This window comes from Homo sapiens, chromosome 3 (assembly GCF_000001405.40).
Source record: "Homo sapiens chromosome 3, GRCh38.p14 Primary Assembly".
Lineage (NCBI taxonomy): Eukaryota > Metazoa > Chordata > Mammalia > Primates > Hominidae > Homo > Homo sapiens.
Window position 1 is genome coordinate 167,435,306 of NC_000003.12, and position 247,590 is coordinate 167,682,895.

General features: G+C 36.4%; 2 protein-coding genes and 1 long non-coding RNA gene across 9 annotated transcripts, besides 3 other annotated features; 1 reads left to right on the top strand and 2 right to left on the bottom strand.

Annotated features, from left to right (window-relative positions):
• Nucleotides 1–6,627: 6,627 nt before the first annotated feature.
• SERPINI2 (serpin family I member 2) lies at nucleotides 6,628–41,658 on the bottom strand. 3 transcript variants are annotated; one of them, NM_001394327.1, is made up of 10 exons: nucleotides 41,526–41,658; nucleotides 38,698–38,827; nucleotides 36,283–36,539; nucleotides 31,750–31,980; nucleotides 30,174–30,368; nucleotides 29,901–30,093; nucleotides 17,631–17,728; nucleotides 14,011–14,097; nucleotides 11,087–11,176; nucleotides 6,628–6,880 (listed from the first exon to the last, which is right to left on the bottom strand). In NM_001394327.1, exons 3-10 carry the CDS (start codon nucleotides 36,527–36,529, stop codon nucleotides 6,804–6,806), a joined length of 1,218 nt encoding a protein of 405 aa, NP_001381256.1. In that variant the 5' UTR covers nucleotides 36,530–36,539; nucleotides 38,698–38,827; nucleotides 41,526–41,658; the 3' UTR covers nucleotides 6,628–6,803. The 3 variants fall into 3 exon arrangements, with proteins under 3 accessions (NP_001381256.1, NP_001012303.2, NP_006208.1); NM_001012303.3 differs by lacking the exon at nucleotides 41,526–41,658 and adding an exon at nucleotides 38,432–38,522 and having other exon boundaries at nucleotides 38,698–38,737; NM_006217.6 differs by lacking the exon at nucleotides 41,526–41,658 and having other exon boundaries at nucleotides 38,698–38,737.
• Nucleotides 34,266–39,155, top strand: LOC105374197 (uncharacterized). 2 transcript variants are annotated; one of them, XR_924683.3, is made up of 3 exons: nucleotides 34,266–34,335; nucleotides 35,760–35,816; nucleotides 39,067–39,155. It is a non-coding gene; the product is annotated as an uncharacterized LOC105374197 (long non-coding RNA). The 2 variants fall into 2 exon arrangements; XR_001741012.2 differs by having other exon boundaries at nucleotides 34,310–34,381.
• On the bottom strand, nucleotides 43,379–222,618 carry WDR49 (WD repeat domain 49). Of its 4 annotated transcripts, none has more exons than NM_001348951.2 (19): nucleotides 222,395–222,618; nucleotides 217,956–218,194; nucleotides 191,547–191,987; nucleotides 186,162–186,338; nucleotides 185,124–185,298; nucleotides 168,996–169,163; nucleotides 166,822–166,970; nucleotides 140,613–140,846; nucleotides 124,759–124,923; nucleotides 119,378–119,493; nucleotides 101,565–101,695; nucleotides 97,574–97,672; nucleotides 95,810–95,974; nucleotides 93,747–93,934; nucleotides 92,515–92,712; nucleotides 87,010–87,179; nucleotides 70,002–70,111; nucleotides 64,848–64,994; nucleotides 43,379–43,691 (listed from the first exon to the last, which is right to left on the bottom strand). In NM_001348951.2, exons 2-19 carry the CDS (start codon nucleotides 218,118–218,120, stop codon nucleotides 43,573–43,575), a joined length of 3,117 nt encoding a protein of 1,038 aa, NP_001335880.1. In that variant the 5' UTR covers nucleotides 218,121–218,194; nucleotides 222,395–222,618; the 3' UTR covers nucleotides 43,379–43,572. The 4 variants fall into 4 exon arrangements, with proteins under 4 accessions (NP_001335880.1, NP_001335881.1, NP_001353086.1 ...); NM_001348952.2 differs by lacking the exon at nucleotides 222,395–222,618 and adding an exon at nucleotides 218,529–218,637; NM_001366157.1 differs by lacking the exon at nucleotides 222,395–222,618 and adding an exon at nucleotides 218,529–218,637 and having other exon boundaries at nucleotides 119,345–119,493.
• Nucleotides 158,424–158,593: an enhancer, noted in NCBI's record as "experimental_66573 CRE fragment used in MPRA reporter constructs". NCBI's record gives its function as "activates a minimal promoter by MPRAs in K562 erythroleukemia cells, with activity observed for both the introgressed and non-introgressed 3:167311602 variant alleles {active_cell/tissue: K562}" and the evidence as "EXISTENCE:reporter gene assay evidence [ECO:0000049][PMID:34662402]".
• Nucleotides 217,851–218,374: an enhancer, noted in NCBI's record as "NANOG hESC enhancer chr3:167370944-167371467 (GRCh37/hg19 assembly coordinates)". NCBI's record gives its function as "activates a minimal SCP1, AML or CMV promoter by ChIP-STARR-seq in naive H9 embryonic stem cells {active_cell/tissue: H9 hESC(naive)}" and the evidence as "EXISTENCE:reporter gene assay evidence [ECO:0000049][PMID:30033119]".
• Nucleotides 218,375–218,897: an enhancer, noted in NCBI's record as "OCT4-NANOG hESC enhancer chr3:167371468-167371990 (GRCh37/hg19 assembly coordinates)". NCBI's record gives its function as "activates a minimal SCP1, AML or CMV promoter by ChIP-STARR-seq in naive H9 embryonic stem cells {active_cell/tissue: H9 hESC(naive)}" and the evidence as "EXISTENCE:reporter gene assay evidence [ECO:0000049][PMID:30033119]".

A 247,590-nucleotide genomic window follows, 5' to 3' on the forward strand; every position in this document is an offset into this window, starting at 1 on the left:
ACCACACCTGACCCTCATGACTGCATCTCTCTGATCCACCTGACGTTCAGCCCATTTCCCCACATTTCCTTCTTCCCTGTTTCTCAGCCTGATCACACTTGGTTTACTGATGGCAGTTCCACCAGGCCTAATCGCCACACACCAGCAAAGGCAGGCTATGCTATAGTACAAGCCACTAGCCCGCCTCTTAGAACCTCTCATTTCCTTTCCATCATGGAAATCTATCCTCAAGGAAATAACTTCTCAGTGTTCCATTTGCTATTCTACTACTTCTCAGGGATTATTCAGGCCCCCTCCCTTCCCTACACATCAAGCTCAGGGATTTGCCCCCACCCAGGACTGGCAAATTAGCTTTACTCAACATGCCCCGAGTCAGGAAACTGAAATACCTCTTGGTCTAGGTAGACACTTTCACTGGATAGGTAGAGGCCTTTCCCACAGGGTCTAAGAAGGCCACCACGGTCATTTCTTCCCTTCTGTCAGACACAGTTACTCAGTTTGGCCTTCCTACCTCTATGCAGTCCGATAGTAGACCAGTCTTTATTAGTCAAATCAGCCAAGCAGTTTTTCAGGCTCTTGGTATTCAGTGAAACCTTTATATCCCTTACAGTCCTCAGTCTTCAGGAAAGGTAGAACGGACTAATGGTCTTTTAAAAACACACCTCACCAAGCTCAGCCACCAATTTAAAAAGGACTGGACAATACTTTTACCTCTTTCTTTTCTCATAATTCAGGCCTGTCCTTGGAATGCTACAGGGTACAGCCCATTTGAGCTCCTGTATGGACGCTCCTTTTTATTAAGCCCCAGTCTCATTCCAGACACCAGACCAACTTAGACTGTGCCCCAAAAAACTTGTCATCCCTACTATCTTCCATCTAGTCATACTCCTATTCACCATTCTCAACTACTCATAAATGCCCTGCTCTTGTTTACACTGCCAGTTTACACTGTTTCTCCAAGCCATCACAGCTGATATCTCCTGCTGCTATCCCCAAACCGCCACTCTTAACTCTTGAAATAAATAAATAATTTTTGCTGGCAGGACTATGCTGAATCTCCTTAGGCACTCTCTAATTAGATGTCCTGGGTCCTCCCAATTCTTAGACCTTTAATACCAGTTTTTCTCCTTCTCTTATTCCATTTAGTTTTTCAATTCTTACAAAACCGTATCCAGGCCATCACCAATAATTCTAAATGACAAATGTTTCTTCTAACAGTCCCACAATGTCACCCCTTACCACAGAATCTTCCTTCAGCTTAATCTCTCCCACTCTAGGTTCCCACACCACCCCTAATCCCACTCAAAGCAGCCCTGAGAAACATCGCCCATTATCTCTCCATACCATCCCCCAAAATTTTTGCCGCCCCAACCTTTTACCACTATTTCATTTTATTTTTCTTATTAATATAAGAAGACAGGAATGTCAGGCCTCTGAGGCCAAGCTAAGCCATCATATCCCCTGTGACCTGCACGTCCACATACAGATGGCCGGTTCCTGCCTTAACTGATGACATTCCACCACAAAAGAAATGAAAATGGCCTGTTTCTGCCTTAACTGATAGCATTACCTTGTGAAATTCCTTCTCCTGGCTCATCCTGGCTCAAAAGCTCCCCTACTGAGCACCTTGTGACCCCTACTCCTGCCTGCCAGAGAACAACCCCCTCTTTTCCTTTACCTACCCAAATCCTATAAAACGGCCCCACCCCTATCTACCTTCACTGACTCTCTTTTCGGACTCAGCCCACCTGCACCCAGGTGAAATAAACAGCTTTATTGCTCACACAAATCCTGTTTAGTGGTCTCTTCACACAGACACGAGTGAAAGAATGTACTTTTGTTTTTTGTAAAATAACTGCTTATAGACAATAAAAACTCAAAAGACATTATTTCAAAGATGTGTCTTTGAGGAGAAGCCCAAGGTTTGCCAAGATAGAACTTTGGAATAAAGACTTGAAATAGGATTAGTCCAACCAATCCTTCATTTTATAGGTGAGGGCATTGAAGCTCCAGAGAATTGATGTGACAAGCCAAAAATTATAATGTTGGACAGTGAAAAATATGTCATCTTTTAATTCCTTTACATCATCAGGGTGGTCACTTGAGGAATCAAAAGGAGAAAGAAACTAGATTATTGACATTTAGAATTTTAGGCTTCAGATTTAGAGATTATCATATGAGGAACCATGACAATAAGGGGAGGAAGGAATCACAAAATTAAGTGCTCTTGCAAGCAAACAAATTAAGTAGGTCCACACTTCTACCATATGCTTGTAATCAGACTCAGGCCAATCCATGGCTCAGGGGGTTGGTCCTTCATAGAGTATGCTTCAATGGTATAAGGCTACAAAATGAGGAAGTATCTTATTTCCAGAGGTCCAAGGCACAGACTTTTAATGAAACCTGCCTAAAGTTTTCTCTGTACCTTTGAAGGTTTCCATGTCATCATTACCCAATTCAGGAGATTTTATAAGCCTCTCCAAAGAAAGAAATTATTCCTTTTCTCAGGTCTTTGGCTTTTCAGTTGTACTGCGTGATGTGGCAGACTCTGAGATGAAGCAGGGATCCCTCCTACGGGCCTGCCACCCCCAAGGCATGGAAATAAAGGAAAATTTTGAGTTCCTTCCAGGGAAATTCCAGGCACCAACCTAGCCCTGAGAAGTAAATGAGCAACCTGATAAGCAAGAATGCTGTAATAGCTGAAAACAATAGCCAAGGAAGCTAGAGCCACAGAGTTTGCTTCTCTATAGAAATTAAAGGTAAAGTCTTCACATATGTCCCTGAGTTGTTTTTCAGAGACCTGGACCCCTCACCACATGGAAAAGCCATCTGCTGGCACATAGATCTCAGATAGGGTGGAACAGAGGACTAAATTCTGTCATTCTTTGTTCTAAATTTCTTCCTGAGGGTCCTGAAGGAAATTATGCTCACAGGCCAGAGCTCAACTCTCCTTTCAGCTGACCCACACTTTTAGACAAAGCCAAACCAATCACAAATCAGAAAATATTTGCATCCACCTGTGATCTGTGGGCCATGCCACCCTCCCCACTCACCTGATTTGAGATGTCCCACCTTTTTAGGCCAAACCAACGTATAGCCTCCATGTACTGATTTATAGCTTTGCCTGTAACCTCTGCCTCCCTGCCTTTAAAAACTCTTACAGTTAAGCCACTGGGTATTTCAGATCTTAAGCATGAGCTGCCTGATTTTCCTTGCTTGCCACCCTGCGATAAATGCCTCACTTTTTCTTCTTGCAAATCCCAATGTCATTGTTTGGCCTTGCTGTGCCAGGCAGGCAGACCCAAGTTCAGTCTGGTAACAACTCCTCTAGAATACGCCATGAATTATAGCTATGTGAAGTCAATAAAACCCAAAGTTTCCAAAAGAAATACTACTATTTTAATAATTATTTTGCCTCCATGAGGAATACAAATATTTCCTATATATGATGTACTGGACTTTTACAAGGGGTATTGACAGTAATTTTATCCCATATTGATTATGGACTGTTGTGAATCCTACAGATTTCATACAGTTTAGCAAAGAAAATTATTTCATACTTATTTTCCTTCATAAATAGATGTATGTTTTGTAAATGTATTCCATATACTTGTAACCTTTATGATGCAAACTTGTAATAACTACTGAGTTACTTACAACTGAAGGAAAAAATTAAATGTTTTAATTTTGGAAGTAGTTCGGCAAATGTATTTCCAGAACATGGTAGAAAATGGGGTTTTTATCTTGAATCCACACAATGAGCTTATGGAAGACACTCCCATTTTTAAGCCAAATGGAAGAAGAACATGAAATCAGAAAAATAAATTACCCAACTTCTGTATAATGCTTTCAGGATCCTCAGTCGGGAACTCGTGGCAGACTTTTAGCAAATCTTATTAAGGAAAACAAATACATTAGGAACACACTGTAAGAATATGTACTTAAAGTGAAACTTGGGTAGTGATCTTATTACATCATCTCAATTATTGAACCCCTCTTATTTTCTTCTTCTGCTTTATTAATGTCATCAGTTATTACCATTTGAAATTACCTTGTTTTTGTATTTGTTCACTGGTTTACTGCTACCAGTAAAATGTCAGCTCCAGGAAGACAAGGACCTTGTCAGATTTGCTCACTAATACATCCCTTGTGCTTAGAAAACTACCTGGAACATAGTGGAAGCTCAATTAAAATTTGTAGAATGAATGAATGAATCCCCAGAGCATGACATTTAATGCATGAAAGAGGATCAGAAGAATTCAGCCAACCCAAGAGAAACAGGAATCTGGACCACAGCTGAATAAAACTACTATCCTCTTAACTCATTATTCTCTCCTTCCTGAAACAAAGACTTATATTTTTAAAACAGATATGTTGTGAGGAATTTATGCCACAAATGCATATTACTAACATATAGATTAGTATTTACTGTGTTATATCTAAGTATGCTCAAATTGAAAGTAGAGTAATGAACATTGCTTTCAATTATGTTATGATTTTTAAGCAATCACAATTCATTCTAAAGTTGGCTTCATAATGTCTTGAGTATTGCTGTAGGTTTTGCTGTAGATGGATACCTAGATTTTGAAAATTAAAATAGAAGGTGGAGGGCAGCAGAATATGCCACCCCAAAAGATGCCACTTTAGCATAAGGGTTATTTTGAGCTAAAGGCAACTGAGAAGAAGTAGATACAGGAAAAGTTATTTGCCTTGCCTAAACAATTTGCCTAAAAACAGAATACAAATTCACAAAGTTATCCCTCCTCCTCTCTCTACCAAGTAGGACAGAATTTGATCACTGAAGATGACTTAAGACCCTTATCATCCTGGAGATATCACCACAGGAATCTACATAACAAATTTTACAAAATAGCCTTTATCTACCATATATTTGCCTTCCTACAATTTACTGCCCTTATAAATCCAAGGTCCTTTTCCTTTGTCATTTCTTCAACCATGTATTGTTCTTTGTCGAAGATGCTATGTAAGCCAGAGTTCTAAGCCACTTCTTTGAGATTTACTCATTTTTTCCTGGGTGTCTTCTATGTGTACATGTGGTATACATGTTAACAAATGTCTGTTTTTCTCTTGTGAATCTTTTGTTTTTTGAGACGAGGACTCACTCTGTTGTCCAGACTACAGTACAGTAGCATAATCATAGTTTACTGCAGCCTCAACCTCCTGGACTCACGTGATCCTCATGCCTTATCCTCTCGAGTAGCTGGGACCACAGGCATGCGCCACCACACCTGGCTATTATTTTTAATTTTTATGTAGACCGGATATCACTATGTTGCCCAGGCTGGTCTTGAACCCCTGGCCTCAAGCGATCCTCCCACCTAAGCCTCTCAAAGTGCTGAGATTACAGATGTGAGCCACCACACCTGGCTATCCTGTATTTTATTACAAGGGATACTAGCTCAAAGCTATGAGAAGTAGAGAGAAAATTACTTTTTCCTTCCCTGCAAAGGGAATATAACTCAGTAATTAAGGTCACAGACTTCTAGCTTGAGTAGTTCTGAGTTCAAATCTACCCACCATATTTATCAGTTGTGTGTCTTTGACTAATTTTATAACATTTTTCAATGTCACTCTCCAGTAGTTCTGAGTTCAAATCTACCCACCATATTTATCAGTTATGCATCTTTGACTAATTTTATAACATTTTTGAATGTCAGTCTCGAGTAGTTCTGAGTTCAAATCTACCCACCATATTTATCAGTTATGTGTCTTTGACTAATTTTATAACATTTTTGAATCTCAGTTTCTTTATCAGGAAGTTAGGTAATGCTGTTTCATAAAAATTTTAGTACATTTAACATAAGGTAAAAAGTGCTTACTTCAGTGAGCCCAACACAAAATTAGGGCTCATTGAGGTGCAGCTATTATCATTAAGCTCTCTGCCAAAATTGCCAAGACAAACAAACAAAAAGGAATTTTACATCATTAGCTTGAAAATGGAAAAACTGTGAAACATGCTATATGAAGTAATATTGGAATGTAGTTTTAGCTTTTGATATTTAGATGTGATGTTTCAGAGTATTCAAGGGAAGGGATCTGCATTTAATCTTTATAGTGCACAATCTTGACTCTAACACTTCCTTGGCTCAGTATTGTAAAATTGTGGAAGTTCAGCTTCCTGAGTCACGCTAATTATGCTGCCACTTTCACCTATAAAAAGAGGAATGCTTTACAGAAGCGCTCAGCATTTCTATGTTGTGTACATTTTAAAACCATAAATCAGTAGAAAAAAAACTGGTATGTTTCAAAAGGTACTGAAACAACATAAATATTAAATGTAACATGTCAAATAACAAGTTAAGATTAGTGAAATACCCAAAGCTCCTCTATTGCAAGGAATACTGGATCTCTGTGTCTTGAGTGACACCCCAGAGAGGCATGTACCATGGCCATTGTCTCTTTATCTTATTTCCCCATGGCTAGAAAATGGTACTATGCCTGAATCTAATAGTCTAGTATTTTAGGGAATAATAAATTTGCTATCTAAGACAAGAATTTGGTATTTAAGATATTATAGACAGGATTGTTCTAACATATGAATGGTAATATTTTACGTACGCTCAAGGTTTTAGATGCATATAGATTTTCTAAAACATACAGAAGGAATGGAAACAAATGCATACCTAATTTTACTTATTCATCAAGACAGATATCTATTACTACAGGCACAGTTTAAAACAGAAAAGACATAAGATATAGAGCAAATATTGTCAAGATGACGATATTTTGCCAATCAGCTATTTTTGAGAAATCATCTTTTATTCTGAGGCTGTGCTTTTCATTCACAGTGAATCTAAATCTCTTCCTTTTATCTCCTGGGTGTCAGGATTTGTCACTCTTCCCATAAACAGAATTGATTCTAGGGAAAAAAAAACAAAAAAATATACTTTAGGAATTTCAGGAGAAAACAACTGACAATAATTAGTTTTTCTTAATATTTAACATGTCATTTGGTCTTTTTTCTCTGTAAGATAAATAGGCAGTGTCTAATAGCAAAGCCTTCTCCTTTGTCTCAAATTCATAATTATATCATTATTAATCATTTTCTGGTAATTTATGAGGTAAATTAACACCCACTACAGCTTGTCATGGAAAAAGCATTAATCCTGTTTTTCATAGAGGGAAACAAAAATAAAGTGACAGAGAGGTGTTCTTCTAAATATAGAGACCCAGTCCGGAGAACATAGCATAATAAAACGGTGATGAGCGTGGTAGAGTTTTAAATTTAAGGCATTAGCAATCATCATTTTATGCATGTAATGTAAGTCTTAAGGGCTAAAAGTGCAACTTCCCAGTTCTCCTTTTTCAGCTCTGAATCAAAGCTTACTTTACCTCCAATGACAATATTTTTATATCTCTAGTATTTTCAAATACTGACCAAAGTGATATAGTATACAGCATAAATGCAAATACCTGTTTTCAACCATTCTGTGTTTGCAAGTGAAAAGGAACTAAGAACTAAAGGACAAAACAGAAAGAATGATGTACCAAAATCTATTCACCTTTCTTTTAAACTGGGTTAAGAGAAGTGGCCTAAATCAATCAGTGTCAAATGTTGCCTTAAGTTCCTTATGCTCGGATGTCATAAAGGTTAATTTCAAAGGCGACAAATTTTGCATAATTTTAAAGCTAATAAAATGATATTTAAATGCATTTGAAATAATAGTGGGACGGCCCTTTTTTATTAACTCTACTATTCAGTCCAAAGACACACTCTTTGAAGAACAAATAACATGGAAATAGACATAAACTCCAGCAGATTTTATTTTATTTTTTTGTTTTGTTTTGTTTTGTTTTCTGAGACGGAGTCTCGCTCTGTCACCCAGGCTGGAGTGCAGTGGCGGGATCTCCGCTCATTGCAAGCTCCGCCTCCCGGGTTCACGCCATTCTCCTGCCTCAGCCTCCCGAGTAGCTGGGACTATAGGTGCCCGCCACCACGCCTGGCTAATTTTTTGTATTTTTAGTAGAGACAGGGCTTCACCGTATTAGCTGGGATGGTCTCGATCTCCTGACCTCGTGATCCTCCCGCCTCAGCCTCCCAAAGTGCTGGGATTACAGGCGTGAGCCACCGCGCCTGGCCCAGATTTTACTTTTTATTATGAATAATTATAGTCAACAATGTTTTGTTTCAAAATATTAAAATAATTCTGGAAAAAAGAAAACAAATACCCCAATATTTCAGATAGATAAAGATACATAAATACATCTCCTAGAATAGATATTACATTTAGTCACAACAGGAATAAGCAGCGACTCCTATATCTTCATAATATTAATGCCATAATGCTATGGCATTAAAATGCTCATCAGAGTAGTTTGTCTGGAAAAATTTTAAAGTAACTTCTATAAACACTAAGTTATAATTGAGGACAATATCTTAAAATTTTAAATACCTAGAAGGGTAGAATGTTACATAAAACCCATTAGTCCCAGCCTTTTCAATCTGTCTCTTTCTCCAGGAAGAATCACATTTTGAATTGAATCTTCATGCCATCATCAATCTACTTACTACTAAATTGGGCAGATTAATAAAATCTCCCTTGACATAATAGTGAAGAATTTAGAGGCAGACTGAAGCAAAAATGATTATTTTTTATCTTCATGCTTCCTTCCTAAATAGGTACCCCCATATTTAATCAATATATTTATACAACATCTTCATCAGATGGAAGCAACTTTTACCTCCTAATATTACAATACAATAGCATTACCAAGCTAATGGCGAGAAAAAAAATTCTTAATGGATATTCTGCAATCTGCTTCTCCCCTCAACACACAACCCAAAAGAGTTCTAAACACAATAACTTTCATTATGTCTGGAGTCCTGTCAATTTCAAAATCATAATTCACTATTTTTTCAGGAATGGTACCTTTCATGAGTATCCTTCACAATTTTCTTCTCAAAGCCTATAAAGTTGGCCTACATCCCCAACCTTAAAAAGGTGCTTTATTGTCCTAGAAATTTAGCTTAGTAAGGGCTTTAGAGGAATATACTGCAATATAAAATTCATCTGATAGGAAAATCCAAATAATGGCTAGATTTTGCACAAAAGGACTGTTTGGATCAAAGAAAATTTCCAGGCTATGTAAAAATTGATTGTACTAAACCTAAAATCATTCATCCTCATACTTCAGAAATCATCAACAGAATACACTTTATGTATACCATGAAGCCATTTAATAGTTCACTATGGTGATGCTAAATCACTATCTTCATTAATCTCAATGATTTCTTGAGTTCATTTGTGAGAGAAAAATTGATAAATCACTAAATATGTATTGTCTTAAGATAACGGCCCTTTCTACATTTTATATGGCAACAACGGACAGTCCCTGATAAATGAGCGGCCATTTATTTTAAACAATACTTTAAAGGAGTAACCCTAGTTTAGAAAGTCTCACTACAATAAAGAACATAAAACAGTTCAAACTGTCATTAAGACCTGCTAGTTAAGCATTATCACAAATAAACAGATAAGTGGGTTATTTTGGGTTTTGAACTTTTGCTGCTGTTTTACTGATAGCTGTTACTTGGCCTTTGCATATAACAAGTCATCAACCTGGAAAATAGAGTAAAACATAATTATTCTAAATGCCATTATTTACTTGTGCATTGATGCCCAATGTAGCTTTTTTTCTTTCTGTCTCCATACTACATAATTATATATTAATTGTAAAAAATTAGAATTATCTAAAGGTTAGACAGACACATAGATCAAATGACATACTTAGAATACATTTGAACACTGACACAGCCATTACTAGAATTGAAGTTGTGTTAATGCAATCTCATCAATTCTAAAACTGTTTCATTGTTTTTAAGATATGACTTTCAGAAGGGTCTCTCAGCATTAGTTTCATGGAGCCAAAAAAGAGTGAAGTATCCCTTACTGGGCCAATAATATCAGTATCGCTAGTTCATCTAATAGATTCAGATTCTGCAATTAACTATGTCTCTTCTCCCTGTAAATGACTTTAAACTTTTTCACTTGCCTTTCTTCTTTTATTCACTCCCTCATTCATATTTATTAATTTATTCATAATGAACACTTAGTATGTGCCAGGCACAGTGTTACAGGCTTCAAAAATTCTTTTATTTAACTCTATGAGATGAGCACTACTATTATGTTCAAATAAGATATAGGGAAAATGTGGCTTAGAAAGGACAAGCAACTTGTTTCACAACTGTTAGTGAATTCAGCTGGAAATTGAGCCCAACCCAATTTCACACCCTCTGTCTATAGGGAAACTGATACTATGTGCAAGGCATTTTGCCAAATATTGGCCTGAATACAGAGATGAGTAAAATATAATTTCTACTATCCTGTGGTATGTAACTCTCACATGAGCATTATGACTGCTGAAGGATCCTAAACATAAACTTGACAATTTTCCCACTGTATTCACATTTCTGGCTTCTCTTACTCACAAGAGAAAGTGCTGAAGCATCCATCCAGACAATCTGAATTTCCCTGTGTTGACACTGTGCCCAGTGCTAATCCAATCCACTACTTCTACACTCCCTTTACCTAACTGCATCATCTTTCACCAGTTGCCCAAGTTGAAGATTTGAAATTACCTTTGACTCCTTCCTATCCCTCAGAACCTACATTAGTCACTTACTGTTTTGGTATCCACCTCTGAATTCTTTCACAACTCCACACCTCTCAATTTCCATCCCCAATGTGGCATCATACACAGACAGTTGACCTTTATTCCCACTCTGACACTTTCTAGCTACGTAACCTGAGACAAACCATACAATCTTTCTCTGAGCTTTTGTTCTTTACTAGTCAAATATCTAATCTTCTGGAGTGGTTTTAGCTTTACTGATGGTTATATGAAATGGCTACCGCATATAGTAGCCATGATGGCAGCCATTATTACCACTGCCCTATTTTAGGCCTCGGTCATCTCTTAAAATACAATTCCTGGTATATAAAATGCACTTAACAAATATCCACTGAAAGAACAAATGACTTCAGATATGTACATTGCAATTAGAAACTGGAACTAGTTCTGCTTAACATAATCAGTTCCCCCAAATAATTCTCAAAAAAGGTACCTGTTGGATTATGCTTCATAATAAACAGAAATGGATGATTTGCTATAAATTGGCTTTGAGCCAGACTCATGATCACAGGGATGTGTATGCCTATAAAATAGAGACAACAGTTATTTAGATACTTGCATTAAAAGATCAGTAAAGAAAGTATATTCATAATACATTTTGTAGACAGGAAAAGTCATTTTGTGTAAGGAGTTAACATGTGGAAAAATAACCATTTTCTAAATACAGAGGAATTTGCAATAAATTTAAAAACCAAAGTACTGAAGAATAAATATTAGGTCACTCACAGAATAATTCTAACTTTATATGTATGCTCAATGAAGAAGCAAGCCAGATACCAGATTCAATTTAGTGAAAGCAGTTGAAAAAATTTATCTTTTAAACAGTAATTTTCTGTTCACTTTTTATTTGCATTATATGATTTATTTCTACAATGTTTGTAATTCCTAATTCCTATTTAGGTATATTTGCACTTCGGGTTTGTGGTAATCACATCTGAGCTCAAATTAATTTTTTTTTTTACTTACTCTTTCAAAATTATTCTGTGAGCTCAGAGCTTTTAGGATTTGTGCAGTGAATGTGTGTGAGATTTTTATTATGAGATTTGAAGCAGAAATTTGCTGCCTTAAAAATTACTTTCTATGATTATTTATATTATGTTGCTCCATTACAGTATTTGTCAATATTTAGAATAGGAAAATATAAAAAGTTAGATATTTTTCCTATCTAGATTAAATGTTTTATGCTTAATTCAGATACTGTATTTCCCAATAATTGAATTATTTTGTACTGTTATTTTCAGACCCCAGGAAAAATAAAATCACTATGTATCATTAGAATTATAAAACAGTCAAATATAATCTTAGTATGATAACATGATTGGCACTCTCCTATCCAGAATATCAAGGGTATACCTAAATAACCAGTGAATATAGGCTCATGTCTGAATTACTACGATAAATCCAAAAGCAAGATCAGTTTTACTCCCATTCCCATTTACAGTGAATACTTGGACTTTTTTTGCTTTTGAGCAGTCCGTGAGTGGATTTCTGAAAGTCAAAATACCCAGACTGACTATTCTGAGGAGTTTTACTTTGATTCATCTACCTTCTCTTAATGATTGTTACAGAATCCTAGAAAATTTTAGACTTAAAATGAGAGACAGTGGGCAATAACATAAAGAGCTCTGAACTTAAAGTCAGGGAACATGAGTTGCGTTCAAATTCTGCTGTCAATCAATAATATGGCCTCAGGTAAGCCACTTTACATTGCTGGGCCTGTTTCTTCACCAATATAATGAGATCAAACAATAATCTATAAGGACTCTCTCAGTACTGTTTGAAAGCAGCTGGAAAATTTGTCTACATGATCCAGCAATTTCATCCAAATATAACCTTTTGACTTCTTCAAAGATTAATATAGTTCATCCCCTACAATCCAAGTTCCTTGAGCACAGCAATGCAAGATCCTTCAGGAGATGACAAAATTGTAAGGGAGTCCAGTGTGTTTCATCCAGATGTCAAAATCCATTGGCCCAATGCAGCATTGCAAATTAATCAAGAAATTAATAAATGAATATCAATTTTTATATATTTATCAGTAAGACATTGAAATGATAAATAGCTTTTAAATATTGATTAAAATCCAAATAGTATGGGGAATTAAAATAGACTTACAAGGAATTCATTAAAGTTGCTTGTCCATTTATAATTATTTTAGGGCTTTTTTCTAATTATTTTTCAAGCATTATTTATATGCAGCACAGATGCTATTTAAAATGTCATTTGTTCAAGGAAATATGGCCTAGAAGAGTGGTTCTCTAACTAGAATGTACATACAAATTTCCTAGTGATCTTGCAAAATACAGATTCTGATTCAGTCGGTCTAGGGTTTGGATCTGAGATTTTGCATTTCTAACGAGTTCCCAAGTGGTGCTGTTGTTGGTCTATGCACTACATTTGTAATAAAAAAGGCAAGCTGCAAAGCACTATGGAGCACTGGTTCTTCCATGCACATTGATATCACTTAGGAAAACCTATGAAAATTTTGGAGTCTGGATTTCACTTCCAGAAATACTGATATAATTATTTTGGGGTGTGGACTGGGCATAGGAGTTTTGTTTTGTTTTGTTTTGCTTTGTTTTGAGATGGAGTCTCGCTCTGTTGCCCAGGCTGGAGTGCAGTTGCGCGATCTAGGCTCACTACAAGCTCTGCCTCCTGGGTTCACGCCATTCTCCTGCCTCAGCCTCCCGAGTAGCTGGGACTACAGGCATCCGCCACCACGCCCGGCTAATTTTTTGTATTTTTAGTAGAGACGGGGTTTCACCGTGTTATCCAGGATGGTCTCAATCTCCTGACCTCGTGATCCACCCGCCTCGGCCTCCCAAAGTGCTGGGATTACAGGCGTGAGCCACCGCGCCCGGTTGACTGGGCATAGGAGTTTTTAAAGCTTCCCAGGTGATTTTTATGTGCAGGTTAAGTTTGAGAGCCACTGCCACAGAGATAATAACAAGAATCAAATTAGCAAAGTGGTGACTAACTTGGTGTAATGAAAGAATGAAATAAAATACAATTACGTAAGGGTGAGCATTCCTAAAAAATAATGATTTTATATTTGAGCCCTAAAGTTTTATCCACAAGTCCTATCTGCTAATTCACAGGTAATCCAATTCGCAAGTAAGCAAATATCAGTAGATAGGTCTCAACTCCTAATCAAACCCCTTCCCTTCCTTTTTGTATCATGCTGTGACTGAAGAGAAATATGAACAGCGTATACAACCATTTCCTTTTTTTCCTCCTGAAGTGTATTAGACAGCAGAAGAGAAAAAGAAGAGTACAATACTTCAAAAGGGTCAGCACCATAATGTTCATCCTCTCCCCATGTTTCCTTCTAGCTTGGCCAGAAATCATTCACCCTACCAGTTGATGTTGCAGCTTCACTACCATCTTCATTTATCTCAAAGAAAACTTTTTGCGTCACTTGGGAAACATACACTTCAGATGAATCTGGTTAAAAAAAAATACACAAAAGTGTATTTAAGAGTTAAAATCAAAAGCCGTTACCTATTAGATCTCAATTAATTACATTTATTTATTTATTTATTTATTTATTTTTTGAGATGGAGTCTTGCTCTGTCACCCAGGCTGAAGTACACTGGCACGATCTCAGCTCACTGCAACCTCTGCCTCCCAGATTCAAACGATTCTACCATTCAGCCTCCCAAGTAGTTGGGATTATAGGCTCCTGCCACCACACCTGGCTAATTTTTGTATTTTTAGTAGAGGTGGGGTTTCGGCATGTTGGCCAGGTGGTCCCGAACTCCTGACCTCAGGTGATCCACCCGCCTTGGCCTCCCAAAGTTCTGGGATTACAGGTGTGAGCCACCACGCCCAGCATCATTAGATTTTCAAATGATCAAAGACAAGGAAACAAATAAATGAACTTTTTCCTATTTAGTCAATTTGCAACAGATAAAGGTGATTTATAGGTTTAGCTCTTCCAGAGATGACATATATACAGAGAGAGATCAAGTTTTTCTGTGATATAAAAGGTAAATGATGTAAGCCTCAAATCAGGTATCCAACTAAGTGAAATATTTGAAGGGACAGAGAGCTTTTCCTCCCTTAGCCATTGTCTATAGACAGAATGAAAGAGGCTTTCCAGATCTGAATTAATCCCACCCTGTATATTTAACCTCAAAGCCAAAGTGCCTTTTATATTCTGTATTTGGTTTTGATCGTAGTTTAAAATAAAATGTACTTGCCTTCAAATCTGGGGAAGCTATGAAATTCTAAGGAACTTCTGTGTCACCTGTTACAAAATCACTTCAGAGATACACTTTAAAACCTGTTAAAATTTTCAGCATAAGATCGTGCTTTACAACGTTTTGTTCTGGTGTGGATATGAGCTGAGAGTGAATGCTCCTTTTTCTCCCCTTGGTGGAACTGATGTATATGTGAAGCGTTTCTGGTAGAGTGAATTGCAAGTATAGTCTCCTCAAGAAGGAAGAAGTGAAACCCGGAGCCCAGAAGCCATGTCAAGCTGGCCTTGCAAGACAAGATAGATCTGACAATGTTCCTCAGAGGACAAAGGAAGCATGCTCTAGAAAACTGCCTGGCTCATAATTGGCTCGCAATAAATATTTGTAATATATAAGTCAATAATAAATAGGTCAATGCATCTGAGTATGTCTAGTGATAGAAACCTGTAAAGTGGAGAGAGATGGGCATCCACACTATTAGTGTGAATTAACTGAAATGCGAGAGAATTTCTCTCAAGGTCCGGCAAATAAGCACCTTCTTCTCCCAGGACTGCCTGGAAGAAGACAAATAAACACAGAGGGAATGACCTAGTGGCCCACACCAAGAGGAAAGACCAAAAAGCAGGTTAGGAAGGAGTGAAGAATTTCACCCAGTTTAGCAATGGCACCAGCCCAAATGACTCCCTGGCTATTAGACTAATCCACTTAGTCTCCTTTGTTCCATCTCACTGCAGAGAAAGCCCAGTCTTAGGAAAAGAACAGGCCCTGAAATATGATAGGTTAGAAGTAAGAATGTGGACTCTACAAACTCATTCATTATACCTTCATAGTCATTATTTCTCTTAATTTTTAAATGAAAATTCTAAGTACATTGTTATTAAATTAAGAGAACAAGAAAACAATACGTTTGCTAGATGTGCAAGTAATATTAATGTGATACTTTTCCCACTTGCTGTTTTATATTTAACTATGTGCCAAATGTTAAACTAGATGATTTACATACATTCTTTTATTTATTTCCCCAGTCACTATATTATCTCACTTAACAGATTAGAATGCTTACACTCAGAAAGGTTAAATATTTTACTACAGGTTACACAAGGAGTAGTAACTGAGTGAGAAGTCAAATATTTTTCTAACAGTTTCCAAAATAACTCTATAAAAACATTTCATTCAAAACTTGTGAACTATATAAATATAAGGTAGTGTCCCTTTCACACAGATGTCCCATAAGACTAGTGTTGGGCTGCTTCATAGTAGCCTTTAGTGAATGTTTATTGTACAAATGATAAGTAGAGATAGCAGAGAATTTACTGTGCTCCTAGCTACCAGCAGGGGTATCAGCATTGGCTATGACTATTCTATTCTAGGCAATAAGACGGAACCAAAATGGTTAAAACAGCTCAAATAGGTAACTCAAGAGGGAAAGAACAGAAGATGCTGGACATTTATTCTTTTCTGCACTGGGTCATTTTCTTGAATAAAGTCTTTTATGAAACATTTTGGAAGTATTTTCTTTAAAAATCTGCCTGTAACAGGAGATTTTTTAGAAGTCACAAATTGCTGGGAATTTGCAGAACAAGTGGCTGTTTGAAGTGTCTGAGGCATATTGAGTGATCTCCCTATGGCCAGAAAGAAGTTTAAGAAAAGGAAGTGCATGAAAAATAGTTTGGATTATTGAAGGTTGAAGAGGTGGTTGTGTCTCAGGGCACACTTACAGAGCATCCTGTTGCAGTATTTAATGTTGACCATCTCATACCTAGTGCGGACAAAATTGTCAGAGAAGTCAGATCTATCTGTCAGTGTGAGAACGAGTAGCTACACCGTGTGTGAAGGTGATAATGAACATTTTGATATTTGTGACCTCATTCACCTCCTCCACCAGGAAAGTTTTTCATTCTGTTCATTTGCCCATATAATTGATGGGTGATGACTAAATTAACAACACGTTTCCAAAGCCCAGATACCTATATAGAAATAAATACATAAAACATTTCTGCACTATTTCATGTTATGATTTACAACCCCATCAGACAGACAAGCTTAGGCCCATTTTTATAGAACAGAAGACTGAATTTAAAAGAGGGTAAGTAACTTGGGACAAACTGGCTCTCTTCATCCATTTTTTTAGCGAGTTATTTTTGAACTAGTGTGTACCACTGAGACTCGAAGAATTCAAAGACTATCTTGGCTTTGTTGTACAAGTGAACGTGTTAACCATGCAGGATTCCCCTGATGCGAGTTAGCATAAGAGCTCCATCTTATCTTCTCAGATATGTTGTCAGCCCAAAAGACTCTGTTGCTAAATCTGCAAGCTGTAGCGTTACAATTTCTTGATTGTGTTCATCATCCAGCAGCTTATGGATGACTATTTCATGTGTTCTCATATTAGTGAATTAACATTTGCAAATTGGTTTATAAGAGTTGTATTAGCTCTGCTTAGATGAGAGACTCAAAGTTGTAATTCCCATTATTCAGATGAGGAGATCCAAACAGGGCAGAAATAAAAACCCATATAATACTTTTACTTATGTAGTTTTATTAGAAGTATAGCCAGAGTGCTTATCTAACATTCTAAAATGCTTTTTGACTTTCATTAAGAAAAACTACTTAAACATAAAGTGCTTGTTTACAGACAGCTCAACATGACTATGACATTTATTCACTGTGCGTATATTTATCAGAGCTGAATGCTCTTTCAGTTTTAAGCTCAGCTAGTTAATGTAGTCCTAACAAAACAAATTAACATCATAATATAAGAATTATTTATCATACTACCTGTTATTCCAGAAAGGTCGCAGCCACCACTAAATATCTCGGTTATGTTCAAAGAATACAAAACGTCTTTGAAGTCTACTTTTTGTTCTACTTTAAATCTGTTATTAAAAAAAAAAGAAAAAGAAAAGTCTTGAAACACTGCACATTTTTGCTACCAATTTTTTAATGGATGACTTAGAGGATAATATATTGTAAAATCTTTTGTTTTTATTATCTCAATTACATTTTCTCACATTTCACACCATTTTCCCCGGCTCCAACAATCAGCTCTGGGTTGCCAATAACTTGCTTCCCAGATAAATGGTTGGAGGAAAGAGGGAACAGAAATTGCATTTTTTTTTGAAGTAACAATTACCCAACAAAACTCGGTGAGAATTCTAAGTTCTATCTAAGGTCTCAATTGCTTGGCTTCTTTCTAACAAGTCTAAAATTTCCCTCTTATGTATTCAAGATTTTTACACCATCAAAGATGGTTCCTGGCAGATGCCCATGACATGATGAGCAGGGAACAGGAGTCCACAGTCCTTGGAGAAGATTGTTAGCTATTAAGGAAGAGAGAAATATTTATAACCCATCATTCATCTCGCCCATTGTCACAGTCAATGAGATGTTCTTTAGTGTATGGACAGGCCTAATATCTTTTAAATAGGCCCTATAAAAGGATAAAGGAAGGGGAACCAGATTTCTTTCAAAGGAAATAAAAGACAAAAATTACAGGAGTGGGGGGGGGTGGGCAAAAAAAAAAGGAGGTAGCCACTGCTTCCAACACTGAGCCGTAAGTTAGGAGACTAGTGTCTGGCTCACCTGTCTGTGCCTTAATTTGCCTCACCTGTGAAAAGGGAACTTAACCAGATAATCCCAAAAGATTTTCTCAGCCACTGATCTTCCACGATTCCAAGTCAAAAGCAATCACTGAACCTCACTTTCCCATTTAAATAAAAGTGGGGGTGGGGGGAAGCTAGTACTTATTGACTTCATAGATGCTTAAAGCATTAATTTGCATTTTAAATACAGATCAGAAACTTTGTTTATGAAAGAAAAGACACATGTAATAATCTTAAACAGGGAGCTATATATATTTCCTACATCAGCAAAATTCCAGGCAATTCCCAATGAGGGGCTTTGTCTATGCCCTCTGGGCATTGACCCCTGTGCTCCCCAGTTAGAATGCATACGCTAGTGCTCAAGGATCCTTGTTCATTCAGCAGGTAGGCCCACATCTGGAGCTAGAAATTAGGTGGGGCAATCAGTCTAATTAGATCATTGTTTTAATTGGAAATACTGAATGAGCTTCTTAATTATAATTCTCCAAAGCAATGAACATGCTGTGGCAGAACTCTACTGGGACTAAATTATTTCTTGGTAAAACAATATGTTTTTTTGGAAGATGGTAACTCATTCAGAACCCTATCTACCTGGGAATGGACACAACATGCACATTAAAATCAGCTGATAAAGAAAATAGCTCATTCTATGCCAACTGCTTTCACCCTCTTCCTTGTAACTTCCTACTAAGAAAGATAATATGCAGCATGATGGTTTGGGAGGTTGGCTTTTTTCCTGTTTTTATTACCACAGTCTTTAAACTGAATGGAGTATGGGCTTTTAAAGGGTGGAGAATATATGTTCTAATCTACCTATAAATGGGCTATAATAGTCCAATAATTTTAGGATAATGACAAAAATACTGCAAGACTTATTACAACTTCTAATAATGCCTAATTATCACTGGAGAGTCATTTAAGTAACAGTCCTGCTCATAATATAGTCCAATGAAACCTACAGCAATAAAAACACATTCAGCCATCTAATGAATGTATAATCTACAGCCAATTCCTAATTATCCATAATTATTGGAGCCATGAATAGCCAGGTGTGAAGAAGCACTGCCATGTGTTAGGTACTTAAGATAAATTATAGTTTTTAATCTTTAGAAAAATCTAAGGAAGTCGGCATTATTTCCATTAACGTATAAGAAAATAGAAGCCTGAGGAGGTTAATTTTCAGGCTTAAGGTTAAGGTAGGTTCCAGAGGTATGATTTAAACTCAGGTCTATTTGAAGTCAAAGCTAATGTGCTAACTGCCACTACTTTCTAATCAAAATGTAATTCAACACCACCATATTGGTCAATATATATAATGTCCCTCTTCCAAAGTTTATGAGTCTTCATATTTCTCCCAGTTGTGGTTCATTTTCCCTTTTCCTTAATCCTCCTCTAAAATTGTCAAAAGAACAGCAGGCAAAAGTAGAAGAATGAGCAGCAAAATGCTAGATAAACAATTAGCAACTAAATCATGAATGGAATTTTTAGCATATGCAAATAATATCTATTTGTTTAAAAGAGAGTAATTCACTCCCAAATGTAACCATTGTGCTGAAACAGATCTCACAAAGGGAAAAGCTGCAGAAAAATGAAAAACAATCCCAATTTTTGTTTTAAGAATGACCTACTTCTGGCCTCCAGGCCCTGTTGGGGAATGGTATTGGCCCTTCCTTTCCCCTTATCCCCAGAGTTCTTGTTTAATGAAAAAAAGTCTTGGATCAATTTCCCTCTGGGTTTGTGTTATCATCTGAAATCCCAGCTTTGGTACAGTGGGCTTGAATCATTCTTGGTGTATTAGGCTATTCTCACACTGCTATAAAGAAATACGAGTCTCAAAAAAAAAAAAAGAAAAGAAAAGAAAAGAAAAGAAAAAAGAAATACCTGAGACTGGGTAATTTATAAAGAAAAGAAGTTTAATTGGTTCACAGTTCCAAAGGCTGTACAGGGAGCATGATGCTGGCATTTGTTGGTTACCAGGGAGGTATCAGGAAACTTACAATCATGGCTGAAGGCAAAGAGGAATGGGCACATCTTACATGGCTGGAATAGGAGGAAGAGAAACAGGGGGCAGGGGCTACACACTTTTGAACAACCAAATCTCGTGAGAACTCTACGATGAGCACAGCACTGAAGGGGGAAATTTGCCCCCATGATCCCATCACTTTCCACCAGGCCCCATCTCCAACACTGGGGATTGCAATTTGACATGAGATTTGGGTGGGGACATAAATCCAAACCATATCACTTGTACTGTTCAGAGCTGGAACCAACCAAACCAAATCTTAGGGTTGCTCATGAGGAGAAAAATACAACACAATCTTTGACAATGGTGGCCCTAGATGGTTATGTGAGTACACAGTAAATTCTGGTCACTTTCCAATCAATTACCTCTGTGTGTGTGTGTGTGTGTGTGTGTGTGTGTGTGTGTGTAAAATAATTAAAATACTCTATTAACGTCACAGGCTGAATTTAAAATACTTTCACATATGAAACATCTGGATAATGTTTAATGTATGCCTAGTATTCCCATTTTTATCCATGTCCAATAGGTCAAAGTAAACGAACATTTTGTAATCACTACTGCAGCTGGTCACAACGTATCTATTCTCATATCCAGTCTCATTTTCCTTGCCTTCCTGCCACCCACACACAATTTACATTCACCCACTTATAGATCCAAGGCTGGCCAAGCCTAGAATTAATTTCTAGCCAGCAAAAAGATGATCATTTATGTCCTGTGGTAAGTGTTACATCTTTTGAAAAGTCTCCTTGGTACGGCTACTCCAGATCTCTCATCCTACTGCTCACCCTATCACTGACTGTTTGTTCTGTTCTGTGCTCCCTCTCTTGCTTGCCCTACAGTCACCTGTTTTCAGACGTCTGGCTGACCTCTTCTAGTATTGGCTCAGCCATTAATTAGCTGTGTGACCATAGGCAAGGTATTTACCTGTCTCCATCTTGTCTGTAACCTTAATGTAAAACTAGACCTTCATCAAATTGATTGAGGAATTTAATGCGATATGATGGGGGGCCACCTATTACAATGTTGGCATTATAATATATGGCCACTGTTAGAATTAAATGAGTAATAATACAAATAATATTTAGCTAATATTGAGCACTAAAAATTGTATACACATTATCTCATGGAATCCTCACAACACTAAGAGGCATGTGTTATCATTACTGCATTTAACAGTATAAGAAAAATCTTAGAAAAGTAATTTGCTTAAAGTTATATAGTAAGAAAGTGGCAGGGCTCTGGGTCTTCAATATTATTTTCAGTAATCTGGTTTCAACAATTGACAAAAGGTACTGTGAGGTGCCACATCAGTCAATATTTTTAAAGAATGATATCTCTCACAAAGACTATGGCTATTATTAAGATAATACTATACTTTTGAATAGAACTGTAGTGCTTAACAAGTTTAAAGGCCGAGATTTCCAAAAATTCAGTGAGAACTATAAAGCCTCTCCCAAGGAAAATACATGCATAACCTTACATGCATAAACTTGCAAATAATTTCAGGGCTTCAAGGACCCTTGGAAGTATATCCTAGACCTCTCTAGAAGTCCATGGTGCCCAGGTAAGGACTACTACAAAACAGCAAGAATTCACAGCCCTCTTGTTTTCTAGTAAGTTGAGCCTGGAACCCCCAAACAACCTATTTCTTCTTAACCCATATCTAGTTAGTCACACATTTCAATAATTTCACCAGTTCCTTACTATTCCCAGTGAGGCTGCTCCCTTTAAACACTCTTTACTTAATGTCCGAGTTGTTGCAGTGGTTTTTTAACTGATCTTTTAGGCTTTAGTCTTTCCCTCTTTAACAAATCCAGGTTATTACCACTACTCAGTTTAAAGCAACAAATCCTCATTGAATAGCTACTATTTTTTATATACATGCTTTTTGCTGCAGTCACAGAGAGGAAACATGCCTAGCTCTTCACCTCAAGTAGCTTATGGGTCAGAGGGGAAGATAAACAATTCATTTTAATATAACTGCTATGCAGAAATAAACACAAGGTACTAGAACTTTCCCAATGGGGAGAAGGGAAGATGCTTGTATGATATTGCATGGAGAGATCAGAAAGGCTTTCTAAAACCCAAACTTAATTTTAAGGACAAATAGAAGTTTTATAGAAAAATAGGAACCGTTGGCAGGGGTGGGGGATAAATGAGGAAGAGGGAAATTTTTCAGACAAGTTATCCAGGGTGAACAATTCTGACTACTACATAGATCTTTCTAAAACACTGACTTAATCATTTCATTGTCTTACTTGGACATATTCAACAATTCTTCATTGCATATAGGATTTATTCTTCAACTCTTTTAAAACCCAACTCAAGTCCTTCTTTCATGAAGCCTTTGTTTACAATTCATTTCCTGTGCACTCTCCGTTTTTGTGAACCTTCTAATGCTTACTTATACGATTCTTTTAGTACTTACTGTACATTGCTGTGTAGTCTTAGTGAATTTCTTTCTTTTTTTTTTTTTTTTTTTTTTTGAGACGGAGTCTCACTCTGTCGCCCAGGCTGGAGTGCAGTGGCATGATCTGGGCTCTCTGCAAGCTCCGCCTCCCAGGTTCACGCCATTTTCCTGCCTCAGCCTCCCGAGTAGCTGGGACTACAGGCGCCTGCCACCACGCCTGGCTAATTGTTTGTATTTTTTTTTTTTTTTTTAGTAGAGACGGGGTTTAACGGTGTGAGCCAGGATGGTCTCGATCTCCTGACCTCGTGATCTGCCCACCTCGGCCTCCTAAAGTGCCGGGTCTACAGGCGTGAGCCACCGCTCCCGGCTGTCTTAGTGAATTTCTTGCACAAATCTTGTACTATTCCATTTTATCAATAGGTGGTAACCATCTTATCAATAAGGAACCTATTGCTTTACATCTGTCCCAGCCTCTTGCCCACAGTAGAATCCCAATCAATGTTTTTGAACAGGAAATACACTTTCTAATAAGTATCAAACTAATAAGGCTGTGACCCAATAGACACGAGAGCTGATCCTTCTCTGTCAATACTCATTGAATGGCAATCAATTTATCTTCTCAGTGCCTCAGTTTTCTTATCTGTGAAATGGGAGAATAACTAAGTCAGATGATAAAATCACAACATTTGCTATTAAAATATAAATGCTAACACTTCACAAAGTTAAAAGTTACTTGTTTATTTACCTTATGTGTATTAAATTATCATTTTTGCCCATACACACAGTTTTTATACTATATTTTCAGAATGATTCTTCTACAGAGAAGAATCTGGCGGCGTATAGCAATTATGTTTTAGATTCTTCAACCAAAGGAAGTTTTTTTTTGTTTTTTTTTTTTTTGAGACGGAGTCTCGCTCTGTCGCCCAGGCTGGAGTGCAGTGGCGGGATCTCGGCTCACTGCAAGCTCCGCCTCCCGGGTTCACGCCATTCTCCTGCCTCAGCCTCCCGAGTAGCTGGGACTACAGGCGCCCGCCACTATGCCCGGCTAATTTTTTGTATTTTTAGTAGAGACGGGGTTTCACCGTTTTAGCCGGGATGGTCTCGATCTCCTGACCTCGTGATCCGCCCGCCTCAGCCTCCCAAAGTGCTGGGACTACAGGCGTGAGCCACCGCGCCCGGCCCCAAAGGAAGTTTTATTACTAAAATATTTAAAGGATCTCATACTACATTTAGACAAAGTAATATGATTATTTTAGCTAACATTCAACTGCAGGATGATGTCCAAAATTATATATCTAGTATATTACAGATAATAAATAATGGGAAGCACTCGAGTATTTTGAGATGATATCTTATTGGCCTCAATTCTAAACTAGATATACACAAAAGAGGGAAAGGAGAAGTATTTCTTAAGCAGTAACTATAATCTAAATAGTCACTCACATGCTCCTTTCTACTGTAGCTTAAATATAAACATTCTTATGGGTGGTTTTTTTTTTTTTTTGGCATATACTAACTTTGCTACCAAAGAGATATTTTACAACAATATAGAATTTATTACAGTTGGTGTTATGGGTTGAATTGTGCATACCCCCTTTCCCAAATTCATGTGTTGAAGCCCTAACCCCCAGTATCTTTTAATGTCACCTTACTTGGAAATAGGAATGGGCCTTAATCCAATATGATCGGTGTCCTTATAAGATATGAGAACACCACACGAAGACAGATGGCTACATGACAACAGAAGAAATAATTGGAGTGATTTATCTATAAGGAGAGGAAGACCAAGGACTTCCAGCCACTATCGGAAGGTAGGAAGAGGCAAGGAAGGATTCTCCTAACGGTCTCAGTGAGAGCATGTTGTGCTGACACCTTGATTTTGACATTTAGCCTCCAGACTGTGAGAGAATCAATTTCTGTTGTTCTAAGTCACCTACTCTGTTGTGTTGTGCTGTTATAGCAGCTCTAGGAAATTAATGAAGTTGATTAAGCTGTTCCAATTTTATCAAAATACTTAGTTATCAGTTTGAAAACCATTTCACATTTATTCAGATGTAAAAGAACCACCGCATTCAGTAATAAAATATAAATCTGCCAGTCTACCCCAAACATTTATTGAGCCTACGTTGTTTTCTCTCTTCTCTACCAAACACATATTTTAAACGGGTATTTTTCTGTTGTGAAGAAATTGTTCCTTTTGGGAGAAATGTATTTCAGAACTTTTAATCCATGATTTTGGTGCTCAGGAAACTTAATTCATAAACAGGTTCTGATAAGTTAAAATTGTTAATGAACTAAATACATAAGCAAATTGTTCCTTTAACAAATCAGAAGACATTAATTTAGTAAAAAAGTGAATGCATTTTACATGTAATGCTGTATTAGTGTGATTAAACAATAACAAATTTCTGTCCTCTGAATTTAGAAAGAAAAAAATCTCACTTTTCCTTCTCTAGAGAGAAGTTTTGAAGTAAATGGCTAATGTCCTATTTTTCATGATGCTATATGTATGGAAAGGTGGGAAAGCTTCATCAGGGTCCTCAAAGAGAATAAATTAGAGTGACCGGAAAGTTGAATTCTGGTTTTTAAGATATTTAAAATTAAATAAAGAGAAATAATATAGAATTTCTTTCCTTGAAAATATTTGTGTAATTTAATTCAATAATACTCATTTAGCACATACTATATACCATGAAGCATGCTAGGAACAACAGAAACTAAAATGAGCAAGACCTAACCCGCTGTCCCAGAAATCACATTTTAATAGGACAGACAGGAATGTGAGCAAGAAATAAAAGTGCAATGTAATAAGTGCTATGATGTGAATTTTCCTGAAGTGTTCTAGAAATATAGATAAGGATTGGTTCACTCTAACTAGGTATGTTTGAGTGCAATAACTTCAAGGGAAACCATGGAGGATTAATGGGAACTTATTGGTCAGACACCACAGAGAAGGGCCTGCCACACAGAAGAGAAAGGAGTGGAGTCTGAGAATTCAGAGAAGACAATGTTTCTAGTTTGGTATTGACTGGGCAGTGATCTTTTTAACAAAAAAAAATAAAATAAAGCCGTCATTTATTTAGCACCTTTTAGTTGCCAGACTTTGTGCTATGAATAGAAGTATGTAATGAGATACTGTAACTGAAACTGCCAAGTTTTTAAATATCATTGGTGGCTGGAATTTGTATGGAAATGGGGAATACAACTGCCAACTATTGTTTTTGTTTCTATAAAAACGAAGATTCAAATTCAGCTTTTAAGGCAAATTGTTCTTTTGTTTAGGGAAAGCAATACAATGGGCTTTTTCATTTTGCAAGTAGAACCAGTGGGATGGAGATGGGGAAGTTTGAGATGACGAGGGCGTAAGCTATTTTATATGATATGAAAACATTGTTTTCACTGAAGTCTCCTGCTATAGATGCTTTTTTTTTTTTTGGAGATAGGGTCTCGCTTTGCTGCCCAGGCTGGAGTGCAGTGGCAGGATCACAGCTCACTGAAGCCTTGAACACATGGGCTCAAGTGATCCTCCTGCCTTATCCTCCACGGTAGCTGGGACTACAGGCACACACCACCGTGTCCAACTAATGTTTTTTTATTTTTTTTATTTTCTAAAGACAGGGTCTTTCTTTGTTGCTCCTGCTGGTCTTGAACTCCTGGGCTCAGGAGATCCTCCTGCCTTGGCCCCCCAAAGTGCTGGGATTACAGGCATAAGCCACATCTGGCAACTATAGATTCTTGTCACAACTGGGAAGCTGGCCTTAGAGAGCATGGAAGAAAATCTGGGTCACCTTCTCTTTATACTGGGAAATGTTGGAGGACTCTGAATGCTGAATAGGAGGGAGGTGTAAAGATAACTCTTTTAGGTGAAGGTGGGTGCTAGCACTGTTGCAATGGTAGGCTAAGTATAACAACGGACAGAAGGAGACTATTTGGTACAAGAAATAGTCTACACTCAAGGAACTATCATAATTGGTACCTGGTTTTAAATTACTTGCTATGTTGTAAGTCCCTTTCACTATCACCAAGATTTCAGTAAAATTTGCTTAAACATTGAAGTTGTTCTTGTATTAGTTTGCTAGGGCTGCCATAACAAAGTACTACAAACTGGGTATCTTAAATAACAAATAGATTGTCTCACAGTTGCAGAGGCTAGAGGTCTTAAATCAAGATGTCAGCAGTGCTGGATTCTTCAGAAGGCCGTGAGGGAAAAATTTGTTCTATGCCTCTCTTGTTGATTTGTAGATGGCCATTTTTTTCCCTGTGTCTCTTCACATCATCTTCCCTCCATGCATATCTCTGTCTAAATTTTCCTTTTTAGATGACAACAGTCATGTTGGATTAGAGCCCGGCCTAATGACCTAACTTTCATTACTCTGTAAAAATCTTGTCTCCAAATAAGGCAACATTCTGAGTTACTGGTTAGAACTTCACCATATGAATTTGGGTGGGGGGATGCAATTCAACCCATAACAGTTGTGCTTGGAAGAATTAAGAGAGAAGTCTGTGTCTACACTGTGGGGGTAGTATGGGAAGTGTGGAGTGTGGCCCTGGAGTGGAGATGCTGATAACAAGGCCAAACGTTCAAAGTTGTCTACACTGTGGGAATAGTTGTATGGGAAGTGTGGCCCTAGAGTGGAGATGCTGAGAATAAGGCCAAACAGTTCAAAGTTGTCTACACTGTGACAGCTTGGACAGATTTTTGGACTGTGAAACATTCCTCTAAGGATTCCTAAAAATGCTGTCAAAGGAAATTCTGGTGAAAGCCTGTATTTCTTCCTGTCAATTGAGGTTGGGGCTTATGCATTATTATTTAGACTGAAAAATCTAGCAATAAGTATCATTATCCACATTTTATATTGATAAAACCACAACTCAAAATGGTCAAGTGACTCTCCTGAGACCCCACTGGTGGTACATGTCACAGACAGTTTTCAAACTCAGTAATTTTTTTTTTTTGTCTCCAAGAAAGTGATCATTTCAAAGCTAGGAGAAGTAAATTTGAAAATAAACAATTTAATTTCAAAAAATATTATTTCATTATTAGAAGGTAAACCATCTGTCATACACACCATTATACCCCAGTGTTTGGCATAGTAGGTGCTAAAAAAAATATTCTTTGAAAAAAAGAATAATATCAAGTAGAGATATTCAAATGGCTGGGAAATGAAAGAGAAGTTGGGGTTAGAGACTCAGATTTTAAAAACCAGAATAACAGGGATATTTCTGAGAGAGAGTAAGAGGAGGAAAATTCTGAAGATGAAACTCTGATAAACATTTTTGCTTGGGAACAGAAACAAAATAGAAGTAAGTCAAGGAGCAGGAAAAATTTCCAGAAAGAGAGAAAGAAATAAGTCAGTAGTGTCCTGGGGACTAAAGGAAGAAAGCTTTTCCAGAAAAAAAGGGATGGTTAATAATACTTTGATCAAGATCCCAGAGTTAGGATGAGAGAAGTAGAGGATACTTCTTTCTCCACAATATCAAAGAAGGTAAAGAAAGAGAAGATTAATAAAGATTTACATAAATTTTGAGGTGATTTCTATAAATAGAGAGGAGAAAGTTTACCTGATGATAGGTTTTCTTTACGATATAGAAGACTGGCACACTTGTTGGAAGTAAGAGAAATCAACCTAGAGTAGTAAGTGAAGGAGAGAAGTAATGTCCTGGTATGGTGTGGGTAGGAGTAAAGAAGGTTCTCTAGAGTAAGGAAGGAGTGCTGAGCTCTAGTCTCGGTAAAGCCAGAGGTGACTCCTTTCCAGGTTTTTGCTCCAACAAAATCAACAGTTGCAGTAGTTGCAGTAGTTGAAGAACAGGAGTGGCTTTTTTTTTTTTTTTTTTTTTGGATACTGGGTCTCACCCTGTTGCCAGGCTGGAGTGCAGTGGCGCAGTCTCAGCTCACTGCAAACCTCTACCTCCCAGGTTCAACTGATTCTCTTGCCTCAGCCTCCCAAGTAGCTGGGATTACAGGCACCTGCCACCATGCCCAGCTAATTTTGGTGTTTTTAGTAAAGACAGAATTTCACCACATTAGCCAGTCTGGACTCGAACTCCTGACCTCAGATGATCTGCCCGCCTCAGCCTCCCAAAGTGCTGTGATTACAGTCATGAGCCACCATGCCTGGCCAGGAGTGGCTTGTTGAGTGGACTCAGAATTGAGGATAGTTGAGAAGAGAATTAGGAAAGGGATAAAGGAGACAAAAACATTAAAAATGTTAATGAGACTATGACTGAAATAACTAATGACTAGATCCTGGCTGAGTGGAAAAGGAAGTAAAAACCAAGAGGTTTAAGAGACCAATGGCCAGAAACAGGGGAGCACAAAACAGTTGGGGCTTGATGAGTTTGAAAGGAAATTTAGAAATAAAACGACAGTATATAATCTATTACACATAAATCTCTTTTTATAAGTTTGGGTAGAGTGTGAATTGAGTCATTTGGGCACACCTTTCTTTTTGAAGTTTCTTCTGTCCCTTAGGAGCATGATGTTAAAAATTTAGTTCATAATTATTGCTTCCTGAGATAACCCTTTCAATTTCCATTTTGTACTAACTACCTAAAATTGACTATAGGATTCTGTTTATAATTCAATGATTGTTAGAGCACTGTCCGTCAAAGTGATATAACATATCTTTCAATTGTGTAAAACATACCATTATAATTATTTTTTTCTTAATAAGAGATAAATATTAAAAATTCCAGTCAGGAAAAAAGTGGAGAAAATTAGCATAATAAAAAGACAATAATTCCTTCTAATCCCAACATTCTAATTTTAAGACATATACTTATCTTTTACAGAGAAAACTAAGCACTTAAATTCAGTTCTTCTCATGGTAAAGCAATGCTAGCACAGGTAAGCCCTGCTTTAGTATCCAAAAGTAGAGTAAAATTTCCAAATACATTTGTATTTTCATTTGTGTCAATAGACTTTTCAAGTATTTGTTACCTTTCAGCTGACTGCTCAAATTCCTATGTGAGTGGAAACGTAAGAACTCGTATAATAAAATAACATCACCAACCTAGGGAGGCTTATTTCTACTTCCTCTTCTTGCATCTCAGAGAGCCATTTTAGGATTTGTTGAGCAGTAATTAGTTTTTCCACTTCTTCTATATCCATACCTTCTGCAGGAAGTATGATAATTAAGCTAAATTCATCACCTTTGTAAGACAATTCTAAAACTTGGTAGTTCAGGGAAGATTCAGAAAAATAACCTGGAATAGACAAAATAAAATATCAAATATACTTGGCAATTCTCAAGACTATGCTTAGGAACTGTGGTTTCTCACATTACCATATTTTGTTCTCAGAAGAGCCTTCATCATTGGAATTTTGACAGTTGAACCATTTTTCTTAGTAAAATTTATCAGCTGTGTGTCCTCTTTTCTGAATTTCTGTTTCCAATCTCCTTTGAAATAAATAGCATTCACCAGGACAAGCCGAGTCAGAGGGCCAAATTCTTCCCCTGAAAACATGTCTTTAATTTTTCCTAGGAAGTGGGTGGAGGAGGAGGTAAGAAGAAATGTGCAATAGTGATTCAGTGGAATTGCTTTGAATAGAATTAAAGCAAAAGTGTCTTTTGCAGATCAGTTTTGGATAGGGCATGTTATCATCTAAATATGGTAATTTTGAGAATAGACGGGATTGCTGTTAAATATTTCATGAAGAAACAGGTGCAAATGGAATTTCACTACGAAATTAGAAATATGAGACTGTTTTAGGCAAACTCAGATATACCTAGACTCTCCAATAAGATCATTTGTAACCATTGTATGTCAGACATAAAGAATAAAAATATTACTTCTTCCATATTTACTGGTATTATTCCATCTATTTCAAGGTCTTCTAAAATGTCAGTCATCATAAGTAAGTTAATGGTACACCCAAACTTGCCATTCTGACAGCTGTGTCCACTGACCATTGGAAAGGGAAAAGAATGGAGGATACTAGTATGATCCTTTTCCTCCAAATAACTGGTCTCCTATTTCTATGTCCAGTGAGTTTTTCCAAGTTATGAGAAATAGGCATGACTGGGTGCCATGGAGCTGTCTAGTGATGTCCTCATTTCCTACAGCTGTGAACATGGCTCACCACGCTTATCTCACACTTTCAACTTATGCTTCCCCATATAAGGCTTCCTATAAGGCATATGTCTTATAACATCACATTTTTCATAGCTGATTAAATAAAGAAACAAAGTACTATTAATTGAGGGCTTGGTATATGCTTGTCACTTCACATACATTATTATTAAAACTCCAAAGAATTCTGAAATGTTTTAATAATATCCTCATTTTAAATGGAGCATAGCTTATAACTTTCTAAGATTTCAACTCAGATTTATATGAATTTGAATTTACTATATCCCTCTGTAGTCAACTATGAAATTTTTTGCTAGCTTGCATTTAAAGTGTAGACTACCATGTTTATGATAGAAATATTAACATTTATTATTAAATATTAACACATTCAACTAAAATATGATAATCATTTTCAGCATCTGTGGGAAAGAAGGCATTTGGGATTGACAGATTTAACTTCTACCTGGCCAAAGAGATTATTTCTGCTTTTATGCCTGAAAAATCTATGTTTTAACAAAAATTATTATTAAAATTATTTCATTAAAAATTCTATAAGCAGGTATCTCTCAAAAGAAAATAAAAGAATCAGTATTCTTTTCAAAGCAGCTTATAATTTCTTTCCAGTTTTACAATTTAATATTAATTTAAATAACTATGAAATGAAATAGGATATTTGATTCCTCTGATCCATACTGCAGTAGGAAAATATTCAGCCATTCTTTACTTTAGGATATTAAAAACCATGAATACAATGGCAAATAATAATTTTATGAAAATGGGAAACTTTACCATCTGTTTTTCTTTCTACCCAGGTACTTATCATCTCTGCACAAGCCTTTGCATCTTGAAAATCCACCAGTTTTATAGCACTCTGAAAAAATTCCTTGTTGCCATGGAGATACTGTTCTTTCACAGTGAATCCTTCTTGAAGGTAGAGGGCATTGGCAAGATTAAATGTAAATTCTTGTTTTTTCTCTGAGATGGCAGAGAAAAATGACTTCAGTACAAAAAATTCTTCCCCTAGAAAATAATTTTAATGTATATTGGCATATTGAACAACATAAAAACAACAGCTTTTCAGCTTTGCTATCTAAGTACTCTGATTCATATCACCGTTTTTTGCACCCTTAGGTATAACTAACAATCCCTTCAAAGTTAGTATAAATATTTTAAGGATGTATCTCCTGTAGAATATGCATTTTGTAGAGAAATCATCTTTTATATAGAAAAAAGAATGTCCATGCAAATTTGAAATTTGTCAAAAAAAAGAATATGCATTTATAGAAGCTGAAGGAAAGTCCCTCTTGATAGTCACATTTAGCGCATTTTTAGTTATTGAAATTTATGTTTAGAATCTTATTTGCATAACGTGAGCATGTGATACCTATGAAAAGGGAATGCTAATGAATGCTGATGGGGGCATGACAGTGATGAGCAATCCTTTTCAATATTACTTTTATTTCAGCTGAAGAAAAAATTGTTCTCTTATAAGCAACTGCACCTGTACAGGTTTTAAATTTTACAAGGCAACCTCTGTAATCATCTCTAGAGATGCGTAAGAATCAGAATTGCCTATTTCTACAAGTTCATGAATTTATATACTTTGGCTGTCGACATCAACAATAAAAATCTTTAACCATTTTAACTCTAACCACTAGCCAAAATAAGTCAGTCAGGGTCAACTAAAAGAATCACTTTCGGCCTATTATTTATTTTTGGACTGTTCTGACTGTAGTGTTGTCTGGAAGCTATATATGCGTATGAGAGAACTCTACCCTGATATTAGGTTCAATAGCTTCCTGTTCATTGCAAAAGTGTACCAACAGTTTTCATTTCCTTCTGGCTTAATCTTAGAACTCAATCATTAAGTCTTGTAACTCTATTTCAAATAGGTTCTTTCTGGGCCTTCATTATATTTTCAGTTAAATACTGCAAATGCCACTTTCATAACCTAAAATTGATATATTCAATTAATCTTTATTCAAGAAAACCGGGTATTACTAAGAGGGACTTACTACTAGATTTCTACTGGAAATAAGGAGGATGTGTGTGTGTGTGTACCTAAGCTTGTGTAAATACATTTTTTTTTTTAAATCAGAAAGCTAGCAGCCCATAGGTCATCTTTGTGCAAATAAAAATAGTTCCCTCTCTGGGGGCTGGGCAGCTCCATGGCCTCTCATCTTGTCCAGCTGGGTTACAGAGGCTACATTTCAGTCCCTACTTGCCTTTTTGGCCTGGCGTTCTCACAGCCTCACAGGAGGCTCTATGAAGTATACTGCATTATATTTCAAACTCCAGGATTCTCTGTTCACTGGTATATAGATACAGGTATAAACAATTTCAGATATAAAAAAAACTTACTTCCATATGATTAGATCTGAAGAATTTCAGTAATTCTTTATAACCCTGAAATTCCTTACATAAGGAAGGGAAGAAAGTTAAGCCATTTTACTTATTTGTACAATGATTTCAGATGTAACCATTTATTGCTATCTGAAGCCTGAAACAAATATCTCAATAGCTGGGAGGCTACAGAAAAGGCTTTCTGAGTAAAGACACGAGAGCTTTTCCAAAAGAATTAATTAAGGTCAGAAATGAAGTGACAGAATCTGAAACTAATTTTCAGAAATCTGAAATACATGAACATCTTTAAAGGAATAAAAAAAGAGAGAAAGGGAGAAAAAGTAGTTCCAAATCATTTGTCAAAGCAAATAGATTTATGTCATGTACTTAAGGTCTAAGTCTATGTGACAAACAGCTGCCCTTTGATAAACTGTTGAACTCAGAAGTCAATGAAAAAAATGTCACTAAGTAGTACAAGTTTGGAGAAGAATATAACATTATCTGCCCTATAAATTTTATTTCGTTTCTAGATTAATGACATTTTTAGCACAGATCAAAAATTATATATCTCCTAATAAGTAATGACAACAAGTTTATTTCATTTTCTAAAATAGAGCCATGGATAACCCACAGGTCATGGGTGAATGTGGCTCTTGATTTGATTGTACCAGACCTCCAGAAAATGTTCTAAAATTCAGTGCATGTTCTCTTCTGCTAGTAAAAGTCTAAAAGCCAATTTTGTGTGCATATGGGAGATCCAAAGATGAAAACAAACGTAGTCGTAGAATTATAGATTATTTCAGCCAAAAGGTCCAAATAAATTACCTAACCTCAACTTTTCTTTTTACAGTGAGGAATCTGAGGCCCAGAGAGATTAAGAAGCTTCACAAGTGACATGACTTGTGCCAAATCACAAGGTCATTTAGTTGCAGAACTGGGACAGGAATTCATGCCCAGTTCTCTTTTCAAAACCCTGTGGAAAAAAGAAGCACATTGAATTTAGCCTTTGATTCGTCATCAGCATTATCAGAGGTAAAGCAAAAGGGAGTATTAACAGATGTTCAGCAAAATGGAGGAGGTAAATTCAGAGCAGATGTTTTGACAATGAAGTAAAGAAGGAGAACTGAGGACACTGAGAGCCTTACATAATATATGAGAATTAATATTCTTATTAATATATTAGTGAGAATATATTGCTCTTATATTCTTAATCCTCACTGAATTATTTTAGGAATTAGCACTGAGCAAATTATTTAACCTTTCTTTGCCTCAGTTTTCTCAGGTTTATTACAAGGTTGTTTACTTAACAAAGTAATTATAAATATTAAATGAGAGAATATATATTAAGCACATGAAACAGTGGCTGATATCCTTTCTATATTTTTGATAGTGCGTTATTACTATTACTTTATCATGTTCACAATTCACACCTGTTAAAACTTCTGTGTTTCTCTATATCATGTATCCATTTAAAGTAATTTAAGTTTTCAGAGACTCTAATTTATGTATCTTCACAAATATTGTATTACTTTTTCAAAGCTATAGCATGTGGTTTAAACGTTTCTGGGAGTGGTATATTGGGATTTGCTGAAATTAATCAAGACTAAATCTGGAATACATTGGCTTCAGTGTGCACTATTTGCAAAGAAAAATTCTTACAATTAACTTCACTTCACTATTACCAACGTCTTTTCTGTATAAAATTGTCTTTATTTAAAATGAAGCAAATAAAATCTTGTAAATAGTATTTTCAGGAAAGCAAATTTCTAAATACTGCTACTCTGTGATAAGAAAAATACACTGAAATTATAGTTGTAGCAACTAAATTCCCAAATCAAAAATCTGTATTTAGAACACAGTATCTCAGAGTAATCCAAAAGCTGAAAATTAAAACAACTATAGAAACTGAGAGCATGAGATAGCTGAGGAGATGAGCAACAACTTTTTTTTTTTTTTTTTTTTTTTTTTTTTGGAGAAGGAGTCTGTTCTTTTGCCCTGGCTGGAGTGCAGTGGCACGATCTCAGCTCACTGCAACCTCTGCCTCTTGGGTTCAAGCACTTCTCCTGCCTTAGCCTCTCAAGTAGCTGAGACTATAGGCACATGCCACCATGCCTTGCAAATTTTTGTATTTTTCCAGCCTGGTCTCGAACTCCTGACCTCAAGTGATCCACCTGCCTCAGCCTCCCAAAGTGCTGAGATTACATGTGTGAGCCACCACACCAGCCAAGCAACAATTCTTTCAAATGGGATGCCAGCACAAAAGCACAGTATCCCAGTAAGAGGGATAGACACTATCCCAGACAGTCCATGAGGAGACTCCAACAAAACAATCATCATTCACAAGCACAAAGGCCTCTGATTATTTAAATCCTTTTTTTTCCATTTTCCTTTTAAAACTAGTAACAAATAAGCTTTTAAAATGAACAAATTAATGTTTTTTCTTGGTCTCGTTACAGATGAGGTGCATTTTTTTTAAGAGAAATGTTGGAAACAACCTACTGAAGAAAGGCTAAGTAAGTAATGGTACTTCTATAAGAGGCAATAAGATACAGTAATTAAAAATCATATTTTGAATCAGTTCCATGACATGGGAAAATGATCACAACATAGTGATAGTGGAAGAATATGTATGTGTATAGATGTATATTTTATGAGTATGTACATACACACACACACATGCACGCCCAGTATAATCTCAAGTAATTAAAACTGGCTAAAACAAACTAAAAGAAAATGTACAAATATTTACTTAATTTTACATTTATATAGATGTCAATTTCTTAATAATTTTTGTAACCTTTTAAAGGAATTAATTATAAATGAATGAAAATTACATTTACAATTCTCCATTTTATTACAATTTTGTACTTTTCATTACATTTTCACTTATTAAAATTTCTTTATCCTGAACTTCTAATATTAAAAAATGAATGCGTCCATATCTTATCCAGTATAAGTAAGGAGATGTAAGAGTCTCACCAGCTGAGGTTTCCTGTTGTTTTAAAGTTTGTCTTATCTGCTGCTGTGCTTTTCCTTTGGCTCCCAGTTGTACCATCTCAAGAACCAAAGTTATTCCAAGGGGTGAAAATATAATGTTGTCCTTATGAGATAAGGAAACCTCTTGATAAAGATCCACTGCAAATTCGGTATTTTTTTGAGCTGAGCATCTTGAGGCTTGACTTCCAAAAAACAGCAATAGAAGACTCCACAAGAAGATTGTGTCCATTTTGACTTCTCTGTATTGTTTAAATCAAAATATATTCATTTTCAAAATAGAGTTTTCCACAGAGAGCTCAACAGAAAACTTTCTACCTGTTGTAGCTTTCTATCTTAATAGAACTTACTACCACAAGTGAACTCTATCCAATTAGATTTCTAAGTATCATCTATTCAGAAAAATAGTTCATGTGTTAATGGTATTTCTTACATATCTTCAAGAACCAGTAGAAAATATACTTGTAGTTTTGTAGCAAAAATCAAAAAAGACACTACAATGTTGGAATGTTATCAATGGCAATGGTATCTCCAAATAGTTATACAATAGTTTTTTTCTATCTTTTCTCATGGTTAAGTGGGATAACTGTAACTCTGACATCAGGTAAACCTTCTGTGCTGTCTACTCTACAGTAATTTATAGATCAAGAGGAAGAAATGGAATAAAAACAGACTTACTCCAGTGTGGTTTTAGACCTATAATATTAGAAAATTAATGTATTCTAAAGCAACTGAGTAATCTGGCTAACTTTTTACAATTTTCCTCACGCTTTATTTCTTAGGACAAAATAACCCAAAGCCCTCTTCCTGCTTTTCCAAAAGAAGACAAATACAATGCAGAAAACCTGCAAAGTTTGAAACAAAATGGCAATCAAATATAAATGATACAATAAAGTACTATGCTCACTACCTGGGTGATGAGATCATTTATACCCCAAACCTTAGTGTCAGGCCATATACCCATGTAGCAAACCTGCACATGTACATTAATCTGTAATAAAACTTGAAATTATAAAAGAAAAAATATAAATAAAATGAAATATAATATCAAAGAATTGACAGAAATACTAACAAATGTAAGAGTAGCAGCAATTAAAAACCATAAACAATTCACAAGACTAATAATACCCTATTAAAGTGCTCTCCACTAAAATTGCAGGAAATTCAACCATTTGATTATATCTCAAGCAGAATTAGTTTTGCAATATTACCACATATTTGGTAGAATGTTGACTCCAAGGCCTCATAAATTTTAGTAACAATAATTTTACCTTATAAATAATACATGTTAGTAATCCTTAAAAACTTATCCATCAGTAAGTTACTAGGAAGTAACCCTTAATTAGGGGTAAAGATGAAAGCCTTTAGAATAGTCTGTTGTCAGCCTTAAGTAGAGACTTACATTTCTAGAGTGTTTTGCAGATCATTAAGGGTACCATAAATGGTAGGAGTCCCTAAGAACAACTATATTTATATATAAAGATTACTAATAGTCAAATATTGTTCCAAATTAAACTATGGAGTCATTATTTATCCTTCAATGTATTTTGTTAAACTGTATTTGTTTAGATATATATTTGCAAAAGACAAAAGCCTCAAAAAACAATCCAAAGCAATTGTTAGAAAATGTGTTGGTAAACTTTAGATATAGACCTATATGCTATTAATATCAAGCAAATGTTTCATTAGGGATTAATTTAGCATATGAGCTTATAAATGAGAGTGCAACAATAGTTAAAAACCAGTGAGTAAGAGAAGTTTTACATGCAAAATAAATGTCTGTGTATCATTATCTTCTAATATATTCAATTTCTCAGAAGACTTCTGACCAAAATATGTGTTTGTAGATACGTAGTCAAAATGTTATTAGTACCTTTAAGTTATCAACTGGAAATACATTAGATATAGCTTTATGTATTTGGTTTATATTGGAATAATGAACAGTATTATTAAAAATGTAATTTTTTTCTTTGTGGTAGAATCTCAGTATTAGAGTTTCCTTCTCATTATTATTAATAATCTTAATAATTAAATTTATATTATTTGAGCATCCACATCCATTTTTTCTAGAAAATTTCTAAGCACTTAATAAATTATAACCTCAGACAAATATTGGTTTTAAAAACTCACTTACCTCATCAGGTTTTGGATCATATCTTATCAGAAAGCACAAAGTAATGCTGAACTAAACAACCTGATGAATAGTCCTATAAGAACTGGATCTTCTGATTTGTGGTGAAATCATTTAAGGAGAATAAAAGCGATATGTTAATTAAATAAATTCAAATGATTTTTACACCAAAGTAAATTGAAATGCCATTCCATACTCTACTAAACATTCATAGGCAATGTTATTGCATACATACTTATTCAAAAGCTATTTATTTCTAAGGTACTTACCCCAAACTGACTTCTGATTATTCACTGGAATGTTACAACTAAAATACGCTTGCTGGAAAACTCTTGTACATAAACACCTGAGCGATCAAGGCCAACTCCATTTATCTTGACCATTGCTTGATTAATTCCTCTAGAACAAAAGCAGGTGTTCACTACATTTGTATTAAGAACTAACACAATCGGGTTAATGATCAACTGATGAAATGTGCAAGAATTGAGAAAAAAACAATTATAGAATTTTTTAAAAGTATTAAATTTATATTATTATTTTATCCATTATTTTGCTTCTTTTAAAAGTTGCACAGAATTTGAAAGGATGCGCTACTGGTTGTAAATTTGCTAGTAATTAGTTCTTTTTGTTTCTCACAGGACTCCTACATCAGATTACCAATGCACTTTGTCATAAATATTTCAGAATGCCTATGAGAAAAAGAATAAAGCTAAATCAAGTCCAGAATACAGAGACAAATCACTGCTGCATTGACAGAGTTCTCAACATTCATCAAATTATACAATAGTCAGAGGAGTTTCCTGTGGATATAAGGTCCATTTGAATCCTTAAGAAAAAGAGTGGATATTGAAGAAATATGTTCTTTATTCTGAGCAGAAAGGCCAGCAAAAAAGATAATGGATTTGCCAAAATATATCAGGACAATACTATTAGCCATAGGTAATTGGATGATAAAAATTGCTGTTACCTTTATGTGCTTTTGAAACTCTACATGATTTTCTTTGCAAAAAGGTCATTAATAAAAAATTGCATAATTTAATGGGTTTCATCTCATTTTTGTAGTTCAAATCAATCACCTCAATGGCAATCAGATATTAAGCACATTGTATTATTTATCTATAGCCTTTGAGAAGAGAAAAAAAATTTAGTTCACTTTTAATTAAATATCTGTTGATCCCCAAATTTAATACTATTTCTGATAAACTCATGTAAAAGAAATAAAGTGAATATAGATAGCTTTAAATGGAATTCATTTTTAAAAACTTGTCAGAGGACCCTGTTAACATCTTTCCATGTCCTAACATGGCTATAACTTAAAAATAGGCCTGAGAATAGATCATTATAGGCCATAATCTACTAATTAACTAAAATTTTTTGATTTCCCATATAGGCATCTCCAAATGTTTTCTAGATCTTGAGTTTTATTCTAATATTACCTACTCTATCATAAGCACACTCTAGTGTAGCTTTAACTTAACACAGAGATAATTTTCCAAAAAGAGTTGTGCAATACAAGAATACTATCATTCTACTTGCTTCACACTGCAATACATAAATATTAAGTCTGAATGTCAAGACTATCATTCAATCAATGCTTTTCTACCCATTTACTGACACCAGCAAACATATATCACCAGTACCCTTGGCTACCACATCATTATGTCTGTACACTGCTCAGATCACAATGTGATTTATCCAGAAATAGTCCATTACTTTTCCTACCAATGGCAGAGACCGTCACTCTGTCCTACTAAGACCATTTAATGAAATTGTTCTGTAAGGACCTTATATTAGAGCAGTTCAGGCAGAATGTTCATTTTCCTGTCTCTTGAGGAGTAAAAAGCAATAGCCATAAATTTATTCTCCCTGGTTTAACCTCTTTTAATAGACAATGACGACAATACAATTGTCCATAAAATATTACCACAAATTTTTAAAATATTTTCCCAAACCGCTTTTTTCTACAATTCTATTTTGCTCCTAGAAAATCGGGGTGGGGGGAGAATTATTCATTAATGAGAGCCAACGTGTCTTGGTAGAAGGTTGATCGCCATTACTGTCCGACTGTAAAGTATAAGCCTAGGAATATATATAAAAACCACAGCAAAGGGTTACAGTTATCATCTCATCAATTTTCTTATCCTTTTATAGTTTTTTCAAGTAAAAGTGCACTTAATTCCAAACTTTAAAAATGTATAAGCAAATGCCCTCATCAGTAAAGAACTTAAAAGTTAATTCTTCCATTTAAGCATGGACTCATTTCAGGCAATTTTTTTTGGTAAGATTGTTCCTAAATTTTGAGTGATAATAGGAAAATGTTCTGACAAAAGAAAATGTTAAATTATATTTAGTGTAAATATAAGTAATACAAACAAGGTAGCCTATTGAAAATTATGACATATCCTATTTTAATGTGACCAATTCCTTTTACCACAGAAAAATGGATCATAAGTAATTGAATCTGAATGTTAATTTCAGAAACAGTTTATAATGCCTTCAGTTCTGTTAAGAGTTGACAGGTGAGATCCTGCTACCTGCCTAGAAAATTAGATGCTGTGAGTTACAAAAGAAGAGTAAGACACAGAAAAAAAGACATTGTCTTTTTTCTTCTTTTTGTGTTTTTTCTCCAAATTATTAGAAACAGTTACCTTGAAAGTCTCATACCTTTAAAAGTTCTCTTCTCATTGAATATATTTATGAGACAGCTCTTCTTAATTCCTTTTACAGAAGAAGCCCTGATGTTAATTAAGGATGGAATTAGAGTTACAGCATAATACCATGCACATGTAGTAGGCTATAGAGAGAAGGTCTGTCTGTATGAACCAGACTATCTCAGGCTATCACATCAAACAAAGTTATCTTCAAGGGTAAACAGTAAAGTATATCTAGCAAAAGAATTCCCAAATTAGACTGGAAAAAATATGCCAGATTATGAATTTCCAACTTATGCCAGTGGGCTCATTTAGTATTGGCTTAATAAACCACTACATTTTATATAGCTTCACTTCAGAACGCTGAGGGTAGAAAAGGTGCATTCTATTTATATGTGAATACCCGGAACCTAAAATAATCTCTTATACATGCCTTCAATACTTACATGAGGGATGGACGGATCAGTGGGGAAAAGAGCCTTTGCAAATTATTTGGTACCCGCATTCTACTTTTATAACATCTTAACATTCCATTAAATTTCTGGGCATGTGGCTCAGATTTCACTCCATTGTACTATCACCAACCTATGATTCATAAATCATGTGCTCTGAGTTTGAAATGATGGATTACCCAGTCAAACCTCCTACCCAGTGCAAGAAGTCTTTGCAATATCCCCGTGAGACAGTTACCCAGTGTCTGCTTGAACATCTCAAATAATCTTTTTGTTCAAAAGCAACTTTTTATATTTTAAAAAAATTTACCTTGAAATACTTTCAAATTTACATAAAAGTTGCAGATATAGTTCAAAGAACTGCTATCTCCACCTCCTCCTCTTTCCCCAATTGTTAGCATCTACCGCATGTGTGTGTTTCATCTATGTATCTATCCTCCCAATAAGCAAACAGATGTAAATATAGATATGTATATGTGTTACCTGTGTGTGCATATATATACATTTTATATATACATATAATTAGTATTTTCTGAATCATTTTATAGCAAGCTAAAAACATAATTTCTATCATACTTAAACATTCTATTATTATATTTTTCTAAAACAAGGACACTTCTTGTACATCATCACACCACCCAACAGACAAACACACACGCACACACACACAGAGACAAATATACTTTTCTCCTACAATCTTTCCTGCATGTAATTTTCATTCCATGAGGAGGAAAGGCGATATGAATAGAAGTCATAATGCCTAACTCAGAATACACTTAAATGTAGTTAGAATAGGCAGCTGTCTTCTGAAAGTCCTTCCATCACCGCCTTCTCCACCAAACCAAAATATTTGCTCCACTGGTGCTGGAAAGTCTAGTGTTAGAATTCATTCCATTGGCTTTATACTAATAAGAAGCAAGTGTACAGAATGATGAATGGCAAATACCATGGTTTGGGAGTAAAACAGACCTGGGTTCCAATCTCAACTCTGCCATTGATAATTGAGCACTCTCCTAATAGATTCGCATCTCATATTTTAGCTCTAAGCTAATATATTCATATGATTATTGTGTGGTTTAAACACAATGGACATTTGCAGTTGCTATACCAAGTGGTCCCCTACCTATTGCAAATTATTTTCCTTTACTACATGTGTTATTGAAAAATTCTTCTTAAACTTTAGCTGGTTTTGAAAGCACTCTTTAAAATATAAATATACAGTAAGTCATTATAGTTATGTAAATGAATTTACCAATTCTTTCTATAGGACACAATAAATAAAGCAGAATAATAATATTGCCTGGAAGATGATTATATTTGTAAATAAAAATGGGTCAACAAACAGAGGCAGTAAGTTAAAGAACCAAATATTTCCCACTTGACTTTCCACATAGAGTGGGTCCTTTATATAGCCCCAGGCCCTTTGATTTTTTTTCAAGACTATTACATCTTCAATGTGCTATGGCATTCAATTTTAAAGTACAGTATAACAAACTATTGAAGTAGATCATATGCAGTAATTTTCCAATAAGTTTATAGAATGAATAAAAGCCAATAAGAATTAACAGGAAGTGGTGCTATTGACAAAGTCTAATCACCATTATGAGAATCATTTAAAAACTACTAGAAAGTGTAAAAAAGTGGAAACAGTTTTCTTATTCACATTTGTAGATATTTACTCCGTCAGTACTTTTCATATATTTCAATGCAGGTTTTACAATGAAAACTGATCAAAAGTGTTTGTCTATAGGAACAACCAGAAGGGCAACTGGTTAGAACTTTGTTCTGGAATCATAAAGTTTTTATATAAAAATCCTTGAGAATAAATACCAAGATGTTGCTCCCACTTTAGTTCAATATTTATTTTATTAAGAATACAGAGAAATTGACAGATGATAGATAAAAGCAGTACTAAATTATCCCATGAAGAGAAAACTTCCTGAAGTTTAAATATAAAATAAAATAAAAGGCAGAATTCTTGATGCTTTTTCTGCATTTTATATCTGTACCTTATGTAACAGTGAAGGTTTTTCTGTTGTAATTACTTCTTATTTTTCTTCACTTCACAACTTTTTTCTTGGCATAATTGCTTGGCTTTTCGTTCATGATGCAGAATTTCCTTGGGAAACAGGTTTTTCTCATCAAATACAGCTTTCAAAGCTACAAAATGATGAGGAAAATCACAAGTGAATTATATTTGTTAAGAGACCTATTTAAATGAAATAGTGGGGAGAAAATTCTCAAATTTTGCTTTTTCTAAAAATCTTTGTTTCTAAAACACAGAGTGTATTTGGAAAAATTTTCTCTAAGCTTCTGCTATTCTGTTTACTGCAATTTACATCTAAAAGTTAAATTTTGGTAGAGTTTGTTCTTTTAATGCATATATCTTAATAGAAATCCACCATTCTAAGGGTAGAGGATTATAGAAGTTCCTGTTTTCCATTTTTGTTTTTTAATCTACTTAACAGCTATCAAGACATAAAGAGCCAAGAAAAAATTATTCTGTATTGAAATAAGGCAATTAAAATAGTCAAAACACAGTTTGACTGTCTGCATGAATAAACAAGCGCATCTATAATCACGTCCATAGGGGTTTGCAGTTTTAGGAAAAAAAAGAACCAAATTATTTCCATGAGTGGTTATATTGCGCATCAGTGAGAAGTAGGAGGAAATTGTGCCATACATTCTAGAAAATAATTTTGGCATTTTGCATAATTTTATTATTTAAACAAATGCTTATTGAATGTCTATTATACACAATGTTCTGTGTTGAGGCATAAATGAGGCACAAATATGACTAAGTCACAACCTTTCTTCCAATTGGTGGAAACTAGAAGCAGTACCCAAATAACCAAAACATCATATACAATAAGATATCATTCCAAGAGAATATAAGCAATGCAAACTGTGTATAAACATGTAAAAGATATTATAACAATATATAAAGATTTTTTAAAAAGCTTTAAGAATTAGGTACTTATTTGAGGTAGGTCTTGAATTCCAGATAGGACTTTAATTGAGAATAAGAAACATGGAGGTGGGGAAGAATTGGCAAGGGTTGGATAGGAAGTGTCAACTGGAGGAAACAAGGTGAATAAAGCATGGAAAAAAAGGCCGGGCACGGTGGCTCACGCCTATAATCCCAGCAATTTGGGAGGCCGAGGCAGGTGAATTGCCTGAGGTCAGGAGTTCGAGACTAGCCTGGCCAATTTAGTGAAACCCCGTCTCTACCAAAAATACAAAAAAATAAGCCAGGCATGGTGGCAGGCGCCTGTAATCTCAGCTACTCGGGAGGCCAGCTACTCGGGAGGCTGAGGTAGGAGAATTGCTTGAACCCAGGAGGCAGAGTTTGCAGTGAGCCGAGATCAAGCCATCGCACTCCAGCCCAAGCAACAGAGAGAGACTCTGTCTAAAAAAAAAAAAAAAAAAAAAAAAGGAAAAATAATAACTACTATTAGAATAACTCTGAATAATTCAGTACAATTTAAAAGAAGCATAAAATATGTGAAAGAAAGTAAAGTGGAATAAATTTGGAGCTGGACCTAGGAACACTTTAAACACCAACCAAAGCATATGAAATTAAAAAGTAAACATTGAATGACTTTACAGTATAGTGGCATCTTTATATATTTGGATTAAACACAAAACGAAACAAAAACTTTCCACTTCCAGTGTAAACTATACTGTAGAGAGGAAGTTATATAGACCTTGGCTACAAAAGTCAAGATCTTTCCTCTTCTTCTCATGGAAATTATATGAAAGCAACCAGGAAAATTACAGATAATAACTTTGCAAATAAATTCTACTTTAAGCAAAACTCAAAGAGAGATGTAATCTGCAGCTTACAAAATATAAAGAAGCAAAACAGCTGAGATAGGACAAAAGTTGCCCAAGAAAAAGTGAAAAGTATAGAGAGTATACGAAGGCCAGCAGCAGCATCTTAGAATGTGCTGGGAAAAAAATAGTCACTGTGAGTTACAGGCTCACCATGAAGTACAAATGCTTTATCCCTTATATACATGGATGCTAAAAAGAGGTGAACATGGTTGGAAGCAGAAGCTCTCTGGGACCTGGTTTGGATCGGTGAAATAGATGAGTCAGGGCTACCTGTATCACACACATGAGTCATTTTTTGCTAAAGCAGTCTGTCCCCATGGGTTGTAAAACTTGAAGGATACCCTGATCTCACATCCCAGCCTCTTACTCAAGGATTTACCACATATTTCAAGCAAAAAAAAAAAAAATCACCTCATTAAAGCTAATTAATTAAAAGAGGAAAGTTTTAAAATGAACACAGCATGAACACAAACTTATATAAGCAAAAACTAAAACCAATCAAATTGAAGAAAGAGCAGCAAAACTAATCAATACATGAGCCACCACCAAAAAATATTGCCATTGCACAAACATTGTTACCAAGCATTTTGACAAAAATTAAATTTTAAAAATTAAAACAGCAGTTGCCTCTATGAAGGAAGATCACAGAGCAGAAGTGAAAAAACTAAGGGAGGAGATGAAGACACAAGAGGAAGTGATGAAATATGAGGTAGCAAAACTCAGAAAAAGAGGGAAAAAATCACAAGGGAGAACAGAGTTCCTGGAACATAGTAGGAAACCTAGAATATAGAAATGAGAAAAAATATATAATAAAATGAAAATTATAAACAGAATGAATTAGAAAAATAATAAATGTTGAAGACAGACAAAAAATAGATCAACAAACATATAATTAGAGTAGGTACTTGTATTAATTCGCTTTCACACTGCTGATAAAGACACACCCGAAACTGGGGATAAAAAAGCTTTAATTGGACTTAATAGTTTCACATGGCCGGGGAGGTCTCAGAATCATGGCAGAAGGCAAAAAGCACTTCTTACATGGCAGCAGCAAGAGAGAAATGAGGAAGAAACAAATGTGGAAACCCTTGATAAACCCATCAGATCTCATGAAAGTTATTCACTATCACGAGAATAGCACGAGAAAGACTGGCCCGCATGATTCAATTACCTCCCCCTAGGTCCCTCCCACAGCACATGGGAATTCTGGGAGATACAATTCAAATTGAGATTTGAATGGGAATACAGCCAAACCATATCAGTACTTAAGAAAGAAAACCAAAGTATAACAAATATTTAAAGGCATCATTTAATAAAGGTCCTCAAATAAAAGTCAACCTGACATATGTTGAAAGGACACATTGTGTACTAGGAATAATTGACTTAGAATACTCAAAACCAAGTGATATCCCAGTAATGTTATTAGACTTTAGAGATAAAGAGGAAATCTTCTGGCAACCACACAAAATAATCAAGTCACCTAAAAAGGAGAAAAGTATCTTGCATTAGATATTTTATAGAAATGACCAACACCAGAAAAGAGTAGAGCAATGCCTACAAGATAATCAGGGAAAGAATATGTAAGCTAAGAATATTACATACATTCAAGTTGTCCTTCAAATCCAAAAACTATAAATGGTGTCAATATGCAAGAAATTTAGGGATTATTGTTCCCAAGAGTCCTCTTTGAGGAAATTTCAAAAAGCTAAACTGAGGCCAGGAGTGGTGACTCACGCCTGTAATCCCAACACTTTGGGAGGCCGAGGCGGGCGGATCATGAGGTCAGGAGATCCAGACCATCCTGGCTAACATGGTGAAACCCCGTCTCTACTAAAAAAAAAAAAAAATACAAAAAATTAGTCGGGCCTGGTGGTGGGCGCCTGTGGTCCCAGCTACTCGGGAGGCTGAGGCAGGAGAATGGCGTGAACCCGGGAGGCAGAGCTTGCAGTGAGTTGAGATCGTGCCATTGCACTCCAGCCTGGGCGACAGAACGAGACTCTGTCTCAAAAAAAAAAAAAAAGCTAAACTGAGAAATGACAGAGAAAATTTTGAAAAAAATAACTTGCTGGTGATCACTGAATGTATTTAAGTGCAGAAGTAAAATGGAAACAATGTGGAGTTAAGGCTGACAAAAATAGAAGGTAAAGTCCATGTGCCTGACAATGTATAAATGATACAATTGACAAAAATTGTGAGCATAAAGGAGAAAGAAACCTTGTTTATGATAAATCAGAGACAAAGAATAACACTGAAAACTGACAAATCAACTAATAGCAGTATAAGCAAATTTAACAAAATAAAAGTAAGCATAAAGAAAATCATGTTATGGAATAAAATTGTGTGGTAGAAGGGGGGTAGGAGAAGGAGAAAACAAGTTCATTCTATCATTACTGAGCATACATCTAATAGTGTCTTAGAGAAATGAAGAACTAGAGCAATAAGATGAAAATGAATAAATCTGCAACTGGCATTAAGCAGAGATAAAATGAAAGATAGTATTTTCCATTTGCCTAATACCAGCAGTATGAGATAATGTGGATAACTGTACATCAGCAGCTGATCCTGTCCCATATGACTGCAGATTAGCACTTTAGAATCACAAGCAATTCAGAATGCCTTTGAGCCCTTCTGAAATATATTGTAAAAGCCAGAATGTTACTTCCGAAATTCTGTTTTATTGAGATTTGTCTCTCAACTAGACGACAAATTTTCATTGTAATTGACTGGGTTTCAAGGCCATTAACCCAATAGCTAACTGATAAGTCTGTAAGATATTAAGAGAGACGAACTCACTTGGATGACTCATTTTTAATTTTTTTTCTTTTTAGTTAACAAACAGATTATAAAAAGTACATATGCAGGGGTGGATCCCTGTTTCTTGGGCCTGAAAGTTACAATTTTGGTAGCTCTCTTTAGAAAAACAGAATATAAAATTACAAATATAAATTTATTTATAAAAGTGGCTATTTAAGATAAAATAAATTTCAACAAATTACTAGTAATTTTTAGAGTTAGGTCCTTTTCTCCTGAGATCTCTTTTTAAAAAGATACCTGAAATGCTTACCTGGAAATGATTGTTGCTTGTAACCTTGCTTCTGCTCTTCACCTAGAACACTCTCAAACTCCTAGCAATTTCTAATACTCAAAGGGTCTTTATAGATGAGGCCCAGAAAACCTAACCTTCATTAGCTTCATTTGTAAATCTATATGTGGCAAAAATGATGTCATTAACTTAACATCTTTTAAATGCGTAATGGTAATCAATTCTTCTCACTATTCATAGTAACATCTGCTAAGTTAATGGCATAATGATTTTTTATGATACTCAACAGAGTATGCAGTAGATCATAATACATGTAAGAAATAATCATTTATTGAACTTGCTTACAATTATTTTTAAAATGTCCTTAACCTTGCTGTGATGACTTTCTTGATGTATTAAGTTGCCTAGGGTAAAGTCCACAGTTATGAAGTCAAATATTAATATAAGTGTTGCTTTGAAGGGATTTTGCAAATGTAGTTCAAGTCCCTAATCAATGAACTTTAGATAAGGGAGATTATCCCGGATTATCTGGTGAGCCAGACTTAATCAGATAAAAGGCCTTAACACTGGGGCCTGTTGTGGGGTGAGGGGACAGGGGAGGGATAGCATTAAGAGATATACCTAATGTAAATGATGAGTTAATGGGTGCAGCACACCAACATGGCACATGTATTCATATGTAACAAACCTGCAGGTTGTACACATGTACCCTAGAACTTAAAGTATAATAAAATATATATATATGTATAAGTGAAGAAATTCTACCAATGAAAGTTTCTGCCTGTGCCGAGCCTGCCATGATCTTTTCTTCTTGAGTTAGTGCTACATATTTTGAACTTGCTCACTCAGCCCAACAAACCCATAAGTCAACTTCTTGTAATAAATCTCAATATGAAGTCCTGCTGATTTTACTTCCCTGGTTCCCCTCTGATTGATACACTTTCCATGAAGTACACTATCACAGGATGATGGCAAAAAAAAAAAAAAAAAGTGATGTGTTCTTTTTATAACAAACAGGCTGATTTGTCAAATTTCCTGTGGTTTGTGGCTGGAGATGGTGGAATACCACGGGTAAAAAAAAAAAATTATGAACCAGAAATACCATTTGACTCAGCAATCCCATTACTGGGGTACATAAAGGACTATAAATCATTCTACTATAAAGACATATGCACACGTATGTTTATTGCTGCACTGTTCACAATAGCAAAGACTTGGAACCAACCCAAATGCCCATCAATGATAGACTGGATAAAGAAAATGTGGCACATTTACACCATGGAATACTAGGCAGCCATAAAAAAGAATGAGTTCATGTCCTTTGCAGGGACATGGATGAAGCTGGAGGCCATCATTCTCAGCAAACTAACACAGGAACAGAAAACCAAACACCACATGTTCTCACTCATAAGTCGGAGTTGAACAATGAGAACACATGGACACAGGGTGGAGAACATCACACACCAGGGTCTATTGGGTGGTTGGGGGGAAGGGGAGGGATAGCATTAGGACAAATACCTAATGCATGTGGGGCTTAAAACATAGATGATAGGTTGACAGGTGCAGCAAACCACCATGGCACATGGATACCTATGTAAAAAACCTTCACGTTCTATACATGTATCCTAGAACTCAAAGTAAATAAAAATAAAAATAAATAAATAAAAATAAAAGTTGAAAAAAAAGAAAATGTATGTATACTTGAATACACAACTTAGACATAGAATTCAGCATCTGGATGGCAAGGAAGCACAACAAGATTTAGGACAAAGCTGAAACCCAATGCAAGGAACCCAAGGAATCCAATAAAATGATCCAAGAGCTGAAATATTAAATAGCTATTTTAAGAACCCAAATGAACTTCTAGAACTTAAAAATTTACTACAAGGATTTTATAATACAATTAGAAGTTTTAACAGCTGAATAGACCAAGCTGAGGAAAAACCTCAGCACTCAAAGACTGGTTCTTCAAATCAACTCAGTCAGACAAAAATAGAATTTTTATAAAAGGAACAAAACCTCTGAAAACTATGAGATTATATAAAGAGACCAAATCTAGGACTCACTGATAATCCTGAGAGGAGAGAAAATAAGCAACTTGGAAAATATATTTGAGGATATAGTCCACAAATATTTCCCCAATGTTGCTAGAGTGGTTGACACACAAATCCAAGAAATACAAAGAACCCTGGAAAGATACTATAAAAGAGGGCCATCCCCAAGGCACATAGTTAGCAGATTCACCAAGGTCAATGCAAAAGAAAAAAAAAAGGCAGTTAGAAAGAATGGTCAAGTCACATACAGAGAGACCACATCAGGCTAGCAGTAGACTTCTCAGAAGAATCCTTACAAGCCAAAAGAGATTGGAGACCTATTTTCAACATACTTAAAGAAGAAAAATTCCATCCAATAATTTCATATCCCTCCACACCAAGATTCATAAGTGAAAGATAAATAAAATCTTTCTCAGACAAGCAAATGTTGAGGGAATTTATTTCAATGTGATCAGCCGTAATTACAAGAGTCTCTTAAAGGCATCCTAAATATAGAACCAAAAGAGCAACACCTACTACCACAAAAACACACTTAAGTGCATAGCCCACAGTTCACTATAAAGCAACTATACAATCAAGTCTACATAACAACCAGCTAAGAACATAATGACAGGATCAAAATCTCACATACAAGTACTAACCCTGAATGTAAATGGGCTAAACACCTTACTTAAAAGACATAAGGCGGCATGCTGGTTACAAAAAAAAGACCCAACCATCTGCTGTCTTCAAGAGACCCATCTCACATGTAACAATGCCTACAGCCTCACAGTAAAGAAATAGACAAAGTTGTCCCATTGAAACAGAAAACAAAAAAGAGCAGGGGTCCCTATTCTTAAATCAGATAAAACAGATTTTAAACAAATAAAAATTAAGAAGGGCATATGCATATAATCCAACAAGAAGATTTAACTATCCTAAATAGACACATACCAATCATTGGAGCATCGAGATTCATAAAACAAGTTCTTGGCCTATGAAAAAAATTTAGACAACCACACAATAATACTGACAGACTTCAATACCCCACTGACAACATTAAACAGATCTTCAAGGCAGAAAACTAACAAAGAAACTCTAGGCTTAAACTCTACACTTGATCAATTGGACCTAATTGACAACTATAGAACACCCCATGGAACAACCAACAGAATATATATTCTTCTCATCTTCACACAGAACATATTCTAAGATCAACCACATGCTTTCTCACAAAACAATAAATGTCATTCATTTCAGAATTAGGAAAAACTATTCTAAAATTCACATTGGACCAAAAATAAAGAGCCCAAATAGCTGAAGGAATCCTAAGCAAAAAGAACAAAGCTAGAGGCATCACATTACCTGACTTCAAACTATACTATAAGGCCACAGTAACCAAAACAGCATGGTACTGACACAAAAACAAACACATACACCAATGGAAAAGAATAAAAATCTCAAAAATAAAGCTGTGTACCTACAACCATCTGATCTTCAATAAGGCCTACAAAAACAACCAATGGAAAAAGGACTCTGTGTTCAATAAATGGTGCTGAGATAACTGGCTAACCATATGCAGACAATTGAAACTGGACCCTTATCTTTCAACATATACAAAAATTAACTAAGGTTGAATTAAAGATTTAAATATAAGACCCCAAACTGGAAAAATTCTGGAAGAAAATCTAGGATATACCCTTCCTGACATCAGCCTTGGCAAAGAATTTTTGGCTAAGCCCCCAAAAGCAACGGTAACAAGAACAAAAGTTGATAAATGGAACCTAATTAAATAAAAAAGCTTCATCACAGCAAAACAAACCATCAACAGAGTAAACAGACAACGTACAGAACGGGAGAAAATATTCACAAACTATTCATCTGACAAAGATTTGACATCCAGCATCTATTAAAAGAAAAACTTAAATCAGCAAGCATAAAACAACACTATCAAAAAATGGGCAAAGAACATGAATGGACACGTCCCAAAAGAAGACATACAAGTGGCCAAGAAACATATGAAAATTACTCATCATCACTAATCATCAGAGAAAAGCAAATCAAAACCACAATAAAATACCTTCTCACACCAGTCAAAATGGCTATTATTAAGTCAAAAAACAACAGATTCTTGCAAGGCTGTGCAGAAAAGGGAAGGCTTATACACCATTGGTAGGAAGGTAAATTAGTTCAGCCACTGTGGAAAGCTGTTTGGAGATTTCTTAAATAACTTAAAACAGAGCTACCACTTGACCCAGAAATCTCACTACTGGAAATACACCAAAAGGAAAATGCATTCATGTGTTATCACCATGCTATTCACAATAGCAAAGACATGTAATCAACTTAGGTACTCATCAATGATGGATTGGATAAAGAAAATGTGATACACTCAAACACACACACACACACACACACACACACACACACACACACACACACACCATGGAATACTATGCAACCATAAAAAATATGAAATCATGTCTTTTGCAGCAATACTGATGAAGCTGTAGGATAAAATCCTAAGCAAATTAATGCAGGAACAGAAAGCCAAATACCACATGTTCTCACTTATAATTAAGGGTTAAACACTGAGCACACATGGATGTAAATATGATAAAAACAGTCACTATGGACTACTAGAACAGGGATGGAGTGAGGGGCATGGTTTGCAAAACTACCTATTGGGTACTACACTCATTACCTGGGTGCAATATACCCATTTACCAAACCTGCACATGTGTTCCCTGTATCTAAAATAAAAGCTGAAATTTTTAAAAAGTAAAAAATAAAGTAAATAAATAAATACAAAGCTTATCTTAAAGCACCCTCAAGTTCCCATATGATCACAAGCTTAGGAACCTCAAGCCTCCAACTTCTTGCCTCCCTGGCCACATAACTTATTTAGAATCCTGGACAGTAGTTTGCTCAGATTAGTGAGAAACAGCCAGTGTCTAGATGAATCAGGTCACATTCCTCTTTAAATCCTCTGAAGGCTTCCCTTTATACTTAAACCAAATTTTTTGCCCAGGCAACATGGTCCCACATGACATGACCCCTGAGCCCCCTCTAATCTCATCTGATACCAGTCTCCTCACTCCATTCTAGCAATGGTGACCTCTTTTCTGTCCCTGGAACATGTCAATTTTGTTCCCAGTGGTTTTATACTTGTTTCCTGTGCTTGGGACATTCTGCCCCAACATCTTTGTAGAACTTTCTACCTTAGGATTTAGCTTAAATGTCAGAGAGACCTTCACTGATGTTCTTCCTAATGTCACCTTATTATATTATCTTGTTGTATTTTCTTCTTAGCTCTTATCAATATCATTCTCCAAACTTATCATCTTTAACTATTTATCTACTTATTATTACCTATCTCTCTTCCTAGACAATAAATTCAGCAGCAGTAGACTTTGTTTGCCTTTGTATACCATATATCCCTAGCACCCAGCATTGTATCTGGCTCATGGAAAAGGGACTCAAAATGTATATTTGTTGAATATATGAGCACATGAATGAAGGAACTTTCAGGCATGCAAAGGGGTTGGCTCACTCCTCACCCTTTGGAATCCCTGCATTCCAGAGACCTGGGGACCCTATAATATTCATAAAAGGGTGATTCTCCATGTCACATATATACATATACATCCATTTAACCACAACCAAGTTCTTAAAAATTAACATCTAGTGTTATCAGTAACCACTTACATTCACTATTCCCTACCTGGGAAAATATGACATTTATACACTCATCACTTCACTTTATAGTTGGCTGCCTGACAAGGTTTATTATAATGATAGCCAAAAGCTGTTTTCACAGTGATGAAAAGGAAAGATGTGGTGGTCAGGAAAGTATCCAAAACATTTTTTCTATAATAAAATGATTCAAGGATCTTAACATAGAAGAATTGGTTTATATATTGTCTTCTGGTCTTTCCCTTGCCTGCTAATTGGCAACTAACTATATCAGCTGAACAACAGTGGCAAAACTCACAAAGATACCCTGGCAACAAAGGACTTGGCAGCTATGTAATGTACTATGCAATGACTACCTGTCTATGAGTGTACAGCATTCTGAAAACTCCTTTCTAATTCACATTCTTCCTCCTATTCTGTGTCCTATTTTGCGTCTTCTAGACAAATTCTTATTTATCAAACTTATATGTGCATAAGAATCACCTGGAGTTCTCATTAAAATACAAATTCCCATGCAACAGATCTGGGGTGGGTCCTGAGATGCTGCATTTCTAAGGAGCTCCCTGGTGATGCCCATGCTGCTATCCACTGCCCACATCTTGAGGTCAAGCTTCTGATTTCTAAATCTAAGCTCTAGGTGAGTATTGTCAAATGTCCTTTTATTTCAGCCACCATCCAGTAACAAACAGGCAACAAAGCAACGGGTTGGTGAGAAAGAGTGGTGATGATTAATCAAAATACTTTAATAGTTTTCATATGACTCTCAAATAATGGTTGCTTGGGACCTGTTGAACCTTTTAAATATGTTGTTCACATATTAATGACTTCTGTTTTATAGACCCAAAATTTTGGTCTGTGTGTGTTGTATTTGTGAATTTTGAGATAATTTAGTGTTATGTAAATAAAAATGTAGAGCAATAGGAAGGATTTCTACTTTTTAAAATGCCCCTGAGTTTTCTGTTCATTCTGGATGTTTAGTATCCAAAAGGTCCTGAGGTGAGCCATGTGTAGCAATCTCTCATTTATCATATAGTCAATGCATGTATCTACAAATGCTTTCTTCCTACATTTTAATTATTTGTTCAAGTAAGAACTTTTATATGATATCAAAGATTATTTTTCTTTACCGGTGCTAGATTTAAAATTATACTCTAAAACAAAGATTTTAATAAAAGCTTATGTGTATATTTTTGACCTGTAGCTTAAGGGCTAATGTGAAACATTGTGTGTTTCAATAAAACACTATGTATTGTCTCCAGCACACCCTTCTGGGTTGTTAGATTCTAGTTGAGTTCACTGTTTTTGAACTATTTTTGCCCCTCTTTTCAATTGCAAGCCACTGACGGATATGCAAACTTTGTTTTATCTGCTAGAGATTTGACTTCCTCTTCTCCTTGGAAACACCACTTTCGGGATCTACTTGCAAATTGGACTGGTCTGCTACCTTGCACAAATTGTCAACTCTCCAAACTTTTCAATCTTATGTGTTTTTTTTCAACATTTAACTACAACTTTCCAAATTAACATTTTCAGTTTTTCTCCCTCCCACCTAAGGACATTACCAAGAATTAAAACCTGACATCCCAGATCCCTATACAGACTTTTGGTTGCCTTGCAGCTGTCCCTTTCTCCCAGGATCGTTGGGACTTCAAAACAGCTGACCTTTGCCACCACCTGGCAATATAAATTCAAGTGGTTTTGTAGGAGCAACATCAACAAGAACCCCTGAGAGACTATTTCTGAGACTCTGCTTTGCCCCACCCGGGAGCTTTAGAATCACTTTTAGGTTGTTCAGCAATGAGTGATATTCATTTTTCTTAAACACAAGGGGGATGAGACTGGCGATGCTGAACTTTACCTCAGTCCAGTGCTCCTGGAAAGTGAAGACATTTAAGAAATCTCTCTACATTTTCATGTTCTAGAAACAGCTAACCACAAAGGACTCCTCTCCTCTCATATATTCCAGGACCCTCTCTTTCCTTCCTCTTGAGTCCTATAAGAATCACAGATGACTTCCTCATCTACCTACCTCTACAAAAGCTCAGACCTCTTTTCTTTTCTTTGAGATGTTCCTGTTTAATGAACTTTCTCCGTATTGCAGTAGGCTGAATAAAACCATCTCTTTAATTGTTTCGTACATTTTGTCTTTCACAGAGCAACAGCTACAACAAAACAAGTCACCTGAGGTATCATTAATAGAGCATTTTCTCCACACTGTTTCAAGTTTTAAAGATTTTACAGATACAATGTGAATGGGTTCTGGGGAATTTATTGGCAAAACCTGACTCAGAGGCAGTTCTAAGTAGCTTCCAGGATTTTGAATAAGGCATATCAAAGAGGGGTTTCAAGCTGTTTAAGAACCAACTGGGAGCAACTTGAAAGCTAAAGGGAAAGTGTGAAGAAAGATGTTTCAAGTTGAAAGGGAAAGAAACAGAATACAAAAGGACATAAAAAACCCAGCAGGTATGGCTAAAACATCACCTGGGGATTTTAAAGTGTTTGAAAACTGTCCCAAGTTCCAAAGTGAGAGTTTAGGACATTGAAAGTGAGACTAGCAAAATGCCTCTCATTGTACAACTGCCAAAAACCTATGCACGAGGTAATTACGGAGATTGCAGCAAAGTGGAAAAAATGCAGTGCAAAGACGTAAGGTAGCCTCTGCAATGATAGTGTGCAGGAGAAATATATTGGTAATTGAAGTTTTTTTTTTTTTTAAGTGTTATTTTATAATAACAATTTTTAAATTCATCAGTATCCTTCTGAAAAGGAGAGGAACAATTTTAAATGAAAATAATAAAAATAGGTAATACAGTAAAATGACTGGTTTTAGAAATAAGAGCAAGAATAAGCTACCAGGGAATTTGATTTGAATACTATTTGAACAGGGGAGGCTGAATTTTGAAATATTAATAGCATAAACACCTGAGTCAGTTTTTCAGCATTCCCATCTAGGCTCTACCTTTACTATCTATGTGAACTTAGGTCAATTATTTAAATTCTTTATGCCACAAATTCTTTATATAGAAAATGTGGGGAATAGTAAGTCCCACATTGTAGAACTCTTTAGTGGAATAATAATACAGGGCATTACCAATAAATAAAATGTATCAAAGTCTTACTGGGTATCAGGCACTGTGCTTAGGGCTTCACATGGGTTATATCATTTAATGTTCACAGAAACATTATGATGATAACTAAGATGAAGCCTATTTTCAGTTGAGGAAACTAAGGCACAGAATGTTTACTCGAATTGCTTAAGTTTACAAAGCTAGCAAGTAGTAGAACCTTGTTTTGAAACCAGTCTTATGCTTAAAATTTCATCTTTATACATTTATCGTTTCCATGGCTTATTCTCTTTATAAATTGTAATTCCCACCCCCACCCCAAAAGACATCCATTATCACCTCATAACTTATCGGGTATAAAACTGTAATTTTGAAGGTCCCAACATGACGTAGAAGGACCAGGAGTGGAGAACAAGCATGGAGAGGCGGATAAGATGAGACTATGTCCGTTATCAATGTATTGCCCAAGCTTTTTGATGCCTGCTCTGTGCTGACAGAATCAAGCCTACAATATGTCTCCTTTGCTAGCTGTCATGATGTTGAGCTCTGTCACTAAAGAGTAATGGAGAGACACTGGAGGAGAAATGGATTTCTTTTCCAAGTTCCAGGTTCTCTGTGCTCCTCTCCCAAGAATCCTGCCCTGCAGTTTCTCCAGCACTAGGCTCTTATAGCATGACTTCTCCAGTACCAAGCTCTCGCAGTGATTTTTCCAACACCAGACTCCTGCAATGCAGGTAAGGCTTCTCCAGAACCCAGAGCTAGCAGTTTCCCCTGTCAGCAGTATGCCACCTATCTGATACCACTCCATGAACGGTTTTCCATAATATCCTTGGCAAGCAAGAGGCCAACTGTGTGACTCTTCCCTGTGAACAGCCTTCCCTGTACCCTCTTATTGGTTCTGCAGTGAGTTCTGAGAAACAGCACCTCCCTGTGGATAGTTTCTCCTGGAACCCTGGTGGTGGTTTCTGGTAACTTCCACGTACAGCATCTCCGTGGGTTTGCCATTCAGTGAGGCATGGAAAACACTGCTCAGCCCTGGGATGGGTGGGACTCTTCCTTGGTCAATATATCTCAGGCATGAGAAGTAGTGGCTGCTCTTTCATTTTCCTATTCCTATATTCCTTAGAGTTCTGTTTACTTCTTACTAGTCAATTTTCTATAATACGCATGTATCAAATATAAAATCAGAACAAAAATATTGAACCTAATTTTTAAACATGTCTATCAACTATAGTTTCTTTTCAGTTATCACTTATTCTTTTTCCTTTCTATGATGGCTAGTTTCTCAGAAAGGTGTCAGCTTTCTTTAGTAGGTGTCCCATAGGCACCTCCATCTCAACATATCTTAGAAACTAATGTCATTTTCTAACTCTATCCCATCTTCGTCTGTATTTCCTCTCTAAATGATAGTCTTTTTACCTCAACATAGATATCCAAACTAGAAGACTGATCGGCATACATGTATTCATCTCTTATTGGGCACATAATCCTTTAAATTCAAACTCCTTAATATCTCTCAAATTAGTTATTTCCTTTCTAGGTTTTCCTTATCTTCAAAATCATAATAGACATCATCTAGTGAATGGTTAGTGTGCTAGCTATTGTGCTATAATTAACCCACATAACTCCAAGAGGCAGGCATCATTATCCCAATTTTACAGATGAAAAATAAACTGAGACTGAATAGGGTGAATAATTTATTCAGATATAAACAAATAGTAGAAGGCGAAGTGATGATTCAAAAGCAGAGAGCTGACTGCACACAGCAAGTTCCCATTACTATAATATTGCTGCCTTCAGTCTAGCCCCATTATAAGGCATCTACCGCAGTTTTCAGAACGCTTTCTAAAATGCAAATCTGGTCATGACACTTTCTTGTTTTAAACATTTCAACAGGAATTTTCTTTCTGGATAGGATTTAATAGGTAGTTGCAGGTTATCATTCTCACTGCACCAGATAGGAAAAAAAAAAACAGATAAATTACAAATGATATGTTTAAAGCCATCAGAAGGCCGTGGAAGCAGTGATGACCAAAATAACTAAATTCCAGAGATGGTAGGGCCCTTCCTAGATGAGCTAAAATTGCCAAGTATTTTCTTCTTTCTGGGGATTTATTATGTTTTGGCATTGCTAAGAAACAGACCTGCATTCGACTGAGAGACTCTCTCATGGGAAAGTAAATTTGGAAGTGTTTTGATGGCTATGTGGGTTGGTGTGATGTATTGGAATCTAGAGAAATGTCACAGCTTTGGCCAGTCTTTCCCATAGGACATTCTCTGAGCCCTGGGGTGGTGTGGGAGACTGTGGATTGGACTGAAAATGCAGAGTAATGTTTTCTGCAGTTTTGCAGTACGTGGGAGACAATACCCCACTAAAAGGAGAAGCCTAAAGCAGACATTTGAAATCAGAAGTGGACTAAGCCTAACTAAATCTGTACCTCAGCACTGACCCGGCTCAAGTACTAATTAGATTAAGGTCATCAGTGTCTCATTCTCTCTGCCGAATTAAGGAAAAGAGTGAACCATTGCTGACAGAAAAGAATATTAATTTCAGTGTCTATAGATCTTTTAAATTTTCTGTCATACAATAAAAAATTATAGGACTTGCAGAGAAGCAGGAAAAATGAGACTAAAAACCAAGAGGAAAAATATATATATTAGAAGCAGACCCAGGGATTATCCAGATTTTGGAGTTAGTCAACCAAGACTTTAAAAATTACCATTATAAACATGTTTCAAAAACAGAGGGAAAAGATGAACAAAATGGATGAGAAAAATTTAACTGAGAACTAGAATCTGTATAAAAGAGATTCAAGTGGCATTCTAAAACTGAAAGTATATAAATATGTGTGTATATATATAATTTCAGATATACATACATATATAATCTGAAACTGGGAACTGATTAGATGGGCTTAAAAGCAGACTGGTCAATATAAAATATACAAACTGAAGCCAACCTAAGGAAATAAAATGTTTTTCCATTTTATTTATTCCATTATTTAATTCCACTTATTAAAAGAGCATCAAAAACATTTGTGATATAATTAAACAGTCTAACATATGTGTAATTGCTATTCCATAACAGAAGAGAGCAGGAATGAGAATAAAACATAATTTGAAAAAAGATAATGGCTGAGAAGTATTCAAAATTGAAAAAAGATGCATTTGATAAATTTCTATGAACTCCAAGTAGCATAAATACACACACAAAAAAAACAGTACTTAGACTCATCACAGTAAAACATCTGAAAACCAAGGCTAAAGAGAAGTATTTTAAAAGCAGCCAGAATAAGATGCATCAATAACATTAAGAGCAGGATTTTAAACAGGAACTATGGATGCAGGGAAATAAGTTAACTTTAAAAATTTGAAAAAAAAAAAAAAAAAAAAAAAGCAACAAAACAACCCTGACATCTAGAGCTTCAAATCCAATGAAAAATCCTTTCAGAGTCAAAATGAAATAAATGCATTTTTCAGACATGTAAAAGCTGGGAAAATTATTCACAAGCAGGCCCATATTTTAAGAAATTCTGTAGAAAATTCTTCAGACTGAAGGAAAATGGTCTCAGATGAAAGTCTAGTGCCATAAGAAGGAATAAAGAGCACAAGAAAGAGCATTGTAACTTCTAGAACAATCACTTTAAGAATAATACAAATAAATATGAACATTGAAGAGGTAATATAGGATATAAAATTATATAATTCAGAATGATTGATTAAAATATTTCAATAGCTCCCTATTTCTGATTAAATAAATGCCGAGTCCTTAGCATAGTTTACTAGATGGTCTGTGGTCTGGCCCCCACCTACCTGTCTAGCCTCATTTTCTTCATGCTCCTTCTAGAACCCAGCCAGTGGGAACTACATGTAGCTTTCTTAGCACACCATATTATTCATACCACCTTAGAGCTGCTTATACCACTCCTCTACCAGAGTATCATCCCCCGCTATTTTTTTTTTTTAACCTGGCTCATAGCAACTTAACTTTTAACATCTAGCTCGGGTATACTCTGGTTTCCCTGAAAAGTCATCTCTGAATTTTCATGTGTTCCCATAGGATGCAGTACTTATCTCTACCATAGCCCTCGTTGTAGAATATAATTATTTGTCTACTTATCTATTTCCCCACTTCAATGTCAAGATCTCTGAAGGCTAGGTATCTACATATTATCTCTGCGTCTTTAGCATCCAGCACAAATGCTACTATATGTAATATCTATCCTAGGAAAAGCTAAATACAAAAATGAACAAACATTATTTCAGTATCTGCTTGTCAAAGACTCTATGATATCACAGAGTGTATATACAATCTGCTTCAGTCCTCCAGAACTTTATTTGTAAATGGTGCATCAGTACCCCAAACTTAACACATTCCAAACACATTTGACTTTACCTCTACTAACGAGAGGTAAATGTAAAACTCAGTTAATGTCTCAATATCTGAAGTCATTCATTGTAGCCAACTTGGGTTCATTTTGACTTCTGCTCCTTCCTCAACCTTGATATGTCCTTCCTCACTATTTCCTTGTTTTCTCCCTCACCTTTGACCTCCTACTCATCCTTTAAGTCCCAGCTCAAATGTGACTGAATTCTTTCCTATGCTCCAGCCAGAATGAATCGAACTTTTTTCCTGGCATTTTCATGGAACCTCATTGGTGGTGTCATATGTCATCAATAATTTGCATCATTTTCTCTCGCAAGTAGTCATCAATAATTTGCATCTTTTTCTCTCACAAGTTGGTGAAGCTTTTAAAAGAAAATTATTTTCACTTGCAGAAAGGGCAAGTAAGAGGAAATATTTTCAAAACAGGGAAGTAAAGGAAGAAAAATTGAAGAAAGAAAATAAAAAACCAAAAGAAAGAAAACATCTTTTAAAAACTTTGGGGAAGTTACAGGAAATTTTAATAAGAAATCCAGGGGAAAAAATTCTCTTTGAGAATTTATTAGAGTCTTTTAGGTATTTTGGTTATTTCTGCCCAGCCATTAACCCCACCTCTTTGCCCACACTTTTTCCCTGCCCATATGAAGAATTCATCTGTGGCTTCCTTCTGCCACAGATTATATAAAAGATTCTTCATAGAAGCAGGAACTCTCACCACTGAAGAGAGGTGTTTGCTGCTCTCATTATTTACCTGTCTCTTTTGCTTCTTTCCTCTCCAGCTTTTGCATATTCTCTGTCTCCTCTTCATCTTGCCTCAATTCTGAATCCATTTTCTGTCTTGGTTTCCTCCTGAATGCCTACCCTGTATCTGGACTATCTTTACAACTTTGTCCTATGTCTGGATCTTTTTTTACTGGTCATTCCTGTTTCATGTCTGTTTGTGGCTCACAAAGACAAGATAAGTACTTCCCATATTCATTCTTTTTTTTTTTTTTTTTCAACAGGCTAGTGCAGTGGCACAATTTCGGCCTCCACCTTCCGAGTTCAAGAGATTCCCCTGCCTCAGCCTCCTGTGTAGCTGGGAAAACAGGCACGTGCTACCATGCCTGGCTAATTTTTTGTATTTTAGTAGAAACAGAGTTTCACCATGTTGGCCAGGATGGCCTCAATCTCCTGACCTCTTGATCCACCTGCCTCGGTCTCCCAATGTGCTGGGATTACGGGCATGAGCCACCGCGCCCAGCCCCCATTTCATTCTTAAAGGTGAATCATCCTGGTGAAAAGTGATGGGATGACAGACTGAAATCCTTATCAGACACACTAAGAGTTATTTAGAGCTGTAGAGAAGTTTAAACCTTCCCTCTGGAGGTTGGGCAATTGAGCTTATTGAAGTAAATTGAAAATATGAAGATTAACAGGGAATAATATACAAATGTATTAATGTACACATATGTATGAAAACCCCACAAAATATGAGACTCAAAGAAGGGCCTGAGGGTTGGAGCTTAAATACCCTATTCACAGAGAAGAGGGAAATGGCAAATGGCAGGGTGGAGGGGGGAGGGTGAGAGGGGTAGCCAATTTTAGAGGAAGAGTAAATACTTTCTAAAGGAAATGAATGAGTCCAAGGAACAGAAAATAGCCTGGGACAAAGTTTCTCTGTGCTCTGGGGGAGGTGATGACAAGTTTTAAAAGGTGAGGGGTAGAACTGCACTGTGAACAAAGGTTGTCTTATTATGCAGGTAGTCTCTTAGGTTAAAAAAGAGTTATTTTAGAGCACCCTCCAGAGAAATAGGCAATAGCCTGTTTAGGTGTGGTAATGACTTTTAATTTCTCCTCTGATAAATAACATTTCCTGGTTGTTTGATGAGATTCCTAGAGAGGGGGTTCAATACAGTTGCATTTCTTTAGGAAGAACCCTCCTCAGTCAGATAAGGGAATTTCAGAGAGAGCCCTCCCTGAACTTTGAAAGGAAAAGTGGGGTAGACAGCAGGAGAAGGTAAGAGAGAGACTGGTTCCGAGGCCTTTCAATCCACTTTGTTCAAAGCACTCAACATGCCAAAGTGGCATATTTTGGAGTATCATTTTCTGAGCCCCCAAAAGAGCCCTAAAGTTATGGCTTCGTTTTTAAGAGAAATGAGTAGAAACCATAGATTGCCCTCACAAGAGCAAGCAAAGAGAAATTCTAAGAAAATGTTTTTTAAAATAAAAAAAACAAAACCTGATAATAATTAGACTGTAAACTATGGTAATGAAGTATGACAGCTGTACCTTGCCTATAAGTAGAATTTCAACAACAACAAAAATGTTGACCAGCTGTTCTCCCTTTCCATAAGAGACAAAGCAAAGAGGAGACTCTTAAACTCCCCTAACTGTGGACATAAGGAAACATCTTTCTACTGCAAACATTATTATTTCTCAAGGATGATGTTGAACCCCAGCTCAGAGGATTTTAGAAGTTTTGAAACCACAGATCTCAGATAGCTTCATTTAATTCTGATTTTTTCTGATTGTTACAAGTTGAAAACTTAAACTTTTTATTAATTATTTTAAATGAGCTTCCCCTGCAGTGTCCATGTGCTTTCTGAGTGCTTCACTGAGAATCAGGTTGTGTTACCTGTTCTTTCACAGGACCCCTCTTTGCTGGAAGAATTTTTCTACAGAATTATTCCTCAAACTTTTAAGAACTCTGAAGACTATAATAGTCTGAAAAATAAAGAATTATTTTGTACATCTTGTTTCTATATCTTTAGGGATCATTCACTTATAGTTTCTAACTTAAGCTTTCTTGTCTTCTCACCACACCAGCCTACCACTGCAGCTGGAAGACTTTAAGACAATACATTTTAAGTCGTCTCTATTTAGAGTGTTTCACATGAAAATAAAACAAGATTGCCAGACACTGTGTTCTAAAGTGGTCTTATGATGGCTTCCTCCAGCATCAGTTTTGAAAATTAAGGTTATTTGGGGAGAGAGATTCTCATCCACGGAAGATTCATAGATACATGTTCATGGCATTCTAACTTCAGAAAAGGAACAAAATAAAAATATTCATTTCATATATCCCAGCCTGTTGGCTCTCCTATCTGAGAGCACACTTCAGCAGCTGAACTATAAATCTTAACAGTCAAACCACACTTTGTTTCACTGCAAACTACAAGACAAACACTTGTTATTTTCATGCTCTTCTACTCTATTTTTAAATGACTAAGTTTCCTGAAGAGGGATAATAGAGGTGTATGATGGCTGAGAACTTACTTTTAAAAAGTGACGGGGCCTCCAGAATTTGGGGACGCTCTTCCTCTGGTTCTTTCCTAAAGTATTTCTCAGGGTCTAGAAGGAAAGCAGGTTTATTCACTTCAGGCAGCTCTTCCAGGGCTCCAATGTTTAATGACCTAAATGTACCTTCACAACAGCAGGTTTTAGAGGAAGACAGGGAGAAAAAGGGTACAATATCATTAACTCCTTGGAAAGAGCCAGCACATTTCCAAGTTAACTTTTATAAATTTAACCTTCCTGTTACTCAGCTGGTACAGCTGCAGTGATCTGCAAACCCTACAAACACAGCTGTTCAAAATAAATCCATAGTGCTTTTTATTCAAAGGAACCAAGAGGAACTCAAGGCTTCCCATTCATTTTTTTTTATTTTGTATTTTTCTGCTATTTTCCCTTGAAAATGAATATTCTGCAGTTTTGGAAAAGCTCCAGTTTTTCTTTTATCTACAAGAAAATTGTATCTTTTGTGAAATGGAATCTATTTTTTTCAGTGTTTAGTTTAACAACACATCTAAAATTTTGAATTGGCAGGTACTTTTTAAATAATGTCATCAAGTAAACCAGAGCTGCGTTATTGTATTTATTATGCACACAATGAGATGATAGGAATCTATTTTAATCATGCTCTTAAAGGCAAAGTCTTGAACAAAGTAAAAGATATTTCTCTTTGCTTCATGTAGTAATTGGATAATAGAATGGAAATCTATTTGGGATAAAATTTTATGTTTCTTTGTTAGTTCTGTGAAGGTAGGAACTGGGTTTTTGTCACGATGGTGACTCAGTACCTAAGAAAAGGAAACTAATCCGTATTCAGCACCTGCTATGGAACAAGTCAGGTTCTATGTCAGTGGATTTCAAACTACAACAGGCATCAGAATCATCTGGAGGGCTTACTAAAACATAGACTGCTATGTGACCCCCTTGGCTTCTGACTAATGGAGGAAAGCAGGGATGAGGGTCTCATAATTTACATTTCTAATAAGTTCTAGTTGATGCTTACGGTGCTAGGCCAGGGACCACTCTTTGAAAACTAATGTGCTATGTCAAATTAGAGAAGAAATCTTCACAACATGTAAGGTATCGTGCCATTAAGACAGATGAGGAAACTGAGGCTTAGGATGCGTTAGTAATTTGTGTCTCAGTTCATATAACTGTTAAATAGCAGATCATGGACTTAAGTTGAAATATGTTTAATCCCAAAGGTTATGCTCCAAGGTATAACAATAACAACATTACTAATAAGATTGTATTGGTTGCTATAATATGCCAGGCAGTAGTCAAAGTGCTTTACATATCTATCTCGTGTAATCCTAACAAAAACTCCGTGGAGTAGATTAGTTGATAAATGGGCATTGAATGTTAACAAATAATTATGCACCATTTTTACAGCAAAATTTCATCAGAAATTTAAAAATCAACATATCTGCTCTATGAAAGTGTGACATTCCCTTGGACATAAGTTGAAAAGATATTTGTAGTAAGTAACATATTTTCATTATAAAATAAAGCTTCAGGAAGGATTCTTATCTGTTTCTAAGCAATATACCTTAGTATAATAATGACTCCTTTGTTTTAGGTTACTGGTCTTTAATTGTTTTCTGGTCCGTCAACAACTAGACTAATGCATTGTTCTGTGTGGCTTCAGGATTTCTGACGAGCAAAAATAGTTTTTATTCATCTTCATTTCTTAAATACTTAAGGGAAAGAATAAAAATTCTGGTGCCATCTCTTTTTTTAGAACTGTATCAGGTACTTCACACATATTTTCTGACTAATATAGTAAGGATATTTGTCCCCTCTGAATCTCATGTGGAATTGTAATCCCCAGCATTGGAGATGGGGCCTGGTAGAAGATGACTGGATTATGGGCACATATTTTTCATGAATTGTTTGGTGCCATTCCCTTGGTGCTGTTTTTGCAATAGTGAGTGGGTTCTCACAAGATCTGATGGTTTAAACGTGTGTGGCACCACCCCCAGCTTGCTCCTACTCTCACCATGTGATGTTGCCTGCTTCCCCTTCACCTTCCACCACCACTGTAAGGTTTCTGAGGCCCTCACCAGAAGGTGGGCAAATGTTGGTGCCATACCTGAACAGCCTGCAGAACCGTGATCCAATTAAACCCCTTTTCTTTATAAATTACCCAATATCAGACATTTCTTTACGGCAATGCAAAAATGGCCTGACACAGAAAATTGGTAACAAGAGTGGGGCATTGCTATAAAGATACCTGAAAACGTGCAAGTGGCTTTGGAACTGGCTAATGGGCAGACGTTGGAAGAGTTTGGAGGACTCAGAAGACAGGAAGATGAGGGGAATTTTGGAAATTCTTAGAGACTGGTTAAATGGTAGTAGCCAAAGTCCTGATAGTGATGTGGACAGTGAAGTACAGGCTGACAAAGTCTCAGATGGAAATGAGGAACTTACTGGGAACTGGAGCAAAGGTCACCCATATTATGCCTTACCAAAGACCTTAGCTGCATTGTGTTCATGCTCTAGGCATCTGTGGAAGTTTGAACTTAACAGTGATAATTTAGGGTATCTAGCAGAAGAAATTTCTACACAGCAGAGCACTCAAGATGTTCCCTGGCTGCTTCTAATAGCCTAGCTTAGATATGGGAGCAAGAAATAAAGGTGGAAATTATATTTAAAGAAAAAGCAGAGTATAAATGTTTAGGAAATTTGCAGCCCAGTCATGTGGCAAACAAACAAATTTAAAAAAAGCATTATCAAGAGAGAAATTCAAGCAGGCTGTGGAGCAACCACTTGCTAAAGAGATCTGTATAACTAAAAGAGAGCCAAGAGCTAATATCCAAGACAACAGAAAAAAGGCCTTGAAGGCCTTCTAGACAGCCCCTCCCATCACAGGCCCACAGGCATAGAAGGAATACACCACTGTTCTCCATATCCGTGCAGCTCCAGCTCCAGCTGTGGCTCAAAGGGCCCCAGATACAACTCAGGCAGCCACTCCAGAGTGTGTAAGCCATAGCTTTGGTGGCTTCCACGTGGTGTTAAGCCTGCAGGTACACAGAGTGCAAGAGTGAAGGAGGCTTGACAATCTCACCTCGATTTCAGAGGATGCAAGAGAAATCCTGGGTGCCCAGCAAGAAACCTGCAGCAGGGCATAGCCCTCACAGAGAATATCTGCTACCACAGTGCTAGTGTTACTGGGGTGTCCTTGCTCCCAGAGCTCCCAAGATGGTGGCGGGCTGCTTCCAAAATGGCGGTGGGCCACTTCCAAGATGGTGGTAAGCCTCTTGTTGTCTGACCTGGGGTTCTTGGCCTCACGGATTCCAAGGAATGGGCCATGCGGTGAGTGTTATAGCTCTATTAGAAGCCGTGGGTCATGGAAGAGAACCATGGAACCCAGTGACTAGTGTTCAGCTCAATTAGGACGAACCAGGGCACTTAGCCGTGCAGGAACAATGGCAAGCCTTTAGCCCGATCGGGAGCAGCAATGAGTGCCTTGCTGGATCAGGAGCACAGCAGACACCCTGCCAGATCCAGAGGGATGGAAGTCAGCGGTGGGTCTGTGAAGGTGGCCAGCAGCAGTGGTGGAGGGCGACTGAAAGCTCAGCCCGAGCCATAACAAACATGGACCAGAAGAGTGCAGTTGCAAGATTTAATAGAGTGAAAGCAGAGCTCCCATACAAAGGGAGGGGACCCAAAGGTGGTTGCCGTTGCCGGCTCGAATGCCTGGGTTTATATCCCGATGCTTGTCCCTCCCGCTGTGCTCTCAGGCAATAGATGATTGGCTATTTCTTTACCTCCTGTTTTTGCCTAATTAGCATTTTAGTGAGCTCTCTGATTGGTCAGGTGTGAGCTAAGTTGCAAGCCCCATGTTTAAAGGTGGAAGCGGTCACCTTCCCAGCTAGGCTTAGGGATTGTTAGTCGGCCTAGGAAATCCAGCTAGTCCTGTCTCTCACTAGTAGAGGGGAAATGTGGGGTTGGAGGTCTCATGCAGAGTCCCCACTGGGGCACTGCCTAGTGGAGCTCTGTAAAGAGGGCCACTGTTCTCCATACTTGAGAATGGTAGATTCACTGGCAGCTTGCATCCTGTGCCTGAAGAAGCTACAGGCACTCAACTCTAACCCATGAGAACAACCACAAGGGCTGTACCCTGCAGAGACACAGGGGCAAATCTGTGCAAGACCTTGGCAGCCCACCCCTGGTGCCACTGTGCCCTGGATGTGCGCATGGAATCAAAGGAGATTATTTTGGAGCTTTAAGACGTAATGACTGCCTTGCTGAATTTCAGACTTGCCTGGAGCCTAGAGCCCCTTTCTTTTGGCCAGTTTCTCCTTTTAGAATGAAAATGTTTATCCAATGCCTATGCCCCCATTTTATCTTGAAAGTAAATGACTTTTTTATTTTACAGGCTTATAGGTGGAAGCAGCTTACCTTGTTTCAGATGAGAACTTTGAACTTTGTACTTTTAAGTTAATGCTGGAATGAGTTAAGACTTTGGAGGACTATTGGGAGGAATGGTTTTATTTTTCAATGGGAGAAGGACATGAGATTTGGAGGTGCCAGGGATGGAATGATATAGCCTGGATATTTGTCCCTACCCAAATCTCATGTTGAAATGTAATCCCCAGTGTTGGAGACGGGGCCTGGTGAGAGGTGTTCAGGTCATGAGGGTGGATCCCTCACGGCTTGGTGCTCTCCTCATGGTAGCAAGTCCACAGAGATCTGGCTGTTGAAAGTGTGTAGCACCTCCCCCACTCCCTCTTGCTCCTGCTGTCACCCTGTGATGTGCTTGCTATTGCTTCACCTTCCACCAAGCAGATACCAACATTATGGTTCCTGTACAGCCTGCAGAACTGTGAGCCAATTAAACCTTTTTCTTTTTAAATAAATTATACAGTTTCTGGCATTTTTTTATAGCAATGCAAGAGTGGTCCAATACACTGACTAAGACCTTACACTTTTTCCGCTAGTATTCTGTGGAGCCTTGGACAGGTGACTTAATGTCCTGTACCTCACTTTTCTCCTTTGTTAAATGGGGTTCACAGAACATTACATTCATGTTTATTAAGGAATAGGAACATTCCTGACACACAGAGTAGACATTTGTATTCACACTAATCTGTTAAATAATATTATAAAAATACATTAACAACAGTGACTACTTACTGAATGATTTTTTTATAACTTCACCATAATAAGGTTTTTGTGTTTCTTTCATGCAGGTACTTCTTTCCTTATATTTTATATCTAAATTTATATCTTCTGATGGTCTGACACTGGAAGAAAATATTTCATGATGAAATACATTATTAACCACAGGGATGGAGAAACTCTTTCTGGCTATGTGTATCTTTGACCAAAAAAAACAAAAACAAAAACAAAAAATCTATTCCTGTGAACCGAAGTAGTGATATTTGTTTATACTAATCAAGCCCTATCTTTTAACAAAATGCCTGCTAGCCAGGTGATAATAGAAAAGAGTGAGAGCCAGAGTGTCCAAGAGTCTAATTAAGCAAAGCCCTGTCCCCATAGCAACAAGGTTAGAGAAAAAATTATTTAGAAGAAAATTTTACAGAAACACGTACATTATCCTTGCCTTATTAATAAATTATATAATGAGAAGTAAGCATCAATCCTTTGTGTCAAAGCTTATTTATTCAGTGTTAGGCGTGTATCTTTATGGTTATGGCATCCAAAATGCAAAGAAGTTCAGTATTTCTGAGGCTTTCTCATATGAATCTATAAGAAAATTTTAGCGTAACTTGAATTCACAGAAAGGATTTTTATCAATAAAACATGGGAAATAAAATCATTACATAGCTGTATATAATCTTGTGAGAAAATAGAAAATGATCTCAAATCTATTTAAAATTCACTGTCATAGACTTCAACCTTAACAGCTACAAGTTATGTTTCCAAAAATTGTTATTAGTATCTTCAGAGCACCAAGCCAGAAAACACATCCATCGTCTCAAAATCGTGGAGAGTCCTGGGGATCTTGACTCACCCTCTTCCTTCTGCCTCCCTTCCCTGCATCCCTCAGCCCTTTATAGTTAACCATTCTTCCACTCCCTAACTTTTATTCTTATATCTTCTATGGATTTTGTAGCTATAAGACTCTGAGTTGTTTCCCATACTTTCAGCCTCAATTTTCCCCTCAATGTAATGGGACTCTTGCTGTGGATTTAAAGGAGATAAGATGGATGAAAGTTCAGAAATGTGCCTAATAAATAATAGCATTCAAGTAATGTTCATTTCCAGCTTTCTTTTTCCTCCACTCTATTTTTACCGTATCTTCCAATTTTAAAAGATTTTAAAATATCAATACAAGTAAAAAGTCTGTGTATCTCTCTTAAACTTAATATCAAATGCTATTTGCATGGCTTTAAGTAGTAATGTATTAATTTCTTTCTCATATATAAACTTTTCCTTTTAGAGGTTTTAGATTTGCAGAAAAGTTAGTAGAGCTCCAGTATATCCCTCAGCCAATTTTCCCTATTATAACATCTTACACTACCATTTGTCACAATAAAGAAATCAATATTGGTACAGTACTATTAACTGAATTCCATATTTTATTAGAGTTTTACTAGTTTTTTCTTAATGTGATTTTTCTGTAACGTCAACATTATATTTTGTTGTCTAACTCCTTAGCCTCTGGCCTGTGACGATTTTTCTTGTTTATTATGATCTTGATAGTTTTAAGAAATACTTGTTGGATTTTTTTGGTAGAATATCCCTCAGTTTGGGTTTGTCTGATATTCTTCTCATGGTGAGACTGGGGTTATGAGTTGTTGAGAGGAAAGCAACAGAGGTGAACTGCTGCTCTTATTGCATCAAACCAAGGGTGCATGCTATCAAACTGACTTCCATGGTTGATGTTAACCTCAATTACCTGGCCACAGTTGTATGTGCCAAGTTTTTAGTAATGTTTACAATAGCTACTGTACAGTTACTTTTTCCCTTTTTCCATATGTTACTCTTTGGAAGCAAGTTTTCAAGCACAATGCACATTTAAGAGGGGATGGGGGGGTAGTTAATCATGATTTCCTTGAATCAGGAGAGTATTAACATAAATTACTTGGAATTACAGATTTTTTTTTCTTTTAGGAGAGCTTTGTCATTGGATAGGTGGGCAGTTTTTCCCCAATTGCACTGGAATGACATCCCTCTCCATAAGCCATCTCATGTGAGTAAGAATTAGTATTTAGCCACTATTTAGGCTTTCAAGACAAGAAATAATGATATCCTTAGAGAGGTATTTTAAGATAGTAAGGGGATCTACAAAAATAAGAAGTTGGTGTTGGATACTGAAAGCATGGAGTGTGGTACAGTTAGGCCTTGCAGTTATTGGATTAAGAATACACCTTTTTCTAGAAAAGAATTATTCATGTAAACATGTGCAAAAGATTGAGGGGGCAGGGGCCACGGTAAAGAGGTTTCCCTTTAGAGTAGTTAACAATATATCTTGATTTTTTTTTCCAAAACACTCTAAACTCTTCCCTGTTTTCAGACCATATGCTTTCTGACTATCTCATCCTGTGGAATCTAAATCAAGTAGCTTTTATATAAAGCAAAACATTTTGCCCATTTCCACTAAAGAGTTTTATCCACAGAGGGAGAAAAGTAGTCAGACGGTAGGAGAGAATCTCTTGGAAATCACAACAAATTAAGTCAACAATCTATTGCTTCCTTTTCACAGACAGACATCTGACATTTGCAGGAGTGGTTACTCTGAAAATGCACAGGGAACTGGAAAAAGGCAAATATTCTCAAGAGGAGAAGTGATGGATGAAGACAAAGAAGCAGAATAATGTAATACCAGGCTTAAATAGAGTTTTAAAACATTTTGCAAAAATGCCTTAGTAGGTGATGCAGGAAGGCGATCTACTATGGGATCCACCAGCTTTGGCATCAATCCTATGAGGAGGAAAGGCTCTAACTAATCTCACTTCTCTTGGCTCTGGCTGTGGAAGGGAGGTATAATGACTGTGACAATTACTCAAGTACCCTCCTAGGCATCAAAAAGGAAGTGAAAAATGCTTAGAGTAGTGGCTTATACATAGCAGGTACTTGATAAAATATTTGATGGCTTGACTCAGAAACCAATAATTTGTCAATATTTTCACATGATGCTTGTTGGACAGGCAACACAGAACACTGATAAAGTACTAACTCTGGAGGCTGAATGCCTGCATTTGTATCCCTAGTTCACCTCTTGGTTGGTTGACCTTGTGCAAATCTGTTAACTTCTCCGCCTCTGTTTTTCAAGTTGTGAAATGGGGATGACAATAGTAGCTATCTTCTAGGATTACAGTGAGAATTAAATGAGGTAAACACATAAAGACCTTAGAACAGGCCCTGAAATATAATCAGGGCTCAGTTGGTATTGGCTACTATCACTTTAAGCAAAAGCAAGACAATATTTTTCACTCAAAGCAGGGAGTTCTAACACCCCCCTACAGCAAGCTCCAATATTCTTCAGAACTATCAGAATGATCAGACAAAAAATAAAAAGATGTGGCACTCCCCCAAATAACAATTTGCTGTTCTAGTATTTTTAAAGTTCAAATTTCAAAAATTGAATAGAGTATCATATGCTTTCATTTGTCATACATGGACATAGGATAGTTATTGCCAGATTGTTGGTGAAAGTAGACTGCCAATTCGTCAAGTATTTACATCACATAAAGCCTAATTTAAAATGGGATTTTAATATTTTGTGTATTTTTTCTTATAGCTATTTATCTATTTTCTAATTTAATTTCTCACATGAAATCTACTGACAGAATAATTAGGTAATCAATAGCATTTAAATAATATTAAATATCAGTTCCCTCCTAACAATAACATGGAATTTAAAACATCATAATTATTTTCCATGTTTAAGAAACATTAATTTGAGGTGTGCCCTCTGCCTTGTATAAACTTACTGGGAAACTAGTAGAATTTTTGTTTCATTTCTCATCTGAGTCTTTATACTTGTTTCTAATAATGAATCCCTTCCAGATAAGCAATTTTTTAAATGGTAACCAAAGGAAAATGTGTCAGATAATAAAAAATGGAGTAGTTTATGCTCTTTGTTGCTCTAGAATAAGAATGAAGATCAGTAAGTGAGAGTTCTACAGATGGATTTTACTTAACATTAGAGACATTAAGAATAGTTCAATAATAGAGAAGGGTATCTGTGAGATGTGAGTGTGTCATATAGGAACTATTCAAAAAGGCTGGGATGTGTTTCTCTTAAAGATGCCATAGGAGTTAGTCTAGTAGACTTTGAATACCCCTTTAAAATTTATTATTGAATTATCAAAGGTTAATAAACCTGAAAAATGTTTACTTTCACAAATAATCAAAAACTTTAGTTTAAAGCAATAAGATATCATAGCGACAGTTTTAAGACAGCAATAACAACCATTTTTGGTTCGAAGGCAGGAAAGCAACCATTTGTATTGCTGCTGGAGGGAGAGCTGATATGTCCAGACAGCAAGATGACCTTTAGCAAGATGACCCAAAGGCCTTTATGCCTTTTGACTCAGCAATTCCTCTCAAAGAATGTATTCTAATTATGAATTCAATAAGATATTCTAATATGTGCACATGAAGGTATTTAAAGAACTGTTTTCCCAGTTAAAATTTGTAAACAGTCTACATATTTGAAATAAAGAAAATGGTTAAAAAGCTACAAGTCATTATAAATGTTGTTGTCCATGGATACTCATATTAACTAATATGAAAATGTGCCTACTGCATATTTTTGAGCGATAAAACAGGTTATAAACTGTGTCTACTAAGTCACAGTTATTTTTATAAAATGTACATTTTTTCATTGTTGTAAGTATGCCTAAAGCAAGGTCTTAAAAGTGAAATGCCTAATGTTAACAATGGCTTTACCACAGATATTTTCACCTTTTGCTTATTTGTACTTCCAAATTTTCCCGTAATAAAAATGTAGTATTTTTGGCCAGGCACAGCGGCTCATGCCTATAATCCCAGCACTTTGGGAGGCCGAGGCGGGCAGATCACGAGGTCAGGAGTTCAAGACCAGCCTGGCCAACATGATGAAACCCCGTCTCTACTAAAAATACAAAAATGAGCTGGGCATGGTGGCATATGCCTGTAATCCCTGTATTAATTTTATAATAAGGAAATATTCTGAAACTGTATTTTCTGAATTATTCATTTTATCTATAATTTTCCTAGGTTAGATAATTTTACATGAGTCCAAAAAACAAATATTCCTATAAACTAGGAAAAATATATGTCCACTGTAGTTTTTTTTACTATTTTATCCCTTCACTTATTTATTTTTTTAGAAGTTTTTTAAAGCTAGTATGAGTTTTGCAGACTCTAGGAAAAGGATAAATCTATTTCTCCATATCAATTGTTAACTTAGAATTAGGCCTTTCTATTAATCTCTTAAATTCTATATTCATCTCCCCAGGACTTAACTTGAAGATAACTCTTTACCATCTACCTACTTCTCACAAATAGTATTATAAAATACTTTCAGCCCTGTGAAAAGCCAGGTATGTTTGTATAAGCCAGAAGATAATATACACCCCAATTTTTTAACCTGGAAAGAGACTCTTAGGTGTTAAAATGAGAAAATAGCTTTAAGACACTTAATTTTTTCTTCATGTTTCTTGTTTCTTCTATTTTCTTTAGACTTTTTCTATTTTCCTTCATCTTTCTTCCTGTGCACCAACCCCCATCTAAACATACCCCCACCTGCATATATACACCAAGTGTACTTTTTCTCCTGTAGTCTAAATTCTTTCACATTTTTATTTTTCTTTCATATTTTTTCATATGGATGAGAGCTAGCATGATTCTTTCCTTGAATTTACCAATCTGACTAGGTAAAGGGGCACATTCTTCGGAAGAATATTTCTTAAAAATAAAATGATTTATAATATTTTCCGTACTAGATGGAAAGCACAAAGGACATTCTACAGCTGACAATTTTATTGTGTTTGTATAATTTCTGCAAAGGATTCCTGATCATATTCCTGGGAGAACTGAAGGATGTACATGATAATCAATTCTGAGGATATGTTTTTAACCCTTTTTTTATTAGTTTAATTCCTAAATGACATTTTTCTATACTATCTCATTATTACAAAGTCTTAAAATTATATCAATCCAGTCTCATCTGAATTAGATTAAGACAGAAATTTTAAAGATCACAAGTACTTTTTGATGCGTTATTTTTTCATTTTACAAAATGCTGTACAGTAGAAATAACTTTGCCTCTCACCCCCAGAAGTCTACCGACGCCTATATAATCTTATAATCAACATGAGAAGATCAGTTTGCTGTACTCCTATTTAATCTGGTAGACAACAAAGCTCCAGTTTTAAGAGAAGTCTGTGAACTATAAAACCTATATATTGGTGAGTGACTGAGCTACCTCCCAGGGAAACCATGTTTTTTTCCACCGATCTGTGAAACCCATGGATCAGATCACCACCAGGGCCTTGGGTTCCAAGCACAGAACTGTGCAGATTCTTGGTGAACGCTTGGGTTGCAGCCAGTGGCAGCATGCTGGAGACTGCCTAAGACAACCAAGTACCCAGAGGGAGGGGCAGTCACCATCACTGTGGCTCCAATCAGCCGTTTTCCCCTGCCGGTGTTGGGGAGACTGGGCAGTTTGGCCTGGGAGGAATTCCCCACAATGCAGCACAGTGGCTGTGGCAGATCGTGGCCAACTGCTTCTTTAGGTGGGACCCGGATCCATCCCTCCTCTTTGGGTGGGGCCTCCCTGTGGTAACTTCAGTGACTCCAGCCAGGGGTTTATAGGCAGAACTCTGATCTCTCTGGAATGGAGCCCCTGGGGGAAACAGTGGCCATGGTCTCTGGTTCAGTAGACTTAGCCTTTCCTTCTGCTGGCTCTGAGGAATCAAGGCAGTCCAGACGAGTGGAATTCCCGCCAGGGCAGCACACCCATTCCACCAAGGGACAGATAGAGTGCTTCGTTAAGAGGGTCCCTGATTCTGTGCCTCCTGAGTAGGTGAGACCTCCAAACAGGGGTCACCAGAAACCTCATACAGGAGAGCTCCCACTGGCATCAGGTCAGTGCACCTCCAGGATGGATCTCCCAGGGGAAGGAGCAGGCAGCCATCTTTGCTCTTCTGCAGCCTCCACTGGTGATACCTCCAGGTGCATGAGGGACCCAGGTAAATAGAGCCTAGAGTGGACCCCCAGCAAACTGCAGAAGAGGAGCTCTACAGAAGAGGGGCCTTACTGTTAAAAGAAAAACAAACAGAAAGCAACAACATCAACAAAAAATACCCCACAAAATCTCATCCAAAGGTCAGGAGCCTCAAAGATTGAAGGTAGATAAACCCACAAAGATGAGAAAAAAATCCACACAAAAACACTGAAAATTCAAAAAGCTGGGGTGCCTCTTCTATTCCAAATGATTGTAACACCTCTCCAGAAACGGCACAGAACTGGGCTGAGGCAGAGATGGATGAATTGACAGAAGTAGGCTTCAGAAGGTGGGTAATAAACTTCACTGAGGTAAAAGAGTATGTTCTAACACAATGCAAAGAAGCTAAGAACCACGATAAAACATTACAGGAGCTGTTAGCCAGAATAACTAGTTTAGAAAGTAACAAAGATGACCTGAAAGAGCTGAAAAACACAAGAGAACTTCACAATGCAATCACAAGTGTCAATAGCTGAATAGTCCACACGGAGGACAGAATCTCAGAGCTTGATGACTATCTTGCTGAAATAAGACAGGCAGACAAGATAAGAGAAAGAAGAATGAAAAAGAACAAATGAAGCCTCTGAGAACTATGAGATTATATAACCAAACCTATGACTGATTGGGGTACCTGCAAGAGACGGAGAGAATGGAAACAAGTTGGAAAACATACTTCAGGATATCATCCAGGAGAACTTTCTCAACCTAGCAAGACAGGCCAACATTCAAATTCAAGAAATCCAGAGAACCCCAGTAAGATACTACATGAAAAGATCAACCCCAAGACACATAATCCTCAGACTTTCCAAGGTTAACATGAAGGAAAAAAATTAAAGGGCAGCCAGAGAGAAAGGCCAAGTCAATTACAAAGGGAAGCCCATCAGACTGACAGCGGACCTCTCAGCAGAAACTCTACAAACCAGAAGAGATTGGGGGGAGGGGGCCAATATTCAACATTCTTAAAGAAAAGAATTTCCAATCCAGAATTCCATATCAAACCAAACTAAGCTTAATAAGCAAAGGAGAAACAAGATTGTTTTCAGACAAGAAAATGCTGCGGGAATTCATCACCACTAGGCCTGCCTTGCAAGAGCTCCTGAAGGAAGCACTGAATATGAAAAGGAAAAACCGTTATCAGTCAATACAAAAACACCCTGAAGTACACAGACCAATGACACCATGAAGAAACTACATTAACAAGTCTGCAAAATAACCAGCCAGCATCATGGAGACAAAATCAAATTCACACATAACAATATCAACCTTAAATATAAATGGGCTAAATACCCCAATTAAAAGACACAGAATGGCAAATGGCATAAAGAGTAAAGACCCATTGGTGTGCTGTCTTCAAAAGATGTGTCTCACATGCCAGACACACATAGGCTCAAAATAAAGGAATGGAGGAAATTTTACCAAGCAAATGGAAAGCAGAAAAAATGCAGGGGTTGCAATCCTAGTTTCTGACAAAACAGACTTTAAACTAACAAAGATCAAAAAAGACAAAAAAAGGCATTACATAATGGTAAAGTGTTCAATTCAACAAGAAGAGCTAACTATGCTAAATATATATGCACCCAATACAGGAGAACCCAGAATCATAAAACAAGTTCTTAGAGACCTGCAAAGAGACTTAGACTCCCACACAATCATAGTGGGAAACTTTAACACCCAACTGTCAATATTAGACAGATATCGAGACAGAAAGTGTAAAAGATATTCAGGGCTTGAACTCAGCTCTAGATCAAGTGGACCTGATAGAGATTTACAGAAATCTCCACCCAAAAACAACAGAATATACTTTCTTCTTGGTGCCACATGGCACTTCCTCTAAAATTGATCACATAATTGGAAGTAAAACACTCCTCAGCAAATGCAAAAGAACTGAAATCATAACAGTCTCTCAGACCACAGCGCAATTTAATTAGAACTCAATATTAAGAAACTCACTAAACACCACACAACTACATAGAAGTTGAACATCCTGCTCTTGAATGACTCCTGGGTAAGTAATGAAATTAAGACAGAAATTAAGAAGTTCCTTGAAACTAATGAGAAGAAAGAGGCCATGTACCAAAATCCCTGGGACACAGCTAATGCAGTGTTAACAGAAAAATTTACAGCACTAAATGCCCACATCAAAAAGCTAGAAAGATCTCAAATCAACATCCTAACATCACAACTAATGAACTAGAGAACCAAGAGCAAACAGACCCCTAAGCTAGCAGAAGACAAGAAATAACCAAGGTCAGAGCAGAACTGAAGGAGATGCAGACACACACACACACACACACACACACACACACACACACACACCCTTCAAAATATCAACAAATCCCTAAACTGGCTTTTTGAAAAAAATTAAGAAAATAGATAGATTGCTAGCTGAATTAATAAAGAAGAAAAGACAGAAGAATCAAATAGACACAATAAAAAAAGATAAAAGGGATATCACCACTGGCCCCACAGAAATACAACCATCAAAGAATACTATAAACACCTCTGTGCAAATAAACTAAGAAATCTAGAAGAAATGGATAAATTCCTGGACACAAACACCCTCTCAAGACTGAACCAGGAAGAAGTTGAATCCCTGAAGAGGCCAGTAATGAGTTTTGAAATTGAGGTAGTAATAAATAGCCTACAAACCAAAAAAGCCAAGGACCAGAGTGATTCACAGCTGAATTCTACCAGAGATACAAAAAGGAGCTGGTACCATTTCTTCTGAAACTATTCCAAAAAATTGAAAAGGAGTGACTCTTCCCTCACTCATTTTATGAGCTCAGTATCATCCTGATACCAAAACCTGGTCAAGACAAAACAAAACAACGAAAAAAGAACTTCAGCCAATATCCCTGATGAACATTGATGCAAAAATCCTCAATAAAATACTTGCAAACCAAATTCTGCAGCACATCAAAAAGCGTATCCACCACAATCAAGTTGGCTTCATCCCCAGGATTCAAGGCTGACTCAACGTAGGTAAATCAATAAACGTAATTCATCACATAAACAAAACTAAGAACAAAAACCACATGATTACCTCAATAGGTACAGAAAATGCCTGCTATACAATTCAACATTTCTTCATGTTAAAAACTCTGAATAAAATATATATTGAAGGAACATATCTCAAAATAATAAGAGTCACTTATGCCAAACTCATAGCCAATATCATACTGAATGGGCAAAAGCTGGAGGCATTCCCCTTGAAAACCGGCACAAGACAAAGATGCCCTTTCTCACCACTCCTATTCAGGGTAGTATTGGAAGTTCTGGCCAGGGCAATCAGGCAAGAGAAAGAAATAAAGCGTATTCAAATAGGAAGAAAGGAAGTCAAACTCTCTCTGTTTGCAGGTGACATGATACTATATCTAGAAAACCATATTGACTCAGCCCAAAAGCTTCTTAAGCTGATAACTTCAGCAAAGACTCAGGATACAAAAACAATGTGCAAAAATCACAAGCACTCCTATACACAAATAACAGCTAAGCAGAGGGCCAAATCATAGATGAATTCCCATTAACAATCGCTACAGAGAATAAAATATCTAGGAATACAGCTATCAAGGAAAGTGAAGAACCCTCTTCAAGGAGAACTACAAACCATTGCTCAAGGAAATCAGAGAGGACACAAACAAGTGGAAAAACATTTCATGATCATGAACAGAAAGAATCAATATCATGAAAATCGCCATACTGCCCAAAGTAATTTATAGATTCAATGCTATTCCCATCAAACTACTCTTGAAATTTTTTTTATTATACTTTAAGTTTTAGGGTACATGTGCACAACGTGCAGGTTAGTTACGTATACAAGTGCCATGTTGTTGTGCTGCACCCAGTAACTCATCATTTAACATTAGGTATATCTCCAAATGCTATCCCTCCACCCTCCCCCCACCCCACAACAGGCCCCAGTGTGTGATGTTCCCCTTCCTGTGTCCATGTGTTCTCATTGTTCAATTCCCACCTATGAGTGAGAACATGTGGTGTTTGGTTTTTTGTCCTTGCAATAGTTTGCTGAGAATGATGGTTTCCAGCTTCATCCATGTCCCTACAAAGGACATGAACGCATCATTTTTTATGGCTGCATAGTATTCCATGGTGTATATATGCCACATTTTCTTAATCAAGTCTATCATTGTTGGACATTTGGGTTGGTTCCAAGTCGTCGTTATTGTGAATAGTGCCACAATAAACATATGTGTGCATGTGTCTTTATAGCAGCATGATATATGATCCTTTGGGTATATACCCAGTAATGGGATGGCTGGGTCAAATGGTATTTCTAGTTCTAGATCCCTGAGGAATCGCCACACTGACTTCCACAATGGTTGAACGAGCCAAAATTGACAAATGGGATCTAATTAAACTAACGACCTTCTGCACAGCAAAAGAAACTACCATCAGAGTGAACAGGCAACCTACAGAATGGGAGAAAATTTTTGCAATCTACTAATCTGACAAAGGGCTAATATCCAGAATCTACAATGAACTCAAACAAATTTACAAGAAAAAAACAAACAACCCCATCAAAAAGTGGGCAAAGGATATGAACAGACACTTCTCAAAAGAAGACATTTATGCAGCCAAAAGACACATGAAAAAATGCTCATCATCACTGGCCATCAGAGAAATGCAAATCAAAACCATAATGAGATACCATCTCACACTAGTTAGAATGGTGAGCATTAAAAAGTCAGGAAACAACAGGTGCTGGAGAGGATGTGGGTAAATAGGAACACTTTTACACTGTTGGTGGGACTGTAAACTAGTACTCTTGACATTCTTGACAGAATTAGAAAAAAACTATTTTAAAATTCATATGGAACCAAAAAAGAGCCTGTATAGCCAAAACAATGCTAACCAAAAAGAACAAAGCTGGAGGCATCAGGCTACCCAACTTCAAACTGTACTACACGGCTACAGTAACCAAAACAGCATAGTACTGGTACAAAAACAGACACAGAGACCCATGGAACAGAATAGAGAACTAAGAAATAAGACCACACATCTACAACCATCTAATCTTCAACAAACCTGATGAAAACAAGCAATGAAGAAAGGATTCCCTATTTAATAAATGGTGCTAGGAGAACTGGCTAGCCATATGCAGGAAATTGAAACCGGTCTCCTTCCTTACATCTTATACAAAAATTAACTCAAAATGGATTAAAGACTTAATTGTAAAACCCAAAGCTATAAAAACCCTAGAAGAAAATCTAGGCAATGTGATTCAGGATATAGGTACAGGCAAAGATTTCAAGATGAAAACATCAAAAGTAATTGCAATGAAACTAAAAATTGACCAATGAGATATTTTTTTTTTCCGTTTTTAACCTTTACTTTTTTTTTCTTTTCTTTTCTTTTCTTTTCTTTTTTTATTATTATTATACTTTAAGTTTTAGGGTACATGTGCACAATGTGCAGGTTAGTTACATATGTATACATGTGCCATGCTGGTGTGCTGCATCCATTAACTCGTCATCTAGCATTAGTTATATCTCCTAATGCTATCCCTCCACCCTCCCCCAACCCCACAACAGTCCCCAGAGTGTGATGTTCCCCTTCCTGTGTCCATGTGTTCTCATTCTTCAATTCCCACCTATGAGTGAGAACATGCAGTGTTTGGTTTTTGTCCTTGCAATAGTTTGCTGAGAATGATGATTTCCAGTTTCATCCATGTCCCTGAAAAGGACATGAACTCATCATTTTTTATGGCTGCATAGTATTCCATGGTGTATATGTGCCACATTTTCTTAATCCAGTCTATCATTGTTGGACATTTGGGTTGGTTCCAAGTCTTTGCTATTGTGAATAATGCCGCAATAAACATACGTGTGCATGTGTCTTTATAGCAGCATGATTTACAGTCCTTTGGGTATATACCCAGTAATGGGATGGCTGGGTCAAATGGTATTTCTAGTTCTAGATCCCTGAGGAATCGCCACACTGACTTCCACAATGGTTGAACTAGTTTACAGTCCCACCAACAGTGTAAAAGTGTTCCTATTTCTCCACATCCTCTCCGGCTCCTGTTGTTTCCTGACTTTTTAATGATTGCCATTCTAACTGGTGTGAGATCATATCTCACTGTGGTTTTGATTTGCATTTCTCTGATGGCCAGTGATGATGAGCATTTTTTCATGTGTCTTTTGGCTGCATAAATGTCTTCTTTTGAGAAGTGTCTGTTCATATCCTTTGCCCACTTTTTGATGGGGTTGTTTGTTTTTTTCTTGTAAATTTGTTTGAGTTCATTGTAGATTCTGGATATTAGCCCTTTGTCAGATGAGTAGGTTGCAAAAATTTTCTCCCATATTGTAGGTTGCCTGTTCACTCTGATGGTAGTTTCTTTTGCTGTGCAGAAGCTCTTTAGTTTAATTAGATCCCATTTGTCAACTTTGGCTTTTGTTGCCAAATGAGATATTAAACTAAAAAGCTTCTGCACAGCAAAAGAAACTGTCATCAGAGTGAACAGACAACTTACAGAATGGGTGAAAATTTTTGCAACTTATCCATCAGACAAAGAGCTAGTATTCAGAGTCCACAGGGAACTTAAACAAATTTACAAGAAAAAAAAAAACAACCCCATTAAAAAGTGGGCAAAGACATAAACTGACACTTCTCAAAAGAAGACATTTATGCAACCAACAAACAAATGAAAAAAGGCTCAACATCACTGATCATTAGAGAAATGCAAATCAAAACCACAGTGAGATACCATCTCATGCCAGTCACAATAGCAATTATTAAAAAGTCAAGAAACAACAGATGCTGGTGAGGCTGCAGAGAGATACGAATGCTTTTGCACTGTTGATGGGAATGTAAATTAGTTCACTCATGGTCTAAGATGGTGTGGTGATTCCTCAAAGACCTAGAACCAGAAATAGTATTTAAACTACCATTTGACCCAGCAATCTCATTACTGGGTATATACCCAAAGGAATATAAATCATTCTGTTATAAAGATACAAGCACACATACGTTCATTACAGCACTATTCACAATAGCCAATAAATGGAATCAACCCAAATGCCCATCAATGATAGACTGGATAAAGAAAATGTTACATATACACCATGGAATACTATACAGCCACAAAAGGAATGAGATAATGTCCTCTGCAGGGACATGGATGGAGCTGGAAGCCATTATCCTCAGCAAACTAACTCAGGAACAGAAAACAAAACATCACATGTTCTCACTCAAAAGTGGGAGCTGAACAATGAGAACACATGGACACAAGGAGGGGAACAACACACACTGGAACCTGTCCAGGGGTGGGGGATGGGGGAGGGGGAGCATCATGAAAAATTGCTACTGCATGCTGGGTTTAATACTTAGGTTATAGGTCAATAGGTGCAGCAAACCTCCATGGCATACATTTACCTATGTAACAAAGCTGTACATCCTACACATGTACCCCAGAAATTAAAATAAATTTTAAAAAACCCTATATATCAGCACTGATTTTCATAATACAAAGTTTCCAGGAACAATAGAAAATAAAATTAACTGAAAATGAAGTCAGGAAAGAAGAGTTCAAACAGCCAATGTTTGAATCTAGGAAAAGATTGGTTTAAAAAAGTGTTTAGGATGGGAGTGATGGCTCACGTCTGTAATCCCAGCACTTTGGGAGGGTGAAGTGGAAGGATCACTTCAACCTAGGAGTTCCAGACCTGCCTGAGCAACATGACAAAACCTCATCTATAAAGAAAAAAATGTGTGTGTGTGTGTGTGTGCAAACTGGGTGTGGTGGCATGCCTGTAGTCCGAGCTACTTGGGAGGCTGAGGTGGGAGGATTGATTGAGCCAGGGAAGTTGATGCTGCAGTGAGCTGTGGTCGCACCACTGCATTTCAGCTGGACAACAAAGCAAGACAGCCTCAAAAAAAAAAAAATGTTTAAAGGATAACTGAGTTTGTCATAAGGAATGGGAAATTAGTATCTTGGCTGAAATACTCTTAAACAGGAATCTGTAATACTTGCCTTCACTCTGCTATGCATGTGATGGAAAGAAAAAAAATGATCTGTCTGTGTTACCCTAAGGTAACTTTATTTCTTCATCTGTAAGATTGAGTAGGGTAGGTGGGTGGGGACATTTTATCCTATGTAAAGTCTTTCCATTCCCAGCATTCTATGATTGTACAGGATTGCTCATGCTAGATTTCTAAACTGAAAATATCCTTCTGCCTAAATGTAAAATGCCACTTGACATTTCTGCAAGCCATAATTCAAGGAAATGGAAGAACAAATACCAAAGTAATTTAGCATAACAGAATGCTAAAGGGGAATTTTTTTCTTCTATCTATGTGTCAGCGGAGGTTCAAAAAGTTTGAAAGCAAAGTAATTTATTGAGATGTTTAATACAAAAGTATTTCTACATGCCAAAATGAGGTGGTTAGACTCTGTGTGAAGAGTCATTTTGCCAAGAAGGTAGCTCCAAAACTGATCTTGTGACACTTAAGCCAACCATCACTTTAAGATATAAACAAAGGATGCGGAAACTATAAGGGATGATTGCATCAGAGAGAGTCTTATGTGTGAATTGAGACCCACTCCATTGGAGGGGAGGAAAGCTTTTCTCTTTTTCATTTCTAGCCTCTATTCACATAGCCCAAATAGCTTAAGGTAGTCCTCTAGGGTAACAATGAGAGGGACACAGCAGACCTGTGTCTCACTAACACCTGAAGAAGTCTACAGGCAAAAAGCTGTACCTGGAGTTGCAGGGAGCAGTGGGGAAACAGTGGAAAAGTTGGTATTGCAAAATGTTTGAGTTTCCTACAGGCCAAGCAGAAGTTAAACCAGGAGTTGTGCAAGAGGGGAGGCTTGGCAATGTGCAGGACTGTAACAGAAAACACTGTGATGTGTATTACAAGGGGCATGAGCTGGAGGAGGTGAGCCATAAGAAACTAGTCAAAGAGTTCATGAGTTTGGAAATGTGCAATGCAGAGATCCCTCAGTGGGGTCATCAAAGAACCCTCAACTATACCCCCAGAAAAAAGAGAATGCTTTGCACATCTGCCAAGCCTCAAGAACAGCAATGCTACCTTTTTCCTTCTTCCCATCCTCAGTGAAAGGAAAACTGTGACTACTGAGTTAAAGGGAAGAAGAAAAGACAGTTCTCTCTGGTGTTTCACCTGTTTAACATAGAATGTTACAGAAGCAATGAATTAAAGCATGGTGGGAGTTTTATAGAATGACTATTTTCTTGTCAGCTCTGAGTAAACCCCATTTCTTTTCTCACATTGAACAAATAATAAATCAAAAGCGCCAAAATATTTTTATTATTCTCCAAGTAATAAGCTCAGATATCTATCTCTACAAGAATAAAATAGCCATTTAGCATGAAAGTTAAGTTATGAGAGCATGGTTTAGCAAAAGTGTAGAAAACAAAAGAACTAAACTCCTTAACATGAGAGCATAAATGAAATGTAAATATGGAATCTAGCAGAGTGATGTGAAGAGAAGAACGTCTGAGCAACATAGAGAGACGAGAAGCCTTAAGGAAGTGATGTCTAACTTCAAAGTTAAGCTCTTTGAACTTTTGTCACATAAACCGCTGTGCACTTTATCAAAACCAGGAGTAAAATCTGATACACATTCTAAGATAGATAGATAGATAGATAGATAGATAGATAGATAGATAGATAGATAGATAGATTGTTTTTGAAGAAAGGGGCAAATTTTCACAATTAGATTGATGATGGAGTAGCAGTAAAAGACTAGATGGCACTTAATACATATCAAGAATCAATGTAGTCAAGAAATAAGAACCAAATATGGCCCCGATAATATAAGTCACTCATTCATACGCACCTACCAATCCCCCAAATTTTGGAGAAATCTTGAGGTAGTCATTGAACATTCCACAGAGGACACAAGGAAATTTGGACCAATCTTATCTATGTCTTATCTAGACTTCAGTTGACATCTGGCTAATGTTCAAAATTACTTACTTGTATGTTGAGTCATCTTTGTTTTTCTTATTAAGTAGAGAATGTTCTGTTGGGTCTAAACAAGATTCCTCCTTAGAAAATAAAGAAATTTCCTTTTGAATCTCACTTTCCACTAAATTAGTATCTCTTTTAGGAAGGAAAAGGCAGTTTTCAATATGCCAGTGCTTTGCCTGAAAAAAACGAAAACATCTGTTTTATTTTTATGAAATTTATTTTCTTCAAACATTTACGTGTGTTTACCATGTGCTGGATTACTAATTAAAGTCCTGGGGTGGGACACACAAGAAGATGAAAAAGATATGACTCCGGTCCACAAGAAGCTTACAGTTTTACATGGGAAATGAAAGAGTTTCATGTAACTTTAATAAAGGTAGAAAATGAGATATGTCATAAGAAACAAAAATTCTCTGAAGAGATAATAATGAACTACAAAAATTTTTTTACCATTCCCATTTTAAAATTCTGAATAGCCAGATGTACATTTACTAAAAACAAAACAAAGCTTTTGTTAAAGAATTGCCACACTTATTTATTCCCTCAACTACTTTATTTGCGTGTTACCTCCTTAAATGTTTTCAAAAGCCAATTCAGTTATTAAATATTGTTTTCTAAAAATTATGTGTGTTATATAATAGTTTTCACAGATTTGGCTACACTTCTTAAAATGCATTCATCTAGCAAAAGTTCCCCATTAACAATCTATTTTATGTTTTAAATACAGAGCCAATTTTCTCATCTTATATCAATACACTTCATGCACACAGAATGTTCCAGAGAATGCAGCCTGTGAGATATGAGGGGAACCGTAGGCATCCTGCAGATATTTGGCTGGTGCGCAAATTGATCAGACTTGTCATAAGTGTTTGCAGAATAAAATGCCTACAGAGCCAGTCAAATAATATCAATGAATGAATTGAACCTAATACAAGAAAATAAATGGGTAATAAATAGTAAATAAAACTCACCCTCAGTTTTTAAGGCAATAAAAAAATTCAGAGACTATACTGAATTAAAGAGAACCCATTTTACATAAAAGCCATAGTTACTCTTAAGGAATGACATACATTCTTTTTTTTTTTTTCCACCTTAAGTTCTGGGATACATGTGCTGAACATTCAGGCTTGTTACATAGGTATACATGTGCCATGGTGGCTTGCTGCACCTATCAACCCATCATCTAAGTTTTAAGCTCCACATGCATTAGGTATTTATCCTAATGCTCTACCTCCCCTTTCCCCCACCCCGCAACAGTCCCCGGTGAGTGATGTTCCTCTCCCTGTGTCCATGTGTTCTAATTGTTCAACTCTCACTTATGAGTGAGAACATGTGGTGTTTGGTTTTCTGTTCCTGTGTTAGTTTGCTGAGGATGATGGTTTCCAGCTTCATCCATGTCCTTGCAAAGACAAGAACTCATCCTGTTTTATGGCTGCGTAGTATTCCATGGTTTATATGTGCCACATTTTCTTTTTCTGGTCTATCATTGATGGGTATTTGGGTTGGTTCCAAGTCTTTGCTATTGTAAATAGTGCTGCAAAAAACATACATGTGCATGTGTATTTAATAGTAGAATGATTTATAATCCACTGAGTATATATTCAGTAATGGGATTCCTGAATCAAATGGTATTTCTTGTTCTAGATCCTTGAGGAGTTGCCACACTGTCTTCCACAGTGGTTGAACTAATTTGCACTCTCACCAACAGTGTAAAAGCATTCCTATTTCTCCACATCCTCACCAGCATCTGTTGTTTCCAGACTTTTTAATGATTGCCATTCTAACTGATGTGGGATGGTATCTCATTATGGTTTTGATATGCATTTCTCTAATGACCAGTGATAATGAGCTTTTTTTCAGTGTTTTTTGGCCACATAAATACCTTCTTTTGAGAAGTGTCTGTTCATATCCTTCACTCACGTTTCGATGAGGTTGTTTGGTTTCTTTCTTGTACATTTGTTTAAGTTCCTCATAGATTCTGGATATTAGACCTTTGTCAGATAGATAGATTGATTGATTGCAAAAATTTTCTCCCATTCTGTAGGTTGCCTGTTCACCCTGATGATATTTTCTTTTGCTGTGCAGAAGCTTTTTAGCTTAATTAGATTGCATTTGTCAACTTCAGCTTTTGCTGCAATTGCTTTTGGTATTTTAGTCATGATGTCTTTGCCCATGCCTATGTCCTGTATGGTTTTGCCTAGGTTTTCTTCTAGGGTTTTTATAGTTTTAGGTTTTACATTTAAGTCTTTAATCCATTTTGAGTTAATTTTTGTATAAGGTATAAGAAAGGGGTCCAATTTCTGTATTCTGCTTATGGCTAGCCAGTTTTCCCAGCACCATTTATTAAATAGGGAATAATTTCCCCATTGTTTGTTTATGTAAGGTTTGTCAAAGATCAGATGGTTGTAGGTGTGTGGTGTTATTTATGAGGCCTCTGTTCTATTCCATTGGTCTCTTTATCTGTTTTGGTACCAGTACCATGCTGTTTTGGTTACTGTAGCCTTGTAGTATAGTTTGATGTCAGGTAGCATGATGTCTCCAGCTTTGTTCTTTTTGCTTAGGATTGTATTGGCAACATGGGCTCTTTTTCAGTTCCATATAAAATTTAAAGTAGTTTTTTCCAGTTCTGTGAAGAAAGCCAATGGTAGCTTGATGGGAATAGCATTGAATCTATAAATTACTTTGGGCAGTATGGCCATTTTCATGATATCGATTCTTCCTGTTCATGAGCATGGAGTGTTTTTCCATTTGTTTGTGTCCTCCCTGATTTCCTTGAGCAACGATTTGTAGTTCTCCTTGAAGAGGTCCTTCATGTCCCTTGTAAGTTGTATTCCTAGGTATTTTATTTTCTTTGTAGCTATTGTGAATGGGAATTCGCTCATGATTGGGCTCTCTGCTTGTCTATTATTGGTGTACAGGAATGCTTGTGATTTTTGCACATTAATTTTGTATCCTGAGACTTTGCTGAAGTTCTTTATCAACTTAAGGAGTTTTTGGGCTGAGACAATGGGGTTTTCTAAATATACAATCACGTTGTATGCAAACAGAGACAATTTGACTTCCTCTCTGCATATTTGAATACCCTTTATTTCTTTCTCTTGCCTGATTGCTCTTTTTTTAAGAGAAATGAGAAACTTGAATCTTTACATGAAATCTATTATTGTTTAAATGTGGGCAACTAAATCAAATTTTAATTATTCACTGGATGAAGAGACACAATCAAAGTCACTGGACATCAAATCAATCAGATGAGGAGAGTTGCCAGTACATAAATTCTGCCTAGCACAACAGTAGTTAGTGCACAAAGTGGGGCACTGAAGAATTTCAAGCATCATTTGAATTTCTTCTTATCCCACAATCACCTGTCAGCTTCGTGGGATAAACATGCATTTATGAATAAATCCTCTTCACTCCTATTTCTCCAACTCTAGAAATAGACATACCATACAACTTACTTTTAAAAATCTAACCTGAAAACCAGCCTAAGGTCAATAGCTATGTTATAAAAGTGATTCTAATTTTTGTTTTTTTGTTAAACAAACAAACAAACAACAAAAAAAAACTTCCCTTTTCTCCTCTCTCTTTCCTTTCCCTCTTTTCCTTTCCCTTTCCCCTCCTTTCTGTTTCTTCTTCCCCACACTCTTTGCTCTACATCTTGGGACTAATGGCACTTATATTCAAGACAGCTTGATAAAAGTCAATCCTTTAAAAAATAAAAATTAAAAAAAAGAAGTAGTGCAAGCAGAAGGAACTAGAAAACCGTTTTCCCCAGATTTGCTAGCCTTCAATTTGTAAAACTGACCCAGCTCTGATGACTCTTCTCCTGTCTTGAACAGAAGGGAAAAAATAAAATTATTCTCATGAGGGCTTTTTGCATCTTCAAAAAAGCAAGACTTCACAGAAACAACAAATAATATCAATAATACAAAAATAAGCAGTTTTACAAGCACACATTTCTGAATTAAAATAAAATTTAGCTACAGATTATGTTTGGTGGGTGAACTTTATATGGCACCTACACCTAGAACGGTGTTATTTCTTGGTTCGACCCCGGATGTCTAAGGAACTTCTTAGGTCACCCACTTGATGACGTTTCGTTTCTTTACCTGTTGTTCAAACCTCCACCTCATCTTGCCACAGCCTCTGTCAGCAATGCTTTGGCTTCTTCAGTGGCCTGAAGCAGGCTTCCACCCTCTTTCCTGTCCAGACTGCCAGCCATGTCCCACCCTGTCTCACTCATCACAAGCCTGTATGAGTTCCCACTTAGCCGCTTTTTTTCCTGACTGAGAAAAGTCTAGTGCTTGTCTTATTTACAAAATACAAGAGATTGCTACAGCTCCGGAGTGTTACATTGAGACTGTCGTCTAGCCAATGTGGGTCCACCTCCCAGATGATTTTCTGATTTACCAACACCCTCTGCATCCTAAAGGGGTGCTTAGAATTCTTTCCACACAGGTTGGCCTCATCAAACTGACTTTACAAATACAGCAACAACAAACCTTGTCTTCCAACACTAAAAGAATTGCCTACTCTCCTGGCATAAGATTGGCACCTGAGGCTCCTAAATAGAACCAAATCAGCTGGCCAAACAGATATTGAGGCTTCACTTAAACTTATACCAGGTTTGAATAGTACTGGTTGAAACCAGTGAAACATATTTTGTCCGCAAAAGCACAAATGGAACAGGAAAAGTTCCCAAGAAAGCAAAAGGAAAAAATAACAGAAAATATGAGACTAAATATTTCCTTTCTTTCATGACTCCCATTTCCATTTCATTTCATAGGCAGGAGCAAGTCAGATCTTGAGAAAGGGGTTAAAAATGTGAGCTCTGAAGTGACCCAACTTGAGTTAAAAACAAAACTCTACCACGATTAGCTTCTGTGAGCTCAGGTGATTTATTCAAACTCTCTGTGCCTCTGTTTCCTTATCTGTAAAATGGGAATTGTGAGAGCTGCTCCCTCCTGAGTTGAGCAATTGTGAAGATTAAATGAGTTAATTCTTGAAAAACATCTTAGAACAGTACCCCACGTACACAAGAAAAACTCAGCAAATGTTAACTATTATTATTTGGCAGCAGTAAACCAGATAATGAATAGGATGATTGGTTTTTTTTTCTAAAATTTTCTGCATTTGATTATTACGTTCTTAGTTAACAGTCATAATCACCTGTCTTTTTAGTTACATGATCATTTTATCCACGTTGAACTTTTACTAAATGTTGAAATTGAAGAAATTTATTCTAGAGGAGAATTTTTTCTCAGAAATCCTAGAATATTTTGAGCTGCACAGAGCCCCCATCTTTCCATGTCTCTGGTGTCTTCCACTTGATGGAACTGTCTTGGTTAATGGAAAACAGGGCAAGAGTCGCCTGGAGCTACTGCTTCGGAAATGTTGTCAGTTCTTTCATGACTAATGAACATTAAACAGCTGATGAGATTCAAATAGAAATCAGCCCAAGTTAATACTAAATGTCAAGTAAATACTAGAATAATAAAGAAGCAATATTTCTACCTGACCAAAGATCCAAACAGGAGCATTGCAGACACCAGTCACACAAATACTGCAGTCTGCAGAGGAGGAGATAATCAGTAACTGACCACCTGGCTCACACATCTCTAAGGAACTTATTCGGTCCTCATGAGGTTGGAATGATCTTATCAGAGTTGGGGCCTTGGTGATTTTGTTCTTACTGGAGTTAAGACAGTACTCCTGAATGAAAAGAAATACCAGAACTCTAAAAAATTCAAATATGAAATGATTACAATGACATAACACTTTTAAAAAAAGGCCGATTTTCAAACTTGGGAACAATAACCTATGATCCAAATGCAAAAGAAAAGTTCATGATAAAAGAGGCTAGAAAACGAAATTACATTAAAAAAAGGTTTCTAACTTATCTGATTACTTGGGAAATAAAAAAAAGGAACTAGTGGGGAAGGAGGAAGGAAAGAAAAATATAAATAGTAAAGCCAATTATTTGATAGAGATGAACTTTACCACATACAGGTGGTCACATATACAACGTTCAAATATTATTAGAAAATTGAGCAGGTAATCAGTGATAAAAAAGAAAAAATCCCAAACTAACTCAGGGTAACAATAATGTTAAATGAAGGAATAGTCCTCTAGTATTTAAATTACATTTACAATCTCATTGCAGATAAGGTGTAGCCTCACCCCAGGCAACCTAGTGAGACCCTGTCTCTACAAAAAGTAAAATAAATAAAATAAAATAAAATAAAATAAAATAAAATAAAATAATTAGCTGGGCATAGTGGAACACTCCTGTAGTCCTAGCTACTCAGGAGGCTGAGGTGGGAGGATGGCTGGAACCAGGAGTTTGAAGTTGCAGAGAGCTATAATCATGCCACTGCACTCCAGTCTAGGTGACAGAGGGAGATCCTGTCTCAAAATAAATAAATAAATACATACATACATTAAAAATAAGGTGTATCCTAATTATTTACATTCAAATAATGCTGCAGTGCTTTACTAACAATATTGCATTTCTAAATTGGATGACTTACTTAACAGAAGGTTGTCAATATTGAGAAAAACATGATTTTCCTCATTAATTATTTAAAAGAAGTCTCTGCATGAAACTTGTAAATGTTTTATTTAAAACACTTAGACTATACATTTTTTCCTTTGTTTAGGAGACAGACAAGGCTTGATTCATAGTTACCTGCAACAAAGGGTCACCAAAAATCTTAAAGGTAATGTGATAATGTTTTTCAATTTACCTCTATATTCCAGATTTTCAACCATCCATCAAGATCTCCTGTGGTAAGGTATCGATTCATCTTATCAGTAGACATAATAATCGATCCAACTCCACTATGAGCCAAAAATTCAGCCAGAAGTTGCTTCTTATATATATCCCAAAATCTGACATAACCAGATCCTCCACATGATACCAGGTTAGCTCCTCCTAACATGTAAGGGAAAAATCTAACTAGAAAACTGAACAACAAATGCCAGAAATAACTTCTTCAGTGGCTTTCCCTGTGGAAAGCATGTGATGTTGAAGAGGTGAGTAGCCCTGAGATCAATTCCCAGCACCACTTTAATTTTCTCAAATATAAAATGGAGGTGACGCTATGATAACCTCACTGGTTTGTGTTGAGTATTAAATGAGATAGGATATTGAAGTGTTCCATTACGTTTAGTTCCCTTTTCTTCATTCATTATTCTGATGTTTTGGGGGTATTTAAAAGTTAGATAGAATTGTTTCTTCAGATAAAACATGAAATATTAATTCCAACATTATGATAATATTCTCATTATATAAAATTAATCTTCCCTAATAACCCACTGGACATATACAATGAAGTAAAAGTCCATATGCACAGATTTGGATGGAATATGTAGTGATAGCAGAATAGCTATTGACTTCTCCGTTTGGCAGCATGCTTAGAATTCTATTTATGAGCTTTCTTTAAATGTTTTCATCAATAATTCATTGTAAACCCTTATAAAACCCCTTTTTGGTGAATGAGCCTAGAACTAACCTTTTCATTTTCCATTTTTATAGGTTTTGTTGAAGCACTTTACCTAAGTTATTCTTTTGTGGCAAGGTTCCTATTATTTGATAAATCTGTAGATGACTTCCAGTTTGCTTCACAAATGTACTGCCAATAAACAATCATATCTATTTAAGGTAGAAATAATAACATGTAGCTGCTTCAGTGAGAACAATCTGGGAATACTGATAACATTAAAATTAGTATTGAGGAAATGAGAGTAATTTCAGGATAATAATTCATATTGTGAGTATAAGCAAGTTCTAGAAAATGGAAAGTTTTAGAATCTAATTGTTTCAAAGTTTATTCTAAACATCCCAGAATGTTTTTAAACTATACCTTTATTGATTCTTAATGATTAAAAATTTTATATGAAAATTATACAGATTTTCATCTGTAAATTAAATATGGGAAACAATAAACATAATTCAGATATGTTCATTTCCTTTTCAAATACATAATACATATATGTCTAGTTCCTAATGTTAAGAAAAATATACCCTGAAGATACGATTGTTATTTTAGATGAAAGGTAAAAAAATATACATTATTCTCCAAGGCAGATTTTCATTTTGGAAAGATGCAGGCTGCATCAACACCATGCTAATATTGCCACTGACAACAAGGAAAAAATTAAGCAAATGGTTATTTCACTTACATAATATCATATAACTACAGTAAATCATAAAATAGCATCAATGTTAGTATACATCTCTGGAGAAGATATAACCAATACTTAAAAAAAAAAACAAAACGATGAGAACAGAGAAGAGAGCAGGCAGCTCTTGTCCTGGGATTAGCAATTCTTTCAAATTCTGTTACTGTTCTTAACATCCATGCTCCTCATTATTCTCTTCCAGCCTATTTTGATTAGGTGCTCATATAGTCAGTCTCAGACTCAACTTTTCTGCTATATGTGGACTTAAGCTTTGACTTCGGCATACATCTTGCTGTGCCCCTACTGTATTAAAACCTCTTTATGACAGGTCTGGGACAACAATTCTGATTGTTGCCCGTATCCAATAATTTGTCAGAATTTTTCCCATCTTGATCTTGACATATACAACACTGGATAAATTAGTAGTGGGATGTAGTCTGGCTCCTGCTCTTGAATCCATCCTCCTCAATTCCAACTTCCTTTGCCATGGTCTGTGACCTCACTTGACACACTACTGACTGGTTAGCTACGTGCAGTCAAATTCTACAAGATCTAGTAGAAATAGATTGGATTTTCTTTATTGCTCCCTTTCCAACTATATGTAAAATGTAAATATATATTTTACCTGTCACTGCAGTGTTTTTTCTTGCTTTAAGAAAGCAAAGTCTCATAACAGCATTTTTGCCCTCAGTGTCAATCTCAAAGTTGCGGACTCCCGTGGTAGAATGGTCTGCCATGGGGTGGGAGGGTTGGCTTCTCCCAGCACTGAGAAGTTTTTGAGGTTTTGTATCTGTGAGGGAGACAAAGCCAAGTATATTAATGAAGAAAAATATCTGCTTTTCAAACTAATGCCTATGAAATAGCAGGCCCACATCTATCACTATATCCATTGACTCCAAGTCTCACAAGAGACTTCCAGTCAACATCTATCAAGCCTTCTGCTATTTCTCAACCCCAACTTGAAGAATTGTTTGACATTATTTTTGTTTTTCATGTTCCATACACACTTGCTCTGTTTTCACTTGATATGAATTAAGTAAGAACTTAATATTGGCATCAATGCTAACATCTTAGGGATCCTAATATGCCCAGGACAAACGTAATTCCAATACTGTGGCATTTTCAACTTATTAATCATTAAAATTAATCTTGGAAATATTATAATGAACATGAGTTCTAAAGACTATTTATGTTTAATTAAATGAGCCTTTTTAACAATACTATTTGTTAGCGAGTTACTCTGGAGAAAACATTTCTAAGCATACTTCAATTATCTAATGACATCATCTCCAGGCCACACTAGTAAACACTGGGGATATTCGTCTCAGAATCTAGGAACAGTCTGCCCATAGTTATGAAAAATCTATACAGACGTATTTTCAAAATTCCAAAATAAGAAATCTATTGCAATGCCTTTCATGTCTTTTAGAAATTTGATATTTATTCACTTTTCTCATTAATTATCTCTCTGTGTATTGTAAAGCCCAGTGTAGAAGAAGAGGCAGAATTCCAACCTCCTCATGGCAAGTTCAGATGAATCTTAAAATGATTAGCTCTTAGTACATAAAGCAGGTCAGAGCTTTGTGTTTGCAACCAAGTATCCCCTAAATCTCTTAAGTTTGTTTTCCTACTCTTAAGAAAATAGCTTCTCAGCTTTTCACCCAAAAAGAAAACTGCATCTGATGATCAGTCCATTCCTAAAGTTCAATTCAGCCTCTATGAGTTTATTCAGTTGAGACAACAGAACCTCACTGGGCCATGAAGAATGACATTTTCATTACCAAAATAAATTAGTCTAAAGAAAAACCTTTAGTATCTAAGGAAACTGAAATAAAATGTGAAAGGCAATTGTCAAGACATTTTACTTAAGTATAAAATATTCATGTGCTCTGCTAAACTCCCATAAAATACAATATACTCCCATCTAATGTTCCTCATGGGCTTCTAAAGCAAGGAATAATTTAAGATTTCCAGGTGGCATAATATTTATTACAAGCTCTAGATTGAGTCTGAACAGCCTATCGAGTGAACATGAATTTCCATTTTTTTACCAAAGGGTATCTAACGTTCACTCTTAGGTAATTTGGCAAGGTTTATTGAAAAAAAATAAACTAAATAAAAATGACAGTCTTGCTCCCTGCTGTCGGTAGTTCAGAAATACCAATGTAGCATAAAGAGAAGAAATGGCATGCCATGGAGAGTGTGCTAAGCCAAGTAAATCTCAAGGTTCTCTTTAGCTACTTTGGCAAGACAATGATATCCTTAATCCTTCAGGCTTATAGCCAATCATCTATAATTTAGGATCAAGTCGCATCAGGCACATGCATGAACAACCAGGCCTACTGTGATTTGACTAGCCATGTTATTTTCGTTTCAAACTCACACTTACCTAATTTTGACTTTAGCAACCTCTGGTAATCAGGGTGAAGAACATGGTGAGCATTCTCTGTGCTATTGTTCCATAGAACAATTTCTCCATCATAACTCCCTACACAAGACAGGATGGAGAATATAAATTGCCAGGAGATTAAGATAGAAAATATGAGCAACAGCAATCAGAAGAAGTTATTAGCAACATATCTTCCACAGAATATGGCACATAGTGGGCACTCTATATTTTTAGAAACATGAATAATAATAATTGGTATTTGTTTTAACTCTAGAGCTTACAATCCCCACAGTATAACCTGAGCATGGGTGTGTAGAAATTACTGTTGTTTCCTTTTATTTTATGGTAATAAAGCATTCAGAACAGATGCTTTGCAAATAAAAAACTGGAGCTTGAGTCTTGGTTCTCCCACTTACTGTGTGACCTTGGGCATGTTATTTAACTCTGCTTGATGCTGCAATTTTCTCATCTATAAAAAAGAGTTAATAATTTTATTTATCTCATAGGGTTATTGTAGAGAATGAAAGTATTTACAATAGCACTGAGCATATTGTAAGTACTGGAAAAAATGTTAATTACCATCCTACTTTTTATTATTGGGTAAAAGCAAGTAAATCAAGTCCTCCTATGTTTCTGTTTCCTACATCCCTTCTTGTGTGTGTATGTGTGTGGGTGGGTGTGTGTGTCTTCTCTTCATACTTTCCCTCCTATATTGAATACTGAATATTGTCTTTATTGAATATTGTCTTCTCCAATCCTGAAGTTTTTCCTACAGAAAGTCCTTCAGTACTGCTCTTCACAGAGAACAGAGAAAAGCCCAAATAGCCCAAAAGCCCAAAGTGAGGTGAAGTCTGAGCAACCATGTCCTGTGGAGGAACAAAGCAGCAACGCCCAGACCATTGTTCTCAGTGGCTCAGTGAGGACAGCTACCCACTGAGCAGAGTGTCTATGGTAAGGAGAGCAGAAGAGTTTGGGTGGGATGTACAAATGGTGACTTTTTTGGGATTAGGGGAGAGGAGAGAGAAATGCACACCAAACTCTGTATTGTCCTAGAAAGAGCAATCTCTTTGGGAGGCCGAGGTGGGCAGATCAGGAGGTCAGGAGTTCGAGACCAGCCTGGCCAACATGGTGAAACCCCGTCTCTACTAAAGATACAAAAAAAAAAACTTAGCTGGGTGTGGTGGCATGTGCCTGTAATCCCAGCTACTAGGGAGGCTGAGGCAGCAGAATCACTTGAACCCTGGAGGCAGAGGTTGCAGTGAGCCGAGATTACACCATTGCACTCCAGCCTGGGCGACAGAGTGAGACTCCACTCCATCCAAAAAAAAAGAAAAAGAAAGCACAATCTCTGAAGCTCACAAATTGAACCAGGGGGATGGAGTTCAGCTGTCCATAGAAATATCCATCTTCTCCTATGCTTTACTAGCAGTGACTGACCAAATATTTCCACATAGGATTGATGGGAGGAGAATGAGTGAAGAGATTGTCTACCCACCAATACAACGGTATTTACTAATACTTTCACAATAACAACCACACCATTTTACACTTCAGTGCCCATCACATTTCAGGATGTGATCCTCCCTGCAGGGGTGGCCTTCCAGTGGCTATAAAGCTAATTTACCTACAGAGTTGGCCTTACTAGAAAGTAATTTCATTAGTCCTGAAAACAGGGGAACTTTAAATATAGATAGATCAGTAAACCTCATATTGTAACACTTCATAGATACCCTGGATCTTTTCCTGTAAGTTTTCATTCCTCTTAATTGATGACATTTTTGGTTCTATAAAAAAAATTCAGCTGTCAAAATATGGACTTGAAAATTTCATGGTGCAATCTGTCTCTATAAATTGCATTCTTTGGCCAGAAATGATACAACAATTTTTCATTCTCTTTAATATGCCACATCAAAGCATGCCTATGAATCATTTTAAGAGCTTGGATTTGTAGACATTTTGTGAGGACAGACTTTTATCAACATTATCTGGGCTAAATTATGCCAAAGAGTTACTATGTTCACATTATGAAACATCTAAGTGCCACCAACGTGTGATTCGTACCTGACAGCCCTAAAGCTGCTCCTGGAAAATGGACAATACAAATAAAAGCTAATATTTATGGATGAGCTTATTGTGTGCTGAGCACTGTGTTAAATGCTTGCACAGATAATCTGAACTATAAACCAAAATATAGATATATTATTATCAGCCAGACAAAATTATGATTTAGAGTTTAAATAACTTGCTCATTATCAAGTTGTGGCAATTGGTAGAGCCGTGAGGGGAAATCAGACAGCCAGGCACAGGAGCTGATGATCAGAACTACCAATATATTTCCCTAGAAATAAGGATAAAGAAGAGCAAGTGCTGCTTCTTCAAAAATCTATTCATGCTCAAAGGAAACCATCAACAAAGCAAAGAGACAACCTACAAAATGGGAGAAGATAGTTGCAAACTTTACATCTGATAGTATAAGGGGTTAATATCCAAAATATATAACAAAATCAAACAACTCTGCAACAAAGAAAACCTGATTTAAAAATGGACAAAAGACCTGAATAAACATTTCTCAAAAGAAGACACACAAATGGCCAACAGACATACGAAAAAATGTTCAACATCACTGATTATCAGGGAAATACAAATCAAAACAACCTAAGTGAGTGAGACATCACTTCATTCCAGTCAGAATGGCTCCTATCAAAAAATCAAAAGATAAAAGTATTGGTGAAGATATGGGGCAGAGGAAACACTTACATATGGCTGGTGGGAATGTAAATTAGTATAGCCTTTATGGAAAATGATATGGAGGAATTGAAAATAGAACTACCATATGATCCAGAAATTCCACTACTGGGTAAGGAAATGAAATCAGCATGTGGAAGAGATATCTGCACCACACCCTTATGTTTTTTGCAGCATTATTCACAAAAGCCAAGATATAAAATCAACTTAAATGTCCATCAATGAATAAATGAATAAAGAAAATGTGGTATATATACACACTGGAATAGTATTCAGCCATAAAAAGAATAAAAGCTTGTCATTTGCAGCAACATGAATGAACCTGGTGGACATTATGTTAGGTGAAATAAGCCAGGCATATAAAGACAAATATCACATCATATCACTTAGTTGTGGAATCTAAAAAGTTATTCTCATAAAAGCAGAGTAGAACAGTGGATACCAGAGGATGGGGAGGGGAGACAGGAGGGGTGAGAGATTGGTCAATGGGTAAAAAGCTAGTTATATGGGAGGAATGAGTTTTGGTGTTCTATTGCATAGTAGGATGACTAGAGTTAACAATAATGTATTGTATACTTCAAAATAGCTAGAAAAAAGATTTTTTAATGTTCTCATCACTAAGATATGATATATGTGTAAGGCTATTAATATGCTAATTACCATGATCTGATCATTGCACAATTTATACATGTATTGAAACATCATGTTGTGCCTCATAAATATGTACAATTATTAATATTATGTGTCAATCATAAATTTAAAAAGAAATATATGGCCGGGCACAGTGGCTCACGCCTGTAATCCCAGCACTTTGGGAGGCTGATGCAGGTGAATTGCTTGAGCTCAGGAGTTTGAGATCAGCCTGGACAACATGGCAAAAACCCATCTCTACTAAAAATACAAAAAACTGGCCAGGCATGGTGGGGCGTGCCTGTGGTCCCAGCTACTCAGGAGGCTGAGGTGGGAGGATCACTTGAACCTGGCAGGTGGAGGTTACAATCAGCTGAGATCTGGCCACTGCACTCTAGCCTGGGCAACAGAGTAAGACCCCATCTCAAAATACATATATATATATATATATACACACACATATATATATATATATATATACACACACACACACATACATATACATATATATATATATAAAACAACTGAGAAAAAGCTTTTCTAAAGGTGAGTGAGCCAAAACAAACCAAAACAAATCAAACTTCACCAATGATTGTCAAGTGAAAGTTCAATTTACCCGTAACAAGAGTTTGTGGAGGTAAAAACGCAGCACACAAGATGTCATCATGGTGCTGTATACCTCCTTTCCATTCTTCAGGCTGGATGAAAAATTGATTGAAGTTTTGGGGTCGAAACACAGTAATAGCCCTAGCAAAAAGGATATAGAATTTAGCTGTGGATCTAAAATTGATGTAGACATTGAGTAGCCACTATCCACTTGAATGATGTGATCCAAGACTTTTAAAAGACTATGCTGCCCAAAATTTATCCCCACTTGACAACCATAATACTGAGTTTCCCACACTAAACATTTTTATTACCTCATTAAATTATCTGGTAAATTATAAATTTTTGACAATAGAAGGTTAATTATCCTTTCATAATCGTTAACAACAAACCATGTAACAATTTATCAGATTAATTATCCATCACCACGACCCTAAAGCAAAGTTTCCCCACATGGGTATTATGAAATCACCGAGTTTTATAGCAATAACAATTAAAAGAGGGGGCAGGCCTATGAACAAATAATGTTTTGTACTTCAAACAAAGTCAATAAGGGTTTTTTTTCATCAATTTTCTCAGGATATTTAGCACTCCTTGTGGCATTTTCAAGACTTACCTGATCACAGAATCCATTCTCTTGGAGTCTACAGCATCTTGAAGAACTACAATTTGTGGAACATACTTGGAAAATGCCACCCCAAAGAAGTAGGACATAGGACAGATACATTTTGAACAGAAAGAACAGTATTAGAGAGGTCAGTATCTTCTGGCACTGCTGATAAATTTGAGGACAGGACAGGATGGGCAAAGAATGAAATGCCTTGTGCCTGGTGGGGAAGGGAGGAGTGTAAAGATTCCATTGTTGGGGCATTAATACCACCCTGTTTTCACTTGATGATCCGAGCTCTGGCCATCAGCCTATACTAAGCCTCTTGTTCCTTCTAGAGCCATCTAGATCTCATGTGAGCATTTGCAACCAAAGTTATGGGGTCTTTCACCATCATTCTCTCTTCACCTTCCTGAAATCTTTTATTCCCACCACTCTAAAGGTCTCTTAGTTGTCCTACCAGTGTTACTCCTCAGCCTCAGAGTTTCCAGTATGTTCTGCTTCTCTTCCTGCCTCCTGATCTTTCTTTCCCCACTCTTTATTTTCTATTCCCTTCTTTCTCTCACCCTTTTTAACATGTGGTATATATACACAATGGAACATTCCTTATCTTCATTCCTCCCTTTCTCTCTATCCACTCAAACTGGCTTAGAGATTTCATATATCACCATGAGTTCCAATGTCACTGCTATACAAATGGCTCTTAAATTCTCTTCATTCATAATCTTTGCTAGAAATAGTTTCCATTTGCCAGTTGACAGTTCTGTATAATGCTTCCATCTGCAAAAGATCTCAACATGTCAAAAATCCAAATTTGACATCTTCCCTCCATACCAGCCCTCTGTCTGCAATTCCCAAATATGGTTAATAGACCAACATTCCAGCCTCTTTGGGTGTCTTTCTCTTCCCCAGTCAAATCAAATACTTAGATTATATCTCTGCAATATGTTACATATTCGTTTCTTACTATTTTACTTCAAACAGTCAATGACAGTTTCCTAGTTCTGTGCTAACTACCTCATGGTTGACTTATTGTAACAGCGTACTGACAAATTTTACTGCTTCTAGTCTACCCATCTCTGGCACATTCTTCATCTGGCTACTAGATTAATTATTCTACTCTGGGGCATTTTCATTTATTCTATAAGAATTTCTTATTTGCCATGTGGAAGTCACTTTGTTCATAGTGATGCAGGGTACAGAGCCGTCAGCATAAAATGACTAAAATTCAAGGTAAAATGTGGTAAGTGCTAAGGCATTACTGATCAACTGCCATGAAAGGCCAGCATAGAAATCAAAGAAGGCTGAGTTGAACACTGATATTTGAACTGGACCATAAAATATGGGTAGGATTTGCAAGATGAAAACACTCTGGATGGAGAAAACAACATGATAAAAGATAAGGCTAATGCCCCATTAGAAAGCCTTTGCTAGTTTTTTCGTTTAGTATATGATAAAATTCAAATGTGGAGCTCTGTTATTTAAGACCCAATAATACATAGATCTAATCTATGTTTTCAGAATTATTTCCCTCTATTCTTCTATCCTTGCTTTTCAGTTATATATGAATATCCAATTAAGTATTTGAGAGAGGCACTGGAAGCCATAGAGTAAATATGGTACACCTTCTTAAGTGTTAATTTTGCTCAAAAAGTTTAAGGAAGAATAATTTTCTATTAAAATAAAGATAGATGAATTAATGCAAGAGAACGCAAAGTTTGCCTGAATTTCAAAAAAAGAATTCAAAGTTTTAAATTTATTTTTTGCTTGCAGTAGCTGTTTTGAATTGTTAGGAGCTAAGTTTCTGAAGTACACCTTCTTGTCCAACCCAAACAATATTCTTAGTCTTCTCTAGGTACCTCTTATATTTCTGTCGGTTTTGTTTTCATTCATGGTATACTTTTTCATGCCTCTATGAATTTCTTTTTACACACAGACCCACATCTACCTATTCACACACCAACTCTCTAAGGCCCATCTTATTCAGGTAGAATTCCTTAATAACTAGGATTAAAAGAAATAGTTCCTCTTCTGACCTCTTAACATCATTCACATTTAACTTGTAACATTTAATGTTATACAGTTTCAGCTCCTTGGCTAAATTATAAATTCTGAAACCATGCATCTTGTCTTAATCTGTAACCGTACAGTAGCAAGCATAGTGACCTATACATATTGAGTGTTCAATAAATATCTGTCACATAAATGAAGAAAAAAATTATCTGCTTAAATGTCACCTACTCAGGCAAGCCTTCCCTGACCACCCTATCTGAAGACTCTCTGAGTCTCTCATCTCTCACTCTATTTCATTTTTTATAACACTTACTACTGTATGACACTGTGATCTATATTTACTTGTTTATGTTCTATCTCTTCTATTATAAAGTAAGTTCTAGAAGAGCAAATACTTTGTTTTTTTCCTTCTACAACAGCAGTGTCTAGAATAATACCTACCACGATAGGCATTTAACAAATATTTGCTGAATCAATGTGTGAATTATTCTATGTTTTAAATAATCAGATCCTTTGAATGGAGCAACAGGTTGCTGCAAATTCCATGAGACAGGTGAAAAACTGGTGCTTTCTCAAAAGCACCACCTCCTGGCTGGAGGCCAACAAACTCAGGACATTACAGCAACTCATGACAGAACAACCCTGCTCCAAGGAAGGAGAAAACAACAGCTAATCCCACTGCCTGTAACATCCTGGCTAACCAGTGGTCCTGAGTCTGTCCATGTGACAACTTCACTGTTAGCATAATGAGCATTCAAGAAAGCCAGCACACTAAATATATCTACAAGGACTCTCACAGAAGCTACTTCACTCTCCTGACACCTCCACCAGAGCAGGTGCTGGTACCTATGGCTGAAACACCTAAAGATGAATCACATCAGAGGACTCTTTGCAGACACTCCCCAGCACCAGCCCAAAGGCTGGTAGTCCCACTGGGTGACTAGACCCAGAAGAGCAGTAACAATCACTCCAGTCTGGCTCGTAGGAAGCCCCATCCCTAGGGGAAGGGGAAGGGACAGTGCACCACAGCAAGGGACCACCCCACCCCATGGGACAAAAGAGTCTGAACAGCAGCCCTTGAATTCCAGATTTTTTCACTGGAATAGTCTACCTGAATGAGAAGGAATCAGAAAAGTAATTCTGGTAATATGACAAATCAAGATTCTATAACACCCGCAAAAGACCACACTGGCTCCCCAGCAATGAATCCAAACCAAGAAGAAACCTCTGAATTGTCAAATAAACAATTCAGAAGGCAGATTATTAAGCTACTCCAGGATATACCAGAGAAAACTGAAAAGCAATGAAAAGAAATTTTTAAAAATACAGGATATGGATGAAAAAATGGTCCAGATAAATAGATATCAAAAAGAAAAAAACAATCACAACTTCTGAAAATGAAAGACACACTTAAAGATATAGAAAATGCACTGGAAAGTTTCAACAATAGAATCAAACAAGTAGAAGAAAGAACTTCAGAGCTCAAAGACAAGGATTTCAAATCAACCCAATCAGAAAAAGAAAAAATAATTTCTAAAAAAAATGAATAAAGACTCCAAGAAATTTGAGATTATATTAAATGGCCAAACCTAAGAATAATTAGTGTTCCTGAGGAAGAAGATAAATCTAAAAGTTTAGAAAATTCCTTAGAAGGAATAATTGAGGAAAACTTCCATGACCTTTCTAGAGATCCAAACATCCAAATACAAGAAGCTCAAAGAACACCTGGGAAATTCATCACAAAAAGATCATCGCCCAGGCACATAATCATCAGGTTATCTAAAGTCAAACAAAGGAAAGAATCTTGAGGGCTAAGAAGCAAAAGCATCAGCTAATCTATAAAGGAAAACCTCTCAGATTAACAGTAGATTTCTCAGCAGAAACCCTACAAGCCAGAAGGGACTGGGGTCCTATCTTTAGCCTCCTCAAACAAAGTAATTGCCAGCCAAGAATTTTGTATCCAGCAAAACTAAGCTTCATAAATGAAGGAGAAAGTCTTTTTCAGTCTTTCTGAGAGTTAACAACTACCAAGCCAGCACTACAATAAAGGCTAGAAGGAGTTCTAAATCTTGAAACAAAACCTCAAAATTCACCAAAGCAGAACCTCCTTAAAGCACAAATCTCACAGAGCCTATGAAACAATAACACAGTGGAAAAACAACAACAACAACAATGTATTCAGGCAAAAACTAGCACAATAAATAAAACAGTACCTCACGTCTCAATACTAACATTGAATGTAAAAGGCCTAAATGCTCTGCTTAAAGGATACAGAATGCCAGAATGGATAAAAATCCACCAGTCAAGTATCTGCTATCTGCAAGAGACTCACCTAACATATAAGGACTCATAAACTTAAGGTAAAGGGGTGGAAAAAGATATTCCATGCAAACAGACATGAAAAGCAAGCAGGAGTAGCTATTCTTATATCAGACAAAACAGACTCTGAGGCAACAACAGTTAAAAAAGACAAACAAGAGCTTGCAGTTAGCCAAGATCACACCACTGCACTCCACCCTGGGCAACAGAGTGTGACCCCATGTCAAAAAAAAAAGACAAACAAGAACATTATATGATGATTTAAAAAATCAGTCCAACAGGAAAATATCACAATCCTAAATACATATGCGCCCAACATGAGAGCTCCCAAATTTATGAAACAATTATTAGTAGACATAAGAAATGAGATAGATGGCAACACAGTAACTGGGGGACTTCAGTACTGCACTGACACGAGTAAACAGGTTGTCAAGACAGAAAGTCAACAAAGAAACAATCGAATTAAACTATACCCTAGAACAAATGGACTTAACAGATATTTACAGAACATCCTACCCAACAACTGCAGAATATACATCCTTTTCATCAGCACATGGAACATTCTCCAAGATACAACATAAAATAGGTGAAAAAACAAGTTTCAATAAATTTTAGAAAATTGAAGTTATATCAAGTACCCTCTCAAACTATAGTGGAATAAAATTGGAAATTAGCTCCAAAAGGAACCCTCAAAACTATACAAATACATGAAAATTAAGTAATCTGCTCCTCAATGATCTTTGGGTCAACAATGAAATCAAGATGGAACTTTAAAAATTCTTTGAACTGAACAATAATAGTGACACAACTTTTCAAAACCTCTGGGATACAGCAAAACTGGTGCTAGGGTAGAAAGTTCATAGCATTAAATACCTATATCAAAAAGTCTGAAAGAGCACAAATAGACAATATAAAGTCATACATCAAGGAACTAGAGAAACAAGAAAAAAACAAACCCAAACCCAGCAGAAGAAAAAATATAACAAGGATCACAGCAAAAATAAATGAAATGGAAACAACAACAAAAAAAATGCAAAAGATAAATGCAACATAAAGCTGGTTCTTTGAAAAGATAAACAAAATTGGTAGACCATTAGTGCAATTAACCAAGAATAGAAGAGAGAAGATCCATATAAGCTAAATTAGAAATGAAATGGGAGATATTACAACTGATACCACAGAAATATGAAAGATCATTCAAGGCAACTATGAACACCTTTATGCATACAAACTGGACAATCCAGAGGATTTGGATGCATTTCTGGAAATACACAATGCCCCTTGATTAAATCGGGAAGAAATAGAAACTCTGAACAGACCAATAACAAGTAGTGAGATTAAGTAATAAAAAAAAAATGCCAACAAAAAAAGTCCAGGACTGGATGGATTCATAGCTGAATTCTATCAGACATTCAAAGAATAATTGGTACCAATCTTACTGAAACTATTCCAAAAGATAGAGAAAGAGGATATCTTCCCTAAATCATTCTATGGAGCCAGTATCACCCTGATACCAAAAACAGGAAAGGACATAATAAAAAAAGAAAACTGCAGACCAATGACCCTGTTGAACATAGATGAGAAAATCCTGAACAAAATACTAGCCAACTAAATCCAACAGCATTTCAAAAAGATAATCCAACATGATCAAGTGGGTTTCATACCAGGGATGCAGAGATGGTTTAACACACACAAGTTAATAAATGTAATACATCACATAAACAGAATTAAAAATAAATATCATATGATTATCTCAATAGATGCAGAAAAGACATTTGACAAAATCCAGCATCACTTTATGATTAAAACCCTCAGCAAAATCAGCATAGAATGAACATACTTCAAAGTAATAAAAGCCATCTATGACAAACCCACAGCCAACATTATGTTGAATGGGGAAAAGTTGAAAGCATTAACCCTGAGAATTGAAACAAGACAAAAATGCCCACTTTCACCACGTCTATTCAACATAGTACTGGAAGTCCTACCAGAGCAATCAGACAAGAGAAAGAAATAAAAGGCATCCAAATCAGTAAAGAGGAAGTCAAACTGTTGCTGTTTCCCAATGATATGATTGTATACCTAGAAAACCCTGACTTCTCTAGAAAACCCTAATGACTCCTTCAAATGCTCCTAGATCAGATAAATGAATTCAGTAAAGCTTCAGAATACAAAATCAATATATAGAAATTGGTAAAACTGCTATACACCAACAACAACCAAGCTGAGAACCAAATCAAGAACTCAACCCCTTTTAAGACAGCTGCAAAAAAAAAAAGTAAATAAAGTATTTAGGAATATACCTGACCAAGGAGGTGAAAGATCTCTACAAGGAAAACTATAAAACACTGCTGAAAGAAATCATACCTGACACAAACAAATGGAAACACATCCCATGCTCATAGATGAATAGAATCAATATTGCAAAAATGATCTTACTTTCAAAAGCAACCACAAATTCAAGCAATTCCCATGAAAATACCATCATCATTCTTCACAGAATTAGAAAAAACAAACCTAAAATTCATATTGAACCTAAAAAGAGCCCACACAGCCAAAGTAATAGTAAGCAAAAAGAACAAATCTGGAAGCATCACATTACTTTATTTCAACCTATACTACAAGGCTATAGTTACCAAAACAGGATGTTACATAGAGCAGTGGGACATAGACCGGTGGGACATAGACATAAAAAGGCAAATAGACCAGAGGGACAAAATAGAGAACCCAGAAATAAAACCAAATACTTAAAGCCAACTAATCTTTGACAAAGCAAACAAAAGCATAAAGTGGGTAAAGGACATGCTATTCAACAAATGGTGCTAGGATAATTGGCAAGCCACATGTAGAATGAAGCTGGATCCTTGCCTCTTAACTTACACAAAAATCAATGCAAGATGGATCAAATACTTAAATCTAAGACCTGAAACCATAAAAATTCTAGAAGAACATGGGAAAAACTCTTGTAGACATTGACTTAGGCAAAGAGTTCATGACCAAGAACCCAAAATCAAATGCAACAAAACAAAAATAAATAAATAGATGGGACCTAATTAAACTAAGCAGCTTCTGCACAGCAAAAGACATTATCAGCAGAGTAAACAGACAATCCATAGAGTGGGAGAAAATCTTCGCAAACCATGCATTCAACAAAGAATTAATTTCCAGAATCTACAAGAACTCAAACAAATCAGCAAGAAAAAAAAATTACAAATAATCCCACCAAATATAGTCAAAGGACATAAATAGAAAATTTTTAAAAGAACATATACAAATGGCCAACAAACATATGAAAAAATGCTCAACATCACTCATTATCAGGGAAATGCAAATCAAAACAGCAATGAGATACCACCTTACTCCTGCAAGAATGGTCATAATCAAAAAGCAAAATATAATACATGTTGGCATGGACGTGGTGAAAAGGCAGCCCTTTTAAACTGCTGGTGGTAATGTAAACTAGAACAATACTATGGAAAACAGTATGGAAACTTCTTAAAGAACTAAAACTAGATATACCATTTGATCCAGCAATCCCACTATGGGGTATCTCCCCAGACAAAAAGAAGTCATTATATGAAAAAGACAGATGCACACGCATGTTTATAGCAGCACAATTCATAACTGCAAAAATATGGAACCAGCCCAAATGCCCGTCAATCAATAAGTGGATAAAGAAAATGTACCATATATATATTATATATTATATATTATATATATATATATGCACCCTGGAATACCACTGAAATAATGACATTCATAGCAACCAGGATGGAGTTAGAGACCATTATTCTAAGTGAAGTAACTCAGGAATGGAAAAATCAAACATTGTATGTTCTCACTTATAAGTGGAAGCTAAGCTATGAGGATACAAAGGCATGAGAATGATATAATGGACTTTGGGTACTTGCGGGGAAGGGTGGAAGGGGAGTGAGGGATAAAAGACTGCACATTGGGAACAGTGAACACTGCTTGTGTGATGGGTACACCAAAATCTCAGAAATCACCACTAAATAACTTTTCCTTGCAACCAAACACCACCTGTACCCCCAAAACTATTGAAATAAAAAATAAAAAGCAAATAAATAAATAATTGTAATATTAATATATTATTTTAATAATATTAAAAAGGCTTCACAAGATAAGGTAAGACAAATAAGGTAATTTGAAGTTCCGAAATTGCAGTTTAATCTCATAGTAACTTTATGTGTATGTATTTTTGATTTTCTCTTTTCCTACTGGTAAGTTTGGTTGAAAGATTACCCTTTGAGGAGGGAGACAGTGAGGTGGCAGTGGGAGAGAGAAGGTCAATCTTACATATTTTGCATTATCTCTCAGCCAAAATTCAACATCTAATGTCTTTTTGCCAAGATACTCATATTAAATTGACATACTAGGTATAGTCAGAGAATTAACACCAAAAGCACAAAATCTTTCTTATAACATGACATAAAAAATAGTCTTTCTGATATTTGACCTTGTGTGTCAAAATGTTGAAAAACTAGTTAGCTACCACTTTCCCCTCAAAACCTAACCTGAAACTTTCATTTGAAATGACAGTTGTCCTTAAAATAATTTGAGAATCTACACTGCAGCTCTTACTTTCTCTATTTCAAAGATAACTGTTTTTAAGTTTATACTTTTGCCAAGTAAAATTAAAGTTCAGAATGAGCCAATTTTAAGGCCATTTTAGGAGTCTGAGAGACTTGTTTTCCTGGCACTGAAGGAGTTTACTAGTTCCATTACACACTCCACATTTGCCACCCTGAGAGTATCACAACTACTGCTACTGAATGATTGTGTCATCTTGTGAAAATGAATCACGTCTCTAATTTAGAATTTAGATATGACAACCAATTATGTGAGAACAAAATTAGTTTACCTGTCAAGTGCAAAAAAAAAAAAAAAGAAAAATATTTAAAACCACCTTTTTTCTAGGATGAATGAGCTAGGCAAATAACTTTTTAACCCAAACTTATCATGTAAAAATTGTCATGGAGAGAACACAAGAATTCAATTAACTACTTGTTCCCTCAGAAGTTAATTGTTGTTAGTCCTATTGTCATGTCTTGTTAATGCCTGTTCTTCAATTCATTGCTTTTTAGGCTTAAAAAGGGTATCTCAAAGGCAGAGAATTAGTTTGATATAATTCAGCTTATTTTTAGTCTTTTTCCTATTTTCCCAAAATTTGTAGAGTCAAATTTTGAATACTAGAATAAATATAAATTGTATGTAAGAATTATTTGTGAATTTCAAAAATACCTGCCCCCTCTTTCCCTCCAATATGGCTATTCTAAAATAAATTGCAACATTGGAATATTCCATTCTGATTCTTATCCTAATAATGGAAACCAATTGAGTCATACAGAGTTATAGTTTCTTAGTAAGGCAATTATTAAGAATGTAATATCTTGTGATATATAAGTTTTATTTTTGAGTAACTTCAAATCTTTAGTCTCATTTCACTTAAAAATACTTTCAAAAATCAAATTATATCAATAGCTATTTATTGAGTTCCTACTTTCTACAGTGCTCTATGAAGGATGCTAATATAAATAAAATTGTCAGAATCATTTAAAATTATATGAAAGATTCTGTTTTTTTATGAATAGAAAAAAATCTTTTATGTGATAAATGGCAGCTACATACAACCCACATCTAACGTCATGTTTAATATTGAAAGATAGAATACTTCTCATTAAGATCATGACCAAGACAAAGATGTTCACTCTCACCAGCCCTATTTAACATTGTGCAAAAATCTTTACAATTTCAAAGAAGCAAGGAAAGGAAACAACAGATACTGAAATTGAAAAGGAAGAAATGAAACTGTCCCTATTCTAGGAGACAAGATTTTCTTTTTTTTTTTTTTTACATTTAAAATATTTATTTGCTTACCAAAAAACCCAAGATATAAAAGGCTAATTATAAAAAATGACACCAGTGAACAGTTTTTACCCAAGCTAACCAAAAACAGAATAATATTAACAGTGCAAAGAAATGAAAAGAAACTTCAGTTTACATTTTGAATTAAGATGTCAATGAAATAAAACAGCAAATTCATCAGCCTTGCTGTTCACTTACATGGCTTTAACATTTGAAGAAAATACAAAAAGCCTTTTCAACTTTGATAATCACTTTTGACTCTTTGGAGTTGACTGAGAAAGGAAACTACATCAAAACTTCCATATGTTAATACAGATTAAATGCATAATTTGAAAATGTGATAATTTTTTAGAGAACACACAAGCCAAGTTGTTACCATTCCATCTGAATACTTTGATAAAACAACTTACAGACTTACTTGTAGGGTCCATTTTCATTTCCAAGCATGGCATAAAATGTTTTAAATGGGACAGTTCTTTTGGTACATTTTACACAAAATTTCTTTCATAGATTTTTAGGCCTAAAATTAAAGAATTATACAGGATGACACTAAGGGGGCAATTTACTGAAATAACTGACATTCTCCACTGACAGCTCAAGACTGGATTCAGATTCCTCGGCACTTGTACAGTTTGATTTCTGTGAGCAATTAGATAATGGCACATAGATTATCATAGTCATGTTAGTTAAAAACATCTCTGCCTACATTTATGGTTTGACTTAAAATGAAGAAATATGAAGATATTTTCTTTTGTCACAAGGGGTAATCACTATATGAGTGGATTGCTGCAACTCTCCTGCAATGGGCAGAGATATTTCATCAATACCACCATCTCAACAGTTTGTCGCTAACTCTTAAGTAGTCTATTTTATTATAATGTATTAATATCAATCATATCTACACACTATAAAAATGTTAATTGAGCTCAGGTATGATACCAGCATCTTATCTTTACAGGCTCACAGGGAAAAGATGTAACTCAAGTTGCAATGATATTTATTTTATTTTATTTTAATTATTATTATACTTTAAGTTCCATGGTACATGTGCACAACGTGCAGGTTTGTTACATATGTATACATGTGCCATGTTGGTGTGCTGCACCCATTAACTCATCATTTACATTAGGTATATCTCCTAATGCTATCCCTCCCCTCTCCCTCCACCCCACAACAGGCCCCAGTGTGTGATGTTCCCCACCCTGTGTCCAAGTGTTCTCATTGTTCAATTCCCACCTATGAGTGAGAACATGCAGTGTTTGGTTTTCCGTCCTTGCAATAGTTTGCTCAGAATGATGGTTTCCAGCTTCATCCATGTACCTACAAAGGACATGAACTCATCCTTTTTTATGGCTGCATAATATTGCATGGTGTATATGTGCCACATTTTCTTAATCCAGTCTATCATTGATGGACATTTGGGTTGGTTCCAAGTCTTTGCTATTGTGAATAGTGCCACAATAAACATACGTGCGCATGTGTCTTTATAGCAGCATGATTTATAATCCACTGGGTATATGCCCAGTAATGGGATGGCTGGGTCAAATGGTATTTCTAGTTCTAGATCCTTGAGGAATCGCCACACTCTCTTCCACAATGGTTGAACTAGTTTACAGTCCCACCAACAGTGTAAAAGTGTTCCTATTTCTCCACATCCTCTCCAGCACCTGTTGTTTCCTGACTTTTTAACGATAGCCATTCTAACTGGTGTGAGATGGTATCTCATTGTGGTTTTGATTTGCATTTATCCGATGGACAGCAATGATGAGCATTTTTTCATGTGTCTGTTGGCTGCATAAATGTCTTCTTTTGAGAAGTGTCTATTCATATCCTTCACCCGCTTTTTCCTGGGGTTATTTGATTTTTTCTTGTAAATTTGTTTAAGTTCTTCGTAGATTCTGGATATTAGCCCTTTGTCAGATGGGTAGATTGTAAAAATTTTCTCCCATTCTGTAGGTTGCCTGTTCACTCTGATGGTAGTTTCTTTTGCTATGCAGAAGCTCTTTAGTTTAATTAGATCCCATTTGTCAATTTTGGCTTTTGTTGCCATTGCTTTTGGTGTTTTAGTCATGAAGTCCTTGCTCATGCCTATGTCCTGAATGGTATTGCCCAGGTTTTCTTCCAGGATGTTTACGGTTTTAGGTCTAACATTTAAGTCTTTAATCCATCTTGAATTAATTTTTGTATAAGGTGTAAGGAAGGGATCCAGTTTCAGCTTTCTACATATGGCTAGCCAGTTTTCCCAGCACCATTTATTAAATAGGAAATCCTTTCCCCATTTCATGTTTTTGTCAGGTTTGACAAAGATCAGATGGTTGTAGATGTGTGGTATTATTTCTGAGGGCTCTATTCTGTCCCATTGGTCTATATCTCTGTTTTGGTACCAGTACCATGCTGCTTTGGTTACTGTAGCCTTGTAGTATAGTTTGAAGTCAGGTAGTGTGATGCCTCCAGCTTTGTTCTTTTGGCTTAGGATTGTCTTGGCAATGCAGGCTCTTTTTTGGTTCCATATGAACTTTAAAGTAGTTTTTTCCAATTCTGTGAAGAAAGTCATTGGTAGCTTGCTGGGGAGGGCATTGAATCTGTAAATTACCTTGGGCAGTATGGCCATTTTCACAATATTGATTCTTCCTATCCATGAGCATGGAATGTTCTTCCATTTGTTTGTGTCCTCTTTTATTTTGTTGAGCAGTGGTTTGTAGTTCTCCTTGAAGAGGTCCTTCACATCCCTTGTAAGTTGGATTCCTAGGTATTTTATTCTCTTTGAAGCAATGGTGAATGGGAGTTCACTCAAAAGATTCTCTTTTTCTTATGTGTGCATGTCTAGACTTTTAAGGAGATAAAACCTTCATAAACAAATTTCTCACAAAAGAAAGCAATAAATATATACGGTGATGGATATGTTAATTAGTTTGATTTAATCATTTCAAGATGTATACAAATATCAAGACATCACCTTGTATACTGTAAATATATACAATTTTTATTTGTCAGTTATTCCTGGATAAAGCTAGAGGGAAAAACACAGAGATTTCTCCTTTATAGAAAAGAGAAAATTAAAATCAGGGGAACTAGGAGGTTTTTTTTTTTTTTTGAGAGAGAGAGAGAGAGAGAGCTTTAAATATATTATAAAATCATAGATTTTGGAGGCAGGATAAAATCTTAAATTCTTAATTTATTTAATTTTACTAGAACTATACATATTATATGCCTACTTTGAACAAATGCAAAGTTAACTGATTATCTAGTCATTTAATTTTAGCAACATAAATATGGCCACAGATTCAACCAGGTATTTGTGAATTGACTCTATGCCAATTCACAACTTAGTTTCTAAGTATATTTTGCTTAAAATAATGAGAAACACATTTCTATACTTCTAAATTTGGGACTTCTTTTTACTGACAGAAAAATTCTCTAGATATGAATGACTGTATTCCCAAATAGCTAACATGTGCTCTCTAGTTCATTTTGCTTAGACCCAAACATTCATATTTACCATATTCTGCCTTTTATGTATTGACCTGCCTGCCATCCATAAACAAGTGGATGCCCTTGAAACAGGAATCATGATTCTTTACATTCAGTATACTGTAGTTTCTAACTCAGGGCTTTCAACCTAGGTGCAATTAAAAAATATATATGGGAAGGAAAGGGGAAAAAAAGAGAGTAAGCTATATATCTGAGTTGTTGTTAAGTTGCTACCACATGTTTTTTTGTGTGTTTCTTCATATGTACTGATTCATTAGCTTCAATTAAAATGACAAAATATTCAATTAATCATTTAGTTTAAAATATATAATTGCTGTCTCATGGTGTGATGACTCCATTTGCAATTAGTCCTACCCAGGAGTGGTAGAAAGAGTATTGACTTTGGCACAGAATTCTAACTCAGCGGCCTACTAACTTTGTCACCTTGGCTGAGCTACCCAACTTCTTCAAGCTTCGGTAGCCTCCCTTGTAAAATAAGGTTGCTAATACTTAGATTTCTGATTCATTGTGAAGAGAGAATATAATAGATTTTCATATCTATGCTGCTTGCCTCTCACTAAGAATGTGACTGTGAGTAATTAATCTCTCTAATCCTTAGTTTCCCTGTCTATTCAACTAACATTTATTAAGTCACTCAACAAATATCACCAAGTATCTAGTAAGCTCCAGGAATGCACACATACACAAATATCCCTATTAAAGAAAATGTAAGAAACTAGAGAGCACAAAGACAAAATGGGGACATTTTGTCTCTATACTGAGAGTTAAGAGAAATGTCCTGGCAGAGAAGATATCTGAACAAGTCTTCAAATAGGAATAAATGTTAGCCAAATGAAAAAATTTTGAGAGGGATTTCTAGATAAGAGGAGAGAATAAAGCCATAAGGGTGTGAAACAGTACGGCTTGTATGTGAACACCCTAAGCAAGCTGCTATTTGATAGAGTTTAGAATATACAGAAAATGGGAGAAAATGAAACTAGAAAATAAAAGAATATGTCCAGGTCAGAGGGAGCTTAGACACTCTGAAAGGTTTTAAGCAAGCACATAACATAGACACTCTGAAAGGTTTTAAGCAAGGACATAACATAGAATTCATTGGAGAAAGAAATCCCTGTAGCTAAAGTGAGCAGAATCTATTTAAGAAGTGAGAGGTGGGCATTAGGAGGACAAAGCACAAGTTAGAAGGCTGTGGCATTCATCCAAGTGGAAATTATGCTCTGAATTATACTAATACTGTTGTACAATTTATAGGAGCAGGTTTAAGAAATGTTTAGGGCATAAAACAGATATGACTTAGTGACTTCTTGTTGTGTGTGAAGAGGGAGAACCAGAGTGGATGACTGGGTCTCTGGCAATTAATTGAAGTTCCAAACAAAAGAGAAAAAGCACGTTTTGGAAAGGAGATAAATAATTATTTCAGTTGAGAACATGTTGAATTTGAGATTGCAGTCAGACACGTACAGCAAGCAAATGGATAACTGAGCTTAGAGAGATAAGACCTGAAGACAGATATTTGAGTTATCTATAAAATATTGCCTACCTTCCGAGATGATGCTAAGGATTAAATTAGATAACGTGTATAAAGTGGCTAATGCTACACAGCACTGTAAATAAAATAAATCAGATGGCATATTTAAGTACTTTACTCAAAAATGTAATTACCATCCCATCCTGCACATAATTATCGAACCAATCTCTGTATTTGGATAAAATCTGAAGTAAAAGTTACAACTTAACCTAATGGACTCTAAAACAAGGTATTGAAGAAAGCTTAGTAAGACGACTGTCAATCTTCCAGTTATTTCTTCTCTAATCACTAAACTATTAAGGAGTTGGCTTAACGGTCCATCCTCCTGTAACTATAACTGAACAGTTTCCTGCCCTCTTGCCTCTTTTGTTAAATGCCTCCTGGTAAAAAGAATCCTGTCTTAGATCCTGTAAAATCTATCTTAACATAAAGCCTCTGATTTAGAATATATAATTTTTAAATCCACCAATATAAAGTGAAATAATATAACAGAATGTATTAATTCAATTTTCAATTTCAGCTAAGGTATCCAAGTCCTGACAACCTTGAGGATAACGGAAAACATGAAGGAAGATGGAAAAAGTGATAATTTTTCCTACTCTCATACCAGTTTTTCCAAAGCTTCTTCCCCAAATTATAGAAAGTACCACCCACCAACATAGATAGAATAATAGATGTTCCTTTAAACCACTTTTAGGTGACTCTACATCTAATCTTTCTAATTTTCCCTTGTAAGCAATCAAAAAAATCTTACAGTTGATGTTAATTCCTAACTATGGATATCTAAAAATAAATTAAGGAAATGGCATTGCCAAGTTTTGACTTGAATTGATTATTTTAAAAAATTCCTTTTTGTTATGTTTAAAACTTAAATTGGATCAGCTGGACACCACACATGGTAGAGAGCTAAACTTATTCATTGCCATTTTCTAAGTATAGCGATCATTAGATCATAGACTGTGGAGTGGTTGTGGGTTGATAATGGATCATGAATCCTTTCAGAGATGTGAAGTCTTGTCCTTCACAGATGAGGATGATTGAATTAGTTCTTAATATCAAGTAGAATAATCTGGCTATACTTACTTTCTTATTGTCAAATTACTCCTAAAAATAGGGCAGTGTGTGGCACTGTTTGCTGGTCTGCATTTGCACATTTGCATTAGAAAAAACTCTTCCCTGTGATTGATAAAAATCCCCAAATATATACTGCTGGTTTTCTAGGTATAAAATCTGATTTAATCCGAGCTTCAAAGCATTAAGGTCATAATTCTATAGTGAATAACGTTGGACGACTACCTATTAGAGCAATATTTTGTAAACTGATGAATTAATGGACAATATATTTTCAAAACATATCACACTTTAATTTTCCTACTGCTTCTACAGTGCCACAGAACTGTTTATGATCCTTAGTTCTGTCAGGAAAAAAAAAGGAAGGAAAAGTAATTTTCCTTCTAATGAAATGGAAGAAATGCTCCTCGAGAAGAGTAAGTGCCTTTCGAAAGACATTTTCTGCACTGATAGAAAGGAGGAGCTATCACAGGACTCAGTTGGCTATTTCCCTCTTGTGTTGCAATTGAAAATAAGTCATGAGAAAAGAAGTAATGAGTTTCCTTTACAGTTGAAGGAATGTAATTTACAAGTTAAGAATTGATTGACTATAAAATTTGGGAAACTTTTGGAACCTAGGAAGTGGTAATACATCCCCATCTGAAATGGTTAAAGAAAGAAAAATTTCCAAAGCCAGAAGAAAACCTAACAATTCTCAAAGCCACTCAAGCTATGCGGTCTTCTAATATTTTATTCACTAAGCATTCAGTCAATTCCAACTAGGGTATCACTCACCTAGGTCACCAGCAAGTTTTAATGACACAGAGTCAACCAAGATTTTTATGTTCTTTTTTCTTTTAGATTTTGATTAAAATAAAAACATTCTCCTTTTTACCTTCCTATAGTTTTCCATGAGGCATAATCATACCTCTCCCAGCCTGTAACCAGTATTTTCTTCTTAAGAATGAGGATTTGTGAAATATCCACAGCTCCATCTTGCCCAACATTTAGTGTATGGTGACAATATCCATTGAAGTCCCATATCTTTAAGAGAAAAATTAAAACCACTTTGAGACAGGAAGGTAAACTTTTTATATTCTGAACCAGGATTAATTCATTTAGGATATGTAATCATTAAAGAAAATCAACTCATCATTGAATTTTGCCACTATATTACTCTTGTAATATTGTGAAATATCTAGTTGGTCTTCATCCCCATTTCTCGGCACAATAACTTTTAAAATCCTCAGACTCTTTCTCTAATGATAAGATAGTATTTAGTATGCTAATGACATGACTCCAGGCTGGGGAGCCCTAAATAGCTTCAGGGTGGAGGCTGTTCTCAAGAAACGCCAAGGCATAATTAGAAGGTGGAAATTTCAGCCCCACCCTGAAACCCCTAGGGAGCAGAGAGAAGTTTAAAGTTGAGTTCATCTCCAGTGGTCAGTGATGGAGTCAATCAACCCTGTGTAATGGAGCCTCCATAAAAACCCAAAAGTATGGGAGTTGAAGAGATTCTAGACAGCTGAACATACGTGGAGGTTGCTGGTGGGTGAAAAGCCCACAATGGAAGGGCTGAGTCCACATGCCTTGCATTATGCATCTCTTCCATCTGTTCATCTGTATCCTTTGTAATATCATTTATAATTAATGAATACATGTAAGTCAAGTGTTTCCCTGAGTTCCGTAAGCCACTCTAGCAAATTAATCAGATCCAAGGAGAGGGTCACAAGAATGCTGATTTACAGCCCGTCAGTCAGAAGCACAAGTTACAACATATGCTTGTGACTGGCATCTAAAGGAAGAAGCAGACTTGTGGGACTGAGCCCTCAACCTAGAGGATCTGACTCTATCTCCAAGTAGACAGTGTCAGAATAGAATTGAATTGGAGGACACCCAACTGGTGTCCTCTGTAAAATCTACCACAGAATTGGTGTGTGGGAAAAATCCCTACACACATTTTGGTGGCCAGAGGTGTGTATTGCATTCAGTGTGATGGTAGGAGAAACTGATTTTTTTCCTATATAAAGTCACCCATCACTTAATAACAGGATACATTCTGAGAAATGCATCACTGGGTGATTTTATCATTGTGCCACTATCATACAGTGTACTTATACAAACCTAAATGATACAGTCTACTACACACCTAGACTATATGGTATAGCCTATTGCTCCTAGGCTACAAAACTGTACAGCATGTTACTGTACTGAATACTGTCAACAACTGTAACACAATGGTAAGTATTTGCGTATCTAAACATAGAAAAGGTACAGTAGAAATATAGCATTATAATCTTAAGGGACCACCATCGTATATGCAGTCTGTTGTTAACTGAAATGTTGCTAGACAGTTTATGACTCTACTTGTAACTCTATCAATCTATTCTAATAATAGTTCTTCAAATACTGTAAGTTAATATGTATACTAAATGGAGAGACAATAAAAAATCATGAAGAAAACGATTTTGGAATCTGTTGACATCCTGAAGTTTTCACTATGTCTAAATTTCTGCTTCCTTATCTGTGATACAGGAACTTTACTCCTCAGGGATGCTTGGAGGATTAAACAGCTGATACAGAACCTGAAACAGTCATCATTTACTAGATTTCTCATCCTCTACCGATAAAACCTCCTGTTGATGGTGGGTGCCAGACCCAGTCCTCAAGAGGGCACAAGCAGTTCTGGTTAACCTACTTAGACAGTGGAGTGAAAACTTAAGCCCAATAGGCATACTTTAAGAGAGAGCATCATTAGATTAGTAGCAGTTAAAACTAAGCCCTACTATGAAACCTTGTTGGCACATCATGCATAGAGGTCACATTGGTGCTATCAAAATTAAAATGCAGGCCAGGCACCGTGGCTCATGCCTGTAATTACAGCTTTTTGGGAGGCTGAGGCAGGCAGATCACTTGAGGTCAGGAGTTTGAGACCAGCCTGGCCAACATGGTGAAACCCTGTCTCCACTAAAATTACAAAAATTAGGCAGGGCCGGATTCAGTGGCTCATGGCTGTAATCCCAACACTTTGGGAGGCTGAGGCGGGCGGATCACAAGGTCAGGAGTTTGAGACCAGCCTGGCCAATATGGTGAAACCCCATCTCTACTAAAAATATAAAAATTAGCCAGGCATGGTGGCATGCACCTGTAGTCCCAGCTACTCGGGAGGCTGAAGCAGGAGAATAGCTTGAACCCAGAAGGTGGAGGTTGCAGTGAGCTGAGATCATGCCACTGCACTCTAGCCTGAGTGACAGAGTGAGACTCCATCTCAAACAAACAAACAAACAAAAAAATTAGCCGAGCATGGTGGTGCACACCTGTAACCACAGCTACTCGGAAGGCTAAGAGCGGAGAATCACTTGAACCTGAGAGGCAGCGGTTGCAGTGAGACAGGATCATCCCACTGCACTCCAGCCTGGGCAACAGAGCAAGACTCTGTCTCAAAAAATAATTATTATTATTAAAAGGCATATACCCTTTAAAAATTTAGCTTCTAGAAAGTCATCTCACAGATGATTAAAAATTGGCTTAAAATTTGGCTTAAAAATTCAGCTTCTAGAAAATCATCCACAGATATATTCATATATGTAAAATGACATATTTTCAAGCATATTCTTGCAGCATTGTTAAAAAGCAAAAGATTTGAATCAATGCAATTGCTCATTAGTAAGTAAGAAATTGAACAATCAGAATAAGGACTATCTATGCAGTAGCATATAATGTAGCCATAAAGAAGAATGAGTCATCTCCATTTTCCTAGACTCTGCCAAAACTCAACTGCCTATGGAAGCTTGAGCAAGTTGCCTTAACTCCTTGGGCTTCAGTTTCCCCTACTAAAAATACAAAAAATTAGCCGGGCGTGGTGGCAGGCGCCTGTAGTCCCAGCTACTCGGGAGGCTGAGGCAGGAGAATGGTGTGAACCTGGGAGGCAGAGCTTGCAGTGAGCTGAGATCGTGCCACTGCACTGCAGCCTGGGCAACAGAGCGAGACTCCGTCTCAAAAAAAAAAAAAAAATCAGGATAAGAGTACCAACCTTATAGATATACATATATGTGTGTGTGAAATGCTCAGAATAGTGCCTGGTTCATAGTGAGCATGGAATAAATGTTAGCTAACATTATTATTATTGTATCCATTTATATGAGTCAATATCCAAGACAGAAAAATGCAAATGCAGAACAGCATGTATAGTAGGCTGCCATCAAGAAACAAATGGCCAGGCACAGTGGCACGTGTTTGTAATCCCAGCTACTCAGGAGGAGGCTGAGGCAGTAGGATCATTTGAACCTAGGAGTTTGAAACCAACCCAGGAACACAGTGAGACCCTGTCTCTAAAAACAAACAAACAAGAATGATTGAACGAAAATAAACAAACAAATGGTGTTTGTGGCTAGAAAGGTGCACAAGAAAACAGTAACAGTGGTAGCCTCAGAGAAGGAGCTGGAAACAGGGATGATATATTTTCACTATATATCCATTTTATATTTCAAAAATTTTATTTTATGCACACATTAATTATTCAAAACATTAATTAATTTAAAAATAGACCGTTCAAAGCCATAATGAATGAGTTAATAATTTTAAGTCTTTGATTATGTAGGTACTGAATTTGGATTCTAAATTTATAAATTAGATTGGAAAATGTCATTCATTCTTGTTTCTTCATAGAATATGGTCAGAGAAACTCAACCCTGATTTATGTATCCTACACAGAAGTTGCCAGACTTCAGAATTCTGTTGTGCTCTTGTGATAAATATAAATGCACCTTCAGAAGCAGTTATTATACTACTAAATTCACATTAACTTCTAAGATGTCAACGCTTCAGTTGAGACTTGAGGTGCACACATACTCTTCATCCATGTCGCTATGTTTTCCTCTAAACATGGCTCTTACCAAGTCCACCTTAAATAATTTCCACAAGTAGGTATTGCAAAGATCTGAATGTCCCCAGGTCCGACTAAGTCCCTTAGCTGGGAATATTTTAGCAGAATCTACAAGGTAAGCCTTACCCTAGATTCTATACCCAGTTACTTTCCAAGATAGAGGTAAATAGAACCTAATCCGTTCACTCCAATGTTCAGTGCATTCTCACACCCCAGGACTGGTAAGCGAGATACTGGCTTTTACTATTTGCCTGAACCACTGTCTAATACTCCAGGTCCAGTTATTTCCCTTTTATTTCACCTCAATTATTGGGATTATGGTTGTCCTGGTACCTTCACACATCTTATCAGCTCTCCTGTAAACTAGATTACTTTACTTAAACCCAAATCTCCAGTCCATACCTTATTCCATTAACCTTCTCATAGGCCAACTTCTACTGATTTCCAGAGATTCCCTTTTCAACCCACAATAGCACCTTCCTCACACTAATGACTGCCAGCCTGTAATCTCCCTGAATACCTAAACTTCTAGGATGTTCTACCTACATATCCAGGTAGCTTTCCATCACTCTCCCCTACAGCTTAACTGAGTGTATCATACACTACACCATGGAAGGTAGTCTAATACCCAGTTATAGCAGGTTTGAGAAACATTCAAAGTTTATTCAGGGAATTACCTTCTATTGCCTCAAAATGGCACAAGCCATTTCCAATCAAAGACTCATTACTCTTGGGGCTGAGGGGGGCAGAGAAGATTCACTGGTGGGCATGACTTCAGATATCAAGTATCTAGTTTTTCATGAAAAGTTGACCATTTTGAAAAGGAAATTAGCACCTTCCTCCCAGAAGAAATATATGATAATTATAGAATAAGAAACTTAGAAATATAAAATCATGTAAGTTTAGAATGGATAAGATTATGATTATTCTTTCTACTGTCTGAATTTCACATAACAAAAATTAAGATTACAAAATAGGTTTACTTTTAAATATTTATTTCTTGAAAAATTTGCATCTATGCCATTTTTTAAAGTTTAGTTAAGTGTTCCTGATTTCTCATTTAATCAACTTTTAAAAAGAAAACTAGAGACATTAGCCAAAGCACATGAAATTATCGAGGCATCGTATTCCCCAAAGTAGTCCCTATTGACTACACTGAAAAGGGGGCTTTCTGAAATGAGTAAGCCAAGTTATATTTTCATTCTAAATAATTTATTCAGAAAAATTATTTATTCATTTTTCCACAGAGGTTTATTTTCCTAGCAGCTTTATTAGATGGTTGGAGTTATTTCACTCTTACCATGTCTCATTTCTCTTCTTGCAATACCAAAAAGGCAAAAAATGAGAATATCTATAGCCATGTCTTCTGGCATAGTATTTTAGTCTCCTCATATCTGGATAGAAAAGCATCATTGTGTTCGCACCTTTACAGTCCCATCTGTGCTGCCAGTCAAAAGCCGAGTCTCATTTGCATCAAGGGCCATAGTGCTGATTTCTGCGTTGCCGTGGCAACCAGTAAACTGTTTGATTTTCTGCCCAGTGTCTATCATCCAGAAGGAAACAGTAGACCCTGTATCAGAGCTGATTACCTAAGAGAAAATAACATTTTAAAGAAATTAAATATAGTCTCAGAATCAACCATTTATATTTCAATAAACATATCCAGCCTGTGCATTTCTAGTCCAAAGATCCCCCAACAGTCAGAGACATTTTTGTAATGGACTTTCTTTCTATTAAGCTGATAACATTTCAATTTTGACTAGACCTGAGGTAATGAAGTCGTGATCCTCTTTATCAGAGAAGATAGTAATCTGCTTTCCTTACTCACCATTCAGCTTTAGTGTCTAGAGGCCATTCCGAAATCAAATTCTGAAAATAAACTTACGAATCTTTCCCATTTAGATGAGAAAGCTGATTTTACTAGTCATGGTGCTCTGACACTATTTACTATATGAAAAGAAACATTTTATAATATAGCAGCTTTCATTTAGCATTCAGAAAAGAAGCTCTACCAGCCATTATGGAAAATGTTAATTTCAACAAATTACTAGAGCTGTGCTTTTAATGCCATTAGTCCTTTGCTTTCTTTTTTCCCAAACTACTGTGTATATTTTTATAGCTAAACACAATTATTGATAGATTACTAAAAAAAAAAAAAAAGAGCACAGGTTAAATATAAATCTACATGCACACTTTGAAAGGAAGGCAACAAGACAAATGCTAGAAGGGAAAGGATTATACACAGCAGTTCAAAAATGAGAAATTTTATAGTGGCAAGTGGACTGCTAATTTCAGCTCAAGATATTTAAGAGATTCATAGGTTAAAACCACCTAGCTAATATGACTTTGGAAACCAAAATAATGAAAGAAAAATAATTACATAAATGCATAGCTAGGAAGTTCTCTAAAGCAATATGTAGATTTTAAGGAAGCTTAAAGCATTTCTTTTTCTGTTTAGGTATTGATTACCATTGTATAAATGTAAATGTATTAACAATATGTTAAATTTAAATGCTGCTTTTCATAATCAAATGGGTTGAAGTTTATCAAATGTATATTCAATACTGGCCATCATGCATACATTCATTCATTCATTCTACAGCCACTTGCATAACATCCAGGCTCCATAACGGCAATGGAACTTCACTGGCAAAATCCTGCTCTCAAGGAGTCTATTGTCTATGGTCTACACCTGTACATTAAAACCACCTGGGGAACTTTAAAAAGCATCACTGCATACCAGATCAGAAACTCTGATTCAATTGGCCAAGGAAATGGATCTTTAAAGAGCATCACAGGTGATTTAAATTTACAGCCTGACCTATGACCTGCTGGTCTAGATGAAGAAACAGACAAGAAACAGATAAATGCTAAAAAATGTTTCAAGTTTAGAGGAATCACCTTTGGGTACTGTGGAAGTACAGAGTGGAAAACCTGAAATCCACTTGCTGGAGTGGGGGATTGGGTTAGGGAGTGGAGGAGCAAGGGGCAAGTCAGGATTCACAAAGGAGGTGATAACTGGTCTGGAATTGAAGATGGAGACATGTATTTATTATGAGGTGTACCCCAAGCCCTTTCACTTGTTATCTCATTTGATCTTTATGAAAACTCTGTGAAATAATGTTACCAACATTATTTTACCAACGACAAAATTGAGTTTGTAATCAGCTAATAATGTCCCCAAACTTACAGGTTTGAATCCTTGACATAGACAGCCACATCATAAGGTCTTCCTCTATTCCTGCACAGCATTCCAGACAACTAACAGTTCACTTAGAAAAGTACTTGGAGAATATTCCAAGAATGAGAAACAATACAAAGTTTAATGAGCCTGAGCGCAGAGTATTTGAAGGGACAAATATGGTGGGATATCAAATGAGTAGGCAAGCTGAAGATGGAATTTTAGAAATCTCTGGTAAGCAGCTCCAAAGAATATTGAGTAATTATAAAGTCAGTTTTACTGGGAGAGGGCCCACAGCTTTCATCAATTATCATTGGGGGCCAATGATTAATCCAAAAGGCTAAAAACATTATTATTGTTCTTAATAAGGAAAAGAGTAATACAGTGTTTTTTGTCAGTTGGCTTGTAAAGATACTTCTTGCAGCAATGTGGAGAACAAACTGGGGTTTTGGGAGGACCATTTGGAGGCTTCAGACTAGTCCAGGTAAGAGATTCTCAACTAACAAAATAGTTCTGGGGGTACAAAGGAGGGGAGCAACTGAAAGACAGGGCCATGATTTAGCAACATGTGTATCTCAACAAAGAACTGATAATGAGCATGTGATCCTTTTAGCCCTTTTTTTCCTGAAATTACAACTTCAATGAGACAATTTCTTAAATGAAGTAAACCTGTATTTATGCTACACATTTTCTCTCAGTGAAATCAAAATTACCTTAAATATTGAATTACCATTGTGAAACTACTGTGTAATTTCTAAGACCAAATGATCTGGATCTTTGAAATAATGTAACAACACATTAATTAGCATTCCATGTCATTAACTGTGTTTCTATTTGATTGTGTTTGTGCACTATACATGGTTGTTAGGAGCACTGGATCTGGAGTCAGGATGCCTAAGTTTGAATGTCAGCTGCCTCACTAACTATTGTTCTACCTCGGACATTAAGGGCAAGCACATTACTTACTTTTATGCTTCAACTTCCTCATCTGTAAACCAGAAATATTCATAGTAACTACTTCAAACCATTGTTACGATGTTTAAACAAACTAATATTTTTAAAGCATTTATCACAGTGCATGGCATAGCCATAAATCATAAAAGTTAGGTAGTGTTACTATTCCATCTAAGCTTCATTTGCCTGACCTCTTACTTAGGCTTGTATCACTGTGCATATCCAAATCAATTTAAGAAAAATAGTATCTTGCTTTCCTCCAACTATGACAGTGAATGTAGACAATTAAATTTTAGAAACCTGATTTTAGGGCCGGGCGCGGTGGCTCACGCCTGTAATTGCAGCACTTTGGAAGGCCGAGGCGGGCAGATCACGAAGTCAGGAGATAGCGACCACGGTGAAACCCCGTCTCTACTAAAAATACAAAAAATTAGCCAGGCGTGGTGGCGGGTGCCTGTAGTCCCAGCTACTCAGGAGGCTGAGGCAGGAGAAGGGCGTGAACCCGGGAGGCGGAGCTTGCAGTGAGCCAAGATAGCGCCACCGCACTCCAGCCTGGGCTACAGAGCGAGATTCTGAATCAAAAAAAAAAAAAAAAAAAAAAAAGAAAGAAACCTGATTTTAGATGCACATTGAAATTTTGAATTATACTTGTGAATTTCTCACAGAAGTGCTTAGGAAGTTGGATTACATTCATTACAGATAAAATCATGAAAGTGTAATTTTCCAAGCTTGTGTGAAAATTTTGATAGTAGTCTTTTAAGAAAAGGTTAAAGATTGTGCAGGATTTTATTATTTCTATTAAAAAACATTTTTGGATTGATTGATTTGTTTGTTTTTATTATTTTAAATTGACGCATAATAACTACATAATTATGGGGTACCGTGTGATATTTCAATACACATACACGATGTATAATGATCAAACAGGGTAATTAGCATATCCATCACCTTAAACATGTATTATTTCTTTATGTTGAAACATTCAAAATCCACTCTTCTAGCTATCTGAAAATACACAAGAAGTTGTTGTTAACTGTAGTCACCATATAGTGCTATAGAACACTAGAACTTATTCTTCTGATCTAGCTGTACTAAAAAGCATTTTCTGAGCAGCTATTATATGTTAGCCATTTCAGTACCAAAAGATGATACTTTTTATTTCCCTAACAGAAATAAAAGAGCCATGTTCAAAGAAAAGACTTGATTACCTGTTCAGGGTGGGCATCACCCACATTACAAAGCATCTAATCATTCACCACTGTTATCTAACGTAGATACTCAATGAGGAATTAGTAATGTTCACTTTTTGCCATTTTGTACTCTTTCCCCTGCCCACCTGACTGAGCCCCAACATACTATTCATCAGTTTTTGTCACCTTTCTCTGCTTATTTAACAATTTCTCGTGAAATCTAAGTCAGTCATGACAACAGCATATAGCTAGTCTGATTTCATTTTATGGCAGTCGGCCTCACGGTGCAGTTTGCAGGAAAACAATGTGTTGAAACTGACTATGTCTCAAACATCCAACCAGTATTAGCCAGAATCTACTCTCACTATGACAATATTGGAATACAAGAATAACAATATAGGGGAAAGGGCGTTCAAAGTTTAGTGAAAGAGGAGTGCATTTAACATTACTTGGCAGATGAAGAAAATGGATTCACTACACGACAATGGAACTATTTTTGGCAAGTTGTTTTCATCAGCAATAAAGCCCAGGAATAAGTCTTGGCGTCACATGTCTATGCCACCTTTTAATGATACCAAATCTCTTTAAGTTTGCAGTTTATTTCTGATTATCTCTTATCAGGCTAGACTTCAGCTGATGAGGACGGGGCCCTGACAGTCTGCAGAGTGAAAATGGTGCTAACAACCACACTCCAGGACACATGGGCCTCCTCAGTAGATCGTTGTTCTGATGAGAACAGTCTCTCTCTCATGTGCTTCAGTTAATAACTGTTTAGGAATATGTGTCTCCTTTTTGTTTCTCTCATCTGAAGCTGTCAGAGCTAATCAGACAATTCTAAGACATGTGAGGCTGTATTCATGTCACCTAATTGTCTTATTGCTATTCCAATAACAGTAGGCACTTTAGTTGTCTTTTATGTGCATTTCAAGTCCTGGGTCTAAGAAAAAAAAAACAGGAATCAAAAATTACAGCAGCAAATGCCACGAGCTAACAGAGGGTTGAGATACTTGATTCCATTGCTGTTTATAATTTTTTTTTGTTAGTGTTGTTTATGGTCCTATAATATAAAATAGGTTACTTCCTTTATTTCCATTTTGTAGAAAATCTCTAGAAGTTACATTTCAGTGAATAGGGAGGTGAAGAGAATGATGATATCTCAGAGTACAAGTACAAATTATTCAAATATTTTAGGGCAGCCATTCTTTAGTTATAAACCTTGCTTAGTGGATTTTTTCTCTTCTTCAATTAATTGGTAATTTGCTCTTTCAAATTCATTATTTGAATGTACTGAATACCTGTAATATGCAAGGCCCTAGATCTAGACACTGGTGATCCAGCAGTGAATAAGTTCTGCTCTTGCATTTTGTCCAGGGAGAGAGGCAACAAGATCAGAAAAAAAAAAAAGCATATCTATCTACACACACACACACACACACACACACACACACTTATATGTAAAATGCATGTGTATATATGTAATATAGTGTGTGTGTGTATATATATATATGATGTTTGGTGGTAACAAAGGTTATGGAGGAAAATATAGCTAAGAAGGAAGCAGAGGGCTTTTGTCATAGGTGCAAAATTGGGGAATCTGGGAAGGTCTCCCTGAGGAATCATTTGTAGAGACATAACTGAGATGAAGAAGTAAGCCAACCAGATACTTGGGTGAAAAGAGCTGCAAACAAAGGAAACAGCAGTGCAAAGGCCCTGAGGCACAGTGTCCTTGGCACATTCAAGGAATAGCAAGGAAGCCAGCAAGGCTTAAGCAGTGTGAGGGAAGGGAGGAGCCATTGCCTGCGGTCAGTGCACAGAGATTCAAAACAATCCAAAACTACCAAACTCCCATAAGAACTAGGGAACAAATTTCAAAAGTAGAAAAAAAAAACTTTCCTCTTTTTCACTAATATTAATTAGCATTTACCCTTGCTTTATTTCATGTATCTTTATATATAAGATCATTTGTTCTTAACAAAAATTCTACAAGGGATGTATTATAATTAGTATTTTATAGATAAGAAAGCTGAAACTTAGAGGAATTGAATCACCCACTCTGTGTAAAGTACTGAGAACTCTGCCTGACTCTGAAACTCTACCAATTCTCTTATTCTAAAAATCTACTTCTAAAAACAGTTGAGACTGTGATGATGAAAGAGGCTGAGGAAATGGTCCTCTCCTACGCTGGTTTAGTGTAGCTTTATGGAGAGCATTTGGCAATATTCGTCAAGATTACAGATGTAAATATTCTCTGCCCCAATAATTCTAACTATAGGAATTTATCCTATAGATATTTTCTCATCAGTGCAGAGTTCTAAGGACAAGGTGAAAAACTGCTACATTATTTGTAACAAAAACTGCTGGAACCAACCTAAATGCTCAAAGTTTGGAATATGCATGCAATGAAATACTATGCATCTGTGAAAATGGACAAGGTTACTCTTTAGGTAATGAGATAAAACTATCTTTAGGATGTATTGTTACGTATAAAAGCAATGTACAAAGCAGTTCGTACATATAAAATGCTCTCATTTTTGTAAAAAAAGCCTATAAAATAATATATATTCTTAAATATTGAGTTATTAAATATTACATATCTATTTCAAAGAATAAGTTTACGCTGCAACAACATGGGGGTTAGAGATGCCTACCTGCCACACAGTTAAAAATTCATGTATAATGTCGATCCCAAAAAAACTTAAGTACTCATATTCTACCGTTGACCAGAAGCCTTACTGATAACATAAACAGTTGATTAACACACATTTTGTATGTAAGAGTTACTACATACTGTATTCTTACAACAAAGTAAGCTAGAGAAAAGAAAATGTTATTAAGAAAATTATAAGAAAGAGAAAATATACTTACTATTTATTGAGTGGAAGTCAATTATCATAAGGGTCTTCATTCGTGTCGTCTTCACATTGAGAAGGCTGAGGAGGAGGAAAAGAAAGGGTTGGACTTACTGTCTCGGGGTGACAGAGACCAAAGAGGTGGAGGAGGTGGAAAGGGAGGCAGGAGGTCAGGAGAGGTGGGCACACTTGGTGTAACTTCACAGAAATATATTGTAATTTCTGTCGGACTTTTTGCTCTTTCTTTTCTCTAAAAATGTTTCCAAACAGTACCAATCCCTCTTCCAATATTTGCTTTAGTTTCAGTGCCCATAGTGTAGAAAGGTCTATGCCATAAAATAAGTCAAAAGCAGTCTTGAATAATCAGAACGCTTCTGCCAGATTGTCTAATGTCCATTATTGTCTAACGTCCCTTTGTTTTCTGGCACTGCTTCTTCTATGTCTTCTTTCTCAGTCACCTGTTTGAAAGCACTCATCTTCATCAAGTCATCTTCTGTTCATTCCTCTGATTTAGTGTTTATCACATCTTGAATTTCCCCAAAATTCATATCTTGAAACCCTTCACCTCTTCCCCATTCCCACCTTTTTTGCCATGTTCACAGTCTCTTTCATGATTTCCTTGATTGGCTCTGTTGTAGATCCTGTGAAGTCATGTGCAACACGTGGACACAGTTTTCTTCAGCAGGAATTTATTGTTTCAGGTTTGAGGGCTCTCATGACTTTTTCTATAACAATGATGGCATCTTCAATGGTGTGAGCCTTCCAGGCTTTCATGACGTTCTCTCTACTCTGATTCTTTTCCATAGCATTGACGGTCCTTTTCATAAAGTACCAGTACCATGTGTAATGAGCCTTAAAGGCCCTCATGACCCCCCTTGTCTAGAGGCTAATTTAAAGATGTCGTGTTTGGGGGCAAGTAGATCACTTTGATGCCTTTAGTCTTGAAATCATAAGATTCTGTGGGGCCAGGGGCATTGTCTAATATCAAAAGAACTTTAAAAAGCAGTCTCTTACTGGTAAGGTGCTTCCTGACTTCAAGGACAAAGTATTGAAGGAACCAGTTCAGAAAAAAACATTCTCATTGTCCAGGCCTTCATGTTGTACAGCCAAAAGAATAGCAGCTGATGTTTGTCTTTTCCATTTCAGGCTCAGAGGTTAGCAGCTTTATAGACAAGTGCTGTCCTGATCATAAACCTGGCTGCATTTGCACAAAATAACAGAGTTGGTCTATCCCTTCCTGCCTTAAATCCTGATGCTTGCTTCTCTTCTTTATTAATAAACATCCTTTGTGGCGTTTTTCTTTTCAGAACAAAGGCATTTTCATCTGCTTAAAAAATTTGTTCAGGCAGCAATCCTTTCTTCTCAATTATTTCCTTAATTGTGTCTGGGAACTCATTTGCAGCTTCTTGATTGGCAGAATCTGCTCCTCCTGTTATTTTGGTATTTTTTGTACCAAATTATTTTCTAAAGTTATCAAACTATCCTTTGCTGGCATTAAATTCCCCAGCTTTAGATATTTCACCTTTCTTTTGCTTTAAATTATTGTATAATAACTGCTCATTCTCTAATCATATTAGTCTATAGGTATGCCTTTCTTATAGCAACCTGCACCCACATAAGACCTGTATTTTCAATACGAGGTAAAAAGGTATTTCACAAAAAAAGTATATGGTTTTTTCACCTGCTGGTGTAACTACGGCAGTGGTTTCATTAATTTCTTTTTCTTTTTTTATGGTGGTCCTAATGCTGGATTCATTTATATTGAAATGGCAAGCAACCACAGCTGCAGACCTCAACCTATGGTACATATCAAGCAAATCAACTTTTTCTTGCAATGCCATGAGTTTTCTCTGCTTCTTGGTAGTACTCACAGCATCCCTAGTGGCACTTCTTATGAGTTCCATGATATTATTCAAAGTTTATGGTACTGCAATAAACAAGATAAGAAATATGCAAGCAGCTCAAGAGATCACATTTTACTGAGATGGGTAATTTAATGTAGAGAGCAACTGCTCATTTGGAGATAAGTATCACATGGCATTTTAAACAAATGCAACACTTGAGCTCACCACAACAGCAACAGGGGGTGGCTATGAAATCATTGCAGCAGTGCAGTATGTACTACAGTTAATTTTTTTTTTTTTTTGAGACAAGAGTCTTGCTCTGTCGCCCAGGTTGGAGTGCGGTGGTGCTATCTTAGCTCACTGTAACCTCTGGCTCCCAGGTTCAAGCAATTCTCTGCCTCCGCCTCCTGAGTAGCTGGGATTACAGGCACCCACCACCACACCTGGCTAATTTTTTCGTATTTTTAGTAGAGATGGGGTTTTACCATGTTGGCCAGGCTGGTCTTGAACTCCTGACCTCGTGATCCGCCCTCCTTGGCCTCCCAAAGTGCTGGGATTACAGGCATGAGCCACTGCACCCAGCCTGTATTACAGTTAATTTTACACAGTTATGATTTAATACTGTATCTTTTTGTTTACATTTCTCTTGACTGCAAGTCTGTGTTTGAATACGTAAGTTTTGATACATTTTAACTTTTTGTAATAGATTTGTGTATATTTTATTGTACTAACTAATAAAATAGGCTAGTACATACGTATCTTTTATGCATTCATTCTATGTATAATATTTTCTTGATTTTTTTATATTTCTGGGCAATGTATCTGTATTTTTTTAAATTGTTGCAAATATCCAAAAAAAGTTCCAATATATTCATTTTTAAAAATCCATGTGGAGCTGGGCACAGTGCCTATGCCTGTAATCCCAGCTACTCAGGAAGCTGAGGCAGGACAGTCACCTGAGGCCAGGAGTTCAAGGCTGCAGCGAGCCATGATCATGCCACTACACTCCAGCCTGGACACAGCAAAAAAAAAAAAAAAAATCAGATACAGTGCCCCCTCGCAGTTCAAACCAGTGATGTTGAAGGATCAACTGTCTATATAAAGAAAAATATATATTCACTTGTTTAAGAGTAGAATAGCCCTTAAACATTGTGGAAGTCGTAAAACTCGTTGTCTACAGGACAGGAAACTGAGTAGGCAGTGGCATGAAGATAAGAGAAAATATATGCCACCTATCTTTTTGTTGTTTTGAATTTTTCAACATGTAAACACGTTATTTCTTCCAAACTAATCACATTAAATAAATGTGTATCTGTTCGTACATGTATGTGTGCATGTACATGTATGTTTTAGTATAACCTCTAAAACTAGTAACTTCTTATGTTTCCATCAAGTGACTACAGCACACAGCCTCAGAACTGACATATAACCAATTACAGCTTTAAGCTAGCCAAAAAAAAAAAAATCACAACTGTATTAACAGAATGGATGTCACTTGGTGCCCAGCAAAGAGGCAGGAAAGGAGAAAATTTTCATTGTGTAAATCTGGTTCTGTTCAAAAAAGAAACTCATGGATTTTGCACTAAATGTAAGCCCTGAAAAGGTAGACTGTCTTGTACGATGGAGATAAATTTCCCTCAAGCCTGTCCTCTTTTCTCCAATTTTACAATTACCAAGGGAACCACCAATTGAATTGTTTGGATTCCCAAATACCCTCAATTTCCAAAAAATTATGTGCAGAAAAGAGGACAAAAGATATGCTATCAAGAGAAAATTATACCTCATCCCTCATTTTTTAAATAATGGAAGGCCACATGTTTATTATAAATTTTGGATATGCATATGTATACATAGAGCTGTTTGGACTGCAATAATCTAAATTAAGATAAGGTAACTATAAATTGTAAATAAGGTTAAGGGTGGAAAAGTTTACTATAAAATTTTGAATATGATGGCATAGATAATAACTTTGTACAGATGCTATACATGTATACATAATGGAATTTTTTAACAGGAAAGTTTTTTAGTGTTTACCTTTGGTATATTTTTATATTGTGTCACAGCAAAGAAACAAAAAGCTGCAATTAAATGATGATAAGGCCGGATGCAGTGGCTCACGCCTGCAATCCCAGCACTTTGGGAAGCCAAGGCAGGTGGATCACGAGGTCAGGAGTTCGAGACCAGCCTGACCAACATGGTGAAACCATGTCTCTACTAAAAACGTGAAAAGTAGCCGGGCATGGTGGCGCACACCTGTAATCCCAGCTACTCAGGAGGTTGAGGTAGGAACCCAGGAGGCGGAGGTTGCGGTGAGCCGAGATAGCACCACTTCACTCTAGCTTGGGCGACAGAGAGAGACTCCATCTCAAAAAAAAAAAAAAAAAGATGGTAAATATTTGCTTGTCAGTGAATGTTGAAGCAACCAAAGGTAAGGGCACCACTCTATGGCTGTGACCTGGACCAGCCCCCATTTTTAATAAATAATTTGGCAGTTTGTAGATAGTATAATAATCAAGCCTCAAGAAACAGCATCACTCCAGATAAAGTGAAGAGGGTCTAGTATTCAAATTTGCAAAGCCAGCATGCTTCTGGATTATGAAAAACCCCACAGAGAATCTCAGGAGATCTCTTGGAATAAGCCAGGTGAGCACTGTCTGACCTATCTCTTCATGTAACCAAGTATGTGATTAATATATTAGAGGTTAGAAGCAGGATAAAAAAGTAAGATTCTAGGGGGCAATTTATTTATCAAATTATCTGATATTGCATATCCTTTAGCCTAGAAACTTACTCCTAAGAATTTACCTTGAAGAGATATAGTCATAAATATAAATGTATTTATCTACAAAAAAGTCATAATAGTGAAGTCTACATCAAGGGAAATGGATCAGTAAATTACGATACATATATAGAATGGGCTACTATGCTGCCTTTTAAAAATGATAAAGTAGTTCTACATTTAGCCTCAAGGAAATATATTCTAACATATTATTGAATAGAAAAGTATGTTACAGAGCCTTGTTTACGTAAAATAGTCTATGCAGAGAAAGATGTTTAGAATATGTTGATATCAGCAATAGTTTTGTATTTGAGCTTTACTGCATTGCTTTAATTTCTTACAATAATCATGTAACATTTTGCATGCAATTACCAAAAAAAGTTATTTTGATAAGAAAAATTGTAAATACCATTTACTCTATTAAAATTTGATGACACCTAAATGTCTACCTTGATTATAAATGTGTCCAAGGTTCCCAACAAACTGAAACATTATCTATTTTACAAAAATACATCAACCTACATCATTAGGATGAGAATCATAGTGATAACACAAGTATATTATCTATTCTAGTTTCTATGTCTAGAAATACATGTTTTAAAGTTTCCTAAATTCATGAGTGTTCTTTTGTTTTCTTGTAAAAAGCTTCATTTAAGAACTAAGTGCAAAGATGGTTCATTAGATCTGCCTCCAGGATATTGGATTGCTTTAATTCTTTCAAAATTGTACATTCCAGGGGACTCCTTCATCCAGTCCCAACTTGCTCTGCTGCTGGCTGTGAGGGCAAACTTTGCCAGGTGAAATAAAGTATATGATTTCCTTTAAAAGGCTTTGCATGGCTTAACATCACTTTCCCAGACTAGGATTCAAGGGTATCAAAAGACAGGAAGATAAATAAAAGTCACGGAAATGTTCCAAGCTGCTTTTATATAGGAATTATATTGGGTCCCCACTGAAGTCCAAATACAAGGAAATAATAAAGTGTAGGCAACATGTTGAAATAACAACACAAGGGAAGGTTTTCATTAAATTCAAGCAAAGGGAAAATGTTCAAGAAAGACACCAAGCCAAATAACCAAAGATCAAGAGACCATGGGCTGAAAAAGCATTGCTTTCTGTTACACTTGGGATGAAAAATGGCAATAATTTATTATGTCTAGTAGTCGAGCATTCATTTTGTGCTCAGAACAGTGTTAGGAGCTGTGGGAAAATACAAAAATGGAACAAAAGGATCTTCCCCTCACACCAAAAACATAGGAAGAGAGAGAAATAAGTTTAGTTAAGTGTTTTACTGGGAAAACAACTAAAAAATGCGACCAATGCTCAGGAAGAGGAGAAGTAAGTGTGGGTTGAGATGGCTCTGGAGACTTCAGGGAGCTGAGGACCAAAGCTGAGTCTTGCCACTAAATGTTTACAAGACGAAACTGCAATGGCGAAGAAGAGAAGGAGGAGGATAAACAACTTTCCCACCTCAAGGGACATTCCTGAGGAGAAGCAGAGGTAGGGAAAAACTGCAGTTCAGGGTACCCTCCCCTTTCTAATTCTTCCTAACATTTGTCATCACATGCCACATTGTTAAAATAAAGATTAAGGAATCTTAAGAAGTTAATAAGAAAAGGAGATGTCATAAAGCAGCAACATTCGCCCTCTTTGGTATGGGGGACTTTAAAGACCCTTACAGGGCTGGCAGCATGGGAGACAAGAGGACACTTCCAAGATTTCAGTCCTAACAAGGCAATGCCAGGGAGGCACGTGCTATTCCCATTACTATTCCTACACCCCCACAGACACACACATTTTAAGAAGCTGGCAAACTAAAGCTCAGACAGGCTAAGCAGTCTGTCCAGTATTTGAATTCACATGTTTCCAACCCAGCAGTTCTGAAAACTTTTGGTCTTGGGATTCCTTTGCATTCTTAAAAAGTATTGAAGAATCCAAATAGCTTTATGTGGAATACACACACACACACACACACACACACACACACACACACAACACAAATAGATAGATCTGTATTTTTATACTTATTTACCATATTAGATATTTATAGGGAGACATTAAAACACAAGAATATAAGAGCACACATTCCCTTAGCCATAAGAACAATGCTGTTATCACACAACACACATCATGCAGCCTCTAGAAAACTCCACTGTACACTTTTGAGAGAGTGAAAGTTTAGAAAGCAAACAATAAATTAATATTATGATGAAAATAATTTTGACCTCCCAGATTCCCTGAGAGAATCTGAGTCTCCCAGAGGTCCAAGATCACACTGTGAAAAACATTGTTTTAATCTCAATTCTATGCTTTATGTTTCCAAGACCAGACAGTGATACATTCAACAAATGGCCGTCAATATGCTCCTAAGATCCCTTTACTGCTTTAACTCCCACGATGTCTGCAAAGTATTCCCAAACTTGCCACACCAAAATAAACCCTCTCTCCAAAAATGCACCGTGAGTGCTCAAGCTTCTTTGCAGGTGCTCACGTTGTATCTTCTGTCTGGAACTACTTCCTCCTCCTTTTAGAGATGTTAGCTTTCAGGGCTCTGCTGAAATGTGACCAACACTGGCCTCAGGCAGAATTGATCACTCTCCATAAAAAGCACTTCGGTTTTTACCTCTACTTCATTTTACTATGTTCTACTGTTTCTTGTTAGTAATATGTCTCCCTTCCCTTCTTTCATTCCACAATCCTGTGATGAGCACCTGTCCAACAATCATCAGCACTATGGTTAGGACCCAGATTTTCCCTTAAAGAGTTGAATCTTCCTGAGCTACTGGGGGCAAGAAACTATAGTTTATTATCTCTAATTCTTCATTCTTGGTACGACACTTGTTCAAAACTGTGTTATTTGCTTTGTCTAATTACTCTAAAATGATAAGTTATCACTGACTGATGGGAATGTGAGTGATATTTTCTTTGTACTTTTCTGCAATACATTTTTATAATTATAAATGTAACACATACAATGTTCATGTTTCTGTAACTCAGCAGCTAATAGGAAATGCTGATGTATGTGATACACAGCTCTATGTGCTTTACATACATATCAATGCTTATCATTATTTATGTTATTCACAGCAAGTAGAGGTGTAAATACTCAACTCAATTGTATAATGATACATCCTACATCATATACCATATGTACATTGTCCTTTGGTTGCCTATAAGTGGCATGCATGTGAGTTACCTTGGCTTTGTCTTTATGCCCCAAATAAATCCAGATCTTCTTTGTGTCTAATTTCCTGAATTTCTCAGGGAATATTGCTCATCTTATGGCCAGGCAACATAGGATTTTAACATCTACACACAAATTTAGCATTTTAACTTTGCAGATCTCAATTAGGAGAATGTTCTCTTGGAAGCAAATACATCTCTCAGTGGCCACCAGGGAGTCAAATTAACTGGTTGCCTTCATAAAGATCAGTAAAACATTTAGCAGGAAATGTTTTCCCGCAGATGGAATTCAAAATGAGTTGTTTTCTAAATGATTTTATCTCCTAGAATAACCAGAAAACAGTGTTTTAAATAGTGACACGACACACTACCCATTACTAACAAAGGGCTTTCCACCCCTTGCGCAAAATCTCCACTAGTCATTTCTATGTGAATGCAGAAGCTTCTGCAGAAGGGAAAAGAAAGAATGGATTGAGTTACTGTTTAATTGGCTGTAAGCTGGAGACTTGCTTCTGCTTGGCTCCTGCTGTGCTGTTACCATCAGGCCTGACGGGATCACTGCAGCAGGCTAACCTCTGATGTTGCTTGCTCCCTTCATGATACCCACAGGCTGCCCCACACTGAGCTCACTGGCTTCACTGCCTGGGCCGCCCTGTCCTCCAAGAAGGGCTGTGGTCTGCGCAGTAACTCTGCTCCAGGGGAGCCCTGCTTCTTCATTGAGATGCAGGTAGTGGTCCCCTAAGCCAAGGCTGCGGAGCGTCATTAAACTGGTGGGGAGACAAACAACACTTGTGCTGCATACCAAGTGGCATCATGTTTAACTGAATCATTTTATTATGAATACATTCTGGGCTGCCACTGTGAACCACTGGTGTAAAATATGCTGGCAAAATGGATCTCTGCTAATTATGTTTCATGCATATTTCAGAACTTTCCACAGGGATACCGGAAGATGGTGTTCATAGAATTTTACAAGCAGGTTCACTTGCATTTGGCTCAAGACTAGCAGATAACAAAGATAAGTTCAATTATATTACAGGTTGTTTTGTTTTAGCTGGAATGCTGTAATTCCTTATAACTCTATCACTGCTCCTGTGGTCACTGGCTGAAAATGAAATCATTCTCCAAGTCCACCTGAATGTATATTATTGCAGAAAAGCACATGGCTATTAAATCATTTCTTCCCATATTTGCCTTTACTATATTTGTCTTTCATTTTACCTTAAACTGAATTAAGTAAATGAGCCTCTGGACTTGGAGATATGTTAGGAGAGTGAAAGAAAAGAAAGCATCATTACCTGCTTCAAGATAGAATTGTAAAGAACACAAGTGACTGCTTTCTCATGGCTTTTCACCCTCTTGCTGGCTTCACTTTTCATTGCCAACAATGCTAGCTGGTTATTAAACGAGATGAAAAGTCGTCCATGGGCTTCATCAAAGTGGAAGAGACATCTGAAGTCCTGACTTTTGGGGAAAGAACAAGCTATCCTCTGGATGGACAGCTGGTGTTGAATATCCCAGAGTCTCAAAACCTGGATGAAAAGTGATAAAATCATTTCAATATGTCAAAGATAATTGTAATCTTTTAGCCAATTTTTTTTCTAGCTCACCCTCAATACCAGGCAGACAGTTGTTTCCTCCACAGTGCTATAATTGGTTCTCAATTCTGCCATAGCACCTATTATTTTGTATTTCAGTCACCTGTTTAAATATCTCCTAAATTGTAAGCTCCTCTAGGAAAGGGGTTGGGTTCTATTTCAGTCCCTGGTATAAGGCTTGGCATTTAGTAAGTGTTTGTTGTAGGCAGAATAGTAGTCCCCCAAAGATGTCCATGTCCTAATTCCCAGAACCTGTGAATATGTTATCTTAGGTGGCAAAAGAGATTCTGCAGATATGACTAAATTAGGGACTTTGAGATGGTGAGATTGTCCTGGATTATTTGGGTGAGTCCAATCATAAGGGTCTTTAAATGTGAAAGAGGGAGGCAGAAAAATGATCAGAGTGGTGCAATATGAGGACTCTTCCTAGTCTTGCTGGCTTTGAAGAGGGCCATGATCCAAGGAAGCTTGAAAAGACAAAGGAATGGTTTCTCCCCCAGAGCCACCAGAAAGGATGAGACTCATGTCAAATTCCAACCTACAGAACACAAAATAAATTTGTGCTGTTTCAAGCTACTAAGTTTGTGCTCATGTATTACACTAGCAATAGAAAACTAATACAGTTCTCTCTCCGTCTGTCTATATATACATGTGTGTATACATATATATGTATATATGTGTGTGTAGATACATGTATCTATATATGTGTGGATAGATATATATGTATACATATGTATGTATGTGTATATATGTATATATGTATTTTTGGTAAAATAAAAGAAGTGGCATTAAATGAGGTCAAGTTCATATAACCACAGATATTAAATTCTTATTCAAACACCTTCAAGACACATAAATGACATGCATTTACCAATGGATAGTAGAGGGCAAACACTAAATCCTTGCTCAAGAAATAGGTTGCTTTAGATTCAATAGACATTAAAAAATTGTTTTTCCTTTTCTTCTATTTTCTCATGGCTCCCTTCATTTCAAAGAGGGTGAGTCACACTAAGTGTCCCAGGAAGAAAACAGAAAGATGAGCTTCACAGGTGTGAGTGTTGGTGCTATCAGTAGTGGTACAGAATTAACAGGCTACTGAGGGAGTGAAAAACCTCTCCAAAAGGGGGTATCAGGCAAGTCATCAAGACCTTGTTTACTTTTAAAAAACATGTAGAATGTATCTGTTGTACAAAATCAAAAATCACCACAGGGCTTTTATCTTAACCCTATCTCTGTAACCTAGGGTCAGATTTCCTGGGTTCTAATCTCAGTTCTGTTCCTTACTAACAGGGGGACCTCCAATAAGTTTTTTTTTTAATCTGAGTTTTTAATGTAGTGTCTACCTCACCTAATGCTATGAGAATTAAATGAGAGTCTATGTCAAGCACTTAACATGATGACCAGCCTGTAATGCGTTCAATGAATGTTCCTTATTATTATGTCTATTTTATTTTTTCATTGTGTAAATATTAGAACCTAAAAGCAGAAAACAATATTTCAAATAAACTAGTCTATCCAACATGAAAATTATTTCTAAATTATCTATAAAAGATAGTTTCTGTTTAGATGAGTCCTTATTGCCCCATAAGGCAGGCAACCTTATAGTTTTTAACCTATTTTAAATCATACACTGCTTTGGGAAAAAAATCTATTGAAAATGATGGTTCTATCCCAACTCATCAAATGCCCACAGCCATATATATGTACAATTTTACATATAATTTATTTGGGTACATAGACACACCTCACAAACATACTAACAGGTCCTAGGAATCTACAAGATAGGAATCCCTACAGTAATTATTAAATATATTCAGCCAAAGAAATCTTCTTCTACCTTTTCATTCTATCCTACCTTCTTCTCACACCTGCATAAGCTTCCTCTTACCCCTTTTCTCCAGGTTAAATGATCCCAATTCTTTCAACCATTTCAATATCAGTTTTCAGATCTCACTACCACCTACCATGGTGGCCTCTTGATTCTCTCAATGTCTTTGTTTCCACTTTCTCTCTAGGGGAGGGTAGTCATCCAGCCCTTGTTTACTTTTAAAAACCATGGTAAGATGCGTCCATTGTATAAAGTCAAATAGCACCAGAGGGCTTTTATCTCAAGCCATATATTCTACCCCTAGTCCCAATCCTTAGAGATGGCCTTCTTTTACTCTTTTACTCTTTCTTGTTTATGATTTTTTTCCACAACACTAAATAATATAATTGTGCACACATGTGTGTGTATATATGTGTGTGGTGTATATATTTTTATACAACTATATCTAGTGACTCAGAAAGAAGAAGAAAAATTACTAATACTCCTTTTCTCCCTTTCTCCTCCCATTTCTCCCAAGTTAGCATGTTAATTTTTTTAGTCCTATTGTTATTATTTTAAATATGTTTATACATTAATTATTGACCCACTAATTTAACACTATCTGTAAGCACCTAAAAATCTTTAAAGATCTGCTTTAAGCAAGTCATCCAGAATGGAGCCAATATTTCCAGTGTGTTCTAATCATTACAGGTGCTATGATTTCTTTAAAGCAGCCTATTTTTGCATTAGCTGATTAAGCCTCTCCATCATGCTTTTCACTTGCCTTGATGTCTTAATTGAGCAAAATTCTATATATTATTCCCAGGAACAAATAACCAAGCCAGATGTCTACTATCCTGTTTCCAAAAATATATTTTTTAATTAAGACTAAAATTTTCCCTATTTTTGATCTAGAGTTTCAAGTGACAATATCATTTTGAATCCTAATTTCCCATGCTGTTCTTGTGATAGTATGTGAGTTTTTACAAGATCTGATGGTTTTGTAAGCATCTGGCTTTTCCCCTACTCGCACTTCTCTCTCCTACCGTCATGTGAAGAAGGCCCTTGATTCCCCTTCACCTTCTGCCATAATTGTATATTCCTGAGGCCTCCTTAGCTGTGTGGAACTGTGAGTCAGTTCCTCACCATGCCTTTATAAATTACCCAGTCTCAGGTAATTCTTTATAGCAGTGTGAAAATGGGCTAATACAGACATAGGTAGTGTTCAATAAATATTTTTTGAATTAAAGATTGTGGCTCACTCTGTCTATACCCAGATCATTGATGAAAAGATCAAACAGGATATGCCCAAGAATACAACACTCCCACAAAAAAGTCTGCCTCACTTCCACATATTTATTTACCCAATTGCAGTTCTCACATAATCCTCAATGAAATTTTATGGGACTTTTTAAAATATCTTACAGAAATAATTATGCTTCTAGCATAGGGTAATGTCTCCATTTACTCTAACTACCAGCCCTTATAACAAGCTTGAACTAACCTAGTCAGTCTCTACTTGGTAAACCACATCACCAAACCCTCTGACCCTAAGAATGTATATTCATAGAGAAAATTGGGTTTTCTTGCCAAAGATTTTTATTAAAGAACTCATTCTGGTTTTTAATCATCACTAAAAAAATTTTAAAAAAATTGTTTAAAACATTCTGGCAGCTCTCCAGGAAATGTTTATCTTAAAAAACATGAATTCTGTTATAAATATAAATAGAATTGATAAGCTTTTATTTTGAATGTTACAGTTATAAAATTAGACACATCTAGATCATTCTCAAATACTCATATTACTAATGATAATCACGTCTTCATCATTCAAAATCCTGTCTTGTTTAGTATGGACCCCTTCTAAGAAATAGAAACTAACTTCATGTCATAATAATAATATAGGGTATAGTTGAATACACATTGACAATAACTCCACAGTACTGATGAACTATAATTTCTCCAGAATCATTTTTCATTGTGTTAAGTAATTTATATTGGATTTGATATTTCACTGACATTTAGTCACATAAATTATATGATAAATTAAAAACAGGTGAGCCATAACCTGTCTAGTCTACAACAGGTTACTTCTTGTTGTTAGCAATTAAAACTAGAAATTTTTTTCAGAATGTGCACATTTGTTAATTTTTTAAATTAATGTTTACTGTTCTTCTTCTTCTAGGCAACCCTAAACTCTCTCAACTAACGATCCCACTAAGTCCACCTTCCATCTTTAATTCTCTAATTTTGCTTTCTGCTGAGAATTAAGCAACAGCATTGAAGTACAGCCATAAAAGCATAAAATGGGTGACGGTATATGACCTCCCTTATGTTCTTAATTTTCCCTGCCAGTGGTTCTTAAACTTGACTTTAGAAACACCTATGATGCTCGAGAAATCTCCTATGCTTTGGCCCTTTCCCAGACCGATTAAATCAGAATCTCTGAGGATGGGGCTCAGACATTAGTTTTTTATTCCCAGGCATTTCCTTTGCATTATACCTAACTTCTCTGTTTTGTTTTAAGGTCAATGATAATCTCCTTGAAAAAGAAATCTTTCCCTCAGCTTAATTAGTAATATCGCATAGCTTAGCTTTAAACCAGGTAATTGTATTCCCCTTCTTTTTTATTCAGTCTATATCCTTCTAATCATAAAAGCCCTCACATTAATTCAGTTTTATTAATCAAGTCCTTTGACAAAAATGTCACTTAAATATCTAGTTATTATCTGAGAATCCTGCGTTCTCACCTTCTTTTATATTCAAGTTGACTTCTGGAATAGAATTAAACCACAGTTCAGAAAGGAATATGTTTAATTTCAATTTTCATTTCAGATATCCTAGAAGGGTTTTCTTTATTTTTAGTAGAGAAAACAGATTCACAAACTTTTAAGCTTAAAAATTACAATGGAATAATTTTTTTAATTTGTATTATCCACAAAGTTTTATTTAAATTGATCTGTATCTATTTGCATCATTATATCTGAGAACTTGTGATATCTGTCTAAACTCAGGCTTACTAAGTCAAGTCCATGAACGGGCATGTTTGGGAGCTCTGTATTTCATCTTCACTTGTAGATTAACAAGAATAAGCACCTAAGTTTATGATTTTATATTAAGGCAAATAAATTTTGCCATAATTAGTAATATCATATAGCTTTTCAAATAATGATAATGACATTTTCTTGCATAATCTTTATCTTCTTTTAACCGTTAACCTTATAGGAATGCAATATTACAAGTGAATACTGTATTACTTATACACAATAGACCTAGAAATCAATGGATTGAGACTCCAGACACCCAATCCTAGTTTTCATCCTAGGCAGTTCAGGTATGTGATTTTTATCTTTCCATTTTCTCATCTTTCTGCTGAAGGGGCCCCTACCAACTCTGGAATTCTGTCAAATTTGTCTACAATGTAGTCAAATTACTCAATCCATTATCTAAATATTCTAAAATAACAATATTTCAAACGAATTAAAAAGGTACATTGTGAGGATTGAATCAAAGAAATGTAGGACATCACCATGTTTTCAGCCTAGCTTTGCTGAAGAATCCCCTACTCCCAGCCAGAGGTGGACAGAATCACTATTATTCACACAGGCATCATAGAACTATAATAAATCAACAAGTAAATAATGAAATAAAGCTTTTCTTCTGTGCTACAAATGTTACATTTATAAGTAGATAACTTCACAGATATAGGTAGGGGTATAAATAGATGTGTGAATGGATAGAAAATCTATTTTCAGTGCACTTTTAAATCCAAATCAGTATTATTTACATACTAGCAACATGTTTAATTCAAAGTAGTCAGAAAATAAAACAATTTGTAATTTCCTCATAAAGGCATAAAAGTGAAGGAGAAGTAGAAAACAGACTCACATGACTCCATTTAAAGGAGACCTGCTTGGCTTTATCAAACATTTACTAACTCCTGTTATCCTGTTAGAGATAGATATAAAATAACAATAAGAAAAAAGGGAGAGTGTGGGCATGCTTCCGTGTGTGTGTGTGTGTGTGTGTGTGTGTGTGTGTGTGTATTGCTAGGGGATTTTTGAGTACAGTAGTGCAGCAGCCCAGCTCACCGGGAGCAATCCACACAAATGGATAGCATACTTGCAGATAATAGGATAACAGGAATGGAGGGCATTGCTTTTCCTGAACACACTTTTATGTACTAACAATCTATTTATTTAGAAGTTAAGCCTCTCAGTAATCCACAAAAGCATAATCAGTAAATGCTTAAAGACAATTTTGTTTGACATGATGTATGCTAGCAGAACTATTCTACTGAATACCTTGGCTAACATTTTTATCTTAAAGTCATATAACATTTCTTCCTTCAGAAAAGATTTTTGCTATTTTTTTCCCCAGGACTAAAATCAAACTTAAAATACTAGTTTGAAATTAAAATCTTCTCTTCTGCCGTTTATCTTTAAATTGCTACTATAACTATTATAATAGTTATACTATTTTTTTTTAGTTCTCTTCAACAGAAATGAGAGAAGACACACAGCTCTAAGACTCGAATTTCCACTATGTGTCTGTTTATTCTTTCATTGACCTTAAAAGAGGCAAAACATTGTCTAACAACTCTGAATTGTTGGGCAGAAATCTCATTGATTTCCCAGTTCTAATTTGCAATAGGCTGGGCACAGTAGCTCACACCAGCACTTTGGGAGGCCGAGGCAGGCAGACCACTTGGGGTCAGGAGTTGACCTGCCTGGCCAACATGGTGAAATCACATCTCTACTAAAACTACAAAAAAGTAGTTGGACATTATAGTGCAGGCCTGTAATTCCAGCTACATGGGAGGCTGAGGCAGGAGAATTGCTTGAGCCTGAGAAGCAGAGGTTGAAGTGAGTCAAGATCACTGCACTCCAGCCTGGGCAATAGAGCAAGACTTTGTCTCAAAACAAACACACACACACACACACATACACACACACACACACACACAGATAGAGAGAGAAAGAGAGAGAGAGAGAAAAACAAATTTGCAATAAATTTAACTAATGCCAACATTTCATTTAAGGTGCTTTCTTTTTTCAGGACAGAAGTTCATTTGGAGAATTTTTAAATCTCAGCTTGATTCTTGCAATTATCATTATTCACATAACATTAAAACCTTAACAGAATTTTTGCCTTTAAAAATGTCGTTTAACTTTCAAAGATCACAGCTCCTCTTTTAATTTACAATGTAAATTAAAACTCTTTAAATTTTAAAATTCTTTTTTTACTCAATATTTATACTAACAACTTTAAAAAAAATCAAAAGCAGCTACAGCATGAGAATTCCGATTAAATTATCATTAAAAACTAGGTTTTTGTAAGGGGTCTTCCTGCTTCAAAGAAATACAGTTCTGAATAAAACATAATTTTTGGCTAGCTGTGGTGGCCACATCTGTAATCTCAGCACTTTGGGAGGCCGAGGTGGGAAAATCATTTGATGCCAGGAGCTTGAGACCAGCCTGGACAACATACAAAGACCCTGTCTCTATAAAAAAAATCCAGAAAAATAAAGCATAATTTCTGTTGCCTTGCTGGGCCTTCAGGGAGTAAGAAGTATTTCCATGGGTCCAAAAAAACAAGGGAAAAAGAAACAAACTTAAAATGGGGACACTGAACAGTAGACATAAAGGAAAGAACAACAACCAGAAGCCTAAGCCTTGGCCCAATAGCAAGGTACAGCCATTGAGGTGAGACTGTTAAACTGGACAACTGAGATGCAGAATGCAGTAGCCTCAAGACAGTAGTTTTGCACATTTCATTATACCCTACAGAAACAAACACAAATCTTCTCTGGAAGAAAGCATCTTCAATTTAGTTCCTCAGAATAACTATATATTAGTAACAGTAAAAAATGAGGGAGTGAGAAAGATAATCAAGCATAAAAGGAAACAAGTCACTATGAGGAAGAATCACCAGAATAGCAAATATCAAGTTTAGAACACAATGAACTCCAGATATTCTCATTACAAGCAAGAATGTAAAATAATTAGGTATAACATTAAAGAGCTACAAGTCAGAATCCCCTAAATGAACAAGCAACAAGAGACTATCCAAAATTACAAGAGAGTTCAAGAAAACCTTTTAGAAAAAAAGTTAGTTGAAATTAAAACCCAGTGTATGAGTAATAGAGAAAGTGGCCTCCTCTCCATTAGAAACAACCTCAAGAAAGTCAAGAATATGATAAGAATGCCTCCTAAAATATGGAGAAAAAAAATCTGAACTTAGAATGGGATGTAAATTAAAGCATGCAATTTTTATGGAAGATAGTGAAGAGTGAATAAACAGAGAAATACTGAGAGCTCTTTCTCAATATCTTAAAGATGTCAAACATTACCAAACTTAATGAAATTTCAATCCAAATACTGATAGGGCTTTTCATGGGAATGGGACATTTGTACTGATCCTAAAATTTACTTGGAAGGATAATATGTTGGAGGATAGTTCAAATGGAAAAAGAAAAACAATAAGTAGGAATTACCCTACCTGGCATCAAAGTACACAAAAAAGAGAATGGTTAAACCATCGTATATTAGCATAGGAAAAGACAAGTAAATTAATGGAAAGAATAAAGCATATACAAACAAATTCATGTATATTTAGTAATTCAGATGATGATAACAATGGCATTTCAAATCAGTAGTAGAGACAGATTATCCAAAAAATAACCTTAGGCAACCATTTGTAGAAAAAATCTACACAAAAATGAACCATAAAGTTAAATGCAAAAATAATCAACAATAGAAAAAGTATTAGCAGAAAATAAAGAATATTTTTATAATAACTTACAAATAGGAGATGTGGAAAATATTTTGTGTCTAAATTTGTGTCTAGGTTAGAGCCATAAAGAAAATCATTCCTTAGACTCATTTTTTTAAGTCTTGACTATCTTTTTCTTGATCGTAATAGCTTAACATTTTTTATTATCTTTTCTTTGTTATATGCATTGCAAATATTTTGCCTCTTTAGAGCACACATTTTTAAATTTTGTTTTTTTCATTCAAAAGTTTTAAATATTTATAATATTGAGTCTAAGAAATGCTTTCCTTAGATAAATGGCATGATCAGATATTGCACAAAAATCAAGAACTATAAATGGCCAATAAATATTTGCAAAAGAAATTCACCCTAGTTTTTGTTCATCAGGTTCACACACAAAAATGAACACATTTTCACTGCTGACAAGAATATGAGAAAACAGACACTTTCATATACCCCTGATGAGCATGCCTATTGGTACAACACTTCTTCACTGTAATAGGCAATATTTATGTAAAGCCTTTGAGATCTAATAGCATAACTTCTAGAAACTTATTACAAAAACATTAACCTAAGAGGTCTTAAAAGGGTGCGTGTGTGTGTGTGTGTGTGTGTGTGTGTGTGTGTGTGTGTGTCATGGCTAACAAAGATAAACAACTTAGAAACAATATCTCCTTTAATCAACAGGTGATTAAGTAGTTAAATTATGGCCATCCATACTAAGAATTGCTGTATAGCCAAAAAATACAGATATATGTATATCTATGTGTCTATCTATAAAGATCTTCAAGAGATACTGTTTAGGAAAAAGCAAATTGTAGAAAAAATATGTGTCATATGATACCATTTACATAAAAACTAATAATAAATACTACCCTGTATTTGTTCACACTCAAAGGATAATATATATAATAACATTAAATAAAGTTGTATTTTGTTATAATGACATATTATTATAATACATTATTATGTATAACATAGTAAGTATATAGCAAAACAATATAAGAAGATACACGTCTAGGGTTGATGATAGTTATTCCTTGGGAAAGAAATGGATTTGAAGGGGAAATGATCATAAGGAATATTTACTTTTTGCACTACATGCTTCCTCATCATTTGCAATTTTTATAGGAGGGCATTAATCCATTTACCGGCGTACTTTAAATGAAAATCCTTTGTTTCTGGATGGATAGATGGAAGTCGGGATGGGGAACAGTGTGGAAAAAAAGAAAAGAAGATAAATGGTAAGACAAAATTCTGATTGTATTGTTCTTACCAACCATAGGTCTACAATATAGAAGCCAGGTTCTGAGAAAAATCAGAACCTCAAACAAAGGATTAAGCCACAAACTGATTTGCTTCTGCTGACCAAATCAGGATTAGTGGCCTCGGGGAGAATAGTTAGGAGTAATGAAAAAGCTGAATTAGGCCCACAGGCTGAATGTCAGTCTCCATCAGAGAGTTTGACATAGGCTTCAAAAATCTTTTTTACTCCCCATGGTGGTTCCTCTCCAAATGACTAAGTTACTTGCCCTCAACAGGGCCTTACCACCAGTGACTGCCATCTCAAGAGAATCAGTTTAGGAGTTCAAAGCAAAATACGATTGAACTCTTTAATCACCACTGGAAAATAGCAATAGAGAAGATTTCCAAAAACGAAATGAAGTTTCAGATCATTTTTGGAGAAAATTTTGTAGATTTAAATTGCTTTGTCTATAGATCTTCTAATTCAGCAATTCATTGACCAAAACATGTTTCAATCAAAAGCTCTTGAAAACATAATGTGTTTTCATTTTTTCTAACTTAACCCCAGTCCTATAAAATATCCAAAAGACTTTGACAGCAATAAAGCAGAGGCTTACCCTGGTGGCAGAATGCATTGTTGTTTGTTGTAAAGACGTAAAGACTGAGATCACGATGCATTTATTAAAGTGAAATAGATTTAGACTAACATGAAAGACAACATGACAAGCTTCATTATAATGTAATGCAAACAAAACAAAAATAGAAAGATAAATTGTTTTTGGAAGAGGCCAGGTAGTCTTAGCATTGATGATAGCTGTACATAATCACCTGTGACTCTAAAGACATTTTTTCACTTGCTTTTACGTTATAAAACCTCTCGGGGAAGTCTTAATGACAAAATATCTGATACTTGTTTCATATTTATATTTGATAAAGATTCTCTTATTTAACTACAATTTATTGGGGACCTGGTATATATATGGTATAATTCCAGAAAGACATTGCCCCTAACCTTATGAATCCTATCATTTAGTTGATAGTTATACTGTTTCATATATTATATTTAACATGTATTTAATACATTAATATTTTCTAGGTCTTGGGAAACACAAAAATAAATTCAACAAATAATCTTTACCTTCAAGCAGTCAGAATCTAATGAAAAATACAATATACATATACAATGCTCCGGTATCCAAATCAGATTGTGTTAAATTCAATAATGGAAATGAAACAAAGTGCTAAAAGATCTCAAAAAGTAGGCCAGCTAAATCTAACTAGGGCATCATAAAAGGTTTCACTCAAGTTTTTTGATACTTTAGACTCAAAGTAATATGTCTTCACTTCAAGCTGTCAACATATAACTATTGAATAAGCACTACAAGGTGCCAAGCACTGTGATAAATACCAAGAATACAAGCTGAAAAGACACTGACCTTTTTTTTCACTTTTTCTTTTTTGAGACAGGGTCCCTCTCTGTCACCCAGGCTGGAGTGCAATGGCATGATCACGCCTCACTGCAGCCTCAGCCTACCAGGCTTAGATGATTGCCCTACCTCAGCCTTTCGGGTAGCTGGGACTACAGGTGTGCGCCACCATGCCCACTAATTTTTGTATTTTTTGTAGAGATGGGTTTTTCCATGTTGCCTAGGCTGATCTTGAACTCCTGGGCTTAAGTGATCCACCCACCTCAGCTTCCCAAAGTGTTGGTATTACAAGCGTGAGGCACCACACGAGCCCTCTTTTTCATTTTTTCTAATTAATTTTTTTATTTTGGTGGGTACAGAGTAGGTGTATATATTTATTGATTACATGAGATATTCTGATACAGATATACATTGCGTAATAATCACATCAGGGTAAATGGAGTAGCTATCACCTCAAGCATTTATCCTGTGTGTTACAAGCAATCCAATTATATTATGTTAGATATTGTAAATGTACAATTAAACTATTTTTTACTATAGTCACTCTGTTGTGCTAGCAAATACTAGGTCCTCTTAATTCTTTCTATTTTTTATACCCATTAACCATACCCACTTCCTCTCCAACCTCCCCCACCACTACCCTTCCCAGCCTCTAATAACCATTCTTCTTCTATCTCCATCAGTTCAATTGTTTTAATTTTTAGCTCCCACAAATAAGTGAGAACACCTAAAGTTTGTCTTTCTCTAACTGGCTTATTTCACTCAGCATAATGACCTCCAGTTCCAACCATGTTATTGCAAGTGACAGGATCTTACTCTTTTTTATGACTGAGTAGTACTCTACTGTTTGTAAATACCACATTTTCTTAATCCATTTATCTTTTGATGGACACTTGGGTTGCTTCCTAATCTTGGCTATTGTTAACAGTGCTGCAACAAACATGGAAGTGCAGATATCTATACGATATACTGATTTCTTTTCTTTGGGGTATATACCTAGTAGTGGGAATGCTGGATCATACGGCAGCTCAATTTTTAGCTCTATTACAGTGGTTTTACCAATTTACATTCCTACCAACAATGCATGAGAATACCCTTTTATCCACATCCTCACCAGCATTTGTTATTGCTTGTCTTTTGGATATAAGCCATTTTTAACTGGGGTAACATTGTAAATTTGATATCTCATTGTAATTTTGATTTGCATTTCTCTGATAATAAATAATATCGAGCACCTTTTCATATGCCTGTTTGCCATTTGTCTTTTTTTGAGAAATGTCTGTTCAGGTATTTAGCCCATTTTTAATCAGATTGTTAGATTTTTTTTCCTAGAATTGTTTGAGCTCCTTGTATATTCTGGTTATTAATCCCTTGTCAGATGGATAGTTTGTAAATATTTTCTCCCGTTCTGTGGGTTGTTTCTTCACTTTATTGATTGTATACTTTGCTGCGCAGAAGCATTTTAACTTAATGTGATCCCACTCATCCATTTTTTCTTCAGTTGCCTGTGCTTGTGGGGTATTGCTCAAGAAATTTTTGCCTAGTCCAATATTCTGGACAGTTTCTCCAATGTTTTTATTTAGCAGATTCATAGTTTGAGGTATTAGATTTAAATCTATAATCAATTTGGATTTAATTTTTGTATATGACAAGATTTAGGTGTCTAATATTATCTTCTGCATATAGATATTCAATTTACCCAGCACCATTTATTGAAGAAACTGTCTTTTCCTCAATATATGTTCTTGGCACCACTGTCTAAAATGAATTCACTGTAGATGTATGGATTTATTTCTGGATTCTCCATTCTATTCCACTGGTCTATGTGTTTGTTTTTATGCCAGTGTCATGACGTTTTGGTTACTGTAGCTCCATAGTATAATTTGAAGTCAGTTAGTGTGATTCCTTCACTTTTATTCTGTTTGCTTAGGATAGCCTTGGCTATTCTGGGTCTTCTGTGATTCCACATAAATTTTAGGATTGTTTTTCCTATTTCTATGAAGAATGTCATTGGTATTTTGATAGGGATTGCATTAAATCTGTATATTGCTTTTGGTAATATGGACATTTTAACAATATTTATTCTTCCAGACCATGAACATGGAATATCTTTCCATTTTTGTAGCTTCTTCAATGTCTTGCATTAATGTTTTATACTTTTCATCATACAAATCCTTCACTCTTTTGGTTAAGTTTATTCCTAGATATTTAATTTTATTTGTAGCTATTCTAAACGGGATTATTTTCTTGATTTTCAGATTGTTGTTGGCATATAGAAATGCAACTGATTATGTTGATTTTGTATCCTGCTACTTTACTGAATTTGCTTACCATTCTAATGTTCTTTGGTGGAGTGGTTTTTCCAAATACAAGATGTTATTATCTGCAAATAAGGATAATGTGCTTTCTTCATTTCCAATTTGGATGCCCTTTTTATATTTCTCTTGTCTGATTATTCTAGCTAGGACTTACAGTACTATATTGAATAACATAGTGGGCATTCTTCAGATCTTAGATGGGAGGCTTTCAACTTTCTCCCATTTCAATACGATATTAGCTGTTGGTCTTTTATATATGGCTTTTATTATATTGAGTTATGTTTCTTCTATATCAAAACTTTTTGAGTTTTTTAAATCATGAAGAGATGTGGAATTTTATCAAATGCTTTTTCAGAATCAATTGGAACGATTATTTAGTTTTTGTCCTTCATTCCATTGACATCATGTATCAAATTGATTGATTTGCATATGTGGAACCATTCTTGCAACCTTGGGATAAATCCCACTTGGTCATAATGAATGATTTTTTAAATGTGTTGTTGAATTTGAATTGGTAGTATTTTGTTGAGGATTTTTGCATCAATGTTTATGAGGGCTATCTGCCTGTGGTTTTCTTTTCTGATGTGTCTGTGTCTGGTTTCGGTATCAGGGTAATAATGGTTTTGTAGAATGAGTTTGGAAGTATTCCTTCCTCCTTTACTTTGTGGAGTAGTTTGAGTAGGATTGGTACCAGTTCTTCTTTTAATGTTTGGTAAAATTCAGCAGCAAAGCCCTTGGGTCCTGGGCTTTTTGTTGTTGAGAGGCTTTTAACTATGGCTTCAGTCTCATTACTTGTTATTAGTCTGTTCAGGTTTTGAAAATTTTTATGGTTCAATCTTGGTAGTTCGTATATGTCTAGGAATTTATCCATTTCTTCCAGATTTGTCAAGTTATTAACATATAGTGGCTCATAGTAGCCATTAATAATCATTTGAATTTCAGTGGTGTCAGTAATAATATATCCTTTTTCATCTGTACTTTTATATTTTATTTGGGTTTTCTCTCTTTTTTTTCTGGCTAGAAAGTTAGTCTGGCTAAGTTAGTCTGGCTAAAGTTTTGTCAATTTTGTTTATCTTTTCCAAAACCAACTTTTCATTTCATTGATCTTTGTATTCTTTCTTCATTTCAACTTCATTTATCTCTGCTCTGATCTTTATTTTTTCTTCTACAGATTTGGGGTTTGGTTTGTTTTTTGAATTCTTTAAGAGGCACCATTAGGTTGTTTATTTGAAGTTTTTTCTCTTTTTTGATGACAGCTGTAAACTTCTCTTTTAGTACTCCTCTTACTGTATCCCATAGGTTTTGGTATGCCATGTTTCCATTGTCATTTGTTTCAAGTAATTTTTCAATTTCCTTCTCAGTTTCTTTATTGACACACTGGTCATTCAGGAGAATATTGTTTAATTTCCATGTATTTGTACAATTTTCAAAATTACTCTTGTTATTGATGTCTAGTTTTAGTACCTTGTGATTAGAGAAGATGCTTGATATTATTTAAATTTTTTGAATGTTTTAAGACTTGTTTCATGACCTAACATATGGTCTATCTCTGAGAATGATTCATGTAGTCAGAAAAAGATTTTGTATTCTTCAGCAGTTGGATGAAATGTTCTATAAATATCTATTAGGTCCATTTCTTCTATAGTGCAAAGTCTGATGTTTCTTTGTTGATTTTCTGTCTGGAAGATCTTCTCAATGCTGAAAAACAGGTGTTGATGTCTCCAGCTATTGTTGTATTGTGGTCTATCTCTCTATTTAAGTCTAATAAAATTTGCTTTATATATCTGGGTGCTCCCGTTTTGGGTACACATATATTTACAATTGTTATATTCTCTTGCTGAACTAATTCATTTATCATTATATAATGATTTCTTTGTCCCTTATAGGTTTGGCCTGAAATCTATTTTGTCTGATATGAATATAGGGACTCCTGTTCTTCCATTCTGGCATGGAATATCATTTTTCCTTCCTTTATTTTCAGTCAGTGTGTGTCTTTATAGGTTAAGTGTCTTTCTTGTAGGCAATAGATAATTGGGTCTTGTTTTTTTTTATCCAATCACTCTGCTATGTCGTTTGATTGGAGAGTTTAGTCCATTAACATTCAATGCTATTATTGACAAGTAAAGACTTACTTCTGCCATTTTGTTATTTGTTTTCTGGTTGTCTTCTGGTCTTCTCTTCCTTCTTTCTTTCCTTCCTGTCTTCCTTATAGTAAAGGTGATTGTCACTGGTCATATGATTTAGTTTCTTGCTTTGTATTTTTTGTTCATTCCTTGTATGTTTTTTAGTTTGAGGTTACCATGAGGCTTGAAAATACTATCTTATAATCCGTTATTTTAAACTGATAGCAACTTAACACTATTCGTATAAACAAACCAACAAGCAAAAAGAAAACTAATAAAGACCCTATACCTTAACTTCATGCTCCTTAACTTTTTAACTTTCTGTTGTTTCTATTTATATCTTATTGTACTGTCTATGTCTTGAAAAGTTATTGTAGTTATTTTTGATTAGTTCATCATTTAATCTTTCTACTTCAGATAACAATAGCTTACACAGCACAGTTACAGGGTTATATTCTGTGGTTTTTTTGTGTACTTACTATTACCACTGAGTTTTGTACCGTTAGATGATTTCTTTTTCTTTTTCTTTTTTTTTTTTTTTTGAGATGGAGTCTCACTCTGTCGCCAAGCTGGAGTGCAATAGCACCATCTCAGCTCACTGAAACCTCTACCTCCTGGGTTCAAGAGATTCTCCTGCCTCAGCTTCCTGAGTAGCTGGGACTACAGGTGCACACCACCACGCCCAGCTAATTTTTGTATTTTTAGTAGAGATGGGGTTTCACCATGTTGGGCAGGACGGTCTCCATCTTTTGCCCTCACGATCCTCCCACGTCAGTCTCCCAAAGTGCTGGGATTACAGGCATGAGCGACTGCTCCTAGCCAGATGATTTCTTATTGCTAATTAACATTCCTTTCTTTCAGATTGAAGAACTCCCTCTAGCACTTCTTGTAGGAAGGTCTGGTATTGATGAAATCCTTCAGCTTTTGTTTGTCTGGTAAGGTCTTTATTTCTCCATGTTTGAAGGATATTTTTGCAAGATATAGTTATTTTCCTTCAGAACTTTAAATATGCTATTCTCTCCTGGCCTGTAAGATTTCCCTGAAAATTTTGCTGCCAGACATATTGAAGCTCTATTTTATGTTATTTGTTTCTTTTCTCTTACTGCCCTTAGGATTCTTTCTTTATCCTTGACCTTTGGGAGTTTGATTATTAAATGTCTCAAGTTAGTATTCTTTGGGTGAAATCAGCTTGGTGTTCTATAGCCTTCTTGTATTTGGACATTGATATGTTTCGCTAGGTTTAGGAAGTTCTCTGTTATTATCCCTTTGAATAAACTTTCTACCTTGTTTCTCTCTCAACTTCCTCTTTAAGTCCAATAACTCTTAGATTTGCCTTGTTGAGACTGTTTTCTAGATCTTGAAGGTGTGCTTCATTCATTTTCATTCTTTTTTCTTTTGCCTCCTCTGACTGCATTTCTAAATATCCTGTCTTCAAGCTCACTAATTCCTTCTTCTGCTTGATTGATTCTGCTATTAAAACACTGACACATTCTTCAGTTTGTCAATTCCATTTTTCAACTTTAGAATTTCTGCTTGATTTTTTTAACAATGTTAATGTCTTTGTTAAATTTATCTGATAGAATTCTGAATTCCTTCTCTGTGTTATCTTGAATATCTTTGAGTTTTCTCAACACAGCTATTTTGAATTCTCCATCTGAATGGTCACATATCTCTGTTTCTCCAGGATGTGTTATTGTGCCTTATTTAGTTCATTTAGTGAGGTCATGTTTTCCTGGATGGTGTTGGTGTTAGTAGCTGTTCTTTGGTGTCTGGGCATTGAAGAGTTAGGTGTTTATTGTAGTCTTCACTGTCTTGGCTTATTGGTAGCTATCTGATATGGTTGGCTCTGTGTTCCCACCCAAATCTCATCTCAAATTGTAATCCCCATGTGCTGAGGGAAGGACCTAGTTGTAGGTGACTGGATCATGGGGGAGGTTCCCCCATGCTGTTCTCATGATAGTGAGGGAATTGTCACAAGATCTGATGGTTTAAAAGTGTGCGGTGGTTCCCCTCTCTCGTTCTGCCTCTCCTGCTACCATGTAAGATGTGCCTTGCTTCCCCTTCACCTTCTTCCATGATTTTAGTTTCCTGAAGTCTCCCCAGCCATGAGCAACTATGAGCCAATGAAACCTCTTTCCTTTATAAGTTACCCAGTCTCAGGTACTTCCTTATAGCCATGTGAGAACAAACTAATACAGAAAATTGGCACTGGGAAAGTGGAGTGCTGCTATAAAGATACCTGGAAATGTGGAAGCAACATTGGAACTGGGTAACGGGCAAAAGTTGGAAAAGTTTGAAGGGCTCATAAGAAGACAGGAGAATGTGGAAACATTTGGGACTTCTTAGAGACTTGTCAAATTGTTTTGACCAAAATGTTCATAGTGATATGGGCAATGAAGTTCATGCTGAGGTGGTCTCAGATGGAGATGAGGACCTTACTGGGAACCGGAGCAAAGGTCAAACTTCCTATTCTTTACCAAAGACACTGGTGGCATTTTGCCCCTGCCCTAGATACCTGTAGAAATTTGAACTTGAGAGAGATGATTTAGGGTATCTGGCAGAAGACATTTCAAAGCAGTAAAGCATTCAAGATGTGACCTGGCTTTTTCTGAAAGCATACAGTCATATTCATTCCAAAGAGATAGTCTGAAGTTGGAAATTATGTTTAAAGGGAAGCAGAACATAAAAGTTTGGAAAATTTGCAACCTAATCATGTGGTAGAAAAGCAAAACCCGGCCTTTGACAAAATTCAACAACCCTTCATGCTAAAAACTCTCAATAAAGTAGGTATTGATGGGACATATCTCAAAATAATAAGAGCTATCTATGACAAACCCACAGCCAATATCATACTGAATGGGCAAAAACTGGAAGCATTCCCTTTGAAAACTGGCACAAGACAGGGATGCCCTCTCTCACCACTCCTATTCAACATAGTGTTGGAAGTTCTGGCCAGGGCAATTAGGCAGGAGAAGGAAATAAAGGGTATTCAATTAGGAAAAGAGGAAGTCAAATTGTCCCTCTTTGCAGACGACATGATTGTATATCTAGAAAACCCCATTGTCTCAGCCCAAAATCTCCTTAAGCTGATAAGCAACTTCAGCAAAGTCTCAGGATACAAAATCAATGTACAAAAATCACAAGCATTCTTATACACCAACAACAGACAAACAGAGAGCCAAATCATGAGTGAACTCCCATTCACAATTGCTTCAAAGAGAATAAAATACTTAGGAATCTAACTTACAAGGGATGTGAAGGACCTCTTCAAGGAGAACTACAAACCACTGCTCAACAAAATAAAAGAGGATACAAACAAATGGAAGAATATTCCACGCTCATGGGTAGGAAGAATCAATATCGTGAAAATGGCCATACTGCCCAAGATAATTTACAGATTCAATGCCATCCCCATCAAGCTACCAATGACTTTCCTCACAGAATTGGAAAAAACTACTTTAAAGTTCATATGGAACCAAAAAAGAGCCCGCATTGCCAAGTCAGTCCTAAGCCAAAAGAACAAATCTGGAGGCATCACACTACCTGACTTCAAACTATACTACAAGGCTACAGTAACCAAAACAACATGGTACTGGTACCAAAACAGAGATATAGATCAATGGAACAGAACAAAGCCCTCAGAAATAACATTGCATATCTACAACTATCTGATCTTTGACAAACCTGAGAAAAACAAGCAATGGGGAAAGGATTCCCTATTTAATAAATGGTGCTGGGGAAATTGGCTAGCCATATGTAGAAAGCTGAAACTGGATCCCTTCCTTACACCTTATACAAAAATCAATTCAAGATGGATTAAAGACTTAAACGTCAGACCTAAAACCATAAAAACCCTAGAAGAAAACCTAGGCATTACCATTCAGGACATAGGCATGGGCAAGGACTTCATGTCTAAAACACCAAAAGCAATGGCAACAAAAGCCAAGATTGACAAATGGGATCTAATTAAACTAAAGAGCTTCTGCACAGCAAAAGAAACTACCATCAGAGTGAACAGGCAACCTACAAAATGGGAGAAAATTTTCGCAACCTACTCATCTGACAAAGGGCTAATATCCAGAATCTACAATGAACTCAAACAAATTTACAAGAAAAAAACAAACAACCCCATCAAAAAGTGGGCGAAGGACATGAACAGACACTTCTCAAAAGAAGACATTTATGCAGCCAAAAAACACATGAAAAAATGCTCACCATCACTGGCCATCAGAGAAATGCAAATCAAAACCACAGTGAGATACCATCTCACACCAGTTAGAATGGCAATCATTAAAATGTCAGGAAACAACAGGTGCTGGAGAGGATGTGGAGAAATAGGAACGCTTTTACACTGTTGGTGGGACTGTAAACTAGTTCAACCATTGTGGAAGTCAGTGTGGCGATTCCTCAGGGATCTAGAACTAGAAATACCATTTGACCCAGCCATCCCATTACTGGGTATATACCCAAAGGACTATAAATCATGCTGCTATAAAGACACATGCACACGTATGTTTACTGTGGCATTATTCACAATAGCAAAGACTTGGAACCAACCCAAATGTCCAACAATGATAGACTGGATTAAGAAAATGTGGCATATATACACCATGGAATACTATGCAGCCATAAAAAATGATGAGTTCATGTCCTTTGTAGGGACATGGATGAAATTGGAAATCATCATTCTCAGTAAACTATCGCAAGAACAAAAAACCAAACACCGCATATTCTCACTCATAGGTGGGAATTGAACAATGAGAACACATGGACACAGGAAGGGGAACATCACACTCTGGGGACTGTTGTGGGGTGGGGGGAGGGGGGAGGGATAGCACTGGGAGATATACCTAATGCTAGATGATGAGCTAGTGGGTGCAGCGCACCAGCATGGCACATATATACATATGTAACTAACCTGCACATTGGGCACATGTACCCTAAAACTTAAAGTATAATAATAAATAAATAAATAAATAAATAAATAAATAAAGATGTTTGCCATACTTTACAATTTTCATAAAATAAACTCAAAATGGAAAAAAAAAAAAAAGAAAAGAAAAACCCATTTTTTAGGGAAAAATTCAAGTTGGCTGCAGAAATTTACATAAGTAACAAGGAGCCAAATGTTAATAGCCAAGACAATGGGGAAAATGTCTCCAGGGCATTTTGGAGATCTTCGTCACAGGCCCAAAGGCCTAGGTGGGAAAAATGGTTTCATGGGCCTGGCCCAGGGTCCTGCTGCCTCTGTGCAGCCTCAGGGAATGGTACCCTGCATCCCAGCTGCTCCAGCTCCAGCCTTAGCTAAAAGGGGCCAAGGTACAGCTAGGGCTGTTACTTCAAAGGGTGCAAGCTCCAAGCATTGGCAGCTTCCACATGGTGTTGAGCCTGTGGGTGCACAGAAGACAAGAGTTGAGTTTTAGGAGCCTCTGCCTAGATTTCAGAGGATGTACAAAAATGCCTGGATGTCCAGGCAGAAGTGGGCTGCAGGGAGCCCTCATGTAAAGCCTCCACTAAGGCAGTTCAGAGGGGAAATGTGGGGTTAGAGCTCCCACAGATAGTCCCCCTGGGGCACTGACTAGTGGAGCTGTGAGAAGAGGGCCACCATTCTCTAGACTCCAGAAGGGTGGATCCACCAACAGCTTGCGTCGTGCACCTGAAAAAGCCACACACACTCAACACCAGCTTGTAAAAGCAGCCACAAGGATGGTACCCTGCAGAGCCACAGGAGCAAATCTCCCTACTCAAGGCCAGGGAGCCCACCCCTTGCTTTAGCATGCCCTGTATGTGAGACATGGAGTAAAAGGAAATTTTGGAACTTTAAGTTTCAGTGAGTGTCTTGCTGGGTTTTGGACTTGCATGAGGCTTGTAGCCCCTTTGTTGTGGCCAATTTCTCCCTTTTGGAATGGTAACATTTACTCAATGCCTGTATCCCCACTGTATCTTGGAAATAACTAAATTGCTTTAGCATTTGCAGGCTCATAGGCAGAAGGGACTTGCCTTGTCTCAGATAAGACTTTGGAATTAGGCTTTTTGGGTTAATATTGGAATGAGTTAAGACTTTGGGGGACCATGATGGGGGCATGATTGTGTTTTGAAATGTGAGAAGGTTGGGCTGGGGACAGTGGCTAATGCCTGTAATCCCAGCACTTTGGGAGGCTGAGGTGGGCAGATCACGAGGACAGGAGATCGAGACCATCTTGGCTAACATGGTGAACCCTGTCTTTACTGAAAACTCAAAGAATTAGCTGGGCATGGTGGCAGGTGCCTGTAGTCTCAGCTACTCTGGAGACTGAGGTAGGAGAATTGCTCGAACCTAGGAGGCAGAGGTTGCAGTGAGCCGAGATCACACCACTGCACTCCAGCGTGGGTGACAGAGCAAGACTCCATCTCAAAAAAAAAAAGAAGAAAAGAAAAAAGAAATGTGAGAAGGACATAAGATTTGGGAGGGGCCAGGGTGTAATGACATGATCTGGCTCTGTGTCCCCACCCAAATCTCATCTCAAATTGTAATCCCCATGTGTCGAGGTAGGGAGGTGATTCGATCATTGGGGCAGTTTCCTCATGCTGTTCTCATGATAGTAAGTGAGTTCTCATGAGATCTTATTGTTTAAAAGTGTATGGTGGTTCCCCCACCCCACTCTCTTTCTCCTGCTGCCATGAAAGATGTGCCTTGCTTCCCCTTCACCTTCCACCATGATTGTAAGCTTCCTGAGGGCTCCCCAGCCATGTGGAAACATGAATCAATTAAACTTCTTTTCTTTATAAATTATCCAGTCTCATAGTTCTTTGTAGCAGTGTGAAAATGGACTAATACATTTTTTGAGAGGCTTTCCAGATATTTGAAAGGAATTGAGTGTTGTGATATAGGTGTATCTTCATTAGGGGGCACCCCAAACCCAGTGATGCTGTAGTTCTTGCAGACTCATAAAGGTCCCAGTTTGGAATCTTGGATAAAATCCAGAAGTGTCCAGATTACTAGACAGGCTCTTATTCTCTCACCTTACTTTCTACCAAACAAATAGAGTCTCTCTGTCTCTATTCTGAACCACTTGGGGCTGATGGTGGAGTGACACAGGCACTTATGTGGCCATCACCACTGAGACTGTGCTGGGTCAGATATGAAGCCAGCACAGCACTGGGTCTTGCCAAAAGCCTGCTGTAACCATTACCTGGCTACCACCTATGTTTTCCCACGGCTCTGGGGCTCTATGGTCAGCATGTGGTTAAGCAGACAACCTTGTGTCCTTCCCTTCAGGGCAGTTAGTTCCCTCAGGTCCCAGGCAGGTCCAGAGATGCTGTCCAGGAACCAGGGCTATAGTCAAAAACCTTAGAAATCTACTCGGTGTTCTATTTTACTATGACTGAACTGGCACTCAAACCACAAAATTCAGTTCTTCCCACTCTTCCCTCCCATTTTCACAGGCAGAGGAGCCTCACCTCATGACCACCACCACCACTGTCCCATGGGGAGAACTGCTACACTACTGCCATTGTTCACTTAAGGATTAAGGCTCTTCAGTCAGCTTGTGGTGAAGTCGGCCAAGCCTGAGACTCACCCTTCAGGGCAGTGGGCTCTCCTATGGCTCAGGGCATGTCAAGAAATGCTGTCCAAGGGCCAACACCTAGAATCATGGACCCGCTTGGTGCTCTATCTCACTATGGTTGATCTGGTACCTAAGGTGCTAGACAAAAATCACCTTTACTTAACTTCTGCTTTTCTCAAATAGAAGTGTCTCACTGTAGCCACCAGAGATAGTAATATTCCATGTCTCACCTGAAGTCAACACATCTCAGTCTCACCCAAGTTCCATGGTGTACTATCTGGCTATCTCTGCTGTTTATTTAGAGCTCAAGGAAGTCACCTTTACTTTACTTCTGCTTTTCTCAAATAGAAGTGTCTCACTGTAGCCACCACAGATAGTAATATTCCATGTCTCACCTGAAGTCAACACATCTCGGTCTCACCCAAGTTCCATGGTGTACTATCTGGCTATCCCTGCTGGTTATTTAGAGCTCAAGGACTCTTTAGTCAACAAGTGATGGGTCCTTCCAGGACTCGGTCCTTTCCTTAAGGTAGCGGGTTCCCTTCTGGCCCAGGATATGTCTAGAAATGTTATCTGGGAGCTAGGGCCTGGAAGGGGGGCACCTCACAATTCTGACCAGGGACCTATCTTATTGTGGCTGTGCTGGTATCCAAGATGCAAGACAAAAGTCCTCTTTACTCATTACTTTCCTCTCCTCAAGCGGAAGGAAGGGGTCTCTTTCGAAGTTGTGAATTGTGCTGCCTGGGGTTGGGGGAGTCGTGGTACAAGCACTCCTTTAGCTGCCCTGGCTGGTGTCTCAGTAAGTCATGTCCCCCCACACTTCCCCCAAGTCTACTGGCTTTTAGCCCATCTCAGGCACTACGACTCACCTAGGAGTTGCAGTCCTTGTGGTCCATGCCACACAGACACTGTGGTGGGAAAAGGGAAGGGGTGGCATTGGTAATTGGAGACTGTATTTCCTACCCTCTTTGGTGATCCTTTCAGTTAAAACCAGGTACTGTGAGTGCTCACCTGATTTTTTTGGTTCTTATGAAGGTGTTTTTGTGTATGTGTAGATAGTTGTTAAATTTGGTGTTCCTATTGGGGGAGACCATTGGTGGGGCTTTCTATCCCATGATCTTGCTCCATCCCTATTTTACATTTTCAATACTGATGCATCTTAAGAAAGCAAACTAACAATATCAGTACAGTATGATACCTGCTGTAATGAGAGACACACAAATGCAACAGGAGCACACAGAAAGAAACACCTACGTCTGCATAAGAGACTTCAAAAAGTCTAAAATGTGGAGGATAAATAGGCATCTGCCAATTAATAGAAGACAGGGAATTGAAGGCAGAAGGAAGAGCATGTTGCAAAGCCATGAAACTGCATGGTGAGAAAAGATAATAATTTGATATGATTGGAGCATTAAATGAATTTGAAGGAGAAAAGCGGGAAGTGAAGTGGGGCTAGTAGATGGGGGGAGCTTTGTATAAAATTTTAAGAATTTGAGAGTTCATATTTAAATAGAGGGCAGAGATGAAAGACTGAAGAATTTTTCTGCAAGCTACTTGCAAATTAGCAGAATGGAGGGCAGAGTAGAGTCAGATCAGTCTGAAAATAGAGAGATATATTAGAAAACCTTTGCAGTATTTTGAGGAAAAGAAGATAAGATTTTGAATTACAGCAGTAGCAACTGAGATGGAGAGGTGAAACTGATAAACATTTTGATGGTAAAATCAACAGAAATTGGCAGCTGATTGTTGAAGTTCAAGAAAAAGTTTACATGCTAGGTAATACAGTAAAATAAGTAAGTTTGGTAGAATTTATGGTGGTTAATTTTGGTAGAATTTATGGGGTGTGGCTAAGGAGTTGAAGATGAATTTCTATGTAATTTATATTTGCATATATTTTAGCATACAACAAAAATTTATATTCACTCAAAGACTATCTTCAATACACTTTATATGCACCCTCCTCTTCATAACCAACTATCTTGAAATCTATCATGTTAACTGGATCTTTAAGTTGGGCATTAGTAAGATTGAAGCTTTACCAAGGAACAAAAGTCAAGACTCTTAGAGATGAAGAAATTTGCCTAAGTGGATATAAGTAATAAATAGTGTTGTCAGGATTCAACCTGGACTCTACGGCTCTAGTGCCATATTTTTTTTTCCACCATATTTAAAATATCCCATCAATATCATAAAACAGAAATGAACTGATACATTTAATTAAAAGGTTCTTAATGTGCTTGATGTTCTTCAGATTAACTTCAATTTCTAATTAACTGAGTCTCTTCAATATCAAAGCAATAATATTTAATTGCCTATGCCTGGACTTTATCTTATCAAAGCAACATTTCATTTTCTGTTTTTTCTATTGAATTTGTGAGAACATTGGAAGCTGTCAAGGTGTGACATATTGAGAGCCCAATAAAGATTAAATCCCTGAGTACATGATTTGAAAAAATTTAATGAAATACTTTGCCCACTTGTCTAGGACTACTGTTAAGTAACCATCAACCAACACCTTTTCCAAATATAGACTTCCAAAAACATAAGTAGCTAGCCAGTATATTTTAAAAACTGACACGATCTCTCAGAGAAATTCAGATCCCAGAGTTGATTTGGGTAGGAATCGGGGAAGCAAAACTAAATTAATTAAAAGCACAATGTTACTTACTTTATCCTTGGAGAAGCTGAAAAGTTGTTTTCTTTCCACAAAGAATTGGACGGCTATTACACTGGCTGAGTGGCCCCAAAGGACACCCACTGGTTTAGAGACAACATAGGGATTCCAAAGGCAAACTTTATTGTTAATGCCAGCAGTTGCTAATCAGAATTAGAAAGAAAAAAAATGTTTTTAATAGCATGAATAGCCCACAGCATTTTCTTTGTGAAATGAGTTTACCATATAACTCTAGCTTGATGAATGTCAACTGTAGGTTGACTAATGCACCTGTTTTGCCATTGTCTAACTAGACCAGGCTAATAGAGCATGAGTTCTGTCAATAGAAATAGTTGAAATGGAGGGATTAGGGAAGAAAAAATTTGTCAAGGGGAAAAGGCTATGTATGAGGTGAAAGAAAACATATAGTCCCATTTAAAAACCAACCAACAGCCTAACCAGGAGGGGACAGAATCCTTCTTCCTAACCCTGATATTTCCCCTCTCCAGCCAGCTTAGCCTACAAATGTAGGCAGTGTTAAAGTTATCCCAGGAGTAAGAAAGAAAGAAAACAATGTTGAAAGTTCATAAATTAATTAAAAACTATAAAAAGACAAATTATCAAGTAATCAAGTACAGTCATGCATTTCATAACATTTCAGCCAACAATATACAGCATATACGAATATGGTCCCATGAGACTATAATATGGTATTTTTACTGTACCTTTTATATGTTTAGATACATAAATACCATTGTGTTACAGTTGCCTATAGTATTTAGTAAGTCTCATGCTATAGAAGTTTGTAGCCTAGGAGCAATAGGCTACAGCATATAGCTTAGGTGTGTAGTAGGCTACACCATCTCTTTGTGTAAGTACACTCTATGATGCTCACACAATGGAAAATCACCTAATGATGCCTTTCTATCCCCATCATTAAGCAATGCACGACTGTATGTGCAAGCAAAAAAGCAGCACAAATATACTTTTGACCTGCTTTATTATGGAATAAGATATTTTTGAACATCAATCAGTTATATTTAGGGAGCTCTTCCAGAGCAGGAAATGTTGTATCTATTCAAAACAACACAATACTCTTTGTTGCTTCCTAGCTTAGGGCCAGTTGTGGAGCTGAACTTAATCATCCTTATTTTTTCCAGCACTATAGGAGGTACAAAGTAATTATTATTATACAGAGATTGAAATGATTAACCAATCAATAAATTAAATAGTTTCTATTTGAGTCCTTGCCAAAATGAGTCACCAACTCCTCTATCCTTCTCTAATAAATCTACAGTACTCCTTGAAGATTTGATGTTGGCATATTCACGAATTCATATTCAAGGTATCTGTTACTGTGATTGTCAGGTATTATTTTGGGAATTTTATGGACACAGCTCCTTAGCTAATATTAATAATCTTCATATGAATGACAACTATTGAATGTGAGTTAATATGACCCATTCCGTAGACCATGTGTATGCTCTGTAACTACCCTATTAATTTTTCAATAATATATCTATACCTCATTTTTATAATGTTTGAACAAATATCATATATCAAATTATCAGCTTTCAGAATGTCTAAATTTTTAATTTAAATAGTTAATGCCTGAGAAAGGTTATATTTCCTCAGTTAAAATAAACTTTTTTTACATCAAAAGAACTCTCCTCTAGTAAACAAACCTCGCATAATCTGAACATTTTCAAAAATCATTAGAGATTGTATTCTGAAAGGTAATTGAAAAACAGTCTACATTTTGCGGTTCTCTTGTGTATGGATGTGTGTGTGTGTGTGCATGCACTGGTAGTGGTAGCTGTAGTAGTAGCAACGAAAAAATGCATTTGTTTGGGTGGAGCATTTGGTGGTGTTAGGAAGATGGCAGAATGGCAGATGCTGCACAAACTGTCTTCCTTCTCTATATCATTTTACACCCTTCACCAATTGTAATTAAAAAAAAAACTCATTAAAGCATTGGGCACTTTCTCATATTTTTACCTCAATGTAGTTCATACACACTGCACATCATAATGCATCATTATCAGACATTCTCAGGCAGTAAAATGTGAGCTTCTCGAGATGGTCTCTATAGCAATACAGCAACAAGGTAGCAAAGGCTCCATGCATACAAATATACATCCCAGACTATTTATGAGGCCCTCATAGTTATCATGATTTATTTTACCTACCAATTAAATTGAGCCGAGAGTGATAATCAAAAGCATGAATGCCCTGGGCAATGTTGAAGGATGTCATATTAAGACGCTTTTTTGATTTCTCTCTCCAAGCCATCACCACACTATTTGTATTGCTGGTTGTACTGGAAATGATAGCGTCTAAAGATGCATTGTAAGTAACTGATAAAAAATTAAAAAGAGAAAAACAATCTTTAGTTGATTCTTCACAAGATATTAGTAAAATGGAGCTGTTTTAATATGGAAAGTTAAAAATTAAACTCAAACTATGATGATACAAACTGATACTTAAAAAACACCTCACAAACCCCTTCTCCCACCTCCCACAAAAGAATTCCATTGAGAAGTTACAGGAAATTCTACATTCTGACTTTTCCCCCAATCTAGGGAAAGATAAGCAGAGATTTTGAAAGGTAATTAGGTCAGGAGAGTAGAACCTTCAAGAATGGTATGAATGCCCTTATAAAGGAGGTCCAAGGAAGCTTGTTTGCTGCTTCCACTATGTGAGGGCACAGGTGGAAGGCACCATCTAGGAAGCAGAAAGTAGGTCCCCACCAGACAGCAAATCTGATGGTGCCTTAATCTTTGACTCCCAGCCTCCAGAACTGTGAGAATAAATTTCTGCTTCACAAAAAGAGCATCCCTCATTAAGGAGTTAAAAACAGTATCTAGTTTTACTATTTTGGTATAATAACTTAATTTGCTTTGTGTGTGTGTGTGTGTGTGTGTGTGTGTGTGTGTACATATACATATGGCGTATATATACACACATATATTTGTAATATGTGTATATATATACACACACACACACACACACACACATACACAGGTATTTATACATTTCCAAACAATTATTAAAGGCAAGAAAGTTCTGAGAAGCAGGAAAATAGCTCAATGCATTCCTTTTCCTCTGATCTATTCAATTGGGCTGTTTCTAAAGGTAACTAGGATTTATTAATTCAAGAGCTCATATTGATATGTAAATAGCTTGATTTAGAAAATTCCATAGCTATCTCCCTAGGAAATAAATGGCATAACACAACCAATTTCTAACTAAATTAATGATGTTGAGACTATTCAGTGTGTCATTTACAGATATCGTCTCTCAAAACATGGCATTCAATCCTCAAAGATTTATTGGGCATCTACTATGTGTTCTGTGCTATGATAAAGATAATAAGAAAAAAAACAGATGCAGTCTGGACTTCAATTATATGGCCCCAAACTTGGGAGAAAAAACGTGTAAATCAAACAATTAGAGACAATTTTAGTACATCATAAAGTGATAAATTGAATGTTACAAAATGTATAATAGAATTTCAAAGAAAAAAGAAATCAGTGTGACTTTCAGGGTTTAAGAGACATTTGTTGAACGTTGACAAAAAGCATTTCAATAGATGAGAGGCCATGACAAATCACCTGTGTGGGAAACAAAAGGTAAATTGAGAGCTGAGAAAGAGCTAATCTACTTCTATATCTCATAGGTAAAGAAATAGGGATTCATCCACACAGTTTCAGTGATTTGCCAAAGTCAGCAAGTAATTGTCAAACTCAGGTCTGAAGTTCTGAGATTAACTCTTAAGTTTGGTGTCATGACATGCAATATTATAAATCGAAGCTTGGGACACTAGTATTTGGTAGAGCCAGAGTACAAATTCAGAATACAGGGCCTGATCTCTTGACTATTGAAACTTGGCTTCTCAAGTTTTAACATTCACACAAATCGCTATGTGAAAATGCAGATTCTCATTCAATGTAAACCTGAGATTCTGCATTTCTCACATTCCTAGGTGTTGCTCCTGATGCTCTCTGAGAACCACACAAAGTAGCAAAGCACTAGAATGCAAGTATTGCCATTATTTTATACTCTAGAGAGTATGTTAATCCATAGTTCTTAAAATTTGGGAGGTCAAACACCCCTTTGGGAATCTGATGAGAACTATAGACCCTCTCCATCAGAAAGGTATGCATGCACACAAAATTGTGTATAAAATATCACGATTTTGAGAACCTTCTCACTATACTCATAAAGTCCAACCATAATAGATCTGAGGAACTTAAGTGATAAACCTCCAGCCACAGGTAATTTTGGAGTGAGAAATTATTCTTCACCTGCTTCCTCAAGTGGTTCTTAAAATTTCTATTGCTAATGATGTACATCCTTTGTGTTAGTCAATACTCATTTTAGGCTTCTGTTTTAAGCTTCTACTTCTTTAATGTAAATGAGTGTAACTGTCCCTTGATACTGGCATATTGCTAATAGCAGAACACAATTTCTAAGAGGAAAATAAGGAGAGAACAGGATACAAAGGAGATGTTCAGAAAGGGGACCAGAGTAGAGCTGGTTCACAGAGCTGGCTCACAGAATAATTCACTGGGAAGTGTGTCATGAAACACAAAAGTGCTGCCAAAGGCCAAAATGGTCTGTTTCTCCACTCTGCCTAGAATTTACCTGGATTGTGTTATAAGGGCAGAGAGGGCAGTGAGTGACCCCTTTCCTCCTCATTATAAGGGTCATGGCCAATACCCCTATAACCAAAGACAGGTTAACAAGAGAAAAGCACAAAAAATTCATCTGATCATAGATTTACATGACACAGGAACCTTCAGAATGAAGATCCAAAGATATACAAGACACTGTCCATTTTTACACTTGGGTTCTATGACGCAGGGACAGCCATGTAAAAATATGATTGGAAAAAAGGAATATGAGCTAATGAAAATAGACTGAGTGGAAAACCCAGCAAGTCTTGTCTGCTCAGATTCTTCTTGACTTCTCTATACGGCATTCCTTTCTCCTGGGTATGGGGTAGGACCACTCTAGAATGAGGGATGTCATTCCATTCCTTTATGGTCAGGAGGTTACACTAATAGTAGGGGAATGTTAGAATAATATTTTTAGACTTTACGGCTACCTTTGGGGAAAAGGAGTTCTAGCTTCTATGACCTGGCTCAGGAAAGAATAAGCAGGAGAGACAGATGGGCAGGAGAAGGTCAGAGAGAAACTTTGCTCCTGAGGCTGCTTCCGAGGTTTTCATTTTGGGGTATCACTTTCTGAGCCCCAACAGTACGTTTCTTGCTTATCCCCCATATGGAATTTCTCTTTGACCTATGACTACTTTAAATAGTTTTTAGGATTATTTATTGAATCCTTCCTATGTACAAGCACCACTCTGGGTGCTCTCACCCTATAATAATCTTTAGTGGGTAAATTATTCCAAGTTTCCTAATGAGAAGATAGCAACCTGAAAGCCAACTTGCTCAAGGGCATGAAGCTAATTGGAGGTGGAGATGAGACTGAACCCAGTCCTGTGTGGCTGTCAACTCTCCTTTCCTGTGCTATTGCCTCCGTCTTTTTTACTAAGCCTCACTACAATGTGTATCACAGGTCCAGATCTGGGGTTCTTCCTATTACCAACTACCTTTCTGTCCCCATACCCTCAATCCCAAACCAAGCCCCTAATTTATCTTGAGTCTTCCCTTTCCTGATCACTTCACTTTTCTATTGCCTCTGATCCCCACGGGAACAGTATTTCTATGTCTTCCTTGCTTTCTCTCATCCTTTTCTCTCTTTTCTTCTTAATAAAAGGAAGGAAGAAAGGGTAAAAGGGAGGGAGGGAGGAAAAAAGGGACGGAGGGAGGAAAAAAGGAAAGAAGGGAGGACGGGAGGAAGTGAAAGAAAGGCAAGGATCTGGGAAGTAATTCGTTCCTATAAAGGAGAATCCTTTAAGTTTTATTAGAGAGCAATTAATTTCAGGAACATAAAGTCCCATGATTACCTGCTGCAATAGTACTACTACTGTACTAGAAGTTCCAATAGTATAAAATCTGATGGCAATGATTCTCATTCAGGAAGCAGCCTCACTGAAAATATTCTCTTTGTTTACAAAAAAGGGTTATTATAACCTGACTCTCAGTAAGGCAATATTATAAGATGTAAACTATACAACATAATACTATAATTATATCTTCAAGTGCATGGAAATCCCATAATATAATTACAATACAATCAAAATAAAATATTCCTACCCAGAAAATTACTTCGTCATGTGTTTCCCCATTATACCCAACTATCATCTTTAGTTTCCAGGTTATAAAGAAAGACATAGAAAGACGTGTATGCTGCTCTGGCATCCGAAGTATTGCTTTAAGATTTAAATCTGCAGGTTACAAAACGACATTTATGGGCCTGCAGTGCTACATATTGGAGGCTCAACAATTCACGCTTAATGTCTAAACCAAGATATAACTTGTTTCTGATTAAACTGTAGAATGCCAGAGTTCCTGAGAGTGCCTGGGTAAAAGGTGAGAGAAAAGCCATTTCCTTAAAATCAAATTATCTGATAAATAAAAATGTTTTTCTCATTTCTTGAATTGAGGTAAGGAAATGATAGGTTATGATGGAAAAGTTTTAAAACTATCAAGCTAAGGAATAGGATGAGCTGGTAAAATAAATGATTTCTTGTTAATATTCTCAGTAAGTTTTGGAATTGGTAGAGGAAAATACTTTTAAATTACTTTTATATAACATTATAGAGAAAAAAAACAACTTGATTATATTTATCCATTAAGATGCTAACTTTCAACTCTTTCATTCTCTTGCCACACAGTCATAAAAAAAGACATTAAGGGACCCTGCCATCGATCTTTGTCCTCATGTGTGCTGTCAAAATGACCCTGTGTAACAGCAATTAGTTAATGTGGGAAAGTGATTTGAAAATGAAAAGTGATACCTAAAAACTAAGTAAGTAATGCTATTAAGTGCACTTAGAGTAAGATAAAATAAGGCACTCTATAACATTTGCCAACTGATAGACATCGTGGCAGGGTAGGAAAGAAGTCTCCACCAATTCTCCCCTCTACCCCTGCAAGGACACCAAGTTAACAATCTACACAGAAAAAAACACTTTTACAAAAAACAAAAATTAGATGAGCCCTCATTGTACCTGGTTTTCACTTCACATCGCTGAAAGAGGCACTGAAGAGATAGAAAAATAAAAAAAAACAGTACTGAATCACCAACGCCCACCCTTCTCCACCCCTACCAGCAACTGCGTGGTGCTGAGAGCTTCTCTGGGAACTGGGGGAGAGAGAGCAGAGCAATTATGTAGTATTGAACTCTGTGCTGTCCTGGCAAAGCAGAAAGGAAACCTGGACCAAACTCAACTGGTGCCCGCCCACAGAGGGAACCTTAGCAGAGGGGAATCGCCCAGCCCAGAGGTCTGAACTTGAGCTCCAGTAAACCTCACCACTGAGGGCTACAGCACTGTTTGTCTCCAAATAAACTTGAAATGCCATAAAGCTCTAGGCCATAAAGACTGCAACTCATAGGTGAGTCCTTGTGTGGAACTAGGCCCAGAGACAATGGACTGAGGGGGCACACGACATACTGAGACACCAGCTGGTGCAGCCAAGGGAGGGCTGGCATCACCCTCCTCTAACCCCAGACTGCACAGCTCACGGCTCCAAAAGAGGTGCCTTCCTTTCACTTGAGGAGAGGAGAGGGAAGAGTGGGGAAGGCTTTGCCTTGCCTCTAGGATACCAGCTCAGCCACAGCAGGAGACAGCATTGGTCAGAGTTGTGAGGCTCCTGTCACAGGCCCTCAATCCTGGATGACACTTCTACACAACCTGGGCCGGAAGGGAACCCACTACCCTGAAGGAAAAGAGCCATTCCTGGCAGCATTCATCACCTGCTAACTGAAGAGCCCTTGTGCCCTGATGCAATATCCAGGTATTATATCAAGGGTCTTGGATGAGCCTCTGAGACTTGCTGGCTTCAGGTGAGACTCGGCACATTACTAGCTGTGGAGGCTATGGGGAAAAACTCCTCCTGCTTGAGAAAAGCAGAGGGAAAAGTAAAGGGGACTTTGTCTTGCACCTTAGGTGCCAGCATGGCCACAGGGGTGTAGAGTACCCAAGGCAGGCTCTTAGGGTCCCCAATTCCAAGACTTGACTCTTGGATGGAATTTCTGACCTGCCCTTGTCCAGAGAGGAGTCCACTGCCCTGAAGGGTAAGTCTCAGGTCAGGCAGCACTGACGACAAGCTGACTTAAGAAACAGTGGGCCATTAGGGAACATCAACAGTAGTCAGGAAGTACTCTTTTTGGCCTGGGGTAGCAGTGGCTACAGGGTGAGGCTTCTCTGCCTTTGGAAAAAGGAGTAAAGAGTGGGAAGAACTGCATCTTGTTGTTTGAGTGCCAGCTCAGCTGCAATAAGAGAACACCAGGTAGACTTCTAAAGTTTTTGACTCTAGTCCCTGACTTGCAGATGGCATTTTGGGACCCACCCAGGGGCTGGGGGACCTTGCTGCCCTAAAGGCAAAGACACAGGCCTGGCTGGATTTGCCACTGGCTGATTGCAGAGCCCCAGGGCCTTGAGTGAACATAGGCAGTAGCCAGGTAGTGATTAAAGCAGGTCTTGAGCGAGACCCAGTGCTGTGCTGGCTTCAGGTCTCACCCAGCACAGTCATAGTAGTAGTGGCCACTGAGGTGCTTGTGTCACTCCACCCCCAGCTTTAGGTGGCTCAGAACAGACAGAGAGACTTTGCATGTTTGGGGGACAGTAAGGGAGAGAACAAGAGTCTCTGTCTGGTAATCCGGAGAATTTTCCCAGATCTGGTCTGAGATCTGAAATGCTAAGAATACTTTAATCAGAAAGAAAAGGACAATGGGCAATGAATAGTCACCTGAAGGTACAAAACTCACTGGTAATGATAAGTGCACAGAAAACCACAGAATATCATAACACTGTAACTGTGCTGTGTAAACTACTCTTATCTGAAATAGAAAGACTAAATGATGAACCAATCAATACTAATAACTACGAATTTTCAAGGCATAATCAGTACAATAAGATATAAATAGAAACAACAAAAAGATAAAAAGCAGAGGGACGAAGTTAAAATGTAGAGTTTTTATTAGTTTGCTTTGTGTTTGTTTATGCAAATAGCGTTGCTCTCAGCTTAAAATAATGGGTTATAAGATAGTATTTGCAAGTCTCATGGTAACCTCAAACCAAAAAACATATGAATATACAAAAAATAAAAAGCAAGAAACTAAATCATATCATCAGAGACAATCACTTTCATTAGAGGAACATAAGGAGGAAAGAGAGAAGGAAGAGAAAACCAAATAACAAATCACAAAATGGCAGGAGTAAGTCTTTACTCACCATTAATAATATTGAATTTAAATGGATTAAACTCTTTAATCAAAGACATAGACTGGCTGAATGGGCAAAAAAACAAGACGCATTGAACTGTTATCTTCAAGAAACACACTTCACCTATAAAGGCACATATAGACTGAAACACAGAAGATAAAAGGGATGAAAAAGATATCCCACGCCAATGAAAACCAAAAAAGAGTAGGAGTCACTATACTTTTATCACACAAAATAGATTTCGAGACAAAAACTATAAAAAGATACAAAGAACATCACCATGTAATGATAAAGGGGTCAATTCAGCAAGAGGATATAAAAAACTTTAAATAAAAATGCAGCTACCATGGGAGCACTTTGATACATAAGGTAAATATTATTAGAACTGAAGAGAGAGATAGGCCTTGATACAATAATACCTGGCGACCTCAACACTTCACTTTCAGCACTGGACAGAACTTCTGGAAAGAAAATCAACAAACGTCAGACTTAATCTACACTATGGACCAAGTGGATCCAATAGATATTTACACAATATTCCATCCAAAAGCTGCAGAATACACATTCTTTTCCTCAGCACATGAATCATTCTCAAGGATATACCATATGTTAGGTATCAAAAAATATCTTAAGACATTCAAAATATTGAAATAATATCAAGTGTTTTCTCTGACCACAATGAATAAAACTAGAAACTACTAACAAGAGTAATTCTGGAAACTATACAAATACATAGAAATTAAACAATAGTCTCTTGAATGACCAGTGAGTCAGTGAAGAAATTAAGAAGGAAATTGAAAAATTACTGGAAACAAATGATAATAGAAAAACTACACACATATGGGATACAGTAAAAGCAGTACTAAGAGGGAAGTTTATAGCTGAAAGTGCCTTCATCAAAAAAAAAAGGAACTACTTCAAATGAACAATCCAATGGTGCATCTTAAAGAACTAGAAAAGCAAGAATAAAACAAACCCAAAATTAGTAGAAGAAAAGAAATAATAAAGATCAGAGCTGAAATAAATAAAATTGAAAAAAATACAGAAGATTAATGAAACAAAAAGTTTATTTTTGGACAAGTTAAAAGGACAAAGCTTTAGCCAGATTAAGAAAAAAAGAGAGTATATCCAAATAAATAAAATCAGAAATGAAAAAGGAGACATTACTACTGATACTGCAGAAATTCAGAAGATTGTTAATGGCTACTATGAGCAACTATATGCCAATAAGTTGGCAAATCAAGAAGAAATGAAAAAATTCCTAGATGCATACAACCCACCAAGACTGAATTGGGAAGAAATCTTGTGTTAAGCAAAATCAGCCAGGCACAAAAAGACAAACATTGCATGTTCTCACTTATTTGTAGGATCTAAGTATCAAAACAATTGAACTCATGAACATAGAGAGTGGAATGATAGTTACCAAAGGCTGGGAATGGTAGTGGGGGCCTAGCAGGGAGGTGAGGATTGTTACAAAAAAATTTACTTAAAAAGAGTAAGACTATTGTTTAATAGCACAACAGGATGACTATAGTCAATAATAATGTAATTGTATATTTTAAAATAACTTATAGAGTGTAATTGGATTGTTTGTAACTCAAAGTGTAAATGCTTGAGGTGATGGATACCCCAGTCCCCAGGTTGTACTTATTTCACATTTTATGCTGATATCAAAACATCTCATGTACCACATAAATATATACACCTACTCTGTATCCACACACACAAGAAAATTTAAATTAAAAAATAAAGTATAACTGTATCTATTCTATCTTTAAAATAAGAATTCAGCACTGCTAAGCATATTTAAAAATAATAATGCAATTAATTCAATTACTTTTCAAAATGCCAGGTAGGCACATGTCCATGATACAAATGAATCTTATTCTTCTACCATGCTACAGAACAAGCTGCAGGAAATAGAGCCCTTTCCTCAAACCAAGGCCACTGCTCACAGCGGATTTCAACTGCTTTAAACATAGTGACAGAACTGGCAGGAAAGGCAGCGTGGTCTAGCTAACTCGACAGTGTCTGGAAGACTGATTTAGATGCAGGGAAGTCGAGCCACACACAAGCAAGATATTAAATCTGGCTTCTCTGCCAACTTAGTCCCTATCAATTATAAAGACTCCCTGAGGAGTCTGTATTCTAAATTTTCTGGCACTTGTTCCACTAATTAGTGCAGCAATTAGCAGCTGGTTGTGGTGGCTCACACCTGTAATCCCAGCAGTTTGGGAGGCTGAGGCAGACGGATCACCTGAGTTCAGGAGTTCGAGACCAGCCTGGCTAACATGGCGAAACCCCGTCTCTACAAGAAATACAAAAATTAGCAGGGCGTGGTAGCTCATGCCTGTAATCCCAGGTACTCGGGAGGCTGAGGCAGGAGAATCGCTTGAACCCAGGAGACAGAAGTTGCAGTGAGCCGAGATCATGCCACTGCAGCCTGGGTGACAGAGCAAGACTCTGTCTCAAAAAAAAAAAAAAAGCAATTAGTGATTTTGTTAACAATTCAAACTGTTTTGTATCTTCTTCTAGCCCTGGTCAAAGGGCAGAAAACATTTTCAACGCAATAAAATATCAATGATTTTTGTTGCTGACAATTTCATGCTCATTCTTTCTTTCTTGTCCCCCCTCCTGCGTCCCGCGATGGAGTCTCGCTCTCTCGCCCAGGTTGGAGTGCTATGGGCAATGGCGCAATCTCGGCTCACTGCAACCCCCACCTCCCAGGTTCAAGCAATTCTCATGCCTCAGCCTCCCAAGTAGCTGGGATTACAAGCGCCCACCACCACACCTGGCTAATTTTATTGTTAGTAGAGACATGGTTTCACCACGTTGGCCAGGCTGGTCTCCAACTCCTGACCTCAGGTGATCCGCCCACCTCGGCTTCCCAAAATGCTGTGATTACAGACATGAGCCACCTGGCCTCATTCTTTCAATATCTGCATTCCCAGACTACAGTTTCCAAGGTTTCTAGTGATACTGTCTATATGAGGAGGAAATTATTAAAAAGGAAAATTCTCTGAAATTCAAGACGTTTATGTCTTAGCACTATTACACAAAACCTCTATAATTACTTTACAAGCATTTCAGAATGTAATTATTTTTCCATTAAAATATGACACAGAACCACTCAGAGAAGATGAAAACATTTACTCCTTCAAAGTTTTAAATAAGAAATCTGAACCTTATCTTAAAGCACTATGTTAATACTCTTCTGTCTGAAACTGAGTTTTTCCTTTGACATTTCATTTTTACAGATATTTTATCCTTAGCTTCAATAAAAATTATTATCATATTTGCTCATGTGTTTCTTTCTTTCCTCAATTGTATATTCCCTCCTCACACTGAGACGAAAATCACCAAAAATATTTCATGAAGAGTTCTAAGAATATTGAATCACGTTACTGGGGTAAAGAGAATACCAAATTAAACAGTCATTGGTTGCTTGCTCCTGATAGAGCAAGTCTTGCAGACAAAGGAACAGAATCCAAAACAACTACAAATCCCATATATTACATTTGAATCCATCCTGCCTTTCCTCCTTCTGCCTTCCTCTTCATTTCAGTCTTCCTGTCTTTTCTCGTATTGAAATCACTGAGCTTCAAACAACAACAGAAAGTCATATTTAAGCTTCTAATCTGTATTGCTAAATCTAAGAAAAGGCATTCTTTCATTGGTTATGACTGAAGTATATTCACCTTTCAGAGGTACTTGAGGAGTATAGTGGTGATCACGGCTCACTGCAGCCTCAATCTCCTGGGCTCAGGTGATCCTCCCACCCTTAGCCTCCTGGGTAGCTAGGGCTACAGGCCCATGCCACCACACTCAGCTAATTCTTGTGTTTTTTATAGAGACAGGGTTTCACCATGTTGCTCAGGCTGGTCTCAAACTCCTAGGCTCAAACAATCTATCCACCTTGGCCTCCTAAAATGCTAGGATTACAGGCGTGGACCACCACTCCCGGCTCTCCATTTAAAAAAAAAAAAAAAAAAAGAAAGAAAGAAATTCTACAACTATTAACCATAATTTCTTTTGATATTTCTCTTTTCTTTTGAAATATTTTTGAATAAAATTCACCCAATAATTTATCTAAGACTTTCCAAGTCAAATTGCAAAATGGCTTTTTTTTGCTCTTCAATCAAAACATAAAATCCCATAGAAGAAACTAATAGGAATTATTAATTAGAGACACAAGTGAAATTCTTTAAAAAAGAAAAAAGGAAGAAGAAAATTAATGTAATGCTTTCGCAGGACTTCAGATAGTTCATTTTGGCATACACTAATATTAAAATACAGCTCAGTTTCTCAGCACCAATAGATAAGCAGCCAGTTCTTTTCTGCCCTTAACCCATCTCAACAAGACACTCACTCCAGCATCCTTTGATAAATAAATTATCCATTGTTCCCTACAATAATTATCACAGAGCTCATAGTGCACAATACCATGTGCAGAAGGATACTTCGTTAAGTGTTACTGACTGCTGCTTAGTTTTGAGTGCTTCAAAGTGAACATGATAATAAACAAACCTTGAAGTGATTATTTAAAAATCTTCTTAGTCGGATGTTAGAAGTTAAGTTTCTTGGGATGGATCTAGATAACAGAATTAAACTGAAATATGCCAGTGCTTACTATGGTGCCTACTACATAGTAATTACCTAGCAAATGTTTTTTGGGTGAATATCACATAGAAGCTCCTATCCTTGCAGCTGGTAAAGGGTTGTTAAGGTGACTGAAAGATCTCAACAAAAGAAAGAGGCTAAATGATCAACAAATATTTATTGTATATTCACTATTTAAAAGGCATTGTGCTGGATTTCTGCTTCCAGCCATGATGGCATAACAAGGACTGATTTTAATCTCCCACCATAAACAACTAGAAAACTGGACAAATATTAGCAACAATATTTCAGATTTTGACAATAGGCAAAGTAGAACTGTGAACCCTGAGAGAAGAGAAACAAATAAAGTGGGCCCTACAATCACTCTGACTTTCTTGGAAGAAATTTCCAAACTATCAGCACACAGAGCAGGAAACCACACAGAGCCTAGCAACCTCCAGAGTTGGAGAAACAAAGATTAGCGTTAGAGGACCATGAGGCAGCTAGAAAATGTGGGACAGAATTCTGGAAAGGCAAATAATTAGAGTCCTATTAAAAAAAAGAGAGAGAGAGAGAAAGAAGAAAGAAAACTTTGAAAAAATAACAATAGAAAAATTTCCAAGTTTAATGAAAACTACAGATCCACAAATCCAAGAATTTTAATGAATTTTAACCAGTATAAAGACATACACACATATACACACACCCCAAGAAAAACTAAGGTACATCATAATCAAATGGCTTAAAATCAGCGATAAAGAGAAAATCTTATAAAACATTGTATTATGTGTTATACTGGATACTAAGGTGAATGAGGAATATAGTGCTTGCCCCAAGAAGGACGTTTTAATTTCCATTTATATGTAAATGTAATTTTCATGTGAGGCATTCAAATTTCCTTCTAGGCTTGGAAAGGTAAGAGGCAGGACCCAGATTCTAATGTGGGTACAGAAATTGGTAGGTTTGGTTCGCAGGGTGGGCAGCATTGCAAAGCAAGATTTTAAAGAAGAATCCAGGAGAAATGCCAAAATTGAGAACCTTGCAAATAATGCAATGAAGAGTCCATCTGAATTAGACAGAGGAAGAGGCAAAATAAAGAGTTTGATGTAAGGTGAAGTGGCAAAAAATAAAGGACGTTTCAGGAAAAACGTTGGCAAGAAAGACTCTTCTGTGGTAGGCCAGACACAGTGGCTCACACCTATAATCCCAGGACTGTGGGAGGCCCAGATGAGTGAATTACTTGAGGTCAGGAGTTTGAGACCAGTCTGGTCAACATGGTGAAACCCTGTCTCTACTAAAAATACAAAAATTAGCCGGGCATGGTGGCACATGCCTGTAATCCCAGCTATTCGGGAGGCTGAGGCACAAGAATCGCTGAACCTGGGAGGTAGATGTTGCAGTGAGCCAAGATCGCACCACTGCACTCCAGCCTGGGCGACAGTCTGAGTGAGAGTCCATCTCAAACAAACAAAGAAACAAACCTTTAAAAACCTTTTTTTTAAAGAAAGACTTGTCTTTAGTTGCAGAATCTGGGGTATCTCAGAATGAACAATCCTCCTCCGGAGGAGAAGATGAACTGGGAAGAGTCTATGCATTGGGCCAGGTGGGGATCTGTAATCTTCAAATAAAAAATTCCCCAGCTGGAAATGGAAAGTTTTATAAGACGTCCTAAGATGGCTTACCATTCCACATTTTTAGACCTCAAATCCTGAAGATGGTTGCTTCAGAGAGCTGCCTGTTTCTGTCCTTTCTTTATCATTTCCATTTTCTAATGATCAAAAACCTTCTAACTAGCCAGTCTGATTGCAGTTTCTTTCTCCTCTAACCCATGCTGAACAAACTACCAAGTAAACTTTTCCTAAATACTGTCTGCATTGGGTCTGTCCAAGTTTCCTCAAAAGCCTTCGACGTTTCACGGCCAATATCTTCCAATGTTATGTCCCCATTTGACCTATTTGTTTCTATTTCCCTAATATTCAGTGTCTGATCTATTCATGTCTACCTCTCCTTCTGTCATCATTGTGCCTGCTTGTCTATTTTGCTCATGTTGCCCACGTTCTCTTTCTCTCTCCCTCATCCATCCTTCAAGTACCACCACTGATCCTTAAAGCTTTTTCTTATGGCTTTTCAGGCTTAAGAACTACTCTAGGAGTCAAAATCTTGTTTATAAGATTTAGTAGTTAATTTTCAGTACCACTGAACAATGTTCTAATAAGGTGACTTGTGTTAGTTTCTATTTCATTCAGATATTAAGTTTTCTGAGGGTTGAGTCTATAATTAATCTTTCTTCTATAGTCTCAAATGCCTAAGACAGTTTTAAGACACATAAAAGATCAATAAATAATTGTTGATTGATTGACACTCAAGTCCATAATTCAAATAAAGTGTTTAAAGTAAATGTGTGTGTGTGTATTCCTGTTGTTGTTCCAAAAATTATCTGCTTGATTATAATGAATTTTTTATTCAAAGAACTGAGAAATATATAATACGAATAAGATAGCAAAGATTTTTAACTATATATGTACATCTATATATATCTAATTTGTATTACATATGTAGTTCCTTATATATACATAAAACTTCTCTGTAGCCAATTCCTACTTTGCAGTGATTTAAGGCCAGACTGTGAAACTGTGAAATCGGATTCCTTAGGTCATAAACATGAATCTCCACTGCTAATACTAAACTAAATTCCCATGTTCTTTTGTCAGTAGAGGAGGGAATCAAAGATCAGAATGATATGATAGACACATGGTAAGTAGCAAATCAACATTGACCTAGAGAACAATCCTTGTCCTATAACTTAAGAGACAAATGCTCACTGATAGGTTACTTCATTGGTATGGTTGATTTTTTGGGACCCTTAAATAAAATTGAGGCAGAGTCTGCAGTGAGAGCTTCCCCATTCTCTTCCTGAACATGAAGAATATATAGATATAATGCATCATCGGAAAAGACAATCACAATTTAAAAGCCTTACTTGTTATCTCTCCAACCCTTTCTAAGACAGCTTTCTATAGGCTTCTCTGTATTTACTCATATTATTTAAAGGTTATGGACTCAAATAATACATTAACTTTCAGAGAACCTACTGTGAGTAAATTTCAAGAACTATCACTTTATTATTATAATCTAGTCTTTGGCATATGTATCTAAAAAACAAATGAATATGAATACAAATAAAAGAATACAATGTTTTTCAGAAGAAGTTGAAATACCTCCATTCTGTATATTTTTAATACTCTGATTCTTATTTTCATGTTATGAAAACTTAACACATAATTTTGTGCCTGTCACACTTAGCAGATGACCAAAAACTGTCATCTTTTGTTTTTCCTACAATTAATATCATGCAGAATTTAAAAATGTATAGAAGGTACTAAAGCCATGGTATGATTTATATCAAAGAAAAAAATGAAGAGCACATAGTTCCTCACATAGGAAATTCTTACTGTGGGCATACATTAAAGAATTAGTTTCAACCTTCTGAAACCCAAAGAGGGTAAAATTACCAAAAAGCCAACAGTTGGGTCCATGTTGACTGTCTCTTCTTCAAACTGTATTAGGAATAGCCCAATAACATTAATCTCATCTAATTTCATTAAAGTCAATGAGATTGTTAATTTTCATTCTTTTCAGTGGGCATTCTTTAGTGTAGCAATTTAGAAGTGAGAAAATTAGCATACTCAGTATCTAAACAAAGAAATATTAGTGCAGATATTGCACATCTGAATCTCGAACCATCAGATAAAATTAAGATATTTTATGAAACTAATTCATTGGTGACTAGGTTTTAAGAAAGTTCTTGTTTTCTGTAGATACTGATTTTATAACATAGTCTTATTACACAAAGAACTGCCACTCAAGTACTCTAGATTAGAGAAATTCAGTCATTACATCAAAAAAAAAAAGAGAAGAAAATTAAGACAATTCAATTCTAAAGGCAGTCAAACTAATATGCTTCCCATGAGAACATAAGGAAAACAAAGGAATGGTTCTGAGGGAACTTGTTAAATTCTTTTATTAAACAGCCCTGAATGTAACTAGATGAGATTAGCTAGGCTCAGAGTTGAGTTGAAGCTAAATGAATTCTATGACAATGTTTTCCTTTCTCTTAAGATTTCTTGAGCACATTGGTCACCTGAATTAATTGTATGAGGCATAAATTCAGAAGGAAAAAAAAAAGAAAGAAAGAATCCCTGCCAGTATTCAAGGGATAGCAGAGTCCAGGCCACAACCTCCAGAGAACCAATTATTGGTTTCTAGACTTAAAGGTTTTGTGTGAAGCATTTTCATCAAAGAATATAAATGTACAAGTCAGAGGTGACCATTTACTTTCATTACTGTTCAAATTCAATACCTTGCCTGACCCAATCTCCTTGATGAAGTTTATGCTCTAATATATGGCAACATTTGTGACATCCAGAGAGCAGCTCTGCCCAGTTAATGGTCATAGTGGCTTCTCCATCTTCACATGCACTAGCAGGCCGTTCAAACAGGGAAATCAAGGCTGCGGTGAAAGCAATTGCTTGAACCTTGACAGAGACATTGAAAGAACAACAATCGTGGACGGGATATTTGTTGCAAGAAGATTCTAGGTTATTTTAGTTTAATAAGGAATAGCTATTAACTTAATAAGAATTTCTTCAATATTATTTAAAGGATGCAGGGTGTTATACTAAAAAACAGAACAATTATTAGTTTGGTGATACAATTACCAAAGGGCAGTCTTTTACTTGTTTTTAAGACACATTTGTCATTAAAATAGTAAGAATGAAAAGCTTTCACAATTACAAAAGGAAATTGTTCCAATTAGCCTACTTCAGAGGTCACAGACATATTCTAGTTTCATTCAGTAAGTAATAATTTTTCATAGTTCGGGTGAAATTTGATAGGAAGACAGAAATAATTGTATCCAATATCTAGGTTTCAGAGCTGCCCTCTCTAATCCTTTTGTTATATGATACAGGCAATGAGCACTCGGTAGGAAATTGGTACTGAGAAACCCAATACTCTATGTAGGAAAATCAGAACAATAAATTTGAAAGCATTTCATGGGATAAATGTAATCATTTAATATTAAACATTTATTCATATTAGGATCTAATAAATTAAGCATCCTATGGTGAAAAAGGTTAGCAAGATCTTTTTTTCTACATGAGAAAAGTGAGCTATACACAGACCAAAAAAACAAACAAACCCCCACACACAATTAAGATTTGTTTTTGTACGCAAGAAGACAAATTGTGACCTAATCCATCTCTTCCATGTCCAATGTGCATGTAATCCATAATGTAATTAAATTTGGAGGTCACACTCATTGCATTTTAATTTCTACTTTAAACTACAGTTTGATGATTAAATCCATAGTATTCAATCTTAATCTACCCTCACTTACCTTTCCAGTTATATCCCCAAAAGAAAGAATTGATTCATTGGCATCAAGAGGATCATACCAATAATCCATGCAAATTGGTGTTCCTTTCAGGCCTTGGAGTTTGTATTGGCAAGCAAATTCTTCTTTGGACAGCAGATCATAGAAACAAACCTCTTTACTTGTAAAAGCCACTGCTATCTAAAGTAGCAGAGTAGAAAATCAGAAAGTAATTCTGATGGATTTAGCAAAATTAATATGCAAAGCAGACACGCCACTCTAATTGCCAAATCAGACTTTGTTCTCTGAGGATCCTTAACAGTATTACAGAAGTTAAGAACAGCGGCACAAATGTACCTTATCCTAACTGTGGAATCTAGCCAAGAAGAAACTTTTCCCATTAGAGGCATTTGAACATGCTTTATTTCCTATCCCTATTCCACACAGTCACCAACATCCCCATCCATGGGAGACTAGACCACTAATCACACAGGAGAGACTAAGGCACAGAGATATAGCATGATACAATCATACCAGAAACTTTACAAACCATGTTTTATGATGCAAGTAGAGACTTTCATGGAAATCATTTGATACAGACTCTATAAGTAGCTTTATCTGAAGTCAGAGAAAACCCTAAAGGCTATTTTACAAAGGGGAAAATATTTAACAACATAAAAATAAGTCAATAGAAAATGTCCCTGTAGAGATTCACACATTGGATTTACTAGAAAAAGACTTCAATTCAACTATTATATATATGTGCAAACAACTAAAGAAAACAAGATCTAAAGAAGCAAAGGAAAGTATGTGGCTGGGTGTGATGGCTCATGTCTGTAATCCCACCACTTTGAGAGGCCAACGCAGGAGGATTACTTGAGGCCAGGAGTTCAAGAACAGCCTGGGCAACATAGTGAGACTCCCATCTTTAAAAAGAAAAAAAGAAAGAAAGAAACAAATGAGAATGATGTCTGATTAAATAGAGAATTTTAAGAAACATGCATAAATTATTAAAATCACCATTCTGCCAATCTTTGCCCTTTAATTGGTTAGTCCATTGATATAATTACTGAAAAGGTAAGATTTACATCTGCCATTTTTCTAACAATACAGCCCCGTAATACAGAAGCAAAAACTAAAATTATTGAAGACAGAGTAGGCATTTCAATAATAACAGTGGGATATTTCAATACTCTACTTTCAATGATGGATACAACAACTGAGCTGAAGATCGGTAAGAAAATGAAGACTTGACAAACACTATAAGCCAACTAGATCTAATGTATGTCTAAAGAACACTCCAGTCCAACGTCAGCAGGATGCACTTCTTCTCAAGTGCACAGGCACATTCTCCAGGGTAGACCATATATTAGGTGATAAAGCAAATCTCAAAAAATTTAAAAGATTTGAAATTATATAAATTATATTCTCCAAACACAATGGAATGAAATTAGAAATTTCATTCAACAAAAGAAAAATTTGGGAAATTCACAGCTACATGGAAATAAAACAACACACTTCTAAGTAACCAATGGGTCAAAGAAGAAACAGACAGAAAATATCAACAGAACTATGACAAATGAAAGATTAAATTAATAGTCAAAAAAAGTGTCACAAAGAAAATCCTCAACTAGATGGCTTCACTGATAAATTCCACCAAACGTTTCAAGGAAAATCATACCAATACTTCTCAAACTCTTCCAAAAAATTACGGCAAAGGTAACACCTCCCAAATCATTTTATCAGGCCAGGATTACTCCAATACTGAAACCAGACAAAGACATCACAAGAAAAGAAAACTGCAGATCTATACATCTTACGAATACAAATGTAAAATGTATACTGAACTAAATACTAGCAAAGAGAATTTAGCAACATACAAAAAAGTTTACACATCATAGCAAAGTAATATTTATCCCAGGAATGCAAGGTTTGTTTAACATACAAAAATCAATCAATGTAATACTTCATATTAATGGAATAAAAGACAAAAGCTATATGGTAATCTTAGTAGATGCAAACAATGCATTTGACAAAATCCAACACATTTTCATGATAAAAACACTCAACAAACCAGGAATAGAAGAGAATTTCTTCAACCTCATAAACAGCATGTACAACAACAACAACAAAAATCCTACAGCTGACATCATACATATCGGTGAAAAAATAAATACATTCCCCATAAAGATCAGAAACAAGACAAGGATGTTCACTCTCACCACTTCTATTTAATATGGTATGGAATTTCTAACCAGATAAATTAAGCAAGAAAATGAAATTTTAAAATATCAATATTAAAAAGGAGGAAGTTAAACTAGCTCTCTATATCTATTTGAAGATAACGTGATATTATATATAGGAAATTTTAGAAATACTCAAAAACACTACAGAACTAACACATGACTTCAGAAAGATGCAGAATATATTATCGTTTTTGAAAAATCTATTGTATTTCTATACAATGAACAGTCTGAAAATGAAATTACCAAAGGCGGTGTTAAGAGAATGTAAAAACTGAGATGCAGTTTTTACAAAGTATCCATCTGATAAATCTATCTACCCAGAATACATATAAAAACTCTCGAAACTCAATAAGATAACAATCCTAATAAAAAATGGGAAAAGATTTGGATAGACATTTTACAAAAGAAGATGTACAGGTAGCAAACCAGCACATGAAACTATGCTTAACATTATTAGCTACTAGGTAAATATGAATTAAAGCCACAATAAGATATAAATGCAGGCCTTTTAAAATGGCTAAAATTAAGAGAAAAAATTACTGATCATACCAAATGTTTGTGAGGCTATATGCACAAAATGGAAGGCTGCAGAGCAATAAAAAAAACTAGTAGTATACCTCAAAACGTGGATAATTCTCAAAATAGTTATGCCATGGTAAAAAAAAAAAGAAAAGAAAAAAAGGAGTACACACAGTATGGTACCAATTATACAAAACTCTAGAAAATCCAAATTAATCTATAGTGACCAAAAGCAGATCAGTGCTTGCTTAACATAAAAAGGGATTGTGGGAGTTACAAAACACTGCTAGGAAATTTTTGAGGGTGATTAATATGTTCATTGTCTTCTTTGTACTTTTGATTTTTCACAGGTCATGTATGTGTTAAAATCTATCAGCTTGGGACACTTTCATATGTGCAGTATATTTTGTATAATTATATTTCAATAAACCTATTTTAAAAAGAAAAAAGCAACATTCTTTAAGATTCTATATTGAGTAAGCACAAAAGAAAGGCTAAGATTTTAGTTCAGTGCTGAAAAGAAGAAACAGTGCAAAACAAATATTATATGAAAATAACAGAATACTGCACATAGATATAAAAAAATCATCTGGACTAGAACTATCTTTTAATTCATACAAGTTAAATATTAGCTCCAGATACTTGGCAAAAAGGAACTGGATCCAATGTCAGCAGCCACTGTGAAGGCAGCAAAGACTGAAGCATAGGCCTGAAGTTGGGCTGCCTCAGTTTACAAATCTTGGCAACCCTGATTACATCCTGGGTGACTGAGGGCAAATTACACAACTTCTCTTTGCTCAGTCTTTCATTTGTAAAGTGGGAATAATATCTACTCCATGGTGATTTTGAGAGGATGAATAGATTAGGGCATAGGAAGCTACTGAGGATGAGAATGATCTATGGTTCCAAACAATAGAGCATACATTTTCCCACTAAAAATAACTTGCCTTTTTGGAGAAATGCTGATTTTAGGTCTGGCATAGGAAATATACAAGATGATTCTGGAACATTTTGTCATACCACGAAACAAAGAAGCTTTCAAGCACTGTCAGGAGTATAAAAAGACTCAGAAGCCGACTTGCATTGTTCCCACTCTCTAAAGAGGGTACAATTTTTGGTATGGGATAACAACTCAGTAGATTAAAACAAATAAAAAATTTTAAACCCATTATTTTTCAATTATACTGATAATAATAATAATAGTACTCATTGTTTATCTTTAGAGAATATTAGAAAACCAGCTCATTATTTTGAAAACTGGCAAACAAAAGTGAAAAATTAGGCATGTATTCTGCCCTTAATTTGTACCACTTGATAACTGAAAAATTAATGGGTTTATTTCTTTCTTATAGAGGTATTCTAGCTTAAAGGAAAAGGAAATTGTGAAATTAGAATATCATCTTCTGACCCCTAAAAAATTCATGGATCTAGGAATAATCAGCAACAACTGCTAACATCTCAGGAAGAGGAAGAACCAGGTATTTAATACCTACTGACTGAAGAAAACATAACCACCTATTCTAAACAAACTAACCACTCTGAAACGATGCAAGGCTTTACACTTGACCACCAATTCACTAGAAAAATCAGGGAATGGCTGGACATATTAAACAACACCATGTAGACACAATCTGTAAAATCCAGAGTGTGGAAAATTCTAAAGGACAAACCTTGGTTTCTTTAACAAAAACATCAACAGCAACAGCCAAAATTTGCAAAAAAAAAAAAAAAATTAGGAACAAAGAAAAGCATGTATATCAAAAGAGACATATTAACCATTCACGATGTTTGGACCTTATTCAGATCTTCGTTGAAACAAACTATTAATAAGACAATCAGGAAAATATGTACATGACTGGATATTTCATGATATTAAGAAAATATTGCTATGGATATTAAGTGTGGTAGAGGTATTTTGGCTATGCTAAAATAGAGACATCTTTTAGAAATACAGAAATATTTACAGATAAAATAATATGATGTTTTTGATCTTAAGGGGGAGGTATAGATGAAACAAGATTAGCCGTGAATTGAAAATGATTGAATACTAGGTACATCAGGTTTCTAATACTATTCTCTCTGCTTGTGGGTGCATTTGAAAATTTTCATAGTAAAATCTACCATCTGCTTCATATAAATTATTACCAATATGGATACTTCAAGCTCCAACCTTCCCCATCAAAATTATTTTACTTACAGTATGTTATCTTTCTGAGAGGTATTGGTATATGAAGATGTTTAGACTGAGTGGGCCCTATCTATTAGAATGAAGACACTGACTAGCACAGTGATCAAAATTAGATAAGCAGTTCCCCTTAAATCCATTGAATCTTGCCATGCACTATAATAGCCTCTCAGCTCCACATACAGATCCACAGTCCTGCTGTAAACTATACAGGAGTAAAGTCCTTATAAGCTAATAATGAAGCATGGCCTCATTGAAGACAGAGCCAGGAATCTGAGTCATCAGCCACAGTGTCATTACAAGGCACCCAAGAAAACAGCTGGCACTACCTGTTCTCCCTCCAGGTCAGGAGAAAGCCACCAAGAGTAATGCAGCTTTCTGTTACTGCTAGCCAGGAGCCCTGCCCCATAAGTTTTCCCTCTTTTACAAGCAGTACATTTTTTTATAAAGAGTCTGTACCTTGTTTACATTTTCCAGAGAAACCAGACTTGTCACCCACAGGTGTTTGAGCTTGGTGGCATCTGAAGTGATGGGGAATGTTTCTTGCAGCTTTAAATGCTCTCCCCAGATTGCCAATAAACCTTCTTTACTAATTGTCAGATAATGACTTGAATTTTTTAAGAAAATTACTTTTTGAATGGTGTCCTTGTGTTTTACTGGGAGGAATTCAAGGTCCTTCCACTGGGGCACCACAGTTGCCTTTGCTCGTTCATCTTGCTCATAAAGCTCTAGCAGTATAAATGAAGTCAGCTTGTCCCAATTAATGAAGCCATCTTGGGCCACATCCACTTTGTCAAAGAGCTCCCCATATTCTTCCTTCGTGCCCCAACCAACAATCTCTGTCATCTTCTGCGTGAAGTCTTCTCTGGACATACAAATGATTTTCCTTGGCTGTGGGGACTAGAAACAGGAATCCAAAAACAATAATGAGACAACAGTGAAATCATCATATGCATGAGAGAACTGTGCTACCCACAAAGGTGAATTTAATCAGCAATTCTGCCAACATGAAAAGAAAAATATTTTTTGCTTCATAACAGTAATATACTCAAGTGAACTTAAACTGGGGAGCAAGTAACTGACAGGACTAGAAACTGACATTCTCAATCACAAAAAGTCAATCACAAAAGTCCTTGTATCGGGAAGAGTAAGGCAGGAGAATATGTGATGATAGAAGCATGGAATGATGTGAGGCTGCGAGCCAAAGAATTCAGGTTACCTCTATTTAAGCTAGAAAAGGCAAGGAAAGGTTCTCCCCTAGAACCTGCAGAAGAAAGACAATCCTGACAACTTGATTTTATCCCTGTAAAACCCATTTGGGGCTTCTGAACTCCAGAACTGTATATTAATATATTTGTGTGTTTTAAGTCATGGTTTTTGGTAATTAGTTACAGCAGCAACAGGAAATTAGTACAGGCATATCTCCTTTTGTTGTATTTTGCTTTATTGTACTTTGCCGATATTGTGATTTTTACAAATTGAAGGTTTGTGGCAACCTTGCAAGTCTATCAGTGCCATTTTTTCAATAGCATCCCTACTTCGTATCCCTGTGTCACATTCTGGTAATTCTTATAATATTTAAAACTTTATTGTTATTATTATTATATCTGTTATGGTGATCTGTGATCAGTAACCAATCTTTGATGTTACTACTGTAATTGTTTTGGGGCACCATGAACCACACCCATACAAGACAGCAAACTTAATTCATGAGTGTTGTGTATGTTCTGATTGCTGCACCAATCAGTCATTCTGCTTTCCCTCTCCCTTTCCTTGGGCCTCCCTATTTTTTGAGACACAAAAATATTGAAATTAAGCCAACTAATAACCCTATAATGGCCTCCAAATGTTTAAGTAAAGTCAGAGTTTCACGTCTCTCACTTTAAATCAAAAGCTAAAAATGATTAGGCTTAATGGGGAATGCATGTCAAAAGCTGAGAGAGGCTGAAAACTAGGCTTCTTGCACAAAACAGCCAAGTTATGAATGTAAAGGAAAAGTTCTTGAAGGAAAAGTGCTATTCCTTTGAACACGTTAATGATATGAAAGTTAGACAGCCTTACTGCTGCTGTGAAGAAAGTTTTAGTGGTCTGGATAGAAGATCAAACCAGGCACAACATTCCTTTAAGCCAAAACCTAATACAGAGCAAGGCCCTAACTTTCCTTAGTTTTTTGAAGGCAGAGAGAGGTAAGGAACTTTCAGATGAAAAGCTGAAAGCTAGCAGAGATTGATTCATGAGGTTTGAAAAAAAGAAGTCATCTCCACAACATAAAAGTGCAACATGAAGCAGAAACTGCTGATGTGGAAGCTGCAGCAAGTTATCTATAATCTCTAGCTAAGATAACTGATGAAGGTGGCTACACTAAACAATACGTTTTCAATGTAAATGAAACAGCCCTATTTGGAAGAAGATGCCATTTAGGACTTTCGTAGCTGAGAGAAAAAGTCATGCCTGGCTTCAAAGCTTCAAATGGCAGACTGACTCTCTTGTTAGGGGCTGATGTAACTGGTGAGTTTAAGCTGAAACCAATGCTCATTTATTATTCCCAAAAATCTCTGAGGCTTTTAGAATTATGCTAAATCTGGCTGGGCACAGTGGCTCATGCCTATAATCCCAGAACTTTGGGAGACTGAAGGGGAGGATTGCTTGAGCCCAGAGTTTGAGAAAAGACTGAGCAACATAGTGAGACTCCATCTCTACAAAAAATAAAAGAAATGAGTTGGGCATCGTGAGCCTGTAGTCTTAGTTACTTGGGAAGCTGAGGTAGGGGTGTCACTTAAGCCTGGGAGATAGAGGCTGCAGTGAGCTATGATTGTGCCACTGCACTCCAGCCTGGGCAACAGAGCAAGATCCTGTTTCTGTGCTCTATAAGTGAAATAACAAAGCCTGAATTACAGCACATCTGTTTACAGCATGGTTTATTGAATATACATGGTTTACTGAATATACAGTGTGGTTTAATGAAGCCCACTGCTAAGACGTACTGCTTTGAAAAAATATTCCTTTTAAAAGGGTACTGCTCCACCATGTCCCTGGTGGCTCAAGAGCTCCAACGGAGATGTACAAGGGGATTAATATTGTTTTTATGCCTGCTAACACAGTGTACATACTGCAGCCCATAGATTAAGAAATAACTTCCAGCCTTCAATTCTGATTATTTAAAAAATATCTTTTATATGGTATAGCTGCCATAGACAATGATTCCTCTGGTGGATGTGAGCAAAGTAAATTAAAAACCTTTTGGAAAGGATTCATTAGAATGGCATCATTTTAGATGCCATTAAGAATATTCATAATTCATGGGAGGAAGTCAAAATGTCAAAATTAACAGGAGTTTGGGAAAAAGTTGATTCCAACCCTCATGGAAGACTTTGAGGGGTTCAAAACTTAGATGAAGAAAGTAACTGCGGATGTGGTAGAAATGACAAGAGAACTCGAATTAGAAGTGGAGCCTGAAGATGTGATTGAATTGCTGCAATCTCATGATCAAACTTAAATGGATGTGGGGTTGCTTCTTATAGATGAGCAAAGAAAGTTGTTTCTTGAGATGGAATCTATTCCCGTTGAAGATGCTATACACATGGTTGAATGACAACAAAGATGTAGACTATTAAATAAACTTAGTTGATAAAGCAGTGGCAAGTTTTGAGAGTATTGACTTCAATTTTGAAAGAAATTCTATTGTGAGTAAAACACTGTGAAATAGATCTCATGCTACAGAGAAATCTTTCATGAAAGGAAGAATCCATCAATGTGGGAAACTTCACTGTTATCTTCTTTAACAAAATTGCCACAGCCGTCTCAATCGTCAGCAACCACCACCCTGATCAGTCAGCAGACATCAACATCAAAGCAAGACCCTTCACTAACAAAAACATTACCTCTCGCCAAAGGCTCAGATGATTGTTAATATTTTTTAGCAATAAAGTATTTTTTAATTAAGATATGTACACTTTTTTAGATATGTGCTATTGGACATTTAATACCCTACAGTATAGCTTAAATATTTATCTTTTATTTGCTCTAGGAAACCAAGAAATGTGTGTGACTCACTTTATCCTGATACCCACTTTACTGCAGTGGTCTGGAACCAAATCCGCAATATCTCCGAGGTATGCCTGTCAAGTGGTTGATGAAAATTGAGTGAATCCCTGAAGAGTGCTTAGTGAAGCCAGTAAAATTACCCCATGGTGAAACTTTAATCAAAGGGCAATAATTTAACTTCTATACATATGCCATAACAAAGAACAGTGAAGCCACATGCAATTGATTCTTGCTGTTCGTGGTAGCTATATTCTGTAAACTCTCTGAGAACACTAAATTAGCAGATACTGAACCATTGTTCCTACGGGAAACACAGGGTTAAGTTTCTGCAAACCTCTGCACAACTGCTCACTGCATAATTTTGTTTTATGTGTGTTTCTGTTGAAAGACATCTTATTTAATATATTGTTAATTAATCACAATTAAATTCATAGTCAACAGCATCACAACTCGTGCCTGAATGAAGCTAACACATGTATCTTCTCAGTAAGACATATCACAGCCTTCTTAGGCTTAGGAACGCTAGCCAGCACTCCACCACCACACTTGGGGGCCATTTTAAACAGCGAAATCCGCAACAATAAGCACAACATGTGAAAAACGTGGCACTAAAGAGATGTTAAAAACAATGAGATCACTTGGACACAGGGTGGGGAACATCACACACCGGGGCCTGTCAGGGGGTGGGGAGCTGGGGGAGGGATAGCGTTAGGAGAAATAACCTAATGTAAATGATGAGTTGATGGGTGCAGCAAACCAACATGGCACATGTATACCTACATATCAAACCCGCACGTTGTGCACGTGTACCCTAGAACTTAAAGTGTAATGAATAAAAAAAGAAAAAAGAAATTGCCATATGGTAAAAAATAAATAAATAATTTAAAAAAGAGATGTCAAAAAGGACGCTTGTTTACAATATGAGAGCTGAAACAAGAAAGCAGAGTGTTGCCTTGTTTGATTCTGCTTGGAATGTACACATTGGGAGACTCAAATTTTTTGCCACTCTGCACATGTCTGAGAAGGACCATTGAAGTGCCACGAGTATTGATTTGGGGATGAATAAATTTTAGGAAGTAGGCAAATTTGCAAGTATAAAACTCACAAATAATGAAGATTAACTGTATTTCAAGCAAATATTTAGCTTCACGTTGATGGGCTGTTTAGTTCAGTGAGATTCATTATGAGAGAATAAACTTTTCCCACCACATCGAAGCGAGAGTCAGGCCTGGAAGAAGCACTAGAGTCAGCATATTGTGGAGCAGGTCAAACCAATGTAGGTTTAAGCCTGGTTCCACCAGAGATCGTGAGAACTACTGGCAAGGTACTTCACTGCTAAGCCATAATTTCACATCTGTAAAGTAGGTAAAGCAGTATCAGTTGCAAGAAAACTGTTATGAAGATTAGCTGAAATAACAGAGGTTAGTTTAATGGAGGTTAGTCCGGGCACTTAACTAATTAAAATAACTTTCTGAAAAATAATTGATATCGAGCCCTTTGAACCAGCCAGGAGTTAATTATTCTTATCTTTGTTCAGTTATTAAATGTTTAGATAGCTGGACATTTTTTAGTGATCCAGATTTTAAGAGTAGAGAAAGAAACCTGGTCCTAAAAGTGCTCCATCTGTGTCAAAACTGCAAACTATTTCTGAAAACTAAGGCAATGTTGATTTTTATTTTAAACTATTACATAATGGCATCAATCAATCTCTTAGATTGTCTCGTCAATAAAACAACATTTAAAAGCAGGATCTCTATATTTTCTTCCTATGAGCTGGTAGTTTATTTTTTATTTCTAAGAACAAGAAACTACTCGGACAAATATCAAAACAACTTCTTTTTTACATTTAAGAATGTAGTATTAGAAACAAATTGTAAATGACAAATTTTCTTTTCCAAAGTGATATAAGCAATGAACTACATACTTTTCTACACATTGATAATACCAATATCCACTGGGGAAAGAGACAAGAAATATGCCTAGGTTATGAAATTTGACCCAAAAAGTACAATTGTATGATATCCCTGGCAGTTCTGTTACCAATTGTTCACCCATTAGCTTGTTAAGTTTGAAAATGAAACTATGTTTTTGCCATACCTCCAGTTAAAATCTAGTAGTTTGTTTTTACTAAAAAATCCTAACTTTTTTCAAGAAGCATGATGTTTTGATTAATACGTTATTAATTCTATCATATGCCAACTTGAATAAATTAGTTAAATGTACAATTAAGGTAATTGATCTTTTATACAAGCTTAAAAGCACAAATGCATTAACTTTTACCACACAATTAATTCTTGCTTTATCAGTGACTCCCACCCTCTGGAACTAGAATTAATTCATTCATCTCATCCTACTATATATATCATACACTGTGGTTGGGAAATTGTGTGGTAGTGAAGAAGGTGGAGCTCTAAGTCTTAGCCCCAATTATGGCACCTCTAAATAGGAATAATAATAACAAATTCCTAGTGCTGTTATGAGGATCTATTCATAATTTAATGTACATATGGCACATGGGATAATTTAATGTGTGGATGGCACATTTATACTCAATAAATGTCAATGCTTTGCTGAAGGGTTTAGAGAATAGAAGAATTATAAATTGAGTCATCATGTCAGCAATGACGGTTTTCTGAGAATTTAGCCAAACTCGTGTGTGTGTGTGTGTGTGTGTGTGTGTGTGTAAGGTTTTGGAGGTGTTCATAATTATTAATATTAGTGATCTCTACCAGGGTGGCTAGTTGCTAACTAGATAGTTCTTAGAGATTTCTTAGGGACCCAGAGAATAGGTGCAGGAGACTGTACCAGCAGAATGGTCTGAAATCCTCTGCTTCTATGACTATTACCATCATAGCAGCAGATGCTAGTTTTTGTCTTAAAAAGAAACAACTATTCAAACTGTTTCAGCTGCTCTTCCTCAAAGGCACAAATAGAAAGCTGTCCTAAGTGAGCCTGGTGAAAGTAAAGTTTACCTGTTCCCAGAACCATGGCTCTTTCACATATACAAGAGCGACATTTCATCCATGTGAGTAATCCCAGCTTCTGTCTTGTCTTTAGCCACTCGTAGTGCTGCTCTGTGAGCCAAATATCCCCATCCTGGACTTGGCAGAAAGTAATTCCACAGAAAGAAAGCAAAGATAACCTTTCAATCTAAAAAATGAACTTGCGTATAGCATCATTTAGTTGCTACAAATTCTTAGTTTTCATTAGATTCAATACTGAATGGCGAAATAATTTACCATTGAGCTATCTTTAGGGATATACATACATATACATACATAGACACACATCTTTAAATTAGTGCTAATTTAGTTAATGTCTGGGTTTTATGCCTGGGTTTGACACATAACATTTGTATTCCCTTAAGCCAGTCATGACCTCTCTCAGGGTTTGCATGAAGTACCAATAAGATTGTCTGTATGAAGGCCATCTTCTTTACATTAGGCAACTCTATTCAAGCATTAATTATTGTTGACACATGTACAACAGTATGAATTCACAAGTATACACTTAATATAGATAGGGAAATACTGGGAATTTCGGAAATTTTACTTCATTATAAAACATAGAGCATAAAATAATTCTCATTTTCATTTCCTTCAATGAAAAGTTTAATTACTATGGCTTTAATAAAACCTTTATTATTCCAGTAAACAATGTGTTCCCATTCAAATGTAGACTTTCAAATAAAAACTGCTTAATAGTGTTTTAAAGATATGTCCTTTGATTCTTATTAATCTATATTATCTATATGGTCTTTTTGAGGTAATAATTAGTACTCATGCCTCTGTTAGAACTCCTCTTCTAATAAAGGTGAAAATTATATGAGCCATTAGAAAACATAATCTCATTCAGCTCTTCCTAGTACAATGTTTTGCTACATTTATTTTGCTACATCTATTTAACTGCTAAGAAAATAACCAGTTATTAAATTGTCTACAATTGTTGTTGCAAGAGCCAGAAAGCTAATATACTCAGTATGTCCAGCTGATTATATCACTAGGCACAACTTTAGACCTTTTGAAAATGTTCCTGTCTTCCTGAATTCTTTTCAAAGAATATTCTGAAAATCATTTCCTTTTGCCTAAAAAGCATGTTTTTCAGTTACAGTCAGTTCTAGTGAGCTGCCTGTCTATTTAGAAAAAGCATAAACTCTAAAATTTCCTTTAGCTCTGAGCTTTGTAAGATTTGGATTTAACCATAACTTATATGAAAACTGAGCTCTAACCCTAAGTGCAAAACTTTAAAAAAAAACCTTGAAACTTGACAGGCATTTTTGTCATTAAGAAGAGATCGTGTGCCATTGGCAACATGTGAGTGTGCCAACATACTTTTACAAATGTTTATTTGTTGCACAAAAGAATCCATGCTTATTATAGAAAATGAAGATAAGTTAAAAATTAAAATCATTTATAATGCCATCAGCCTTTCAGATTTATTTCTAGGCAGAAACAGAAACGACCAGTTATTATTTACAAAATAGTGTCATGATATACATACATATCTTTCTATGTTGCTTTTTCCACTTATATCATACCATAAAGCTATGCCTCTTATATATTGGTCTTTATTACAATTTTTAATGGCTGCACAATATTTTATAGAGAAGACATACAATTATTTATAACCCCATTATTAAAAATTTCAATTATTCCCAAGGCTTTACAGTTTTATATAAACAACCCAGCAACATATATATATTCCTACATACACATCATTGCTAAGCTGTCCAATTATTTCCTAAGGGAAATTCTCTAGAAGCATAATTACTGAATCAAAGAATTTACATGTCCTGAAAATTGTTTTTATATATTTTGCCAAATTCTCTTCTAAAAGGTTAAATAAATTTACATTCCCATCAATAAAGTAGGAGGTTGCCTGTACTCAAGACCCTAATAAAGGTGGGGTATTATTCTTCTTAAGACTTATCGATTGGTTGCTAAAGTATAGTTCTATTAGTAATAAGCCTAAATATTACATACTTTCAGGAGGAAAAATATATTTCTAAAGCAGACATTTTATTTTTCAAAATCTGCCAACCCTTAGAAATGTTGTTTATATTTTTGTGCCCTCTTTCCAATAGCATACTTCATAATGAAATGAGGAAAGAAATACTTTCTTTTCTCCTACTCTGCAAATAAGAACTTGACCAAGACAAGATAAAAGTCCCAGTTTAACACTACTGAGAGAGGACAATCCAACTTGGTCTGGGTATTTTCTCCTCTGTCAAAGGTTGGCAGTGGGTTAGCATTTCACTGACCCGAGGTTTACTGCCCTTAAGTCATTGGTGAGTATTTGTTTCCAGATCCTGAAAATAAATGTCAAATGATGAGTTGTAAGCCACTGGGAGAAATAGGTCCATCCATCCTTCCACCCATTGATCTACTCATTAATAAATACATATTAAAGATGTATACCATATAAAACAGCACCAGTTAGGTATACGTATTTGTTCAGTCAACAAATGTTTATTAAGTGTCTGTTCCATGCCAAACATTATTCTAAGCACTCACCACTAAATTAAAAAAATTTTTTTTTATTTCCATAGGTTTTTTGGAAAGAGGTGGTATTTGGTTACATGAGTAAGTTTTTTAGTGGTGATTTGTGAGATTTTGGTGCACCCATCACCTGAGCAATATACACTGAACCCAATTTATAGTCTTTCATTCCTCAACCCCTTCCCACTATTTTTCCCTGAGTCCCCAAAGTTCATTGTATCATTCTTACGCCTTTGCATCCTCATAACTTAGCTTCCACTTATGAGTGAGAAATACGATGTTTGGTTTTCTATTCCTGAGTTACTTCACTTAGAATAATAGTCTCCAGTTACACTGAGGTTGCTGCAAATATCATTAATTCATTCCTTTTTATGGCTGAGTAGTATTCTGTTGTATATATACGTATATATATGTATATACATGTATATATATATACCACAGTTTCTTTATCCACTTGTTGATTGATGGGCATTTGGGTGACTTCCACATTTTCACAATTTCAAATTGTGATGCTATAAACGTGTGGGCAATATCTTTTTGGTATAATGACTTCTTTTCCTCTGGGTAGATATCCAGTAGTGGGATTGCTGGATCAAATGCTAGTTTTACTTTTAGTTCTTTAAAGAATCTCCACACTGTTTTTCACAGTGGTTGTACTAGTTTGCATTCCCACCAGCAATGTAGAAGGGTCACCTTTTCACTACATCCATGCCAACATGTATTAGTTTTTGATTTTTTGATTATGGTCATTCTGCAGGAGTAAGGTGGTATCACATTGTGGTTTTGATTTGCATTCTCCTGATCATTAGTAATGTTGAGCATTTTTTCATATGATTGTTAGCCATTTGTATATCTTCTTTTGAGAATTTTCTATTCATGTCCTTAGCCCGCTTTTTGATGGGATTGTTTCTTTTTTTCTTGCTAATTTGTTTGAGTTCATTGTAGATTCTGGACATTAGCCCTTTGTCAGGTGTATAAAGTGTGAAGATTTCCTCCTACCCTGTGAGTTGTCTGTTTACTCTGCTGACTGTTCCTTTTGTTATGCAAAAGCTCTTTAGTTTAATTAAGTCCAGCTATTTATCTTTGCTTTTATTGCATTTGCTTTTAGGTTCTTGGTCATGAAATCCTTGCCTAAGCCAACCTCTAGAATGGTTTTTCCAATGTTATGTTCTAGAATTTTTATAGTTTCAGGTCTTAGATTTAAGTCTTTGATCCATCTTCAGTTGATTTTTGTATAAGGTGAGACATGAGAACCCAGTTTCATTCTCCTACATGTGGCTTGCCAATTATCCCAGCACCATTTGTTGAATAGGGTGTTCTTTCCCCACTTTATGTTTTTGTTTGCTTAATTGAAGATCAGTTGGCTGTAAGTATTTGTCTTTATTTCTGGGTTATCTATTCTGTTCTGTTGGTCTATGTGCCTATTTTTATACAAGTACCATGCTGTTTTGGTGACTATGGCCTTAAAGTATAGTTTGAAATCAGGTAATGTGATGCCTCCAGATTTGTTCTTTTTGCTTAGTCTTGCTTTGGCTATGTGGGCTCTTTTTTGGTTCCATATTAATTTTAGGATTGTTTTTCCTAGTTTTGTGAAGAATAGTGGTGGTATTTTGATAGGAATTGCTCTGAATTTGTAGATTGCTTTTGGCAGTATGGTCATTTTCACAATATTACTTCTACCCATCCATGAGCATGGGATGTGTTTCCATTTGTTTGTCATCTATGATTTCTTTCAGCAGTGTTTTGTAGTTTTCCCTGTAGAAGTCTTTCACCTCACCTCCTTGGTTAGGTATGTTCCTAAGTATTTTATTCTTTCTTTTGCAGTTATTGTAAAAGGAGTTAAGTTCTTGATTTGATTCTCTGCTTGGTTGCTTTTGGTGTATAGAAGTGCTACTGATTAATTTTGTATCTGGAAATTTTGCTGAATTCTTTTATCAGTTCCAGGAGCTTTTTGGAGTAGCCTTTAGTGTTTTCTAGGTATAGAGTCATATCATCAGCAAACAGCAACAGTTTGACTTCCTCTTTACCAATTACTTTGAACAAGACAACAAGATCAATGCTCTTTGAATATGTACACTTCAGTGTAGAGACTAGGTGTGCTGGTTACTAATAACACATGTTTTTAGGTTATTGAAAGTAATAAGAAAGTAATAAGCATCACATTAACTTGTTTTTCCTAATTTTAAATGGAATATAGCCTTTAAGCATGCTGAAACATTCCATTAAAAGGTATCTTGTATGGACTAGATAACTTTCCATAATTTTGAAGTTGTCTGATTTTATTTCAGATCATTAGAATCCTGCAATGCTTTTTTCTCTACATGAAAAATTGCTCATAATTGAATCTCAAAATTTTATTTTCTTCATAACCTGCTAGTTTTATCAACCACTTCACCAAAATTGATATTTCTTTTGTCAGACATTTGGCATGATTTTTCTTTAATGTTCCATGACAGCTGAATGAGTATACACTATCAAAATGCAGCCTTTTCCCCTATAACTATAATTAAATTTAAAATTAACATGCTGGTTTCTCATGCTTCATTCTGTTGTACTTGCCTCAATTTCCCTTGGTTACAAAGCATATTGGTTATGAATATGTATTAGGTTTTGCTGTCAAATTCTGTGAACGTCTCCTGGAGCAGAAGATTAGATATGTTATTGCAAAACAGATGCATCAGTTTATATCATCCCCTGCAATTTTTACCTACTAATGAACATTTATGAGAAAGTGAACAACAGAACAGGGGAAATTACTCTGCTAGTCAAGGTCCATAGCGCTCTTTTTTTCTTGCTTCAATAGATTTTAGTAGAATTTAATTTTCATTTATACTATATTATCAATTATTCAAGAGCTCATCAATTTGAATAAAGTTAAAGTTTTGTAACTAACAAAGACACAGACCTTGACTGAATTTAAGGTTTGGAACCAAACTCTCACAAGCCAAAAATTCAACATTTCGATTTCCTATCCAGCTGGTGAATTAGAAGGGAATTGAAGCTGAAGTGGGCAAAAAATCAATAAATCTTTCTCTTTTAAATAAAGATGATCATCACCCCTGAGAAATATAATTGTTCTTATTAATTTTCTCTAAGTCTGTGAAATTCTTCAATATCTGCTATACTTCTAAAGTGATGCTTATCACTATCAGCTTTTGTGCCTAGGCTAGAAACTTGGGGGAATAAGCCTGACCAGTGAAATAGTGCAGCCAACAGAGAACTGAGCTTCATTGATTTTCATTTGGAAATCTCACTGTAGCAATACAAATATATACTTTTTTAAATTGCTGTTCCTTTGTTGGAGACCATGATTATGGCAAAGAAGTTTATGCATCCATAGGATCATAGATTAATACCATGTTGGAGCTAGAAGAAAGTTTAGAGAATCTACACCAAACCCTTCATTTAAAAGGAAGAAACTGATGTTCAGGCTTATTAAGAAAAGACTTCTCTGAGGTCACATAGTTCACTATTAGCAGAAATAGGCCTAGAACCAAAAATTTCCAATTCTTAACCACTTTTACCACAATTCAAATATATTGGCTTCAACAAAATCTGATTTTCTTTAGGATAACATGGTCATCAACAAACCAGAAAAATATGAGATTGGAATGTATACTCCCAAATAATCTCATACTGTTTTGATAAAAGCTATCTATTTAGAAGCCTAAAGCTTTATAATGATATACTTACTTTTCACATATAAACTTTGAATCGATAAGATAAACATAAAAAGTCAGAAAGACTCTAATCCAGGTTCTGAGGGGAAATTTTCACCAAACTGTCAGCTCTTTCTTGCTGTCACATCCTTCTCAAACCAAAGATCCAACTTCAACCAATCTCTGGTAATTATCTTCATTCTTTTGTTCTGCCATCCTTTCATCCCAGATATCTGGCAAAACACAGCATTGGAAAAGCATCCTCTCTGTGCCTATACCTAGGCTGCTGAACACTAATGGACAGGGCAGAATGATGTCACCACAACAAAATACATGATCTCCAACCTCAAATGTCCCTCTATACTACTAGGAATCCTTCCATGTTTTCTTGCTGAACTCTCACTCTGATTCTCTGCTTCTTTCAAACTCCTACTTTATTATTTCCCTTCCCTTCCTAATAAAGAAATTTGACTCCTAACTCACAAGGAAAAGGAACGAAAGAAAGAGAATGAAAAGGGGGAGAAAGAAATGGAGGAATCAATTAGATAGAAATGTCCTCAATGTTTTTGCACCCGCATATATAATGACCTATATCTGCAGCCATCTCCTTCTCCCCTGTGACAGCAGAACTTCTGTGTTCTGGATACAACCTTCTCCCACCACCTCGAGAATCTCTTCTATTGTTATTCTCTCTTGTTCTCTATTGACTCCTTTTCATCAGCATTTAAACATGATCAAGTCATTCGAATTATTAACCATCTTCCGTTGACATTGCCATCTGTTTTTTGCTACTGTCTCATCCTTCTTTCACAGCCAACTTGAAACAATCATGTTCTCACATTGTCTCAATTTCTTCACCTCCAGCTTACTTAACCTGTTGCAATCCAGCAGTTCCACTGAAGCTGCTCGTAACAAGAAGACCAAAAATCCTGTGGCTAAACATTTCAATACATTTTTTTCTGGTTCTCATCTGATAAAAGTGAAAATGTACCAAGTTAATGTTTGGTGCCAAAATATCTTTGTTTGAGAAAATACCTTGAGATTCCCGTTTAGTTGGAAAATGAAATCTGAGTTATGTGCAAGACCCCAATCAAGAAAGAACAGGGATCAAGCTGCTGTAAAAAAGAGGAAAATAATTTGGTATTTGTTTTTATTGATTTTTTTATTCGATTACACAGAGGGAGAGAGAAGGAAATGGTGGTTGAAATGGGAGGTGGAAAGGATGGGAGACTCCAAGATGGCAGAGGGTTGCATGGTAATAAAGTGCCATCGAGAAAACCCCACAGGCAATATGGCTAAAATTATTTTAATAATGGAAGTGTCTGTGTGTTTCTGACATATTTCTCACTCCAACCCATACACCTACTTCCCAAAAACCTTCGGTTGCATCTACTCGACTTGTAAATGCTTACTGAATGGAAAGTCCTGAATAACTACATAAGGAGCTGAGTCTCAGGCATGTGTTAATCTGATAGAGAACAGAGATGGCAGCTGCAATGGAGGGCAGGCAGAGGTGATTTTACATTTGCAGAAATTTGGAAAGGGCTTTGGATTTCCAATATTATGGCATAAGGGTTCGAGCCAATGATTCCATATCTCCAAGTCTGGAAGGCTCCCACCCATGAGTTATGTGTTTTTATGATGTGTCTCTGCAGAATTTGCCTCTGTTGACTCTTCCCTACTTCTAAGAACATTTGCTTTCCTTGGTTTACATTACACTGTGTTTCTCAGCAACACTTCTGATCACTCCTTCTCAGTATCTCTTGTAAGTACCACTTTTTCTGTGGTACTTACAGAAAGATAAGATGAAGATAAGATAAGATGAGATATTGGTATATCTTAGCTTTTGGCCCTCTGACCTGTTCTCTTCTCACATCATATACCCTAGCTGATTTATATGACCCAATTTCTTAGGCTTCAAACATGGTCTAATTGCTGAGAATGCCCAAAGAAATATCTTTATCTAGACCTCTCTTCTGAGCACTAAACCTTTATATCCTATTTCTCTTCTGGATATATTAACTTGGAAGTCCTATGTAGATAGTTCAAATCAACATGTTAAATAACAATTCATTTTCCCTCAAAAATAATCTTTTTTCCTCTTTTCTTTAGATTTAAATATTTTCAGAATTAAACACTGGGGGAAAACACAGCCTACAGGTCCAAGAATATGACAGAGGTTGAATGAACCAAACTACATTTAACAAAAGAGTATAATACAGCTGTTAAACAAATGAAAATACTCTCTATCAACTTATATAGAGATACATTGTTAATCAAATACAATTAAAATGCCACAGAGAATAAACGTATGCTATGTTTATGTGAGAGAGAAAAAAAGGTAAAAAAAATACACATAGACATACATGTATTTAAAAAACAAAACCACAGAATAAAATGTTCAGAAGTTAATGAAAATTGTTATCAAGACAGAATGAGAGGATGGGAAGAAAAGGATAGGGAAGAGAGTAAAATTTTCCTAAGTATGCATTTTTATACTGTTTTGACTTGAGAACTATAAAAATGTTTCATATAGTCAACAAGATAAAATCAAAACAAAGATTTTTTAAACTCTAAAATTTAATATGTATATATACTAACCTAACCATGTAACAAGCTTACACAACCACACAGTAAGAGAAATTAATTTTAATATCTATAAGCCCAGTTCTCTAACCCATGTACCTGTAATGCAATATAATGCAAAAAAACTGCAAATAAGTCTTGAATTTTACTTTCATTTTTAGAGTAGTGTTAATATAATAGTTCCAAAACTATTTCATATACATTACAGAATAAAGCATACAAATAAATATATTAGTGCTGCTAGAACAAAGGTTCAAAATGTGAGAGCATGGAAATACAAATGATACAAATATGGAGTGACGGAGGGGAAGAACCCTGTGGTATTTGAATTGAATTGGAAGTATTAGTATAAGTTCATTAGTTTTAAAAATATGTATAGATCAATAAATATAAATATTGATTTAGATAGGTATAGATATATCCTAGCTATGTCAACTGAAAGTACCTGGAAGCAATGACACCCCTAATAGCAATGAACACACTACTACCCAGATCCTGTTATTCTCAATACCATTCTCCAATAAATGGAACTGGGGATCCCTGGAGAAATGGCTGGTTCCAGGTCTTGGGCACATCATCTTGTGCCAGAAAGCAAAGCAGTAATAACAGATTGATGAAAATATGTTAAAAGGATACAAGGGCTGGCTTGAAGGGGTCTCACACTAGACAAATTTGGGGCATTTTGAGTATCATAAAATAATGACCATAATAGAAAACAGCACATTGAATAGAATAAACGAAGCCATAAATCTGTGGTCAGACTCAAGGCAGAGAGAGAGAATGAGAGGGTGAAAGAGAAGAGGGGCCGAAGACTCTCTCTTACAGAAAGAAAAATGCCATACTGAAAATGAGTAAGAATCAATAGCATTTAAAAATCACCATTTTTCAACCACCAGTAGAGTCATTGTTTCCAGCAAAGATAATCAATCAATAGTCAAACCAATGGATGAAATCTTGTTGAAGAATACTCACAATATAGTATAAAACTATCAGCCCACAAGTTCCTTTACAATGGGTAACTCTGGTGGATCCACTTCAATCAAGGGACCCAACGTATAGCATCACCAGTAATGGGACAAATTGACATAATGGGACTCTCGATGCCTTACAAGAGGTGGAGATAACTACGCAGTATTCTTTCCAAAAATGGTGAAGATGAATCTAACAGTAAAGAATCAATCAGAAAATCCAGATAATGGGATGTTCTAAGTAACTGGCATGAATTCTTCAAAAATGTTTATGTCATGAAAGACAAGAAAAAGTGGGGGACTCCTCAAGATTAAAGGAAACTAAACAGATGAAAGAGATGTGTCAACTAAAGCAAATGTATAATTCTGTATTGGATCTGTGATTTTATATAAAAGACATTACTGGGACGAAAGGGGACATTTTAATATCAACCTTTTCATTAGGTAATGTATAAAGTTGAATTTCCTGTGTACAAAAATGGCATTATGGTTATCTAGAAGGATGCCTTTGTTCCTAGGGAAGTTTACTTAAAATATAGCCCTCCATAAAGGAAGGCCTATGTCTAAGCAGATTTTAACTGACACAGGGTAGACATTCAATAAATACCTGTTGTAAGAATGAGTAAATGATAAATATATTGTAAATATTCTCTTCTATATTGAGGAAGAGATATTCATCTATTTTACTGATAATAGCAAGTTTGGGGAGGGGATCATAATAGTGAATGATGGCCAAGATTATAGAATAATAATGTATAAAATAACTTTGGGAAATTATAAATAAGTCAAAATAGAATTAAATTGTTCACTAGAGAAAAGAAACAAAAACTGGCTACCAGATCATGTTGGACAATGTTCTGGCTCTGCAAATCACTCAATAGAAAATGACAAATTCCCCCCAATCCCCACCTTTTTTTTTTTTTTTTGGATTTCTCTTCATCACCTGTAAAATAAAGACAGTAGAGTGGTTCTCTATGTTCTCTCTCTTAATGCTAAAATTCAATGGAAGGAAATTAATGCTCTGAGTATAAGGACATAGTATCTATAAAAGGCACTGCTTTTAAATTCAGCACTCTTAATTTCAGCATTACTAGACATACATTTAGAAATAGTACCCCAGAGTCTTTAGGTTATGAAGACATGCCAGCATTTTAAGAACATTTATGTTTGCATTGAATTATGGTATAGATAAGGTGCCCACAAACCCATTTGCTATAACTTGCCCCACTACAATCACAGTTCTCTTTTTCTATAACCTCTACACCACATAAATATGTACATTTTTTATTTTAGAATATGATTATGCATTATTCTGTGATTTTCTTGTTTTCACTGAACATCAAATCTTGGGCAATCTTACATAAGTCTTCCTTATTCTTTTTAATAACTGAGTAATAGGAGTATACCACAATTTACTTATCCATTCATCCAGTTGATGAATATTTGGGTTATAAATACTCCAGTTTGTAAGTGATATTACAATCATATTTTTGCATGTATTTTTTTCTGTACTTCAGAATGTATTTAGGGAAGCTTGGAGGATTAGAATTGCTGATTAAAAAGTATACATGTGGTACATTTTATATTTGATATATAAAGGCAAATTGCCTTCCAGAAAAGCTTTGTCAATTTACAATCTTAGTAAGAGTGCCTATTCCCTTGGTTCTTCACCATCAGTGAATGTTATTGATCTTTTTAATATTTGCCAATCTGATGATTATAAAAAGAACGTCTTCTTTCTGATTAGAGTATCAAATCAAATTCTTAACAAGTTTGGGTGCCTTTTCACATGATTAGAAGCTATTTATGTAGCATTCTTTCTTGAATACATAAAATATAATATATGTAAATATATTCTACATTAAAAAAGCTACATGAGATATGTATATGTGTATATATGGATAAAAATGCACTTAAAATACACCAGAAAATATTAAGAGTAGTTACCCAGGGGAGTATAATGACTGAGAATGGACCATGCTAAGGGGGAAATTTCATGTTTAGCTTGGATTTTTTACCATGAGAATAATGTTACTTTTATTTATTTAATTTAATTTATTTATTTATTTATTTTTAGTTTTGAGATTGAGTTTCGCTCAGTCACCCAGGCTGAAGTGCAGTGGTGCAATCTCAGCTCACTGCAACCTTCACCTCCCGGGTTCAAGCAATTCTCCCCCCTCAGCCTCCCGAGTAGCTGGGATTACAGACACCTGCCATAATGCCTGGCTAGTTTTCGTATTTTTGTAGAGATGGGATTTTACCATGTTGGCCAAGCTAGTCTTGAACTCCTGACCTCAAGTAGTTGTGCCCGCCTTGGCCTCCCAAAGTTCTGGGATTACAGGCGTGAGTCACCATGCCCAGTCTTATTTATTTTAATAATACAAGGATTGCTAAATAGGAATCATAAAAATAAATGAAATTTTATATGGCTGGCTATACCCTCCTTTTTTGTTTGTTTGCTTCTTCTCCTTCTACTTCTGGAAAATAACTCAGCTGCTTTATTTCTTGTACCAACTCCAGTTGTTTCTCCACCACCTTGAAGAATTTTGTAAGGTCCAGTCTTAAACAGTCTGTTCTCTCCTACAGATATCTCATCTCATGGCCTCTCTCCTCCAGAATCTATGTTGCGATTCTCTCACACTCAATTTTGTCTCTCATAGCCTGCCTGGGACTTCTATTTGACTTTAAACAAATAATGGCATTGCGTTAATCAGAGCATCTATGATGAAAGCAACCAAAGGAACATATAGGAAGCTATGAGAAGAGAAAACAGGGTCATTGTAGGGCGCTAATCCCGCCTGCATGGTAAGAAAAGGCTTTCCTAAGGCAGTGGTATTTACACACATGTGAGTAGGAGTTGGCCAGGAAATTGTTGGGGATGGGAGAGAAATATTCCAAACTGAGGCACCAGCATCTGGTAGGCCCTAAAACAGGAGTAAGTAAAATATGATCAGCATGACTGAAACTCTTTGGGTAATGGCCCAGGTCAGATAATTTTGTGATGGACTCATTGGAACCATAAATCCAGACTAAACACCTGTGTGTGTGTTGGGAGTTGAGAGGAGGGGAGTTGCACCAGAAGGAAGAAGGAAGGATTCCCCTGAAAGGAATAGATCTTCCCATTCTTTACAGTCCTAGGAAGGGAACATGGAAAAATAGGTCTTAGACTAGAGTGAAGAGAAATATTTTCTGCTATCTCTGGGGCCAAGGATCAGTTTGGCCTCTGGGTTCTAAGACATGGGCAGTCTGATGTGTTTATAGTGGGATTGAGGAGCTGAGAGTAGCTCCTTGCCACAAATATATGTCCAGAAGTGAGGAAGCAGAACAAGTTAGTACGAAGTCATGAGAAAGGGTTCGAAGCAGCATTGTCCAATGGAACTTTCTGCAATGATGAAAATGTTCTATATTCTTTGCAGTCCAGTATAGTAGCTACTGCGTACTTGAAATGGCTGGTGCTTGTGAGGAACTGAACTTTATTTTATGAAATTCTTACTTTATTTAAATAACCAAATGTAGCACATATTGAAGAGTACACATCTGTAGCAAAACTAGTGTGATAATTTGGCCTTGGGTCTATTGAGAAGATTAGAGAAAGGTGTACACATGCACACATGGGAAGTGAAGCAGTAGAGGAACATAATGTCTCTGGTAATGCCTCCACAGAGATGTCGGTGCCTAGAGAATCAGGATTTCATAATAGTCACATCCATAGAACGTTGGTGAGACATGATGAAGGGAGAAAAGACCCCAAGGGGCTTTTTCTTGCACAAGTATGAGGTAGAGCCTTGGGAAACGGTCAGAAATCACTAAGGGACAGTTTAGAGGATTCCTATTTCTAGCAATAGAGTGAGGGTGTCTTGTGTCATCATTAATACGTTATACTTGGCAAAATGTGACAAATTGAAACCAAAATGCCACAAATAATGGTTCTTTCATTCTTTTATTCATTTTTCTTGTTTAACTCTCAGGAAAATTTCAAAAGTAGCAGTGCCCTTAGTTCACAAGTCTGGCTAAGCTGATGCACTACACATGAACAGCAGTAGACATCTTTGCTTTCTTTCTCCCTCCCTCCTCTGTAACAAGCTTTTCTTGGTTGTCTTCACTTCTCCAGTTTTGGCCAACACTCAAGGTTAAACCACTTGTTTACTAAAGGCACTCTTCATCACACACTGATCCAGATTAATTTTTGTAAGTGCCTGTTGTAAAAGTACACAGAGAGTTTGAAAAGGCAGGAAGCTGTTAGAACTTGTCACAAAAATCAGCACAAAGGCAGCAGGATTTGGAAGGCAAATTTTTCATTTGTAGTGAGATACAACTTCACTTCCTTGAGTTTTGGTGATGACGCCATTTGCTAGCATTATTCATGAATTTTAACAAATCAGATAAAACCACCACAGAATTCCTCTGCCATTTCTAATTGTGCCAACTGCAGTAGTATTGGATTTGTCTTCATGCTATCACCTTAATGTTTTCTGCTGCCATTAAAAATAGGTATTTTGATTGCACTAAGAGCAATGCGTGAGAAATGGTATGACCTGCTGTCTTTGTTCAGCAGATGATGAATTGACTGAGGCTGCAGAATGCACTTTTTACTATATACAGGTGAGACTAAGCTTCACCTGTTTACCTTCTCACAAGTCTCCACTGAGATGCCTTTAGAAAGAAAAAAATATTTTTCAAAAAAGCAATTGGTTATTATCTTCTTTTCATTCTTCCACCCTTTCTCTACCTTGATTTCATTGTAGCAGTTGTTGATTATTTGCTGATTATGCGTTAGTTCCAAGTTAGCAGAGCACAGGGCCTGTGCACTATTAACTTAACATGCATTTTGTTTAGGAAATCTTTATCCTGTTGGATTCATGTTCCTTAGAGCAACATGCCAAAGGAAGGTTATCTTGTGGCCAGTGGAAATCATGCCATATATGGACTCCAAAGTTGACAATCTGCCTCTGAGTTCTGGCTCTGCCCATGGGAGAATTCAATTGAATATTTTTAGTCCTTCATCTCCTTATTTGTAAATGGGAAGTAAAAATTTATGCCGTGCCTATGTTTCAGGCTGGTAAAGGATCAAATAACATGATGCCAACATAAGTGCTTTATAAAATCTTACTATACTTGAAAGGTATTCAATTTTTATTCATCATTTTTACCTACACTGATTTCCAGAAAGAATTTTAGTTCAGTTACAACAGAAGATACATAGGCAATAGGACCGACTATTAAAACAAAGATAAAAGAACAAGAATTATATAATAAAATAGCAGATTATTGTCCCAGAAAACCTAAGTTAAGCATAGTTGTAAGAGTTGAACACTAAATTTAGCTTTGAACTTCCTGGCAGCTAAGACAGAACACAAAATACAATTAGACACAAAGGTCTCCATAATTTACAAACTGAAGCATGCTGGTTCATTAGGAGAGAAGGAAATTTTCCTCCCACAAAATTCTAAGAGGACCATGGGTGAGATCATTATCTGGGCACACAGCTGTCCCTACTTGCCATACGACTTGAAGTAACTTGAAGTTACCTGTAGCCATATGACTGAGTGCTGGCCAATGGGATGTGAGCTGGACCACAGAAAACATTCCCTAGTGCTCTCCACTGCTACCAGCTGATGTATGGCTTGTGTAGAAGGCGGAAGGTGGGGACAGCCTGAGACCTGAATCCTTGCTTGCAACTGCTTACCCATTAGAAATACCTGCTTTTTACTTTATGTGAACAGGAAATAATACCTCTGTCATGTTGCAGATATTATATATTTTACACAGTTTGCATACACTATAAAAAATATTTTCTAATTCTCAGCATTGTTGGATAGCATAATATCCAACTTTATACCTTAACAGTTTTATCTAAGAAAAAATTTTAAATGAACTTTATGGACCATCTCATTTTATCAGAGATAAGAACATCTAAAGGTTCTGGGGAAAGGGAGTGAAACAAAAATGAGTAATTTTATTTATGTGTTTGGGATGGTGGTGCCTGGGTAGAAAGGCAAGAAGGAAGATATAAGAATAGTTTTGGAGTATGAGACACGTCTAGGAAGACCTGTTCATTTGGGTACCTTAGTAGTGAAGGTACAATGGGCAATGAGAAGGCCTAGAGAAGGATGGGTCCTCCATAAATTTGGAGGAAGCTTGACAGTTTAGAAAGAAGGACAAGTTAAAAAAAAGGTAAGAAAAGGCCCAATCTGACTTTCTATATTCCTGTAGAGCCTAGCTTGCCTGGCAGGACATCAACATCCTCAGCTTTGTCTTGAAGCAAACAAGCACAGTTCATAGACCCTGCTGTAGAATGCTTTCTAAAATCCCCAAGATACTGTTGAGGTGTTTTGGGAATTTTATAAAGATAATCAAGGATGAGAATATCAAAATTCTTTAAATGTAATTGTATTACCCGTTAAGCACAATTCTAGAACTTGCAGAATTGACTACTGAACTTCTCCAGTCTTTTGAGATTCAGTTTGAATAAGTGCATTGTGTTTAGATCTCATTCACCTCCAAGACAGATTTGTTTTAAGAATTCTCACCACACAGTCTCTGGGGCAGTCTTGCTAGGATTTTTACTGTGCCTTTCTTACACTAAAACTATTTGGCCCTTCCTACTTTAAGGATAAATACCTCACATTTTACATGTGGCTTCTAGGTATAGTTAAAGCTAAAGATTTAGTAGGGCTTGGGCAAATGATAGCATGGAGCTGACAGGGTAAAGCCAGCCTCCAGCTCTCAGCTTACAGTCAGGCCAGAACAGGTGTGCCAGGAGAAGATATAGACACAGTTGCTGATAAAGGCAGTTCAGGACCTAACCTGGAGAGCCCAGGAGCACAGGGCAAACTATGGTCTCAGACCAAACGGGCAGCAATTAATCTAGGATCAAGGTCCAATGTTAAACCATCATTGACATACAGAGATCAACAATGGAGAATGTAAAAAAAGAAACACTCAGAACCTACATAGCCAGACTCTCAGGAGAAGCTCAATAAATATCAAGCTCCATGGCTTTCCCAAAGTTCCATTTTCCTTAGACCAAAATTTTTACTTCTCACCACTCCTATAAAATCAGCAAACCACAGCTACTCTTCCTCAAACAATAGTTGGCTTTTGGAGTTTCAAAGAAAATGTAAAATATGGTTGACATCAAAATAATATGAGCATCCAGAGACCATGTCATTTCTCTAAGTATTGTAAGTGCTACAGGGAAGTTTGAGTAACAACCATTTTACGATTCTATGAATAATGCAAGTTTCTCTCCCTTCAGGCTGATATATGGCTCTTTTGACACCATCACTTAAAGGAAAATGAAATCCACAAGTTACTTTTCTGTGCTTCTACCCAGGTAACTTATTTGTTCCAAAGAAAAGAATCAAGACGTCAATTAGAATTTTTGCCTGCTAAGAAAATATGAAATGAGAGATAGAACAATTATGCTTTTGACTCTTCTATGTGAATTTATGTCTTTGCAGCTCTAACCACTTCCTTCCACAACTAATAGGAATGAAGACGCATAGCAGCAAGTGTCACTTGAAGTTTAATTTCCTTTAAGAAAAGTATGAATTAGAATCAAGGCACTGTCAGAGGTCACATGGTTTAACTTCTACTTACTAAATGAGATAATTAGCTCAATTATCTAATGTTAATTGAGCACTTACTCTCTGTGGCATGCACTTTTTAAAGTGCTTTCCAGATAGTACCTCCTCTAATCTTCATGAAAGCTCTGTTATCCTCATGTTAGAAATAAAGGAAACTGAGGCCCAGAGAGATTAAGTATTTGCACAGAGTCACATTGTAAGTAGCAAAGCCGGGATTTAAGCTCAGGAAATCTGACTCCTAGATCTGAAACACTGCATGATTCTGATCCATTTATACAACTGCACAATGAACATAAGCACTAATTGCTTTATTCCTAAATGTTACTACTACGATTAGTATGGTATGTGATATTTTATTCGGAAATACACGTAAAACATTTACTGCATAATTCAAAGACCCAACTTCCTGTTTTTTCACTTAAGAATTGCCACTGCTATTTAAGGAGATGGACTTCACCTAATATCTGACAACTCTTCAGCCCCAAACAAGCAATCTGTGTAAGAAAAAAAAAATGAAGATATAAAGGAATCTGGTGCCAGAATCTTGACATTTCTAAGAGCATGTCCTTAGTAACTGGACCACAAATCACTGCCTTTAGAGTTCAAAGTTGCAGGAATGCTATTGAGGGCATTTTATCCTTTTACAGCAATCTATACCTGTGGCCTCTGGGCCTAAAACTCATGACAGATGGACTGGATACCATTAAAGTCATCTAGTGCATCATTCTTCTTTAGGTGTCCGTGCTGTGTTTGGAAATCATGTTGGCTCAAAGGTCTAACTTTTAGTACTGGCTGCACATGTGCCATGGGATTATTCCATTCTCTGGCTGTTGAGTCTGCTAAAATGGATGAACTTCATTTTTTTTTTTTGAAGGTACACCTGCAAAGCTCAATTTCTTTTTTAGAAAAACTGTCTATGTTCATACAAGCTCCGAATTACCTTCTCTTCTCCTCTTTGGTCCATTAGTTCCTGCTTTTCCAACCGGTAATGTCAAAATAAGTGGTCTGGCCTTTGAAATATTTAACATAAAATAGAAATAAATTAAAACTTGAGGTTGAATTTTCCAGTTTCACTTGGGTTCATTCAAGACTAATCTGCAGTTTGGAAAGAACACCCACCTCTAACCTTCTGAAGCAGTTTCACCAACACATCAACTTTATAATGTAGACTCTCCTAATAGGCCCTAGCATTCAAATTCTTTGTGTTCTTAGCACCGGAACAAAACTGCCACATTTCTGTTCACTATAGAGTCAAAGCTGTCATAATCTGCTGTTATGTTTTACTGAATGTCCTCAAGCTGTCAAAATGTTTGCTATGTCTATCAAAATATGCTAAATTTACTTGGGGCACTGGGCATGAGCAGCAGCAGTGAAATCTTTCAGACAAATGAGGTTGGTTGAATAGCAAATATATGAAGGTTGAAATGAGAAAAGTGTAGGACAGAGCATGTCTTGCTACTAAATATGATAAGTTCTATTATAAAGAAATGATTGATACTATTGGGACATTAATTTATCAATACAGGTGGAACCCAACTTGTTATATTCTTTTGTGGATATCCAAAGATAAAAATGTGTGCCTATTACAGGCTAATATATTGTGAGCTTTTATTATATTTTATTAATTTCCAGGTGGTATTCCAAAATATTTTCTATTTCAAATTAGTATGGATACTCCAAGCACCCACGGACAATCTTAAGAAGGCCCTAGATCATACTTTAGTAAACATAATATAGTAGAAATGTTGGAGGCTCATGACTACCTAAATTCTACGTCATGGAAGAGCACTTCTTTCTACCCATATTTGAAACTAAAAACCACTTTGATGTATGCTGTTCATTATGCATAGCTGCAGAATTCAAAATTCATTGACTAAGAGAGAAGAAAATTATTCATTTACAGTTAAATTCCTATGGTTTATTTTTTATGCAGAGTTAAAATGAAAAATTCTAATTTTGTTTTTATTGGCATTGTTCCAGGATTTACAAAATGAGTGGGAGACTCGTCCCTCATAAGGGATCTTGGGACAACAAAGTGCCAGAATCAGCTTAGAAAAGGAGCTGTGCCACTTAGGGTGAGTGAGACAGGAGGAAATTTTTTGCAAACTGGGTATGCATATTTGCATTTGCTGAGTTCTATGTCCGTATTAAATGCAAGAACAATTATTCCTGGAGGTCACCTTAGAGATCTGGCTTTCTTCACTCACAGCCATAATTTTTTGTTTCCCCAAAATATGTTGATCTCTAAGAAAAAAATTTTTTCCAACAATAAATAGTTCTTTCTTGATAGTAATGAAATTCAGTGAAGCAATTTCAAACTAAAGAATATTATTTGGCCCAAAGAACTGAGGGGCAAAGCTACCAAGCACATTGTGTTAAATCCAGGCCTAACCAATTATTTTTAATTCTCTGCTATAACAATTAAGTGTATTTTTTTAATGCTTAAAGAAAAATATCTCTGTGTTTCATTCTAGGCTCCTTCATGAACAACTCAAACTATCTGGTCAATAAGCTTCACACTTACCTCAAAGGCCTTCTGTATTTTTACAAAGTCACCCACGCTGAGTTGGTTTTCAAGCAGGCCTGTGCCATAGTCTTCAAATGCAGTTACACCTTCTGTTCTCTCAGGACTCTTTGGCCCAAGCTGTGACCCTATGTTTAACTCAAGTACAGCTTTCTGGCAACTCATAATGGCTTCACCTTTTCTCAGTTGCCTTCAACTATTTCTATAAGGATGGATCTTCTTTTTCCTTCAACAGGTGCCTTTGAAAAGAAACTCAACTTAGCAACAGAATTCCAAAATGAAAGTACAAACCTTTCAAGGCATACGATCAGGAGGCAAAATGTTCAAGCTGAGGTAGGAAATGAAAGCCCTCAACCCTCTCACTTATTTGATTCTAGAGTTTATTTTCAAAATTTACAGTTGAATGCTTTTAAAATGGTATTTTTACCCCTTCCTTATACTCTGTTTAACCTGGCTTGATTAAAAATGTGTAAAGCTTTCCCCACATTTATAGTAACTGACACAGAAAACAACTTCCAATCCTCATTTTAAATGCATTAGAAAAGCACCTTCCCAAAAATCTCTTTAACTAACCTTGCTTCCATTAACATGTTGTAGTTTTCAATTCCACTTTCTTGTCTGGAAGAGTTAGATGACAAAGCTGCAGAGTTTCCCTACCAATGAAGTACTTGACTCTGAATGCCACCTTCCCAGCAATGTGGAGTTGTTTGTTTCATCTGTTCTGATCCTTTTGTATGTTTCCTGGCAACCAACACAAAGCCAACTAAAACTTTCCCTTTCACTTCCCCCTCTCCAACTGAAAGTTTAAATATATAATGTAAATGTTGAAATGGTTTTTTTTGAAATAAAAGGACAGTTCATTCCACTCATTTTTTATTAAACGACATCTTGTATTATTTAAAGACAACTTTTACCATTATATAGGATATATATTATGAAACTATATGATTAGTCAAAGAGAAAAGCATGAAATTCTGGAATTTTATGTTTTATACACAGAAAATGTTTTATTTTTATATAAAAGGAATCTGTTTCTTATATTCTTTTTGTCTTAGTTTCTATGTATATAAAATAGAGATGGTTCAAAAAAGCTTCCAACTTGTTGAAAATGTGATAAAAAAACACAGCATAACATAATATGATAAATCTAATGATAAAATTGCTTGCAGTGTCATTACTGGTTCAGCTAATAATAATGAAAAGGAGGAGAAAAAGAAGAAAAATTAACATTTTTTGAGTATTAACCATGTGCCAGGCACTAAAACTTTATGTTCATTGTCTTGTTTAAGCTTCACAACAATCCTACAAGGCAGATGTGATCATTATCCCCATTTTACTGATAAAGAAGCAAAAAGCCGGGCAAGGTGGCTCACGCCTGTAATCCCTGCACTTTGGGAGGCTGAGGCAGGTGGATGGCTTCAGCTCAGGAGTTCGAGAGCAGCCTGGGCAACATGACGAGACATTGTATCTAGTAAAAATACAAAAATAATCAGCCGAGCATGGTGGCGCACACCTGTGATCCCAGCTACTCGGGAGGCTGAGTTAGAAGGATCCCTTGAACCTGGGGGGCAGAGGTTGCAGTGAGCCAAGATTGTGCCACTGCACTCCAGCCTGGGCAACAGAATGAGACCCTGTCTCAAAAAAGAAAAAAAAAAAAAGCAAAGAAAATGCCAAAGGTCACACAAATAGTAACATACGGAAGAGAACAGAATGGCTCCCAAACTTCAGATACTGCATGTATTAGTCTGTTTTCACACTGCTAATGAAGACATACCTGAGACTGGGTAATTTATAAAGGAAAGAGGTTTAATTGACTCATAATTTCACATGGCTGGGGAGGCCTCAAAATCATGACAGAAAGCTAATGAGGGCAAAGTCATGACTTACATGGCAGTAGGCAAGACAGCATGTGCAGGGTAACTCCCATTTATAAAACCATCAGATCTCATGAGACTTATTCACTACCAGGAGAACAGTATGGGGAAACCGCCCCCTTGAGTCAATTATCTCCACCTGGCCACGCCCTTGTCATGTGAGGATTATTACAATTCAAGGTGAGATTTGGGTGGGGACACTGCCCAACTGTATCACTGCACTTTAGATGGATGTGCCCGTTGCACTTTATTTTCACTTCTGTAAACTAAAAAGTTGGCATTACATCTTCTCTAGGGTCTCTTCCGGCTCTAACATTCTCTGAGCTGGTGTTCACTAGAGGCATGGTACAGAACAGAGAGAAGAGCATCCTGTAGGAGTTCCTGTACCCATTATAGAAAAAAATGAAGTTTCATTCATGCTTTCATTTTTTCATCCATCTCTCATTATTCTTTCAAAAAAAACATTTATTAAGAGCCTAATAGGCAGGGCACGGTGGCTCATGCCTGTAATTCCATATTTTGGGAAGCCAAGACAGGCAGATCACTTGAGGTCAGGAGTTCAAGACCAGCCTGGCCAACATGGAGGAACCCCGTCTCTACTAAAAATATAAAAATTAGCTGGGCATGGTGGCAGGCGCCTGTAATCCCAGCTACTTGGGAGGCTGAGGCAGGAGAATCGCTTGAACCTGGGAGGCGGAGGTTGCAGTGAGCCAAGATCACGCCACTGCCCTCCAGCCTGAGTGACAGAGATAGACACTGTCTCTCTCTCTCTCTCTATCTCTCTCTCTCTCTATATATATATATGCCTAATATATGTCAAGTCCTGAATTGTGACCTGGTGCCTGCCATAAGGGCTTTACAGTCTAGTCAGGGCAATTATCCGTCTAGCTCATCTTTAATGCCAATTCCAACCTCTTGTGTTCAGTGTTCCAACACAGTGCTGTGTTCAGAGCATTCTGAAGCCATAGCTAGGCTCAAAGGGAAAGAGTGGCATTATAGATGTGTATATATGTATTGATATGTATCACACACACAGAACGGGGGTGTATTTACCAGATTTGCTTTTCTTCGATAAGTCCTTCTTGTAAGTTAGGAAAACATTTTTAAGCCCTAATACTACAAGTTCCCCTAAGTTATCTTACATGGGAACACGATTTGTCTTCTTATCACCCTAGTTAGTAAGTTAATAATACTTTAAATCAGCTGGATCAGCCCCATAAATGTTTGTAAAATGTTTTATAGTGATATTCTAGAGAGTTGGGCTTAGTTCAGTAGCAGACACTAATGAGGGAAGGGAGAAGAAATAGGAAAAACATTCTGTAAAGATGAACCACGAGAGGTAGGTATCCCACTGGCTGACAATGCAAAATTCTCTAATTATTCTAAGACAGACAAGATGCCTGGCCTACTTAGCTTCCATAAAGTTGCAGCCCTAAATGTTTTCATTAGTCAAAACAGGAAAGTATAATGAGCAGCTAACAAATTACAGTAGAAGTTAATCAATTGACACAGTTTTCTTGCTATAAAATTATGACATTAGAAATAATTCTTGATCATAAAGGCTTAAATGGCTCTAACCTTCTCTGTAACTGTGTGGTTAATTTTCAGGTTAAATTCCTGCGGCACTGTAAAATCCATAACTAGTGTCTTGACTGGTGAAATTTTCCCTCTTGCTTGCCATGAATCAAGTATGATATTGTGAAAATCAAGATGGTGACAGTTTAATCACCTTTAGAAGGCCAAAAAGCAGATTGACACTTGCCCCCTTCTCCTGTAGGGATCAGACAACACCTGCCAGCATAGTGGAGCCCTAAGCACCAAGAGGGCAGAGTAAGCTGATACATCCATTGGCCTTTGACACTTTGGGACTGAATAATTCTCCCCACCGAATAGACACACCCATCTGTGTCTTTATCACAATTCACAGTCCACACCCAAATCCCTGCTCTCTCCTTCCCCCACAATTTATTGCCACTGACATAAATATAGACCTTCCTTTTATATTATTTAAGGACTACTTTTTACCATTATATTTTCTACAAAGTAGGATACATATTATGAAACAATATGATTAGCCAAAGAAAAGAGCATTAAATTCTGGAATTGTATGTTTTACACAGAGAAAATGTTTTATTCTTAAAGGATAGGAATCCATTCCTTATATTCTTTTTGTCTTAGTTTCTATGTATATAAAATAGAAATGGTCCAAAAAAGCTTCCAACTTATTGAAAATGTGAGAAAAACACAGTATACCATAATATAATAAATCTAATGATAAAACTGGTTCAGCTAATAATAAAGACAAATGAGATACATCTCTATGCCCACCATTGCTCAGAGACACATGTCTGAGCATAACATGCCCTACAAGGCAGTTATGATCATTAGCCCCATTCTCCTCCCCCCCCACAATTTATCCCCACCAACATATAGATCTCCCTTTTCCTTTTCTTCTAACTCCTCTTTCTTTCTTTGCCCACCATTCACACTGAAGCCTGTTCTTACTCGTTAATCTTTGCCTAAATTCTCCCTCCACCTCCTCACTTCAACTGAAATCAGTTTTACCTTAGGAACCTCATTTCCGGCCCAGCCTTCTCAGGTCCTCACTGCTCCTTGTTCTTCTCAAGTCCTCACTGCTCCTTCTCAAGTCCTCACTGCTACAGGAAGAGAAAGAAAGGATGTTTTTCCCATCATCTTCTTGCCTCTTGACCTCATGCCTTCCAGCAAAGCCCCAGACACCCGCTGGCTCTGTGTAAAGGAACCTCCTCTCAAAGCCTGGGGAAAGCTCTGGCCCTGCCCTTGGCACCTTTTAAGCCCTCAACAGATATTAGTTTCTTTCCTTCTTTGTTCCTTATCCTCCCAGTTAGAATTAATTACTCCTTTCACTCTGCAACCACAGCATTTTTTTCAGACTTTAAACACAGCACTGTTTCTTCCTGCTTTGTAATGTAATTAGTTGTCTGTGTATCTCTCTCTCCCATTAGATTAACTCCTAAGAACAGGGATGATACCTCACTAATGCTGCAGCCTTACATTGCCCAACATGGTGTTCTGCATAAACTTCTCGACACTACAGCAATGTATGCTCATTTGTAAACAAGGTGGGTAAAGGAGACATTCACCTATAACCTTGAGTTATCAAGCAAGGGTCCTGGGAATAGGCGGCATTGAATCAGAAGGAGAAGCAGAATTCTGTGAAAAAAAGAAAATCATATGACTCAAAGGTCATTAAGAAAAAGAGAGAAAGAAAATTAGTGACAGAAATGAAATTTGAGACAGTATCTTCAAGCCACTTAAAATTATCAAGTGCTTTTTGAAAAAATGCATTTTCTTCATACAATTTCTGTGTAATGTACAAATATGTGTTGAAGCTTTACTCTGTCCCAGGTGCTGCTTCTAAACACTGGAAAAGCAAAGATAAATGAGATACATCTCTATGCCCACCATTGCTCAGAGACACATGTCACAGTAAATGTTGGCTTTCAATTAATCCTATCTTTTGAGAAAGTAGTTTCCATTGTTAAATTAACAACACTGTAATTTTTAAATCATTTTCTTTCTTTCCTTTTTTTTTTTTTTTTTTTTTTGAGACAGAGTTTTGCCTTGTCACCCAGGCTGGCGTGCAGTGCTCTGATCACAGCTCACTTCAGCATCAACTTCACAGGCCCTTCCACCTCAGCCTCCCAAGTAGCTGTGATTACAGGAATGTGTCACCATGCCTGGCTAATTTTAAAACTTTTGTGTAGAAACGGGGTCTTCCTATGTTGCCCAGGCTAATCTCAAATTACTGAGCTTAAGCCATCCCGCTGCCTCAGCCTCCCAAAGAGCTGGGATTATAGGCATGAGTCACTGTACTCAGACAAAACTGTATTTTCATAACAGCATTTCTCAAACTTTTCAAGTATTTGAACACAGAATTATTGAAATAATGATATCCTAAAACAACTAAATATATAATTTTGCAGTAAATTACATATCATAAAGAAGCAAGCAGCGGTAGCTAAATTTAAAAATAGATGCGGAAATAGATTGTAAAACTGAGAAAATTATTGACTTAAATGTTCTAACTTACTTGAAAAAAGCCCACTAAGACTTTATCAGTAGACACTTAGGATCCGCTGAATTTAATATTGAGATCAGTACTTAAAAGTATTCATGGCTGGGCACAGTGACTCACGCCTGTAATCCCAGCACTTTGGGAGGCCAAGGCAGGTGGATCACTTGAGGTCAGGAGTTCAAGACCAGCCTGGCCAACATGGTGAAACCCTGTCTCTACAAAAATACAAAAAATAGCCGGGCATTGTAGCACACACCTGTAATCCCAGCTACTCAGGAGGCTGAGGCAGGAGAATTGCTTGAACCCGGGAGGCTGAAGTTGCAGTGAGCCAAGATCGCGTCATTGCACTCCAGCCTGGCAACAGAGTGAGGCTGTCTCAAAAAAAAAAAAAGTAGTCAGAAGGTCAATCTATTTATGCAAATTCTGATGAGTATTTCCAACAACGAATCACTTTTGTCCCTCTTTGCTTTAGCATATCTTCTCTTTGAAATCCAGCATCCTTGTTTTCAGTCACACGTGGGTCTCTCAGTCATCAGTGGGGCCTTCATAAGGGAGCCACTTACTCGGCAATTGCTCTGAACTAGCTTACTAAATTCCTTTCCATTGCCTCTCTGAGAAAACTGCCTGCTATTCTACCTGGGGCTTTAGAACAGTGTGTCAAAGCCACCTAGATATCGAACACTCGCATTCATGTTTAGAGCCACTAGAAAACAGTCAAAAAATCATTGCATGAAAGGAGTCACTGATAATCCAGTAAGCATTTACTGATTGTCTCCTTGAAGAAAGACAGAAAGCAGTTAGGTGGGAAATGAACAATTATTGAGCTCCTAGTATATGCCAAACATTGTGTTAAGCACTTTCACAAATGTTATTTTACTTAATTCTTGTGATATCTCTGCAAGATACCTAATGTTTTCTCTCTTTTTTTGACAGATGAGGAAACTAAAACAAAAAATATCTCATCCAACTTCATACAACTTGCAAATTCTATAATGTAGCAATGCCAATAGAATGACGTTATGCACTTTAAGAACATTACATAGATTAGTTCCTTTAATTTTCCTGGAAATCCTATGATATGGGCACTATTATTGTCATCATTTTTAGCTGAAGAAACTGAGGCTTAGGCAGGGCAAATGACGTGTTAGGATCATCCAGCAAGAAGTAGAAAAGCTGGAGTTCAAATCCCAAGTTTCTCCATAGTATAAAGCCCTGTGCAGGGTAGACTGCTAAACACCACAATAAATTCTAACCCAGTTCAGGAGCTAAAACGTGCAAAAAGTAAAGAAATAAGAAAGCCCATACTAGGAAATAAAGTCAAATGGGCTTAAAATTTGGAGTCAGAATACCAGGTTCAAGTCTTGTTTCTCTCATTTTCAGCCCTATCATCTTGGGCAGGTTGAGTCATTTCTCAAAATGAAGATAGCAGAATTGTTTATCTCATAGAATCATTTTAAGGTTAAAAAGATAAAATACAGTGAAAACTCTATGTAAATTTTAAAACATTATGCACATGAATTAACATTAATATTATTACACAGTTGGAAGAAGGTAAATTTCCTGCAACCTTGGGAAAATAAGGTAGGAGTTCACAGAGAGATTGGAATATTAGAATTGTAAAACAGAATGAAGCAAAATTATCTATATCATGATGTTTCACATTAAAGCTGAGATTCTGTAATCATTTTCATTGTGTTTAGGAAGGTCTTATGTCTAAATCTATTCCAGAGAGCAACGCTATATCAATACTTCAATGTTAGTTATTAAATGCAATGATTGTGTGCGCGCACACATTTGTATGAGTTAGTAGATGTGTGGTTTTATCATTTTGAAAAAATGCTTTCTTCCTTATGATTAGTCAGAGTTAATGTCAACTATAGACATCTTCCCTAAGAGGGCCTGGTCTGTTCGGCACTGTCTGAATCTGTTTTTTTTAATAACAACAGAAATGATATTCAAAGCAGTGTAACTACTGTCTATCATAATGTGACCCTCTTAGACTGTCTGAGTGCCTGAATCCCCAGAATCAGATGTTTTGTTCCTAAAACATTAAACACTCTATTCTAGAAGGAAAGTGGATTTTAATTTAATTTGGTCTCACTGAATGGCTTAACCCCAAAGGAAGAGATATATATACATATAAACACACGTGCACACACGGAGACAGAGACACAGAGAGAGACAGAGAGAAGGAGAGAGATAAAGAGAGAGAAGGGGAGACATGTCAGGGCAAAGACTAGAAGTTTCTCAGATAAGTTGCCTCATATGGGGAAACTGTGGGCAGTTACAGTACTTTGGGTAAGCACTGACCACTAACTGGGGTGGCAGAGGTATAAGGTAGCGATAAGAGTATCTCTGAAGGGAATAAAATACAATGAAACAGTAATTCTAAATTTAGAGTCAGGAGACCTGAATTTTGGTGCAGCCTCCACCATGTCCATGTGACTCTAAAATTTACCCTCATTGGGCGTCAGTTTCCACAGTCCTAAGTGAAGATAATGATTCCTACATGTACAGTGCAAATAATTACTTTGAGGCTCAAATGAAATCATGTATAGAGACATTTTCTAGCCAGAAATGGCTATGTAAATATTTATTTTTTGGTTGGGTCATTCATTCGTTTTATATGTTTATGTGACTTAACATGTGTAGGGCACTACCCTGGTGATACCCAATAGCTATCAGTTATGGGTCTTAATATTAAGGAGCATAAAGTCTAGAAAATGACATAAGCCATCCATATGAATCAGATAGGTAAAAAAGGGTGTAGATGAAATGGTATGCATGTTAAGGAAAAGACTGCTTAATTATATATGGTTGAGGAGGCATGGTAAATGGAGTAAAAATAGCTTTGGAATTGGTGACATCTGAATGGGTGTTATGGCTTGAACTGTGTGCCCCCAGAATTAATATGTTGAAGTCCCCACTGGGGCTACCCGAGTACCACAGAATGTGACCTTATTTGGAATAGGGTCATTGGAGATGTAATTAGTTAAGATTAGGTTATACTAGAGTAGTGTGGGCTCTAATCCAATATGACTGGTGTCCTTATAAAAATAAGAAATTGTCTATAAACACACACACATACACAAACACATAGGGAAAGCCATGTAAAGACTGGGGTTTGCTGTCACAAGACAAAGAACTATCAGAAGCTGTAAGTGAAGCCTGGAATAGGTCCTTTCCTAGTGCCTTCATAGGGAATATGGCCCTGCCAATGCCTTTATGTCAACTTCTTGTCTCTAGAAACAAGACAATAATTTCTGTTATTTAAGCCACTGAGTTAGTGGTATTTTGTTATGGCAGCCCATGGAAACTAATACATTTTTTTATATGGGAAGACAGGAAAAAAAGTTTATGGATAGAAATCTATGTTGTTGAAGTTTATTATTATTAAACTAATATAAGATAGAAATAAATACAATCATTATATTGTAATAATATACCTACAATACTGAACACCTAGCACAGTGCTTGACACATAGTAGGCACCAAATAAATATTGAATGAATGTTTTAACCAACAAAAAGGAGATCACAGAAAGGGGAATGGATTGGCATCAAATATATATGTTTTAATCTGTTTCATACTCTTTTTTTTCTGGGCAAAACCTCTACTTAACCACAAAAAAAATCAGAAACATCCATATTTCTATGAAAAATGCTACCATTTCACCTTTGTTTACTTTAGGAAATTCTGTCTAGGAAAACAAAGAAATAAAAGGGAAAAAGGGCAATAGAAAGGAATTTTACACTTGTAAAAATCAAAGTTCTGAAACAAAACGCACTTTGAAAGATTGAAAGCTATAGTCCCAAGAAAGAATACTGGCACAATAAATATTTCTCACAGAACATAGTGTGCCTCCTGAGCATGGTGCCTCTGATTGAAAGCCGTGAAGACCAAGGGCCTCTATTTGTCTACAGCAGGAGCAGCAGTCATCAAATTAATATCGGAAGTGCACTCCTACATCAAGTTGTTGCAAGTGTACTCACAAAGAAGACATCTTACAAAATGCAGATGGAGCTGTTGCAATCATTGCCTAGGCCAAATGCTGTCAGAGAAAATGGATCTCAATTTACTCAACACATTTTGGTTTTGTAATTTTCAAGATTAACTCTTGCCATCGTCTGAAACAATATGAGGTTCTTAGGAGAGCTTTAAAAACGCACTCTTGTATGTTCAGAGCAAATGGTACAAGTGATAATTGTTGTGTTCATGTCCACTACACGGGGGTGGGGTGGTGATTAGCTCAGGAAAAAGAGCTCATGTACCTATTGGGAAAATACAGTGGAGGAAATCATGGGGCTTACAACTTTACCAAGGGGGGCATTAATTTAGGGAAGTGAGTCAAGTTTTCAATTAGGAGGAAAATGATACAGATATACGACAATAAACAGCTTCATGACCTTGGGTAAGTTACTTAACTTCTCTGGTTTCAGAATCTTCACCTGTAAAATTGTAAGAATAAATTACATGGTCTTTAAAGTCTCTTCTAGTACTTAATTTAAGAAGGACAGGGAAGGAAAATATAAGAATCCTAAGAGCTCTACAGAAAAATAAAAGATGCTATATCCCAGGTAATATTATTGCATTTATACTGGAAGTACTCAGAACATGACTGTGGACATTTTAAATACTTTTTTTTTTTTTTTTTTTTTTTTGAGACGGAGTCTCGCTCTGTCGCCCAGGCTGGAGTGCAGTGGCGGGATCTCGGCTCACTGCAAGCTCCGCCTCCCGGGTTCACGCCATTCTCCTGCCTCAGCCTCCCAAGTAGCTGGGACTACAGGCGCCCGCCACTACGCCCGGCTAATTTTTTGTATTTTTAGTAGAGACGGGGTTTCACCGTTTTAGCCGGGATGGTCTCGATCTCCTGACCTCGTGATCCGCCCGCCTCGGCCTCCCAAAGTGCTGGGATTACAGGCATGAGCCACCGCGCCCGGCCTTAAATACTTTTTTGATAATTATAAATGAAATCGTCATATGGATAAATAAGTCGACCTGTCAGTCAAGCATCTGTGCAACCTGCCACACACTTAGTCCTGCACTACCTGCTTCTCTTATTGGATTACCAGTGAGGATTTTGGAACTTGGTTATGGCAAATGGATTCTATCAAAAGAAGGCAATTTACATTTATTTGTTTATCCACTCAGTTATTTATTTCCCCATTCATTCATTGAGCAGCCACAATGGCCAAGCATGGTGATAGGCACTGACGATGACAGAGACAGGCTGGCTTTCTCCCACAAAGTTTGTCATCTAGTAGGGTGAGATAAGCAAAAAGCAGAAGGTTACTACACATTTTTATTAAAACAGTGATAAGGGGGTCCAAGGAAGAACATGCACAGGCTCCTAAACCAGACGTGGAAGATCAGGTAAGAAAGATGTGATTAAATTCTGTCATATCTATGATGGCACCCAAATGATTAGATATTGGCCAGATAAAGAATAGGAAAAAGAGGGTTTAAGCAGAAGATACAGTCTGTGCTAAGGCCTGGAGGTGGCCAAGCCCTTGGTGGATTCCTGGGGATAAAAGTAGTTTAGTCTGGGTGGCTCTTACAGCATAGGGAGAAGGGGCACAAGTCTGACTGGAGAAGTAAGCCTAGATCATGGAGCCATAGGAAGGAGCTAGGTGTTCATGCTCAGGACACTGGGAAGCTATCGAAATTTTAAGCTGGGAATGTAACATAATGAGATGTTCATTGACAAAAAATCGTTGAATTGCCCAGTGGTTTTCATCTAGGTAGTTTCATAAATGATCTAGGCAGTTTTTTTTTTTTAAATCCAATAACAGCCCCCTCCAGAAGAATTATTTGAAATCCCTGGAGGTGGAATCTAGGCACCAATATATTTTAAAGTTCCTTAAAAGATTTTATTGTGCAGCCCAGGTTCGAATTACTGGATTGAAAGGGGGGCAAAACCAGCTAGGAGGCAATACACATAATCAAGTTGACAGGTAATGATGGCTTATTTACAGCCTAGAAAAATATCAGAAATACAAGAAAGAGTATCCAATGAGTATAGAGGAGAGAAGAATCAAGAATGGATAATAAGCACAATTCTGAAATATCTTTTTGCAAAGTTTTGAACTCAGAAAACATGTAAATATTTTAAACATTAAAAAATAAAAATAAGTCAACAAAAGCGGGGAACAAACTAAAATTGAACACAAATAGAAACAAGTGAACCTAACCAAGTTGATGACATAACCACAAGGAGGGGAAAATCCAACGGAACTTCAGAGTGTGTGCAAAGAAATTTTGACCTCTAATAGATTTCTAGATTGTGGTGGCATGGGAGTAGAAATTTTGTGCCTATTATTGAATTGTACCAATAAATAAACATTGTTTTATTTTAGGAATCAGGGTTTCCATTATAGCAGAAGAGAGATACAAATATGGAACGGAGAAAGGCAATGAAGAACTCTGTGCTATTGGATGGGAATGAGAAGTATCAGTATAAATTTACACACACACACACATTTATTTCCTAGCACTGACTGTTGAGACATCTCAGTTACAAAGTGACACCTACAGCCCAAGTCTTCATTTCTAAATACCATTCTACTTGTAGAAATGAATGATTCTTGGGTTAATATAAGAAATCTGGAATGTTTTCTTGCCTAGAAAATAATAAAATGCTTTTAAAATGATGAGAAAATTAGAGAAACCAAAAAAGTGCTCCCACTGACCAAATCAGGATCATTAAAAAATATATTTTTCAACTTTTTAAAAAAATTTTTATGGGTACATAGTAGGTGCATATATTTATGGGGTACATGAGATGCTTTGATACAGGCATGCAATGTGAAATAAGCACATCATGGAGAATGGGGTATCCATCCCCACAAAAGCATTTATCCTTTGAGTTACAAACAACCCAATTACACTTTATTTTAAAATATACATTATCATTGACTATAGTCACCCTATTATGACATCAAAAAGTAGATCTTATTAATTCTATTTTTGTTTGTTTGCTTTTACCCACTAACCATCCCTACCTCCTTCTAACCCCCCTCTACACTACCCAGCCTCTGGTAACCATCCTTCTACTCTCTATGTTCACTAGTTCAATCGATTTGATTTTCAGATCCCACAAATTAGTGAAAACATGCAATGTTTGTCTTTTTGTGCCTGGCTTATTTCACTTAACATAATAATCTCCAGTTCCACTCATGTTGTTGCAAATGACAGGATCTCATTCTTTTTATGGCTAGCTGAATAGTACTCCATTGTGTATAAATACCACATTTTGTTTATGCATTCGTCTGTTGATGGACACTAAGGTTGTTTCCATAGCTTAGTAAACTGTGCTGTAACAAAATCTTAGCTTAGTTAACAGTGCTACAACAAACATAGGAGTGCAGATATCTCTTCAATATACTAATTTCTTTTTTTTCTGGTGGGGGATGGGGATATCTATCCAGCACTGGGATTACTGGATCATATGGAAGCTCAATTTTAGTTTTTTGAGGAATGTCCAAACTGTTCTCCGTAGTGGTTGTGTCAATTTACATTCCCACAAACAGTGTACAAGAGTTCCTTTTTCTCCACATTCTTGCCAGTCTTTGTTATTTCCTGTTGTTAGGGTAAAAGCCATTTGAATTGGAGTGAGACGATCATCTCATTATAGTCTTGATTTGCATTTCTCTGACAATCAGTGATGTTGAGCACTTTTTCATATGGCTGTTCACCATTTGTATGTCTTCTTTTGAGAAATGTCTATTCAAATCTCTTGCCCATGTTTTGATCAGATTACTAGAATTTTTTCCTATAGAGTTGTCTAAGCTCCTTATATATTCTAGTGATTATTCCGTTGTCAGAGGGGTAGCTTGGAAATATTTTCTCCCATTATATGGGTTGTCTCTTCACTTAGTTTATTGCATATTTTGCTTTGCAGAATCATTTTAACTTGATGTAGTCCCATTTGTCCATTTTTGCTTTGGTTGCCTGTGCTTATGGGGTATTGCTCAAGAAGTCTTTGCCCAGACCAATGTCCTGGAGATTTTCTCCAATGTTTCCTTGTAGCAGTTTTGTAGGGAGGGAGGGAGGGAAGGAGGGAGAGAAGGAGGGAGGGAAGGAGGGAGGGAAGGAAGGAAGGAAGGAAAGAAGGAGGGAAGGAAGGAAGGAAGGAAAGAAGGGAGGGAGGGAGGGAGAGAGGGGACAGGGAGGAAGGGAGGGAAGCAAGCGAAGAAGGAGGGGAAGAAGGAAGGGAGTAAAGAAATTTTAATAGAGTTAGAAATTCATTATTTTACAACAAACTTTAATAATAATTGATTCAGGAAATAATTATCAATAGATGAAAGTTTCTTAGGAAATAAAATATGTATACAATTTCAAAGCATCTTCTCCACAGATTACTTAATTACAGAAAGGAAGGGGGTACTTTTCAATGGAGCAAGTTACGGAAGTTAACATCACCAATAATGGGACAAACAGACATCATGTGTATCGTGATAAGTTGCACTAAGAAGAACCTATCATAACTTCTGCAATATCCTTGCCAAAATTCATAACTGAATCTAATCATAAGCCAATAATCTGACAAACCCAAATTGATGGAATTCTATAAAACCACCAGCTGTTCTCTTAAAAAAAGTCAATGTTATGAAAAGACAAAGAAAAATTGAAACTGAAGATACATGGCAACTAAATCCATGTCATAATCCTAGATTGGCTCCTGAATTGGGGTGGGAGGGTGGGGAGGGAACAGTATTGGAAGGATAAACAAAATTGAAATATGACTGTATATTAGATAACAGTATTAAATCAATTAAATTTTCTGAATTTGATTATTGCCCTAAGTTATGTAAAAAATATATACTTGTTCTTAAGAGATATATGGTGAAGTATTTAGGATAAGGTCATGGTCATGATGTCTGCAACATTTAAAATTAGTTCAACAATGATGATAATACATATTATATAACAATGATACATACATACATATAGACATATTATTGTACAATTCTTGCAATTCTTCTGTAGCTTTAAATTTTTTTCAAGCTAAAAGAAAAGTGCAAATTTCAGGATTTAGGCTTGAGCTGTTGTAGCACCAACAGATGGCTAGTTGAGTATGAGGACAACCTCACCCAGGGAAGTCCCTGGCTCTGGGCTATGCCCAGGCATCCATGACTAGTGTTCATTCTCCAGTGCTGCCTGTCTGCATCTCATTCGTCTCAAGGTTCATAAATTTCGAGAGAACTTTATTTCTTATAAAGTGTTTCAGCCTGCAGGGAAGTATAGATACCCTCCAGCAGAGGCGAAAAACAAGTCACTTTGGAGGAAAGGTAAGACAGGAATTTATGCTACGCAGGTTAGCTAGGTATATATATTCAACAGGTTATAAGAGGAGATATGAATATTGACAAAGGGGGACACCTGCATGTGTATTAAGCAAACGTGCATGCATGCATCTTTGGCATAGAGACTTAACATTTAAACGTATTTAGGCCCAATATGTCAAAAGGTGAAGCTCAATATGTCAAAAGGTGAAGCAGCAGAGGCTAAGACACTCAGTGTGCAGCCTCTGTAAACTGGCCAGAACAAGTCCATGATCAGTAGTCTCTCATCAGCAGAAAGTTACTGAAATCAGTCTCTTGTCAAATCAAAGCTGTACTTATGGCTTGTGGAATAGGGGTGGGAGAGTTATCAGTCAACATCTGGCAGTCAGTGAGCTGCAAATGTTTTAATATTGCTTATCTCAAGGTATGGCCTTAGGGGACTTGTTTATAATTTGGTGCCATATTGTCACAGAGTCCATTCCATCAGTATTATCATCTCTATTATAACATCTATTACTTGCTAATAGAAACTCCTTTTCCTGCAGAAGAACGTGGTGCCCAGCACCAGTCATTACCAAGTAATTCCTGAGATTCCCTAATAAGCAGAAATGACCATGTGACACAATTCTTGACAATGAAAGCATACATGGAAGACTGTTGGGGACCCTGGAAAGACTTTCACTTTATCTGGTAAGACAAGAGGATCCCTCTTCCCTTTATCCTGCCTCAAATGTGGACATGAATGAGTGAGGAAAAGCCTATGAAAGTCTCCCAAAGTCTATATTTAAGACACTATCAATATCTGCAACTGCATTATTCTAAATTTCTTGCTTTGTTAAAAAAATTATTTATTTAAACATTACTTAGTTTTGTTGCACACAACCTAATACATTCTTAACAAATACAGCAGTTAGGAACATGATAGTAATATTAGGCTTCTGAGAACCAGCTCAATGGGATGTCCAATCAAAAATTGGCTATGTGTGTCAAAGAGTGTTTTCTTAGGTGTCTTGTATTTTGGGAGGATGGAGGGAGGAGGGAGTAGAACGGAGGACAATATAAGATCAGAAGATCCGTCTTAAACATTTCAGTTTAAACATTTTGGTACATTTAATAAGTAATGTTTTTTAGAATTGTCATCCAGGACATTTTCCTTCTCCCAATTTCTTCTTTTTATAAAGTGCAGATCAGCATTTTGTTCACTATTCACTGCAGCTATACCTGAAATCATTTGCCTATATTTGTTTTGTTGTTGTTGTTGTTTATATTTTGAACACACAAGGAGGCAAAGGAACAGGTAAGTAAGGAATTATGGCACAGCCCAGTTTGATTCTGTTTGGAACTGGAAGGCCGTTCTGGAAACAAACCAGAACTGGGGACTGTATTATTTTATCTCAACAGCAGCCAAGTGAACTTTCATCTCAATGTAACTTAAGCAACTCTCCAGCTGTTTCTCTCTGTGTTTCTATACTCTGCTTTTACTCTATCAAGGGACAACTTACCATTTGATCAGTTCTCTCCACCTCATTCTTACTCATGTTTTCTGCTTTTCTGAATGTTGGCTCTTGTGTGCCTCCTTCTGCTTTAAGCCTCTTTGTATCCTTTCAGCTTCCTCTCTCACTGCCAGCCAGTACTTAGAATTACCTGGTTTAGAATCTGGAGCAAGGATGTGAAGTGACCCAGCTCATCATGGTTGAGAAAAGCTATCTCCAAGGCCAGAAGTCAGCATTTTTTTTTCATTTGGATAAAGATTCTGCTGCTGGTCCAGTTAATCATTGTAGCTGGGAAGGGTCACATAGTAATAGGCCAGATCTCTCTTTCTGCAATGACCATAGGTGAGGCGGCTTCCTTCAGAAGGGGACTTTAGAGAAAACTAAGGTAACTAACTCATTTAGCACTTGTATCATCAAAAAAAGAAAAAGCTGGCCGGGCGCAGTGGCTCATGCTTGTAATCCCAGCACTTTGGGAGCCTGAGGTGGGTGGATTGCTTGAGTTCAGGAGTTCAAGACAAGCCTGACCAACATAGTGAAACCCCATCTCTACTAAAAATAAAAAAAAACTTAGCCAGGTGTGGTGGCCAGGGCCTGTAATCCCAGCTACTCAGGAAGCTGAGGCAGGAGAGTCACTTGAACCCGGGAGGTGGAGGTTGTAGTGAGCTGAGATTCCACCACTGCAGTTCAATCCAGCCTGGGCGACACAGTGAGACTCCGTCTCAAAAAAAAAGAAAGAGCTAAGAAAGAGTGAGTATACTGGCATGCACAGAATAACTTCCTATCCACACTTGAAAAACCAGATATGTAGGATAATTGTAGAATAAAATTAGATAATAAATAGGTTTATGAATAGCTGGTTTAATTTAGAAAGATGACTCCTATTTTCCTGCTGTTGTATCAAATGACTGGGTTTATTTTCTCTAAGACCTTAGTAACACACGCTTGAAAAAGATTATCACTTTTGCTTGGAATATAAATGTTGAACTGTCAAAATCATAAAAACTCTATAAAACAATTTTTTGGAAAAACCTAATAGAAAATAGAAATGTATAAATATGATAAAGAGGTCAAACACAAATGCTAATCAAGAAAGTAGGTGAAATAGACCAGTATTCAGCAATTTCTCTCCCACAGTAATCTTAATTTCATTTGGAATTTAATCCGCAAAATTTCTTCTTTTCCAAATCCCATTTAGAATAATATCTGTTGATAATTTTCAGCTTTTTAGGCAATGTGCCCAGATGAAGAGACGTCTTCTCTGAAGTACTGTTTCCCCTCTTATTTAGCATCTTTACAAAACAATAACAAATCTCAATTATTTCATGCTGAGTTAACATTTCAGTACATTTATAAGGTAATGTAAATTTAGAGTAGTTGTCCAGGACATTTTCCTTCTCCTAACTTCTTTTGTAAGTCTTATAGTTGAAAGGTATGGTATAAAAATTCATTTTTGCATTATTGTGTGGTTTCTGGGCCCCACCCTCCCCACCCCATGCCCCGCCATGGGCTTCCTCTCCTTTCTTTAGTATTAATTTTAGCAAGAGAGGCCATCTATCTTAGGTTTCCCTTAAGATGTCTGAAGGTTCATTAGATTTTTTTGGCCTTCTCTTCCCTGATTATTATTTTGTTTCTCTGCAAGAAAAAACTTTTTTTTAACACTTTTAATCTCCTCTTTATCTTTCCTACAGATTTTCTATAAATAATACATATTTGATATTACTGAAGCAAAAGAAGTCTAAAGGGTCATTCTTTCAATATTTATAAAGTACCTACTAAGTGTTACGCACTGTGCTGGATGCTTGGCTAGATAATATGCTGTCCTTCTTCTGGTCTCTGTATTTTTGTGTGTGTATGTTTTAAGAAGATGACATTCTTCAACATTGTAAGGTCAGTAATCTGACAAATGTAATTTAGTAGTATTGGGGCTCGGAAAATGACACCCCAAAACATGCTGAGAGCTTTGAACAAAGGAGATTAAAATGCTCCAGAACGAAGCCTCAGAACCAATGTTTCTCTCTGACCTTCTGCTCCTTCCACAACTTCTCTGCTGAAGTGCAGGGAGGTCCTTTCTCTGAAGTTCCCTTATCTGACTGAGGGAAGGAAGTTCTTCCAAAAGGAACACAATGGTCTCGAATCCTTTCCCTAGGAAACTCATTAAGCAACCAGGAAAGATTAATCACCACAGAGGAGATTAATTCATCACTGCAGGCAGACAGGCTATCACCTATTCTTTTGGATGCAGCTCTAAAACAACTTTTATCTGAATAGTAAGACAGCCTTTGCTCATCATTTGGTTCCTCCCCTTTCCCTCCCCTAACTTGTTGCTACTTCCCCCCAATGCTTCAGGTTCCCATTCCTTTATGCTATTTACGTTTCAGCTATCTGGCCCTTCTCAGAGTCTCACATTTTATTTGGCTCCTGTGCATATTAATAAATCTGTATGTCTTTTCTCCAATTAATCTGTTCATTATCAGTTTATTTCAACAGCCTCAATTGACTCTTCAGAAGGTTAAACTTTTGTAGGCTATTTTCCCCTTAAAATGAACTATATTTCATCTTCCCTCTTTAGGCCTACTTGTTGGTAAGCTATAGAACAAGCTTGTCCAACTTGTGGCCCATGGACCACATGTAGCCCAAGATGGCTTTGAATGGGGCCCAACACAAATTTGTAAACTTTCTTAAAATATCATGGGTTTTTTTGCGATATATATATATACATTTTAAAGCTCATCAGTTACTGTTATGGCCCAAGAAAATTCTTCTTCCAATGAGGCCCAGGAAAGCCAAAAGATTGGACTCCCCTGCTATAAAGTTTGGCTTTCATGGAGGTAGTGGGGGAGGTGGTCCCAAAATAGACCACTGATTTGCCAAATTTAAAAATTAAGGGTTTTCATATTCAGAACCAAAATTACTGTAAAGACTGACCTCACTGGTGATGTCACAATCACATTTCAAAAACAATAGAGTATTTCCTGTGATTTAAATTCTAAATCAAAATTATTCATAGGCCAGTTCTAGATTCTTTTGCTGTTCCCTTTCCCTCTACGGCAAGTCTTGCCAACAGGATGAGACTCCCTTGTCAACTATGATGATTAATTTTACGTGTCAATTTGATTAGGCCACAGAGTGCCAAGATACTTAGTCAAACATTATTCTGGGTGTTTCTGTGAAAGTGTTTTAAGATGAGATTAACACTTAAATCAGTGGCATGGATAGACGGGATTGCTTCCATCATGTTGGTGGGCCTCATTCAGTCAGTTCAAGGCTTGATTAGAACAAAAGGGCTGACCTTCACTTGACTAAGAGAAAATTCTTTTTGCCTGACAGCCTTCAAACTGAGACATTGCTTTTTTCTTGCCTTCAGACTTGAACTGAAACTTTGGCTCTTCCTGGGTCTTGAGCCTACTGGCCTTTGAACTGGAACAGCAACATTGGCTCTCCTGGTTCTCAGACCTTTGGACTCAGACTGCAACTAAACCATCAGCTTTCTTGGGTCTCCAGCTTGCCAGCTTACCTTGAAGCAGATCTTGGGACTTATCAGCTTCTGTAATCACGTGAGCTAATTTCATATATATATAGCCTATTCACTCTCTGGAGAACCCTCATACACAGTTCTACTGCCTATTCTCTATCCCATCTTCTACTGGGAGAATGCAGAGAGGGAACCAAGAACAAAATATAATGAGGATCGTCTCCTTAAAAGAAAGCAAATAGGGAGTGGGCTAATATTTTGGGAAGAAAGTCTCATTATGTGCCCAAAAATTTTATGTGAGGAAATTAAAGCTCAGAAAGCTACAATTTATATAAGAGCAGACAGCTAATAAGAACCTGATTAGCTATCCCACCCACAGACACGTTTTAGGGAAATAAAATTTACAACATAATTTCCATTTATGTATAGCCCTCCGGAAAAGTAGAGCATCCTGGAAAAGGAACTCTCTATGTCTTTATATCTGAGTTGCTGTTTTCTTTATCTTCTGGGGTCTTTTCAGGAATATCTAATATATTAATATATGATCTTCATTTCTCACTGATTTCTGTTGTGTTATCCCTGCTATGCTGCAGTTCATTAATAAGCACTCACCATTTCTTTCGGCTGCCATCTCTCGTGCTCTCTTTCTCAATTCTTTGTGGAACTCATCTCCATTTGATTACGATACTTAGCTAACACTATCAACAATACAATTATTTCTGCTCTTTTCAAGAGTACTATTCTTTTCAACCACCAGTGTCAGACTTTCCTTGCCCTGTTAGAATCCTGAATTCTATACTCCAAACAGGTACTGTCTTGAGTGGTGCTACGGACTGAATTACATTCCCTCAAAATTCATATGTTGAAACCCTAACTCCATATGTGATGGTATTTGAAGATGGGACTTTTGGGAGATAATTAGGTTTAGATGAGATCTTAAGGGTGGGGCCTTCATAACAGGATTGCTACCCTTATAAGAGATACCAGAGAGCTTTCTGTCTTTCTCCTGTCCCTCTCTCTGCCATGTGTGGGCACAGTGAGAAAGCTGTCTGCACGCCAGAAAGTGAACCCTCACCAGAACTCGACCATACTGGCACCTTAATCTCAGACTTCCAGCTGTCAGAACTGTGAGAAATTAACTTTGTTAAGACACCCAGTCTATGGTATTTTTTTATGCTAGCTCAAGCAGACTGATATAAATGGGTTTAGCCATCATTAATCACTGAGTTTTACTCAAAATGCACACTATTACATCATTTATCACAGTTGATTTAAATAGTGTCAGGTGACTAGAAATAGTTGTTGGACTTAATAGACATATTATTTCTTAATTTGAAACCCATGAATATCCCACTTTAGCCAACATGAGCATGCCATTGAGAACTTCCTCAGAAAGATAATTGTGGCCCAAGGTAACCTGCAAGTTAACAGCAAACACACCAGGAAAAGACAGTAATGGAGCTTATTTCCTACTCTTGTTGCTGATGAGAGAGAAGGGAAAAGGAAAAACTGAGAAGAGCCAGTAACTTTCTGCTGAATCTGTCCTCCCAAGAGACAGCACAGGATAGTTTATCTCTAAGGGTCAGTCTTCTAATCCATAGGTTTCAGGAATTATAAATTTCACAAACCAGCAAAATTACTTTAAAAACTGGAAAAGAACCTTATAGCTCTAGAGAACAATGGTAGCTAATGTTGAATTCTCCCCACATCCTACTAAATGAAATGATATACGAACAAAGAGAATAAATTAAACTTTAGATGACCTATGCATTCACTATTACTAGGAGACAGAAAACACTGCAGCCTTCAAGTCACCTCTAAGCAGAGAAGAAAAACTCCCAACAGAGAGCTCCTACTGCTCCCCTGATGCTGTAAGCCTGTAAGTGTGGACAGTAGGCAAGGGAGTAAGGGATTCTATGAAAAGGAGTACAGGGTACAGACGACTTAGACAAAGCAAAGGAAAAATTCTGCCTAAAAAGGGAAAGTGCAATATTAAAGTCCAAAATTCTGAACACAGGTGAGTACTTGATAGTTTACAACACTACTTACATATTAAGAAGCAAGACTGGAAGTGGAAGCTTTAGTGAAGCACTGCTTCCAGAGGACAATGAGGCAGTAAAAGGGAAGAATAAAATAAGAAGGAAAGATTAAATCTCTGGTGATATATAAAGAACAAGGCATGCTGACCTCCTTCTTTTCCCATTATCAACATAATTCATTTCAGCTGATGAAAATCTCCATTTATCTAAAAGAAATTAAACAAAAACAAAAATACAAGAAGCCAATGAAAACTGTACCAGCACATTCCAACTAAATATTCTCAAGCATATTTAAAAAACTGGACTGAATCAGAAGTACAAGTACTAAAAACAGAGAATAAAATGCACAAAAATAACAAGAAATAAAATGAGAGTTGATTAAATGCAAGAAAGAAATAGAAAAACATATATAACAAAAATAAAAATTAAACTACAAGGTGCTCTAAGAAGATATTTGGATAAAGTAATAGAGTCTTGAAGAAAAGCAGAAAAACAACCATGAACTATGATCACAAAAATGAGGTAGGCAAGGAGTAAAAATGGCCAGAGATAAAGTGATTGAAATGGATGACAGGCAAAGAGGGTCCAACATATATTTAATTGATGACCCAGGAAGACAAAAACAATAGAGTAAAACTAATATTTTAAACTATAATTTAAGAAAACTTTCCAGAAATAAAAGACCTTGGGCCAGGTGCAGTGGCTCATGCCTGTAATCTCAGCACCTGGGAGGCTGAGGTAGGCAGATCGCTTGAGCTCAGGAATTCAAGATCACCCTGGGCAACACGGCAAAACCCTGTCTCTACAACAAATACAAAAATTAGCCAGGCATGGGGGCATGCACCTGTAGTCCCAGCTACTTGGAGGACTGAGGCAGGAAGATTGCTTGAGTCTGGGAGGTCAAGGCTGCAGTGGGCCATGTTTGTGCCACTGCACTGCAGCCTGGGCAATAAAGACCCTGTCTCAAAAACAAACCAAAAAAAAAAAAAAAAAAGAGGAGGAGGAGGAGTAAAAAGAAGAGAAAGAAGGAGGAGGAGGAGGAAGAGGAAGAGAAGAAGAAATGAGAAGAACAAAAAAGAAAGAAGACAGAAGACGAAAGAAAGAAGAAAGAAGTAGGCCACCTCTATTTACACACAGAAAATGTCCATCAAGTAGAGGGAAAACTGGCCTGGATTAATCCACAGTGATACATATCCTAACTATTAGACTCTGAAATTAAAGAAAAAATCTTAATTGCTTCTAGGCAAAAAGATGAAACAATTTTAAAACAAGAGAATTAGACTTGACAGCAGACTTACCAAAATAACATACAAAGCAGGCAACAGTAGAGCCATGTTTTCAAGAAACTTAAGGAAAGAAAACGTGAACCAAGGATATTATAAACAACCACAGTATTCTTTCAGTATCAAGACTATAGGAAAATCATGTTGAACACAAAAGAACTCAAAGAATACTGTATAGATGTGCCTTTCCTGAGGAATCTGCTAAAAGATGAACTTCATCTAACCAATACATGACTAAGAAAACTCTGGCAAAAGGACTGACAGTGAGCACTGCATATATTTAATTGAAAAGTTTGGACTGAAATAATAAGGGGAACACAGGTAAAATAGTAATATATAACATTCGATGTTCTGATGAAGTAGAAAAATGCAATTTAAAAAGTAAAGAAAAGGGAGAGAAAAAGAGAAAAGTATGAATGAGAACATTGACTATCATTTAGGTAACAGGTGAGAGTTAAAGGATATGTTTTAAAGACAACATAACTGACAGTAAAAGTAAAAAAAAAAAGCATTTAAAAGACTATAAAATATTAATACAAAGCAACCACTGGAACAAAAATGTAAATCTTCCTAACAAAATGTTGTAAAAATGCAGAAACACACCAAATCTTGAAAGACACAGTAACTATGGCGTAGTACACACAAAAATTATTTTAAAAAATAACAGAATTAAGCCCAAACATGACAGACATTATCAATAAATGTGAATGGGTTTAACTCAAGGTCAAAAGACAAATTTCAAAAGTCATTAAATAAAACAAAGAAGGACACTTTTATGGTATTAAAATCCACATTTCACATTTAGGATGTAACAGGTATCTCTACCACAATACGGCAACACTTACATAAAACAGAAACTACAACAGATGCAAAAAGAACAAAGACAAACATACTACTAAAAGGAGACTTTAACATACAGTACAAGAAGACTGGTCAACCAAACAAAAAACAAAGTAAAGATATATAAGAACTAAATAACAATCAATAAGGTAGATGTTTGAATACATACCGAATACTATATCCTAATAATAGAGATATACAATCTTAAATATACATACATTCACATGTATATTTAAAAGTTTTGAACATATATTAGGGCACAAAGAAAATACCAGCAGGAACTATAAGGCTAAATTATTACAAACAATACCGGTGATCGCAGTGCAATAAAAATAGAAATTAAAAATGAAACCAAAAAGGCCCTTCTACTTGTAAATTAAAGATATTCTGTTAAACTTAGCTCTTGGACAAAACAGGAAATACAAACAAAAATTACATAATTTCTGAAAAATAATGGTAATAAATATATCTACGAGATACATTCTAAGCAGTAATCAGAAAAAAATCATAGCCTAAATACCTGTATAAATAAGAACTAAATTCTTAACTTGAAAGAACCAGAACAACAAAGTAAAATACAAAAAAGTCCAAAGAAGAAAATATTAGAACAGAAATTGAGATAGAAAATAGAAAAACAGTACATCAAATTAATGAGAAAAGTCCTGAAAAAAACCAAAACAATAAAACAAATGACTTGCTAGTTTAATTTTTTGAAAAAAGGGAGAAAGTGCAGATAGAATAAAAAATAACAAGGGAGAAATAACTATTGATATAGGGAATTTTTTTAAAAGATTACTTCAGTGGAAATACATTTGAAAACTAAAAGGAAATGGATAATTTCTTAAAAATATACAGTTTAGCAAACTGACCCCTTTAAGCCAAAAAACTTAAAAGAAATCAATTTAAATATAAGAAATAATGTTATCAAGAAATTAATTCCCAAAAACCACCAAACTCAGATGGTTTCACAGGAGAGTTAATCAATTTGACTACCAAAAAATAAATAAAAACTTTGCATGGCAAAGTAACACCATAAACAAAGGCACAATCACAAAAAATAGAAAAATAGTCCTTGAAGATGTTTAACTTCATTCATAATATGCAAATTAAAGCAATAATGAGATATTACTTCCCACCTATCAGATTGGCAGAACTTCAAAAGCTTTACAGTATGTCACTGTTAGTGAAGTTGTGGGAAAACAGTCTCACGCATTGCTGGTAGAATCTGAAATGCCACAACCTTTATGGAAAGGCAATATCCAACAAACTACACATGCATATATACTTTGACTTAGTATTCAAGGACTGTAGTCTGAAGAAATACCTTAAACATAAATACATATGTAAGACGATTCATTGTAGCATTTTGTATTTTGGTAAAATATTAAAAACTACTTAAATGCCCATAGATAGCAGATTGATCAGAAAAAACTATGGCACCTACATGCCATGGAATACAACAAAAGAGAAAGTGAGACAGAGAGAGAGCTCTGAATTTACATGCAGTGATTTATGGAAACAGTAAGTAAAAAATGGAATATGTATAAGGGCATGTGAAACAGCTAATAAGCACACACAAAAAAGTTAAACATCATTGTTATTAGGAAAATGCAAACTAAAACTACAATGAGACACTACTTCACATTTACAAGAATGTCTATAATTTTTAAAAGCCATTAACAAATAGGATGTGGAGAAACAGGAAACCCTAATATATTGTTGATGGGGATGTAAAATGATACAGCCATTTAGAAAACAGTTTGGCCATTTCTTAAATAAATATAAATTTACCACACAACCCAGCAACTCCACTCCTAGGTATCTACCCCAAAATGAAAAGCCACTTTCAGAGACTTGCACGTTTATGTTCATAGCAGCATTATGCATCACTGCAAAAAAGAAAAAGGAAGTAGTCCAAAGGTCCATCAACACGTAAATGGATAAAATATGGTATATAATAAAATACTATTCAGCAATAATAATAATGACGGAAATGCCTATATATGCTATGACACGGATGAACCTCAAAAACAACATGTTATGCAAAACAAGCCAGATTCAAAAGATATTAGATGCTTCTGTTTATATGAAATGTCCAGATAAGAAAAATCTATAGGGACTGAAAGTAGATAGTGGTTCCCTGGAGCTGGAAGAGGAAACAAGGATTAACTGTAACTGAGTATATTTTATGGTAATGATGCAAATATTTAGTAAGACCGTGGTCAAGTTATACAACTCTGTAAATTTATCAAATGTCACTGAATAGCACAGACTTAAAATGAGTAAATTTTATGGCATTAAATTATACCTCAATAATGTTTAAAGGAACATATATGTGAATTTCATGGTATGCAAATTATGCATCAACAAAACTGTTTTAACAAAGAATGTGTATGTAAGGTGACCTGCCATCTCAGTTTGCCTGATTGTCCCAGTTTTAGCACTAAAAATTCTGTGTCCCAAGAAACCTCTCAGTACCAGGCAAACTAAGATGGCTGGTCTCCCTTCAGGTAGGCTACCTTTTGTATAAGAAAGAATGGAAAGAAAACATACATTTACTGTTTTCCTCCATAAAGAAGAAGCCTCAAAAACCAAAACCAGTGAAGTTGGATACCTACAACAGATGGGAATGGGGCAGAACAGATATGAGAGATATGAGAGAAAGTTATATGTTTTGGTAAGGTTCTAACTTCCAGAAGCGTGTTATAGCTCCATAAATTTTTAAAATAAAATTAGATCAACAAGAATGGGAGGAGTTTGGGAGAAAGAGTTTAAACCTGAAGGCAAATTGAGAAAATGAACTCAATTGTCTTTCAAATAACATAATCACAGTGAAGGAGAAAAAAATAATACAAATAATTTATAAATGCACAATGTAGCCATTATCCTTAATCTTGAGCAAGATATAGGTAGATAACTGCAAATAAATCTTGTTTTTACAGTGATATAGGCAAAAGCAATTCTAAAATTATTTCAGATACATTATAGAATAGAGTGAACAAATTGATTGATTTTTGGGGGAATCCAGGACTTTTGAGGAAGGAGTGACATAGAAATATGGAATAGCGAAGGTAAGAAAGAATCCTGTGATAATAGACTGAAATTGGAGGCACTGGTATAAACTCATTTCTGAAATCAAACATAACATGTATATAAACACATCTAAATGCTACCTGACATGCATATCTTGAGTGTTAATGTAGAGTCATGCCTTGATATCTATGGGGGATTGGTTCTAGGACCCCGGAGGATACCAAAACCTGAGGATGCTCAAATCTGAGGATGCTCATGGCCCTTAAACAAAATGGCACAGTATGTGAATATAACCTATACACATTCTCCCATATACTTTAAATCACCTCTAGATTACTTATACCTGATACAATGTAAATGATATGTAACAGCTGTTATACCATATTTTTAAAATTATCATTGTATTATCTTTTATTGTGTTGAATATTTTCGATCCCCAGTTGGTTGAATCCAGGGATGTGGAATCCACATATGCACAACCCATGGATACAGAGGGCCAACTGTACATACTTGACTTTTCTAGTTCTGTCTGCTGAATAGCCTAGAAACAGACATCCAGTAGCAATGAGTATACCCAGCATCCAGATCTAGGTATCTAATATTCCCTAGGGTTCTATGGAGAAATTGCTGACTCTAAATCCTGGAATATCTTTTATATAACCTATGAAGTGCTTCAAACAAACGACAGAGGATATCACAAGGACATGGGAGCCAGCTCAATAGTTTCTACTGACCAAATCTAAGGCAACTTGAGCATCAAAGTAAGTATGGTAAAATTAATTTTAAAAAAAACATTAAAAAGCATGAGTTTATAACAATAACAGATGTAAAAATGAGATGGATATAGATGGATGAATGAATGGATGGATCAGGGGAGAAAGGAGGGCTCCTGCTTACAATAAAATATTAATTGCCAACTGGTACATGTGGAAAGAATGCTGAAGTTGAAGACTGAATAATCAAGAATCATCAATGCATGCTAAATCCTGGATGAAAATGTTGTTAGCATGGACTTAAGAGAGTCTCCCACAGGTTGCTTATTAATCGCAATGTAAAACACAGTAACTATACATTGGAGAAACTGAACACTACCTTGATCAGGTGATCAAAATTAGCATCACCAATAAGACAGACATTGTGTGCCCCCAATATCATACCATGATGACATAGTACCATCAACAGAGTGTTCTCGCCAAGAATGCATACCTTAAATCCGATTCAATGCTATAAACGACCAAGGTGGCCATGGAAATGATCCACAGTAAAGGAGACTTAAGGAAGGACAAATGAAAAAGCAAACAATAAAATGAAGAGGGTAAAATCTGAATAATAGTTGAATTTTAAAGGACATACAGATGTTCTTTGCACTATTCTTATGCTTGCAAATTTTCTGTAAATTTGAAATTATTTCCATATAAAACGTTTAAATCAATTAAGACAGCTCAATAACAAGTTCTCAACCTGTTTTGCCTGATTAGGCTTTTAAAAGTCATTTTAAAAAAACTGACTCTACATTTTTTACAAGTGTGGAAAGACAGTATTTTAAACATCTAAAACAGCAATAATCTCCATGATCCTTTAAAATGAGTACAGTTAGATTTATGAAAAAACAATCACATTGCTCTAATTTCTCTCATTTTCCTGTGGACCAGGGAGAGGTTTCTCAAATTGGTGTTTGGGAACTAATATCCCAAACAAGACGTATTTTCAGTAATAGAGGGAGTACAGTTCAGTGGAAAGAACATGGAATCTGGACACAAATTTAAACTGAGGCCCTAGCAGTTACCAGCTGTGTACCCTAAGCTCTGTCAGTTTCCTCAATTGTAAGATAGCTAAATCATAGGACTGTTAAGAGAATTATGTAAACGTAACTAGTGCTTGACACAGAGAAGGTGCTCAACAAATTTGTTTTCCTCCTCTTCCTTTCCTCTGAAGCCACTTTTCTGTTCTCTGGAAATGAATCTAACTGGGGCCACTCTGGCCTTCTTTTAACACAAACTCAGCCCTGTTGGAAGGATCACATAAGAAACTAAAGTACTCTAAGAATAAGCCTCCTTTGTGGAGGAATATTTCATGAAAACAGAAGCCAGAGATAATGGATAGTAGAATAATATGGAAGGCTTATAAAAACAGGTGATTTGAGGCATGTCTGGTAACTTGAGTTCTTTTAAAGGAGGGTAAAGACAGCAGAAGGAGTGATGATGTTAGATAATGTTAGAAATGATGTTTAAAAAGTCTGCTGCAAATAAAACAGTGTCTT

What these genes read in the sequence shown, in the direction of transcription:
- SERPINI2 (NM_001394327.1), bottom strand. Translation starts at nt 36,529, where the DNA reads ATGGACACAATCTTCTTGTGGAGTCTTCTATTGCTGTTTTTTGGAAGT. An exon ending in ACAACAGGAAACCTCAGCTG is followed by an intron (nt 31,981 to 36,282) that starts GTGAGACTCTTA and finishes ATTATTTTCTAG; the next exon opens with GGGAAGAATTTTTTGTACTG. An exon ending in CGACCTTTCTGGAATAACAG is followed by an intron (nt 14,098 to 17,630) that starts GTAGTATGATAA and finishes TTTTTTAACCAG; the next exon opens with ATTCATCTGAAGTGTATGTT.
- WDR49 (NM_001366157.1), bottom strand. Translation starts at nt 218,120, where the DNA reads ATGAGTTGCCAGAAAGCTGTACTTGAGTTAAACATAGGGTCACAGCTT. An exon ending in TTGGGGATATAACTGGAAAG is followed by an intron (nt 185,299 to 186,161) that starts GTAAGTGAGGGT and finishes GTCTCTGTCAAG; the next exon opens with GTTCAAGCAATTGCTTTCAC. An exon ending in GGCCCCGTCACTTTTTAAAA is followed by an intron (nt 43,692 to 64,847) that starts GTAAGTTCTCAG and finishes ATCATTTTGTAG; the next exon opens with CTTTGAAAGCTGTATTTGAT.